The 264,274-nt window shown below is 46.6% G+C and overlaps 3 protein-coding genes and 1 long non-coding RNA gene across 4 annotated transcripts in view; 2 read left to right on the forward strand and 2 right to left on the reverse strand.

Annotated features, from left to right (window-relative positions):
• LOC123358266 (cystatin-A5-like) overlaps positions 1–172 on the forward strand; it is a 13,827-nt gene extending 13,655 nt beyond the window's left edge. The window contains exon 4 of the mRNA XM_045000906.1: positions 1–172. This exon is cut by the window's left edge and continues 73 nt beyond it. Coding sequence (XP_044856841.1) covers positions 1–62 — 62 coding nt within the window. The 3' untranslated portion in view covers positions 63–172.
• Positions 173–27,848: 27,676 nt separating this feature from the next.
• Positions 27,849–54,220, reverse strand: LOC123358344 (cystatin-B-like). Its single transcript, XM_045000922.1, has 3 exons — positions 54,071–54,220; positions 29,846–29,947; positions 27,849–28,819 (listed from the first exon to the last, which is right to left on the reverse strand). The coding sequence occupies exons 1-3, from the start codon at positions 54,137–54,139 to the stop codon at positions 28,691–28,693; spliced, it is 300 nt and encodes a 99-aa protein (XP_044856857.1). The 5' UTR covers positions 54,140–54,220; the 3' UTR covers positions 27,849–28,690.
• Positions 54,221–67,157: 12,937 nt separating this feature from the next.
• CASR (calcium sensing receptor) lies at positions 67,158–243,408 on the reverse strand. Its single transcript, XM_045000924.1, has 7 exons — positions 243,278–243,408; positions 173,598–174,049; positions 145,063–145,369; positions 137,882–138,763; positions 99,280–99,510; positions 82,018–82,141; positions 67,158–70,505 (listed from the first exon to the last, which is right to left on the reverse strand). The coding sequence occupies exons 2-7, from the start codon at positions 173,783–173,785 to the stop codon at positions 69,061–69,063; spliced, it is 3,177 nt and encodes a 1,058-aa protein (XP_044856859.1). The 5' UTR covers positions 173,786–174,049; positions 243,278–243,408; the 3' UTR covers positions 67,158–69,060.
• On the forward strand, positions 128,209–132,293 carry LOC123358375. Its single transcript, XR_006575721.1, has 3 exons — positions 128,209–128,426; positions 128,723–128,845; positions 131,596–132,293. It is a non-coding gene; the product is annotated as an uncharacterized LOC123358375 (long non-coding RNA).
• Positions 243,409–264,274: the final 20,866 nt, after the last annotated feature.

The raw sequence follows: 264,274 nt of genomic DNA on the forward strand, positions 1-264,274 counted from the left end.
ATCCAGAACTCACCAAGTATCAGCTGAACAAAACCGAAGATGATCCACTGGAGCCATTTTGATTGAGATGCTTGGGACGGGCTCTTCTGTTGCTCTTTCTGCAGACTCCCAGCTCATACAACCAGTGCCAATACATGAACGAAAATAAAATGTAACTGATTTTGAAAACTAAGTTTGTGTTTCCGTGCTGCATGTAACAGAAGGTCTGTCTTCATTCCAGCAATACTTAATTGCTGCTAACTGACAATGGGCCTGCAAGGAACCAACAGTTCAGCACTGCATTTCCCCAAAACATGCCTCTATTAGAATCTGCTTAGTCCATGCGCTTGACTCTCCCATTCTCCTAGTTTGCTGCTTTCTGCTAATAATAGTAACCTAGAGAACTAGAAGAATTTTTCTGCCAGCTCTGCCTTAAGTAAATCTTTCACATCCCCCTTGCCACATCCCCACTGCAGTCATAAGAAAAACAGTCATCTAACTGGACACCCCACACTGGATCATTACATCGATTGCTTCAGAAAAAAAAATCAACTCTGAAATCCTCAAATATGCATTACATCCACCACAGTCTCTGTACTGCCCAGGGGATAGTCCCTGAAATCTAAACACCAGATAGCGATCAAACCAGTAGACAAAAGGCACTAGTGTAGTCCCTAATCACGATAACTGTGACAACATGATCAATAGACAAGTCTCTTAAACTATCTATTATAATGACAGGTTTCAGAGTAGCAGCTGTATTAGTCTGTATCCGCAAAAAGAACAGGAGTACTTGTGTTAGTCTCTAAGGCCTGGTCTACACTAAGAAGGGGGGTCGAACTAGGGTACGCAAATTCAGCTACGTGAATAGCGTAGCTGAATTCGAAGTACCCTAGTTCGACCTACTCACCCATCCAGACGTGGTGGGGTCGAACTCCGCGGCTCCCCCGTCGACTCCGCCACTGCGGTTTGCAGTGGTGGAGTACCGGAGTCGACCGCAGCGCTTCCGGAGTTTGAACTATCACGTCTAGATCAGACGCGATAGTTCGAACTCCGAGAAGTCGAACTCACTGCGTCGACCCGGAAGGTAAGTGTAAACCTACCCTAAGGTGCCACAAGTACTCCTGTTCTTTTAATCTATTATAAAGAACTTAAAAATTACCCCACACCATAATTCACACAGGAATTTAAAGACACTATCAAATCTTTCCCCAAACAACTCCAAGAAAGGCTCTATAATCTCATCCCCCACAAACCCTCCCCATGGAACTTCTATGGGCTTCCCAAGATACCCAAACAAGGGAACCCAGGAAGATCTCGCGTATCTGACAATGGCGCTCTCACTCAAGCAAAATCAGGACTCATAGAAACCATCCTCAATCCACTCACCACTGCAAGCTTCTTCCAAAACAGTACCAAGTTCCTCCAGAAACTCTGCAACATTAATAATCTCCCCCAGAACACCATCCTTGCCATTGTGGATGCCACCTCCCTAATACACCAACATCCCCTCACCATGATGGTATCCCTGCCTGCCTCAAATACTTACAAAATAATGCACAACACTCAGAAATGCACCCAACACACATCAACAAGCTCATCCATTTTATCCTTACCCACAACACCTTCATATTTAACAACAATTACTGTCCAAACCATATAAATAGCTGTGGGTAATAGGATTTCTCTCTCCCCACCCCTGCCCCGCCCAATATGCCAGCCTCTTCATGGACCACCTTGAGGAATGAGTTCTGGAAGAATGCACCTCAAAACTAATGTTATACCTGAAATACACTAATGACATTTTCATCCTCTGGACAGATGACCTGAGCTCCCTCATAGATTTCCACCACAATGTTAACAGCTATCACCCATCCAGCAAACTCTCTCTAGAACACTCCCACACCAACATCAACTGCCTGGACAATGCTATTAGCTTCAACAATGGAAACCTACAAACAGTAATACATCAGAAACCCTCGGACCACCACACTTACCTCCACAGATTCAGCAACCACCCAGACATACTAAGAAATCTGATCTACATCCAGGCACTCCGATACCACAGAATATGCTCTGAGATACACACCTAAACACTCTTAACAACACCTTCACTAAACAAAGACACACCACCAGAGATGTAGATCACATCATGGAAAGGGCCACCCAAATACCCAGGGAGAAACTGCTTAATTCAGAAAAAATAAAACCCACTGACCACAGCCGCCAGTTGTCACCAATCATCCCAAACTGGGGACCACATCCTGGAAAATCTTTCCTGAACTCCCTCTTCTGGCCTTTAAACAACCCCCTAATCTAACCAAACTCATCATCAGAAGCAGGCTTTCCACAGACTAGGAAACACCAACTCACCATGGCATCAGACCCTGCCAGAACAATAGATGCAAAACCTGCATACATAACTCCACTGTTACAGTGATCAATACCACCCACAACACACCTTTTAAAACTCACGGATCCTGCACATGCCTATCACAACATGTGGTGTACCTCATCCAGTGCATCAAATGGGCCAATAAGAACTATGTGGGTGAAAGTAGACAATCACTATTCTTTTGAATGAACTCACACTGAAAAATGATGAGACAAAGTCACCTTATCACCTGTAGGCAAACACTTTTCACAAAGCGATCACTCCATATCTGATCTTTCAATACTCATTCTCAAAGGAAACCTGCACAACACCTTCAAATGACAAGTCTGGGAACTTAAATTTATAACATTGCTAGGTGCTAACCCCCATGGATTTAACAGGGACACTTGCTTCATGTCTAGTCACAGATATATAACAGACACCTACCAACTAACTCTTAATGGCAGCTTATGTGAAGCTTCCAGGGATATCAGCACCACCAACACATTCAAATATGCTGTCTTAAGCAATTGTTTATTTCAGGACCCGGAGCCCTAGAATCCATATCTTGGTGCGTAGCTGAAGAATAATCTCCTTTTGTATGTTGTTCAAAAGCTATTTTTACCATGACTGCTATTTGCTGGGACCGACACGGGAAACAGTCTCTCTCATCTGACCCAAGGGAGGCCTGCAAATAACTTGCACCTGGGCCTGCTCCACTTTGTTAGCCACGTCACTGAGACAGATGTGATACTTGGGAAGCATAGAATCATAACCACTTCTCAGCCAGTGTGGGGCAGGGAAAGCCCTATCAGTCTCTTCAGTGCACACAAATAACTGTGCAGGGGTTCCCCTCCCTGCTGCCTCCTGGCTGGCCATTCCTTCCAGTTTTCTAAAAGGCCAATCCTTCCTCATAGCAGGTGTGGGTTTGCGTAACTGTGTGTAAGATCCACACTGGCTCCTGGTAAAATGCTCTTGCATCACCATGAAGGCACACTGCTAGGTACTGTGCTATTTTCTTTTCAAGTCACTCATTCACAGAGAGTAACAGCTCAAAGTCTGTCAAGTGCTCATAGATTCCAGTCTCATCCACATTTCTTCTCGGTCAAAAGTGCTTTTGTCATCTTGAAGCTGCTGCCACCAGTTGTAACAGCTGTTTATAGAATGACAGGGATTTATTGGAACATTGCAAGTACCAATTCCAGCACACCAGGCAGGACTAATACTTCTTCTCAACCTTCCAAAGCAAATACTATATAATAACACAAGACAACAATTTAGCACTAAGATAAAAATACAGCACCATCTATGGGTCGAGGTACTGTATACACCGATCGTTACAGTAGGTCCTCCCCTCCTGATGTGGGGTTTTGCTTGAGCCCAATCCTTGTTCTCTGATCCCATTCCACCCATGTCAGTTTTTCTGTCAAATCCAGGCCAACTATTCACATAATGATCTGCCAGTTTCCTTGTTATGTGCACTTCTCTAGGATTGTTATCTATTATCTATTTTAGGTCAGGGAAACAGAGTTTCTAACTCTTCTCCAAATTCATTAACTCATAAATATCGCTCAGCGAACCATTTCAGTCCAATAGAAATTCATCCAAAAATGCAGTTTTGGGGCAGCTGAAACTGTTTTTGAACTTGGGTCAAATTTGATGAAGTTTCAGCCAAATAAAAAAAGGAGGAAAAAATGTTTGGAAGAAGTCAAAATGATTCATTCTGACATTTGTGAAATGAATTGTTTTGACTTATTTCAAAATATTTTGAAACAAGGTTTTTGTTTAAAAAAGGAAGCATATTTTTAAAAAAAGTTCAAAAAAGGATGAAAAACAAACAAAACACTGATTTTTGTGTTGTTTCAAAATGAACAATGCATTTTATTCAACCCAAAATTATTTTAATTATTTTTTATTTTTCATAGAAACAAACAAACCCCCCCACCCCCCCTCCTCAGTTTCAGTTAGAAACAAACTGAATTATTTTTTGGATTTTTCAGTTTGGCCACCAGACCAAAATATCAATTATTCACTCTGAGCTACTTGTAAGACTCATTAATTATGATGACTCCCCAACCAGCCCCCTCGTTTTCTGATGTAACCCCACATTTCAGTTGCATCCTCAGTGTAATTCCCTGTTTTCCTGAACTCCCTCAAACTATCTTCTGTATGCTTTGGGGGTCAATTTAAACATTTCCAACACAGTTTGCTTTTTATACTACTCATAATCTCTATAGTTCCCACTGGCCTTATGGCTTAAAGCATCTGATGCCTCCCCCCCCCCTCCCGGAAGGGAGCCAGACACTTGGCTCAGTTCACACTCCATTACAAACATGTAAAACCACATCCATGTCCTTCTCTTCCCTAAACTGAGGAAATATAGTAACTTGGAGTTTACACTTGGGGAAATAGGTATATGGGCTCTAACCCCACCTACTGGACTAGGTTGCTGTTGGTGCACTTTTTCCATTTCCAGTTCATGCTGCTGATCCTTTTCGCTCTCCTTGCTCTCCTGCTGTTGTTGCTTCTCCAGTGTTTCAAGATCATTTTGAATTCCAGTCCTGTCCTTCAAGGTGTTTGCAACCCCTCTCAGCTTGGTATCATCTGCAAACTTTATAAGTGCACTCTCTGTGTACAAATTATTTATGAGGATATTGAATATGTTGTGTATCTGAGTGACTCTAATGACTCAAAATTGTCGAAATAACAGGCTCAATTGAAAATATTTAAACTAAGATTATTAATCAGAGATTAGAATAGCACTATATAGAATACAGATATAAATAGATACATTACCACCCTTTGTTGTCAGACTAAGAGCTAGATATGTGTCTGTCCTGCATCTGGAAGGGATGCATGGTGTTCATTGCCCCCCAGCTTAAGTTTTCATATCACTATCATTATATCAGGTTTCAGTCAAAGGAAATCTAGTTGCCAAGAATATTCTCCCAGTCCCAGAAACATATGTTGTGATATGATTTCTATACAGTCTCAGTTTACCTGACATATGTATGAAGGCATGAATATTTACAGCTGAGAGAACTAACAATTCTTCAAGTTAATCTCTCTCAGTGGGTCTTTCTTACCTCACAATCATTCTTGTAGATTTCTCCCTCAGAAAACATCTACTATAATAATAATCTCTTATTAGTTTCTCTAGTCTCTATATATGCTTATGTTAGCATTATATATATGCTAACATATAGTGCCCCAGTCATCCCCAGGGGATTTTCACTCCAGTATCCATCAATCTGTGGTTCCCCACCAACACCACCCTGTATTTATGTTATTAAATACAGCATAATGGGGTTACTTATTAGTCAAGACTAGTGTTCTGGGCTTTAGAATTCAGACATACTCTTTGTTGAAGATAAAGATTCTAAAGCATAGTTAATATATATAAATGAGTCAAATATACAGACAGAAAGAACTAAAAGGATTAGTATTCACTAACAAGCACTAACAAATAGAACGAGACCCAGGACAGATCTCTGTGGAACCACACTCAATATGCCCTTCCAGTTTGATTGTAAACCATTGATAACTATACTCTAAGTATGGTTTTCCAGCCATTCGTTCAGCCAGCTTATAGTAGGTTCGTCTAGCCTACATTTCTCTAGTTTGTTTATGAGAAGGTCACGTGAGACAATGTCAAAATCCTTACTAAAGTATGATTACCCAGGTCAGCTGCAAGTGTTTCACTGCAATGTAGACGTACCCATAGAATTTTAAGTCTAGAAGGGTCCATTATGATATGGTGTGTGCAAATGAGAAGATGGCTAGACAAATGCAGCCAAAAATGTAATAAAAGATCTAGGAGGAGCCAGAATAGGGTTTTAACCTAGCACACTCCAGATAAACGTGCACCAGGGTCTCCCTCACACCACAAAAGGGACAGGAATCAGGGACAGGGGTGAACCACACCAAGTACACACCTGTGCTCATGGCTCCGTGAAGGAGCTGCCAACCAATATCCCCAGGGGCCATAGGACTAAGGTGGACTACGGGCTGGTCCACCAGGGTTCACCACCCTCAATGGGTGACATTAGGTCCCGCCCTTTGGTATCAGGGCGGGACATGAGGGTGAGGAAATGAAGAGTATGGAGCACGAGCATGTACAGATGTGCCCTGGGCATGGTTTGAAAGCATACCGGCTGCAAATCGGGGTATATGGATGGGGCAGCCGAGGGGCGCAAGGAGCAGGGGCCCCGTTAAAAGGCTGGTAGGGCCTGGAGTGTGGGGTGAGTGGGGAGAACCCTCCCAAAGTACTTGCTTGAGGTAAGCCCAAGAAGCAGGCAATAAGGCTGCCTTCACCTCCTGAAGTATGCACTGGGGAGTATGAAGGGTGGAGAGCCCCATGTGCTGAGTGAGTGTCAGGGGGTCCACCCAGTCTTCCTGATCATAGTCCAGGAGGTCTCCGATTCTGGCGACTTCTGCCAGGATCAGCCTCTGGCGCACCGAGGGGGACTCCACCACCTGAACACGAAGTTGTGGATTGCATAGCAGGGGCTTCGCAAGGAGATCTGCTCTCCTCGGTGGCCACCATGTGTTGCATCGCAGAGGAGCAGGGACAGAGTCTGACAACCCAAAAAAAAAAAAAAACAAACACCACAAAACAAAACAAAAAACACATAACATAAATTTAACTCTGTAAATAAATGCATGGTACATAAAATGCTATGCAGCTAACACCAATTTTCTTAATATCTAAAAAACAACAAAAACCATGGATCTGGTGGCCAAAACCAGTTTCCAGGTCTGGAGAGATCCTGGTAGAAGATCGGCAGCCCAGAAAGGTCTCGCAGAAGATTTCTCGGATGAAGATAAAAGAGCTGCTGGTCATGTAGCAGTTCTCGGAAGTGGTGGAGGAAGGCGTCCAAAAGAACTCCAAACCCAGCTTCTGGATATCATCCAGGAAACCTGGGGCCGGGACCAGGGTGTTGAGCCAGTGCCAGAGCATGGACAGAACAAGTTGGTTGAGCACCAGTGCCCTCCTGTGAAGGGAGAGGCACCAGAGAAGCCCCATCCACTTCTGCAGCTGCTCAGTCACCTGCCTCTAAACCGTGCCAGTTTTCCAGAGGAGATGGATGCGTGGCAGAAAGATAGACACCGAGAGAGAGCAGCGGACCAGCGCTCCACCAGATGGCCTGAAGCACAGGTAGGAGGGAGCTCCCCTGCCACCCGGCCCTGACCACCAGGCCAGAGCTCTTGACCCAGTTGACCCAGATGGAGGAGGCCACTGAACAGATGGCCTGGCAAACCTCCACCCACACCAGGTCACCAGGTCCTGGACTATGAGGAGCACATTGTTGGTGTACGCTGACAGGACCAGCCACAACTCTGGCTCATGGAGCACCAACCCTGTCAACCTCCAATGGAGGAGACAGAGGAAGGGCTCAATTGCCAAAGCATACAGCTGGCCTGACAGCAGACTCCCCTGATGCACCCCATGCCTGAAGCTGACCAGTTTGGTCAGGGTCCAGTTGAGCCTGACCAGACACTCTGCAGAGGTGTACAACACCTGGAGAAAATTCACAAACTGGGGCCCAAAGCTGAACACCTGCAGAGTGCTTAGGAGATACCCATGGTCCACCCTGTTGAACGCCTTCTCCTGATCCAGGGACAGGAGAGTGAACGACAGACCATCCCTACACCCGAGCTCCAGGAGATCCTGGACCAACTACAGATTGTTAAAGATGGTATGGCCCGCGATGGTGTAGGTCTGGTTGGGGTAGACCATGTCCGCCAGCATGGACCCCAGCCGCAGCGAGATGGCCTTTGCTACGACCTTATAGGCCATGCTGAGGAGTGAGACGCGACTCCAATTCCTAAGGTCACAGAGGTCCCCCTCCTTCCAAAGGAAGGTGAGCACTGCTTGCCTGCACAACAAAGGGAGGACCCTGTGCCCCAAGGACTTGGCCCAGACGGTGACAAGGTCCGGGCTGAGGACATCCCAGAACATGTGGTAGAACTCCACGGTCAGCCCGTCCATACCCCAAGATTTATTAGCCAGAGTGAGAGGCAGCTCCATCTGGTCTTGGTCGCCTGTGCTGACCATCGGGAGTTCGTCCCAAAGCACCCCACAGGCATCGATGTCAGTTGGATCCGGGGAGAAAAGGCTGGCGTAGAAAGCCCTGGCCTATCCATGCATCCCCTCCGGATCCGTGAAGGGGGTGCTGTCCGCTGCCAAAAAGTAGATGATGTGCTTCTCAACCCCGCTCTTTTTCTCCAGGGCATAGAAGTGGGAGCCGCGATCCAGCTCTCGAAGGATGAGGGATTGAATGAACGTGCCCCAGGTCTGACAGTCCTCAAGGACCCGGAGCTCCTCCCTCTTCTCCTGGCAGTGGGTGAGTGGTCCTATTGGGTTCTGGGAAGTTGGCGGGCATAACCTAAAGGCCCCTTCCCCCGCCTGGGGAGGAACTACTGAGCTCAGAACTCAACTGAAGTTGGAGGACAATGAAGAAAAAACAGGGTTGGGGGGGTCAAAGGGCCAAAACTAGGGAACCAGAAGGGGACATTGAGCAGAGAACTCTGGACAGTGCCCCTTGCTCCTCAAAAGCATCCAAGGAGCCAGTGGAAACTGCCTCGAGGAACTCTGCGCGGATGCATGAATGGATGAATGAACAAAAACAGGCCTCACAGTCGCAGGCCACCCCTCAGCCAACCTCCTCTCCTTGGTGTCTCATATGGCCACTTTGGCCATGGCTAGAAGGAGGTTGACAAGGTGGTCCTGCAACTTCGTGGGCCCACGGATGGGTTGTGCATATCTAAAAAGGCGCAGGGGAAAGTGAAGCCACAACCTCAACAAGAGGTTCTGGAGGAACCAGAAGAGGGGCTGCAACCAGGCGCACTGCAGATAGACATGCACCAGCGTCTCCCGCACACCACAAAAAGGGCAGGCGTCGAGAAGAGGGTGAACTGGGCCAGGTACACATCCATACCCATGGCTCCATGAAGGAGCAGCTAATTAATGACCCTGGCGGGCCGTTCAACCCTCTGCAGCTGGTAGAAGGTCCCACTACTTGTGTCGGGGCGGGGCACGAAGGTGGGGAAATGAAGGGTTTGGACCATGAGCATGTAGAGATGATCCTGTGGCATAGTTCGGAAGTGAATTGGCTGCAAATCGCACAACTGGCTTGGGGGTACAAAGGGGTGGGGGTTGAGAGGGCTCATGGGGCAGGAGCCCGATGAAAAGATCCAGAGAGCCTGGGGTGAGGGGTAGGTGGGGGATACCCTCTCACAGAACCCCCTTGAGGAAAGATCTAGAAATAGGCAATAAGGCTGCCTCCATCTCCCAAAGTACGCCCTGGGGAGTACCAAGGGAGGATAGCCCTGTGCGCCAACCGAGTGCATAGGGATCCACCCAGTCCCCCCGGTTGTAGTCCAGGAGGCCTCCGATCCTGGTAACCTCCACCAGGACCAACTCCTGGTGCACCGAGGACAACTCCACCACCTGAACACAAAGATGATGATTGTGTAGCAGGGGATCCATGAGATCTGCCCCCTCGGTGGCTGCCACGGACCTGGTCTCCGAGGCCAGCTTCCAGGTCCAGAGGAGGTCCTGGTAGAAGACCAGCAGCTGGGAGAGGTCTCATGGAAGACCTCTCGGATGGTGATAAAAGAGCTGCCGGTCATATCCGAGCCCTTGGAGGTGGCGGAGGAAGGTGTGTGCCAACGTACTCCACACTGAGCAACCTGCACAATAAAGGAGTCTCTGCAGAGCCTGGAGGCGGAAGACACGGATCTACGCAAAACCCCCCCAGAGACCCAGTGCAGCCCTGGCCAAAAGAACTCCAGAACCAGCTTCTGGAGCTGGGCCAGGCATCCTGGGGTTGGGCACAGGGTGTTGAGATAGTGCCAGAGCATGGACAGGACTAGCTGATTGAGCACCAGTGCCCTCCCCAAAGTGGAGAGGCACTGGAGCAGTCCTGCCCACCTCCGCAAGCACTCAACCACTCTGCTCTCCAAATCGTGCCAGATCTCTGGCGGAGAAGGATGCATGGCAGAAAGATAAATGCCAACATAGAGCAGGGAACCTGTGCCCCACTGAATGGCCTGAAGTGTGGGTAGCAGGGAGCTTGCCTGCCACCCGTCCCTGACCATCAGGCCAGAGCTGTTGACCTAGGTGGAGGATGCCAACGAGTACACAGCTTGGCAGGCCTCCACCCACACCAGGTTGCTCGGGTCCTGGACCACGAAGAGTACATCATCGGTGTACACTGATAGGACCATCCACATCTCTGGCTCATGGAGCACCATCCCCATCAACCTCTTTTGGAGGAGATGGAGTAAGGGCTTGTTGTGTATTTAAGAACATAAGAACGGCCGTACCGGGTCAGACCAAAGGTCCATCTAGCCCAGTATCTGTCTACCGACAGTGGCCAATGCCAGGTACCCCAAAGGGAGTGAACCTAACAGGCAATGATCAAGTGATCTCTCTCCTGCCATCCATCTCCATCCTCTGACGAACAGAGGCTAGGGACACCATTTTTACCCATCCTAGCTAATAGCCATTTATGGACTTAGCCACCATGAATTTATCCAGTCCCCTTTTAAACATTGTTATAGTCCTAGCCTTCACAACCTCCTCAGGTAAGGAGTTCCACAAGTTGACTGTGCACTGCGTGAAGAAGAACTTCCTTTTATTTGTTTTAAACCTGCTGCCTATTAATTTCATTTGGTGACCCCTAGTTCTTGTATTATGGGAATAAGTAAATAACTTTTCCTTATCCACTTTCTCCACATCACTCATGATTTTATATACCTCTATCATATCCCCTCTTAGTCTTCTCTTTTCCAAGCTGAAGAGTCCTAGCCTCTTTAATCTTTCCTCGTATGGGACCCTCTCCAAACCCCTAATCATTTTAGTTGCCCTTTTCTAGTGCTAGAATATCTTTTTTGAGGTGAGACCACCACATCTGTACACAGTATTCGAGATGTGGGCATACCATCGATTTATATAAGAGCAATAATATATTTTCAGTCTTATTCTCTATCCCCTTTTTAATGATTCCTAACATCCTGTTTGCTTTTTTGACCGCCTCTGCACACTGCGTGGACATCTTCAGAGAACTATCCACGATGTCTCCAAGATCTTTTTCCTGACTCGTTGTAGCTAAATTAGCCCCCATCATGTTGTATGTATAGTTGGGGTTATTTTTTCCAATGTGCATTACTTTACATTTATCCACATTAAATTTCATTTGCCATTTTGTTGCCCAATCACTTAGTTTTGTGAGATCTTTTTGAAGTTCTTCACAATCTGCTTTGGTCTTAACTATCTTGAGTAGTTTAGTATCATCTGCAAACTTTGCCACCTCACTGTTTACCCCTTTCTCCAGATCATTTATGAATAAATTGAATAGGATTGGTCCTAGGACTGACCCTTGGGGAACACCACTAGTTACCCCTCTCCATTCTAAGAATTTACCATTAATTCCTACCCTTTGTTCCCTGTCCTTTAACCAGTTCTCAATCCATGAAAGGACCTTCCCTTTTATCCCATGACAGCTTAATTTACGTAAGAGCCTTTGGTGAGGGACCTTGTCAAAGGCTTTCTGGAAATCTAAGTACACTGTGTCCACCGGATCCCCCTTGTCCACATGTTTGTTGACCCCTTCAAAGAACTCTAATAGATTAGTAAGACACGATTTCCCTTTACAGAAACCATGTTGACTATTGCTCAACAGTTTATGTTTTTCTATGTGTCTGACAATTTTATTCTTAACTATTGTTTCGACTAATTTGCCCGGTACCGATGTTAGACTTACCGGTCTGTAATTGCCGGGATCACCCCTAGAGCCCTTTTTAAATATTGGCGTTACATTAGCTAACTTCCAGTCATTGGGTACTGATGCCAATTTAAAGGACAGGTTACAAACCTTAGTTAATAGTTCCGCAACTTCACATTTGAGTTCTTTCAGAACTCTTGGGTGAATGCCATCTGGTCCCGGAGACTTGTTAATGTTGAGTTTATCAATTAATTCCAAAACCTCCTCTAGTGACACTTCAATCTGTGACAGTTCCTCAGATTTGTCACCTACAAAAGCCAGCTCAGGTTTGGGAATCTCCCTAACATCCTCAGCCGTGAAGACTGAAGCAAAGAATCCATTTAGTTTCTCCACAATGACTTTATTGTCTTAAGCGCTCCTTTTGTATTTCGATCGTCAAGGGGCCCCACTGGTTGTTTAACAGGCTTCCTGCTTCTGATGTACTTTAAAAACATTTTGTTATTACCTTTGGAGTTTTTGGCAAGCCGTTCTTCAAACTCCTCTTTGGCTTTTCTTATTACACTCTTGCACTTAAGTTGGCAGTGTTTGTGCTCTTTTCTATTTGCCTCACTAGGATTTGACTTCCACTTTTTAAAGGAAGTCTTTTTATCTCTCACTGCTTCTTTTACATGGTTGTTAAGCCACGGTGGCTCTTTTTTAGTTCTTTTACTGTTTTTCTTAATTTGGGGTATACATTGAAGTTGGGCCTCTATTATGGTGTCTTTAAAAAGGGCCCATGCAACTTGCAGGGATTTCACTTTAGTCACTGTACCGTTTAACTTTTGTCTAACTAACCCCCTCATTTTTGTATAGTTCCCCCTTTTGAAATTAAAGGCCACAGTGTTGGGCTGTTGAGGTGTTCTTCCCACCACAGGGATGTTGAATGCTATTGTATTATGGTCACTATTTCCAAGCGGTCCTGCTATAGTTACCTCTTGGACCAGCTCCTGCGCTCCACTCAGGATTAAATCTAGAGTTGCCTCTCCCCTTGTGGGTTCCCGTACCAGCTGCTCCATAAAGCAGTCATTTAAAGTATCGAGAAATTTTATCTCTGCATTTCGTCCTGAAGTGAAATGTTCCCAGTCAATATGTGGATAATTGAAATCCCCCCCTATTATTGGGTTCTTAATTTTGATAGCCTCTCTAATTTCCCTTAGCATTTCATCATCATTATTACTGTCCTGGTCAGGTGGTCGATAATAGATCCCTAATGTTATATTTTTACTAGAGCATGAAATTTCTATCCATAGAGATTCTATGGAACATGTGGATTCGCTTAAGATTTTTACTTCATTTGAATCTACACTTTCTTTCACATATAGTGCCACTCCTCCCCCTGCACAACCTGGTCTATCCCTCCGATATATTTTGTACCCCGGAATGATTGTGTCCCATTGATTGCTCTCAGTCCACCAGGTTTCCATGATGCCTATTATATCAATATCCTCCTTTATCACAAGGCACTCTAGTTCACCCATCTTATTATTTAGACTTCTCGCATTTGTGTACAAGCACTTTAAAAACTTGTCCCTGTTTATTAGCCTGCCTTTTTCTGATGTGCCAGATTCTTTTTTATGTGACTGTTTATCATCTGATCCGGCCCTTACATTATACCCTTCAGTCCTCTGCTCCTGACTATAACCTGGAGATTCTCTATCATCAGACTCTCCCCTAAGAGAAGTCTGTGTCCGATCCACATGCTCCTCTGCAGCAGTCAGCTTTCCCCCATCTCCTAGTTTAAAAACTGCTCTACAACCTTTTTAATGTTTAGTGCCAGCAGTCTGGTTCCACTTTGGTTTAGGTTGAGCCCATCTCTCCTGTATAGGCTCCTCCCATCCCAGAAGTTTCCCCAGTTCCTAATGAACATGAACCCCTCCGCTCTACACCATCGTCTCATCCACGCGTTGAGACTCTGAAGCTCTGCCTGCCAACCTGGCCCTGCGCGTGGAACTGGGAGCATTTCTGAGAGTGCCACCATAGAGGTCCTGGATTTCAGTCTCTTCCCTAGCAGCCTAAATTTGGCTTCCAGGACATCTCTCCTACCCTTCCCTATGTCATTGGTACCTACATGTATCACGACCACCGGCTCCTCCCCAGCACTACACATAAGTCTGTCTAGATGCCTCGAGAGATCCGCAACCTTCGCACCAGGCAGGCAAGTCACCATACGGTTCTCCCGGTCATCACAAACCCAGCTATCTACGTTTCTAATAATCGAATCTCCCATGACTAACACCTGCCTTTTCCTAGAAACTGGAGTTCCCTCCCCCGGAGAGGCAACCTCAGTGCGAGAGGCAACCCCAACACCATCTGGAAGGAGGATCCCAACTATGGGAAGGTTTCCCTCTGCTCCCATTGACTGCTCTGCTTCCCTGGGCCGTTCTTCCTCCTCAACAGTGCAGGGGCTGTCTTAGCGGAGGTGGGACAATTCTGAGCGGAGGTGGGACAATTCTACAGTGTCATCATCAACATATCTCTCTGCCTCTCTTAGCTCCTCCAGTTCCGCCATCTGGCCTCCAAAGTCCGTACATGGTCTCTGAGGGCCAGGAGCTCCTTGCACCGACTGCACACATATGCCACCCGCCCACAGGGCAGGTAATCATACATGCGACACTCAGCGCAATAAACTGGATAGCCCCCACTCTGCTGCTGGGCTTCTGCCTGCATTGTCTCCTAGTTAATGGAAGGGTGGTTTACAGAATGAGGTTTTGGAATGTAGTTTGGTTTATAGGTTTTAAGGGGACTACAGGGAAGGGTTTAGGGCCATCAAGGGACTCCCACTCCCTTCCCAAATTCCCTTGCAAAACTCCCTGTTAGCAGCCCCTGGTCGCAAAGCTCCCTGGTCGCTTGTGCGCGGCTTTATAAAGCCCTGGCCTGAGTGAATGCCCCGCCCACTGATTAAGGCTCAGCCAATTACCAGAGGCTTTGAGCTTTCAAACCTTCCTTTGAAGCTCACGGCCTCCAACTGCCAGCCAGAGCACAGGGTCCTTCAAACAAACAAACAAACAGACTGACAAACACAAGCTCAGCACACAGCAAGTAACCCCCAAACACAAACACACACACACTACAGACAGTCACTTACCCCACAGATGCTGTATTTGCTCCTCCTTCACCTGGAGAACTCCCTTGCGAAACTCCCTGTTAGCAGCCCCTGTTCGCAAAGCTGTCATTTGGTTGTTGTAGTTGTGACACTGCACCCCCTAATGCTTTACAGAAATATGCTTATGAATGTAAATATGACATAACTGTAATATGTTTTATGCTAGATATGCCATGTAACATATCTTTGCAAAAGTTATGTTCTACTGCATATATTCATCCTATTCATATGCATGTATCATTTTTATATCTGAAGTTATGAGCATTGGCTCTATGCTTATATTTAAAGTGTTTGCTGTAGAAAGCACCTAAGGCAGATCTGATCAACATAGTGTCAAGAGATTATTCAAGTAAATGGAAGTACTTGGCGAACAATGGACCTTGAAAGACACCAATCCACATCTGAGCTTTCCTGGGAATATCCCTGTAGAGAAGTAAGTCATGCATGGACATGTGACTTGCCCATGTGACTCCAAGACTCCATCTTGTAGCTGAGATTCTACACAGGAGGAGGGAGGTGTTTCCACCCACAAGAGAGAAACTATAAAGTCCTGGGAGACCCCTCCATTTTGTCTTCAGCCGCCTCAAGAGGTAGCCTCTCCACCCCCTAAGGTTACCCAAAAGAAACTGGAACAAAGGACAGTAACCACAGGGGTGTGAGTGACTGCTGGACCCAGACTAGGAGGAGGCTAGGCTGTAAAAGAAGCTTATTGGAACATCTCTGAGGTTGAGATTTCATCTGTAATCATTTTTACTTATTATTTAACCCAGAGTATGTATTAATACCTGGGGGAGCAAACAGCAGTGCATATCTCTCTATCATTGTTATAGAAGGCGAACAATTTATACAGCTTTATACAGGGTAAAATGGATGTGTTTGGACCCCATTGGGAGTTGGGTATCTGAGTGCTGGAGACAGGAGCACTTCTTAAGCTGTTTTCAGTTAAACCTGCAGCTTGTGGGGGATGTGGTTCAGACATGGATCTATGTTTGCTGCAGGCAAGCATGTCTGGCTCAAACCAGGGAAGAGACTGAAGTCTCAAGCTGGCAGGGAAAACAGTAGTCTCAGCACATCAGGTGGCAGCTCCCAAAGAGGGTTTCTTTGCTCCAACCTGTCACAGTGGAAACAGAATCTTGTTGTTGCTATGGCAACTGAGTTAGAATATTAGGGGATAGCCCAGCCAGTTCTGGCTGGTTTTTGGTTAGTTCAGTGTGGCAAGAAATGGCTGTTTCAAGGTTTACAGCTCTCTGTGTCTCCAGTGATTTCTTCCTAAAGCTGTTACCCACAAAGGGGGAGGGATAGCTCAGTGGTTTGAGCATTGGCCTGCTAAACCCAGGGTTGTGAGTTCAATCCTTCAGGGGGCCATTTGGGGATTGGTCCCCCTTTGAGCAGGGGGTTGGACTAGATGATCTCTTGAGGTCCCTTCCAACCCTAATAATCTATGATTCTATGAACATGGCAATGAGGATGGGATCTCTGTGCTGCCCCAGCAACAGAAGGAAGTAGAAGTCAAGGGAGAAAAAAAATCTTTTTGCTGCTGGAAGGGGGTGAGGACTGGCTTGTTTGCACTGACTGTGCAAACTGAAACTAAAATCATGGCTACACTTACAGGGCCACTGGAACCTTTTGAGGAGACTATAGTGCAATGGCACATATATACTGAGCATTTTGAGCTTTTTGTTATTGCAAATGACATTACAGAGGAAAAGAAGGTGCCAATATTCTTAAGTGTTGTAGGGGCTAAGACCTACTCCCTGCTACGCAGCTTACTACAGAGACTAAAACTTATAGTGACATTGTGGAAATCCTGGGGTCCCATTTTTCTCGAAAACCACTGGTAATAGCTGAAAGATATAAGTTCCACAAAAAAGAGACAAAAAAGAGGACAAAACAGTTGTACAATTTGTAGCAACTTTGAAAAAGCTAGCAGAACACTGTGAATTTAAGAAGATGTTAAATGATGCCCTGCGTGACAGGTTAGTGTGTGGTCTGCACAGTGAAGCTATACGGAAGTGCCTATTGACAATGGCTGTTTACTTTACAGAAGGCCATTGACATTGCAGTCTCCATGGAACTGGCTACAAAGGAGGCATAATACATTGGTGCATGCCCTAGGGTGCATAAGGTGTCATAAGAACTTACCCACAAAACTGTGGGGAGTCAGGAATGTTACCGCTGTGGTAAGCCGGGTCACCATGCATCAGAATGGTGGTGTAAGGACCTGGTGTGTCGACAATGTGGCAAAAGGGACACATTGAGTGTGCCTATAAACAAAAGAAAAAGAGGCCTGTGGTCTGACTAACCAAAAAGGGAAATCTGCATATCCTAGAGCAAACCCAGGATGACCAAGGAGATACCTCAGCACAAGAAGTGCCATTCCACATTTTGTCTTTGGCAGTGGCTCACATGAATACTGGGTAACCTCGTTGTTTGAGAGCAAACCTATACGCATGGAACTGGACACCGGTGCAGCTGTTTCACTGGTCTCAGAGACTGCGTATAAAGAAGAGCTACAGCATCTTCCGCTTAAAGCAACAAAAACAGTGCTGAAGACATATACGGGAGAAGCTGTGCCCATGTTGGGCACTACTGATGTTAAGGTGGAGCTCAATGTACAGGCTGCTAAATTTCCATTGTTTGTGGTGAGAGGTAATTACCCAGCCTTAATGGGTAGGTCTTGGCTTAGGAAGATCCAGCTGAATTGGGCAGACGTGCACCGGATGACTAAAGAAGAAACCGATCTGACCACTATACTAAGAAAACATGCTGCTGTTTTTGGAGAGGATCTGGGAAGTATGAAGGGAATCACTGTGACATTGAACATTAAACCTGACAGTCCACCAAAATATCTGAAAGGCAGAACTGTGCCATATGCCATCAGGCCAAAAGTTGAAGCGGACCTGGAGCATCTGGTCACAAATGGAATCCTAATACCAGTTACCCATAGTCCATGGGCAACTCCTATCGTTCCAATAGTGAAGAAAGATGGTTCCTTCTGGATTTGTGGTGATTTTAAAGTCACTGTCAACACAGTGTTGTGTGCAGAGCAATACCCGCTTCCCTGCATCGATGACCTCTTTGAGGGCCTGGCTGGGGGACAAAAGTTCAGTAAGATTGATCTGAGTCAAGTGTATTTACAGATGCACATCGATGAAAAGTCCCAAGAGCTGTTGACTATTGTGACTCATAAAGGGCTTTACTGTTGCCTACCCTTCAGAATAACATCTGCTCCCGTGCTGTTTCAAAGGGCTATGGACCAGATCTTGTATGGCTTGCGAGTCCAGTGCTATCTGGATGACATGCTGGTCACTGGAAGGAATGAGGATCACCTAAAGAATTTAGAGGCTACCCTACAAAGACTGGAAGAGTATGGCCTAAGAGTCCGCAAAGAGAAGTGTGAATTCTTCCAGCCCTCTGTTGAATATTTGGGACACATCATTGATGCTACAGGTCTTCGTAAGGCCCCTGCAAAAGTTAAGGCTAGTATGGAGGCTTCCCCTCCTCAAAATGTTAGCCAGCTTCGCTTATTTCTAGGACTATTAAACTATTATGGAAAGTTAATCTCACAGTTAGCCACACTGCTAAAACCACTTCACAAACTCCTTGGGCAGAACAAGGCCTGGAAGTGGACTGAAGCCTGTGATGTTGCATTTAATAAAGCTAAGGGTGCATTGCTAAATTCTGAAGTTCTGACGCACTTTGATCCATCCTTACCCCTAGAGTTGGCCTGTGATGCCTCCCGTTATGGAGTGGGAGCAGTCGTGTCACACATTATGTCTTCGGGAGAAGAGAGACCTATTGCTTTTTCTTCACACACTCTAAGCAAAGCACAGACTATGCCCAAATCAAATTTGAGGCATTGGAAATCATTTTCAGAATTCGGACGTTTCATCAGTACCTGTTCGAATGGAAGTTTACTTTTCTCACAGACCATCAACCTCTGACTTCATTTTTTGGACCCCATACAGGCATTCTCCCATTAGCTGCTAGTCATATGCAGCGTTGGGCATTGTTGCTTTCCATGCACACATATATCAAATATTGGAAATCCACTCTGCACAGCAATGCGAATGGTCTCTCAAGATTGTCTTTGTCAGTCAAACATCAAGATATTGCCCAGGAAATCTTTTACTTTGAACAGAAGAGAACACACCCATCACCGCTATTCAGGTAAAGAAGTCAACTTGTGTTGACCCAGTATTGTCCCAAGTTATGGACCTGGTGATGCATGGAACATCTTGACCAACATCTACAGGCTCACCCTACCTTGTTACCTACATGTCCAGGAGGACGGAGTTATCAATCCAATCTGGTTGCTTGTTGTGGGGGAGATGTGTCATTATTCCACCACCACTGAGATCATAGATGTTAGAACAGCTACATTCCGGTCACTGTGGAATAGTCTGCATGAAGGAAATTGCACAAAGCTATTTTTGGTGGCCTGGATTGGACAGTGCTATTGAAGAGAAGGCAAGAGCTTGTATGTCATGTCAGGGTGTGAGGAATGCACCCCAGTGGGCACCCCTACATCCATGGGACTGACCTGAAAACTCATGGCAACATATTCATGTTGACTTTGCTGGCCCACTTGAAGAAAGCACATTCTTGGTGGTGGTAGATGCCCAGTCTCTATAATGTAGTCCACTACTGCAGAGAGTACTATCCAAAACCTATGGGGACTCTTTAGTCTTTTTGGTCTGCTAGAACAACTTGTGAGCAACAATGGACCACAGTTCGTCTCTCAGGAGTTTCAAAATTTTATGAAGGCAAATGGGATACACCACATCACTTCAGCACCATATCATCCATCCACCAATGGATTGGCTGAAAGATTTGTACAGACAATGAAACAAGTTTTGAAATCAGCAAGGGGACAAGTATCCATTCAAAAGTGTCTGGAAACCTTCTTCCTATCCTACAGAAAAACACCTCATGCTACACCAAGGCATCCCCGGCCTTTTTAATGATGGGACGACAGCTGTGCACTTGCTTTGATCTGCTGAAACCTTCTGAACCCCAACAAACTGTGCAACGTCAGCAGCAAGATCAAGTCATCAGGCGTGCACCCAGAGCAAAAGACCGAACCTTTAGCCCGGGACAGCGGGTTTTGGCTCGGAATTATACTTCCAGAGCTAAATGGGTCCCTGCCACTGTCATCGCTCAAACAGGACCTGTTTCCTACGCAGCCCGGACTGCAGAGGAGCTCACCTGGTGGTGACATGTAGATCAGCTGTTGCCAGGTCATACCAGTCCTCAGGACACATCTTCAGTTGAGTTGCCTGACTTCACCACTTCCATCGAGACACTGAATCAAGAGTCACCTGTTCCTGACCTTCCCCCTCCATTACTGCCAGCTGCAGAGATACACCCCTGCCCAGAATGAGCTGATACCACATCCTCACCCATTTGCACTACGAACCCTGAGCCCAAGACACTTTTGGGTGAAACACCACCAGAAGTCTTCCGTAATTCACCTAGGCCTCCTCAATGGCTGGATCTTTAGCTAGGGCTAACCCACGGTTACGGGGCAAAATAATCCCTGGGGTTTAGCCAGGAATGGAGGCAGTCTACCCTCTTTCTCTAGTTTAGTGTTTGTTTTATTTAGGGGATGTTCTCATTAAGGGGGGAGGAATATGTTGTGTATTTGGTTGTCGTGGTAATAGAATCTTGTTGCTATGGGAACTGAGTTAGATTATTAGGGGATAGCCCTGCCAGTTCTGACTGGTTTTTGGTTAGTTCAGTGTGTGGCAATAAATGGCTGCTTTTAAGCTTTACAGCTCTCTGTAGCCTGGTCTACACTAGGCGTTTAAACCGGTTTTAGGAGCGTAAAACCGATTTAACGCCATACCCCTCCACACTAGGAGGCACCTTATATCGATTTTAATGGCTCTTTAAATCGGTTTCTGTACTCCTCCCCGACGAGAGGAGTAGCGCTAATATCGGGATTAACATATCGGAATAGGGTTAGTGTGGCCGCAAATCGACGGTATTGGCCTCTGGGAGGTATCCCGCAGTGCACCACTGTGTCCGCTCTGGACAGCATTCTGAACTCTGATGCACTGGCCAGGTAGACAGGAAAAGCCCCGCGAACTTTTGAAATTCATTTCCTGCTTCCCCAGTGTGGAGAGCTCATCTCATCAGCACAGGTGACCACGCACAGCTCATCTGCACAGGTACAATGCAGTCTCCTGAGAATCGAAAAAGAGCCCCAGCATGGACTGCACGGGAGGTACTGGATCTGATCGCTATATGGGGAGAGGATTCAGTGCTAACAGAACTGCGTTCCAAAAGACGAAATGAAAAAGTATTTGAAAGAATTTCTAAGGCTATGACGGATAAAGGCCACAGCAGGGACTCAGTGCAGTGCAGAGTGAAAGTTAAGGAGCTCAGACAAGCCTACCAGAAAACCAAAGAAGCAAACGGAAGGTCCGGGGCAGGTCGAAAAACATGCCGCTTCTATGCTGAGCTGCATGCAATTTTAGGGGGCTGCGCCACAAGTACCCCACCCCTGTCCGTGGATTCCGAGGTGGGGGTTGTAATCTCTGCCATGTCTGAGGATTATGCAGACGGGGAAGATGAAGATGAAGAAGAGGAGGACAACCTAGCAGAAAGCACACAGCACTCCGTGAGCCCCAGCAGCCAGGAGCTTTTTCTCACCCTGACGGAATTACCCTCCTCCCAGCCCTCCCAAGCAACTATCCCAGACAATGACGCCATGGAAGGGACCTCTGGTGAGTGTACCTTTGCAAATAGCAAACATTGTTTTTTAAGCAAGCGTTTTTTAATGATTGATTTGCCCTGAGGACTTGGGATGCATTCACAGACAGTATAGTTACTTAGAAAAGTTTGTTAACATGTCCGGGGATTGAGAGGAAATCCTCCAGGGACATCTCGATGAAGCGCTCCTGTAGGTACTCCAGAAGCCTTTGCAGAAGGTTTCTGGGCAAGGCAGCCTTGTTCCGCCCACCATGGTAGGACACTTTACCACGCCATGCATGTAGCAAGTAATCAGGTATCATTGCATGGCAAAGCATAGCAGCGTATGGTCCCGGTGATTGCTGGCATTCAAGAAGCATCCATTCTTTATCTCGCTGTGTTATCCTCAGCAAAGTGATATCGTTCAGGATAACCTGGTTAAAAATCAGGAATTTAAGTAAGGGGGATGGCCATTTTCCTACTGGGTTCGTGGACTGCAGCAGCTTAAAAAAAAATCCTTTCCTGCACGTAGCCAAGCGGGGGGAGGGGAGGAGTGAAATGCCGATGATCTTTTTTGTGTTTGGTCAGCGGGGATCTTCCCCAAGCTACCAGCCACGCAGTGGGTGGGGGGTGGGAAGGGTGTTGATTAGCAGGGAGCTAGTGTGGTATTAGCCATGCCTTGGGGGGAGGGGTAAATCACTATAGAAGCCGAAAGACAGTGGCTTACCATGGCCGCATGCAAGCTGAATTCTGATGCCCGGACCTGTGTCTATGAGATCTGTAACTCCAGAGCTGCAGGCACTCAGTATTAAGATGAAAAATGCAACCTTGTAGGGAAATCACATGTGCTATGTAAGGTGAATAGTGCTGTTCACTGTGAAAGAGTATAACCATTGTTCTGTAAAATGTATCTTTTTAAATATTTCTCTCCCTCATGCAGCTGCAAATTTTTCAAGCGTCCCTCCTCCATCCCAAAGGCTAGCACAGATAAGGCGGAGGAAAAAGAAGACGCGAGATGAAATGTTCTCGGATATTATGGAAGTTACACGCAATGAAAGAGCTCATCTGAATGAGTGGAAGGACGTGGTATCAAATTACAGGAAAGATGCCAGTGAACGTGAGGACAGGAGGGAGACCCGAGATGAGAGGTGGCGGCAGGAAGACCGGCAGGAAAATCAGCGGTGGCGGCAGGAAGATCAGCGGTGGCGGGATGCAACTCTGGGGCTGCTGCGTGATCAAACTGACATGCTCCGGCGTCTGGTGGAGCTTCAGGAATGGCAGCAGGATCACAGAGTGCCGCTGCAGCCCCTGTATAACCACCCTCAACCCTCACCATGTTCCACATCCTCCTCACCCAGACGTGTAAGAACGCGTGGGGGGAGGCTCCGTGCACCCGCCCACTCCACCCCCGTGGACAGCCCAACCAGAAGGCTGTTGTTACTGTGAAATTTTTTTAATGGCCTTCTCCATCCCTCCTATCCTCCTCCCAAACCACATCCTTACTTCTCTCCCTCTTTTAATAATGAATTAATAAAGAATTCATGATTTTTAAATGAGAGTGACTTTATTTGCATAAGTAAGCTGTACTCGAAGGGGGAGGGTGAGTTGCTTACAGGGAATGAGTCAATCAAGGGGGTTGGGTGTTCATCAACAAACACAGCAGTCACACTGTACCCTGGCCATTGATGAAGCACGTTTTCAAAGCTTCTCTGATGCGCACCGCTTCCTGGTGTGCTCTTCTAATCTCCCTGGTGTCTGGCTGCGCGTAATCAGCGGCCAGGTGATTTGCCTCAGCCTCCCACCCCGCCATAAAGGTCTCCCCCTTACTCTCACAGATATTGTGGAGAATACAGCAAGCAGCAATAACATAGGGGACATTGGTTTGGCTGAGGTCTGAGCGAGTCAGTAATGTGCGCCAGCGCGCTTTTAAACGGCCAAATGCACATTCCACCACCATTCTGCACTTGCTCAGCCTGTAATTGAACAGATCCTGACCACTGTCCAGGCTGCCTGTGTATGGCTTCATGAGCCATGGCATCAAGGGGTAGGCTGAGTCCCCCAGGATAATGACAGGCATTTCAACATCCCCAACTGTTATTTTCTGGTCTGGGAAGTAATTCCCTTGCTGCAGCCGTTTAAACAGAGTAGTGCTTCTGAATACGCGAGCGTCATGAACCCTCCCTGGCCATCCCACGTGGATGTTTGTGAAACATCCCTTGTGATCCACCAGTGCTTGCAGCACCATTGAAAAGTACCCCTTCCGGTTTACGTACTGGGTGCCCTGGCGCTGCGGTGCCAAGATAGGGATATGGGTTCCATCTATCGCCCCCCCACAGTTAGGGAATCCCAGTGCAGCAAAGCCATCCACTATGGCCTGCACGTTTCCCAGAGTCACAACCTTTCGTAGCAGCAGCTTAGTGATTGCTTTGGCTACTTGCATCACAGCAGCCCCCACAGTAGATTTTCCAACTCCAAATTGATTCCCGACTGACCGGTAGCTGTCTGGCGTTGCAAGCTTCCACAGGGCTATCGCCACTCACTTCTCTACTGTGAGGGCTGCTCTCATCTTGGTATTATGGCGTTTCAGGGCAGGGGAAAGCAAGTCACAAAGTTCCATGAAAGTGCCCTTACGCATGCGAAAGTTTCGCAGCCACTGGGAATCGTCCCACACCTGCAACACAATGCGGTCCCACCAGTCAGTGCTTGTTTCCCGGGCCCAAAATCGGCGTTCAATGGATAGAATCTGCCCCATTACCATCAGGATCTCCAAAGTGCAGGGGCCCGCGGTTTGAGAGAATTCTGTGTCTACGTCCTCATCACTGTCATCGCCGCGCTGCCGTATCCGCCTCCTCCTCGCCTCAGTTTGAAGGTCCTGGTTCACCATATACTGCACGAGAGTGCGCGAGGTGTTTAAAACATCCACGATTGCGGTATTGAGCTGAGCAGGGTCCATGCTTGCTGTGCTATGGCGTCTGCACAGTTCACCAAGCAAAAAAGGCGCGAAACGGTTGTCTGTTGCTTTCAGGGAGGGAGGGGTGAGGCTGTACCCAGAACCACCCGCGACAATGATTTTTGCCCCATCAGGCACTGGGATCTCAACCCGGAAATTCCAGCGGGCGGGGGAGGCTGCGGGAACTATGGGATAGCTACGGGATAGCTACCCACAGTGCAACGCTCCAGAAATCGACGTTAGCCTCGGACCGTGGATGCACACCACCGATTTAATGTGTTTAGTGTGGCCGCGCGCAATCGATTTTATACAATCTGTTTTGCTAAACCGGTTTATGTAAATTCGGAATAATCCCGTAGTGTAGATGTACCCTGTGTCTCCAGTGATTTCTTCCTAAAACTGTTGCCCCAAGGACATAATAGGGTTCATGGCCAGAGCCTAGAGCTGGCCTGGCAGAGTGCAGTCTTGACTCATTCCTCACCCAAAGCTGAGAGATGCCATCATGGTCCAGTTGAGCCTGACCAAACACTCCGCGGAAGCGTACAGCACCTGGAGAAAACCCATGAATTGGGTCCCAAAGCCAAATGCCCGCAGAGTGCCCAGGAGATACCCATGGTCCATCCGGTCAAACGCCTTCTCCTGATCCAGAGACGGGAGCACAAATTACAGATGATCCCTACACCCAAGCTCAAGGAGATCCCGGACCAAATAGAAGTAGTTGAAGATGGTGCAGCCCGGGATGGTGTAGGTCTGATCAGGATGGACTAAGTCCACCAGCACAGACCCCAGCCACAGCGAGGTGGCCTTTGTCACAACCTTATAGTTCGTGCTGAGGAGAGAGATGGGACTCCTAAGGTCGCGGAGGTCCCCCTTCTTCGGAAGCAAGGCAAGCATGCTCGCATGCACCACAGAGGGAGGACCCCAGTCCCCAAGGACTCAGTCCAGATGGTGACAAGATCTGGGCTGAGGACACTCCAGAACACGCAGTAGAATTCCACCGGCAGCCTGTCTATGCCTGGAGATTTACTGGTGGGCATGCAGCGGAGGGCTTCCAAGAACTTGGCCAGAGTGACAAGTAGCTCCAGCCAGTCTCAGCCACCCACGCTGTCTGTCAGGAGTTCATCTCAAAGCACCCCACAGGCATTGGCATCAGTCGGATCTGGGAGAAAAGGCTAGCCTAGAAGGCCCTGGCCCTCTCATGCATCTCCACTGGATCCATGAGTGGGATGTCATCCTCCACCAACAGGCAGATGTTCTTTTAAGCCCCCCTCCTTTTCTCTGGGGCATAGAAGAAATGGGAGCCGCGATCCATCTCTCAAATGTGCCCCAGGCCTGACGGTCCTTGAGGACCTGGAGCTCCTCATGCTTCTCCCAGCATTGTGAGAGTGGTCCTGTTGGGATCTTGGAAGTGGGAGGGCAGAATGGGAGGATCCACAAGATCCGGGATCTCAGTTAATTACAGGGGACAACTAAAGCTATAACAGGGAAAGGAGTGAGATCACAGGGCTAAAAGAAGGGAACCTGAGGGGCACACCGACCAGAGAACCCCAAACAGCGCCCACTGCTCCTCAAAGGTGTCAAGGGTGCCAGCGGATGCCACCCAGAGGAACTCTGCCCGGATATGTGAGCGGATGGAGGATCGGAAATACGTCTTGCAGTTGCAGGAAACCTCGTCAGCCAACCTCCTCTCCCTGGTCTTGTAGATGGCCATTTTGGCCAGTGCTAGGAGGAGGGTGTCAAGGAGGTCACACAACTGTGTGGGGTCATGGATAGGGAGTGAGTAGATAAGGAGGTGAGGGGAAAAGTGCAGCCAGAAACGTAACAGAATATCTAAGAGGAGCCAGAATAGGGGCTGCAACCTGGCAGACTCCAGGTAAATGTGCATCAGGGTCTCCCTCTCACCGCAGAAAGGGCAGGTGTCCGGGATGGGGGTAAACCACGCCAAATACACGCCTGTGCTCACAGCTCCAACTGATAGCCCCAGTGGGCATTGGGACCAGGGTGGAATATAGGCTGGCCCACTGGGGCTTCTCACCTTCCAGAGGTGGCAGGAGGTCCCTCCACTTTGCGTTGGGGTGTGGAGCATGAGCATGTATAGCTGTTTCCTTGGCACGGCCTGGAAACAAACTGGCTGCAAATTGTGCAGCTGGCTCACGGTGAAGGGGCGGGGGATCCGTCCAGGTCCACAGGGCAGGGCCTGGGGTGGCGGGTGGACGGGGTGTGCCCTCTCACAGGACCCAGTCAAGGTAGGCCCGTGCAGCCGCCGGTAAAGCAGCCCTCACCTCACCTCCTGAAGTATGCGCCAGGGAGTACAAGGTCTGGAGAGCCCCATATGCCGAGCAAGCATCAGGTGATCCACCCAGTCTCCCTGGTCCAGAAGGTCTGCGACTCTCGTGACTTCTCCCAGGACCAACCTCTGGTGCACTGAGGGGGACTCCACCACCTGCAAATGGAGTTGGGGGTTGTGTAGCAGGAGCTCCGCAAGGAGATCTGCCCCCTCGGTGGCCGCCATGGACCTGGTCGTTGAGAACAGTTTCCAGGTCTGGAGGAGGTCCTGGTAGAAGACCGGCAGCTGGGAGAGGTCTCACGGAAGACCTCTCAGATGGAGACAAAAGAGCTTCCAGTCATATCAGAGTCCTCAGAAGTGACGCAGAAAGGCGTGCGCCAGTACGCTCCACGCCGGACTACCTGCACTCTGCAGGGCCTGGAGGTGGAAGACATGGACTAGAGTGCGCAGACACTTCAGGCCCTGCCCTCCCGCCTCCAGGGGCAGGTGGAAAACCCCTGCAGAGGCCCAGTGCAGTCCTGGTCAAAAGAACTCCAAAATTAATTTCCGGAGGTTGGCCAGGAAATCCGGGGCTGGGACCAGGGTATTGAGCTGGTGCCAAAGCATGGACAGGACTAGCTGATTGAGCTAGCATGCTACAAATATAGCATAACCTTTGTTCAACCAATTAATAAATAATAATACTTAGCTCTTATATAGCACTTTTAATCTGCATTTTAATGGCAGCTGGTCTGTCAGGGAGATTGCCCTTTCTTGGGGCTGTGAGGAAGATGGCCTTTATAAAGAAAACAATCCAAATCAACACATATATTTTCAACAACAGCTAAGAGAACAGAGTGAAACTCCTGCTAAATACACCTTGTACTTTCCGTAGAAATATTATCTGTTTAGAAGTGGCTATGTGGTTTTAATGCCTTACAAGGACTTTTGGTTAAGATCTGGTGAAGAAGCACTGTCATATCTGACATGTCCTCTATGGGGAACTATATCATATCCTTGCAGGGGGATGGATTTGATTGCCTAGGAAATGCTTCTATTTCAAATGACTATGATCCTATTTCTTTTCACTTTTTCAAGTTTGCTCCAGTGTTGTAAACCGCCATCTTTAGCTCCCTAACAATAACATGTGTTTGCTCTTTACAATTGCATTCTGTAACAGGTGCTAGAAGAAATTCTAATTCTTATACTGCTCTACGTCACAGTTGTACTGGTTATACTCCCTTTTCTCTTCAGCTCACAACAGATTCTATGGGCATGAGTCTCTAGTCACTTACATGAAATTTATGCTGGTGTAAATCCGTTGATTTCAATGGAACTTTGCCTGTTTTACACTAGTGTAAGTGAGAAGAGAACCAGGCCCCTTCTTTGGGATACTGAGGAGAGAGGGAACTCTAGAAAAGGAATTGATATTTCAGACAAGATTTTTCAATGCACTTTCATTCTATTCATTCTATTTCATTCATTCTATAGGAAACATCACTTTGTAGCCTATAAAAAAAAGAAAATTGAGAGAGGCTCTTCCAAAGAGCCGCTAAAAGTAAGTCAGCTCATCATGCTTAGTCTTGCTGCTCTGATAACTGGAGAGGCTCAGAGGTTTGTTCTCATGGGGAAGGCTTTTGAACACCCGCAAGTGCAAGAACTCCTCATTGCCAACATGGACCTGAAAGGTAAAAAGAAAGGGACAGTAAGTTCCATGGAATAAAAAACTTCCAGGGACAGGACATTTTAGCGTGTGTGTGTTTTGGGTTGGAGGAAGGGAAGAGGGGGCCGAGGAGGGGCTGTCTTCTTGTTGGGGCACAGATTAGGAGTCATGAGCTCACTCCCTGGCTCTTTCACACATTCATTGTGTGGCCTTGGGGCAGGACACTCAGGCACAGAAAGGTTGTTTCCCATCTGTAAAACAAGGATAATCAGATTTGTTTACCTGGCAGGGGTGGTGTTGATTTATTAATGCAGTGAGGTGCTCTAATCTAATCTGGGACCACAATTTGGGTCCCCCTTTCCAGGCCTCTTTGTTTGAGAGTGACCAGTCCTCCCACAGCCTTTCGCTCAGGTCTTCACCCTGAGGGCTCCCTCTCTTCCAGCATTCCACTCCTCCAGGCCAACCTGCCTGTCAGACCTACCCCTCTCCACTCAGGGGAATCCACCCTCCTGCAAGAACCCTCAACTTCTGGACTCAACTTCCCCTGACTGGGCCGGTTCTTCCCCTTTTCCTAGGAGACGCTGCCTGGGGCTTCTGCTTGCCAGGGATCCCCAGGTTTGGTCTCCTCTCACCAACAGCCTTCCTCCAAGCTCCTCACCAGCAGCTCATAGTTACTGCTCTCCTTCTAAACTCGGCTCTCTGCCAAGCAACTCCTGCCAGTTCTTCCTTGCTGCTTCCTGTTTCTGTGTGTGGGTGTGTCTCTCTCCCCACTCCCATGGTCTCAAACAGTTCTCACCTGCCAATCTCACCTCTCCCTCCTCAGGGTCCAAGTACCCTCTTTTAAGCCCAAATGGGGGGTTAGCTGATGAGCAATAGGTGTGCTGGACCCCATTCCCTCTTAAAGGGGCCAGTCCCTCTGTGACCCCCATTCTAAGGGCCAAATCACAGGAACCTCTTTGTAATTAACTAATTGAACAAGAATCAAGTATAAGATAGTACACATATAAAATTCAAACTGAGAACCCGTTCCCCACTGCCCTGTACCTTGATGAAGTAGTTTATTCCAGCAACCACCTGAGTTTTAAACTCCACAGCAGTGAAGACCTCAAATTTCTTCCCTTCTTTTTCTTCCACCTGAAGCTTCACCTTAAGAAAATAAAAGATAGGAGAGGGTTTTACTAGTTATTCAAGGCAGATGTAAAGTCTGGAACCCATGAGCTCCACTGTTAGTGTTTCTAAGGCGCAGTACAGGTCACATTGTTGCAGTGTCTCTGGACATGTTGCTCTTCATGTTTCTCAGAAAGATAATGGCTAAAATGTGAGATGTTCCATAAAGCAAGATGTAACAGTTGCAACAATTTCTTGCAATATCCCTGAAAAAACTTTACTGAATGAAGTTCAAATATCTTTGCGATCCAGTGCATTAAATACAAAGATTATGTATTATTGTGGGCTGGGACTGTATGTTCTCTCTCTAGGGGGGACATGCGATAGGAACTCTGGGAAGTGTTATGACCTTCAACTGACTGTATTTAATAATGTGCCAGGCAAGAATGAACTTTTGGGACAAACAGTATCAAGTACTTTGCCTGGGGTATCTCCAGGGGGAGGCGACAGCAAATTCTCCACCTCCAATTATGCCAAAAACCCAGACGTTTGAAGCTACACCCTGAGGAGAGGACCATTTTCTGCTGATCACCTGTACCCAGAGTCTCATGATCAAAGGCCCAAGCTGTATAAAGGAGAGACTGAACCATTCTGAGCTAAAGGCTCTTATGAACTCAATCACAAAACCCCTGTATGCAGTTTGAAGGACTGACGGCTACCACGAAGAGCCGGTGGTAACCTGTAACTGCTGGCAATTGCAGCTGTTCATAGCCTGTGGAGAGAAAGCAAAGGCCAGACGCTGGCCTGTTTAGGCAGTCTGGCTTGCTGGAAATATCACAGTGTGGGCAGGGAACTCTGCAGCTTGGAAAAACCCTGCTCAGGAGGGAACAAGGCATGTGTGTCCACCAAGAGAAGTGACAGCTAAGGCGCAGGGAGCCTAGAGTAGGTGCCCTTGAGGGAGCACCGAGGGGAAATATAAGTGCAGTTGCCCTGAGCTGTGACACAGAGGCACCAATTGGCCCCAGTTCTAGATAGGTAGTGAAACTGGGGCAGCAGCATGGTTCAGCAGACACGGTATGAGGCTGGAAGTCAGGAGATTTGGCTTCTAAATCCAGCTAGCCACCTACCTTGCTATTAATAACCCTTGGCAAGTTATTTCCTCTGTCTGTCTCAGCTTCCCTTTCTTTACTGTGGGAAAATCATACTGATCCACCTATGCAAAGTGCTTTGAAATCTACAGCTAAAAAACACTAGGTGTCAAAAACATACAAAACCATTCCTCTTGGCAACAAGAGTCCTCTTCAGATCCATCTTCCTTTTCAAAATTAAAAAAAGACGGTTACTCACCTGTAGTAACTGTTGTTCTTCGAGATGTGTTGCTCCTATCCATTCCAGTTAGGAGTGCGCGCCGCGCGTGCACGGCATCTCAGAACTTTTTTACCCTAGCAACACCGGCGGGCCGGCTGGCGCCCCCTGGAGTGGCGCCGCTATGGCGCTAAATATATACCCCAGCCGGCCCATCCGCTCCTCAGTTCCTTCTTGCCGGCTACTCCGACAGTGGGGAAGGAGGGCGGGTCTGGAATGGATAGGAGCAACACATCTCGAAGAACAACAGTTACTACAGGTGAGTAACCGTCTTTTCTTCTTCGAGTGATTGCTCCTATGCATTCCAGTTAGGTGATTCCCAAGCCTTACCTAGGCGGTGGGGTCGGAGTGAGACGTGGCGGAGTATAATACCGCGGAGCCGAAGGCTGCGTCGTCTCGAGACTGCTGCACCAACGCGTAATGGGAGGCGAAGGTGTGGACCGAAGACCAGGTGGCCGCTCGACAGATGTCCTGGATTGGAACGTTGGCCAGGAAGGCAACAGATGAGGCGTGCGCCCTCATCGAGTGTGCAGTGACGCGGCCTGGTGGTACACGAGCCAGCTCATAGCAGGTTCTGATACACGCGGTGACCCAGGAGGAAATCCGCTGGGCGGATATCGGCTCTCCCTTCATGCGGTCAGCAACCGCTACGAACAGCTGGGGCGAACGCCGGAAGGGCTTAGTCCGCTCGATGTAGAAAGCGAGCACTCTGCGGACGTCGAGGGTATGCAGCTGCTGTTCCCGAGGCGAGGCATGTGGTTTCGGGTAGAACACCGGGAGGAAGATCTCCTGGTTGAGATGGAAAGCTGACACTACCTTCGGGAGGAAGGCCGGATGAGGGCGAAGCTGCACCTTGTCCCCATGAAAGACCGTGTATGGCGGGTTGACCGTTAGAGCGCGAAGCTCCGAGACTCGTCTCGCTGAAGTAATAGCGATGAGGAAGGCCGTCTTCCAAGAGAGGTATAGCAGGGAGCACGTGGCTAAGGGCTCGAAAGGAGGACCCATCAGTTTGGCCAAGACGAGATTCAAATCCCAGGTCGGGGCCGGGCGCCGCACCGGCGGGTACAAGCGGTCCAGGCCCTTGAGGAAGCGGGAAACCATCGGGTTCGAGAAGATGGACCGCCCTTCCACGGAGGGAAGGAAGGCAGATACCGCTGCCAGGTGGACTCTCAAGGAGGAGACCGCCAGACCTTGCTCCTTAAGGTGCCAGAGGTAGTCCAGGATGGTAGGGACCGGGACCAGGAATGGATTAAGACCTCGATGATCACACCAGAGTGCAAATCTCTTCCACTTCGCTAGGTAAGTGGAGCGAGTGGAAGGCTTTCTGCTCTCGAGCAGGACTTGTTGAACTGCTGCAGAACAGCCTCTCTCCGCGTGGGTCAGCCACTCAGGTACCAAGCTGTCAGATGGAGGGACTGCAGGTTGGGATGGCGGAGTCTGCCGAAGTCCTGGGTGATGAGGTCCGGCCACAACGGGAGGGGGATGGGTTCCCGAACGGAGAGCTCGAGCAGCAGGGTATACCAGTGCTGCCTCGGCCAGGCCAGCGCGATCAGAATGACGTGAGCTCTGTCCCTCCGAAGCTTCAGGAGCACTCGGTGCACGAGCGGGAACGGAGGGAAGGCGTAGAGCAGGCGATCCGTCCAGGGATACAGGAAGGCGTCCGACAGGGAGCCCGGCGAGCAACCCCGGAACGAGCAAAACAGGTGGCACTTCCTGTTCTCCTTGGAGGCGAATAGGTCTACTTGGGGGAAACCCCCACCTCCGGAAGATTGTGTGGGCGACATCGGGACGGAGGGACCACTCATGGGAGAGGAACGACCTGCTGAGATGGTCGGCCAGCGTGTTCTGCACTCCCGGAAGAAAGGACGCTTCCAGGTGAATGGAGTAGGTCACGCAGAAGTCCCACAGGAGCATCGCTTCCTTGCAGAGGAGGGAGGAGCGGGCTCCGCCCTGCTTGTTCACGTAGAACATTGCTGTTGTATTGTCCGTGAACACTGTCACCCCGCGGCCTTGTAGGCGGGCGCGGAAGGTGCGACACGCCAAAAGGATCGCTCGCAGCTCGCGGACATTGATGTGGAGAGCGAGCTCTTGGGGCGACCAAAGGCCTTGGGTGTGAAGGTCGCCGAGGTGAGCTCCCCAACCGAGCGCTGAGGCATCCGTGGTCAGAGTGGCGGATGGGCGAGGAGGGTGGAACGGGACTCCCGCACACACGACCTCCGGGTCGAGCCACCAGCTGAGGGACTCGAGGGTCGGCCTGGTGACCGTGACCACCATGTCGATGGGGTCTCGATGCGGCCGGTACACCGACGCGAGCCAAGACTGGAACGGGCGGAGGTGGAGCCGCGCGTACGCGGTGACATAAGTGCACGAGGCCATGTGGCCCAGGAGGCGGAGGCACAAGCGCACCGTCGTGGTAGGGAAGGCGACAAGGTCCCGGATGATGGAGACCATCGACTGGTGCCGAGCGCGAGGGAGACAGGCCCTGGCCACTGTGGAGTCGAGAACCGCTCCGATGAACTCCAGCCGCTGTGTCGGAATCAAAGTGGACTTCTCGGAGTTGATGAGAAGACCGAGCCGATGAAAGAGAGATATGATTTCTGACATCTGATCCATCACCAGTCGCCGGGACTGGCCTCGAATCAGCCAGTCGTCGAGATACGGGTAAACTTGCATCTGACGACGTCGGAGGGCTGCGGCGACTACCGCCATGCATTTGGTGAACACCCTCGGGGTGGTGGACAGTCCGAACGGCAACACGGCGAACTGGTAGTGAGTGTCGTTGACCACAAACCGGAGGTAACGACGATGGGGAGGATAGATTGCGACATGGAAGTACGCGTCCTTCATGTCGAGGGCGGCAAACCAGTCTCCCGGATCCAGAGAGGGGATGATGGTCCCCAGGGTGACCATACGAAACTTGGGCTTGAGCAGGTACTTGTTCAGCTCGCGAAGGTCCAGGATAGGACGCAGCCCGCCTTTCGCCTTGGGGATGAGAAAATAACGGGAGTAGAATCCCCTGCCCCGTCTGTCCTGAGGCACTGCTTCTATGGCACCCACGCTCAACAGAGTCTGGACCTCCTGTAAGAGGACTTGCTCGTGAGAGGGGTCCCTGAAGAGGGACCGGGAAGGTGGGTGGGAAGGCGGGGGCGAAACAAATTGCAGGCGGTATCCCGACTGGACTGTTTGGAGCACCCAGTTGTCTGATGTTAAGTGGGACCACGCCGAAAAGAAATGGGAAAGGCGGTTGTAAAACAGAGGGGAAGGATCCGGTAGGGAGAGTGATGGGCCATCCTCGAGCGTCCCATCAAAAGGCCTGTTTGGCCCCCTGCGGGGTCTTCGAAGCGGCCTGGCCCTGGTTGCGGCGGTTGCCGGATGGACGACGGCGATTTTGGGCCGGACGTCGGCTGTTGTAAGGGCGATAGCGGGACTGGTAGGCCGGACGGGAGGGCTGTGGACGGAATGGCCTACGCTGCGTCGCTGGCGTATGCATGCCTAACGTGCGTATCGCGATACGGCCGTCCTTTAAAGTTTGGATCCTAGAATCCGTCTTCTCAGAGAACAGCCCTTTAGTATCAAAGGGAAGGTCCTGTAACGTATATTGGACCTCCGGCGGCAGAGTGGAAGACTGCAGCCAGGCAATACGCTGCATCGTGACCCCGGAGGCCAAGGTCCTCGCACCTGAGTCCGCAGCATCGAGGGCGGCTGAGATTGAGGATCTAGACGACCTCCTTCCCTCCTCCAACATGGCCGTGAACTCCTGTCGGGAGGCTGTCGGCAGGAGCTCGGTAAATTTCGCCAGGGACGTCAGGATGTCGAAGACGTACCTGGCGAGGAGGACCATCTGGTTAGCAATCCTCATTTGCAGGCCTCCTGCAGAATAGACCTTTCGGCCTAGCACATCCATACGCTTCGCGTCCTTTGACTTGGGCGCCGAAGCCGGTTGACCGTGCCGCTCCCTGTCATTAACCGACTGGACTACCAGGGAGTCCGGAGTCGGATGTATATACAAGTATTCATAGCCCGTGGGAGGAACAGAGTACTTTCGCTCAACACCATGGGCTGTAGGGGGCACGGACGCCGGCGTCTGCCAGATAGTGGTGGCGTTCTTCTGCACCGTCCGTACAAACGGAAGTGCAACTTGCACCGGCATGTCAGCCTCGACCACGTTGGTGATAGGGTCCTCGTCCTCGTGCACCTCCTCTATGGGCAAGGCCATCGCCGTCGCCACACGACGAAGGAGGTCCTGGTGAGCTCTCACATCAATGGGGGGAGGCTCCTTAGTTGCTGCACCGGCCACCGCCTCATCAGGCGAGGACGAGGAGGACAACCCCTGGACGACTGTCTCCGAAGAGGGGTCCGCCACCTGCCCGTCGGGGGGTGCGGGCTGTGCGTGGTCTTGGGACTCCGATGCTACAGCATCCGCCGCCGGTGTCGAAGGGGCCGGTCTGGAAACCGTCGCCTCTGGGACTCTGCGCTCTGACGCGGGGGGCCTTGGTGGAAAAGGCACCCCCTGGGCCTCGTACTGGGCCCATGGAACCCAAAAGCCCCACGGTTGTGCCCCTTGAGGATGGTCCCGTGGGGTGGGCGGCAGGAGTCCGTATCCGTCCGTGCCGGAAGCGACTGACGTGGGTCGAGAAGGCCATGGCGGTGCCGAAGCGCTCGCAGAGTGCGCTGCCGAATGGGGCAGTCTGTCCCCGGATGGCAAAGAAGCGCGAGGTTGCTCCCGCCGGTACCGGGAAGGCGACCGGGAGTGGCGTCCGTCACGGTGCCGGGAGCTCGACCGGTGCCGGGAGCTCGACCGGGATTGAGATCGACGGTGCCACGAACGTCTGCGCGAGTCGCGGTGCCGGGAGCGGTGCCGGGACGGCGATCTTTGATGGTGCCGACGCGATGGCGACCTGGATCTCGTGCGGCGTCGGGAGTACGACCGGTACCGCGATGACGAGCGGTACCGGGACTGCGACCGACGTTTTGATGGTGACCGGTACCGCGAAGGTGAGCGGTGCCGAGATCGCGAGCGCCTGGATGGAGACCTGCTGCGGGACCGGGACCGGGACCGGGAGCGTCGTCCATGCTGCCTGTCCAGGGACGGTGGCCGGGTCATTCTAGCCGGCTTCCCCGCCGACACGACGGCCCGCACCGGCGGTGCCGGGGGCCGGAGGCCCGGTGCCTCTATGAGCAGGATCAGGTCTCTTGCGGAGGCGAATGTCTCCGGCGTTGATGGTAGCCGGGGCTCAACCGCGGACGGTACCGGGGAGCGTGGCGGCGCCGGACTCTACGGGCCTTGCGGCGCCGGAGTCAAGTGTCCGGTGCACGGCTTGTGCACGGGCACCGCGGGGGCCGCAAGCTGTGCAACCGCTCTTGCAGAGTCCTCAGAGCGGGCCTGAGCTATTGCCTTCGCCAGTCTCTGCTTCCTCGCCAGCGAAAGCGAGCGGTGCCGCGACTTCGCGGTCGCTTTCTGTATCAGCGGCGCCGCGGAGGTGGAGCGGCTCGGTGCTGCCGGTGCGCTCTGCACCAAGGCAGTTCGCGGTGCCGGCGCAGACGGTGCCGGCAGTTGAAGCGACGCTTCCATTAGGATCTGCTTCAGGCGGATATCCCGCTCTTTCCGGGTCCGCGGTTTAAAAGTCGAGCAGATCGAACACTTGTCCGTTCTGTGCCCCTCGCCCAGGCAACGGAGACAGGCGTCGTGCGGGTCTCCGATGGGCATAGGCTTCTGGCACGCCACGCAGGGCTTAAAGCCCGGTGCCTTGGGCATGAGCCCGCACCGGGTGAGGTAAAAGGGGAACCCCCCCCCCTTTCACCTTATCTATATACACTAACTAATCTAAAACTGTAAACTAACTACGAAACTAACTATATACAAAAACGATGTGAACGCTAGGGATCGTGGAGAACGAAGAGCACTCCACAGTTCCAACTGGCCGTCACGGGCGGTAAGAAGGAACTGAGGAGCGGACGGGCCGGCTGGGGTATATATTTAGCGCCATAGCGGCGCCACTCCAGGGGGCGCCAGCCGGCCCGCCGGTGTTGCTAGGGTAAAAAAGTTCCGAGATGCCGTGCACGCGCGGCGCGCACACCTAACTGGAATGCATAGGAGCAATCACTCGAAGAAGAACTGTTATTAATACCTGGAGGCACAGAAGGACTCAGACTTTGTAACACTCAGAGTCACGGCGCCTGTTGCGCATCTGTGATTTTCACAGCATCTCACTGCAAACCAGAGCCTGAGTTAGGCACCTAGGGTCCCTGTACAATGAATGGAGAGAGAGGGGCATCTTAGAGTGCAAGCCACACAAAGCCAGCATGCTAGGCAGGGAGCTGTCTAAGCTAACCAAGGCTAGCCGATGCTGACAAAAAGGGTATGCCAACCTCCACTCCTCCAATGGAAATAAGTGCCCAAATCCAGGCTGCAGGGAGGCGTCACTCTCTGTTTAGTGATTCCATCTGGTGTCAAGTGCCTAAATAGTTTCTTGTGGGAATGAGTTAGGTGCCTGCCTTGCCCACACAAAATGGGGAGGGGGGACACAGGAGGAGGAAGAGCCAGGCTTTTCAGCCCACTGTTCAGAGCACTCACCTGGGATGTGGGAGAACTAGATTCTTCCCTCCTTCACTTAAGGGGGAGAAAGGAGACCCCTGTTCAAATCCTTTCTCCCCTCAAGCCAAGAGAGGAATTGAACCTGGGTCTCCCACATCCTAGGTGAGTGTGATAACCACTGAATTATGTGGTCTTCTGATGTGGGGCTCCCTCAACCTGTGCTGCTGAAGCTGTTCTGCTGTGGATCAATGATGAAAGAGTCAAGAGTGGGGGACTAGACTCAGGGCCGCCTACCTCACCAGTGGGTGCCCGAGCCACCTGGCTATAGAGTCACACTCACTCTCTCACACTTACTCGCCCAATGACTGTTTCATGGTGTACCAAGTACTTACACAGCACCGCCACTTCCTCCTTCAGCCAGATTTTGAATGAAACTCTGTCTGGTAGATGGCCTCTGGGCACACTTACCAGAGCACAGGCCCTGCACGTGACTTACATGGCTGACTGTCTGGCTCTGGCTCATGGATCATGCGGAGGCTTAGGATAGAGATAGGCATTTGGATGCCTGGAGAGAGGCAGCAATGCACATGATCGGAGGCAGAAACTTAGGTACCTTGGGAATTTTTACCCTGAATACTTTGGCACTGGGTGAATTTAGGCACCTACAGGATTTGGTGGAAGTTTTGTGGATGGCAATGGAGCCAAAACCAGGACTTGGAACCTAAATCTGGGCCTAAGTATTTAGTACTATGTAATCAAGCATTTAAAATAAATCTTTAAACTAAAACATCTGTGTTTCAGAAGGGGCATCCACTGAATATTACAACAGAAGTATGTGCTTCATTCCATGGTGGAAATCTAGGGCGTAAGCAAAAGAGCAGTAATAGTCCTGGTATGCAAGAATCAACTAACCCACAAAGCCATGCTTAGGCCTGGTCTACATTAAGGGTTTATACCAAATTTAGCAGCATTAAACCGAATTAACCCTGCACCCGTCCACACAACGAAGCCCTTTATATCGATATAAAGAGCTCTTTAAACCGATTTCTGTACTCCTCCCCGATGAGGGGAGTAGCACTCAAATCGGTATTGCCATTTCAGAATAGGGTTAGTGTGGCCACAATTCAACGGTATTGGCCTCCGGAAGCTATCCCACAGTGCACCATTGTGACCGCTCTGGACAGCAATCTGGAGTCGGATGCACTGGCCAGGTAGACAGGAAAAGCCCCGCGAACTTTTGAATTTCATTTCCTGTTTGCCCAGCGTGGAGCACTGATCAGCACGGACTGTACGGGAGATACTGGATCTGATCGCTTTATGGGGAGACAAATCTGTTCTATCAGAGCTCCGTTCCAGAAGACGAAATGCCAAAGCATTTGAAAAAATCTCCAGACAGAGGCCACAGCAGGGACTCAACACAGTGCTGCGTGACAAGCGTAACGGAAAGACAAAGAATCAAATGGACCCTCATGGAGGGAGGGAGGGGGGACTGAGGACTCCAGCTATCCCACAGTCCCCGCAGTCTCTGAAAAGTATTTGCATTCTTGGCTGAGCTCCCAATGCCTGAAGGGTCAAAAACATTGTCCCGGGTGGTTCAGGGTATATCTCGTCAATTTACCCCCTTCTCCCCCCTGTGAAAGAAAAGGGGGAAAAAATCATTTCTCGCCTTTTTTCAATGTTACCATATGTCTACTGCATGCTGCTGGTAGACACGGTGCTGCGGCGCTGAACAGCAGCATCCCCTCCCCTTCCTTTCCTGATGGCAGATGGTACAAAATAGTGGAAAACCGTCCTCATCATCCCGTGAGTGCGCCTGGTTGGCCTTGGTGAGGTCAGCCGGGGGCGCCTGGGCAACAATGAGAATGACTCCTGGTCATTCCTGGCAGACGGTGCAAAAGGATTGAAAACCATCCTCATCATAGTAACTGGGGGCTGAGCTCCATCAGCCCCCCCCCTTCATGTCTAATGAGGATTCTGTACTGCCTGGACTATCATAGCAGCGGGAGGCTGCCTCCCTCTCATTTTATCTCACTAAAAAGTCAGTGTTTCTTATTCCTGCATTCTTTATTACTTCATCACACAAATGGGGGGACACTGCCACGGTAGCCCAGGAGGGTTGGGGGAGGAGGGAAGCAACGGGTGGGGTTGTTGCAGGGGCACTCCCTAGAACAGCATAATTTCTGTGGGATCTCTGGGGCTCTGACCCGGAGCGGCTGTGCTCTCTGGTTCTCTAGTACACTTGCCCCATATTCTAGGCAGGACTGACTCTATTTTTAGACAAAATAAAGAAGGGAATGACCTGGGGAGTCATTCCCATTTTTGTCCATGCGCCCCCAGCCGACCTCAGCGAGGCCAGACAGGAGCACCCATGACAGCAGCAGACAGTGCAAAAGGACTGATAAACGTCATCACCAATTTCCAATTGCAGACGGTGCTATAGCTGGTAACCGTCTCTTTAACCTTGCAAAGGCAAATGAATGCTGCTGTGTAGCACTGCAGTACCGCGTCTGTCAGCAGCATCCAGTACACATATGTTGACAGTGACAAAAGGCTAAACGGGCTGCATGGTTGCCATGCTATGGCATCTGCCAGGGCAATCCAGGGAAAAAGGGCGCGAAATGATTGTCTGCCGTTGCTTTCACGGAGGAAGGATTGAGTGACGACATTTACCCAAAATCACCCGCGACAGTTTTTGCACTGGGATCTCAACCCAGAATTCCAATGGGCGGGGGAGACTGCAGGAACTATGGGATAGCTACAGGATAGCTACCCACAGTGCAATGCTCTGGAAATCGACGCTAGCCTCGGTACATGGACGCACACCGCCGAAATAATGTGCTTAGTGTGGCCGCGTGCACTCGACTTTATACAATCTGTTTTAAAAAACAGTTTACGTAAAATCGGAATAATCTCGTAGTGTAGACATACCCTTAGTTGAGAGTAATTTGACATCTGTCTCCTTTCAGATGTGCTGCGCATATGGCATGCATGGCTTTGTTTGTATGAGACATACAAGTATAATAGTTTTTAATCCTGAGGGAATTCTGCGTCATGGCAGGTGCGCAGAATTCATGTCCCCTGCAGATTTCTTTGCTTCCCCGCAGAAGAATGAATTCTGACGGGGAAGCAACGGAAAAGGCACAAGAGCGGTCACACGCTGATCCCCGGCAGCACAGGCTGGTTTGTTTGGGCAGCCAGAGCAGTTGGTAGAAATGTAAATCACTGCCGGTGGAGAGTGGGCAGTGTGTGTATGTGTGCGTGACGCACACACACTGTCCCTCTTGCTCACTATTGCAGCACACTTTGCATGGAGGGGAAGGGCTTTGGGGTGTTTCTGAGGAGGTAAGCGTGGGGCAAGCTCTGTTCCCCTCAGAGCAGAATGTAGTGGCCTGCCTGCTTAGTGAATTGTTCCCATTGTCTTAGTGAATTCCCCCAGGAATATAAAACAGGTGTAAAAGTTTTAAGGCTCCTCTACATTGCCAGAATGGCATAAAGAACAGTTAGGTATCAGGGAGTAGCCTTGTTAGTCTGTATCCATAAAAACAACAAGGAGTCCGGTGGCACCTTAAAGACTAACAGATATATTTGGGCATAAGCTTATGCCCAAATACATCAATTAGTCTTTAAGGTGCCACCGGACTCCTTGTTGTTTTTGTAAAGAACAGTATGGCCTTATATATGCCTATAGTGCTTTATAGAACTGGTCTAAATTTTTGGACTGAAAAAAATTCCTATGAAAATGTGGTGCATAAACTGTTTCCTACTGACCTTTCTGGAGATGGTCAGTAGCCAGTATAAATTGTGAGTTTGATTCCCCAGCCCTCACTTGCTCTTCAGTTGCCGATGATGTAACATGAGCATATGGCTGCATATATTTGTTGACTAATAACTAGAAATAAAGGGTCAAACCTAGATACATTACCATTAGGCAAGAGGGTCTGGGGATTTCCTCCAATGCTCCCCACTCCCATTCTCCATCCATTGTATTGTACTTTAAATAAATTACCAAAATAATTGAAATCAGAGTAATTATATTGCATTATTTTGACAAATAAAATATGCAGACTATTACAGAATTTTAAAATATTGTGTGCAGCATTTTTAAATTTTTGGTGCAAAATTCCCCCAGGAATAAGTTTTTAAACCATAAAATCATTTGGTGCTGAAGTAATGTCTAAAAAAAAATATTTTAAAACTGTCCTGTGGAAAAAGGATCCCATTTCCTATGGGAATATAAATAAAGGCCAGTTAAGTGTGAGACTTTAGGAAGTCCATTTAATGGATCTTTCACAGTATGATACTTATGACTAGTAATAATAATAATAAATAAGAAGTGTTATAAAGTAATAAGTGTTTTGCATTTCAAAAATTCTTTGATCATTGATTGAGGTTTCCAACCCTTTGTGAGTTAGCTATTCTTATGCCCATATTACAGAAAGGAAAACTGAAGTACAAAGAGAGGAAGTGACTTGTCTAGTATCATAGAGGCAGTGATAGAACCTGAGAGAATTCACAAATTACTGTTTGTCTTTCTGTGCTCAGTTCATTGAAACACACGAGCTACAGCATAGGCTTTAGGTTGAAGAGAGGGATAATTTCAAACTTTACTTACAAGGACAAGGCAAGCTAATGATACTGACCAGTAATGCAGCCTTGTAGTCCCTGCCTCAACCCCCGTTCAGCACAGCTGATCTCATCTCCTTTGGGTGCATGGCTATGTATTCTCCACCTCTCACAGTTCTCTGCTGTGCAGAAACACAAGTAAGGAGCATATACACAATCTAGCTCAGAAAAGGAAATTCCTGTTCCCTGTAAATATCCATTAAACAGGAGGAAAAAACCATTTGCCATTGTATTGCTGAGTCAGCGCACCTGCTCCCACTCCCCAAACACAGAGGGTTCCAGCTGGCTGCTCCTCAGGCTGCTCCGTGAAATTGTGGAGTGGAAATGGACCCGTCACTGCATTAGCAGCCAAGCTGCTGCTGCTGCGAACATTCTGTGTAAACACAACTGAAGTACTAATGAGCTAATGTTGCACCACTAAACAGAAAGAAAAATCCAGTAATATCATGGCCTCCCCCTCAGTGATTCTAGACCCTGCTCTGAGTGTTAGAGGTTAGGCAGACATCCTGGATCAGCATATTTTATTTTTCCACCCTAAAGCAAAACACTTGGCTCCACAGATGCAGATGAGCCACAGTCATATGCAGCCTGGGGGCTGATGTTATTACCACAGAAACACTGACTCACAAGAGCATGTGACTGACAGTCCCAGGTGGGAGGGGAGCTCACAGGGAGAAGTGGTTCTGTGCTCCAGAAGGAGGCAGACCAGTTGGGAGTCTCTGGATAAAATTAAAAGGGTTAAAAAAATAGGGTTCATGTCATGGTGTGGGAGGGGGGAGGATGCTACTGTAGACCACCAAATCAGGAAGAGGAGGTGGATGAGGCATTTCTAAAACATAATAAAAATATCCAAAACACAAGATCTGGTAGTAATGGAGGACTTTAACTGCAGACATCTGTTGGTAAAGTAATACAGCAAAATCTCCAATAAGTTCTTTGTATGTATTCAGGACAAGTTTTTGTTCCAGAAAGTGGAGGAAGTAACCAGGGGCACAGCCATTTCAGACTTGATTCTGACCAGCAGGGAAGAATTGGTTGCGAATCTGAATGTGAAAGGCAATTTGAGTGACAGTGATCATGAAAAGATGGATTTCATGATTCTAAGGAAAGAAAGGAGTGAGAGCAGCAAAATAAGGATAACAGACTTCAAAAAAGCAGACTAACAAACTCAGAGAACTGGTAGTTAAGGTCCGATGGGGAGAATATCTTAGGGAAAAAATCAGTTCAAAAGAGTTATAGAATCATAGAAGATTAGGGTTGGAAGGGACCTCAGGAGGTCATCTAGTCCAACTCCCTGCTCAAAGCAGGACCAACACCCAGCCAGGGCTTTGTCAAGCTGGGCCTTAAAAACCTCTGAGGATGGAGATTCCACCACCTCCCTAGGTAACCCATTCCGGTGCTTCATCACTCTCCTAGTGAAATAGTGTTTCCTAATATCCAATCTAGACCTCCCCTATTGCAACTTGAGACCATTGCTCCTTGTTCTGTCATCTACCACCACTGAGAACAGTCGAGCTCCATCCTCTTTGGAACCTCCCTTCAGGTAGTTGAAGGCTGCTATCAAATCCCCCCTCACTCTTCTCTTCTGCAGACTAAACAAGCCCAGGTCCCTCAGCCTCTCCTCATAAGTCATGTGCCCCAGCCCCCTGATCATTTTCGTTGCCCTCTGCTGGACTCTCTCCAATTTGTCCACATCCTTTCTGTAATGGGGGGCCCAAAACTGGATGCAATACTCCAGATGTGGCCTCACCAGTGCCAAATACAGGGAAATAATCACTTCCCTTGATCTGCTGGCAGTGCTCCTATTGAGAACAGCACAAGTGTGTAGGGACCAAAATCAGAAAGGCTAAGGCACAAAATGAGTTACACCTAGCAAGGGACATAAAAGGCAATAAGAAGTGGTTACTTAAATACATCAGGAGTAAGAGAAAGATGAAGGAAAGTGTAGGTCCTCTATTTACTGGGGAAGGAGAACTAAGAACTGATGGCATCAAGAAAGCTAAGGTGCTTAATGCCTATTTTGCTTCAGTCTTCACTAAAAAGGTTAACGATGACCCGATACTCAACACAATTATTGACAACCAGGGGGAAGGAATGCAAGTCAAACTAGGGAAAGAACAGGTTGAAGAATATTGAGTTATATTAGAGGGGGGAGGTATAGCTCAGTGGTTTGAGCACTGGCCTACTAAACCCAGAGTTGTGAGTTCAATCCTTCAGGGGCTATTTGGGGATTAGTCCTACTTTGAGAGCAAGGGGTTGGACCAGCTGAGGTCCCTTCTAACCCTAAGAATCTATTATTCTATTCCAGCAGATGACATTCATCCTAGGATCCTTAAGGAACTAGCTGATGCAATCTTGTTAGTGATTATCTTTGAGGACAGGTGAGGTCCCAGAAGATTGGAGAAGGGCAAAAAAAGTACCTATCTTAAAAAAGAGGAGACAAGGAAGAGCCAGGGAATTATACACCAATCAGCTTAACTTCAATATTTGGAAAGATATTGAAGCAAATTATTAAACAATCAATTTGTAAGCATGTAAAAAACAGTCAGCAGGATTTATCAAGAACAAAACCTGCCAAACCAACTTAGTTTCCTTCTTTGATTGGTTTACTGACCAAACCGGGGGGAAGCAGTAGACATGATATAACTTGATTTTAGTAAGGCTTTTGACACAGTCCTGCATGACATTTACAAAAGAAAACTAAGGAATGTGGTCTGGATGAAATTACTATAAGGTGGGTGAACAATTGGTATTCAGATGATAGTTATCAATGGTTTGCTGTCAACTTGGGAGAGCACATCCAATGGGGACTTGGCAGGGGTCATTCCTGGGTCTGGTACTAATCAATATTTTCATTAAGGACTTGGATAATGGAGTAGAGAATATGCTTATAAAATCTGCAGATGACATTATAGGCAGGGCTGCAAGCATTTTGGAGGACAGGTTTAAAATTCAAAATGACCTTGACAAATTAGAGAATTGGTCTGAATTCAACAAGATGACATTCAATAAAGACAAGTGCAAAGTACTTCACTTAAGAAGGAAAAATCAAATGCACAACTAAAAAATGGAAATAACTATATAGGTCAGGGGTCGACAACCTATGGCACGCGTGCCAAACATGGCACGCGAGCTGATTTTGAGCAGCACGCAGCTGCCTGCTGCGGTCCCGGCCTAACTCAGCCCCCTCGCCCACCGCTCTCCCCTGCGGGGGCAGGAGGCAGAAGCTTGGTTCTGCGGCAACCAAGCTTCCCTCTCCCCCGCTTCTTCCCCCAGTGTGGTGCTTTCCTGCCCCTCCCCCTCTCCGTCCCTGCGCCAATCAGCTGATGGCCCTTGCGAGGGGGAGGGGGGAAGAGCGGCAGCGTGCAGGCAGCTCCATAGAGGACGCAGAGAGAGGTAGGGACGGAGCCTTGGGGAAGGGGGTGGAACAGGGCCAATCTCTTCCAGCCCCCTGCCGTGAGCCGCTCAGGGCAGGGGGCTGGAAGCACCCCCACGAGCCGAGCACCCCAGCCCTCTGCCCTGCACCCCCCACACACTCAGCATTCTGCCCTTCACCTCCCATACTCCCCAGCCCTCTGCCCTGACCCTTGAACCTCCCACACACACCCAGCCTTCTGCCCTGCATCCCCACAGTCCCATCCCTCTGCCCTGAACCCCCACACTCCCCCAGCCCTCTGCCCTGACCCTTGAACTCCCCCACCCAGCCTTCTGCCCTGCACTCCCCCACACACCCAGCCCTCTGCCCTGATCCCTGAACCCCTCTTCCCCAGCCTTCTGTCCTGAACCCCCGCCCCCAGCCATCTACCCTAACCCCAACCCCTGAATCCCCGCCCCCAAGTCTGGGGTCCCGGAGTCCCGGCCGCAGGCTCTGCTCAGCCCGCTGCCGGCCTAGGTGAACAGAACCCCAGGCTGGCAGCGAGCTGAGCAGGCTGGCGGCGTAAGATCAGCATTTTAATTTAATTTTAAATGACGCTTCTTAAACATTTTGAAAACCTTGTTTACTTTACATACACTAGTTTAGTTATATAATATAGACTTAGAGAAAGAGACCTTCTAAAATGTTAACATTTATTACCGGCACGCGAAACCTTAAATTAGAGTGAATAAATGAAGACTCGGCACACCACTTCTGAAAGGTTGCCGACCCCTGATCTAGGTGGTTGAACTGCTGAAAAGGGTCTAGGATTTATAGTGGACCACAAACTGAATATGTCATCAATATGATGCAGCTGCAAAAAAGGCTAATATCATTCTGGGGTGTATTAACAGGAGCGTTGTATGGAAGACACAGGTGGTAATTGTCCCACTCTACTCAGCACTGGTGTGATCCCAGCTGGAGTCCAATTCTGGGCACCACAATTTAGGAAAGATGTGGATAAACTGGAACAAGTCCAGAGGAGAACAATAAAGATGACAAAAGATTTAGAAAAGGTGACCTATGAGGAAAGGTTCAAATAACTGGGGATGTTTAGTCTTGAGAAAAAAAAAGACTGAGGAGGGGCCTGGTAACAGCCTTCCAGTATGTTGAGGGCTGTTTTAAAGAGGACTGCGATCAATTGTTCTCCATGTTCACTGAAGGTAGGACAAGAAGTAATGGGCTTAATCTGCAGCAAGGAAGATTTAGGTTAGATATTAGGAAAAAAACTTTTTAACTATAAGGGTGGTTAAACGCTGGAATAGGCTTCCAAGGGAGGATGTGGAATCCCATTACTGGAAGCTTTAAGAACAAGATAGACAAACAACTGTCAGGGATGGTCTAGGTTTACTTGGTCCTGCCACATCACAGGGGGCTGGACTTGACTGACTTCTCAAGATCCCCTTGAGCCCTACATTTCTATAATTCCACCTGCTGCACATCCTCTTGTAGCTTGAAAAGTTTGAGGCTGGCCAGTCAGAATCACGTATGGGAGAGTACAAAAAAAGCAAACGTCATTCTGGGATGTATTAGCAGGAGTGTTGTCAGCAAGACACAAAAAGTAATTCTTCTGTTCTACTCCATGCTGATTAGACCTCAAATGAAGTATTGTGTCCAGTTCTGGGCATCACATTACAGGAAAGGTGTGGACAAATTGGAGAAAGTCCAGAGAAGAGCAACAAAAATGATTAAAGGTCTAGAAAACATGGCCTATGAGGGAAGATAGAAAATACTGGGTTTGTTTAGTCTGGAGAAGAGACAACCAAAGGGGAATATAACAGTTTTCAAGTACATAAAAGATTGTTACAAGGAGGAGGGAGGTAAATTGTTTTCGTTAACCTCTGAGAATAGAACAAGAAGCAATGGGCTTAAAGTGCAGCTAGGGCAGTTTAGGTTGGACATTAGGAAAAACTTCCTAACTGTCAGGGTGGTTAAGCACTGGAATAAATTGCCTAGGGAGATTGTGGAATCTCCATCATTGGGGATTTTTAAGAGCAAGTTAGACAAACACCTGTCAGGGATGGTCTAATCCTCCCATGAGGGCAGGGGACTGGACTAGATGACCTTTCAAGGTCCCTTCCAGTCCTATGATTCTATGATTTTAATATGGGGGTATGTTTGTTTTAACGCTTTTCTGGGCAGTTTTTCAGCTAGTTTAAAAGCAACTTCACATTTTAAAATAATGGATAAAAAGCTCTTTGCCCATTCTCCTGATTAGCTGAATTTTGGATTATCTGATCTGGCCCCAGTCCCAATTAGATCAGATAAACGGGGTTCTACTGTAATTTGTTCCAGATACTGGGCTGGCAGAGACAACTTTTCCCCTGGAGCAAGGGGAGTCTAAATTCCGATCAGGTTTCTGGTCTGCCCTTGGGACCTTATACAGGTCCAGGGACCCCAGAATCAGGGGTGTCAGGAGGGCCATAGCCCTCCCACTTTTTGAAAGTGGGCAGGCCTGACCCATCCAATTTTTGCCAAGGCAGACTCTGCCCCCTTCCCCTCCTCTTCCCCCTGAGGCCCCACTTCCCATCCAGGCCAACGTGGAACTTGGCTGGGGAGCTGGGGCAGTTGCACGTGGATCCTACACCAGTCCCAGGCCTGTGTCCCCGCCCCCCAGGATCCCCGCTGAGCTGTGGAGGTGGAAGGTCCGTGATGCCACGTGGGCTCCCCACAGCTACCCGCATGGCTCTCGGGGTGGGGGAGGGACCTCGGGGCCACTGGCCAGCCATGGTAAGACCTGTGCAGGCAGCTGTGGGGAGCCTGGGTTCCTACAGCTGCACTGGGCAGGGGGGCCAAGGGGAAGGAACACGGGGCTGTTTTCGGCTCACCCTGGGCGGGCTCCCTGGGGCATTGGGAGGGCCACTTTTGGGAAGACTCCAATGCCCTTGCCCAAGCCTCATAGCAAAGCCAGAATTGAGCCTATAAGCATTTTAGAGTAATTTTTATAAACCCCTTTTGATTTCGTCTTTATTAAATTATGTATGACTTGTCATTTTTGAAGAATTTTTTGGGCACATTTCGAAGCCTCTCCTTTCCAGTGGAGAAGGATTTCGTTGTGTGTTTCAACAAGACATAAAACAGTCTCTAATTGGTCTTCTTTAAGCAAAACAAACAACAATCTCCCTCATTCAAAGTGTCCCTAAATGACAGCCCCTGCCAAGGCCATCCTTACTCATATGTAAAGTACACAGCTGTGTAGGGCACCAGGAAGTTTGGGGCACCTGCGCCCTATGCAGCTGCATGCTGCTCCAGCCCGTTCCGTCTCTTCCCCATGGCCTCCGCCCCTGCTCTGCCCCACCCCAGCCTGACCCCACTCCCCTGAGGACTGAAGCAGGGCCGGGCCTGCACTCCCTGGTGGTGGGAAGTGCAGCAGCGCGGTCCAGTCCCAGCCACGCCACCTCTGAGTGCTGGGGGTGGTTTCCTCCTCCCCACCAAGCCAGCCCTGCCTTCCCTGCGGAGGCCTAGGGCCCCCACACACACCCCGCCGGGGGGAAGGGGAGGCTGTGTAGGGCCCCAGAATAGCTAGGGATGGCCGTGGCCCCTGTTCTTGATTTACAGACCCCACATTCCCGTGCAGCTGTGACCCTCCTGAGAAATCATCACTGGCATCACCACACTTTTTGACTCTCTGCAGCAGACAAGCATCTCATGCCTTGAACAGCAACTCCGCCTGTCATTCAGTTTCCATTCTCTATACACGCTGTTTACAAAAAAAAAAAAAAAAAGTTGCTTTTATTTTGTAGTGCCTGGTCATCTTTCCCTCTCTGTAGGGTGACCAGATGTCCCTTTAAAAATAGGACAGTCCCATATTTAAGCCCTCCTGCAGGGGTGCCAACTTTTTTTTTTTTTTAAATGGGCAAATTGTCCCATATTTTCTGTCTTCCCCACGAATCAGTACTGCTGGGTCCTGCTGCTGGCCGGATCCCTACTCGCCAGCCGCCTGCCCACCAGCGGGGAATGTGAGGAAGGAGCAGGTCCAGTGGCCGATGGTGGGTGTGCAAGGCTGGTGGCAGGGCAAAGATGCAGCATGCAGGGCCGGGTTGCTCCTCCTGCTAGTCTGTCAGTGAAGCCCCCGCTGCATGACAGCTTTTGGCCAGCAGGGCCCTGCCCTCTCGTCCTACTTCCGGCCGGCACTGGTTGCGTGCCGGGAGCTGCGATGGCTGGCGAGGGCAGGCAGGTACCGGGTGGCGGCCAGTTACGTGTCACCTCTACTGCCCACCTCTCAGCCCTTTACGTGCTCTCCCTCTCACTGTCTTTTTAACATGGGCTCAGTCAACTTGAACATTTGTACTGACTGACTGCCACTGAACTCATTTGAAAATGAGTAATTTTACCAGATGTCTCACATTCAGCATAAGGAGGGGAAATATGGTCACCCCACCCCTCCACCTCTTAAACAGGCGTGCTCAGGCCAAAGGCCTCCCAATGTCCCTCCTCCCCAGAGTAGTGACTCCCTAACCTAGGGTTACCATATTTGAACTTTCAAAAAAGAGGACACTCCAAGGGGGAAGGGGGTGGCAGCCCCACCCCCTAGCCATTCCCTCCCCCCCACAGAACCCCCAAACCCATCTGACCTCCTTTGCTCCTTGTCCCCATTGCCCCCTCCCAGGTCCCCTGCCCCTAACCGCCCCCTCTACCCCCATCTAAGCCTCCCTTCTCCTTGTCCCCGACTGCTCCCTCCTGAGACCACTCCCCCAACTGCCCCCCCTAGGATCCCACTACCTACCTGTCCCTTGACCTCAGTGACTTGAGTTGCATGCCAGCCACAGCACTTGTCCTCAACAGTTTGGGAGTCACATTTTTAAATTACTGCTACACTCCCATAAACAAAAAATAGTCATTCTCCATCATTGTAATAAAAACCTTTATAAATATTCATAGAAAAGGGGATCTCTTTCAGTAAATAAAAGCAGAATAGAAGTAACTTCAAAAAGTTCTCTGAAATCTTTGTTAATAGAGAAAGCTCCGAGAAGATCTCCAAAAGCTAAGCACTTCAAATGTTTTTATTTTCTTCTGGATTCATATTCATCTTCCTGCCAGATCAAAGAACTTGAATCTTCAAATATAAATATTGGCCATTTTCAGACTTGCACTTAATTCTTCTCCGAATGCATGACTTGCAGTGAGTTTTTATGAGGAAGTTTTACAGACCAGGTCTTATATTCACCACAGTTTGTATCACTGTTGAATAATAGCTGACTGCGTCTCCAAATATAATACGTATGTAGGCAATGAGTTAGATTTAATAGTCTTTATTGGATTCTGATATTTATTGCAAAATTGAACTAAGTGCTTTGACGAAGCAGTTTTTACAAGCACTAGTATGAACTGAAGCTAGCAGTTACATTAATTTAATCTCTGTTCTGTGGATCTGACGAAAAACTTGGCAAGAATTTAGACAGTAGCCCTGGCAAACGTTACAGAACACCATTGTGGGTAAGGGATTACATAGCTACTGCCAGTGGCTGTAAACAAAAGAAATGATGTTTTAACAGTTAGCCAGTGAGAAACCATAATATTTCCATTATTATACAAACAGGTCTTAAAGTCTTCGCCTTTCTTCCTGATGTGCTAAAAGCAATTACATTGGTTAATAAAGTTCAAAGACAAGTTTTGTTTTTCCTATTCACAAAGTGTAAAGGACAGAGCCTCTTTAGAATGCTGAGTGTTCAGGGCCGCCCAGGGGATTCTGGGGGCCTGGAGCAAGGCAATTTCAGGGGCCCCTTCCATAAAAAAAAAAAGTGCAATACTATAGAATACTATATTCTCGTGGGGGCCCCTGCGGAGCCCGAGGCAAATTGCCCCACTTGCTGCCCCTGCCCCCCCCCCCCGCCAGCCCTGGGAAAAATAAACATTTAAAAATCTTCCGCATCTCGGCACAAACCCAGTTTTGAGAAAACTTCTTTTCCAAGTCACCTTTACAAGGTATCACTGGTTCTCAGCATCAGCTAGTGCTAAAAGGCTCTAAAGCTCATTAAAAGGGTTGGACAAATATTTTCTGTCAAAACTTTTTTTGGATTGAAAACTAGGGGTTTTTAAAAAGCAGAAAAAAATCAAGGACAATGTCTGCTTTCCTTCAAATTTTGTTGTGTTTTTTAATTGAAAAGATGAAATTAGTCTGCCAAAACCTGAACATGGTTTGGGGTTTCAGAAGTGTGTGGCCAAATATTTGCTGCTTGCTGTGTTTGTTTAAAGAAACAATAAAAAAAACCTGCTTTAAAAAAATCCAAAACTTTTGAACCACCTCAGCTTGTGACCAAACGCCTGAGCCCATCCAGTCAGAGATTTTTCCAGGTTTCTGATTTTTCCAGGTGCTGGCTTCCTTGACTCATATCTGTCTCCATAACTTTGGGTTCATTTAGCTTAGAACATAAGAACAGCCATACTGGGTCAAACCAAAGGTCCATCCAGCCCAGTATCCTGTCTATCGACAGTGGCCAATGCCAAGTGCCCCAGAGAGAGTGAACCTAACAGGTAATGATCAAGTGATCTCTCTCCTGCCATCCATTTCCACTCTCTGACAAACAGAGGCTAGGGACACCTATCCTTACCCAACCTGGCTAATAGCTATTAATGGACTTAACCTCCGTGAATGTATCTCTTTCCTAGAGACTGGCTCCACAGCGTCCCTCACAAACTGGAGATGGTTACTGTGGGTTTGTCTTTAGTATAGTTTATGTACATATTTCCACAAACTGAGCATTTGAGCTTGTTCCAGAATCTGGGATGAGCCTATGTTGTGAAAACTGAAATGCTCAAAATAGCACATGTATGTGAATGGACACAGGGTGCTAAAATTAAATTAACCCAGGGGTTCTCAAACTGGGGGTTGGCACCCCTCAAGGGGTCATGAGGTTATTACTTGGGGTCACAAGCTGTCAGCCTCCACCTCAAACCCTGCTTTGCCTCCAGCATTTATAACAGTGTTACATATGAATTAAAAATACTTTTTTTAATATATGTGGGGAATCAGACTCAGAGGTTTGCTATGTGAAAGGGGTCACCAGTACAAAAGTCTGAGAACCAATGAATTAACCCCTCTGGAGCCTTGGGGAATGCAGGGGGAGGGTCCTCCCTTGGTAGGGTTGGGAAGGAGGTAGGTGATGTAGGATATTGCTCTTCACAGGTGATCCCTCTCCCACAGAAAAAATAACAGCTTGGCTCTTTGTGGTAAATAGCTGTCTGCAAGCCTTAAACTGGTGAATGAGCTTTAGGGTAGGGTAGAGAAGGCTGTGCCTCCTCAAACAGCCTGGACCTGCCCCCTATCCACTTCCTGCCCCCCAACTCCCCCCTCAGAAGTCCTGACTCATCCTGCTCCTTGTCTGCTCACTGCCCCCCCAAGACCCCCTCTCCCCCCCCACAGAGCCCCCCCCCACCAACCCCTTCTCCATTCCCTGTCCCCTGACTGCCCCAACCCCTATCCACCCCCCCGCCGAGTCCTGACAAACCCCCGGAACACCCACAATCCAACCCCCCCACCCAAGAACCTCTGCCCCCTCCCTGCCCCTTATCCAACCCCCCCTACCCCGCCCCTGGGCAGGCTGCTTACCCCCGCCTCCCAGAGCCGTCCAGGAGCAGCCCTGGGGAGCGCTGCAGCGGCCTGACTCCAATGGGGCCTGAGCTCGCAGCCCCGCCCCCTCACCACACGGCTCTGAGCAGGGAGGAGCTCGGGCCCGCCCCCGCCACACGGCTCTAGCTCTGTCCAGGGCCGCTCCTGGCCGGGGGGCGCCCGGGGGGGGGGAGGCAGAGGTGGGGCAGTCTGGGGGGGGGTGTGGCCCGGGGGGTGATACAGTCTTACCATGATCTCTTCAGCCATTTTTCTAAGTAAAATAAGTTACACGTTTAATGCTGCCTGAGACAGAGAGACGGAGCCACACGAACAGATAACACCGGCGTTAAAACCAGCTATAACCGGGGGGAGAGGAGGCAGGACCAGGCAGGAAAGGGAGAGGAGGGTTTTGCTCAGGGAACAGGCCGCTCAGCGCCCCCGGCATCCCGCGCCCCTTCTCCCACCCAGCTCCCAGCGGCGCGTCTGGCCCCGCGCCCCGCCCCAGCGCTGCCGGCCAGCGGAGGCTGCCGGGGAGGCCCCGCGCGGCGGCTCGGTCCGGCCCGGCGCTTTTCGGTCTTTAACCGGCCGCCCCCGGGAGGGGAGGGAGGGGGGGGTCCCGGGCACTCCCCCCGCCCCCGCTATTGGAAGACCGGAAACCCGGCCACGCGCCCTCACCTCGTCGGCAACCTGCTGCGCTTCCGGGGTGGCCGGCTGGGCGCCCGTCAGCCCCCCGCACTGCCTCATCGCGGCGGCGGAATCCGGAGCCCGCCGCAAGCCGAAGCGCAGCGACTCCGCAGCGAACAAGATTCCGTCACGTGATCCCAGCCCCGGCTCGGATTGGTCGGGCTGCGGCGGACGGAGCGGAACGCGGCGCCCGCGCCTGTGCCGGAGCCGCGGGGGGCGGAGAGTTGGCGCAGCCCCGGGAGCCCGCGCTGGGCTGTGGCTGAATCCCCCCCCCTCCCCCCCGGTATCGCTCGCGCTTGGTTCGGTCCCTGCTCGGAGAGCCCCGCCCGCGGGAGATGAAGTCCGAGAAGAGCCTCTCGCATCCGCCCTGGCTGCCGCCTGGCGCTGAGTGAGTCTGGGCCGGGCCAGTCTGGGGCACTAGAAGTGGCTCCGGGCAGTAGCAGCGCCGGGCTGGGGCGTGGGCTGAACTCCTCTCCCATGGTCGCAGCCCTGCAGTGGGTCAGCGTGGCAGACAAACAGCTGGTCTTTTGGCATTAACCCTAGTTCAGGGCCGGTGCAAGGATATTTTGCCCCCTAGACGAAACATCCACCTTGAGCCCCCCCCCCCATCGCTTATTAAAAACTTTCAAAAATGACTATTGCATAATGTGGCATGGTTCATTTGAATTAATACACATTTGGCCTGAAAATTAATTAATTATTTAGTTGACATATTTAATGAAAATGAATAACCTGACAGTGCTGACACTGTTATTGTTTTCACTTGGCACAACATAGCATGGATCTTAACCTAAATAACATACATTATACACAATACACTGTCACAGAGTAACATAATTTAGCATTTATTTTTCCACAGGGAAGGGAAGTAGACTGAGTTGAGTCAGTGTGGTATCAGGTTTGGTGGGGAAGGAAAGCAGAGCGAGTCAGTGGGATATTGGGTTAGGTGGGGAAGAGAAGCAGACCGGGTTTGGTCAGTGGGGGTTTGGGTTTGGCTGGGGGAGTCTAAGGGGAACAGACCAGGTTTGGTCACTGGGAGGATCTGGTTTGGCTGGGGAGAGGAAGGGAAGCAGATCGGATTCAGTCAGTGATGGTTCAAGTTTGGCCGGGAGGAGAAGGAAGCAGACTGGGTTGAGTCAGTGGGGTATGAGGTTAGGTGGGGAAGGGAAGCACATTGGGTTCAGTCAGTGGGAGGATTGGGTTTGGCTGGAGCATGCAAGGGGAGCAGACTGGGTTGGATGTGGAGGGGGGGGCGGCGGGTAGGGTAGTATTCAAAGAGTCACAAGGTGAATTGGGCACTATCCTCTCCAGTCCCTGGCATGTAGCAGTAGCAGGCCAAGTGCACTTGCAACAGGGCAATGGGAGCGTGTGGCCTGCTTTGCCTTCACGAGCCCATCCTGCTTTCGCTCCAGCAGAGGGGCAGGCAGGACTGTGAAGGCAGAGAATGCGTGGCCCTCACGCCAAAGCAGGGTCAGGAGGGTAGAAATCTGGGGTGCAGGGAGGCGGGTTAAAACAGCTTAGCCGCTCCTCCACACAAGAGAGCCCACAGAGCTGCCAGCCATGGCCTGCCTGCCTCCCTCCCTCCCTCTATGGAGCAGAGCCTCTGCCCTGGAAAACCTGCAGCCCACTCTCTGAGGAGCATGCAAATATACCCTATTAATCTTTGTCACCTGGTTCAGGTGATTGGAGCCAGGCAATATAAAGAGCAGTCTCTTACCCAACCAACCACCTGAGAGCAAATCCTTCACACACACACATTTACAATTAAATGCAATTGTTAAATTACAACCTGTTTTCTTTAAATTTAGTTTATGAATTTTTAAGGTGACTTAACTATATGGTGAGATTGAAAGGGGATTTTTGATCTAGAGAAACACAAGGAGGTAGACTCCCATCAAATTTCTAAACCAGGGTAATTATTTTAATATTCTGCAACATAAAGAACAGGTTTTTTTCCCACGTGGAAAAAAATTTCCGGCAATTTTCTCCTTGGCAAATTTCAGCCCTTGCCAATTTCACTAGCCAAAGTTACAGGGAAGCTAACTATAGTGCTTAGAATGGGAAACTGGCAGCAGAATTATCTATGGAGACACTGTGGTCTTTCTGTAATGAATGTTCATAAAACTGAAAGAGACTATAGAGCCGGTTTGTTTGTGTGCTATGTTCTTGCTTGATTGAAGTTTATAGAGTGCTCTGTTTTGGGGGCCATGTGATGAGTTAGGCTAGGCTGAGAGTTTACTGTCTAGCTTGTCATCCTTTGATCCCTAATCCCTTCAGGATCCTTGAAAAGGGAGAGGGACTAACTCAGGGAATACAGGAGTTTAAAAAAAGTGACCAGAACAGCAACAAACAGGAGTTCTGCGAGTTAGTTTAGAGAGGGAGCATGAGAGGCAGATACACCTAACAAACGATTGAATTTAGGCCGATAACCTTCCAAATATAGAACACCCACCCTCCCCACCCTCCACTGCAGGAATAAAAAGAATGCAGGCAGACATTCAGCAGCAGAGTGGGGGCTATCCATTTTATTGCAGTGAATTCAGCATGTATTCTTGAGAGCAGAGTGACTGAACTGGAGGAGCTAAGAGAGACAGAGAGGTACATAAAGGAGATTTTCAGAGACACAGTAGAGCGGTCCTACCCCCAGTCTGACAGTCTCTGTGCTGTTAAGGAGGATGAAAGTTTCAGAAAAGAAGAACATTAAGCTGGAGTGGAGGGAAATGATCCCATAGTTGGGAACCCTCCTTCCAGATGATGTCATGATATCATCTTGCTCTGAGAATACCCCTCTGAGGGAGGGAACCCCAGTTATTAGGAAGAGGCAGGTAATAGCAATGGGGGATTGTATTATTAGAAATATAGATAGTTGGGTTTGTGATGACCAGGAGAACTGTGTGGTCAATTGCCTGGCAGGTGCAAAGGTTACGGATTTTGTGAGATACTTAGACAAACTAATTTGCAGTGCTGGGGACGAGCAAGTGATCCTGGTACATGTAGGTACTAATAACATAGGGAAGGGTAGGAGAAATGTCCTCGAGGCCAAATTTAGGCTGCTAAGTAAGAGATTAAAGTACAGGACCTCCATGGTATTGGTAGCATTCTCTGAAATGCTTCCAGTTCCACTCCCGAGGCCAGTTAGACAGGCAAAACTGCAGGGTCTCAATGTGTGGATGAGACAATGGTGTTGGAAGGAGGGATTTAGGCTTATTAGGGACTGGGAACCCTCTGGGAAAGGAGGAGCCTGTACAGAAAGAATGGGCTCCACCTAAACCGAAACACAACCAAACTGCTGGCATGTAAAATTAACAAGATCGTAGAGGAGTTTTTAAACTCAGGGCTCAAGGAAAGCCGACAGGAGTGGAGAAGCACATGGTTTGGACAGAGACCTCAAGTAGGTGCATATTTATTAAAGGGGATACTCTGTATTCTAGTAAAGAGTAGGGGATAGAAGTTGATAAAGTACGTGTAGGAACTGAAGAGAAACAGGTCAAGTGAAAAAGTTCTATTCAAATATATCATATGAAGGCAAACAACTAAATATTGACAAATTTTGTAAATGCTTGTATACAAAAGCTAGAAGTCTAAATACCAAGATGGGTGAACTTAAGTGAGTGTTATTAAATGAGGATGTTGATATAATAGGCAAAACAAACTTGGTGGAACAATGATAATCAATGAGACATAGTAATACAAGGGTACAATATATATAGGAATGACAGAGTAGGTTGAGCTGGTGGGAGAGGGGCACTATAGGTGAAAGAAAGCATAGAGTCAACTATAGTAAAAATCTCAAATGAACCAAACTGTGCTAGACAATCTGTAGGGATAGAAATTCCATGCTCAAATAATAACTGTATACCAGAAGAAATATACTACCTACCAGCTGTCTGTGATGGTGATTGTGAAATTCTCAGGGAGATTAGAGAGACTACAAAAACCCAATAATAATGAGGAATTTCAGGTATCTCCCTATTGACTGGGTACAAGTCACCTCAGAATAGGATGCAGAGATAAAGTTTCTAGACACCATTATGACTGCTTCTTGGAGCAGCTAGTCTTGGAATCCACAAGGGGACATTTCTTGATTTAATCCTAAGTGGAGCTCAGGATCTGGTCCAAGAGGTGAATAAAGCTGAACCACTCAGTAATAGAGATCATAATGTAATTAGATGTAACATTTTTTGGGTGGGGGAGAAATACCAAAGGAATCCACCACAGTAGCATTTAACTTAAAAAAAGGGAACTGCACAAAAATGAGGAAGTTAGTTAAATGGAAATTAAAAGGAACAGTCACAAAAGCTTCATGGAAACTATTTGAAAACACTACAATAGAGGCTCAAACTAAATGTATACCCCAAATAAAAAAAATCAATAATGAGTACCAAAAAAATGCCACCATGGCTAAACAGCAGAGTAAAAGAGATGGTTAGAGGCAAAAAGGCATCTTTTAAAAACTGGAAGTCAAATCTTACTGAGGAAAATAGAAAGGAGCATAACCTCCGGCAAGTCAAAGTGCAGAAGTATAATTAGGCAGGCCAAAAAATAATTTGAAAAGCAACTAGCAAAAGACACAAAAACTAACAGCAATTTTTTTTAAAGTATAGCAGAAGCAGGAAACCTGCCAAACAATCAATGAAGTCACTGGATGATCATGGTGCTAAAGGAGCGCTCAAAGAAGATAAGACCATTGCAGAGAAGCTAAATGAATTTTTTGCAGAGAATCACTGCAGAGGATGTGAGAGAGCTTCCCATCCCTGAGCCATTCCTGTTAGGTGATAAATCTGAGGAACTGTCCCAGACTGAGGTGTCAATAAGCGGAGGTTTTGGAGCAAATTGATAAATTGAACAGCAGTAAGTCATCAGGACTAGATGGTACACCTCTAACACGCTATAACGTGACCCAATATAACACGGGTTCGCGTATAGCGTGGTAGCAGCGGGGCTTTGGCGGTGCTTTAAAGGGTCCGGGGCTCTGGCTGCTGTGGAGAGCCCCAGGCCATTTAAATCACCGCTGGAGCTCTGCCGCTGCTACCCCAGGGCTGCGGCAGCAGGGCTCAGGTGGCACTTTAAAGGGCCTAGGGATCCCCGCAGCGGCTGGAGCCTGGAGCTCTTTAAATCACAGCCGGAGCCCTGCCATCCCTACTCCAATATAATGGGGTTTCAGCTATAACATGGTAGGGATTTTTGGCTCCCCATGATCGTGTTATAGCGGGGTAGAGGTGTATTCACTAATTCTGAAGGAACTCAAATATGAAATTGCAGAACTACAAACTGGTATGTAACCTATAACTTAAATCAGCCTCTGTAACCAGATGACTGGAGGATAGCTAATGAAATGCCATTTTTAAAAAAAGGCTCCAAAGGTGATCCTGGCAATTGTAGACCAGTAAACCTAGCTTTAGTACCAGGCAAATAGGTTGAAACTATAGTAAAGAACAGAATTATCAGACACATAGATGAGCATTATATGTTGGGGAAGAGTCAACATGGCTTTTGTAAAGGGAAATCATGCCTCAACACACTGTTAGAAATCTTTGAGTGTGTCAACAAGCATGTGGATAAGGGAGATCCAGTGGATATAGTGCACATGGACTTTTAGAAAACCTCTGACAGTGCCCCACACCAAAGGCTCTTAGAGAGAGTAGGGAATCATGACATAAGAGGGAAGGTCCTTTTATGGATCAGTAACTGGTTAAAAGATAGGAAACAAAGGATAGAAATAAATAGGCAGTTTTCACTGTACTGAACCTGTGCTGTTCAACATATTCATAAATGATCTAGGAAAGGGGGGTAAACATTGAGGTGACAACATTTACACATGATACAGAATTACCCTGGATAGTTAAGTCCAAAGCTGACTGTGAGGAGTTACAAAGGGATCTCATACAGCTGGGTGATGGGCAGCAAAATGGCAGATGAAATTCAATGTTGATAAATGCAAAGTAATACACATTGGAAAAAAATAATCCCAACTATACATTTAAAATGATGGGATCTAAATTAGCTGTTACCACTCAAGAAAGAGATCTTGGGGTCATTGTAAATAACTTGAAAACATCTGCTCAGTGTGCAATGACAATGAAAAAAGATCACAGAACATTAGGAACCATCAGGGAAGGGCTAGCTAAAACAGAAAATATCATAATGCCACGGTATAAATCCACAGTACACCCACACTTTGAATACTGCATGCAGTTTTGGTTGTACCATCTCAAAAAAGATGTATTAGAATTGGAAAAGGTACAGAGCAGGGCAACAAAAATTATTAGGGGTATAGAACAGTTTCCATACAAGGAGAGATTAAAAAGGCTGGGATTATTTAGTTTAGAAAATAGACTATTGAGGGAAGATATGATAGAGGTCTATAATGTCAAAAATAGTATGGAGAAAATGATTAGGGAAGTGTTATTTACCCCTTCACATAACACAGGAACCAGGGGTCCCCAATGAAATTAATAGGCAGCAGGTTTAAAACAAACATAAGGAAGTACTTCTTCACACAATGCACAGTGAACCTGTGGAACTCATTGCCAAGGGATGTTGTGAAGGCTAAAAGTATAACTGGGTTAAAAAAGGTACGTTCCTGGAGGACAGATCCCTCAGTAGCTATTAGCCAAAATAGTCAGGGACTCCACCTCATGCCCTGGGTGTCCCTAAACCTCTGATGGCCATAATCTGGGAGTGGAGGTTGGGGGTAGATCACTCAATAATCGCCCTGTTTTATTAATTCCCTCTGAAGCATCTGGCACTGTCCACGGTCAGAAGACAGGATGCTGGGCTACATGGTCCATTAGTCTGAGCAAGTATTGTTCTGATCCTTTACAGGGCCTCCACCCACACTTAAAATGTCTCCTCATTCTCCATTCTGAATTTCCTAACCCCCATGCAAAATTATAACTTTAAATAAACCATGTCAGTTGCCCTTACTTAATTTTGTAATAACCCTAACCTTTACACTGGGATTTATGAACCAATTAGCCCTTCCACTTATTGAGGAGGGGGTGGAGGGGAGATTGTAACTCTACCCCGGAGACTCCTACTTGAAATGTACAATGTGGAGAAGAGTCTCACTTGTGTGGCACCATCCATTGCCTTCCCAAGAACCCATAGATACCACTTTGCTGGGGCTCTGTGCAGAAGGGGCTTCGCTGGGGTCAGGATAGAGGGGACAGTGGATCAGACTAGTTGCTTTCCTTGGAACCATTCCCAGCACACCAGCCAGATTTCCGTGGAATTCCAATATGAAGTTAATATTCTCTCTGGGTCTCCTCCGCTGTAGTAACAGTAATGTCTCCTCAGGTTGACCCTACAAATAGCAGCAGGACTGTAGCAGGAGTTAATAGGCAACAGGTTTAAAACAAACAAAAGGAAGTATTTCTTCATACAATGCTCAGTCAACCAGTGGAACTCTTTGCTAGAGCATGTTGTGAAGGCCAAGACTATAACAGGGTTAAAAAAAGAACTAGATAAATTCATGGAGGATAGGTCCAGGGATGGTGTCCCCAACCTCTGTTTGCCAGAGGCTTGGAATGAGCGACAGGGGAATAGATCACTTGATGATTACCTGTTCTGTTCATTCCCTATAGGGCACCTGGCATTGGCCACTGTCGGAAGACAGGATACTTGGCTAGATGGACCTTTGGTCTGACCCAATATGGCCGTTTTTATATTTTTATGCTGTCTGGGAGCCATCTAGAGAGGCTGTCATTCATGTGGACAGGTTTGGCCACCATGGTGGATCTTTTGCTTGTATGTTTGGCAGAAGGACACTGCTGGGTGTCCAAGTTGTTTTAAGTTTTAGTATTCTGTGTGTGCTGCAAGGTGTTTTTAGACACAGGCCCAATCAAAGCTTCCTCCCCTCTTGGGGTTGTCAGGTGGAGAGCTCATGGTCTTGGCTGGTGAAAGACGACTTGAATGGCAATCCCCTTTATGACATGGGTCCTTTTCCTTAGGACTTCTATTGCATCAAAACTGCACCTATTGTACATGTCAAACTAGATCAGGGTTGCTGGTGAAGGTGCACAAGGACAGAACCCAGTTTGACTCTCAGACCACAGGATGACTATGTAGTGGTGACAATTAGAATCACCTCTTCATCCATTTCTTTACCTGCAAACTGAATACATTTGATCTGGAGTCACTGGTGACCCCAAAAATATGGGGCCTCATGATAGCAAAGTCACTTTTCATAGTAGAACTGCACTTTATGTGGATATAAACTATTTTAAAAACCCCAAAACTTGGAAATAAACATGAACATTATCCATTGAAAGATAAATCCACTCCAGGACTGGCCCACAATATTTTGGCACTGGAGGTGGGGAGTTCAAATGGCGCCCCCATGTCCCCTCGCTTGGGCCAAAACTTTGAAAGGTCTCAGTTCTGCCTTCTTCCTGTTCTACTCCTCTCATGGTACTGCTCTGCTACCTACCCCAATAAAGGAGAACTAACAACTTAAAATGTCTTGTTCAAAATTTTTAAGTAACACTAAACTTTCAAACGCCTGAACAGCAAATATAACTTTTCTTGTCTGCATAGTAAACACTGGCATTTTTATCTGTTTGAATAATCAAAGTGGTGCTTTCCATGTCTTCTTGGTTGCAAAGAGTTGAACTGCTTCCTGAAGGTCCACAGTCTGGGCCAGCTCATGCTCTATTGAGATGGTTGCAAGGCCGACCAGCCTCTCCTGTGTCATTGTGGAGCATAGATGTGTTTTTTATTAACTTCAGCTTGGAGAAGCTGCGTTCTCCACTGGCAACTGTTACAGGAAGTGTTAGAAGTATGCTCAGAGCAACAAAAGCATTTGGAAAGAGGGTGGTCATCTTATTTGTGAACATATATTCCAGAACAGCCTTTGGAGTCGATCCTGCTTTCAGTTCATCACCTAAATCACTCGCATCAATATCATGCGTGTCATCATGTGTCAACACTGTCTCTAGTGCCCTGCATTGCTGGTGTAGGTCTTCAGGTATAGTGAGGAGTTTCGGAATATCATACAACATCCCAAATATACTGCTGTGTTCCTTGAGCTGCATGAAACATTCTTCAACTGACTCTATTGCACAATCTAGCACCTGGTTAAAGAATTCAACTTTGAATTGTTGTTTGGGGTCTCTTATGGGATTATCCCATGCCTTGTAATCAAAATGTCTTCTTCGGTGACTCTTGTATTCTTGAATGGGTGGGAAAATAGCTTCAGTGTGAAGTTCCTCTGCCAACATCTGTGCACTCTTCAGAATGTTTTGAAATCCCTCATCTCACCGGGAAGACTGTAGGTATGACTTTGCTTTGTCCAGTTGTTCCATTGCTCCAGATATATCAAGGTCAACACTTTGGAGTCTCTTGCTTACAACATTTATTTCAAACAGTATGTCATGCCACAACTGAAATTTGAAGTTATGTATGTTTCTGGTGATTCCATGTCCCTCTGCCACTGTTCTCCCATGAACAGTTCCTGTCATAGCATTATCCTCCATAATGGCAACTATGGCATCATCTATCTTCCCAATTTGGTGTTTGATAGGCTTTATCACCTCCACTCAACTTTCCCATCTTGTGGCACTCAGTGGTTTCAGTGTCAGAGAGGATGTTCCCAGATGTTGCTTCAAAATTTGCCATTGATGAGTTGATGCAGAGAAAAATACATAGATACTTTGAATTACAATAAAAAATTCAGCAGCCTCAGTAGAAGCTGATGCTGCATCACTGATCACCAAGTTCAATGAATGAGAACTGCATGGGACAAAAAAATCTTGAGGGTTTAACTCTCAGATCTGTGTCTGCACTCCTCTGTTCTTTCCTCTCATGTTGGCACCATTATTGTAGCCCCGATCTCTCATGTCAGCAATCGCAATTCCCGTATCTTCCAGCTTTTTAAGAAGCACATTTGTCATACCAGCTCCTGTAGTATCATCAATGTCAACAAATTCTAGAAAATGATCTTTGACAGTCACCACTGCAGAGACATTTTCACTAGGTTCTGTTGTTGTTACAAAACACTCCATTAAAGTCATTTGTTCCATATGGCTGATGTCAGGTGGGCAGTCCAGAATAACAGATCCGAGGAATGGAAAGCCTGTCGTATGAAAGGAGACTTGAGGAGCTCGGTTTGTTTTCCTTAACCAAAAGAAGGATAAGAGGAGATATGATTGCACTCTTTAAATATATCAGAGGGATAAATACCAGGGAAGGAGAGGAATTATTTCAGCTCAGTGCTAATGTGAACATGAGGACAAACGGATATAAATTGTCAGTCAGGAAATTTAGGCTTGAAATTAGATGAAGGTTTCTAACCATCAGAGGAGTGCAATTCTGGAACAGCCTACCAAAGGAAACAGTGGGGGCGAAGGACCTCCATGACTTTAAGATTAAGCTAGATAAGTTTATGGAGGAGATGGTATGATAGGATAACGGGCTTAGTCAATAGGCCAATTAAGTGCCACACTGGTAATTAGTACAATGGGTCAATGATAGGATATTGTTAGCCTTTTTCCAGAGGGTATGGCTGGAGAGTCTTGCCCGCATGCTCGGGGTTCAGCTGACCGCCATATTTGGGGTCGGGAAGGAATTTTCCTCCAGGGTAGATTGGCAGTGGCCCTGGAGGTTTTTCGCCTTCCTCCGAAGCATGGGGCAGGGGTCGCTTGCTTAAGGAGTGGGTGGATTGGCTTATGTGGCCTGCATCTTGCAGGAGGTCAGACTAGATGATCAAAATGGTCCCTTCTGATCTTGAATTCTATGATTCTATGATTCAGAGTAATATCTTGCTGACTTCAGATCTGCCACAATCTTCTGTTTGACTTTTGTTGCCAGTAACGCTATGATCTCATTTTGAATTGTTTTTCCAAGGTAGTGCTATGTGTACATTTCTTGGGTGGTGACTCTTTTTAGATGCTCCTGGAGTACAGCATCAAACTCCAGAATTTTAAGGAAGTTTCATTTCCATTGTTTGGCACATACAGCTGATCTGAAGTGCCACGCAGTGCTAGGTTTTGGGTAGCAAGCATTCTCACAATGGCAATAAGCCTTTTCAGAACATTTTGCCAGTAAAGAGACTCAGATCCAGTCTTCTCTTGATGCTGATCATCTATGGTTGCCTTTAACCTTAGTCTCATCTCAAGCTCTTTCTGCCTATGGAATGCTCTTTGGTGATTTGCTGCCTTCTCATGGCATGCCAGATTTCTAGCCAGATTTTTCCAGTCCTTTGTTCCTGCAGAACCCAATGAGGCTGGAACATTAGACTGGATGAGTTTGCAACAAAAACAGTATGCAACATTCTGGGTTTTTGAGTACATAAGCCATGGCCTCTCCACTTTGTCATCATTGGGATTTCACAACAGTAATGTGTTGGATGGAAACTTCTATTTTCATTATCTTTTGGGAATATGAAATTTTTCTTGCTGTGACCCATGCAGTACAAGGAAGTCCCTCAGGCTACTGCTCAAGTGGGTCCACAGTCCTGGATCATTTAGACTTAAGGAACTAAACTCAGCAGCAGCTGTTTCTTGTGCCTCCACCACACTCCTCTCTGATCTACACTTTTCTTCAGGAATGTGCATGGTTACATCTATTTGAGATGGAGATATGGATGCTGTAGTAGCTGTCAGGTCATCTGCACTCTGACTAACTGGAAGATCAGGCATCTCCTCACCACTCACATCCTCACTAGGGCCAGAAGGCTCACCGTGAACATTTCTGTCTCTGTATCTCAGGAGAGCTCCTTCCTGCGTAGATAGAAAAGCTTCCTTTGCTTTCTTTCTTTTTCTGCATGCTGCCCCAGAGGGGTGTTTTCTTCTTTCACTCATGACTGCTGTTCTGTGCCAGCTATAGTGGCTCTCAACACTCAGTTGAAGGGGACAAATAAGCAGGCTGGTAGCAGGGCCTGAGTGAGAGAAGATATCAGCATCTTAAGGGGCTAACTGGCTCCTACTACTTCAGTTGACTCAAGTGGGTTCAGGGAAGGAGCAGGAAACAGGAAGCTCCCTGAGAAGCTGGTGTTAATCAGTCCAGGCTCCTGGGGGTGCTAGAGAGGCACATAAGATGCTCCTTCTCCTCTCTCTCTCTCTGCAGCTCCTGCCGCTTTGTGTTATTCCCTCTCACCTTTTCTCCTGCCTGCAAGTTATGTCTCTTGTGCCCTCCTTCCTCCAGCACAGCACTCCACCATCTCTGTGCATCTAGAGCAGAGAGAATACATATGCACCAGCAGCAGACACAATTTTCTACACTCTGGGTCCTAGTGGCGACCTCCCACAGTTTGGCACCTGAGGCAGGTGTGTCAGTTCGCCTCATGGTAAGGCCAGCCCTGATCCACTCCCTTCAGCCTATGTAAATTATGAGTATTGACAGAAGGAAGCCATAAGTTACTTTCCAGCTCTCATCTGTGCAGTGGCCATGGACATATGTGTGTTTGTTTTCCTGTTTATACTTTAATTTTAGTCATTGAATGCACCTGTGCCTTGGCTGGTGACTCTGGTAATTCGTAAAGTCTGCAGAAGTGATTCCGCCAGGTGAGTCTCAGTTATGTTTGCCATTTCGCAGATGATCTATTGAACCAAGACATGTCTTTTGGAAACTAGTCTCAGGGTTAGGCTAGAATCCTACTTGTCTTATTCTTTAGCTACTCCTGCCATCTAGTGGCCATTTTCTTTCACTCAGTTAAAGCCAGAGACCAAGATTTTCAAAATTGGGTGCCTGAAATTGGGCTCCTAAATCCATATTTAAGCACCTATATATGTAGCCTGATTTTTAGCAGTGCTGAGTACCTTTGGCTTCAATGGCAGAGCCTACTTTTAAAATTGTTCCACAGTGTGTATTTTTAAGTTTTCTCCCTGCTGTTTAATTGTTTTTATCAAATGTCATTTTAATATGTTGGTCACTTAATTAATTTGTTGCTGTTTTTCTACATATAATCATAAGCTCTGCCTGTCACAGGTGTAGGCACACACAGCAATGAAAAGGTTAATGAATCCCTATCTTGAAAAGGTGTCTCTCCAAGTTCAGATTACCCTTGTGTTCCCCACAATAGTCCTCCTCAGCTAACAGTGCAGATAGTAAAACAAGCCCTTACATGGCAATATCATCTGGAAAGTTTATTTTTCTTGCCCTGGCCAAAAAAAACCCCAAAAACAAAAACAAAAAATGACAACCTAACAACAACAATAGTAACAAAAGAATAATGAGGTTTTAACCAAGGCATTTCCACAAACCTTTGTTTGTCTCTGCTCAAGATAAGTCTAAGGCCAATCTACTCTGCTGCAGTAATCTAGAGCATTTTATAGTATTTTGAAAGAAGATTATAATCGATTCACATAGGCTGATAACTGTTACACACAGGGGGCTAAATTAACTTTAACTCAAGATTGGATGTTTTTCTAAAAGACGTGCTCTAGGAACTATTTTGGGGAAGTTCTAGGAATGGTGTTATGCAGGAGGTCAGACTAGATGATCACAGTGGTCCCTTATGGTCTTGGAATCTATGGCCCCGATGTACCCCATTGTCTCCAGTGTGGCCGTGCATTATTTCTCTGATCCATCCACATGCCACATTTTCACATCAGTGAGTTCATTTAAAACATCCTCAAAGTGGGTGAGAGAGGAATGGGCACATATTATCAAAATTGGAGGCACTTGGGTCAACATTGAGAAGGCCACTGAAGAGTATCTTTAAAGATCTCTTCTGCTCCCCTCTCAACCCTTAAAGCTTCTCTTTCAGATAAAGGAGATATGTCCTGTACCATATACGCCTTCAAGATGGACCAGGATTGAAACGCTTGCTCTGGCTCATCTACCCTATAACCCTCCACCCACCCCAAAGCCTAGCTGCTCCAAAATATTCAGTTGACTATTACCTCTGTGCATGACACAAAACCCCAAAAATATGGCTGCCCGTACGCATTTCCCCATGCTGCACCCAGCCACCTGTCTATGTGTGCCTCTCTAATACTCATTTTTCCTTTGGCTACACCCAAACATACCCACTTCTTAGGGACAGTTTCCCCATCTTGACACGTGTGTGTGAGAGAGAAATTAATACGGCAAAACACAACATAGGCTGTGATGTGAATGTTTAGCCATGCATGTCATATGGGACATTATAGCAAAGACACTTCATTAACCATATAACTACTAGGAACATAATCACTCATTGATACATCTCACTGAGCTCTCACAACATTCTCACTTGGGTGGCAAACTGTCCTCTCTCTCCACCAAAATAGGCAGCCTGGGGGTGACAACATATCTATGGGAACAAACCAACAGGCCACTAGTAACTCGATCTAATGCACTGATGTCTATGAAGAATATTGTCCAGCATTCACTACTGCTCACACTGGCAGCAATGGGAAGCAGGGGTTGGAACATCTTATATAAATAGCAGGGAGCACCGTCTGTCATATTAAATACTTTACATGTTCAGACTGTTGGCTGTACAAAGCATTCAGAATATTTATATATTTATTTGTTTTATTTTTAAAGGACCCCTTTCCCCAAGTCAAACTGGAAGTCCCGTTTTAGTAAAGCTGAGTCCTTTCCTTGGTCTAACATGGTCAGAGATCTCACATGTAGGATACAGAGGGACTATTATACACAATGGGGAAGAGGGGTATTATACATCAGTGTAAAAGCAGAGTAAAATGAAATTGCCTAAATGCCTATAGCCAGCTGAGCTGCATTCTAGCAGGCAAGATTGACAATGGCAAGGCAGTAGGCACAGTTTTACTAAAACCCAGCTGGAGAAAATTTTCACTTGTCCTTTCAAGATGTCCTGATCCCGATTTCTTTAAAACAAACACAATGGGTCCCTAGACGTAGCCTTCTGATAGTCTGTCCTTCTGTGTGTCCTTTGGAGGTGAGGGTCTTTGCTTGTACTAACAATAAGGTGTGGTGGCTACATCTCAGATGTGTCTTTGGTGTCTTTCCCAAAGAAGAAAGCAGGTGAGCTGGTTTCTCTGGGGAACTGTGGTGGATTTTATCATTTTTGTTTGTTAAAAATGTATTGTGTTCTCTATGATGGACCCACCTCCACTACCTATAAAATTCTGGGAATTTGCTGTCGGCAGAGGAGGCTCTTCTGGGCTTTGCACCTCTTGTTTGGTTTCTCCCACTCCTGACTCCTGTAAGCTTGACTCTTGTCTTGAAGGTGCCTGGAAACCAGGCTCTACACCTAGCGGTTCGCTGTTCTGTAGGGGAAGCAGGGCCTTGTGCCTCATCAGGCTGTCATCACTGTTTTGGACATCTAGGGAGTTCCTGTGTTTGGCATTCTTGTTGGCCACAGAGTTCTTCTGGGGCTCCTCAAAGCTCAATGACAGGGTGACAGTCCCACTGCCAAAGCTGACTTTTTGCTTGCATCCACGCTTCTGCTGCTGCCGCTCCGTGGAGGTAGGCAGAGGACAGGGGTCTTCATGGTTGCTCTTGCTACTCGTGGAGGATGATGGGGTAGAGCCCGTGGAACCACCTAAACTGTTAGACCTCTTGCGTGACACGTTGCTACGTCTCAGTGTGGCTCTGGCTGCTACTTTGAAGGCATGTGCAGCTGTACTGCAGCGCACTTCCTCAATGGTGTTGCGGGAAGGCTTAAAGAGGATGATGTAGACTTTGTTGAAGAAGATGCAAGCCAACTGCCCAAAGCTGGCAGCCAGGATGGCAATCACCTCCACAGCTGAGACAAACTTGCCATAGGTACTGGCATAGGCAGGTATGAAGGAGATCCAAACAATGAAGAAGATCAGCATGCTGAAGGTGATGAACTTGGCCTCGTTGAAGTTCTCTGGCAGCTTCCGAGATTTGAAAGCGAAGAAGAAGCAGATGGCAGCCAGGAGGCAGGTGTAACCAATCAGGAAGCCCAGAGCCATCAGGGAGCCCTCATGGCAGGTGAGGAAGATGATCTCATCCTCCAACTCATGATTCCGGTAGCTGGAAGGGGGAGCTGTGTAGAGCCAGATCACACAGATGATGATTTGCACAAAAGTACACAAGAAGACCAGAAGGAACTGCAGGTTGAGGCCCCACCATTTGCGATGGAGGCTTGTAGGGATCTTGGCTTCAAAAACCAGCAGGACGCGATTGGTCTTTACCAGGATGCAGGAGATGCAGATGACAAAGCTGATACCAAAGGCTGGCTGCCGCAAACGGCAAGTCCAATCCTGAGGCTGGCCAATGAAGAATAGTGAGCTGGAGAAACAGCAGAGCAGGGAGAACAGGAGGAGGTAGGACAACTCCCGGTTTGTGGCCTTGACAATGGGTGTATTGCGGAATTTGGTGAAGACTCCCAGAACAAAAGAGGTCAGGAAAATTCCCAGCACAGCAAAGAGAGTAAGAGCTATTCCAAAGGGCTCTGTCCAGGACAGGAACTCTATCTGCTTGGGGATGCAGGATGTGTGGTTTTCGTTGGACCAGAAATCTTCAGTGCACTTCTTACAAGCACTCGCATCTGCAAAATAAATAACACTGGATGAACAAATTTGTTAGACTAGAGGGCCACCCAAAATAAAATGGGGCAATGTTTAGCTCCCTTCATCTTAAATACAGAAGCGCTTCCTTTAAGAGATTACAGGTTCTAGCATATAGTGCTCTGAATCAAGAAGGAACATTTGCATGATGGGACATGTAGACTCTCAGGAGCCATAGATCTGTATTAAAGATGAAGGCCATTTATGAGCCACACGATAAAGTTTTGGGGCTGCACTCTGGCTTTTCAGACCAATTCCTTGGCAGAATTTTAGAATGTTTAAGTACTAGCTGGTAGACAGTGCATACTATACTGCTCTCTACTTCTTGCTGTCTTTATCTATCTATCTACCTCACATACCTACTTCCTCCATCATCATGGTGATATCTGAGTCCTTCTGGATGACTTGATAACAAATGATGAAAATCAAACGAATATGCTAGCTTCTTTAGCTGCACTAGGATCCCACTTCATATCCTAGGAAGGTAAATCATGGATGTATTTAAACTGTTCGTTTTAAGCAGACCATCAATGCCCTTAATTCCCCCATATCTTAAAGCCCTCACTTGAGAATGGCAGGGAAAGGGAACCCTGACTAGCTGATGTCTTCTTTATGTTGTTCTAATCATGCACAACACAGTACCCCACAAAAACATACAGAAGAGAAATTGGGGTGTCCACCAGGTGTGTCCAGGCCTTTCAGTATGCCCCTGTGTAAAACACATGGAATCTAGATGTGTGATTATGTCTCCCTCTAATGGCTGGCACTTCACTCAAAGGGGACTTGTGGTTTTGGTGCTGAAGATCTCTGTGGATGACCTGTGGTGGGATGTTCATTATAAGTTTAGAACCTATACCTCAGCCATCAGCGCCACTGTGCTGTGAGCAGACAAATCATTCTGAGTACTGATCTGCAAATAACTCTATCAGCTGTCCCACACCCTTTTGTTTTCAGAGCTTTCTATCTGAGTACTTATTACAGCCACAACACATGGCTCTTAAACTGGAATGAGGCATTCGACTGATATTAATAATGCTCCGCTAATGAGGGCAGAATATTCTGAACTCTCTTTCTGGAAAAGAGGTGACATCATGGGCCATGGCGTGCCCAAAGGACTCTTCTATGGTCATTGTTGGAGAAGGTTATTCTTTAAATCTGCTTAAAAATAACAATAGCCATTAAAATACTGAAAAACAATAAATAAATAAATTAAATAAACCAAGGTTCTCCAGAATCTGTTAACAAATGCTCCTCTGTGATATCTCTCTCCTAATGTTTAGTTGGTCTTTTGTAAATTGTTCATGTGAGAAAATGTGAAGAGAGAAAAAAGACCACTGTTACTATAGAACAGAACATGTAATTTAGGTATTTCATTAACATTAATTCAGTCAAAAGTATAGTAATTATTATATACTATTTTATAGCCTTTTCATCTCACTGGCCTTTGCAAACTGTACACTACTTCACATACCATTGAAATGCAGCCACCTATCAGAACCTGGGACCATGGGGTTTCTGGGTGCTGACACTTCCACATCACCATTGAAGCTTAAGCAGGGTTTCTGCTGAAAAGCCCTAGCTAGACACTGCAGGAAGTACCTCCCAGCAGCCCCTGAGTGGCAGCCCCCTGAATCCCTCTGATTGGCTCTTGCTGGTATATAAACCAAGAAGCCAGCCTGGGGAGCTGTCTGAGAAATGACATAAACAGCCTACTTGCTTCCACTCCAGACCTTGCCTTGCTTCTGACCCTGGTTCATTTCCAACTCAGTTGTTTGTAACCTGGTGCCTGACCCTGACTTCCTGGTATCCTGACCCAGCTTGAGCCTGACTCTGCCTCTCATCTCAACTGCAACTTGGTAACTGAACAGTGCACACAGCCCAGCTCAGACCCCTTTGGTTCCCCACTCCATCCAACTGCTCCATAGATGATGGAAGGGGCAGGCTGCCCTCCGACCGCGGCTCCCTGAAGGACTGGGACTTGCAGGACCAAGTCATCTGCCTACAGGCAGAGAACCTCATGCTGCAGGCCCAAGTGAGGTAGCTCGCTGCCGAAGCACAGAGCCTATGTGAGCAGCTAGCACACTCACAGGGAGAAGCAGCTACACTATGGGCCTGAATCGGCTCCCACAGTGCCACTGCCTGAATGGCTTGGTGGGGACTGCCGGAAATTCTGGGGGTTGCTGTACCAATGCAGGCTGCTCCTCCTGCTCTGTCCCAGTACATACCCCACCCACAAACAAAGGTGGGGCTAGTAGTCAGCCTTCTTACCAGCAAAATGCTCGCTTGGACGTCCCCATTGGAGCAGAACAGCCTAGTGCTCTCAAACTGTGATGCCTTCCAGAAAGCCTTCTTGACCTTTTTTGAGGACCCACATTGGATCTGCTCCACTGAGGCTGCCCTCTGGAAGCTTCGCCAGGGGAAAGGGCTGGTCATCTCCTATGCTGCACATTTCCAACGGCTTGCAGCTGATGTCAAGTGGAATGGAGCAGCCCAACTATACCAAGTCTGTTGGAGACTCAGTGAGATGTAAAAGATGAGCTAGCTCACATTGAAAGCCCCACTTGCCTAGAGGTTTTTCTTGATCTTACCCTGTGCATCAACTCTCAGTTGCATAAGGGGAGGGAAGAAAGCAGGGGAGCCTAATTCCCCCATGCAAGAGGGTTACTCGCCCTGTGCAGTAACTGAGGTTCTTCGAGTTGTGTGTCCCTATGGATGCTCCATTGTAGGTGCAACAGCACCCTGTGCCTGGGATCATAGATCTTCACCAGCAGTGCCCATCGGACCGCACATGTGCCCTTTCCCTCTCTCCTGCTGTGTGCGGGATGCGTATATATAGTGCTGTGCAGTCCGATCGCCCCAGTTCCTTCTCTGCCACAGAGTTTACGTTTTCGGCTCCGAAGCAGAGGGGAGGAAGGCAGGTAGTAGAGCACCCATAAGGACATACATCTCGAAGAACCTCCGTTACTGCACAGGGTGAGTACAGGGCCGGTGCAAGGATGTTTCGCGCCCTAGGTGAAACATCCACCTTGTGCTCCCTGCCCTGAAGCGCCCCCCCGTGGCAGCCCCCCCGCCCCAGCTCATCCCTGCTCTGCGCACAAGCACGAGCACCCCGAGCACGCCGTCGCTGCTTCACTTCTCCCGCCTCCCAGGCTTGTGGCGCCTAAGCTGATTGGAGCCGCAAGCCTGGGAGGCGGGAGAAGTGAAGCAGCCACGGTGTGCTCAGGGAGGAGGCGGGGCAGGGGTGACTTGGGACGGGGAGTTCCCCTGCGTGCCGCCCTCCCATCCTTACTTGCTGCAGGTGGCCCTCCCTGCGCTCCCCTGCCCCAGCTCCCTCCGCCTAAATGCCGGCAGCGACTGGGGCGGCCGAAAATCCGGCCGCCGCAGTCGCTGCTGAAGAAAATGGAGCCCCTCCCGAGTCCCAGCACCCTAGGCCTAAATGGTTGCACCGGCCCTGGGTGAGTAACAACTTCTTTGAGTGATGTCCCTGTGGGTGCTCCACTGGAGGTGACTAGAAAGTAATGCCCCTTGTTGGAAGGCTGGGGCTTTGAAGTGACATGTACTGCTGAGGAGAGGACAGCATCTCCAAGGAGAGTGTCCACTGCCTAATAGCATAGTGCCGGGTGAAAATGTCTGTCGATGCCCATATGGCTGCCTTATAAATGTAATCAGTGGGGACATTATTAAGAATAGCAAACGTGTGGAATGTGTTCTGATTGAGGAAGGAATTTGTCTATCATAGAGTTTGTAAGATAAACGTATACACTGGGAGATCCATTTAGAGAGGCATTGTTTAGATATAGCTGTGCCTCTGGATCTTTTGGTGGTGGAGAGGAATAATCATGGCAATTTCCAGAAGGAGTTATTCCTATCCAAGTAGATGACTACTGTGCGCCTCCCATCTAGGGTGTGTAGAGCTACCTCCTGTTGATTACTGTGAGGCTTCAGGAAAAAGCAAGGGAGCTGTATCGGTTGACTGAGATGAAAAATTGTTGGGACCTTAGGTAAAAATCTTAGGTGTGGGCATAGTGTTTACTTTGTCTTTATAAAACACTGTGTATGGTGGATATGCCATGAGGGGCGTGATTTTGCCCACCTGTCTAGCAGAGGTGACGGCGGCAAGAAAGACTGTGTTCATTGATAGGTGTTGTAGCGGGGTGTCACCCGCTGTGGCCTTAAAGGGCTTAAAACAGGGCTGGGGAGGGCTGTGGCTGGGAGCAAGCAGTTCCCAAGCTGATTGGGGGAAACAAGCTCAGATGTGGCCACGCCCCAATCAGGACTCAGCTGGCCCTTATAAGAGGGCAGTGGGCCAGAAGCAGAGACACTCTCTCTCTAGCCTGTTGAGAGGGAGGGACCTTGCTGCTGGGAGCGTACCAAGGTACCTGAGCTGGAGCAGGGTTGGGGAAAGGCCCAGGTAGCTGGGGAGCTCTGGCCTGGAAACCCCCAGGCTGTGGCCTAGTGGAAGGCCAAATAGGTACTGGGGTTGCAGGGAGCAGCCCAAAAGGGGTAGGCAGAGGCAGCAGGTCCATACCCCCTGGCCTGTGATGAGTAGCTTATACTGCAGTCTGACCCAGGAAGCGGGGGCTAGTTGGGGACTGGCAGTAGCCTACAACTGAGGCGAGGCGGGGAAAGTGGGTGGGGGTTTCCAGGGGAGGAGAGACCCAGAAACTGAGGGGTGTACTGCCAGGGAGCAGCACCCCAGATAAAAGGGCACCGGGTCCAGGAGGGACACAGGGGCCAGAGAAAGCAGGACACCGGCCTGCAGAGGGCGCTCCGATGACTGGAGAGCTAATTCCCTGAGGCAACCAGCAGGAGGCGCTGCAGGGGTGAGTCGCTGCACAGTTACAGTGTTTGTAAGAACAGGTTGCCACTGGTTCAAATGGCGGCTTTCAGGGAACGTAGGATTAGGCTGGGGTCACATGCTGGGATTGGGTCTCATATATGGGGATAGAGATTTTGAATACGCCTCAAGAAGCGCTTTGTGAGTGGGTGTCTGAAGACAGAGAGGACATAAATAGGGGAGTGAAGGGTAGTGATTGCTGCCAAGTGTACTCTAATAGAGCTATTGGCCAATCCTGACTATTTCAGGTGGAGAATGTAGGCAAGAATAAGGGGCAACGGAGCATGTGCTGCATCAACCCAGTGTGAGGCACTCCAGCACTGAAATCTAGTTCATTTGTGAATGTAAGTTCGTCTGGTCATCCCACGCCTGCTATTCAAAAGTTTGGCTGCATCTGAGTGGGTTATTTCTGGACCCTGGGACCACGGAGGAGCCAGGATTTGAGGTGGAGCATCTATGGATTGGGATGGAGATGCATCTTGTGAAAGGAGCCACAGTATTAGGTGGAGAGAGATCGCTTGGCATACCATCATGCGTAGAAGGTAAGTATAACAGACCTATCATGGCCATGTTGGAGCTATTAGTATGATAGGAGCTCAGTCCTCCTATATTTTGCAAAGTGCTCAGAATAGGAGGGAAAAAGGAGGGAAAACATAAGGGAGCGGTGCATCCCAGGTTATGAGGAACACATCCCCCAGTGCCATAGTTCCTGCACACGGGCTGCCTCAGTCCCCAGAGCTGGGAAACGGTGCCGAGGGCTGAAGGTCTGCGCAGACAGGGTCTTTAGACTGTTTCTTTGAGTCAGTACCAGAGGTACTTGGACAAGCCCTGGACCTGTGTCCCCTGTCGGATGAGGTTGAAGCCACCGACCTAGCTGGGGATGGTATCCTGGCAGACTGCGCCTCAAGAGTGTGAGGAAGAGGAAGCCCGTTTCTTGTCAATTACAGGATGACTTACTTTTCCAAGTGTGTGGAGAGTGGGGGTCAGCTGATGACCTGGCAGAGCACGAGGGCCTCTGTGGGAAAGAGTCCAGGCCCAGGTTCATTGCTGCATGTAGCGATTTCTTCATGAGGAGAAATTTCAATCTAATGTCCCTTTCTTTCCTGGCTCTGGGTTTCAGGCCAAGGCAATGGGAACATAGTTGAGGGATGTGTCCCTCTCCTGACAGTGGATACATTGCAGGTGGCCGTCCATTATCGAGAAGATGGTCCCACACGAATCACACCTCTTAAACCTGGAAAAGCTGTGCATAAGAGTGAAGGGAAAAGGCTTCCTGGTTGGCAAGGGTGGGAAACGGGGGAAAACAGAAACCTAAGCTATGAGAAGAACTGTAAAGATAAACAATTTTTTTTAGATAGAAGGAAAAAGAAGAAGAGGAAAGTACTAATTACACTATCAGGTAAGGCACCATCTATGAGGGACTAGAAGAAGTGGGTTCTGCTAGCAGATTCCGTCCCAGACTAAAGATGTTAGAGAAGGAACTGGGGGGCCTTCAGACCAGACAGCCCCATATATATGTCCTGCGTGCAGTGCAAAAGAGGGGACATGCCCATGCGTGGCCCGATGGGCACTGCTGATGAAGATCTCCAAACCCAGGCGCAGGGGGTGCTGGCGCATCTACAGTAAAGCAGCCATAGGGACATCACTTGAAGAAGAACTGCCTGCTACACCAAAGCCTGTCGACCTGAGTCCTGAAATGATGCAGGTTTGCCTGGGTTGCAGACACCTGACCTTGGAGGAGAAAGAATGTCAATGGCAGCTGAAACTCTGTACTGTGGGGTGCCAGGACATGCCCTCGCCTCCTGTCCAGCTGGAAAGAGCTTGGAAAATGGACCAGTCCAAGTCCAGTGGGGGGGGAGGTACAGCTTGGCCGTTACCAGAGCTCCATGCTCTAGAACTACCTTCACCCCTCAAGTAGAACCTGACCCAGGAACCATGGGGTTTCCCTGCATTTCTAATTGCTGATGAGGTTGTGAGTCTTCAGGCAGGTGCAGCAGATCCCACCACAACTGGTGATGATAGATGCCACTGTCAACTTTATAGGCACTAAGGTAGCCCAAATCATCCAGATCCCTCTTTGGCCAAAACCTACACCAGACCTGGCAGAAATGGTTGATGGGTCGCCTCTGCTGTCAGGACTGGTGACCCAAGAGACTGTTTCCTGAGAGGCCATAGGGGAAGGGCACCAGGAAATAATATGCTTTCTTCCCAATAATTCTTGGCATTCTTTGGTTGTAGCGACATGGCCTGTGTATATCCTGGTGGTGGAGGAACATTCACTTCTCCTCTAAATATTGCCAGAAAGTTTGCCTCCAACAAATCAACAACCCCCCAGGTGACCTGCAACCAGGGCCTCAGGATCAGATAAGACCCTCGGAAGCGAGACCCTGGATGGCAGGGGCTAACCCAGAAAGATGCAACTCCAGACCAGAACCTCAGCTTCCCGTACAGATACCAAGACTACCTGGGTCTGGTGGGAAAGAAAAACATGGATTCATTACCCCCACATAGGGACTACAACTGTCCAACAGACTTAAAACCCAGGGCAAAGGTGCCCTGTGGATGGATATACACCATGCCTGAACCCAGAAATGGAGGTACTATGCATGTATATACAGGACAATCTCGTAAAGGGCTTCATTCAGAGATCTACCTCTTGAGCAGGGGCACCAGTCCTCTTTGTGCAAGAAAAGAATGGATCACTGCACCTCTGCATAGATTATCATGCATTGAATCAGCTGACTATTTGTAACCGGTACCCCCTGCCCCTCATCCTGGAATTGCTGGATCGCCTGATGACTCACCTAGGTTTTGGGGGGCATATAATCTAGAGCACACAAGGCCTGGGGACGAATGGAAGACGGCTTTTTGTACCTGATGTGGGCACTTTGAATACTCAGTAATGCTGTTTGGCTTAACCAGTGCCTTCACATTTCAACAGTTCGTAAACAATATGTTCAGGGACATCTTGGACTGTATATAATCACCTATCCTGATGATATACTGGAGTTTTCTGAGAATTCTGTGCAGCACTGTCTGGTCTGTCCTGGATAGACTATGGAGGCATGGTTTCTATGCCAAACTAGAGAAGTGCACCTTTGACCAGACCACGCTTGAAGTTTTATGTTCCCTAGTCTCCCCGGAGGGTACTCAGATGGAAGCCATGCACAACTGGACAGCACCCCCAGCTCCTCTGAGAACTTCAGTGCTTCCTGGACTTTGGCAAATTTTTATAGGTGACTCATCGCCAACTTCTCAGAACAAATAACCCCCTGACCTCCCTCCTTCCTTAAGCCATTTGGTTCACTTGGTCACCTGAAGCCCAGCTCACTTTTGACCAGTTTAAGATCGCGTTCACCACAGCCCTGATTTTGGCATACTCTGACCCAATTTTCCTGTTAATAATGGAAGTGGATGTGTCCAACATGACCATCGGGACAGTACTCTTGCAGAGAGTTGGACCCCAGTCAGTTCTGCTACCTTGTGCATTCTGCTCTCAAAAACTCAACCCCGCAGAGATGAACTATGGAATACTGGACAAGGAGCTCATTGCAATCAAAACTGCATTTGAAGAATGGTGTCACCATCTTGAGGGAGCTTGGCACACAGTACAGGTTTTTACTGACCAGAAGAACTGGGAGTACCTCTGCAAGGCCCAAGCTTTGAATCAGAGGCAGTTAAAGTGGGCTTTGTTCTTCTGAGTTCGAGTTTATTACCTACTGCCTAGGAAACCAAAATGGGAGAGCCAGTGCTCTATTGCAGAAGGGGAGATACTACCAGGAAAACAAGGAACTTACTTCTGAGACCCCCCCACCTCCTCAAGATTAGTAATGTTGTCAATGTCACAATTCAGCAAGACCTGCTCGCCTTTATCAATTCTGCCTTGAAAGAAGACTCACTTGCCCAAAGAACAGAGTCTACGCCATTGTGGGCTAAGAGACAGTGTTCCTTGAGGGATGGGATAACATACTTTGAGTGCATATATGTCCCTCTGGGGTGCCCCTGACTGGAGGTGCTATGACCATGCCACAGTGCTCCATTGGTGGGTCACTTTGGCCACCTAAATATCTCCTGCATGGTTGCCCATTTTTTATGGTGGTCCCGCATTCGGGCCAAAGTCTGGGCTTTTGTGGACTCCTGCACATGCTGTACATGTACCAGGATGTTTTGAACGGAAGCCCTCAGTATCCTAGTACCCCTGGAGACTCCAACTAGGCCTTGTCTGGCCATCAGCCTAGACTTCTCTGTGGAGCTCCCAGGGTCTGGTGGCTGCACAGCAGCCTTACCGTCTGACTAAAATGGCCAACTTCATCCCTGCAATCACCTGCCTTTTGCCAAGACTACTGCTTATCTCCTGAAGTAGAATGTGGTTTGTCTCCATAGACTTGCAGACCACATAGTTTCAAACAGGCCCATACATGTTTCCCTTCTGAAGCTCTATACTGAGAACTTCTTCCTTGACTGAACCACACCACTGCCTCCACCAGTCAAAATGAGTAAAAAGTGCATGTAACCTCAATTTCCAATGGACATGTGGCCACCTGGTGGATTGGGAAGTCTACAGCCCTGAGGGGCACACTTGGACACTTCCCACATCCACACCTTTGACCTGGTGGGGGAATGCCACAGGATTCATCACAACTAGCCTGGCCTGGCACCACCTTGAAGGAGGATAGTGTAAGAACCTGTGGGATTAGAACCTGGGATTCTGGGCTACTGAAGCTTCTGCATCACCACTGGAAATGTAGGTTGGGTTTCTGCTGGAGGACACTCTGAAGCTAGACATTACAGGAAGTACCTCCCAGCAGGGCCTGAGTGGTGGCTCCCTGCAGTCCACTGATTGGCTCATGCTGGTATATAAGCCAGAAAGCCAGCACGAGGAGCTGTCTGAGCAACAACACAGACTGTCTGCTTGCTTTCACTCCAGACCTTGCCTTGCTGTGGATCCTAGACTCCGGCTTCTGACCCTGGTTCATCTCTGACTTTGCTGTTGTAACCTGGTACCTGACCCTGGCTTCCTGGTATCCTGACCCAGCTTGACCCTGACTCCACCACTTGCCTCCCACCTGCAACTTGGAGCCTGACCCTGTTCAACTGTGATTCTACCAATTGTCTCCTGACCACAACGTGGTAACACATGGGCCACCTACGGCCTGGTCCAGACACCACCTCTGGGGTGAAGAGCAGCAATTGTTTAACCGTGTATAGCAACATGGTAAAACTGTTAAGCACAGGAAATGAAAAAAAGTAACATATCCAACTGAAATAGAAGAAATTTAGAAAGGCAGAATAAAATCACCGCTTTAGAATTTTACCAGGGCAGCAGAAACCGTTCCTTAAATCTTGAGAAAAGTGCCAGAGGATCTTTACTTCAGATCTTTACAGAGGTCAGGACCTCTGTTTTCTATCTAATTCAAAATAAGCTATTACATGCATATTGATTTAATTTCTTATAGTATTTGAATCAAGAAACGTATTAAAGAATTAATATTAAATAATGGTAATTCATGTGTGATATGCTAAGAATGTGATTCACACACATGGTAGCACATTTTAAATACTACTGCAGCCTGGACTATGACACATGATCCTGGTAAGGGCAAGGAAATGGCTGCACTTTGGAGTGTAGCGTGGTTTTGGATGTAGAAATTTGCTGACACAATAATTTGGTTTCATTATCTGGGATGTGCCCAACCCTGAGGCATCAGTCTGACTGAGACATTGGAAATTCAAAAATTTCCAATTTGCTCTAAAACTGTTATTACATTTTCCCTCCAGAGTGGAACTGTATGGTTTAATCAAACTCTCACTTCAATAGGAGTTGATTTGTGCCCCCAGGTCATATCAATCTGCTTTATTTCCTGCAGAAACTGTGGTAGCCAATTCAATTAAGGGAAATGTTCATCTGTGCAGTGTGAATACAGGGGTGTCTGATTACAATGGATTCTGCTACAGAATGGACTTTATTTCCTGATAAAATGGGGACTATATAAACATATAAAAAGGTGGATGCAGATTGGAATTGAATCATGGAGCATTTCACCTATCGGTTGTTGGGGGACCAAAAGTTATTGCCATGGTGTAGTAGGAACACTGATGTCAGATTCCTGGGTACTGTTTGTGGCTCTTCCACAGGCTTCCTGTGTGCCCTTGAGCAAATCTTTTCCCATCTCTTTTCCTTAGGAAACCTAACTGTGCAATAGGGGATAAGACTGACATGGCTCTGAGGGGGCTGAGATCAGGTTTTTTTTAGCAGAGGTTAGGAAACGAATGAGCCACGAAAACTGAACTCTCCTCTGCCCTTTAGAGAGGGTCCCAATGAAGTCTATTGGCAGCGCCTTGAGGCAATTTGAACTAGGGAGGCTGCTGCATGTGCTGTACCTATTTTGGGGATGATTGAGAGGTTCATTCTTCAGGTCGTGAATCTGGCAGCTGTTACTAGCACAAATTCACTTAAAAAAGGAACTAATCATTCTTCATGCATCTTTCCTATGTGATATTCTCTCAGAGGACTTTCCAAGTTCTCTGTTGCTTCAGCTCAGCATTATTCTAACAGACTAGAACAGTGGCTGGGAATTAATTGCACTTACAAATACGATCCATTAGTGGGGGCTCACAGGAATCTTTGCAAACCACACATGCTTTTTCCGTATTACCTGTTTCATCACTGTATTCCCCGTCAGAGCAGTTCACGCATTGAAAGCAACAGGTGGGCTCTCCCTCAATGATACCTTTTCTGGTACCTGGGAGGCAATCCGTGCTGCAGTTAGAGACTGGCACCTGCAAGACAAAGAGTAGTCTGGTTAAACATGCAAATGCATGATCCAGAACCTTGATGGGGAAGGGGCTCATACATAGGGTGACCAGACAGCAAGTGTGAAAAATCAGGACAGGGAGTTGGGGGTAATAGGAGCCTATATAAGACAAAGCCCCAAATATCAGGACTGTCCCTATAAAATCGGGACATTGGGTCACCTTACTCATACACATTCTACCCTGGTGAGAAATTACAAAATGTGCTAAAATCAGACACTATGGCGATGAGCACAGTATAAAATTCTGGAGAGATATCCATCCTGAAGGTTGGTTGGTCTCTCAATATTTTCCAATTTTCTAACCCAAAAAATGTTGCAGCCAACACAGGGGAATTCTATATTAGACCTTGTCCTAACAGATAAATAAGAACTGACCACAGAAGTAAAAGATGATGGTAGCTTAGGTAAAAGTGATCATGACTTGATCACATTTATATTGTGCAAGCAGAATAAACTCTAGACCATATATATATATACATACACTTGTTGCTTTAAGGGCCGATTTCACAAAGCTGAAAACAATTATGAGCAAAATCAACTGGGATAAAGAATTTAATCCCAAACATACAAATGATAATTGGGAGTCATTTAAGAACACCTTACTAAATGCCCAGAAAGTCACAATCCTGCTATTGAGGAAGACGGCTGTGCAGGTTAAAAAAAAAATCTGGGCTAGAGGGGAAGTGAAGGCAGCTGTAAAAAAAAAAAACCCATACACACACAGATACACCAAATGGAAGAAAGGGGAAGTTGGTAGTAATTAATATAAATCAGAAGTTAGGAATTGTAGAAAATTGATAAGGGAAGCCAAGGGACACATAGCAAATATGTGGCCAGGAGAAGTAAGGATGACAAGGCATTTAAAAATATATTAGGAACAAAAAGAATCTTGACAATGTTATTGGTCCATTACTAGATGAAAAAAGAATTATCAATAAGAATGCAGAAAACGCAAATGTGCTCAATAACTATTTCTCTTCTGGATTTGTGGAAAAACAGATAATGCAGTCTCATCATATGGTGATGATAGCACTTTCTCAATTTCACTAATATCTCAGGAGGATGTTAAACAGAAGCTACTGAAGTTAGACATTAAATCAGTAGGTCTGGAAAACTTGCATCCAAAATTTTTAAAAAAGATGACTGAGGATTGCACTGATCCATTAATGCTCATTTTCAGTAAGTCTTGGAGCACTGGGGAAGTGCCCGAAGACTGGAAGAAAGCTAATGTTGTGCCAGTGTTTATTAACGATAAATGGATTGGAATGGGTAATTATAGACCTGTCAGTCTGACATCAATCCCAGGCAAAATAATGGAGCAACTGATACTGGACTAGATTAATAAAGAATTCAACTCATGCAAATCAACATGGATTTACAGAAAATACATCATGTCAAACTAACTTCATATCTTTTTGATGAGATAAGTTTGGTTGATAAAGTTTGGTTGATGTAATTTACTGAGACTTCTGTAAAGCATTTGACTTGGTGCCGCATGACATTTTTATTAAAAATTGAAATGACATAAAGTTAACATGGCACTCACTAAATGGATTAACAACTTGCTAACTAATAGGTCTTAAAATGCAGTTGCAAATGGGGAATTGTCATCAAGCACATCTGTTTCTAATGAGATCCTGCAGGTATTAGTTCTCAGCCCTACACTATATAATTTTTATCAATGACCTGGAAAAAAAACATAAAATCATCACTGATTAAGTTTGCAGATGACTTTGTGGGGAAAAAATTGGGGAACTAGTAGATAATGAAGAAGACAGGCTAGAGATTAAGGGTGGTCAGGATCACTTGGTATACTGGGCACAAGCAAACAATATGTGTTTAAATATGGCTAAATATAAATGTATACATTTAGGAACAAATAATGTAGGCCATACTTACAGGATGGGGGATTGTATTCTGGGAAGCAGTGACTCTTAAAAACACCTGGGAGTTGTGGTTTGTGGTGGATAATCAACTGAATATGAGCTCCCAGTGTGTGATGCTTTGGCCAAAAGAGCTAATGCTATCCTGGATGCACAAACAGGGGAATCTCAAGTAGAAGAGCAGAGGTTATTTTATCTGTGTATTTGGCAATGATGAGACCACTGTTGGAACACTCTGTCCAGTTCTGGAGCCCACAATTAAAGAAGAATGTTGGTAAATTAGACAGTTCAGAGGATAGCCATGAGAATGATTAAAGGATTAGAAAACCTGCATTATAGTGATTGAGCATTTTTGAGTCTATCTACTTAGCTTAGCAAAGAGAAGGTTGAGAGGGTGACTTGATTACAGACCATAGGTATAAGTACCTATATCGGGAATTGATTTTTAATAATGGGCTCTTCAGTCTAGCAGAGAAAGGCACAACATGCTCCAATGGCTGGAAGTTGAAGCAAGACAAATTTAGACTGGAAATAGGCATACATTTTTGACAGTGAGAGTAATTAATCTTTGTTACAAGTTACCAAGGGTCGTGATGGATTCTCCATCACTGACAATTTTTAAATCAAGACTGGATTTTTTCTAGAAGATCTGCTCTAGGAATTATTTTGGGGACGTTCTATGGCGTGTGCAATACAGGAAGTCAGACTAGATGATCATAATGGTCTCTTCTGGCCTTAAAATCTCTGAATCTCTCTCAGATTGGTGCTCTGATTCTGGTCCAACAGGCCTGTCCCTCAGGGGGTTGCAGGAGAAGCCTGAATATAGCTGGTGCTACAGGAAGGAAGATACATACTCCAATAAGGGAGTAGGTAAATTCTGTAAGTGGTGGCCAAACTGCAAGGGTAAAAATGAATTTAATGCTGGTGGAAAGTGTCAGATTGACAGCCCTGGAGACTGAAATCTGCTGAGAGAACATGTGTAACTGAAAAACTGTCCTCCCTCAACCAGCCTTATCAGTATTCTCCACTTTTGTGTTTGAAGGACCATTTCTAGGGAGGAGAAGGTAGACCACAAGTCTTTGTAATCTCTGCTACATAATGGTGTCACGGAGTGTGGGGGAGTCCGGCCCTGCACCCCTCTTCCAGGGCTCACAGTGACTCTCAGCCAGCGAGTAAAACAGAAGGTTTATTGAACAACAGGAACACAGGATACAGCCCAGCTTGGGTTCAGAGCCAGGACCCCTCAATCTGGCCTTTCTGGGGGGTTCAGGGTGCTTGGATCCCAGCCTAGGATCCCCTGAAACCCACCTCCCAGCTCCCAACCGAAGACTGATTCCACTTCCCCCCTCCCTTTGTCTAGCTACAGCCAGAGATGAGACCTCCCCTCCCCCAGGCCAGGCTCATGTTACAGCTGCATACCTGTCTCTGCCTACCAAGCACACAGACAGTCCCTATTCCATCACACCTCTCCCCCCTCCGAGACTGAACTGAGCGGGGTCACTCTGCCCAGTGACCTGGGGAAGTTCAGGGCCCCCTCTCCGGGACAGCGCATCCGCTATCAGGTTGGCGCTTCCCTTCACGTGGACCATGTCCATGTCATAGTCCTGCAGGAGCAGGCTCCACCTCAGGAGCTTGGCGTTGGCTCCTTTCATCTGGTGCAGCCAGGTCAGGGGAGAGTGGTCGGTGTACACGGTGAAGTGGCGCCCAAAGAGATATGGCTCCAGTTTCTTCAGGGCCCACACCATGGCCAGGCATTCCTTCTCGATGGCCGCGTAGTTCTGCTCCCGGGGTAGCAACTTCTTGCTCAGGTACACGATGGGGTGTCTCTCCCCCTTTTCATCCTCCTGCATCAACACCGCCCCCAGGCCCATGTCGGAGGCGTCGGTAAACACCATAAAGGGCTTGTCAAAGTTTGGGTTTGCCAGAACTGGGCCTTTGAGCAGAGCCTCCTTCAGTGCCTGGAGAGCCTCCTGGCACTGCTCGGTCCAGACCACCTTGTCTGGCTTCCCCTTCTTGCACAGCTCAGTGATGGGGGCAGCTATGGCACTAAAGTGGGGCACGAACCTCCGATAGTACCCCGCCATCCCAATAAAGGCCTGGACCTGCTTTTTGGTCTGGGGAGCGGGCCAGTCTCTGATCGCCTCCACCTTGGCTGGTTCCGGCTTTAGGCAGCCGCTCCCCACCCGATGGCCCAGGTAAGATACTTCAGCCATCCCCACCTTGCACTTCTCAGCCTTTACGGTTAACCCCGCCTCCCGGAGTCGGTCCAGCACTTGTCTAACCTGGAGCACGTGGTCCTCCCAGGTCTGGCTGAAGACGCAGATGTCATCAATATACGCCACAGCAAAACTCTCCATCCCCCTCAGTAGCTGATCCACCAGGCGCTGGAAGGTGGCCGGCGCTCCCTTGAGGCCAAAGGGCAGGGTCAGAAACTCATAGAGCCCCAGGGGAGTGATGAAGGCCGATTTCAGCCTGGCATCTGCGTCCAGCGGCACTTGCCAGTAGCCCTTTGTAAGATCCATGGTGGTGAGGTACCGAGCACCTCCTAGCTTGTCTAGGAGCTCATCAGGCCTTGGCATGGGGTAGGCATCAGATACGGTGATGGCATTAAGCTTTCGATAGTCCACGCAGAACCGGATCGACCCGTCCTTCTTGGGGACCAGCACCACTGGGGAGGCCCAGGGGCTGGCGGACGGCTGGATCACCCCTAAAGCCAGCATGTCCCTGACCTCCCTTTCCAGGTCCTGGGCAGTCTTCCCGGTAACCCGAAAAGGGGAGCATCGTATCGGGGTGTGTGCCCCAGTCTCCACCCGGTGGACAGTCAAATTAGTGCGCCCAGGCTGGTTGGAAAACAACGGTCGGTACAGTTGCAGCACCCCTCTGATCTCAGCATGCTGAGCCGGGGTCAGCTGATCTGAGAGGGGAATCGCCTCCAGGGGGAAACCAGCCTTTGTCCCTGGGAATAGATCCACTAGAGGGTCATTCCCCGGCTCCTCCCAGTGGCCACACACGGCCAACACCATATTCCCCCGGTCATAATATGGCTTCATCATATTCACATGGTACACCCGGCGGTGGTGCGCCCGGTTAGACAGCTCCACCACATAGTTTACCTCATTTAGCTGCTTGACAACCTTGAAGGGCCCTTCCCAGGCAGCCTGGAGTTTGTTTTTCCTCACGGGGATGAGAACCATCACTTGGTCCCCGGTGGCGAAGGCGCGGGCCCGCGCCGTGCGGTCGTACCAGACCTTCTGCTTCCTCTGGGCGCGGGCCAGATTCTCCCTGGCCAGGCCCATGAGCTCGGTAAGTCTTTCCCGGAAGGTCAGGAAATACTCCACCACCGACTCGCCATCGGGAGCGGCCTTCCCCTCCCATTCGTCTCTCAGCAGGTCCAGGGGCCCCCTTACCCGCCTTCCATATAACAGTTCGAAAGGCGAAAACCCAGTAGACTCCTGGGGTACCTCCCTGTACGCAAACAGCAGGTGAGGTAAGTACTTGTCCCAGTCCTGTGGGTGCTGGTGCATGAATGTTTTTAGCATCATCTTTAGCGTCCCGTTGAACCTCTCCACCAGCCCGTTGGTCTGGGGGTGGTACGCTGAGGCCCAGCTGGGTCGGACCCCACATTTCTCCCACAGGGACTGGAGCAGGTCCGACATGAAGTTGGACCCCTGGTCCGTTAAGACTTCCTGGGGAAACCCCACCCGGCTGAAAATAGTCATCAGCGCATCCGCCACGGTGGCTGCTTCGGTAGAGGACAAGGCCACCGCCTCGGGGTATCGAGTGGCGAAATCTACCACCACCAAGATGTATTTCTTTCCTGACCGGGTCGCCTTGCTGAGAGGCCCCACCATGTCCATGGCCACCTTCTGGAAAGGCTCTTCTATGATGGGCAAAGGCCTCAGAGCTGCTTTCCCCTTGTCCCGGGCCTTCCCCACCCGCTGGCAGGGGTCACAGGATTGGCAGTACTGCCGGACATGGGTAAAGACCCCAGGCCAGTAAAAGTTCTGTAGCAGCCTCTGCCTGGTGCGCCGGATTCCCTGGTGCCCTGCGAGGGGGATGTCATGGGCCAGGTACAGCAGCTTGTGGCGAAATTTCTGAGGAACCACCAGCTGCCTCCTAATCCCCCATGACTCCACCTCCCCGGGGGGAGCCCATTCCCGGTACAGGAACCCCTTCTCCCACAGGAACCTCTCCTTGCAACCTCTCCTCATGGTCTGCGCTGCATTGAGGTCAGCCCGGTCCCTGGGCTTCTGCAAGGAGGGATCCTTCTGCACCTCGGCCTGGAACTCAGCAGCTGGGACAGGGATGGGGCCCTGCTCTCTCTCACCGGCTGGGTCTGAGGCCGCAGCCTCTCTGGGTCGTGTCTCTGGGCATTCCCTCCCCACCAGGCACTCGGGCAGAGTACTTTCCCCGTTGTCAGGGTGCAGAGCCCTGCGCCGACTCTGACTACGGGTCACAATCAGGGTACCCCGGGTATTGCCGGGCCAGGTCTCGAGGTCCCCCCCCATTAGCACCTCTGTGGGCAAATGGGAGTGCACTCCCACATCCTTGGGGCCCTCCTTGACCCCCCACTTCAGGTGCACCCTCGCCACGGGCACCTTGAATGGGGTCCCGCTCACGCCCATCAGGGTCAGGTAGGTATCAGGCACCATCTGATTTAGGCCCACCACCTCGGGCCGGGCCAGCGTCACCTCTGCGCCTGTGTCCCAGTACCCAGTGACCTTCTTCCCATCCACCTCCAGGGGAACCAGGCACTGTTTCCGGAGGGGCAGCCCCATGGCCACCCTGTAGCAGCCCCTTGGGACCGGAGCATCCAGCCCCCCAGAGGCGCTGACCGGGGCCCTCCTCCCTCCTCCCCAGGTGGGACGCTGCCAGCCCCCCTCTCTTGGGCATGTTGCCCCTCCTCCGATTGGGTCTGTACCCAGTCAACCCTCGGCGGGTTGGGTCTGCTCGGTCTGTCTCTGAGCTTGGGGCACTGGGCCCGTATGTGGCCTTGTTGGCCACAGTGAAAGCAGCCCATGTCTCGTGGGTCCCCTCGAGGGGGTCGGGTGGATCTGACGCTGGACGTTCCCCTTTGGTGGGGGTTCTCCATAGGGCCCCGCTGGGACGTCCCGTGGTGACTCTCTCTCTGCGTTGAGGCAGACCTGCCCCCTCGAGACTCCTCCCTGCCATCCCCTGCCCGACTGTCCACATATTGGTCGGCCAGCTGGCCGGCATGCTGCGGGTTCTCCGGCTTCTGGTCCATCAACCATCGCTTCAGGTCGGATGGGCACTGCGCATACAGGTGCTCCAGTACGAATAGGTCAAGCAGGTCCTCTCTGGTTTGGGCCCCGGCTGTCCACTTGCGGGCATACCCCTGCGCCCGGTTGACCAGTTGCAGGTAGGTGCCCTCCCGGGTCTTACGTTGACTCCGGAACCTCTTCCGGTACATCTCCGGGGTCAGCCCAAACTCGCGGAGCAGGGCCTCTTTGAACAGGTTGTAGTCCCGCGCCTCCGCCCCTCTCATTCGGCTGTACACCTCCACGGCGGTGGAGTCCAGTAAGGGGGTGAGGCGCCGGATCCTGTCTGCAGGGTCAACCTGGTGCAGCTCGCAGGCATTCTCAAAGGCCGTCAGGAAGGTGTGTATGTCCTCCCCCTCCTTACGCGGGGCCAGGAAGTTCGTATCGAAGCTCTTTGTAGGCTTGGGCCCCCCCTCACTCACCGCAGCCGGGGCCTCCCTGTTGTTCAGTTGGGCCATGGCCAGCTCATGTCTGCGCTGCTCCTCCTTCTCTCTCGCTTCGAATTCACGTTGCTTCTCCTTCTCCTCCAGCTCACGCTGGCTTTGTCTTTCCTCATATGCCCTCAGCTCCTTACGCTCCTCCATCTCCATCCGTTTGATCTCTCTCTCCAAGTCCAGCCGCCTGAGTTCCACGGAGGCCGAGCGTCGCCGGGACGATCCCCTGCCGGCCGGGGGGGTCACGGTGCCCTCGGTAGCTGGGCTCCTCCTCCCCCTCCCCCTAGGCCTAGGGGTGGGGGGTCTCGAGGAGCCCTCAGCAGCCGGCTGACCACTCCCAGTGGGTACAGACACTGGTGCCTGCGCTGCATCTGCCGGGCTGCTTCCCTCAGAGACCGGGTCCGGTTCATTGACTCGATCTCTCTCCTCCAGCCGGGCAATCAGCTGGGCCTTGGTGAGCTTCCCATAGTGCAGCCCCCTCTGCTTACATTGCTCCACCAGGTCACACTTGCGCTGCTGGGCATACATCTTCCTGCTGGCCGCTCGCAGGCCGGGGTGCTCGCCGCTCCCCACGGGTTCCAGGGGGACCCCTAGTGTGCCAGTCCTTGAGGTCACCACCTCTCTGCCCGGGTCGAGCTGCAGACTCCTCCGCCCCTGGGATCGCTCGCTGTGATCCCCCGGGGGACCCTGTTACTGCAAAGTCCTTCTCTCTGGCCACACTCGCCCAGGGGTGAATCGCCCCTTCGTTTTACTGCTCCCCAGTCACTTACTGCAGGAAGCGCCGTCCGCGGGGTGCAGTCGATCCCACCACTGCCACCAGTTGTCACGGAGTGTGGGGGAGTCCGGCCCTGCACCCCTCTTCCAGGGCTCACAGTGACTCTCAGCCAGCGAGTAAAACAGAAGGTTTATTGAACAACAGGAACACAGGATACAGCCCAGCTTGGGTTCAGAGCCAGGACCCCTCAATCTGGCCTTTCTGGGGGGTTCAGGGTGCTTGGATCCCAGCCTAGGATCCCCTGAAACCCACCTCCCAGCTCCCAACCGAAGACTGATTCCACTTCCCCCCTCCCTTTGTCTAGCTACAGCCAGAGATGAGACCTCCCCTCCCCCAGGCCAGGCACATGTTACAGCTGCATACCTGTCTCTGCCTACCAAGCACACAGACAGTCCCTATTCCATCACAAATGGACACTAATTCCACTGGGAACTCATATTTAGGGTACTATTTTTAGGTTTTAACAGATAAACACCAATAAAACACCCCTGATTAGAAAAAAAAATGAAATGAGTGTTTATTCAATAAACACTAGAAATGGTTACTCAATTCATGCTTACTACACCTCTTTCCCAGTGCAGTTTGTTTATATAGGTGATGTCCCTGCTCCCTGGCTTGTATCTTAGGGCTTCTCTACACAGAGCAGTAATGCAGACTACCGGAGTGTGATTTCTGAAATGCACTAATGTGTTGTGCATTAATTGGTTGGTACACAATCTGTGGGCATGCACTAAAGGTTCTCTACTGTGCTCTATATAGAAAAAGCCTTGAAGAAAATCCAATTTTTGGACATTTACATAGAACTCAAAAATTGCTAAAAATAAACCCTGAAAAATGACATTATTAAACCCCGACAAACAGAAACCCAACTCATGTTACTCATAACATCTAAGCGTTATCAGATGGTAACAAAAGTCAGTTCTTACTGGCCTGAATTTGAATTAGCAGTCTAGAGTTGAAAGGTTCTAGTTACCATGAAACAAACCGCTGAGTCAGCCTGTCTCCTTGATCTTGCATGATTACTAGTAACTAAAGCAAAGTAAAATGATTTCTTGCCACTCACTTTCATCCAATATCCCCTTCCACACAAATCCCCCCTCCAACATTGAATAAAACTAATTAACTAAATGTAAAATATTCACTACCCTGAGAAAAAGTTTAACCCCTAAAAGGGAGAAGGGTTAGTGTGGGGTTGTTTTGGTGAGAGTGTGGGAAGCTAGATATGCAGACTCAAGGACGGGCTAGTTCTCATCTGCTAGCAGGCAGTAAACAGGATAATAAATTAGAAGGTTGCATAGAATGGCAATTATCCAATGAAGTTACAGCTGTGCTTGTGTGTACTTTATTAACCAATTAGCAACTGCTTGATTGCTTGACCTTAATTGTATATAAGAGCATGCTGGAGAGAAATAAATGACTTTGCTTTCAATCATATTGACTGCTGAGCTTTGTTCATGTACGCCTGCGATGCAACAAATGGTGACCCCGACGTGATTCGTATCGAATGAAAGTGTCGGTGGCCTGACCCAGGCGGAGAAGCCCTGAGCTCAGAGGCGAGCGTCCGAAAAGAGAGGCACACCTGAGCTCAGAGGTGAGCGGCTAACCCCGACGTGACTCGTATCGAGTGATGATAGTGTCGGGAGCCTGAGCCCAGAGGCGAACGGCCAGGAGCCTGAGCCCAGAGGCGGGCGGCTGGTGATAGTGTCGGGAGCCTGAGCCCAGAGGCGAACGGCCAGGAGCCTGAGCCCAGAGGCGAGCGGAGGAGCTGCGGCGGGGAGTGCTGGAGAAGCCCCCGGGCGTCCGAAAAGAGAGGCGCACCTGAGCCCTGAGGAGAGCGGCTATAAGCCGCGGAGGAAAGCGGCGGCTATAAGCCGCGGAGGAGAAGGGCGGCTATAAGCCGCGGAGGAGAAGGGCAGAGCAGCTAATATGAGTACCGCTGTATCAGCTGAAGAAAAGATAACACAGAAGCTTTATTTGCACATTATGAACCGACAGGGGGAAAAGATTTCCCCTGCTGCACTGATTCACTTATTAAGAAGAGAGGGGGAGTTGGGGAGGCTCCTCCTGACCGGCCTTCGGGCACAGGACGAGGAGGTGCTCCGCTGGAAGCGAGCCCTGGACGGGAAGACGTTGGAGTGCACGGCGCAGGCAGAGGCTCGTGCTGTGGCCCCGGAGGTCGTTTGGACCTACAAGCAAGTAAGTTGTTTTGGCAGAAGCCCGGAGAAGGCGTCCTACGCTGGCTGGTCTGAGCCTGGGACAGTGCCGGGAAAACCGTTATGCTTTTCCGGTATGAGCAGCAACAGCTGGGTGTTCTGACACAGGATTTACAGATTAAAAGAAGCCTAGCAGGGAAGGAGAGAGAACAAAATGATTTAACCGAAGAAAAGCTCATTCTTTTCTCGCCCCAGTCAAGGACAGCTAAGACTTGGCGAACAGCCCAGACTAAAGAGAGCTTGACTGGGCCCAAAAAAGCTAATGAGAGCTGCAAAATCCTGCCAGGCACTAACGGAATGTGTTAGCTGTCTCCTTTCACAGGTATGGAAGAGCTGCCCAAAGATCCTAGCAGCCCTGCCAATTTTGCAACCGGGAGACTGACTGCCTGGACCCATGATTTTATTGCAAAAGACCCCTTCATATCAGGAGAATTTTTCTACTGATGATTGGCCTAATTATTTTTTAGTTTCATTGTGCTTTTAAATAGCAGGAAAAAAGGACAAGGTAACGTGCTGGTTAACCTCTCCCTTGTCCGCTGCAGCCCCCATTGTGTTATTGGATTGTTTTTTGTTTTTTGAAAGAAGCAAAATTACTACAGGATGATGTCCTGGTAACTTTCCCCCGTAGAAGCTGACCCACGACGGTGGTGGAAAAAAAGAGAAAACACTCACATCATTGATATTGCCAAAGTCCAGAAATTCCTGACTAAAAGGACATTGAGAACGAACCCTGGTGAAGAAATAAAGAATTGTGCACTGGCAGGAAGAAATTTGGGACTCCTGCTGAAAAATGTGGTATTAATTGGATTTTGGGATTTATTCTACAGGCTGCGCCCTGTGTTTTGGATAAAATTTTTAGCATGTATTGCCCCCCCCAATTGGATTGTAAATGATATTACCCCCCCCCATTACTACCCCAGTTTTTTAGAGCCTAATTGTTTTTTGTTTTTAGAGTTTGAGAAAACTCAGCGAAAAGGTTTGTTGAGTATTCTCAAGGGGGGGAGGAGTTGGTGTTACTAGGCATAAATTTAGGTAATTTGGGAGAATGGCTTTGAATTTATGTGACCCGAAGTACCTTTATGTAAAGTGCTTTTGTTAGCCTTTTTAGATTTTTGTAAATTTTGTGTTATGTGCTGATTATTGGTAGTTGTAAGATTGCTTGTTATTAGATGTAGCCTATATTGAAATAGATAGATTGAAAGTAGATGTTGTAATTAAAGTTATATTTTTGAGACTGTAGCCCCCATGGTGGGAAAGTACAGATAATTGTTCACAGAAAATACCAGAAGGGTAGGGGCTAGTTGAGAAGTACACCCTCCTAGCTAAATTGATAGTGAAATAAGTTGGTGTTCATGTAAGGAACGGTTTAGCAAGAGGAAAAAAGGATCGGGCCCAGGCGGGTAGGCAACAGACAGAGAATCTGAAGAGGAAAAAAGGATCGGGCCCAGGCGGCCGGGCTACAGACAAAAGCTTGGGAATTTCAAATATTCAGGGGGATACTTGGAATGGTGATTTAAGTTGAGAAAGGTGGCTGTTGGAAGACAAGCTAGTAGTTTTTAAGGAGAGTACAAAGTTAATTTTGTGGTTGCTAGAGGGAATAGCAGTTAAATTTTGTATAAATGCTAAAGAGAAAAGCTTTTGGTGTTTTGAAATGTTTGTAGATATTTAGGTGAAGAAATTAGTTTGTAATTGTTTGGCTATGAATAATTTTGTTGCATTAGCTGAAGAATGTATATAGTGCTATGTAATTGAGATTGTATTAGGTTTTATGGGCATATAAGTGGTGATGTTTTTTTTTAGTGTTTAAAAGCAGAAGCTGATAGTAAGAAATTTTAAGCTGTGATTAGCTTTGGATTTTAGAGGTAAGCTAGGAAGCAATTGTATTATTGTAAATGATTTAATTGATGATGTAATTTTCCTTTTTTTTGCCTGGTAGTAATAAGGGTATTTGTATATTGTATGTAATGATTGCTTGCCCAGTAGGGGTAGTTTTGTTTTTGTTTTTTAGATATTAAAGAAAATTGGTGTTAGCTGCATAGCATTTAATGTACCATGCATTTATTTATAGAGTTTACATTTATGTTTTATGTTTGTTTGTGACATGTGTTTTCTGGCCAGAATTGTTGTGGTGTTGTTGAGATGTTTATGTGGTTTATGTTGTGTTTTCTGCTGTGAATCCCCCCCCTCAGTGTCAGTTTGATCACCTGACACATGAGGGATGGATTGGTAATAGAAATTTTGTCATAATTTGGTGTGCAATAGAGAATGGGGGAACCCTGCAGAATTTACATTATTTATTTGTTTTACCCTTGTTGTTTTATGTTTGTTTTGTTTGGTGTTGTTGGTGTTATATGTTGAGAATTGCATGGTTACAGGTGAGCCCTATAGCATAAGATAGATTATTTGTTTTTGGTTTTGTTTTGCACGCCTTTTGCTAAAGTTTGGTGTAGTTTATTGGATGATTTTAATTTTTTTTGTGTTTAAGAATAGGGGGGAGATGTCCGGTTGCATCTTCCCTATGCTGCCTTGGTGGAAAATTACAGCAGCGTGGTTACAAGAACAGAGGGATGAGATAAAGTTGTTATGCCAGAGCGAGGCAAATGCCAGGTGGCCTAGCTGAGATTGTTTTCAAGGTCCCAGGTGGATTCCGGCGAAGTGGGTCCGGCCCTGGCTGATTTTGGCGCAGAGTGCCATAAATACTACAGCCTTTTGCTTGCCCCATGTTGCTGCAGTGGAAGCCCTTATTGGAAACCTGCTTTGTGGGTGTTTGCACCTTGGTGGAACCCTCCTGGCCCCTTGGGCCACTTGCGTTACCTGGAGGAGGGATGTATAGGTAAAAGTAGGGCACTGCGGAAGATATTGTTACGGTTTAGTTAGGCAGCTGGTGTTTAGATTTGCTTTTAGTTTTGCTGTGTAATAGATTGTAGTAATGTGATGCTATGAGCTGGGAATGTTTTGCTGTGCCTTCCCTTTTTTATTATGAGAAAAGGGGGGAGGTGTGGGGTTGTTTTGGTGAGAGTGTGGGAAGCTAGATATGCAGACTCAAGGACGGGCTAGTTCTCATCTGCTAGCAGGCAGTAAACAGGATAATAAATTAGAAGGTTGCATAGAATGGCAATTATCCAATGAAGTTACAGCTGTGCTTGTGTGTACTTTATTAACCAATTAGCAACTGCTTGATTGCTTGACCTTAATTGTATATAAGAGCATGCTGGAGAGAAATAAATGACTTTGCTTTCAATCATATTGACTGCTGAGCTTTGTTCATGTACGCCTGCGATGCAACAGGTTAGATTTTTAGGTACTTAGGTGCCTAAAATTGCAGATAGGCACCTAAGGGGATTTTCAAAAGCTCCTAGGCACCTAACTACCATTGAAATGAAGGGAATTAGGTGCCATAGGCTAGGGACTCAAAGGGACTTAGGTGCCTAACTGCCACTGAGATCCTCAAAACACCTGGGACCTAAATTCGCATGGCGCCTAAGGTTCTGTCGGTGGCCATGCACAAAACTGCCTATGTTCTGAAGCTGATAGCTGCTTAATGTGCTTGCTCATGCTGAAGTCCCAGCAGGATTCACAAACTTAGTGTTCCCTGCCTGTGTCATCTGTGGGGCCTGATTTACTAGGTGTGCTCAGAGCACGCCCAACCCTGCAAAAGACAGCTGGGGACAACCAGGTGGGGACTTTTGGGGTTGGCAAAAATCTATCCAATAGCCCAGAGATTAGGCTACCTGCTATAGCCACCAGGGATGCAGAAGATTTAGGTTTCAATACCTAATCTGGAGCAGGGACTCAAACTTCCACTCCCAGGTGAGTGCCCTAATTACCATGCTGCAGGGTGGGTGTCTCTCAGTCTGTCCTTTGGGAGCTGTTCCACTTTGTAGAAATAATTGAATATTACTAGGAGCAGGGTCTTGACTGACTTTCCTACCTCTCGGATCTGTGCCCTAACCACCAGGCTACAGAGTCAATCTCTCTCTTTTTCTCTCTTCATCCGGCTCAAGGAGTATGTAATTATTTACACAAACTGGAACTGGCCGGCTTAGGTGGCTCCCCAAGTTGTGTCTGGGGGCCTGACTCTGGGTCATGAATTCCACTGAGCAGCAAGGTGCCTAGGAGTTAGGTGTGGGACTGCCTAAATCCCTTTGTGGATCTAGCCCCTCGGCACTTATGAAACTCCCACTAGGCATCTAGCTGCATCTTTAGGCTCCTAATTAGCTTTACAAATCTGACCCAAAGTGCCAGAGACTCCCTGAAGTCCACAAAGGATTATACTATTGCTTTTGATTATACATGGAAGCGGTATAAAACCGTAAGACAGATAGATGGTTCGATAGATCAATAGATCACCTATGAATCAACAATAAATAAATAATAAATAATAATACATAATACATAATAAATAAATAATAATAAATAATAATAAACTGTTATACATAAAGAAGCCTTTCATCCTCAAGGGACTTTAAAAGCTTTACAAACTTAAAACATGTAGAAAAACACAGGGGTTACTACATCTATCCTGATCCAACTCAACCATCTCTGTAATAGAACATAACAGCTGTTTCATGGGGTATAGTAATGCTTCACAACAGTATAGGTCAGGAAGTGATGATGAATACTGTACTCAACTGATACTGCAGGGGGACCTTAAACCAGAAGAATGTAATTACCCAGTCTAGAATCCGGCCAGAAAATTTGGGCTCACAAGTTTTCCACAACTTTTGGGGAAAGTGCCAGAGGATCTGTAATGATCAGAATGGGCTAGCACCTCCGTTTTTACATCTCTTTTGAAATGAAATTTATTGCCGCTGCTCCCAGATCCAGAACTTTAGCCTCTGAACTTGCCTAGGGAACATAAGAGTCAACTACTCAAGGATGGCAGGGAGAGATCTAACAGGGGACTATTGGACAGTTGCAGGAACTGAAAGCAACTGGAGGATCATAGGGATAAAGGGTCTGTTGAAGGTAACACTGTTCAATATAGGGCTTTGGGCATGAAACTCCACAGTTCTAGGCCTGTTGCTTATGGTCCTATAAACCTCTGAAGCAGTGTTGCAGTCAGGAATCTGCTCCAAATAACACTGACCCATGGCATGTCTATAGCTCATTCTATCCAAGGATCTCAAAGTATTTATTTTACAAACTTTCACCAATGATTTTCCAATTCCCCTTGTGAAAGTCAGCTTACTAGGGAAAGTGAGGCAGAGAGAAGGGAAATGACCTTGCCCAATCAATACGTCAGCAGCAGAGCTAGGAATGGAACCCAAGACTCCTGGCTCTTCAACTCCTGCTGTAATCCCTCACTCATATTCCTTACGAATGTGTAACATGTATTCCTTCAGCTACTGTGATGTGAGGCAGTGCAGGGGTAGGACTAATTGAGTGTGGGGATTCTAGATGGATCTCTTAAATGTTTGCCAATCTGAACTTTCATTTTTAAAAAGTGTAAATTTCAGGTAGTGAATAAAACTTTCAAAAGGTGAAGCAAGTATAACTGATGCAGAATCTTCTGCTTGAGCTTTTGGAGAGACTGAAACAATAGCTTTGAGGTGTGAACTGTCCCATTAATTTAAATAGATGCTAAGTCAGTGGTTAACAATGATATTATTATGGTGAAAGATGCTAATGGCTGCAAGTAGTGGATCTAGGAGCCTATCTAGATTAAAGCCCAGTTTGCTGTGCACTAAGTGTTCATCTAAACAAGCCCTAAATTCCAAAGTTAATCATAAACCTAATTAAAACCAATGTGGGTGTAAGGTACCTATCAGGTTCAACAAAAGGGGCTGTAGTATATAGTAAACCAGCTGCAGAAGATGGAAGCTATTGCCTGAGAAAATAGATGGCAAGGCATCCCAGAAATAATGTAGGTAGATTAACAGAGGTTTTCCCTTGTAGTAAATGCAGGGGCTCAATCAGGATATAGATTAGAGATTGTGGGTACTGGAGATAGGAATCCAGCAGATGGATTTCTAGCCTCCTGAAAGGAAAAAAAGTCCCTGAGAGGAAGTAATGTGACTGAATTGCTTGGGCACAGAGCTTGCTAGAGTGGCAGACCTGGGGATTTCTGAGCAAGGACACTGCCTGCTGTTGTTTGTTTCTATTGTGCTCAGGGAAAAGGGACTTTGTGTACATTCTCTTCTTAAAAAAACAACAGCCCAAATCCAAGAATATATCTGACTCATATAATCAATTTCTCTTCCTAACAGAAACAACTTTGCAATGCACCACATTTTGGCTAGCCAGTGGGGCCAAAAGAGGCAACACTATTTTAAATATCAGCATTCTTAACTATGAGAGATTGAGAAGTGAAGCACTAGCCGAGGAGTATGGAGGATACATAAATTAAGATGAATCAGTCCTTAATAACACATGGTGGCATTGGAATGGAGGGGTGTGTGTGTGTGTGTGTGTGTGTGTGTGTGTATGTGTGTGATCTAATTTTCTTGAAGAAAGGCTCAGCTTTCAAAGATTTAGAAAACACCATGGTGAGGCCATAAGGTGACCTATGGCACTTACCTCCCTGGAGAATCCACTCCACAGGATTTTGTTTTCATTGATAAAGAGCCTCTCTCCCTTCTTGGCATAAACATTGTAGTGTCCGACCTCCTCAAACATGATAGAGCCATCTTCTGGTGACAGGTGCCAATTGATTATCGAGTAATTCCCTATCAGGTCCCCAGACTCGTCAAAATCCACTTGCTCCCCCATGTTACTGGTGAAATTTAAATGACGCAGATGCTTCAGTACCTAGAGAGAGAGACAAAGATGCCTTGAACACCTGCATGTAACAATCCCTCCTGGGCACAGGTCTTCTGGAGCATCAGTACCTTCAGCACAATACCCCATAGCTCCTACCAATTGAGGTGACTTCATTACCTCAGAGCAGTAGCAGGCTCCTGTCTTGTATGTGGACCAGTCACTAAATGATGATATCACATCATTTAGCCAGCCTGTGACATACAAACCACACTCCCCACCTTCGCTTGCATCTTCACTGAACTATCAGTTATTGACGGACATGCAGCTATTACTCAACGCTTTTTTCTTCATTTTATAAAAAATACACTGCATTCCAGATGGAACATTAAACTAAGTCTCTTGAAAACTTGTAGTCCCTAGAGATCTTGTGACATTTTCCCAGAATTGTGTTGATCTGGCATCCTAGTCAAATTTGATAATTATATTCTGCCTCTGTACATTCTCCCTGCAGTTTAGCTAGAGTATTCTTCACTTCCTGTCTTAAACTCTGATGTGGTGTTGGTATGAGCAGTTAAACAATCCTAGGAACACTGAAGTTGCCATACCAGATAGGGCCAGTTGTCTATTTAGACTAATATCTTGTCTCTGACAGTGCCTAGAACCAGATGTATCAAAGGAAAGGACAAAGAACCCTGTATTGACAGTTAAGGAATAACTTCTCCTTATAGGAAGTTTCTTTCTAATGCCTGCCAGTTAGTTGCTGCTTTATCCCTCAAGCATGACGTTTCTATCCCTTATAGCATCTTCTCCTATTTACAGGAACTGTGGATGTTCTCATAGCTCATACTTATTCATTACTTATTTGAATAATTACATTTCTCTAACATACTTAAAAGAACATATCTTGACTCCTAGGTGCCCTTGACATCAGTTATAAATATATAACATATTCAAAATAACTCAATGAGCAGCACATTCCCCATTCCTATGCATACAACCTCAGACAGCAAATCAAATCAAAACCAGGCCTGCCTATCTGAGCCCTCCAATCAGGCAGGTGTAGCTGTGGGGAGTGGGGAGAGGGATGGAGGCAGTAGCAGTTCCTCTTTTCTGAATCTGGAGTCTTGGGGATCTCACCTTGGATATGGAACAGAGGCTCCAAATCATCTCTCCCTTCATCTCTACTCACAGCATCGACAACACTTGAAGGACAAAGGAAGCCTCATTAGACAGAGATCCTGTCTGAAAGGAGTTCAGTCAGTAAGACTGCTAAAGCATGTGATGAGAGAAACCTTTTGCTTTGAATTTACTTAGTTTGTTAAGTTAGGTGTTAGTTGCGTTTTACCTTCATTTCATTGTAACCAATTTTAACTTTTATGCCTCATTACTTGTAACCACTTAAAATCTATCTTTCTGTAGTTAAGAAACTTTTATTATTTTTCTCAACAAGTGTGTGTTTGGATTGCAGTGTTTGGAAAACTCCATTTGAGGTAACAAGATTTGTGCATATTATTTTCTATCAGTGAAATGAAGGACTTTATATGAGCTTGTGTTGTCCAGGAGAGGGCTGGGCAGTACAAGATGCACATTTCGGGGGGTGGGGAGGGGAAGTCTGAGACTGGGAGTTTGCTGGTGTTGCCCTGCAATGTAATTCATAGGCGGCTGGCTATAGCGCTCATATAATATAGCTGGGAGTGATTTACATGCTGGAGGCTGTGTGTGAGCTGACCGGTAGTGGTTGCTCTCACAGCGAAGCAGTGTCAGAGGCACCCCAGTTTGAAGAATTGAGGGGACACAGCTGTCCATCAGTCCAGATTGTACCCTGAGGAATGTGTATACTTGGTATCCCTATATATGTAAATCCATACTTTGCTTTGTTGATCGGGTATTTTTGTATGTTCCTGTGACAGTCTACACTATTATGGTCAGTACTTTTACAAAACTATGATAAATCTTGTACAAAGTATACCTTCTGAGGTATCACTGGAAAAGGCAATCTGTTGAACATAACTGTTTGGTTGAAATGTATGGGTCATCACTGTATATGAAGTTCTGAGATTTTGCTATATGTTTGTTACTGAAACATGTTGTGAGTTTGGGGAATGCCCACCGACCAGTCCTCTAGAAATAACAAAGGAACTGTAAAACAAGCATTACATGTCAAGCCTCATGTATATGGACAGGGGCAGCTCCAGGCCCCAGCACGCCAAGTGTGTGCTTGGGGCGGCATGCCGCGGGGGGCGCTCTGCCGGTCGCCGGGAGGGCGGCAGGCAGGCAGCCTTCAGCGGCATACCTGCGGAGGGTCTGCTGGTCCCGCGGCTTCGGTGGACCTCCCGCAGGCGTGCCTGTGGAGGGTCCACTGGTCCTGTGGCTCCACCAAAGCCGCGGGACCAGCGGACCCTCCACAGGCACGCCTGCGGGAGGTCCACCGGAGCCGCGGGACTGGCGACTGGCAGAGCGCCCCCCGCGGCATGACGCCGTGCTTGGGGCAGCGAAATGTCTAGAGCCGCCCCTGTATATGGAAAGTGAAAGCAAGAATTTGCAATTCATATGTAAGACTGGGTGTGAAACACATAGACAATGGGGGCTTCCTAACCCCATGACACAGCAAGGATTTTTCCAGCACCTGGAGGAGATTATAAAGTAAGAGACAGAGACATCATCAGATCACCTCTCCTCCCCTCCTCATACTGAAGGCAACAAGATCATTTAGAAAAAAGAAACATCATTGACTTGGGGGAAGTGGTCCTAACTGGAAAACTTTCCAGTGTGCACAGACTGCTGTAGACTTTTGGGTAAGGAAAAAAAATAGTTACCTACCTTTTGTAACTGTTGTTCTTCGAGATGTGTTGCTCATGTCCATTCCATTCTAGGTGTGCACGTGCCCACTTGCATGGCCGTCAGAGATTTTTGCCTTAGCGGTATCTGTAGGGCCAGCTGTGGAGACCCCTGGCCCTCATGCCACAGTATATCAGGCACCACCGGCTCTACGCCCTCTCTGTTTCTTCTTGCCAACCACTCCGATAGAGGGGCAGGAGGGCAGGTAGTGGAATGGACATGAGCAACACATCTCGAAGAATCATAGAATCATAGAATCTCAGGGTTGGAAGGGACCTCAGGAGGTCATCTAGTCCAACCCTCTGCTCAAAGCAGGACCAAACCCAACTAAATCATCCCAGCCAGGGCTTTGTCAAGCCTGACCTTAAAAACCTCTAAGGAAGGAGATTCCACTACCTCCCTAGGTAACCCATTCCAGTTCTTCACCACCCTACTAGTGAAAAAGTTTTTCCTAATATCCAGCCTAAACCTCCCCCTCTGCAACTTGAGACCATTACTCCTTGTTCTGTCATCTTCTACCACTGAGAACAGTCTAGATCCAACAGTTACGAAAGGTAGGTAACCGTTTTTTCTTCTTCAAGTACTTGCTCATGTCAATTCCATTCTAGGTGACTCACAAGCAGAATCAACAGAGGTGAGCTCAGAGTTCACAGTCTCGCAGCTTGCAGCACTGCTCTGCCAAAGACAACATCATCTCGAGCCTGCTGAGTCAGGGCATAATGCGATGCAAATGTGTGGACGGACTACCAGGTCACGGCCCGACAGATCTCCTGGATTGGCACCTGCACCAGGAAGGCTGCAGATGACGCCTGCGCCCTAGTCGAATGAACCGTCACAATCACTGGCGGGGGCACCTTTGCCAGGTCATAGCAAAAGCGGAAGCAGGCCATGATCCAAGACGAAATTCTCTGGGCTGAGACTGGGCAATCTTTCATCCGGTCAGCGACAGCAACGAACAACTGCATTGACTTATGGAATGGCTTTGTTCTATCAATGTAGAAGGCCAGTGCCCATCTGACGTCCAGGGTATGCAGCCTGCGCTTGTCATCTATAGCATGAGGCTTTGGATAAAGGACTGGTAAGTAAATATCTTGACCAGTGTGGAATTCGGAGACGATCTTGGGCAGAAAGGCCGGGTGCGGACGCAGCTGGACCTTGTCCCTGTAGAAGACCATATAGGGTGACTCCAACATGAGCACACTCATCTTGGACACCCTACAGGCCGAAGTTATAGTGATGAAGAAGGCCACTTTCCAGGAGAGAAGCAGAAGGGAGCAGGAAGCCAAGGGTTCGAAGGGGGGACCCATGAGTCTGGACAGCACAAGATTCAGGTCCCAAGGGGGGACTGGGTCTTGGACATGCAGGTAAAGGCGCTCCAAACCCTTCAGGAAATGCCCCGTCCTGGGATGGGCAAAGACCGACCGGCCTTGAAGCAGAGGGTGGAACGCCGAAATGGTCGCCAGGTGTACCTTGATCAATGATAGTGACAGACCCTGGTGCTTAAAGGTGCAGTAAATCATCAAGTATGTCCTGCAGCTGGGCCTCAGCCGCACTATTGTGACAATCCAAGGCCCAACACATGAACTTCTTCCACTTTGCCACGTAGGTCACTCTGGTGGTTTCCTGCTGCCCTGCAGGACCTGCTGGACACCAGCGCAACACCCCCGTTTATCCGCACTCAGCCATGCAGCAGTCAGGCTGTCAAGTGCAGCTACTCCAGGTTTGGGTGCAGCAGGTTGCCATGGTTCTGTGACAGCAGATCCAGCCGAAGAGGTGGCTGCAGTGGGATGGCTGCCGAGAGACTCAGCAGCATGCCGAACCAGTGTTAATAAGGCCATGCCAGGCCTATGACGATGATCAGTGCTTTGTCTTGCTTTACCTTGAGCTGGACTCGTGGATCAGCAGTACCGGCGGGAAGGCATACATCAGCGCTCCCGACCACAGAATCAGGAAGGCGTCCAATATGGGAGCCTTTGTCCCTGCACTGCTGAGAGCAGAACATGTGGCACTTCCTGTTCTGTCTGGATGTGAACAGGTTTACCTGGGGAGTCCCCCACGTGCAGATCAGGCTGACCACCTCCGGATGGAGCGACCATTTGTGGCGAGACGAGAAGGTCCTGCTGAGGCGATTCACCAGGACGTTCTTGGCTCCGGGTAGGTGGGCGGCTACCAGATGAATGGCATGCTGCACACAAGTCCCAGAGGCTGAGCATTTCCTGACAAAGGGCTGAAGACCTGGCTCCTTGCCTGCTGTTGTAGTACATCGCGGCTGTATTGTCCATCAGGACCTGCACCACCTTGCCCTTCAGGGGGGCAAGAATACCTGGCAGGCCAGGCACACCACTTTTTAGCTCCCTGGCAGGAGTGTAGGTCCCATATCGCTCCTAAGAGTCAGTGGTGGACCTTTCAGGAGGCTGAACACCCCAGCTGGGGAGGCATGATCACGTGGCTCCAGAACAGTCTGGTGGGCAGGCCTGGGTCTCTTGATAGATGACCCCTGGGCCAACTTGCTCAGTGCCAGGAAGTGCTTCTTGGCCTTCTTCTTTGGCACCGGCGATGGTGAACGGTGCCGTGAGGAGTCGGGTGCTGGCAGTGCGCTGCGCAGGGAGGCTGAGGCACTTGGTGTGACCTGTCCAGACAGCTCAGAAGCTGGGCGGAGGGCGGACTCCATCAGGAGAACCCTGAGGTGGATGTGCTGCTCCTTCTGGGTACGGGGCTGAAAGTTTTGCAGATCTGGCACCACTCCTTAATATGTGACTCCCCCAGGCACTTAAGGCAGCCGCTGTGGGAGTCACTCACAGGCATAGTCCGAGTGGGGATTGAACCCAGAGACCGGGGCATTCCCCGCCTGAGGAACAGTCCCGCTGGGATCCTAACTACTAACTAACTCATACTTAACAACTATTTAAGAACTACTTGACAACCACTTAAGATTAGCAAAGTGAAGTATATACAAGGGCCTTAAGGCACAAAGCTCAAAATGGTAGACAACCACTAGCTCTTGCCAAGCAAGAGAGACACTCCGACTGACTACCATGGGCGGTAAGAAGGAACTGAGCAGGCGTAGGGCTGGCAGCGCCTAATATACTGCGGCATGAGTACATCCTTCCAGGGGGCGCCACATCCCACCCTACAGGTACCGCTAAGGCAAAATCTCCCATGGCTATGCATGTGGGCATGCGCACACCTAGAATGGAATCAACATGAGCAAGCACTATTACTAAATATAATAAAGCAGGATAACAAAGCAATGAATATAATACAGGTAAGCTGGCCCACTGGGCTACAATGGCCATGAATTTGGTAAGGCCCTAGTTATAACTAAATGGACAGCAACCTCCTGGATTCCTGGTTTAGGATTTATGAGGATTGATTATCTGCTGAATTAATCTGATGATTTGACTAAATTGATGACTTAACTCCAGTCCAATACTGCTTCTGATTTTGATTTGATAATTAATTGTATTATTCAATTTTTAGATAAGTTTAGTAGTGTTTATAATAGTTTAGCCTTAGTGACATGTTTTCTTGGTTTTCTGTTTGTTAATTAAGCTTAATAAAATTTATAAAAAGAATACTTAGTCATATTTCCTTCCATAACTACCAAGAACCAGAACCTTTGATTCAGAATCTTGGTTGGCATCAACCAGTCCACCCAGGAACTTAATCACTGTTCTCTAAGTTAACAATATGAAACATCTTGGGCTTTGCGTAGACATTCTACAGCACCAATATGGCAAGAGTGCAGAGTAAATAAAAATAGATTATTAAAAAAACAAAAGTTTTTTATTTAAGTTGAAATTTTTCTTTTAATTTAAATTAAATACTGGGGTTTTTAAAATCGTATTTAAAATAAAATGTTAAATTAACAACATATTTTTAAAGCCTAAACTTATTATAATCTATTAAAATAATTTAAATTGAATACAAAACATAAATATTAAGAAGTATGTGTTTGCTGCCAAGTTTTAAAGAAAGTCAAACCATTGAACTGATGAAAATTGATGGCTAAGCACCTGGAATCAGAGTTTTTTGACGTGCTAAATGTGCTAAACCAGCTTTTGTTAGCAACAACCTCGTCTCATAGAGAGAGATATTTTTGAATTTTCATAAATAGCCTTTGAAAATATTGTGGAGCTGATAGCAAAGGTTTTTTGAAGGTGGATTCCAAATGATATGATCATGTCACACAAGATACTGGTCAAACTTGAAGCATGCTAAAACAATGGTTGACATTCCTTTTCTGTTTGAGCATAGTTATACTTTGTAGTAAAGAGTGTTCTAGAAGCAAATGCTACAGGCTAACCATCTTGTAACAATGCTGCTCCAAATCTGTATTCATTGGCAGCACACTGAATAGTTACAGATTCCTTCACATCATAATATTTTAGGACTAGATGGTTAGTCCATAGCTCTTAGATTTCTTTGAAAGCATCTTGCTGTTGGGATGCCCATCCCCATCCAGCATCTTTATCAGGCAATTTCCTCAGAGGCCCTTTGATCTGGGAAAGTTATGGCAGGAAGTTGGATGGATAACTAGCAGATCCCATGAAGTGCTGTATGTCTTCCATACTTTGTGAAGAGGCAGTGTCCAAAATGATTGGACCGTCTCTGGGCTTGGTTTTACGCCCTCTGCAGTTAGAAGGTGTCCAATATACAGCACTGCTTACAGGCACAGTCCCATTTTTTTCTTATTCAATTTTAGATTCACTGATGTGCTCTATATAAAGTAGTTTTGTCAGGGTACCATCATGATCAGAAATAGCCTCTGTGGGTATGTCTACACTGCAATGGAAAACCCATGGCTGGCCCATGCCAGCTGACTCGGGCTATAAGCAGGGGTGAGCTGCAGCGGGTTCGCACGGGTTCGCGGGAACCCGTTGTTAAATTTAGCAGCCATTTTAGAACCGCTTGTTAAGGGCTGCTAAATTTAACAAAAGTTCCCGCCCACTCCTCTCCTGCTCCGCCCCCTTCTCCTCCCCCTCCCCTGCTTCCCGCGAATCAGATGTTCGCGGGAAGCCTGAACAAGCAGCATGGAGGCAGCCAGCAGGTAAGCTGGGGCGCGGAGGGGGAGGGGAGGTGCGGCTGGCTCAGCAGCTCCCGGTCCCAGACCGTGGCTCCCTCCAGCCCAGTGCCGGCCCGGGGAGTCGGGCCCCGCGGCTGCCGCCGAGCGGCCAGGCCCCGGTGCCGGCCCGGGGAGTCGGGCCGAGCGGCGCCGGTCGTGGTTCTGGCAGAGTGGACCCGGTCCCCAGGCAGTGTGGTAAGGGGGCAGGGAGGGGGTGGGTTGTGGGGGGGTGGATAGGGGTCAGGGCAGTCAGAGGGCAGGGAACAGGGGGATTGAATGGGGGCAAGGGTCCCGGGGAGCAGTCAGGAAAGAGCAGGGTTGGATGAGGTGGTGGGGGCACTCAGGGACAGAGAGAAGGGGTAGTTGTATGGGGTAGGGGTTCTGGGGGGCCACTGAGAATGAGAGGAGGGGTTGGGTGGGGCGGCAAGGGGCAGTCAGGGGACAGGGAAGGGGGGGATGGGTCAGGGGTCTCAGAGTGTGTGTGTTAAGGAACATGAGGGGTTGGATGGGGCACGACCCCCCCCACGGAGGGGGGGGAAGGAGGGAACCCGTTGTTAAAATTTTGGAGGGAGGAGGGAACCCGTTGTTAAAAAATTGGCAGCTCATCACTGGCTATAAGGGATTGGGCTAAGAGGCTGTTTATGTGGTGTAGACGTTTGGACTCTGGCTGGAACCCAGCCTTTAGGACCCTGCAAGGTGTGAGGGTTTCAGAGCTCGGGCTGTAGCCGGAGCCTGAACATCTATATTGGCAAGTATAGTGTCAAACTATAAAAAGGGAAATAAGGACAACCCAGGGAATTATAGAGCAGTCACCTTAACTTCAGTATCTGGAAAGATAATGCAGCAAATAATTAAGCAATCAATTTGTAAACACCTAGTAGATTATAAGGATTGCCTTATTAAGTAACAATCAGCATGGATTTGTCAAGAACAAATCATGTCAAAGCAACCTAATAGCTTTCTTTGACAGGGTAACAAGCCTTGTGGATAGGGGGAAGTGGTAGATGTGGTATATCTTCACTTTAGTAAGGCTTTTGATACTGTCTTGCACAACCTTCTCATAAACAAACTAGGAAAGTACAACCTAGATGGAGTTACTATAAGGTGGGTGTATAACTGGTTAGAAAACCGTTCCCAGAGAGTAGTTATCAGTGATTCACAGTCAAGCTGGAAGGGCCTAACGAGTGGGGTCCTGCAGGGGTCAGTTCTGGGTCCGGTTCTGTTCAATATCTTCATCAATTATTTAGATAATGGCATAGAGAGTACACTTATAAAGTTTGTGGATGATACCTGGCTGGGAGCGGCTGGAAGTGCTTTGGAGAATAGGATTAAAATTCAAAATGATCTGGACAAACTGGAGAAACGGTTTGAAATAAATAGGACAAAATTCAATATGGACAAATGCAAAGTACTCCACATAGGAAGGAACAATGAGTTGCACACATACAAAATGGGAAATCACTGCCTAGGAAGGAGTACTGCAGAAAGGGATCTGGGGGTCATAGTAGATCACAAGCTAAATAGAGTCAACAGTGTAACACTGTTATAAAAAAAGCTAACATCATTCTGGGATCTATTAGTAGAAGTGTTGCAAGCAAGACACAAGAAGTAATTCTTCCACTGTACTCTGCACTGACAAGGCCTCAGCTGGAGTATTGCGTCCAGTTCTGGGCGCCACATTACAGGCAAGGAACATAGGCTTTGCAAAGGAATTTCCTAACCACAGCTACTTTACTTTTAAAGCGCACTAGAGAGATACACATCTTTGGAAAACAGGAAACAATTCTGTATGCACTCTTTGAGTCTGATCTCACCCCTCCTGTGTGCCCTGGGTTTGGTCAGTGTCCATAGGTAGCCCTTTCTGATTCTCTCTCCTTAGCCCAGTCTTCTGGCATGAGGCAATGAACAACCCCCCTTCACAGAGAGCATTCCCTCTTAAATATAGTCTCTAACTCCTTTGGCCATGGGCCCAGGATGATGAACAGGAGCTCACTTCCCACCAGGCTTCTGTGTAGAGCAGTGGTTTTCAAATGGGTTGTGGAATGTAAGGTACTGGTCATGGTGGTGCTGGTCAGCATCGCCGACCGGGCCGTTAAAAGTCTCATCGGCAGTGCTGCCCAGCTAAGGCAGGCTAGTTCCTACCTGTTCTGACACTGCGCTGCGCCCCAGAAGCGGCTAGCAGCAGGCCCAGCTTCTAGGCAGAGGGGTCATGGGTGCTACCCCCACCCCGAGCACCAGCTCCGCACTTCCATTGGCCGGTTCCTGCCCAATGGGAGCTCGGGGAGGGGGGAGTGATGCCTGCAGGTGAGAGCTGCAAGGAGCCGCTTGCACACCTCTGCCTAGGAGCCAGACCTGCTGCTGTCTGCTTCCGGGGAGCAGTGCGGTCCATGGTGCCAGGACAGGCAGGAAGCCTGCCTTAGCACCCACACTGAGCTGCTGACTGGGAGCTGCCTGAGGTAAGTCCATGCCCCAACCCCGCATCCCAATCTTCTGCCCCAGCTCCGAGCCCCCACAAACCAGGAGCCCCTTCCTGAACCCCAAACCTCTCATCCCTGCCCCCCCATAACCTGCACCCCCAGCCCAGAGCCCTGACCTTTTCCTGCACCTCAAGCCCCTACCCCAGTCCTGAGCCCCCACAAAACCCAGAACCCCCTCCTGCATCCCAAACCCCTCATCTCCAGCCCCAACCCAGAGCCTGCACCCCCAGCCCAGAGCCCTGAACACCTACCAAGCCCCTGCCCCAGCCCAGAGCCCCCTCCCCCACACCCCAGACCCCTCATCTCCACTGGGTCGCGGGCATCAACAATTTTTTTCAACTGGGTCGCCAAAAAAGAAGTTTGAAAACAACTGGTCTAGAGAGCTCATTGTTCTTGTGGATGGCCCGGTGGCTGAAAGACAATCAGAGTTGATGGGCCTAGATTGCTCTGAGCCAGTTACTCAGGCATAGTCATTTAACTAGGTGTCAAGCTCTTACCACAAAATGGATGTGCTAGTCCACAATGGAGGTTACAATACAAAATGAAGGTCACACTGAAACATGAAGGTTACAACAAGAAGTGGAGCCCCTGAAAAGAAATGGCATTCACGAAACTAGATGGAGTTGACAATTTGACACAGACATACCCCCAATCTTGCCAGAGAAAAGCCAAATGTCATTCACAGCCTTCTAGATCTGCCAAAAGGAGTCCAGAAAGATGTCAGTAAGCAGCTGTTTGTGGGCATGAAGTTTTCCCAGTCAGAAACCATCTTTGGGATCTAAAACAGGAAAGACCATGGCAGGATCTCTTCAATTGTTGGCAAAGATTAATGGGAACATTGCAGAGCTTTAATGAAGTATCATAGAATATGAGGGTTGGAAGGGACCTCAGGAGGTCATCTAGTCCACCTCACTGCTCAAAACAGGACCAATCCCCAGATGGCCCCCTCAAGGTGTGAGCTCACAACCCTGGGTTTAGCAGGCTAATGCTCAAACCACTGAGCTATCTCTCCTCCTGATACAGAAGTAAAGTTTGCTTGGCCTTTTTACTAGCTATCATATTGCCTGGTGGCCCTGTAACTTCCTCTAAGTCTCCCAACTCCACAAGGTTGTCATTTTGTTTTTTTAAGTTCCTTCTTCAAAGATGGTATAGCAGTTTCACCTTAGGGTTGATAGCCAAGTGGCCCAGGTTTTCCAGGCAGGCAACCAAGGCCTTTAAAACCATCCCCATATCGATTGAGTTTGTTTCTTTATTAGAGGCATATGGCTGGAATGCTTTAAAGCATTGCAGATCATTATTTCATCTGCCACCTGTAAAAGCCTCAATTTTCACTGGATTCTGCTGAGAGCAAAGGCACTTATGCCTGGTTATCTATTGGTCTATACTATAGTTTCAGTGTCATTTTGATAAGATGTACTGAAAAGATCTCTCTTAGGGTACGTCTACACTACAAGACTATTTCGATTCATCTTAATTCGAATTTCTGGAATCGACCTAATGAAGTCGAAGTTGTGTATCCACAATAAATACACTAATTCGACTGTGTGAGTCCACAGTAACGGGCGAAGCGTCGACTTTGGAAGCGGTGCACTGTGGGAAGCTATCCCACAGTTCCCGCACTCCCCGCCGCCCATTGGAATGCTGGGATTTCCCACCAATGCATGCTGGGGGGGGGGAATTGTGTGGAGGGTGGTTTTGGGTAACTGTCATCATTGAACCGTCAATCACGCCCAGCATCCCTCCCTGAAAGCGCCAGCTGGCAATCTGTTCGTGCACTTTTCTTCTCAGTGACAGCGCGGGCACCACAGCACTGCGAGCACGGATCCCGCTGCAGTTGTGGCCGCTGTCAGCTCCTCGCAACTTATCGTCCACCTCTTCCACAGTCAGCTGCTGAGAAATTTGGTTAATTTTCAATGGTGCTGCGAACAGTGGTGGACCATGGGGGACGTTTTACCAACATCAACGTCGGGTGGCCAGGCAAAGTTCATGACATGCTTGTTTTCAGGAACTCTGGTCTGCTTAGATGCCTGCAGGAAGGTAGTTTCTTCCCGGACCACAAAATAACGCTTGGGATGTGCAGATGCCCATACTGATCTTAGGGGACCCAGCCTACACGCTAATGCCCTGGCTCGTCACGCCCTATGCAGGCACCTTGCACAGCGACAAGGAACTCTTCAAGTACCAGCGAGCAGCGAGCAGCGTGAACTGTGACTGTTCAGTTTCTTCACAGAGAAGCTGAACCTGCCCCTGTTTCTTTACCAAGTTACTGTTGACTAGCCTCTGCAGTTACATACCCCGTCCACCCCGCTTCCCCAACTTCTAACACACATTTAAAAATTAAAGTACGTGCTCCACTGTAGCTTTACAACGGTGTCTTTATTGATGACTTTGCGTTAAAGGGTTGAAACTGGGACGCACACTGTGCTGGGTAGGGTGTGTGGTCATGTAAAGACCGCCTCTAAAGTCGAGGTTTGACATGCTCCCGCTCCCAGACCGGTCAGCAGTGCCGGAATGGTTGTTTCAACGGATCCTGCCATCCCTCCTTTTTTGGACTCTGTGTGCGGGGGCTATGTGGCCTTGTTGCAGGGGAGGACGGATACAGATTCCTCTGCTGCGTGGCTCTGCGGTCCATTACAGGGACCGTTGCATGACATCTGTAACCCCCCTCCCCCGCTACAAATGCACGTACCACCCCCAACGACAGAAAACCTGCAAACCACCTCCCATACCGACCAGGGTGCCTACTGACTGCACTGTGTGTGTGACATGCTGCTGATCCAGCCCCCGTCTCTGTACCCTGCTAAAGGTGACTGTCCTATGCATTACACTACCCCCTCAACCACCCAACGACCCACCCAAGACATCTAACACACCGTTGTGTAAAAAACCATGACGGAAAAAGTAAGTAACAGAAAACTACTTTTAATAATCCACAACACAGTAAGGGAAGGACTTTTCAAAATGTAGTGACTGATAGCTTTTGGGTAATTTAACACTGTCCTGTGGTGCAGTGACAGTTTTCACGGCCCCTGGTGACCCTCCTTCTTGTTATTTTTGATGAGGGGGGGATTGGAGTTTGAGGCGGGGGTGGGCGGTTGCAGATACAGTGCAGGGGGGCTCTGTCTTCCTGCCTGCGGTCCTGCAGAACATCGACAAGGCGCCTGAGCGTGTCCGTTTGCTCCCTCATTAGTCCAAGCAGCGTTTGAGTCGCCTGCTGGTCCTCCTGACGCCACCTGTCCTCCCGTTCGCAGAGTGAGCGGTGCTGCTGACTGAGGTTCTCCCTCCACTGGCTCTGCTGGTCCGCCTCGGCTCTGGAGCAGCCCATAAGTTCAGCAAACATCTCGTCCCTTGTCTTTTTCTTACGCCTTCTAGTTTGCGCCATCATCTGTGAGGGGCATGGTGCATCAGGTCGTGATACAGTTGCACCTGTGTGATGTCAAAAAGATAGTGAATTTCTTACAATGATACATTTTTTAAACAAAGAAACATAGTCTACTCGTTGTCTGTGAACAAGAGTATGCACAACACCTGTCTCATGCGCACTCACTAATGGAAAGTTCGATTTCTCTGAATGCGCTTTCATTGCCTGGGGTATTGGGCTGCAGACAGGGCCGGCTCCAGAGCCCAGCGGGGCAAGCACCCGCCTGGGGCGGCCCTTTCCCGGGGGGGCGGCAGGCTGGGCCGGCGGACCTGCCGCAGTCATGCCTGCGGGAGGTCCACCGGAGCCCCGGGAGCAGCGGACCTGCCGCAGGCATGACTGCGGAGGGGACGCTCGGCCGGCGGCTCCAGTGGACCTCCCGCAGGCATGACTGCGGACGGTTCGCTGGTCCCGCGGCTCGGCTGGACCTCCCGCAGGCATGACTGCGGCAGCTCAACCGGAGCCGCCGGACCAGCGAACCGCCCGCAGCTGCGGGAGGTCCAGCCGAGCCGCGCGACCAGCGGACCCTCCGCAGTCATGCCCGCAGGAGGTCCGCTGCTCCCGTGGCTCGGGGGCGCCTCCCGGGCATGACTGCTTGGGGCGGCCAAATTTGTAGAGCCGCCCCTGGCTGCAGTTCAGAGAACCTTTGCAGGAAAGAAGAATTCGTGTAGCAGCAAGGCATGGTAAGCCAAACACTTTTGGATTCATAGAAGTGAATGTACAGCTCTGTCCTCTTGATGCAGGCAATCCTGAAAGCATAAACTCGGCCCCTGTTGCACCCCCTCGCGGCTGTTCACTGGGAAAGATCCCTGTATGCTGCCACTCTGTAGACTGCAGCACGTGGCTGTTAAGTGAGGCTTCTTGTTATGCAAAGGAACAGTTAAGCGCTCCCATTACTAATAGTACCCCAATTACTCTAATTTCATGCAGGAGTGTGCGAGAGAGATCACCCTGAGGAGAGTCTCATGGGCATGCTGGAAGAAAGCCACCACAACCCAGGGGCCTACTCTGCCATGCTCGTGAGGGCAATGGTCCCGGAGTTCCAGCTTATAGCATGGAAAGGCAAAGTGTGCTACCTCGGGGCACACGATAAGCTAGCTCTGCCAAGGAACCTCCTGCATAGACTTTCAGATTACCTCCAGGAGAGTTTCCTGGAGATCTCTTATGAAGATAAAAGTTCCATCCCCCTGTATGTAGACCTTCTGTTCTCCTAATGTCTCTCCCTGTTTAATTACTAAAAAAATGTTAACTCGTTGTTCTTAGCTGCTTTTAATAAATAAATGTTAACTTGTTTAAAGCACTTACGGACTGATCCTTCTCCCGATTCAGGGACCGTGGTAACGGCTGGGGAGGGTTGGTAGGGGATCTCAGTGAGGGTGAGGAAGAGATCCTGGCTGTCGGGGAAAGCGCCGTCGACTGCCTCGTCCTCCTCATCTTCCCCGTCCGCGAACATCTCCGAGGAACAGTCCGTCGACACTATCCCATCCTCAGAGTACACACACACTGGTGGGGCAGTGGTGGCAGACCCACCGAGAATGGCATGCAGTGCCTCGTAGAAGCGGCATGTCTGGGGCTGGGCTCCGGAGCGTCCGTTTGCCGCTCTGAGTTTCTGGTAGCCTTGTCTCAGCTCCTTGACTTTCACGCGGCACTGCATTGCATCCCGGCTGTATCCTCTGTCTCTCATGGCTTTGGAGACCTTCTCGAAGGTCTTTGCATTCCGTTTGCTGGAGCGCAGCTCCGAAAGCACAGACACATCGCCCCACACAGCAATCAGATCCGAGACTTCCCGGTCAGTCCATGCTGGGGACCTCTTTCTAGTCTGAGATTGCCTGGACTCCTCTGCTGGAGAGCTCTGCATCGTTGCCGGTGCTGCTGAGCTCGCCCCGATGAGCAACCAGGAAATGTGATTCAAACTGTCCATACAGGAAAAGGAATTCAAATTTTCCCGGGGCATTTCCTGTGTGGCTGGTCAGAGCATCCAAGCTCCGACTGGCGTCCAGAGCGTCAACAGAGTGTTGCACTGTGGGATAGCTCCCGGAGCTACTAAGATCGATTAGCATCCACACCTAGCCTAATTCGACATAGCCATGTCGAATTTAGCGCTACTCCCCTTGTCGAGGTGGAGTACCGAAGTCGAACTAAGGAGCCCTCTATGTCGAATTAAATGGCTTCCTGGTGTGGACGGGTGCACGCTTAATTCGATTTAACGCTGCTAAATTCGATTTAAAGAGCTAGTGTGGACCAGCCCTTATATATTCCATTTCTTTTAGGGAAATGGTAGCTTTCTAAAAAATCTAGGATTTTACTTAATCTTGTTGTTCGGCAGCTGCTAGCTGTAAATGCAGAAATGAGAAAGCGGCCATGATCCAAAACCGATATGGGATTCACTGATAAAGAATTAAAAGATGGGAATATAATTAATACTAGTCAACACAGTTTTGTGGAAAATTGGTGTAGTCATACAAACCTGATTTCATTTTTTGATGAGACAACAGGCTTGGTTAATAAAGATAACTGCAGAGAAGTAATATACTTTAGTAAGGAGTTTGACTTAGTAGCACACAGCAATGCACAAGCAATGCACATTATGATTAAAAAATGCACTATACAATATCAACAGATCACATATTAAATAGATTGAGAACTTGCTACATGACAAATCTCAAAGAGTAGTTGTCAGTGGGGAATTATCAAATATGGGTGTGGTTCTAGTGAGGTTCTGTAAGAATCAGTTCTAGGCTTGATGCTATTCAAGATTTTGATCAATGAACCAGCCAATGGGAGTGCGGAGCCAGTGCTCGGGGCAGGGGCAGCGCGCGGAGCTCTGTGGCCCCTTGCCTAGGAGCCCGGACCTGCTGCTGGCCACTTCCGGGGCACAGTGCAGTGTCAGAAGAGGTGGGAACTAGCCTGCCTTAGCTGAGCAGCACTGACGACAGGACTTTTAACAGCCCGGTTGGTGGTGCTGGCCAGAGCCACTGTGACCCAGTGCCTTATTTTCCGCGACCCAGTACTGGGTTGCGACCTGCAGCTTGAAAACCAGTGATCTAGACCATGCTTACAGGATGAGGGGCTTTATCCTGATAACCAGGGATTCTGAAAAGGACTTAGGTGTCACAGTGCACAACCAAGTCAACATGAGCTCTCAGTGCGATGCAGTGGCAAATACTGCTAAATGAAATAATTGACTGTATAAACACAAGAATAGATTAATAGATTAGAAGATCAGAAGAGACCTGTGATCATCTAGTCTGCACTTCTATATAGAACAAGTCATAGGACTTCCATGAATTAATTCATGTTGGAAATGGAGCATATATTTTAGAAAAACATCCAATCTTGATTTAAAAATTGTCAGTGATAGAAAATCCACCACAATCCTTGGAAAGTTGCTCCAGTGGGTAATAACCTTCATGGTTAAAAATTTGCACCTTATTTCTAGGCTGAATTGTCTGCCTTCAGCTTCCAGCCATTGGCTCTTGTTATAATTGCTAGATTAAAGAGCCCATTTTCAAAATTTTGTTCTTCATGTACCTACATATAGACTTTGACCAAGTTGTCCTGTAATCTTCTTTTGGTTGAGATAAACAGATTGAGCTCTTGGAACCTCTCACTATAAGCAGGTTTTCTAATCCATCAGTCATTTTTGTGGCTCTTCTCTGCACCCTCTCCAATTTATCAACATCCTTCTTGAATTGTGGACTCTAGATCTGGACACAGTATTTCAGTAGTGGTTGCAGCAGTGCCAAATACAGAGGTAATATAACCTCCCTACTTCTATTTGAGATTCCCTGTTTATATAATGACAGGTTTCAGAGTAGCAGCCGTGTTAGTCTGTATCCGCAAAAAGAACAGGAGACTAACAAATTTATTTGAGCATAAGCTTTCGTGGGCTACAGCCCACTTCTTTGGATGCATGGATCCATTCCATGCATCCGAAGAAGTGGGCTGTAGCCCACAAAAGCTTATGCTCAAATAAATTTGTTAGTCTCTAAGGTGCCACAAGTACTCCTGTTTATATGTCATCTTATCCCTTTTGGCCATAGCGTTGTACTGAGGGTCATGTTCAGGTGATTACCCCTCTTGACTCCCCAAGTCACTGCTTCCCCCATCCTGTACATATAGCCTGCATTCTCTGTTCCTAGAGTAGTGAGTAGAGTAGAGAGGTGATTTTACCTCTGTATCCTGCATTGGTGAAACGGATACTGGAATACTGCATCCAGTGTCCATGTTTTAAAAAGGATATTGAAAAATTGGACAGGGTGTAGACAACAGCCATAACAATGATTTGAGTGTTGGAAAAAATGCCGTGCAGTGAGAAACTTAAGGAGCTCAATCTGTTTAATTATTAAAGAGAAAATCAAGATGTGATTTGATCAAGGTATATAAAGTACCTTCACAGGGAGAAAATACCAGATACTAAAGGGATCTGTAATTTAGCAGAGAAAGGCATAGTATGAATCAACAGCTGGAAGTTAAAGCTAGTCAAATTCAAATTTGAAATCTGGTGCAAATTTTTAAAAGTGAGGATGATTAACCAGTGGAACAAACTACCAAAGGAAGTGGAAGATTCTCCATCTCTTGAAGTCTTCAGATCAAGACTGGATCCTTTCTGAAAGATATGCTTTAGCCAAACAGAAATTATTGAGCTGAACACATGAGTAGTTAGATTTAATTTTATGTCCTGTGTTACACAGAAGTTCTGACTAGATAATCTAATGGTCCCCTCTGGCCTCAAAACCTATGAATCTATTAATATAAATGAACTGCTGTGTTCAGCATATTCACCCTGATCGCCATGCTGCCTTTCTCCTGTCTTACATCCACGTCATAGTTTTCTCTGTGAGGATCTAAATAAACTCCAGTTTTCACACTTGCATTTGCATTTGCATTGTGCCGAGGAGTGGAGTGTGGTTCACAGCTATTGCTGAAGTGACTCAATGCCTCTGGCTGGCCACAATAAAGAATTAAAGCAGTAAAAACTACTTTACTTCTGACACATTATGGTCTGCATGTAAAGAGCAGCTAGAGGAAACCATTTACAGTGCAAAACAAGAAGTTTTATCAGTTCTATAAAACCCAGGAACTAGACTACATATTATTGACTGCCATCTACTGGTATCTTATCTATTATTAACTAGCTGTTTACATGTATATACATATAGAGTTCTTCTGTAAGAGCTCCCTGTTATCTGCAGCTGCCTCCAGGCAACAGCCCATATGTACCATAGCCTTTTCAAAGTGGGAATGCATGAGTTTAGTCTGCAGAAGAGAAGAATGAGGGGGGATTTGATAGCTGCTTTCAACTACCCGGAAAGGGGGTTCCAAAGAGGATGGATCTGGACTGTTCTCAGTGGTGGCAGGTGACAGAACAAGGAACAATGGTCTCAAGTTGCAGTAGGGGAGGTCTAGGTTGGATATTAGGAAAAACCTTTTCACTAGGAGGGTGGTGACGCACTGGAATGGATTACCTAGGGAGGTGGTGGAATTTCCTTCCTTATAAGTTTTTAAGGTCAGGCTTGACAAAGTCTTGGCTGGGATGATTTAGTTGCAGTTTAGGTCCTGCTTTGAGCAGGGGATTGGACCAGATGACCTCCTGAGGTCCCTTCCAATCCTGATCTGACAGAAACCTTGAAATGGCTTCATTCGGTAACCAAAAATGTGCTACAATTGAGAGGTATGATGCCTAGCACAACAGAGGCCTGATCCTGATCAGGGAGTCTAGGCACTACATAATAGTAACCATATAGTATAAACGTCAGATTAAGCTTTCTCCCAAGCTTGGCTATTTCTAGGTTTCTCTACAAGACCCCTTTGGGTAGGTCTACACAGCATTTCGGACTGAGCAGAAGCAAGCTTCCCAGCCCAGATCAACAGACTCGAGTTAACAGGGCTCCTGCTACTGCTCTAAAAATAGTTGTATAGACAGTGCTTTGAAGTTGCAGCTTGGGCTGGAGCTTGGGCTTTGAAGCCTAGGGAGTTGGCATATAGTATTTTTTTCTTCACTTCCTGTTCTAATCTGTTATGCAGTGTTGCAGTCTGCTATTAAACATTTCCCATGTCCCACCCAAGAGCTGGCTGGATTTCAGTGGTGGGTTGATGATCTCTGTGTGTAGAAAGTACAGAACTTTTACTTGTTTTGATAATAGGCATTATACGAATTCACAGATATGATGTTTGATTCTGCAACAGCACTTGCACAGACACATCACTGCACAGTGTTGCCTTTTTAGGGGCATGTAGAATGTTGATAGTTAATAGTGTCAGTGAGTTGAACTAATGAGAAATGTCTGGGTTCCCTAGAAACCCTTTTGCTTTATTTTATCACATTCATCTCAGTTAATCTGTTCCTCTGCCTTACATCCTGACATTAGTCTTCCTAGAAATCATTATATATCCCTGGCTGGGGGCTGGTTTTACAGAATTACCTTAGCAGCACATTTTCGTCAGTCACATACACCATAGATGAGGATTAGAGTCACCAGACCGTAGATATCTGCAAACCAACTCATGTATAAAATGATACTTCTAATTTACAGGGAGATAGTTGTACAAAAGCATTAACCTGCACTGAATGGCTTATTCTCTAGTACAGGAGTCAGCAACCTTTCAAAAGTGGTGTGCCGAGTCTTCATTTATTCACTTTAATTTAAGGTTTCGCGTGCCAATAATACATTTTAACGTTTTTAGAAGGTCTCTTTCTATAAGTCTATAATATATAACTAAACTATTGTTGTATGTAAAGTAAAAAAGGTTTCAGAATGTTTAAGAAGCTTCATTTAAAATTAAATTAAAATGCAGAGCCCCCTGGACCGGTGGCCAGGACCCGGGCAGTGTGAGTGCCACTGAAAATCAGCTTGTGTGCCGCCTTCGGCACGCATGCCATAGGTTGCCTACCCCTGCTCTAGTATATAGATTATCACTGCAGTCCTGCCCAAGGAATAGAAGATTCCATGTAAGTCAACTCGTGCAGGGAAGCAGCAAGTCCTGCCTAGAATATGAACCAGAGGGGCAACAGCAACCAGAGGAATAAACTTTTTGATTCCTGCCTACCAATAGGCTTGGCCTCCATTGCTGGAATTTCTGATGAGCATCTCATGAAACAGCTCTTGAGTTGAAAAGGGAGAGGCCTTGTTAACAGTCTCAGATTATCATGAACACAAGGTTCGTGGCCGACATGTGTGAAGTGCTTTACTATGAAATGTGGGACCAAAATAAGGAGGAGAGGCTCAAGCAACCCAGAAATGTTTAAGCTCTAAACTTTAAAAGAAAGAGCTGCAGCCTGTGTTCTTTCATTGTGTAATTATGGGCCTTTTTTTTTATAGGCACCAGCCTATCAATGATTAGCCAAACTCGTCACGGTCAAAAATATGTTTTGTAGCTAAAGATAGAAACAAATACTGAGCACTCAATCTAACATTTAAAAGACTCTGATTCAGCCAGGGCAAAAGAGCATGTACTGTATGTGTGTCATATCCTGGAAAAGACATTTTGGAGAAGTAAAGTGATGGCTGGATGAATACATTACTAGATCAATACACCGTTGAATGCTGGTAAAGGCCAGTGGGGAAGACGGCATTCTGTCAGCTACCACCTTCAGACCTTTTCCCAAGGTTGTAGGGAGACAGAAACCCATGGATTCTGCTACTTTTTCTGTCTCAGACCACTGGATGCCTTTGAATCAGAGCATTTAGTAATGGAAAAGACCTGTTAGGTCCCAGCTAGTCCATCCTCTCATGAGTCAGTGCAAGAGCACTGCCTACCCACTATTAAACAGTGCTTTGTCCAGGTCAGTGTTAAATATCTTAAATAATAGGGCTTCCCCTCTTACTTAGGAGATGATTCCACACCCCAACAGTCAATTTCTTTACACCTAGTTATAGGCTAAGTCTAATGGCCATTTCTAGGCTGATTTACCCCACATGCTTTCCTGCTCACTTTATTACGGTTGCAAATGGTCAGAGCAGCCAATAATTTGACTTTAAGACTAAATGCAAACATAAAAATCCAACAGCTTTACTGAAAACACCCAGTTATTCTGGAGAACTAGAAAAGAATTGATTATAAAAACTCCTAAACACTCCCATTGGGCCTCATGAAAAAACCTGATAGACTTCGGGGTTTGTCTTTCCCTTACTTATTCCAAAATCTTAATCAGGAAAAAGAAGAGGGTCTTTCTACAAGATTACAGTGGGCATTAGGAACATAAGAATTGTCATACTAGATTAGTCCAGTGGTAATCTAGTTCAGTATCTTCTGTCTGATAGTGGCCAGTATCAGGTATGTCAGAGGAAGGTGCAAGAAACCCCCTAGCAGCCAATTATGGAATAATCCGTCCATAGGTAACATTTCTTAGTGATTGTTTTATGCCCTGAGACTATGTAGCATAACTGTGGATATTCTCATTATCCACGTAAATGTCTAATACTTATTTGAATCCTACTGCATTCTTGGCCTCAATAATATCTTGCATCAGTTAGTTCCACTGGCTATTAGTTTTTATCTGAGATCAGGTTTGGGGCAAGTGCTCATTATCATAGTATTAAGAAGTCCTAATTCAATGGACCAGCCAGAAAAAAGCCAATGCTAGACTAGGATTTGACTTCCAGTTCTTAAAGGATGCCTTTTTGCCACTAATGGCTTCTTTTGCTTTGTTGTTTAACCATGGTGGCACTTGTTTGGTCCTCTTACTATGTTTTTAGTTTGGGGTATACCTTAATTTGAGCCCTCTATTATGGTGTTTTTGAAAAGTTTCCATGCAGCCTGCAGGCATTTCTCTTTTGTGACTATATCTTTTAATTTCCATTTAACTAGTTGTGTGTAGTTCCCCTTTCTGATGTTAAATGTTATTGTGGTGGGATTCTTTGGTATTCCCCCTCCCCCCCCGCCAAAAAGGCAGTTAAATTTAATTATATTATGGTTGCTATTACTGAATGGCTCTCCACCTACCCCACTCACAGTTGATTGTCCTTAGTCAGTGAAGACCCAGAGTTCAGCGCTTCATTCACATGGGTGCCCCTCTCACTCCTGAAAGGCCAGGGCAGGGGCATTGTGCTGCCATGTCTCTGCAACTGGCTCGCTGTTATCTCTGCTGCTGTTCACCACTTGCTATTGCTGTTACCTCTGCTGCTGCTGCTGCTCATCTTTGCCACTGTTATCACTGCTGCTGCTTGCCACTCACGGCCACTCCTGTGAGGCCATGTTCTGAGGTTCCCCCATCTTGCCCAGCCTTGTGATTTCAGCTCTTAGTGATTTCACTTGGTAGTGAGGAACCTCTGAGCTGCTGCCTCTTTGTTGCCTTTCATTGCAACATTGTGCCTATACCAGGTCTAAAGGCTTAGCCCCTAGACTTGCTCATCAGTGATTTCAGCTCTAGTAATCACTGAATAGAAACAAGGACTCTCAATTGAGTCCAATCAGCCCTGTCTTTAAACACTGGAGAAGAGAGAGTCAAATGGTGTCTAGGACTCATTAGGAAGAGTCCACACCATCATGTAGCAACACCAGCCCCCATCTCTTTCTCATTTTTAGTGGGATTTGCCATCCTTACCCTCTGCTTAGCAGTGAGGTTCAGTTAGGGTGACACCCTCAATCAAGGCATGCTAAGTACAGTTCTGCTGCCCTTTAATCATATAATAAGGATAACAACATTTCATTATCCTTGCATCCAATATGAATTGAATTGTAACCCAAAACCAGCCCAAATCGATCATTTTGGCAAAGCAGGTCTGACTGCCGAACACCCAGGCAGAGTAGACGTGTCTATGCAGCCACGGTCTGCTCCAGAAGTCTTGTCCCCCAGTGCATCACTAGATGTCAGGGGAGAGCTTATTCACACCCTGCTTACATCAGACAGACAGAAGATCCTTGTTGGTGATTCAGTACTCAGAAGAATCAAAAGAACATTCAGCAAGGGCCAGGCAGGGCAACAGGACAGTGGGCTGCTTACCTGGAACCAAGAGACAAGACATCACGCTAAGACTGGATAGGCTTTTGAAATTGCTAGATAAAGATAATAGAATCATAGAATATTAGGGTTGGAAGAGACCTCAGGAGGTCATCTAGTCCAACCCCCTGCTCAAAGCAGGACCAACCCCAACTAAATCATCCCAGCCAGAGCTTTGTCAAGCTGGGCCTTAAAAACCTCTAAAGATGGAGATTCCACCACCTCCCTAGATAACCCATTCCAGTGCTTCACCACCCTCCTAGTGAAATACTGGTGATGTTTGGTGATGATTCATATTGGCACAAATGACACTGCATTGTGGGATATCTCACAGACAGTAGACAACTTCAGGGCACTCAGAAGCATGCTGAAGCTGAGGAATGTCCAACCCATCTTCTCTGGTATCCTTCCTGTTCTCCGAGCAAAGGAAGACAGAAGGCAGAAGATTCTGGAAGTGAAACCCTGGATAAGTAAGTGATAAAGTGACTTTGGTTTTGAGAAACATTGATCCACCTTCTACAAGGTGCGTGGGGGCTGTATAGTTTGAATGGCCTCCAGCTCAGTAGAAGGGGACACAATCTCCTTGAGTACGGACTGGCTAAAGTGGTCAAGAGGGGATTAAACTAATACCAAGAGGGGAGGGTAGAAAGAGGGAAGATATGATCATCAGCTTAAAATTGGGATGTTGAAAATTAAATAAATCAAGGAACCAAAGGACACAAAGAGAATAAATTCTTTAATTGCTTATTCACCAATACTAGGAGCCCAGGTAATAAAAAAGAAGAATTGGAATTCCTCATTTATGAGCATAAATTCTATCTAGTTGGTATTACTGAAACATGATGGAATGATTCACGCAATTGGAATGTTAAAATCAGTGGTTAGAATCGATTTAGGAAGGACTGAGTGGGCAAAAGAGGAGGGTGAACGGCACTCTGTATCAAAAATGGCATTACCTGTTTTCGAGTCACTGATAACTTGGAAGAAAATTAAATTGATTGCTTATGGATTTGTGTCCTAACAGCACAAGATGGAGTACTAGTTGGTGTCTGCTACAGACTACCAAATCACAATAGGGAGCAGGATGACCGCTTCCTTATATGAAAAAAAGCTGTGTGATCATGGGGGACTTCAGTTTGAGTATCATATGCTTGGGGTGTCATGCTGCCAATATTAAAACATCCTTGGAATGTCTAAATATTATAAATGACAATTATAACAAGTTGATCACATTTATAATGTGCAAAGTGGCATGTATATATGTTGTTTTAATAGGGCCATTCCACAAAGCTAAAAACAATTTAAGAATACCTTATTAGATGCCCAAATACCACAACATCTAATAAGGTATTCTTAAATGATTCCCAATTATCCTTTATATTTTCCTGATTAAATTCTTCTTCCCAGATGATTTGGTTTAAAAAACAACCACCTTGTTTAGAAGACAAGTGAAAACAGCTGTAAAAAAATAAAATTTATACATATAACAAATGGAAGAAAAGGGAAGTTGATAGTAATGAATATAAATCTGAAGTTAGGAATTGTAGAAAATTGGTAAGGGAAGCCAAAGGACATAAGGAGACCTCTTTGATGAGCACAGTTAAGGACAATAAGAAATAATTTAATTAAAAATATATTAGGAACAAAAAGAATCCTGAGAATGGTATTGGTTCATTTCTAGATGAAAATGATATAATTATCAATAATAATGCAGAAAAGGCAGAAGCATGCAATAAATATTACTGTTTTGCATTTGGGGAAAAAACAGATGATATAGTCCCATCTTATGGTGATAACACTCTTTCCATTCCACTAGCATCTCAAGAGAATGTTAATCAACAGCTACTAAAGTTAGACATTTTTAAATCAGGAGGTCTGGATAACTTGAATCCATGGATTTAAAAAAAATCTGGCTGAGGAGCTCACTGGACTGGTGGTTTTCAATAAGTTTTGGAGTATTGATGAAGTTCCAGAAGATTGGAAGAAAGCTAATGTTTTGCCAGTGTTTAAAAAAAGATAAACGGGATGACCAGGGTAATTATACATCTGTCAACCTGGCCTCAATCCAAGAAAGATAATGGAGTGACCAATACAGGACTCAATTAATAAAGAATGAAATGAATATAATATAATTAATGAAAATCAACATGTGTTTATGGAAAATAGATCCAGTCTAAATAACTTGATATCTTTTTTGATGACATTACAAGTTTTGATGACATTACAAGGCTATAGTGTTGACATGATATAGTTACATATGACTTACATAAGACATGTGACATTGTCCCACACAACATTTTGATTAAAAAAACTAGAATGATATAAAATTAACATGGCACACTTTAAATGGATCAGTAACTTGATAACTGATAGGTGTCAAAATGTAATTTTAAGCAGGAAAAAGTCAATGAGTGGGTCCATTTTCAGTGGGGTCCCACAGGGATCAGTTCTTAGCCCTACACTATTTAATATTTTTGATAATAACCTGAAAGAAAACATAAAATCATCACTGATAAAGTTTGCAGATGCCATAAAAATTAGGGGAGTAGAATCATAGATTATTAGGGTTGGAAGGGACCTTAGGAAATTATCTAGTCCAACCCCCTGCTCAAAGCAGGACCAATCCCCAACTAAATCCCCAAATGGCCCCCTCATGGATTGAGCTCACAACCCTGGGTTTAGCAGACCAATGCTCAAACCACTGAGCTATCTATCCCCTCTCAGGGCAATAAATGATGAAGAGGACAATTCACTGAATTCAAAGTGATCTGGATGGCTTGGTAAACCGGGCACAAGCAAATAAGGCACAATCCCACAAATGAGGAAGAAGGCTGTGCTGGTTAAAAAATGAAGCTTATAGGGGAAGTGAAGACAGCTGTAAATGTATATATGGCCAGCAAAGTTAAGGACAATACGGAGGAGTTGTTTAGTATATTAGGAAGAAAAAGAATCCTAACAATACCATTGGTTCATTACTAAATGGAAAGGGTAATCAGCAATAATGCAAAAAAAAGGCAGAAGTGCTCAATAAATATTTCTGCTATTTCTTTATATTTTTGGGTGGGAGGGGAAAACAATGATATAGGGGAAACAAATGAGGCCAGCACATCCCTGGGCCTGCGCCGCTTCCTGCAGCCTTCATTGGCCTGAAGCGGCAAACCTGCGGATGCGGCAGGTAGGTAAACTGGCCCGGCCCACCAGGGTGCTACCCTGGTGGGCCACGGGCCAAAGGCTGCCGATCCCTGTGTTAGGACATTGATCTTTAAGCATTTAAAATATTTTTTTGTCCGAGTTGTCAGTGACTTGGAAACAGGTAATGCCATTTTTGTATTGAGCACTACTCCCACTCCCCTTTAGCCCAATCGATCCTTTCTAAATAGGTTATGACCATTGATTTTAACATTCCAATCATGCAAATCATCCCACAAGGTTTCAGTAATACCAACTAGATAGAACTTATGCTCATAAATGAGCAATGCCAGTTTTTCTTGTGTTACCCAGACTCCCAGCACTGGTGAATAGGCAATTCAAGAATTTCTTCTCTTTTTGTCCTGCAATTCCTTCATTAATTTTGTTCTCAACATTTTAATTCTGTGCAAAACAAGTGCTCATATCTTCCCTCTTTTTACTCTCTCTTTTTGTTATTATTTTAATGTTCTCCTGACTACTCTAGCCAGCCTGTCCACAAAGAGATTGGATCCCCTTTACTGAGATGGAAGCCATCCAAACCATACACCTCCCCACACTCACAGGAGTTGGACACATGTTCTACAAAACCAAAACCCTCCAGCCTACATCACTTAGCCAGCAGTTCAATTCCAGAGTCTTCTGCCTTCTGTCTTCCTTCACTTGTGGGACAGGACCTCAGAGAAAACAGCTTGGACAGTCTTCTGCTTCAGCATGCTTCTGAGTTCTCTGAAGTCCCCTATTATCTGTGAGACATAACCATCTCCAATGGATTGTTTCCTGCAACTTAAGAAGCCTATCCAATCTTTGAGTGACATGTAATGTCTTGGCTCAGGAAAACAGCACACCATCCTGTTGTACGCCTGTCTCTTGCAGAATAGTCTTTTGATTTTTCTGAGTATTGAATCCGCAACAAGGATCGTCTGTTTTCCTTGGATGACTGGGGAACTCTTTTTGGGCAAGCTTGATTTTCTTACAGGATGGGTTGCCATCCACAGGTGTGTTCCATACATCTCTCCATTCCCTTGGACAAGTTGGATCTTGAGAGGCATCTTTCACAGATTCCACATTGAGAACCTGGGTATTGATTGGAAATGTCTTAGCTGTATGGAATTCCTCCCAGTCTTCTAATTTCTGGTGCCTACAGCCTGCCCATCCTCATCTGTGTTCAGCAATATAGAATGCTGCCATGACCTCTTCTGGTTACAAACTTCCAGGCATCCTCTCTGACTTCCTCTCCCCCCCGCCCCCTGACTCCTTGATGGCCAGCTCCTTTCTTTCTTGAATCTGGAGTACTGGTGTTTCCTGAATCTGGCTATCTAGGAACTCCTCAGCTTCTCTGATTCTCAATAGCATCTCTACTTGCCACTCCAGTCCAAGAATCTTTTTCTCCAGCACAGCCACCAACTTGCACTTCATGCACAGGAAGTTCCTTCTGGCTTCAGGCAGGAAAGGAAACATGGTACATCAACTGCACCACTGTTCCATCTCTGGTCATCTTGAAATTGCATATAGGAAGGAAAAGTCTCTCATATTCTCTTTCCATACTCCCTCCAAAACTCTCCTTCTAGTTGCCTCTCTTGGCAGTTCTTGAGTTTGCCTAGCAGAGACTTTTTATGCCAAGTCTCCCTGCTTAGCTCAGCTCAGCTCAAATCCACCCCCCTGTCACCTGATTAACTACGCAGAGACTTCAAACAGCAGAGCTCAAAGGGTCAGAGCTTTGCGGCCCTTACTGAGGCAACAACGAACAGACCTGTTTCAGCTGCTTCCTCAGGGGCCAGCAATGCAGAGAACAAATAGTCAAACAAAGAACCCACAGATGGAACAAATGAACCACTCACTGTCTCACTGCCACAAGCACAGAGTCCATGGCCATGTCCTCTGAAACACTGCTATTACCTGCCTCTGTTCACGACTCTTGAATTCACCTTGCAAGTGATTTTTTATACTGTCTACCTGCTTAGCTCAGCATTGCCTATGATCTAAGAACCCCTCAATGCCAACTGACAAAGAGGTCCCAAGAATATCCTGATTCTGGTATGTACATCCTGGTTCACCAAAGAATGTCATGTAAGGTATCAAAGGAAATCCAGTGCCACACTGGTTGTGAATATCATGGTAAAAAGTATGTGCTGCTACTACGTAAGAAGGTATGCATATATACTGGAAATAAACCAGAGATGTTTATCCATCTGTCTGTTGAAATATAAATTGAGAATTATCTAGCTATCAGTCACTGGTCTCAGCTAAATGCAAATATAGGATTGTGAAATTTAACAGGAAAAGAAAAACAGTGGGAGGAAAAGAACCTTATCTGGGGTTGCACTTGACAGGTTACTGGACTATAACTGGGGGACAAGAAAAGCACCTTGTTATCCTGCACCTATAAAGTGAGATTACCTTCATGAAAATGGGATTTCAATCAGGCTTGGTTGAAAACTGCAAAGGACATTTGGGTGAGATAAACTTCTTTAAACAGAAGGTTAACTTGTTTAGTCTAGTCCTTAGGAACCATGTTACAGTTCTGTTTATATGTAACCCTTCTCTTTCCATTAGCCGTACTCATGCGGTACTGGGTTTACGGTAACCTTGATGTCACCACAGATAGGGAAAGCCCCATTCTTTTTCATTACTGGCACTATTAAGATGCTCCATTCACTCCAGTTAGCCCTGGATATAATCCCAGAGTCTTGTAAGTGCTGAAATTCTAACTTTGCCTTTTGCCGTATCGCAAAAGGCACTGGAAGACGTTTGCAAAATTTAGAAATTGCTCAAGCAAAGTTTTTTGCTTTCATGGGCTTTAAGTTTCTCATACCATCCTGAAAGATACCAGTTGCCGTGTACAAAAGTCTAGCTAATTTTTGTTTTGGGCTGGAATTCATTATTTTTTTAAACCTGAAGTCATTTTATACTTTACCAGTCTGGCTGAATCTCTCTCAGCTATTCTCTACCAAGTCCCAGCGTAGACTCTTTGCATCTGCTGTATAGTTATATGTTACCTTCATTGTAATAGCAACCAGGAGATTGAGGATTTTCCCTGTACATGTATTTAGTAGTACTCAGATTCTTCTGCAACTTCACCTCTTTAAGTAGCCTCTATAATCCTGTGTGAAATTACAGAAATACCATATCCTGTATCAAGCTCCATTTTAACGCTTAATCCTTCCACTTCTAAAGCAATCCAAATATCGCTTCACTTATTGTCTGAGATGACATAACAGTCAACTACAGTTGTAGAGATGAAATAATATTCTCACTTGACTCTGTGTTGTCATCTGCAGGCTGATGAATTTGAAATCCTCTGGTATTGTCGTTGTGCTTTTTGCACTGACCTGAACATTTTCTGTGTGTGCTCCCAATTTGTTACCGTTTCTGCAGGGTTTGTCCTTGAACCAACCATCATTTGCATTGTGAGACTGATTCCCTCAGTGAAAGCAGTCAGTGATGACATGTGGTGCCTTCTGCTTGACTACCAGTTTATTAGTTACATATCACATGATGGTGTTGCAGCTTCCTGGAATCTTTAATAGCTATCTCCACTGATACAGCATTTTCTAATTCATGCTTTAGGGTCAAATCAATCTGTCAATAGCTGGTTTTGGATTGTTTCATTTTGCTTATGTCAAACCAACTGGTCCCTTAAGGCACCATTTCAATTCTCTCCGAACAGGCAGTGCTCTGTTAATTCCCTTAATCCAGTCACATATTCAGAAATTGTTTGATTTTCTTTTTGACTCCATTTAGGGATAGGCAATTTTCTAGAATTTCCACATTCTCAGTAAATGTTTTCTCTTCTAGTTTAATTAAGCTAAGCAGCATTAGCCCCATTACACTCAGTAAATCTCCTCCCTGTTTCTAATCAGTTATGCTGTTAGTAATCATATACTCCTCCAGTTCCAGTCAGTATATATGAGACAGTAAAAATGTAAGGGTACAACGTCACTCAAACTTTGACCCCGTCCCCTAACCCTATAAAGCCCCACCTCTGCCTCATAAGAACCGCCCTGCCATTGTATTACTTCCAGAGTCTGGAATATGGCCAGAAGCAAGGGGTGTCAAATAACCCCTCTAAAAATTTCTCTTACCACCATCTACCAATCAGAGGGGATTTCAGCACCACAGATCCTTCCCAAGAGTGGAGAGGTCATGTGACCCATCTGGAACAGGGTCATGTGACCCCTCTAAGAACTTCTACCATTGTCCTTTACCAATTGGAGTGGGTTCCAGTGCCCCAGGACATCCCCAAGAGTGGGAGTGACCAATTAGGGAAAGTTCAGGGGTTGGGTGACCCATCCAGAAGAGGGTTGTGTGCTCCCTCTAAAACAGGGGTTCTCAAACTGTGGGTTGGATCTCCTCAGGGGGTCATAAGTTTCTTACATGGGGGGGTCATGAGCTGTCAGCCTCTAACCCAAACCCTGCTTTGCCTCCAGCATTTATAACGGTGCTAAATATATCAAAAGTGTTTTTAATTTATAAGGAGGGGTCGCACTCAGAGGCTTTCTATGTGGAAGTGGTCACCAGTACAAAAGTTTGAGAACCACTGCTCTAAGAACTCCTCCAACTACACTCTACCAATCAACACAGGTTCTAGCCCTGTAGGACATCCAGATGGGAACTGTGTACCAATCAGAATAGCTATAGCACAAGTTTGTAGCTGGAAACTCCACCATCTGGAGTTTAGTAAATGGCTGGTCAGCAGCACCATCCCTGGAAGCCCCTCACTGTGGTGAAGACGCCATATGTTTCAAGAACATATTTTCAGAAATTGTGGAAATGGTGAAAGGAAATAAGGCAGACTTCATCACCCCTGTGAGAACTATGGCATTTATTTTAGCTTTGAGAGTGCTCGGTCACTTGCAAAGGAAGTGCAATATTAAAGACAGTTCTGAGGAGGAGAGAGTGGCCAAATGGAGCCCTGTAGCCCAGCCATTGCTGAATATGGCAGAACCTGACACCGAGATCCATGCGATCGTGAGCCAGACTGACTAGGGTGATGCCCATCCGATGTCTGAAACCGTGGGGGAAGGTGACAAGGCCTCTTCAGCGACACCATTGGATAAGGTGAACTGAGGAGATGTTGCTTAGGTAAATAGATTCTAAAAAGTGGAGGTCAAGGGGGGTGTAATGCAGTAGGATCTGACCTGAGGTTGTGTAAATCTAAAACAGGGGACTTACACCTGTTTCTGTTCTGAAAATTTTTCAACAGCTTGATGACACCTTTCTAGAGGCCCTGGAAGCCCTGAAGAATGTTGCATTAGAGAACAAAGATGAATCAGGGCAAACTTGTTGCTCAGCAGCAAGACAAATTGTTCAAGAGGACATCAACCATGAAGAGGATGACAGCTATCTGGCTTTATGGAAGGCACTAGGCATACAGCTAATGGCATCCATGGCACGTCGGGAGTGTAAAAGAATTAAGCAGTTTATTCTATACATTTCTGTTGATGCTGTCCTTAATTATTGTCTTAGGGAGAAGGTTTTTGAAGATTGTGAGGGCTGTGTTATAGATACACGAGGCCAACGGCATCATGACTGTGTCAACTAGACTTCAGAGGATATAAACTGCAAGCTCTGGGACCTCTGTGTTGACCTGTGTTTGGAAAGCTTATTAAACACAGTTATTGCCATAGGTTATGCAATGCAATGCCTGTGCTTAACCAAAGAAAATTTAGCACTAAGGGTGGTCTTGGTAAATGCGGTGCAAACTGCTAGAGACTCTGGCAGTATTTAAACAAAATTACTAAAGTGAAGGATATCCACTTATTACATTATACTGACCACCTGATCTGCACATCTGCTTAGGAAAAAGACTACTCTAAGAAATCTAAAAGGATTAAGTTAGAGAATGGTGATGGGACAAATGTGATATAAAATATAATAAAATGTGTCATCTGTAAATGAAAATATCTGTTGAAAAGGTATTTGATCATATCTGTGTTTCTGTTACAAAGCCTGTGTGAGGCCTTAAATGGGGGGTTTGAAGGATACCCAAAGGAGCTTTCAAGGGGGATTTTTTTAAAAAGGCGCTTCTGAGACCCTAGCTATTCTTTCTTTCTTTCTTTCTTTTTTTCAAGGCCTATTTTACAACAAAAAGATGGAATGTTCGTAGCCAATTCAGGTCGAAAAAACCCACGGTGTTTAAAATAAAGCAAAAAATGATAATGTTTTATAGCTGTATATCTCAAACCATGTCTTGAGAACAAGACAGCTGACACAAATCCATCAGTATGACTAGGGGTTCTTGGTTTAATCAATCTATTTTTTTAAATTTCCTGGGGTGTGGTCTATTGCCTTCAGCAAATGTGTAAACAGATGCCTCAGGTCCTTAGCATTACAGCAGAATAAAATATTATGGTTTGCAAAAGTATCAGTAAGCAGTGTTGATGAATATTCAGATTTGGGTAAACATAATGTTTTGTTCAGAGTTACCAACATTTCAGAGTTACAAACAACCTCCATTCCCAAGGTGTTCATAACTCTGAGGTTCTACTGTAATACTTAAGTAAAGACAGTTTATCATCCAGAGACATCCAAAGGGAATGTTCAGGGAGGGATGCATAAATTCCACATGTCTATTAGTTAAGAGCAGCAGTGATCAAAACAATCTGGTAACAGACACTGAAGTTTTGTTTGAAACAAAGCAATATATTGAAGCAGATATACTGGAGACAGAGAGGCCTGTATACTTTCCTGATGATACCATAGTCAGAATTATAGAGACACCGCAAACAGAGCCACTGAAGAACCAGGAATATGCTCTGACACCTTTAGCAACAATGACACCACAAAGCAGCAGAAGACCACAGAGACAGCATCAAGACAGCCCAATGCTCAGATACATCAAGTTAAACGACAAAGCAAAAAACATTGGTAAAAAGCAACAATGCAAACACACCTCCAGTTCTGCACTAAGCCCTGAAAAAACTGTGAGTGAAAACACAAACCCAGAGCATGTGCTTTTGGGGCTGTGAATAAAAAAACAAGGACTGAAAGTTCACACACTACCAAAATGTTTTCTTGTGAAATATCGGATACTGTGGGTGAAATATGGTCTCTCTTTAGGGTTAGTGACAAAGTTGTTAACGCTCTTTGTGAAAATTATGATTCTTTGAAGAGATGGGTGACAGATGGCTTTGTCTTGGGAGTTGCCACAGAGGATCTCCAGGGGGCAAAAGACATACATAAGGCTTTAAAAAATGTGAAAGTTTTTCAAGGGTTAACCTGTAGCTCTAAACAAACCTGCCTAGGCATGAGTAACAAGGTTGTGCAGAAAAAGGAGCATAAAAGGGGGCTGAATGCAAAAGGGACTGCACAGAGTTTGACAGGAGGCAGTGTTAGGGTTAAGAACAGGGTTGCACAGTAGTTGCTGGGGAAACAAAGGGGGTGGGGCTCAGCATTTGGGGGATAAACAGACTGCTGCCAAAACGTTACATCCAGGGTTTTTGTAAAAAAAAATATTAAAAGGCAAAATAGGTGTTGAGGAGAAAACAAAAAAATAAAAAGGGAAGCCCCCAAGTGGAGACTCTCAAACTGACATGTCAGAGAATGAGGATGTGGGATCTGGCCATTATGGCCTATGGGATGGTAGTGGCTCTCAGGGATAAATTACAAATGGCTACACTTGCTCAGCAAATGTACCTCAGGAAGGCCTAATTCTTTCTAGAAGCTTTTGAGGATGTTACCAAAATATCTTATGGGTACTGTGACAGACCCAGACTAGTTGGGTGCAGGAGTCTGGTAGAAGGCAAATATACTGGTCACTGGATGAGTAATTTTCTGCTCCCTGAGTCACCAGAGCAGAGACTGCCCCAGAGCAATCAAGAAGCTACTAGAATCAATTATGGCAGGTAGGCTAATCAGGAAACCTGGTTTAAAAAGGACCTGCCATCAGTTAGTTAGTGGGGGGTTCACAAGGATCAGGCAGTGAGCAGGGGTGCTGCTGGAGGACTGAGGAGTATAAGTGTTATCAGGCTTCAGGAGGAAGGTCCTGTGGCGCAGATAAAGAAGGTTCTGAGGGGACAGGGTGACCAGTCAGCAAATGTAAAAAATTGGAATGTGGGTTGGGGGTAATAGGAGCCTATATGAGAAAAAGACCCCAAAATCAGGACTGTCCCTATAAAATTGGGACACCTGGTCACTCTATGATGGGAGGCCATGGGGAAGTAGCCCAGGGAGTGCTGCAGTCCACAGGGCCCTGGGCTGGAACCTGGTGTAGAGGGTGGGCCCGTGTTCCCCCCATCCTGCCCAACAACCTATCTGACACAGGAGGAGTTGACCTGGTCACACCAGAAGGAAAGGTCTAATTTGGAAAGGGATCTGGCCTGTCCCTGACCCACTAGGTGGGACAACAGAGACTGTGGAGATTGTTCTCCATTTCCCCCATGCTGGCCAGCGATGAGGTTAGCTGAGTGAATGGCAGGTTTGAGCCTCTAGCACAAGTGGCCAAACTGAGGGCTGCCATGAACCTCTGAGGTGAGCAAATCCACCAGAAAGTGCAGGACCCACCAAGGCAGAGGAAGAACTTTGTTACAGTACCTAGTGGTAGATTTAAATGCCTCTACACCAGACGCTTATAGATTAGGAACTGGGCTTTTCCCTCACAATTAGCCAGTGGCTTATACTTTGAAAAGAACAACAGCTGGGTGTAAAGAGCAATGAATTATCATCAGGCTCCTTTTAACAACCAAGGTTGCTGACTGAAAACATGTCTAGCTACATGAAGAGACACCTGGCCCTTTTAAAATTACCTAGCAAATCACCACCACAGCAAAGGAAAGCGATCATGTGTTCAGCCTCTGATGATTTAATAGTGGCCATTTCAGAAATAGCAATCAGCAACTTAAAAAGAAACATCCCTTCGACACAAAATCAAGTGTGTGTGCAGAAAAAGAGACACAATTTTATCAAAACTCTGTGTAATAAAAGGGTCTCTTTTAAAAGAAAGAAGCATCTCGTAAAACAGGCTGGGGCATATATTGGACCTCTGTTAAGTTTTGTTATCCCTCCGATAATGGGGTATAAGAACATAAGAATGGCCTTACTGGGTCAGACCAAAGGTCCATCTAGCCCAGTATCCTATCTTCTCACAGTGGCCAGGTGCCCCAGAGGGAATGAACAGAACAGGTAATCATCAAGTGATCCATCCCTGTCGCTCATTCCCAGCATCTGGCAAACAGAGGCTAGGGACACTATTCCTGCCCATCCTGCCTAATAGCCATTGGTGGACCTATCCTCCATGAATTTATCTTGTTATTTTTTTAAACCTTGTTATGGTCTCGGCCTTCACAACATCCTCTGGCAAGGAGTTCCACAGGTTGACTATGCATTGTATGAAGAAGAACTTCCTTTTATTTGTTTTAAACCTGCTGCCTATTAATTTCATTTGGTGACCCCTAGTTCTTGTGGTGTTTACTACTTCTCATAAACACTTCCTTATCTACTTTCTCTACACCAGTCATGATTTTATAGACCTCAGTCATATCTCCCCTTAGCGTTCTCTTTTCCAAGCTGAAAAGTCCCAGTCTTATTTATCTCTCCTCATACGGAAGCCATTCCATACCCCTAATCATTTCTATTGCCTTCTTCTGAACCTTTTCCAATTCCAATATGTCTTTTTTGAAATGGGGCGACCACATCCCCACACAGTATTCAAGACGTGGGTGTACCATGGATTTATATAAAGGCAACATGATCTTTTCTGTCCTATTATCTATCCCAGAGGTAGGCAACCTATGGCACGAGTGCCAAAGGTGCCATGTGAGCTGATTTTCAGTGGCACTCACACTGTCTGGGTCCTGGCCACCGGTCCCAGGGCCTCTGCTGCCATGCTGGGGTACCGTCCACCGGCCCCGCTCAGCCTGCTGCCAGCCCCAGGTCACAGCCACCTGTCCCGGGGGCTCCACTGCCGGCCTGGGGTACTGGCCCCCTGCCAGCCGGGGTTCTGGCCGCCATCCCCCTCAGCCCGCTGCCGGGCCCAGGTCCCAGCCACTGGTTGGGGGGGCTCTGCTGCTGGCCTGGGGTACTGGCCGCTGGCCCCCTGCCAGCCGGGGGTCTGGCCGCCAGCCCTGCTCAGCCTTCTGGTGGCCCTGGGTCCCAGCCACAGGTCCGGGGGGCACTACTGCGAGCCTGGGGTCCCAGCCCAGGGCTCTGCTCCTGGCCTCAGCTTGGGCTCCACAGCCGCCCCCAGCTATGGCCCTCTAGCCCCAGCCTGGGGCAGTGAGGGGTGCAGACAGGGCCAAGAGGGGGCACAGCTCAGCATGGATTGCATGGAATCTTATTGCTGGCACGTGAAACCTTAAATTAGAGTGAATAAATGAAGCTTCGGCACACCACTTCTGAAAGGTTGCCGACCCCGATCTATCCCTTTCTTAATTATTTCCAACATTCTGTTCACTTTTTTGACTGCCTCTGCACATTGAGTGGATGTTTTCAGAGAACTATCCACAATGACTCTAAGCTCTTTCTTGAGTGGTAACAGCTAATTTAGACCTCATCATTTTATATGTATAGTTGGGTTTATGTTTTCCAATGTGCATTACTTTGTATTTATCAACACTAAATTTCATCTGCCATTTTGTTGCCCAGTCACCCAGTTTTGAGAGAACGTTTATAGCTCTTTGCAGTCTGCCTGGGTCTTAACTAGCTTTAGTAATTTTGTATCATCTGCAAATCTGTTGTGAGTTCAATCCTTGAGGGGGCCATTTAGGGATCCGGGGCAAAAATCTGTCTGGGGACTGGTCCTGCTTTGAGCAGGGGGTTGGACTAGATGACCTCCTGAGGTCCCTTCCAACCCTGATATTCAGCGATTCATCTGCATCGTTCATGAAGCAGAAGGAATCTTCATTCGGTGTGAATTTAATTCTTACATCCACACCATTCAACAGAAGTTTTCTTGAAAAACACAGGTTGCTGTGTAGATGACCCAACAACTCTATGTTTCTGCTCTGGGCCATCAGATTTACCTGCATTATTATTAACAAAATGGATGTTGGTTGAACAATTTGCTTTAAAGTTTGTTTAAAAAATCTTTCCCCCAATCAGTTTGTAACTTTTGAGGCATGTGACCTTTGCTGAAAATAGTTTTAAAGCCCTTTGATACTTGACCACCTGTCTTACCTTTCAGGCGTAAGGCCCAGGAGTATTTGGATAGAATGCCTATCGCAGTTAAGCTTAAAAACACAGTTGCGTATGGAGACCTGAAGCATAACCACCAAATCTGCCTGCCATTGTGCAACCACATCTGAAACAATAGTCTTGTTTATTTAAAAACATATTTTAAAACATGTTTTTTTAAACCTACTTTTACACAGTAAATGTAATATGATGTAACTACACAGGCACAGTGGGGTTCCAACAACCATGTTTACTAATTATATACTATATGCAAAGATATACCATAGGCAAGGATAGCAATGGGGAGATCCTGTCCAGTTTGGTCTCTATTCTATGGCTATACATGCACAGGCATGCTTTATACTGAAAGTAAGACTTACCTGCCATGCCTCAACCTTCTTAATGTCTGCACATGATCCATTGGTGAAGAGGCCTTTTCCAGGGGTACATGTGTATATATCCTGCAAAGCATGAGCAATGGAGTACACTGCCAAGTACACATTATAAGATATCCTCAGGTGTGTAAAGTCCATGTATGGCGTCTCTACATTGGTGATGTTCTCCTCCCCTGTGCATGGGGGTCGGAAGGCAGCTGTGCTATTTCCAACTCCACTTCCTTCTTCGTGGCCCTTGTGGAAAGAGGCTGAAGCTGGGTGATTCTTGGACCCTTCTGGGAGGTAGCAGTTAAAGGTCTCCTCCCAAAACTCCTTGGCAAAGCCATTGTTGGTAGATTTCTTGGGATGCACTTTCTGTAGAAACTCACGAAAGCCCGGGATCTGCCCTGCCTTCAGTGCAAACCCAATGGTACCTCCAATGACATGGAAGAACTCTGGCATAGCTATCAGGGAAGAGCTGGCCCAAGCCTCACTTGCCAGCCAGATCTTGCCAGTTATGTTACGCCTGACTATCTCCTTGATGAGGGGTTCCAGGTCCGGTCCACTGGAGAAGACAACAATCACTTTAGCAGTGGAGTTCTGGATGACCTCCACCACTTGCTGGATCTCCTCCTCCACTGAGTACTGCGATATGAGCTCACTGAAATCAATGCAGATGTCCCTTTCCTCTGCCTCCTCCCGGAACTTCTCAATCCCTGGCCGACCATAGTCATCATCAGCTGCAATTGTTCCCACCCAGTTCCACCGGAAGTACTCAATGATATCTGCCATGGCAGTGGCCTGGTGCTCATCATTGGGGATTGTGCGGAGGAAAGACTTGAATTGGTTTTTGTTGCTCAAAAGTCGGCTGGATGAGGCATAACTGACCTGTAGGAAGACAAGGAGCAAGCAGTATGGCTCATTAAGTAAGCTGTGTGGAGATAAATTGCCTAGTCTTGTTTTAGGGTCACCATCTAGATGCATAATCTGAGATGGCGATGCTCAGCCAGCCACTTACTCTTGGGCATTTACAGTGCCTGAAATTACATTTTCAGATGGAAACTGACATTTGGGTATGTTCTTGAGGTAATAAATGACTTGCAGAAACATGTGTGCTCAGTGTGTCCCAGAGCTAGATAAGTGGGGCAGACATATGTACCCCTCATGGGTCAGAGATCTGGGGAAATGGGGCAGAAACACATAGACACACAGACTGGGGGAAATGGACAGCGATGTGTGCCACCGGTGGATCACACAAGCAAGCCTCTGCACTTCTTGCCAGATCTGGAAAAACAAGAACTTGTCATTAGAGTAAACTAAGAACGTATACATCATTTCAGATAAAATACAAATGGTCCCTCCCTGAATGTGGTATCTACAGACTTCCATTATCATCACAACCTCAACTACACCACTAGCCTCCTGAAGTCCTTCCTCCACTCCCTTCTCCTTGCATTCCATTACGAAGACTTAGCTACGAGCCAACAGATCTCCATGCGATACCGTCGCCAACTATTATTTCAGTCTAGGTGCAAGAGGTGTGTGAAAAAACAGAAATGATATGGACCTGTGGGTAGTATTAAATAGTTTATGTAAACTCAAAATATCCATGGTCAAACTCAAAAAATCAGCAGTGTGATAGTTAGTGAATCCATGGTCACGGTGCATTGAGTTTTGCAATTAAAGTGGAATTTCAATTTCTTTGTTTGCGCTGCAAACAAATGTTTTTTTCCTAACCAAATTTGTACCACTTACTCGTAGGGGATAGATTAAATCTTCTAGAAACTTAGAAGAAACAGCACTGACTAGTATAGGGATTTGAAAGAGTTAAAATTACTCCTCTGAAATTTCAGGACTGATGTTTAACTTTTCTGAGGACTCCTTCTAATGTACAAGTGGCTTTGCTTTAGCATTTCAGACTTTGAAAGATGAAAAAAACACATATTCATCTAAAAGAATTTAAGAACAAAAGCCCAGGTCCACAAAGGTGCATAAGCACCTAAAGGCCAGACTTAGTCAAATAAGACTGTGATTTAGGATCCTAAATCCCAGTTTTAGGCTTCACTGTGATCCACAAAACTCCTGCCATATGCTGTAGGTGCCTAAGCTCATTCAGTGTCTAAGTTTTTGCGGTAAAAGTTCCTTAGGTGCCTGCCTCTGGACATGCCTCACTCAAGGTGTCCAGACACCAATCTCCTGCCTAAGCCCTAGAGCGATCCATGAACTGGTGAAAGATAGGCAGAGGAGCACCTATCTTGCATGTGGGGCCTGATCTGACAGGCATGCTCAGGGGCCACCTACCAGATCAAAATTTGGTAGAAAAAGGGCATGAGGTGGTGGTGGTGCCCACCTTATAACTTTTAGCCAAATGGTTAGAGTGCTCACCTGGGATGGGGGAGACCGAGGTTCAATTCCCCCATCCCTGCCTAACGGGGAGAAATGATTTGAACAGGGGTCTCTCACTGCTCAGGAGAGTGCACTAAACACTGAGATATTTTGAGGCAAGTGTTTTCTCAGTCTCTTCCATTGAAGCTGTTCTATTGTGGATAAATATTTAGTCATTGGGCCAGAGAGAGAGAAAGAGAGTGACTCTGTAGCCTGGTAGCTAGGGCACTGAGCTGGGCGACCCTGAGTCCCCTGTTCCAATGACTCTCTAATTATTTATACACAGTGGAACAACTTCAACAGGAGAGACTGAGCAAGTCCCACATTAGAATATCCATACCTGAGCAGCTAGAGCATGCACCTAAGAGGTTCAAATTCTTTCCCCTCCTTAGGCAGAAAGGTGACCTGATCATGGGTCTCGAATATCTTAGGCGAGTGCTCTAACCACTGGGCTAAAAGCTAGCAGGAGGGCACCTCCACAACCACTTGCTGTTTTGTGTGGCATGAGACAGGTGCCTAACTTGTATGACTCCAGGAGAGGGGCTCCTGATTGTAAATCACATGCAGAGATATACACCTATCTCTGTGAAAGGGGCAGGCTTTGGATTCCCATTGGCTAGCTTAGGCAGCTCCCTGTGTAATGTGCTGGCTTTGGTGGATGACATTTGAAGATGCCTATTTCTCCCAATTCATTGCATAGGGAGCCTAGGTGCCTACCCTGGCTTTGTGGCTCACAGTACTGTTCCTGTGATTTTTTTCTAGCACTATTGTTTCTTACTATTTCTTCTGCAAAAGCCAATAGATTAAAAACATTCCTTATATTGATGTGTAAAATTTTGCATGCTAAAATGCTAGCATTTAAAATTTTAGATGTAAACTCTTCTGAGAGAGAAAAAAGAGAACCTGGCTAGCGAAGAATATTCCCAGCACTGCTCCTCCTCAGGTGCACAGAAAATTAGCACCTCTTCTGAAGACCTCAGGATGTGCCCAGTAGCAGGGCTCTCATCTCCCTAACACCTTCTAAAGTGAGTAGGGAGCACAGGAGAGGAGTTCCATGCCTGCACACCTCATAAGGTACTCAGTAGCTGAGCTCTTTTTTCTGTTATTTTTAGGACTGCAGAACAAGAGTTGCCCTTCTGTTCACTTTTTAAGGTGCAAAGAAGGCGAGTTCCTCTGTGCAACTCCAAAGAGCTACAACTTATACCAGTGTAAATCAGGAACACTGGTGTCAAATTGATGCAAGAGAAGGATCAGTTTCAACATGTTTGTGTTTATTAAGTTGGCAGAGTGGAACTGATGTCTAATTATTCCTTAACTTTTTTTAGGGTTTTTCTTTGTATTATGTGTTTTTTTTTAATTAAAAATAATCTGAAGTTGCCAATTCTCTCTGCATAACATCTTTAAGATACAGCCTTCCTTATTCACACAAACAGCGAAGAGTCTCATCCAAGCTCTCTCATCTCACCTACTGCAAATATCCTTCCCTCTGGCTTTGACAAAGCCAATCTTTCCCCACTCATATTCTGAATGGTCAGAATGCTGCTGCAAAGACCATTTCCCTAGCCTTTCCTTGCTGTGACCATATCACCCCTCACCTTTGCATCCCTCCACTAGCTCCGCTTTCTCTAGCCCATCAAACATGAGCTGCTTGTCTTCACTTCCAAGGGCCTTCGCAGCCTGTTCCCCACCACCTATCATCCCTCATTCAGTATCAAGAAGTTGATTCCTGCCTCTGACAGGCCCTTAATGCCAGCCTCCACTGCCCACTTGTTAAATTTTCAAACAAACATCTTCATGCTTTCCCTCGTGCTGCCCACACACTTGGGACGTGCTCTGATTAACCAAAGCTGCTTAATTGTTTTCCTTCAAATCCCTCCTCAAAACTCTTCTGTGCTGTGATGCCTACAAAACACTTGTTAGACTGTTATTGCGGAGAGATCACTGCCTATCATGCTGACCAATACTGTCTCATTGTTTCCTGGTACTCCTCCATCAGTCTATATCCAGCTCTTGTCTCCTGTCTTATCCTCTGATTATAAGCTCCTTGGGGCAGAGGTGTCTTTTTGTTATGTGTCTGTACAGCACCTAACACAATGGGATCCTGGTCCATGACTAGAGCTCCTAGGCATTAGGGTAATACAAATAATAATGGTCTTTCTACACAGGGACCCACAAGGGTGGGAGACGTACAAGCATAACTGATGGATATAGAACGTCACAGTATGAGCACTTGGCCAAGAGAAGGAGGCCCTATTTAGGAGTATAGTTCTGTTCTGTGCAGGGGACTGGTGACTGCCACACACAGGAAGGACTTGCAGTAGACAGAGGACAGGAAGGACTCCACCCAGCGTGAAATGCTGATGAACATTGGGCTTACAGAATGGGTGAGCTAAGCTCTGACTAGGGGAACCCTGTGTCTCAGGATTTTTGTTATTTTCAAAAATAACTGTCAAACGTCTTAAGAGTAAAGTCACTGTGATTAAAAAATTTCTTTGTTACACCTGGGTTCCTTACTTTCCTGTCACATTGTCCCTGAAGGGATTAAATGAGTAAGCCAAAGAATCCACAGACGAGAGGGCATATATAAGCAACTGGGGGGGCAGGAGGACTGACTGGTTTCAGGTTATTGAGCAGCTGGACAACAGCATCCCAGAGAAGGGCTGCAGACAAGCGGCCTGAGCCTGGGAGTGTCCCCTAGAGTCTCAGAGCTAGAAACAGTGACTAGACGCTACACAAACTCCTTGGCTTAGAATCACTTGGGGTCCAATTACACCTCTACCCTAATGTAATGCTGTCCTCGGGAGCCAAAAAATCTTACCGCGTTCTATCGAACTTGCTTTGATCTGCCGGAGTGCGCAGCCCCGCTCCCCCAGAGCACTGTTTTAATGCGTTATATCCAAATTCGTGTTATATCAGGTCGCGCTATATCAGGGTAGAGATGCACTTGATCCACTAGCAACAGGCTGGTAACTGTATAGTGGGGTTATGGGACCAGTTTGTAACAGCTGACATGCACCACATTGTAGGTCACACTATTTATTGACTAAAAAGTCATCTCTGAAGGAAGATCAGAGGGGCAAGAAGATATTTATATTTGTGCTAAAGTATTCAAGTGTAAATGTTATGCTAAAACTTTGTTGTAATGCACATATTACAAATCAAATTTTAATTCCATAAATGTTTGTAATGACAGCAGAGTTTGTAGAAGACACATGATGAGATTTAATAGCTTTTGTTTATTTAAGGCCTGGGTTAGTTTTTTGAATGACCATGAATTCTCACTGTTGATAACAATGAATGGTCATTGGGCCATAGAAAGAGAGGGAGAATGATTCTATAGAGTGTGTGGCGGTGGGAGGGCACTCACCTAGGATGTGGGAGACCCAGTTTCAAGTCCCTGATCCAATGACCATTTAATTATTTATAACAGTGGAAAAGCTTCAACAGAACAGACTGAGGAAATCCCACACTAGACTGTGTGGCTCGTGCACTTTCCTGATAGGTAAAAGACTCAAATCCAAATCCCTTTTCCTCATTGGGGGTGGGGGTGGAGATTGAAGCCAGGTCTCTCACATCCCAGAGTAGTGCCCTAACCACTGGTCTAAAAGTTATAAAGAAGGCACTTCCTGCTCCTCCATTCATTTTGTGAAGCTAGTCTTCCTTTGCTTCTGTTAAAACACCCAAAATTGAAACTAAAAATTTTGAGCTGAATTGAAACAAAATATTTTGTTTGGACTCCATGCGAATTATTTTCCATGTTTTCAGCCAGCCAAAAATGATGAAAAATGTATTGTTTGGTTTGACTCAAAATGAACCTTTTTCTGATTTTTAAGAAATGCCAGTGAAACAAAAAATTCACCCAGCTCTAGCAACGAGCCAATTGTCTATAATGACTGGCAACTGTGAATGATTTATTTGAACTAAGGGTATTCAGGGGACTAAATCACTGAAGAGAATGCCAATGAGATATGTATCTGGTAATCATAGGTTCTGTCTAATCCAGATTGCTTGTGGCTGGAAGTTGTTGCCATCTGTTGGCTTCTTGGTGGCCTTAGGCTTTATGAAATGAGTTGGATGCATTTCAATCCAATTCCCAGCAGCACAAATGTTCACATCACACAAAAAAAATGCAATTTGTAGTAATTGACCTTCTTGTTGGCAGTCTCAACAGAGAGGTAAAGGAAAGAATGGACTGAACTCCTTTTGTGCTTCTAAAGGTGGTCCTGCTACAGAAAATTGGCAGAGCGTGGTAAATGGAAGCTTGCATTGCCATTGCCCAAGGCTGGACCTATTCAGTCAGAACACACAGACCTGGCAATTCTGGAGAGTGAAATCTAGCACATTTCACCAACAAAAATATTGAGTCCTCCATGACATAAAATATTTATGAAAGGAATAGGTTGCGTCACATCATATAAATTGACCAATTTGTTTTGTTGTGTGTTGTTGTAAATGTCTGAGAGAGTCACATAAGGGTGCTGTCTATCTCATGGCACTTTTAGGGCCTATTTGTACTACAAGCCCTTACCAGGACAGCTCACAGTTAGGCCCTCCATGCTAAAACTGTTTTTGTCTGTAATGGAAAAAGGACTACAAGGAGTGAGGATCACATTAGGTTGTAATACAATTCCTGAACATGGCTCAGTAAGTTTGTTTTTTCTGTCCATATGACTAACAATTAGCTATTTTACAAAATAGTTTCACCTAACTTTGCCCTGGCCTGGTTAGACTAAAGAGTAGACAGGACAGGCCCTAAGATCTAACCCACCTTGTAAGCTAAACAAGAGAAAAATATGCAGTACCTGAGGTATGTAAAAGAGTCCCAGCAGATTGGCCACTGCGGTGGAGATCCCAGAGCCGGTTGCCCCCACTACTGCAATGGTAGAAGGGATGTGGTCTGAGCAGTTGCAGAACTCATCCAGATTCAGGGAGTCTATCTTGTTCTGGGCCACAAAACTCAGTGTGGCCTCCAGGGCTTTGGAGACAGTGTTGCAGGTATCAAATATCCTGTATCCCAAGGTCATGTTGGGAAGGAGAGTCGGGCTACTGTTTATTTCCTCTATGGCAAAGATCATAGCCTGCAACCACCGGAAACCTCGGAAATTATACCTACAAATGGGTGAGAAATAAAAATAAGAGAGAGTAGGAGGCAGAGAAAGAGAGGGGGAGACATTGTATGGATGAGAGAGACAATGAACAAGAGAGCATGTGAGCAAGAGAGAGATCGAGAGATTTTGTGTGTGTGTGTGTGTGAGAGAGAGAGAGAGAGAGAGAGAATTGGAGGTTTTAGATATGAAAATCAAAAGCACAGTATAGTGTGAAGAGCCCAGTCATACATCCTATTGTATTTAATGGAGAGTTTTACTATTGACTTCCGTCAGTGCAGGAAAAGGTCCCTGGAAAAGATGGACCTAAACTGCAAGATTTGGATCAAGACTTCAAACTCCCATATTTGGGAGTGGGTTGGATTTTAGGATCTGGTTCTCATCCAGAGCTGGCTGTGGATTTCTAACCCCCCACAGAGTCTAGGGAAGATGAAGGAGATCAGGTCTGGAGTGTTAGTTGGTATCTCTTGTACCTTGGAGACCTTACCAGATACAAAATAATTTCCGTACTTAGTCCCCAGATCTAACTTGGATACGTATGGCCATTGCCCACTGTCAGAGGACAAGATACTGGCTTGATGGACCTTTGGTCTAATCCAGTATGGCCGTTCTTATATTCTAATGTTAATTACTACCAGGCATTCATCTCACAAACACTGAATGGATGGCCCTTCACAACACCCATGCAAAAAAGCTCAGTATCAATATGCCTGTTTTACAGATGGAGAAACGGATGCTCAGAGAGGGGAAGTGACTTTCAAGTCTACAGAAAAAACAGGAATGGTGTGTAAATTTTCAAAAGTGCCAAAGTGGGATTTATGCTCCTAAGTGTCTGACTTTTGAAAACAGGACATATGCTCCTAAATTATTTAGATGGTTTTGAAAAATTTAACAAGAATACAGAAGTCCTGGGTCCCAGTCCAGTGCTTTAACTACAGTCTTCCTCTGTTATAATGGTCAGGGCAGTTGCCTTTATATAGGAGTTCAGAACCTTGCAAGTAGATCTTGGCAGGGAACTCCATGACTCATGGATGTTTAAGGAGTGCCTCATAAGACTGCTGCTACCACTCTGCTCTGGAATGGCTAAGCCATATTTCAGGACTGCTTTTCAGCTCTGGACTGAGCTTCCACAGTGACATACATTGACAATCAGAAATGGCCATCAGGGCACTAGGAATTTGGGTCTGGAGTGTCACCTCAGGGTGGGTGAGCATTATCCCTGTGATGTGCTAAACTTTCTAATTGAAAACTTTAAGACATAAGAACAGCCATGCTTGGTCACACCAAACATCCATCTAACCCAGTATCCTGTCTTCTGACAGTGGCCAATGCCAGGTGCCCCAGAGGGAATGAACAGAACAGGTAATCATCAAGTGAGGGAGAATGATTCTATAGAGTGTGTGGTGGTGGGAGAGCACTCATCTAGGATGTGGGAGACCCAATTTCAAGTCCCTGATCCAATGACCATTTAATTATTTATAAACAGTGGAAAAGCTCATTCCCAGCTTCTGGCAAACAGAGGCTAGGGACACCATCCCTGCCCATCCTGGCTAATAGCAATTGATGGACCTATCCTCCATGAACATATCTTGTTCTTTTCTGAAGCTTGTTATAGTCTTGGCCTTCACAACATCCTCTGGCTAAGAGTTCCCTTTTAAATTACTTTTTAAAATTATTTTTTAAACAGGACTTTTCCAGAGTTGACACTAGTAAAGGATGACCTAACTTGAACCTGACTGGATCAGGCTGCATGACTGCAAGGTAGGCCTTACACATGATCTGTGAAAGATCCTGGAGGGAGGTGCTGCCAGGCTTAGGGAAGATCTATACCAAAAATCTTGCATCAGCACAGCTGCAGCTGCGCCTCTGTAGCACTTAAGCGAGACACTCTTACACTGATGGGAGAGCTTCTCTTTTCAGCATATTTAATCCACGAGAGGTGGTAGCTATGTTGACAGGAGAAGCTCTCCAGCTAACATAGCATGGCCTACTCCGCGGGTTAGGTTGGTATAATTATATTGCTCAAGGATATGGATTTTTCACGTCTCTGAGTAACGTATTTATACCGATATAAGTCTGTAGTGTAGACCTGGCCTGAAGTGAAAACAGCTATAAATAAAGAAATAATTTCAAAATGAAGAAAGGGGAAGTTGATAGTAATGTATATAAATCAGAAGCTTAGAATTGTAGAAAATTGATAAGGGAAGCAAAGGGACACAAGGCGAACTCTGTGACCAGCAGAGTTAAGAATAGTAAGGAGATTTTTAAGTATATTAAGAGCAAAAAAAATCCTAACAATGATATTGGACCATTCTAGATAGAAATATTAGAATTGTCAATAATACAGGAAAAGAAGTGTTCAATAAATATTTCTGTTCTGTATTTGGAGAAAAGGCAGATGATATGGTCATATCACATGATGCTAACAATGCTCTTTCCATTCCAATATTGTATCATAAAGATGTTAAATTGCAGTTATTAAAGTTACACATTTTTAAATTGGCAGGTCTGGATAATTTGCATGCCAGAGTTTTAAAAGATTTGGCTGAGGAGCTTGCTAGACTGCTAATGCTGATTTTCTACAAGTCTAGGAACACTGTGGAAGTTCCAGAAGACTGGCGGAAAGCTAGTTGTGCCAATATATAAAAAAAGTAAAAAGGATCACCTGGGTAATTATAGACCTATCAGTCTGACATTGATCCTGGGCACAATAAAAGAGCAACTGATATGGGCCTCGATTTATAAAGAATTAAAGGAAGGTATTAAAATTAATGCCAATCCACATGGGTTTAGGGAAAATAGATACTGTCAAACTAACCTGATACATTTTTTTATGAGACAATAAGTTTGATTGATAATTGAACTCATGTAATATATTTCTGTTAGATATTTGACTTGGTACCGCATGACATTTTGATTTAAAAACCTAGAATGATATGAAATTAACATGGCACACATTAAATGGATTAAAAACTGGCTAACTGATAGGTCTCAAAATATAATTATAAACACGGAATCATTATCAAGCATGTGTTTCTAGTGGGGTCCTGCAGGTATTTGTCCTTGGCCCTATGCTATTTAACATTTTTGTTAAAGACCTGGAAGAGAACATAAAATCATCACTGATAAAGTTTACAGATGACACACAAATTTGGGGAGCGATACATAATAAGGAAAACAGGTCACTTATATATAGCAATCTGTCTCACTTGGTAAGCTGGGCGCAAGCAAACAATATGAATTTTAATATGGCTACGTGTAAATGTATTCATCTAGGAACAAAGAATGTAGGCCATATTTGCAGTATGGGGGATTCTATCCTCGGAAAAGGTGATTCTGAAAAAAGATTTGGGGGTCATGGTGTATAATCAGCTAAGAATGAGTACCCAGTGCCATGCTGTGGCCAAAAGGGCTGATGTAATCCTTGAATACATAAAATGGGGATTCTCAAGTAGGAGTAGAGAGGTTATTTTACCTCTGTATTTGGCACTGGTGCAACCGCTGCTGGAATACTGTGTCCAGTTCTGGTGTCCACAATTCAAGAAGCATGTTGATAAATTGGAGTGGGCACAGAGATGAGCTACGAGAATGATTAAAGAATTGGAAAACATGCCTTATAGTGGTAGACTCAAAGAACTCAATCTATTTAGCTTAATAAAGAGAAAGTTAAAGGGTGACTTGATCACACTTTGAGTATCTACATGCAGAACAAATATTTGATAATGGGCTCTTCAATCTAGCAGACAGACATATAACAAGATCCAATTACTTGTTGCTGAAGCTAGACAAATTCTGACTGGAAATAAGGTGTATATTTTAACAGTGATTGTAATTAACTATTGGAACAACTTACCAAGGATTCTCCATCACTGGCAATATTTAAATCAAGGTTGAATGGGTTCTTTAAAATATGTGTTTACTTCAAAAGGAATTATTTTGGGGAAGCTCTATGGCCTATGTTATAAGCAGGTCAGACTAGATGATAACAATGGTCCCTTCTGGCCTTGGAATATATGAATCTATCATGTTTTCAAACTGTAAAACTCAAGGGTCAGACTGAGAATCCTGACCTTTTGAGTCAACTAGACACCTGAGGGAAAACTGATGTTCCAGAATCCCCAAGACTGATCATCTTGTAAAGAGGAAGTTATAACATCCGCAAACAGGGTACTCCAGCCTTTGACTACTCTGTGCCTGTACCTAGGGAGATGTGCTGTGCCAGCGGAACATCAATACCTGCTCCTTGACTGCAGGTCCCACCTCCTAGACAATGAGAGTCCAAAAGACTGTGAAAGCTGAAGAGGTCGCAAACCTGTTATTTTAAATATCTTGTTTATCTTTTATCTATTTTTGTCTTATATTTTTATTAGCAATAGGGTAATAGTGTGCGTGCATGCATGTATAAGAATCCACAGTCACATGGTTAAGTTACCAGAAAAAAAGTTTAGACTCCCATAATCCTTGTCTCATGGAGATACTCATTGAAGTGTCTTTGGTATTCTGTATTTAAAAGTCCTAAGAAACTTAAACTGTAGCAAACATTTGGGTTCATAGGAAAGCTGTCAAACTCCTGCTTATCAAAATGTTTTCTTACAGCCTGTCTTATAATATGTGTTCTAGTCACCACACTGGAATTTAATTCTAAGAAAGAAGCATAATGGCTCTTAGGTAGTGATTCAGATATTAGATAATTTGGTTTCAATATTAAGCCTTTAACCAGTTCTAAGTCATAGATTTAATTGAGATCAGTAAAATTCCTTAGTTGGGGGTTTATAACTAAATGCACAGTTACCTTCTTAAGAATCGTCTTTGAGAACTTAAAAGGGTTTATAATTTTTAGAACTGATTTGATGATTTAACTCATTTTATTATTTAATTCCAGTTCAGTGAGATTAATTTATTGATCTGACCAAGATTCAATATTGACTTGATGGTTGTATTGATTTATTTTATTTATATATTAGTTTAACATTAGCAATAAGAACATATCACCAAAACCGCTGCTATTACTCGCTTGTGAAATTAAAAGCATTAGATTCACTCACATTCTTTTAAACGTCAATAAAGGTGGACTAGTGGTGTGTAAAGCACAAAGGGACCCATAGATCATCTAGTTTGACATCCTGTACAAGACAAACCATAGAAATTTAGCCAGTTCCCATTTTTGTCCTTTACTGCTTCTCTAGGATCATTTTCTGGTGTTTTTAAATTAACAGTTTCCTCTATTATAAGCAAGTACTCTTAAAATGGTTCAAGGTTTGCTCAAGACATGACCCACAGTATTTTCATTTAGACCAATGGCACTTAAACTGTTTATATGATGGTCCACCCTTTAAGATGTAGATCATCTCTGAAAGTGTCCACACCACAATGTAAGCCTGGGTTTAGACTCAGGCTCAAGCCCAAACCCTGCTTCCATCTACACACAGGTCTGTCTGACTTGGGCCAATAAGCCCTTTGGGCCCTAGCAAGAGGAGTGGGTTTGAGCCTGAATCCCACTGGGACTTGGGTCCAAACTCCATAGTTTTGCTATGTAGATGCAATGCATGTTTGGGTCTCCGAGATTCATGTTTGGGTCTCCGAGACTCATGTCCTGAGAGTCTGCCAATGCTATCCCACAATCCTATTGGCCAGTGTTCCCTGTCCTTTCTATCTCAAGATTAGCCAACTGACTGCCAGGAAATGGAAGCAACCCCCCTGGTTCAAGTACAGCTGCTCAGCATTTAACCCTCTATTTGATTCTGACTGCTGAGCTGCAGATGGCCACTAACAAGAAGTCCTTTGCTGAGCACACTGCTATCTGGTCAGGGGATCAGAAAAGTTTTGGTGAATCTCTGGCGAGAGATGAGCAAAATGTTTGACTTCAGCAAGAATTCCAGGAACACATCAGGAAATAGCAAAGTTAGCAGCACTGTAGATTCACTGGACCAGTCACCAGTGCAGGGGGCCAATTAAATGGTTCAAGAGCAACAGTCGTAAAACCAGAGATGCGAACTACACCTCTGGGAACTCAGCATCATCTTTCCTCTTTTACAAAGAGTATGATTAGATGCTGGGCACTGCTCCGAGCATTGAGTCACCAGCATTTCACAATAGCCTAGTCAGCCAGGATTGTGACTTCTGACTCCCGAATCTAGTCAGCAGGCACCTGCTCAGGTTAGTGAAGTGACTGGTGCTCATACATCCTGGGTCCCTACTCGGAGAGGCTGTTTGATGATCCCCTGGAAGAGCAGTCCACTGCAGAAGTGGCAGCAGGACCAGAAGAGGTGCAGAAGTTACCTACCTGATAAGCTGGTAGCCTGGAAAGTTTTTGGCTCCATGTTTGTTATATTAATATAGAAATGTGAGGGATTTCCAGTTTATGACCCAATGTAAAATTTATTACAAGTTTTGGGAAGCAGTGTGTATCTGCTAATGGCAGAATGCATGCCAGCACCTTGGTGTCACCACCCCCCATGTGGAATTCAAAAGTGAAACACAACAGTTATACAAGCATTTATATTTAAATTTTTATTTGATACTCACATGTTCTTACAAAGATGTGCCAGGGTGTTAAAAGTAAGAACCGTATATTGCCTTCCCTTTTAGTCTGCTGCACTGTACAAATCGGCCATGACAGAGCATAATGAGCCTCTTGTAAACAGTTAACTATAAGCAGGAGGGGCAGGGGCAATGTAGGCCACGGGTGATGAAATTAATGTTCAAAATACAGCTGAATTTTTTTTCTGCAGTCCAGAGATGTGCCGGGGACAGGGAGGGGAATGGCTGTGTAGTTCTTTGAGAGTCAGTATTATTGTGTGTGTTTGCATGTAGTCCATAGCTAGATGTAGTCAGAGCAGACTGCATTGGAAGGTGCAGGGAAGCAGTAATCCATGTGAATGCTAATCCAGCATCCTGTTGATTACCCGAACAATGCTGACCCAATCCCAGGTGCAAATAGCTGCAAACTTTTCCCATGGTAAGAAGTCCAGATAAGTAGTCACATTTTGGAGAAGGGTGCATTTTCTGGGGCAATCTCTGTAGGACATCAGCCTCACTCCATTCATAGGTGTGCTGCTCAGTCACCATAAGCTTCAAAATCTCTGTGGCACACTTGCCACCAGCAGAAGAGAATGTCCCTTTACATTCAGGAACCTCCAGGGTTGTTATGTCACGTGGAATGTGAAAGGACAGAGAAGGCTGGGTGGTAAGCCATGCTGTCCCTGCCCTGCTCCCCAGGCTACAATGGTCTGCAATTCTTAAACATATAGCACCTTACCATTACGTGTGCACTCTTTTCATTCTGATTAACTCAAGTTGTGTCCATGGAGCTTCTGGGAACCGAAGTGTTCCTCTGACAATATACTGAAGCAGAGTTTTACAAAGTATTGTTTTTTAGCCTGGAGAGTCATCTGATACTTTTCTCTGTGAATGCGCTGAACCTTTTTTTAAGTAGAGACAATAATGTATTTTTGATGTTGGTTTTTCAGGAGGAGCCTGAGATTTGGAACGGTCATGGAGCGGTCCAAGAGGAAGTGTTTCCATGATGCACTTATGGTGGACACACAGAACAGAGCCAACAAGCAGGTTTAATACCAAAGAGAGAAGGATTCACAGCAAGTGGAAAAGCACAGACAGGATGCAGAGTGCGAGGACAGAATTGCAGTGCACGAGGAGAGACTGGGAGTGCAATTTCCGGAGTAGGAACGTCGCTTTAGGGAGGAAGATAGAGCCCTGGTGGGAGGAAGATAGAGCCCTGTTTGAGAGGCTGCTGCTCCTGCTGCACCCACCCCACATCCTGAGTCCCCTCCATGGTACCCTGTGCTGCAGACCAGGAACGCAGTGGATAATTCCATGGTTGGGTGGCCCATGCAGCTGGGACTAGCTGGACAGGGCAAATGTACCCCTGCAGTCTTCTCCTCCCTGCAGGCCTCCACCCTGGTGCAGAAATGCCAAGTACATGCTCCATGGGCGAGAAAGGGATGCCGGGGGACCAGGGGCGGCTCTAGGAATTCCGCCGCCCCAAGCAGGGCGGCTCGCCGTGCGGGGCACTCTGGCGGTCGCCGGTCCCGTGGCTCCGGGGGACCTCTTGCAGACATGCCTGCGGAGGATCCGCTGGTCCCGCGGCTCGGGTGGACCTCCCGCAGGCACGCCTGCGGATGCTCCACCGAAGCCGCGGGACCAGCGGCCCCTCTGCAGGCACGTCTGCGGGAGGTCCGCCTGAGCCGCCTACCACCCTCCCGGCAAAATGCCACCCCAAGCGCGCGCTTGGTGCGCTGGGGTCTGGAGCCGGCCCTGCGGGGGACACACAAAAGCAGGGAATTTATTTGTCAGCACTGGCTTCACTGTTTGCCCTATTCAATGTTTGTTTTATGCACTTTGTTTTATTACTGGTTTTGATGTTGGTTTGTTATTTGTTATGGCAGCTGAAAACGCTTTTAATATTTTTTTTAATATAGCCACGTTCACAAATAAAAGCTTTTATTTTATTAAGTAAGTTTATTACCATCACTGTATCACATCATGTAACGTGTACTTCAAATAATAAACACATGATAAGGCACAACTGGAAAGTTGTATCTAAAACACAATTTCTCAATACATCTATTTACATCAATCCATAATGAACATCCACAGTTCTTGCCATATAGTGTATCCTCCCCCCATTACATAAGAAGTCATCTAATCCATAATTAAAATTCATGACAATCATCCTCTCATTCATTGCATACAGGGACAGTATTTCATTCATGGTTAACACTGCTGCAAAAACACATTCATAAACATGCAATTCTCCCTCTTCCATTGGTCCATACAAGTCCATAATATGGTAACATAAAGCATCCCTGATTTCTGTTGCACATCACCTAGCTCTAGGTGTCATGGGTGTCTGGCTGGCTGAGTGTACCAGGTTAGCAATCTACTACTGTCAAAAGTCCATTCTGGGGGCAAATGACTCATCTTTGGTTTCACAAAGATTGACGAGCTCAGCAAGCCACAGCAATGCAGGCAGCATTGAGGACACTAGAATCCATATGGTTCTGTAAACAGCACCAGCGGGATTTCAGTCTGCCAAACACACATTCAACCACCATTCAACACCTACTTAAAGTGTCATTAAATCTTCTTTTGCCAGGGCCTCTGAGATCAGGAAACGTTTTCATAAGCCAATGCAAAAGGGGATACGCAGGGTCCCCTAGAATAACAGTGGAAACAGATACTCCATTTATGATAATATTATTTGGTGGGAACAGTGTCCTGGCCTGACCGTGAAGATAGACTCACGATCAGTGGAAAACCCTGGCATCATAAACTTTTCCAGTACAGCCCACATTGGCATCCACAAATCAGCCTGCATAAAAATGGAGTAGTACCCTTTGCGGCTGATGTATTCATGTGCTCCTTGAGGAGGGTGAACTATGAGCACAAGTCCCATCAATGGCCCCAGCACAATTTGGAAACCCCATTCTCTCAAAACCAGCAGTTACTTCAGGAATATTGTTTACGCCTGCCTCCTTGGGCACACCTCATTGCCATACACTTGATTTCCCCAGAAACCTCTGCCACCACTTTATCCAGAGTTACTTTCCATTGCCAAGCTGCTTAGCAATGGACTTGTAGCAGTCTGAGGTAGCCAGCTTCCAGATGGTTATAACAACTTTCTTCTGGACCAGTAGGGCGACAACATGCATGTATCATGATGCTAGAGGGTTGGAGCAAGCTGCTCAGAAAGCTCCAGAAATGTAGCTATCTTTATGCTAAATTTCTGGACCTATTGCTGGTCACCCCAGGTGCACATGATCCCACCAGTCTGTGCTCCAGAATCTCCAATCTACATAGCAGGCATCAGTGACTGTACCGAAAGTCTTCAGCAGCCTCAGCCAGTTCGAGTGTGTCATGTCTATATCATCCTCCTCTTCCAACAGGTGCCTTTGGTAGCTCAGAAAATGCTGCCAAAACATCCACTAGTATCTCATGGACACAATGCCTATTTCCTGAAACAAGAGTGAAAGTCCAAGCAAGATATATTCCTCCATGTTGCTGGCTTTGGTTGCCAGGAGTGTGTAGACCCAGCAGACAGCTCAGCAAGTTGTGTTGGCAGGCTGTGACAACTTCCTGTAATGTGCAGGGTGGACAGTCAAGTTTTTCCACACTACACCACGATCTAAGGGCTACAGTGGCTACAGCTGGAGAGGGAGCTAGGAAGCCTGGTGCAGGCTGGTTTGACTCAGGTTTGTGTAATGCAGTGTGGATGCCTGAGCACAGGTGTGAGAACTGGGTTCAGCAATTCTAAACCTAGGGTCAATATTCAGTGTGGCCGGTCAAGCCTGAGCAGATAAATACGGAGCCAGTGGGCCTGAGTCCAGGCTTACATTGCAGTGTACACGTACCCACAGACATCTCCCCTCCAAATCTTCCTACTGCAACTAAAGTGCTGGGTTTAATGCACGTTGTTAAAGAAACAAGATGAAAATAAACTAGCTTTACATCACTTGTGTCAACCAAAGTTTGTAGTGTAGACATGGCCTAAGCATTGCAAGTCCCTTTGTGGATCCTGGCCAAAGTGTTTAACCCAAATGACTTGTCCAAAACAATACAGGAAGTCAGTGCCAGAACTTGGATCTTCTGACACCAAATCGTGTACAAATTGTATGCCTTAACCAGGTGACCATATTGCCTCTTCAAGAAGGAAAAGATACTCTTCGGCCTATGTTTTTACTAGCTGCCACAGGCTGTGCACTGCCGAGAACCATTAGTTGTTCTGCTTGGAATCAAGTACATTCTCAAAGGTTCTAACTGCAGCTTGATCTGTGAGAGGAGTTTCAACAATGTTCTCAGTGAATCTCATATTAATAGAAGATCCAATGTTTCTCTTCTGTGAATTCCCAGTCTTTAAAGCAGTGGTCCCCAAACTGTGGGGCACTCTCCTCTAGAACGTTGGGAAGGTGCACAGCAGAGACTGGGGGGCAGGGAGGGAGCACCGCCCTGCTCCACTCCGCTTCCAGCCGCAGCTCTGCTCTGCCTCCATCCCAGCTCTGGCCCCAGCCACAGCTCCATTCTTCCCCCGCTACACCCACAGCCCAGCTCCAGCCCCAGGCGAAGCTCCACTCTACCCTCTGCTCCACCCACAGCCCAGCCCCAGCCCCAGCTCCACTCTACCCTCTGCTCCACCCACAGCCCAGCCCCAGCCCCAGCCCCAGCTCCACTCTACCCCCTGCTCCACCCACAGCCCAGCTCCAGCCCGAGCTCCACTCTACCCCCTGCTCCACCCACAGCCCAGCTCTGTCCTCATTCCCTCTCCAGCCCCAGGCCAGCTCCACCTTAGCCCCAGCTCCTCCCCGATTCTGCAGTTCTGCCCCCAGCTCTGCCTTCAGCCCAAGCTCCTCTGCTGAGCCAACCGTCCTATAATGGAGGGTGGGGCATGGACAGAGTCCATCACTGGTAAAGGGGGCATGACAGGAAAAGTTTGGGCACCACTGCATTAAAGCTTCCAGGGCCATTAGAGCAGGGAATGGCTGTTACACTATGACTTTGTCTAGCCTAAGGTTTCAAGGTGTGATATGAGACTGAGTTGGCTCATTGACATGGAGCTAACATGATGTTTGCTGCCATCACATAGTTCACTCTGCTTGTTGTGTTCTATCCCTATCACGTGTCTGTTTTGTCTGCTTAAACAATATCGTCTCATTGTTCCCTGCTCCTACCTCCCAGGGGTCTGTGTTATACTCAGATTACTAGTGTTTGAGACAGGAACTATCTTTTTGCTCTGTGTTTACACCAGGCCTAGCACAGTGGGGTCCTGCTCTATGACTGGGGCTCCTAGGGTAGGCGCTACAGTAAGAAAAATAATGATAATGAATAATAGCTTCAAATTAACACCTTCAAAATCCTAGTCAAAATGAAGAGAATGTGCTAAACTGGTCAAGTTAAAGCCTAGCCCATTTTAACATAGAAAGGCTTTCTCTTCACTAGAGATTTAGAAGGTGTTAAGGTGTGATACTAGATAATCTATACAAGGCATACTATAAAATGCTTCCAGCTAATCTTAGATCATCTGGAGATGCCCAGAGCAATCACATTTCTGACCTGTGAGCCAGATCCCACTCACAAAGGACTTCTGTTTGGCCCACCAGGCATCAGCTACTAGGTCCTGGTCCCTGCTGGGGGCTCTGCTGTAAGGACAGCCCTGATATCTGGCTCCAGCTCCACCCCGGGCTGCTGGCAGCTCCAGCACCTGTGTGCTCCTGCCCAGTCACATATGCAGTGTTCCCATGCTAACCTGTCTTTGAGCACCTCCACCCCAACTCGGAGGATGCTCTGCAGCCAGGGAGAAAGGGACCACCTGGCAGCCAAGGAGCACAAGGGCTGGAGCTGCCAGGAGCCTGGGGCCAGCCAGAGCTGGGTAGCAGGGTGGCCTTTACAACAGACCCCCCATTGGGGAGCAGAAAGGAACTGACACCCAGCAGGCCAAATGGAAGGTCCTGAGCAGAGGCTTCTGCTCCTGTGCTCCCATGTCAAGCTCTTTCCTGCCCCTGCAGAGCATCCTCTAAGTCAGTACATGCTGGTGCCAGGTCCAGGCGGAGAGTGAGAGGTGCTTAGAGCCAGGGCAGCATTGGGACACTACAGCCTAGGACCAGGCATGGGAGTGCAGGGGCTAAAGCTGCTGGGAGCCTGGGGTGGACCCAGCAGCAGAGCCAGAGCTAAGTAGCAAAGCTGCCAAGACAGTGGAGCTCCCAGCAGGAGACAGAGATGGGAAGGACTTTGAGAGAATTCACCCCCTGCTTCCTTAGAATCATAGGATATCAGGGTTGGAAGGGACCTCAGGAGGTATCTAGTCCAACCCCCTGCTCAAAGCAGGACCAATCCCCAGACAGATTTTTGCCCCAGATCCCTAAATGGCCTCCTCAAGGATTGAACTCACAACCCTGGCTTAAGCAAGTCAATGCTCAAACCACTGAGCTATCCCTCCCCTGCAATTTTTTTAAAAACATATTTACATATTTTCTTAATCCACATTGCATGTAGGGTCCCTGTAGTAGGCAGATATACCCATCTCATAGAGCTGGAAGGGACCCTCAAAGGTCATTGAGTCCAACTCCCAGCTTTCACTAGGAGGACTGAGTACTGATTTTGTCCCAGATCCCTAAGTGGCCCCCTCAAGGATTAAGCTCACAATGCTGGGTTTAGCAAGCCAATGCTCAAACCAGTTGAGCTATCCCGCCCCCATCCTTGAGTTTCTTCTAACTCCCCTGCTGCCCCCAGCACTGGCAGGGGCCCCGGAATCAAGGGGGCCCAGAATGTGTGGAGAAAGAAGTGGTTCAGGACTATTTAGAAAAGCTGGATGAGCACAAGTCCATGGGGCGGGATGCACTGCATCCAAGGGTGCTAAAGGAGTCGGCGGATGTGATTGCAGAGCCATTGGCCATTATCTTTGCAAACTCCTGGTGATCGGAGGAGGTCCTGGATGACTGGAAAAAGGCTAATGTAGTGCCTATTTTTAAAAAAGGGAAGGAGGAGGATCCGGGGAACTACAGGGAAATATCAGGGTTGGACTAGATGACCTCCTGAGGTCCCTTCCAACCCTGAGAGTCTATGATTCTATGAATAGTCACATCATATCGAGGTAGAAGGCCAGTGCCCATCTGACGTCCAGCGTATGCATCCTGTGCTCCTTATCTGATGCATGCAGCTTTGGACAGAGGACCGGTAAGTAAATGTCCTGGCCCATGTGGAACTGGGAAACAACTTTGGACAGAAAAGTGGGATGCCGGCGCAGCTGGACCTTGTCCTTGTAGAACACTGTATACGGCGGCTCTGACATGAGCGCCCTGATCTCGGACACCCACCATGCCAACGTTAAAGCAACCAAGGACACCCTGCAGGAAAGGAGCTGGAGGAAGCAGGAAGCTAGGGGTTCAAAAGGAGGGCCTATAAGCAGGGGCGGCTCTAGACATTTCGCTGCCCCAAGTATGGCGTCATGCCGCGGGGGGCCCTCTGCTGCTCGCCGGTCCCGCGGCTCCGGTGGACCTCCCGCAGGCGTGCCTACAGAAGGTCTTCTGGGCCCCTCCACAGGCACGCCTGCGGGAGGTCCACCAGAGCCGCAGGACCAGCGGACCCTCCGCAGGCATGCCGCCGTAGGCACCCTGCCTGCCGCCCTCCCGGCGACCCGCAGAGCGCCCCCCGCGGCATGCCGCCCCAAGCACGCGCTTGGCGTGCTGGGGCCTGGAGCCGCCCTTGCCTATAAGTTTCAAGAGCACCAGATTCAGGTCCCACAGGGGAACCGGGTCTCGGACGTGCGGGTACAGGTGCTCTAGACCAGGCCTGCACAACATAGTGCCCGCGGGCTGCATGTGGCCCGTGTGGGCTCACTGTGTGGCCCACGAGGGGGGTGGGTGGGTGTAGGCTAGCCAACGGCTGGCCGGTTGTCTGGCTGGCTGGCAGCGGGGGAGGGGGGCTGAAGAGGCGAGCGAGGGGGCAGGTGAGCTGGCGGCGGGGGGGGACTGAGGAGGCGAGTGGGCAGCAGGCAGGTGAGCTGGTGGCGGGGGGGGCTGAGGAGGCGAGTGGGTGGGGAGGCAGGTGAGCTGGCGGCGGGGGGGGCTGAGGAGGCGAGTGGGTGGGGAGGCAGGTGAGCTGGCGGTGGGGGGGGCTGAGGTGGTGAGTGGGCAGGGGGCAGGTGAGCCAGTGGCGAGGGTGGGGAGCTGAGGACGCAAGTGGGCAGGGGTGCAGGTGAGCCAGCAGTGGGGGAGAGGGGGCTGAGGAGGCGAGCAGGTGGGGGGGCCAGTGAGCCGGCGGCGGGGGAGGGGGGGCTGAGGAGGCGAGCAGGGGGGCGGGGGGGGAATTGGAAAAGGGAAATGGCAGAATGCCCCCGACGGTCCCAAATGTTCAAGTAACTGCCCCAGGGAAGTAAAGAAAACTGGGTCATTAAGGCTTGACAGTCTCTGAGGGGAATCACTGCTAAGCCCCAGGACCAGACAGGCTGCTGTGTTTGGATCAGGGGTTCTTCAACTTTTTCATAGTGTGAAAAACTAGTTAATGCAGGAACTGCCTCATGGGTTCATGTGCCTGTCGTCACTGCAGCAACTGTTTCCATGGAAAAGCCACCTTAGGAGGACGTTTAAATGTATATTTAGCTTCTTTCTATCTCACAGTCAGAAGAAGCTGGCCCCATGTGCACACACCCAGCTCTTTGGACTCAATCCCACCACACTTTGGGATCCTGTGCAGCCGAGTCTGTCCCCAGCAGTGCAAAGGCAAAGTGAGGACAGGATCAAATCAAATGTCTATCCTCGCGTTAGAGAAGAGAGAACTATGACATACTGCACATAAATCCGAACCACTTCATTAGCTGAAGAGTTAAGCTGTAAATTTTAGAGTCCAGTTAAAAGCCCATCAACAAATCTCACTTACAAATACTCGACAGCTTCCCTAAAAACCCAAAGGCAGGACAGTCTAGAAATGAACAGTTCAGGGATCCAACCCCACAGCCATATCATTCTTCCCTGTTCCTCACCATCTCGCCTGCCCTGCCCTGCCCCCAAGAATCCTAGCCACATCCCACCCAATCCAGGCCCCCACCTCTTCCTCTGCAGAGCAGAGGCCATAGAGCCAGGACTCAGCAGAAGGGCAATTTAAATAATTTTACAGAGTCAGTGTTATAAACATGACAGAGGTATTTGTGATCCCCCAGCTATTCCCCAGTAACACCCAGAGGCCCCCGTCCAACTCCGCCAGACACCTGGTGTTTGGGGCCAAGCCATTTTGGGGTTAGGAAGCTAGGAAAATGTTCAGAAAGGGAATGAAGGATATTTGTGAAATACCTTAATTGCAAAACCCCTTTTCTGAAGGTTACCAAACCTCCCAGACAAATCCTACCTGGCCTAGGAGAGCTCAGGGGATCTGGTAATCTTTTGGAGAAGTTACACGGAAGTTAAAAATGGATCTTAGTTGTAAGTTAGGATCAGTCTGAACTATGGAGTGGCTACCACTGGCCCATTACATCCGGGTGAGTGAGCAGCACTGGGCCTGATCTGGTCTGGCTCCCATCCCCTCTCCAAGGGTTGCAGCTGTCTGGAGGTGTAATAATAAAATAATTGGAGATATACCAATCTCCTAGAGCTGGAAGGGACCTTGAAAAGTCATCGAGTCCAGCCCCCTGCCTTCACTAGCAGGACCAATTTTTGCCCCAGATCCCTAAGTGGCCCCCTCAAGGATTGAACTCACAACTCTGGGTTTAGCAGGCCAATGCTGTCTTCCACGCCTTCCTCATTCACACCTCATTCATTCAACAGGGCAATCAGTTACAAAGTGGGGGGAAGCAAAAGAAATTTTTCTTTTACCTTAATTATACTACCTCAGGGGCCCACTATAACATATTGCCAAGGTTCAATACAGAGTCATATAAAAGTTATACAAAAATGCATAATGCTGAGATTTATCTACAACTGCATTGATTGACTGCTGTGTGCAGTAATATAGTGACCCCTGGGTCTTTGAATGAGGCTTTATACTGGGGGCGGGCAAGAAAGCAAGCAGCGAGTTGGAGGTGGGGAGGTGGGCAAGGGGCAGGTGAGTAAAGAGGCAAGCAGTGAGCCAGCAGGGGTTCTAGGGGCAGGCATGGGGGTTTCTGGCAGGGGAGGGAGAAGGTGAAAGGAGGCAAGTGGCAGGTGGGGGACCGACTAGGAGGGACGCAGCAAGCCAGCGGTGAGGCTAGGGGGTGAAGAGGGGTGTGATGGTGGGGCCAAGTGGGGTGGGGGTGGGTCCTATTTTACTGCTGTGATCTGGTCACCCTATATGCGCCATTTCTTTCCCCCTTTACACTACAGGCTTCCACACACTGTCAGTGCCTTCCTAGTGTGCCATACACCGTGAGATATCTCTTCTCTTTGTGTGTGACAGTGAGTGTTTCCCTTGTGTGTGAATTTATTCAACAAAATCTTGAGCTTCATAATGGATACCATGAGTGAAAAGAAAAAGAGAAAAATAGAATCAGAGCACAGAGTTTTCAGGATTGAATGGATGAATAAATACTTATGTACTCTTTCCAAAATACTGTGCCTCGTGTGTCGTGAAATGTTAGCCATTCCGAAAGAATACAACCTTCAGCAGCACTTTGAAACTAAACATCCCAATCTCGTCAAACTGAACCCAAATGAAAAAATAATGAAAGCAGCCAGTTTAGTGAAAAACCTTAGGGGAGAACAGCAAATTTTCAAGAAAGTGAGCACTGAGAACGATACGGTTACTAAAGTAAGCTTTCAAATTTCTAAGGAAATCGCTGCTGCTGGGAAATGCTTCACAGAAGGCGAGTTTTTAAAAAAGTGTATGTTGATTGCTGTATCTGAGTTATGTCCAGAAAAGAGGGGAATATTTGAGAAAGTCAGTCTATCACACATGACTGTACAGAGAAGAATAGCTGACATTTCTACCAATCTAAGTGATCAGTTAAAGCAGAGTCAGTGATTTCTGCTTTTACTCCCCAGCTATGGATGAAAGCACTGATTTAAAAGACTTCTTATTTTTATTAGATGTATTGATAAAAACTTTGAAATTACTGAAGAACTTGCTGGCATGTGCTCCATGACAGGTCGCACAGCCAGAAAAGAAATCTCCAGTGAAGTGATAAAATGCATGAATGATAAGTCAGGATTAGATTTCACAAACTTGGTGGCCATTTGTACTGATGGTGCTCCAGCTATGTGCGGAAAAAATGTTGGAGCAGTTACTCTTCTTGAAGGATTTATCGGGAGACAAATAACCAAACATCACTGCATTATACATCAGCAGGTTTTGTGTAGCAAAGTCTTAAAATCTGAGCATGTAATGTCAGTGGTAGTTTCCATTGTAAACTATATCCGCTCTAGAGGACTAAAACATAGGACGTTTCAAGCCTTTCTTAAAGGGGTAGATGCCGAATGCAGCAACTTAATCTACCATACAGAAGTGAGGTGGTTGAGTCAAGGAAGAGTGCTCAAGCGTTTCGTTGCTTTGAAAGAGGAGGTAGCAAAATTCCTAGAAAATGGCCCAATAAAATTCCCAGAGCTTGAAAATGAGTCCTGGAATCAAGATCTCTTTTTCTTTTGTGATAGTACAGCACACCTGAATGATCTCAACATTCAACTTCAGGGAAAAAATCAACTTCTATTTCAAATGTGTGCAGCAGTGAAAGCTTTCAAAATGAAATTGAAACTTTACAGAAGTCAGCTGTCAAAAGGTGAAATGTGTCACTTTCCCACTTGTGCACAGCATATCCCTCAGCACAAACACGCCGAGTTAGGAGAAAAATACGCAAAGCACATCAATCTTTTGACTGAAGAATTTGACAGAAGACTTACTTTGTCTAAAGAAGAAGACATCCAGTTGAAGCTGATTGAAGATCCCTTTTCTGTGGATCCAGAGGAAGTGCCACTAGATTTGCAGTTGGAGGTTATTGAACTTCAATGTTTGGCAGTTTACCAAAATAAACACAGAGAAAGCAGCCTGCGGCCTTTTACAAAAGTCTGGACGATGAAAAATACAAGAATCTTACTGAAGTTGCACTGAAAACGTTCAGCATTTTTGGAAGCACTTATATATGTGAACAAATATTTTCCATCATGAACATGAATAAAAACAAGCAATGTTCTTCTCTGACTGATGACCATTTGGAAGACGTTATGAAAATATCCACTTCAACTATGACCCCCGAATACGACAAGCTTGTTGTCAAAAAGAAATGTAATATCTCTCATTAAATTTGCAAGGTAATTATGAAAAGTACAAATGTTTTCTTTCAATGGAATAGCTGTTTTTCATTTTTCCATGATTCATAAAAATTTTTTAAAAAGTCTTTGCTTTAATTGAAAAATTCTTAAAGTATCACCCCACCCCCAAAAACCCCTTCCTTTTCAGCCCACAGCTGTTTCGGCGGGGCGGCGCTGGAGAAGGAGGGTTTGTTTCCGCGGGGTGGGCAGCACTGGGGGGCGGTGTTGTGTTTTGGGAGGGGCTGGGGGGAGTGGTGTTTCAGCGGTGCTGGGCGGGGGGTCAGCCCTCAGCTGTTTTCTTTGGAGTAATATGGCCCTCGCCGCTTTTCGAGTTGTGTGGGCTGCTCTAGACCTTTCAGGAATCACACCGTCATGGGATGGGCAAAGACAGACCTGCCCTGAAGTGGAGGGTGGAATGCAGAAATGGCTGCCAGGTGCACCTTGACCGAAGACAGCAACAAGCCCTGAAGCTTTAGATGCAGCAAATAGTCCAGAATGTCCTGCAACAAGACCTCCTCAGGACTAATATGCTTGTCCAATGTCCAACATGTAAAGCACTTCCACTTGACCACATTGGTAACCCTGCTGGAAGGCTTCCTGCTGCCCAGCAGGACCTGTTGGACTGCTGCTGAGCACCTTTGTTCATCTGAGACAGCAGATCCAGACGGAGAGGTAACTGCAGCAGGCTGGCCACCGAAAGACTCAGCAGCACGTCAAACCACTGCTGGTGAGGTCACGCCAGGGCAATGAGAATGACCCACATTCTGTCTTGCTTCACCTTTAGCAGGACTCTGTGGATAAGCAGCAGTGGCAGAAAGGTGTACATCAGTGCTCCCGACCACGGGATCAGGAAGGCATCCGACAGGAAACCCTCGTCCCCACCGTACAGGGAGCAGAACACATGGTACTTCCTGTTCTGTCTGGATGCAAACAGGTCCACCTAGGGAGTCTCCAACCGTCAGAAGATAAAGTTGACCACCTTCAGATGGAGGGTCCACTCGTGGCGAGAGGAGAAGGTCCTGCTGAGGTGATCTGCCAGGACATTCCTGGTTCCTGGTAAGTGAGCAGCCACCACATGGATGGCATTCTGCACACAAAGGTCCCAGAGGCTGAGCGTCTCTTAACACAGGGCCAAGGACCTGGCACCGCCCTGCCTGTTGATACAATACATTGCAGCTGTGTTGTCCGTGAGTACCTGCACCACCTTGCCTTTCAGGTGGGGCAAAAACGCCTGACAAGCCAGGCGCACCACCTTGAGCTCCCTGACATTGATATGAAGAGCTAAGTCGTGCCGCATCCAGTGACCTCGGGTGCTGAGCCCACCCAGGTTAGCTCCCCAGCCCAGTTCTCACATGTCCGACACCAGGGTGAATGATGGTGATGGGGACACAAAGGGAACTCCCTGCAGCACTGACTTGGGGTCTAACCACCAGTTCAAGGATGAGAGGATGTGGTCTGGCACCGTGACCGCTTGGTCTACGGGGTACCTGCTGGGAACATAGACCATTGCTAGCCATGTTTGCAAGGGTCGCAGATGAAGCCAGGCATGCCTCACCACGTATGTGCACACTGCTATGTGCCCATCAGCCGCAGGCAAGTGTGGGCCATGGTGATCGGATGTCTCCTCACGTGGGCAATGAGATCCACCATGGCCTGAAAGCGTGCCTCTGGAAGGAAGGCCCTGGCTTGTGTGGAATTAAGAACCGCTCTAATAAACTCTATGTACTGCACTGGCGTTAACATGGACTTTTCTGTGTTTATTAACAAGCCCAGGTCATTGCAGGTGTAGCGTACCAGATCGAGGCTTCTCTGCATCTGTCCCAGAGACCTGCCCTTGATGAGCCAGTTGTCAAGGTACAGAAAGATCTGGACTCCCCCGACATCTGAGGCAAACCGTTAATGGTGCCATGCATTTTGTGAACACCCTGGCAGCCAAGGACAGGCCAAAGGGTAGCACCATGAACTGGAAGTGGTGCCCTAAAACAATGAAACGCAGGAACCATCTGTGTCCTGGGAATATACAGACATGGAAGTAAGTGTCCTTTAAGTTGAGAGCGGCGTACCAGTCCGCCGGATTTGGGGAGGAGATAATGAAGGCCAGGGAGACCATGCAGAACTTCAACTTCTTGAGAGACTTGTGGAGGCCACGCAGGTCCAGGATGGGTCTGAGGCCCGCCTTGGCCTTTGGGATTAGGAAGTATCAGGAGTAGAATCCTCTTCCTTTCATGTCCCGAGGAACCGCCTCTACAGCCCCCAACTGCAAGAGCTTGTCTACCTCCTGAACTAGGAGTTGCTTGTGAGAGGGTCCCTTAAGAGGGACAGGGAAGCAGGGGGGCAGGAAGGAGGGCTAGCCACAAACTGTAGGGTATAGTCCCGAACTACTATGTCCAGCACCCAGCAGTCCGAGGTAACCTGCGACCAGGCCGAGCAGTAGTAAGAAAGGTGGTTGAGGAAAAGACAGGCAGGAGCCAGCCAGCTGACTGGAGCATCACTCTCAAGTGCACCCTCAAAACAATCACTTTTACACGTACACACCCCCCCGGTGCTTAGTGGGTCCAGGCTGGGCTGGCGAGCGAGAGGAGGAAGGGCGGTGATGACTAAACCCGGTATCCTTTCTCCTTGAAGATCCTTGCCGGGCTTGCCAAGGCCTCGATGGCAGCGGAGGCCGGAATGGCTTTCTGAGAGACTGTGGGGTATGCATGCCCAACGAGTGATGGGTAGCCTTAGTGTCCTTCGACCCGTGTAGCCTGGCATCTATTTGATCGGAGAAGAGCCCAACTCCATCAAAGGGGGATCGTGATTGATCCTGAATTGAGGCCTGCCTCTCCTGGGATAGGCCTGCCGTCTGGAGCCAGGAGCTGCGACTCATAACCACCACCAATAAGATCACCCTCGCTGCTGAGTCCCATGCCATCTGCAGGGGACATCTGGCTGCCGCGATCCCTTCCTCTACCAGGGTACCAAACTCCTGAACCTGACACTCAGGACGGGAATCCTGGAACTTCCAGAGACTGTCCCAGAGATTAAAATTGTATCGGCCGAGCAGGAATTGTAAGCTGGCTGTTGAATACTTTTTTTTGCCAAATAAATCAAGTTTCTTGGTTTCCTTGTTTTTGAGGGTAGACGAGGTGGGGACCTGCTTGTCCTTCTCGTTGGGGGAGCGTGGGTATACGAGTACTCAAAACCTTTGGCCAACACAAAGTACTTTTTCTCGGCCCATTTCAAGGTGGGTAGGATAGAGGATGGGGTCTACCATAAAGCCTTAGCAATCTTGAGGACCCCATCATGTACAGGTAGGGCAATCCGGGCAGGCATGGAGACCGAGAGGACTGTGAAAAGGGTGTCCTCCTGCTCTGCCATCTCCTGCACTTCCAGCCACAATTTTTTGGCCACCCATCTGAGAAGGGCTTGGTGTTCTTTAAAGTCATCCGGGGAGCTGGCCTTGGACGGTCCCGCGACTGCCTTGTCCGGGGAAGAGGAGGAGGCCCTGGCCGCTGGTGGAGGTGCTGAGGGCTCAGCAGCCACTGGAGAGAGGGGTTTGGGATAGGGCACCAGATCCTCCACCCAAACCTCGGAGCGAGCTTCTGGTAGTGGGTCCGATGCCAGTGGGGCCATCAACCTTCACTGCAAAGGGGGCAATGTCAACACCGGGATGCCCCATGCTCCCCTACATGACCACTGTGTTGGCCACTGGCCTTGCTGCCACTGCACTGTCATGGACAGCAGAGCAGTTTCTAGTGCCCAATCCTGTCACTGGGTGATGGGTTCAACTGGGTGTCCACGCCAGAGGAACCACTCTCTGGTGACCAGGGAGGAGCCGTCGACGCCTGGGTCTGCTTGCTGGTTGTGGCTACCAATGAGTGCTGACCAGGCGTAAGCGACCGGCGGCTATACCGGGGAGGACGGTCCTGGTGCCGGGAAGATCAGTGTCGGGGGAAAGGTGCCGCAGAGACCGGTAACGTAAGGGGGAACGGTCCCACAGTGACAGCGATTGAGGCCGTCTAGACGCAGATCGGCGAGAGGGACAAAGGCATCAATCATAATATGAGGAGCGTCGACCCTGCACTCAGGAATAACGTCTCAGTGTCCGGGGGAGAGTTTGGGTGACCGGCGGCGCAGTTGCAACCTGCCACAGGATTGCTTGGCTGGTGACCTATGGTTCTCCCCCGCCCCCAGAGGGGGTCTTAACACTGGCTTTCCCCCTCAGGGAGCTTTAGCCTGGTCCTGTGGCACCAGAGACATCATATTAGCAGGTGGAGACCTGTGCTCTCTCTGTGCCTGGGCTTAGGATGACAGCGGTGCAGGCAGGGTGGCGGGTCTCATACCACTCACCAGAGTCGGTGACGGACCTTTAAGAGGGCTAAGAGCCCCAGCCGCAGAGGCACGCTCGCGCTGCTCCGGAGAAGGCTGGCGGACAGGCCCAGTCCCTTTATCAGATGACCCCGGGATCTTCTTGCTCGGCACCGGCGAGCGCTTCTTCGCCTTCTTCTTTGGCACTGACAACAGCGAACGGTGTCGAGAGGACCCAGGCACTGGCAGCGCACTGCGCACGGAGGCCGAAGTACTCGATGCAGCCTGCACAGAGGGCTCAGAAGCCGGGCAGAGAGCAGACTCCATCAGGAGAGCTCTGAGGCGAATGTCCCTCTCCTTCTGAGTGCAAGACCAAAAGTTCTTACAGATCCGGCAACTCTCCTTGATGTGTGATTCCCCCAAGCACTTAAGGCAGCTGTCGTGGGGGTCACTCAAAGGCATAGGCCTGCCACAGACCGAGCAGGGCTTAAACCCGGGAGCTTGGGGCATGGCCCATTTGGGGCAACGTCCTCTCTGGGACCTTAACTATCAGCTAACTATGTACTTAACAACTACTTAACACTAACTACAATTGAACAAAGGCCCAAAGGCCCGAAGTCCAATGGAAGAAATTGCTAGCTCTTGACAAGCAGGAGAGGTGGTCTAACTGGCCACCACGGGCAGCAAGAAGGAACTGAGAGGGCGTGGGCCGGCAGCGCCTGATATACTGTGGCATGAGTGCGGCACTCCAGAGGGTGCTACAGCCAGCCCTACGGGTACTGCTAAGGCAAAAATCTCCAACAGTCATGCACGTGGGTACGCACACGCTTAGAATGGAACTGACATGAGCAAGTACTCGAAGAACCTCTGTTCCCAGAGTTAGATCAGTCAGAGAGTGCTTATCTAAGAGCAGCCTACATAGATACATAGTGGCTTAATTGCTTTGCTTCAATATCAGCCTGATCCAAACCCCACTGATGTCAATGGACCCATGTGAGCAAGCAAAGGCTGGATCCTGAAGATGTCAGTTTGCACATTTAAAATGCAATTTTACTGCATCTAAGACAGTAAAGGAACACTGGATCAAGTTCAAATGCTGACACGCACCACTGCTTGGAGAGTGTGACAGAGAAGGTATGCTGGATTTTATATACATTCAGTGCTAGATCCACAAGAAAATTTAGGCACCTAAATCCAAAATTTAGATGCTCAAAACCCCTGCTCAGCTGCTTCCTAACCCTGAAGCAGGGGTGATGGAACAATCTGTATAGTGGGGGTGCTGAGAACCCTTGAATCAAACTGTAAACCCTGCATATGATGGAAACCACTTCAAGCCAGGGGTGCAGCAGCATGCCCGGAACCCCTAGTTCCAGCACGTGCCCTGCAGGGACATAAATTCCCTTGGCACCAATATTTCTGCTAGCAAAATCCCTGAGACTCCTAAATGTCTCTCAGTGGCCATGCGCAGCTGCCTACATCCTGCTGCTGCTGAGCTGCTCTGTGCCTAAGCCACAGTAGAGTTCTCAAACTAAGCATTCCCCTGTCTATCTTGTCTGTGGGGCCCAATGCAGTAGTCATCCTCAGAGGCTGCCTAAGAACATGCTTACAGGATTGGGCCCTGCACAAGGCAGAGCAGAGGAGTTGTTAGAGCATTCACCCAAGATGGGTGAGAACAAGCGTTTGCACCAGATCTACTCCCAACCAACGGGCTACAGGGTGTTCTAGGGTTGGGGCTCTCTCAATGTCTCCCATTGAAGCTGTTCAACTTTGCATGAAACAGTTAAATATGCATTGAAGAAGCAATAGGAACTTGAATCTGGGTCCCCCACATCAGTGCCCTAACTAGCAGGCTATAGAGTCATTTTTCAGTCTCTGGCCCAATGAACGAATGCCAAGGACATCTACTTGAGTGCTGAGTATGTGGCAGGGCGCTCCTCTTCCCCCTCAGTTTTTTGCTACAAAGGACTGCCTTGGTTCATAGCTGTGAATCTTGAGTGAAAGGAGACATCCAACTCCCTTTGAGGGGGTGGGACATAGGCATTTCTTACTGGTTAGCTTAAGCCTCTCTCTGATCAGCTTGCTGCCTTCCATTAATACCTTTCCCAGGCACTAAATTCTCCTTGTGAATTGTACAGGGAGCCTGGGTACCTAACTAAGGGCTGTGGAGTCCACTGGGTGGCAGAGTGCCTAAATGTCAGCTGTTGCAACACTGAATCTAAGTCCACTGTGTAGAATCATAGAATTGTAGGACTGGAAGGGACCTTGAGAGATCTAGTCCAGTCCCTTGCACTCCTGGCAGAACTAAGTATTATCTAGACCAGTGCTTCTCAAAGTGGTGGTCCGCGGACCGGTGCCAGTCCGCAAGCCATCGGTTGCTGGTCCGCGGCGAGTTTCCTCATAAGAGCGTCAAATAGGATAATAATATGGCACCGGTCCCTGGCACATTGGGAAAAAAATTGCCGGTCCCCCACATCAGATAGCTTGAGAAGCACTGTCCTAGATCATTCCTGACAGGAGTTTGTCTAACCTGCTCTTCAAAATCCCCAATGATGGAGATTCCACAACCTCCCTAGGCAATTTATTGCAGTGCTTAACCACCCTGACAGTTAGGAAGTTTTTCCTAATGTACAACCTAAACCTTCCTTGCTGAAATGTAAGTCCATTGCTTCTTGTCCTATCCTCAGAGGTTAAGAAAAACAATTTTTCTCCCTCCTCCTTGTAACAACCTTTTATGTACTTGAAAATTGTTATCATGTCCCCTCTCAGTCTTCTCTTTTCCAGACTAAAAAAACCCAGTTTTTTCAATCTTCCTTCATAGGTCATGTTTTCTAGGTCATTTTTGTTGCTCTTCTCTGGACTTTCTCCAATTTGTCCATATGTTTACTGAAATGGGGCACCCAGAACTGGACACAATACTCCAGTTGAGGCCTAATCAGCATGGAATAGAGCAGAAGAATTACTTCTTGTGTCTTGCTTACAACACGTCTGCTAATACATCCCAGAATGATGTTCGCTTTTTTTGCAACAGCGTTACACTGTTGACTCATATTTAGCTTGTGATCCACTATGTCCCGCAGATCCCTTTCTGCAGTACTCCTTCCTAGGCAGTCATTTCCCATTTTGTTTGTGTGCAACTGATTGTTCCTTCCTAAATGGAGTACTTTGCCTTTGTCCTTAATTAATTTCATCCTATTTACTTCAGACCATATCTCCAGTTTGTCCAGATCATTTTTGAATTTTAATCCTATCCTCCAATGCACTTGCAACCTCTCCCAACTTGGTATCATCCACAAACTTTATAAGTGTACTCTCTCTGCCGTTATCTAAATCATTGATGAAAATATTGAACAGAACCAGACCCAGAACTGATCTCTGCAGGACCCCACTCATTATGTCCTTCCAGCATGACTGTGAACCACTGATAACGACTCTCTGGGAACGGTTTCCCAACCAGTTTTGCACCCACCTTCTGGTAGCACCATCTAGGTTGCATTTCCCTAGATGTAGATCTAGCTTATAGTTTTTAGGGACCGGTAAGTGTATTGAATAAAACAAGAGAAGCTTTAGAATTGTTTTGTTACAGTTCTTTCCTTCTGCTCTCTTATGCACTGTATTCAGACCACTGTGTGCTGTGCCTCTGTCTGGTCTTACAAACTAGTTGGATTGAACCAGCTCCGTATTTGGATGGGAGACCACTAAGGAAAGCTAAGTCAGTGATTTTCAACCTTTATTTGTGAATCCCTACAAAATTTCGAATGGAGGTGCAGACCCCTTTGGAAATCTTAGACATAGTCCAGGGATCTGTGGACCACAGGTTGAAAATCACTGTTCTATCGTAACAACAACCTTTCTCAGACTTCTTAAACATTGTCTCCCCCCTGCCCGGGGTCTGCAGACCACAGGTTGAAAACCACTGCTCTAGGTGAAGCAGGAATGGCGTTAGGCATTCATTATCATCATTCTGAATCTGTATTGAACTAATTCCCCCGCCTAGTATTAGAAGTCAGTATGCTTCGAGACATGCTATTTTTAGATAAGGTGTAAAACAGATGCCCTGACCATGTGTTGTTATTAAAGTCCCATGCCACTTTACTGCTCAGGAGCACAAGTGTTTCTCCCCTTTTGTCATGACCAAATTCCAAACTGAATATCTTACATTTTACCTTCATGAAGTTTCAATTGAATTCAATTTTTGTCATAATTTCCAATCTTAAATTGCTATGTAGTGTTGCTGTGCAAGGTTAAACATAAGCCACATCTCATCCCAGAACAGGCTATATTTCAGTAGTGGAAGAAGCAATTCACATACATGCACATAGAGCTTAGTGCCAAAGACTTTGCCCAGTCTATAGGCAGTATTTACACAAAAGTAACTGAATTTTGGTTGAGCAAGGATTGATTATGGAATTCAGGTTTGGGACCATAGGGCCAGATTTCTTAAAGTATTTAGGTGCCTAAGGAGGAAGATAGGTGCCTAGTGGAATTTTCAAAAGTGCCTAGCCATCTAATGCCCACCTATCTGCACCTTTAGGCACCTAAACACTTTTAAAATTTAGCTCACAGTAAGTGAAGTGCTTTGGGAGGGAGGAGGAAAGGCACAACAAAAATATAAGATTTCATTATTTCAAAACCCTTTTTTGCCACACATGACTGTAGTCAGACAATCTTATAAAAACTTTGGTCACTTCCATTGCATTTGCTGTGACTTTAAGTGAAGTATATATATATATTATTTATTAAACATCCATTATTCGTTGCCTGAATAGATTTGTGTATTTGCGATTTGGCAGCATTTGGAACTATAACTTGTATCGATCTTTCTCATTGTAAGCTCCCAAATAATTCTTAACATTTACTTTAGCTTATTCACCATTCATTCTCTTTACACCACACAATTCCATGGTCTTGTATTATTTAACTCTTTGAGGAACAAGTCTACTGCCTTCACATGGTGCCCTTCATCAGTAGCAAAAAACAAAGATAACGTAGATGGAATCCAGAATTGGAGCTTGAGTTCTTGTCATAAAAAGCAAAAGACAAATACTTAACTCTGTAAAGCATTTGGGTTACAAATTGTATTAAAGATACTATACACAGTAAAGATGTGTTGTATTTGATAGTTAGCTACAGCTATACTACTGAAGTGGTAAGGCACCTCACTTATAACTGACCAAGGTAACAGCTCCAGCATTGTAGATTTTTACCAGTTTCTTTTTGGCTTACCTTATACACTCCACTGATTCTGGCCTAGATTTTAAATCCTGGTCTTTGGCAGCCACTCCAAAATGAATGGGGAACAGTCCCCCAAGAATAATGTCTCCCTTTTTCTGCGCCCTTTGGTTTGGTCCGTAGGCAGAGGTGTTCCAGGTAAACGCCAAGAGAATCAAACAGCAACTATAAAAAGTCATCATTCCTCTTTTCACAAGCGGATTACAGGATGCAAAAGTAAAAAAGATGTAAGAAAATAAATGGATCTAGTAATGTCTGACAAGTATTTCCTCTCCTAAGGCAGCACACTCTGGGTTGGGAGTGCATGTCTGCAGTACAATAAGCCACAAGATGGTAGCCTCAAGACTGGTATTTCTCCTGCAGTCTTCTCCATTGTACACTACTGATCCTACAGTCCTTGATTCTTCAGAACTGACGTGTTATGTGGAGCCCATCTCTGAGACCTTCTGAAAAAAAATGAGATATAAAAAATGACCAAGTACACAAAGAATTGTTCTTTGCACTTTTGTGCAGTACCTTTTAATCATGTACCCCACTGCTTACTGCGTTATGCCTACTCTATTTCAGTTTTCATAGGAGAGCAAGGGTCACCACTCCTTTCAATACGTGGTATAGGCCTGGTTTTCATGGGTTTATCCTACTTCTTCGGCTACTGAAGAGTCCCAAACTCATGACGGTGTTACATCACTACACCTCCACACCACAATGTTGCAACAATAGATGGCAGATATGGGGGGAGGGATAGCTCAGTGGCTTGCATGTTGGCCTGCTAAACCCAAGGTTGTGAGTTCAATCCTTGAGAAGGCCATTTAAGGATGTGGGGGAAAAATCTGTCTGGGGATTGGTCCTGCTTTGAGATAATCTCCTGAGGTCCCTTCCAACCTTGATATTCTATGACATGCAGCATATGAAACATCAATGGAAATTCTGAATGCATAGCAGCACCAGTCCTAGCTAGACACTTACCAGTGCAAAATTATACAGGGTCCCATGCATTCAAGAGTAGCCCTGCTTTGTCAGATTCCCCTTCCCAGGACACATCCAGCCTTTCCTCCACACAAAAGCCCATAACAACTCACTCCTACTTTGAAAAATGAATCTTTGGGCTCCACCTCTTCTAGTTGCTGAGATGCTCCCTGCCCCACTTCTAGTTTATGAAATCTACATGACAATCCCCAATCCCTTAACAACAAGTCCCCTGGACCCTCTCAGCTGCCAAATTCTCCCACCCACCCCCAGATGTGCTAAGTGGGTTACAGAAGTCTGCCTGAAGATGTGTCTTACTTCACAATGAGCCTTGCAAAACCTAGAGTCAGCCCTATATAAACAGTGCACAGGGTGGTAACTGGGGATCAGGGTGGCAGATTACATCCCATTTAGGATAGGAGAGATGACATAAAGCAAGTAGAGAATGGGAAACCCTATTTAAGTAAAGTAAGAACCAATCTACACCTTGGCCCAAAACTCAAACCAAACATATCTGATACTCAAAGAAATATGGTAAACTGTTTGGCTAGGGTTTTCCACTCCATTTTCACACAGTCCTTACCACCTTCTTGTTTGGGCCAGATTCCTTTCTCCCCAGCAGAAAGAAGCTAACAAAAAAATCTTTTCTCACAAGCCTTGCCACCCAAAATGGCTTGGAAAACCATGTGGAATCAGGATACTTCTCCAAGATGAACCTCTGAGTCTTCTGAGGTTCACTGATCATACCATTCCTGGTTTAGTTACTAATCCTGCTTTGAGGCCTGCATCCTGTTGGGAAGCTAAATATTATATCTCATCTGTGTTCAGAAGAGTTCCTTCTGTAACATATTAACAGACCTCCTAAGTTAAGAGGTGGCTTAATCACAGTCTGCACATATGTACATGTGGGAAAAAATCTGCTAATGGAAAGCTCTTCAATCTAGCAAAAGTATAACAAGATGCAAGGTCTGGAAGCTGAAGCTAGACAAATTCAGATTAGAAGCAAGGTGCACATTTTTAACAAGGTAATCAACCATTGGAGCAATGTACCATGGGTTGTGGTAGATTCTTCATCAATTAACATTTTAAAATTAAGATTGGATGTATTTCTACAAGATGTGATCTAGTTCAAACAGGAATTAATTCAAGGAAGCTCTGTGGCTTGTGTTGTGCAGGAAGTCAGACTAGATGATCACAGCGATTCCTCCTGGCCTTATAATCTATGAATCTCTAAGTGTCATGGACATTGTGTGAGACACATTTGGAAGTTCTTCATACATTCTCAATAAATTGTTTTTCTCAGGAAACAATAACAGACAGTGGAAGAGCTGAGAGTAAAGCTCAGGGACTCTAGGTTTGTAGTTCTGTGCACAAAGACTTGAGGGAGAAACTCTCTTGTTATGCACATATACACAGAGGCACACACACGTACACACATAGTCATACACACAAACTCCTGTGCCCCCTGCACCTTTTTGTTTCTCACCCACTCTCCAAAATGTTGCCAGATGGCCTTTCATTTGTCCTTGTTTTCATGTATTGCTTGGTTTAGGTCTTCCATGTCCCTGCACAGGATCTAAAAGCCAGGCCTAGTATCATAGGGAATTGTGATACTACTGTGGGTTTGGGTTATCTCCCTTTTGTGTTTTTCCTTAGTTTTTCCTCCCATTTCTCACCACCATGGCTAGGCCACAACTCTCTCCCTGATAGGAAAGGCACATGATTCTGCCTTCTTAAACCAGCTGCTGGTTGGAGTGGGGAGAGAAGGTTTCCTTTAGCCGCCTCACAAATGTTTATGGTCAGGTTGCCAAGCTGTTCTCCCAAACCCTAGGTCCCCAGGTGCTTGAGGTGGCTGAAGTCACACCAGGAAATCTGCTGCACCTCTGAGTGAAGAAGTTGGTACTAAACCTTCTCTACACCTATACCCTGATATGGGACTTGGAGCAAGTGCTCTTCTATCAGCAGGCATCTGATTTCCTAGGTACCCTGGATCATTGTTAGTTAGAGCTGGTCAAAAACTTTCCACCAGAACTTTCTGACTCAACAAAATCAAAATGTTTTGCAGGAATGTCATGATTTTGTCAAAAATTTCAATGAAAAATTATCAAAACACTTTCAATAAGGTCAAAGAGCTTCATTTCAACTTCATTGTTTCAATTGTTACATTCAAAGCATTTCAACCTTGTCAAAATGAAACTATTTTTATAAACAATTTCACTAATTCTGAAGTTACGTTTTTCAGAATTTTCATTTCACAGGAAATGTCAAAATGTTGACTTTTTGTTTAAATGTTTCATTTAATTTTCAAGTTTGTTTTTACCTTTTGATTTTAAATAAAACTGAAGTAAAATTCAAAACAATCAAGCATTTCACAATGAAAATCAAAACATTTCATTTTGAAAAAAAATGATCTATCTCTAATGGTGGGGTCCTGGGAAATGAACTCCCTCATAGGAACATAGAATATCAAGGTTGGAAGGTACCTCAGGAGGTCATCTAGTCCAACCCGCTGCTCAAAGCAGGACTGATCCCCCCGCTTGATTTTTGCCCCAGATCCCTAAATGGCCCCCTCAAGGATTGAACTCACAGCCCTGGGCTTAGCAGGCCAATGCTCAAACCACTGAACTATCCCTCTCCCTGGAGGTGGCTAGAGCTTCTTTCTGACTCTAGCCTAGTTCTCAGAAACCCTCCATCTAATGCACAACAGCAAATCCCTGGGAATCTATAAACTGACCATTGAGTCATATGGGCTGAGACAGGGACACACATTCCAGAAGGCTAGTACAGATACAACCCAACATACAGTCATGGCATAAACACAAGCCTGAGAGATGATACAGGAACACAAGGAATAAGGAAAAGGATGGAAGAACAGGATGATGAATGGAAATGTTTTGTTTGAACCAGCAGGTACAAGGTGTAGGGTCGGTAATTAAACACACCAGGAGTGTAATATGTAACTTGTTTGTATCAATGTATAAAAAAGAATTCATAGGAGGGACATTTTTTATCCAGACGAGAGGGGCACTGGAAAGTCCCACCACTGACTCATCTGAGTCCATTGTAACAGGCACACATGTTAGTGCTCCCGTAGAGTATACCAGGCACTTGGATCATGCTTTATTGCCAATAAACCTGATCAAGCACCTTCACCACTGAACTGAGTCTGTGGTCTTTCTCGGTAATACTATCGAAGTCTGCTGAGCCAGCTTCCTACACAAGGCAGGGACAGCATATGGAGAGAGCACACACGCACACCAACTGACAACAGCGAGGGCCAAAGAAAAGTGAGAGGCAGACCAGCCGAAAGTCCCTGGGTGAAGATAACAGGGGGAAAGATGGGGGCAAAATCCAGGGAGTGGTCTACTATAGACCAGCTAATCAGGAAGAGCAGGTGGATAAGGCATTTCTAGAACAAATAACAGAAACATCAAAAACACAAACATCTGATAGCAATGGGAGACTTTAACTACTAAGAGATCTGTTGGAAAAGTAATATGGCAACACACAAAATTTCCAATAAGTTCTTGGAATGTGTTGGGGACAACTTCTTGTTTCAGACAGTGGAGGAAGTAACCCTGGGGAAACCATTTTAGACTTGATTCAAATAGGGAGGAATTTGTTGCCAGTCCAGACGCTGAAGGCAATTTGAATAAAAGGGATGATGAAAAGATATATTTCATGATTCTAAGGAAAGGAATGAGTGAGAGCAGCAGAATAAGGACAATCAACATGAAAAAGCAGACTTTAGTAAACTCATAGAACTGGCAGGTAAAGTCCCATGGGAAGAAAATCCAAGGGAAAAAGGAATTCAGGAGAACTGGCAGTTTTTCAAAGAGAAAATATGAAAGGCATAAAAGCAAACTATGCTGATGCAAAAGAATGTCCATCAGGAGTTCTTTAATGACCTGAAAATCAATAAAGAATCCTATAAAGAGTGGAAACATGGACAAGTTGCTAAGGATGAATATAAAAGAATACTGCAAGCACGTAGAGAAAAAAATCAGAAAGACTACATTATAAAATGATTTAAACCTAACAAGGGACAAAAAAGTTAATAATAAAAAGTTCTATAAATACATTAAGAGCAACAGCAAGATTAAGGAAAGTGTAGGTACCTTACCTAGCAGGAAAGGAGTGCTAATAACTGATGACATCAAGAAGGCTGAGGTGTTTAATACATATTTTGCTTCAGTTGTCACTAAAAAGGTTAACGGTGGCCAGATGCTTAACAAAGTTAATATTAACAAGAAGGAGGAAAGAACACAATCCAGAACAGGGAAAGAACAGATTAAAGCAGGGGTTGGCACCCTTCGACACGTGGCCGATCAGGGTAATCCGCTGGCTGACACGTCTCACAGCTCCCATTGGCTGGGAACAGGAAACCGCAGCCACTGGAAGCTGCAGGGGGCCATGCCTGCGGACAGTCAACGTAAACAAAATGTCTCATGGCCTGCCAGCATATTACCCTGATGGGCCGCATGCGAAGGTTGCCGAACCCTGGATTAAAGAATATTTAGATACATTTGATGTATTCAAGTCAGCAGGGCCTGACAAAATTCACCTTAGGGTACTTAAGGACCTAGCGGAAGCAATTTTGGAACCATTAGCAATTATCTTTGAGAACTCCTGGAGGACGAGTGAGATCCCAGAAGACTCAAGAAGGGAAAACATAGTACCTACCTTTAAAAGGGGGAACAAAGACAGAACAGTCATCTTACTTTTTGTATCTTACTTTTTGTTCCAGGTACCAGAACAAATTATGAAACAATCACTTTATAAACACTGAGAGGATAATAGGTTTATAAGGAATAGCCCATATAGATTTGTCAAGAACAAATCATGCCTAACTTATTTCTTTCTTTGACAGGGTTACTGGACTAGTGGATGGGGGGAACCCATGATATATCTTGATTTTAGAAAGGCTTTTTGACTCAGTCCCACATGACATTCTTATAGGCAAATTAGGGAAACATGGTCTACATGAAATTACTATAAGGTGGATGCACAACTGGTTGAAAGATTGTATTCAAACAGCAGTTGTCAATGGTTTGCTGTCAAAAAGGGAGGGATGCTGCAGGCGTCTGTCCTGGGTCCAGTACTATTCAACATTTTCATTAATGACCTGGCTAATGGAGAAAAGAGTGTGCTTATAAAATTTGCAGATGATACAAAGATGAGAGGGATTGCAAGCACTTCGAAGACAGGATTAGAATTCAAAATGATCTTGACAAATTGGAGACTTGGTCTGAAATCAACAAGATGAAATTCAACAAACTATTACTTTTAGAAAGGAAAAATCAAGTGCAGAGATACAAAATGTGGAATAACTCTATGCAAGAGTACTGCTGAAAAGGATCTGGGGATTATAGTGGATCACAAATTAAATATTAGCCAACAATGTGATGTAATCCCGAAAAAGGCTAATATCTTTCTGGGGTATATTAAGAAAAATGTCAGAAATAAAATACGTGAGGTAACTGTCCTGCTCTACTCAGCACTACTAAGGTCTCTGCTGGAATACTGTGTCTAGTTTTGGATGTCACACTTTTGGAAAGCTGTGGAAAAATTGGAGAGTGTCCAAAGGGGAGCAACAAAAATGATCAAAGAAAACCTGACCTAGGAAGAAAGGTTAAACAAACTGAGCATGTTTAGTCTTGAGACAAGAAGACTGAGTGAGGACCCAATAACAGTCTTCAAATATGTTGAGGGTTGTTATAGAGGATGGTGATCAATTGTTCTTCATGTTCATTGAAGGGAGGATAAGAAGTAACCCACCTGATATGCAGCAAGGGATGTTTAGGTTAGATATTAGGAAAAACTTTCCAACTACAGTATAAAGGTAGTTAATCTCTGGAATAGCTTAACCTTCCAAGGGGTATTGTGGAATCCCTCTCAGAGGTTTTCAAGAACAGGTTGGACAAAGACCTGCCAGGGATGGTCTACGTAAACTTGGTCCTGCTTCAATGCAGACGAATGGATTCTCGATTTCCCTTCCAGCCCTAAATTTTTATGACGTTGTGTTCTGAGACATCCTCAGTCTAGACTTTCTCACTGTGTGGACCAGGTCACTGGGGAGCTGTGTACTCCCCCATTCATGCACAAAGACTGTGCTTTCACTGCTGCTTAAGAAAGTGCTTTTGTGCCCTAAGTTATTAGTATTCTTCCTGTGCATGGACTTTAAAGTCATAAGGAGGGCAATCTTGCTGCAGCAGAAGTCTATGATGATAGTAGTGACTCACCTTAACCAGACCTACTCTGTCCCAGACTGACTATATTTGACAACTTATTCCAACTGGTCTCAGACCTTCTCCAGCCTGCAACTAGGGATGGTCTTTTCCCTCACCTGTCTGGCCCTTGGCTAGGAGGATCATGTTTATCTTTTGGGAAAGTTGCTTGGGTCTGGCTTTGAGATCCACTTTGCAGGGTTCTTCTCAGTGGCATTCTGTTCTGCAGCTGCTTGCTTAAGCTCAACCAGACCCTGTCATCAGGAATGCCCTCTGTCCAACCAACTATTCCACTGCCATCAAGCCCTTCCTCTATCTCTTCTATCAACGGCTGATGAGGTTAGTGCTCAGAGAGAAAGCTGGTGCTGTCAGTGTATGCTGATGACATCATCATTGCAACCAGGGACTCAGAAGAGCTGGTGACAATGAATACCCAGGCTAATCTCTAGAGCAGTATTTCTCACTCTTTGCAGGTTGGTGGCTCCTGTTCAAAGTCAAACATTTTCACAATCCTTTACATTATAAAAGTATGAGTAAAAACATGTATCAATTATAACAATGATACGCCTGTAGAATTTGTGTGTTCTGAGAAGTTGACAGGAAATACTTGAACAGATTTTCTTTGCTTTAAACTGTAATGAAATGTTCACTGCTTTGCAACTTCCCTGAATTGCATTTCATAACCTCCCTGGAGGTCGAAACACTGCTCCAGAAGAAAGTCCTGGATTACTCCTAGCAGGCCTGGTCTGTGTTTGAAGTCTTCTGTGGTCACTGAAGTTTAGAGCTTTCTGCTTCTGCACAGCCCTGTCTTCTTGGCCTTCCAGATATCCCTCATTCTCCACCTGAGCAGGCTGCATCCTATCCAGTCATTTCTCCTTCCAGCCCCACCCATGGAACACCTTCATAGAATCATAGAATATCAGGGTTGGAAGTGATCTCAGGAGGTCATCTAGTTCAACCCCCTGCTCAAAGCATGCTTGTGCTCCGTACCATCCACTCTCTCACTCCTGTGTCCTGCCCAGACACCATGTGGCAGGATCCTCAGTGGGAGAGTGTATTCTCTAGCTTTTTTCTGTAAGATGCCAGGGATCTGAGTTAGTAGCTCCTTCATGGAGGCATGAGCATGGGCATGTTGCTGGTGAACTTCATAAATTCCCCTGATACCTACCAGTGTTGTGTGCACAGGGAAACTGTGCCACATGCTTATCTTCAGTGCACCAGGCTGCAACCCTTTACTACACTTTTAAAAACAATGCATGTGGAACTCATTGCCACATGCTATCACTCAGTCCAAGAGCATGACAAGATTTTTAAAAGGATTAGATTTAAATACAGATAATGATAACCTGATAACACGAGATAGAGTGAAAATATAAATGTCATGGCATAAGCCAAGTACAGATGTACAGATGTATGGGGTCTCTTGCATCTTCCTCTGAATAATCTGGAACTGGCCCTTATCAGACACTGGACTAGATGTGGCCCTCATCTGAACTGGTATGTATCTAAATGAGGTGAATTATGCAAATAAAACATTTTTCCCTGAGGAAATAGATTGGAGGCCAGATTTACAAAGGTATTTAGGTGCTTAAAGATGTATATAGGTGCCTAGTGGGATTTACAGAAGCACCTAAGCAGGGCAGGCACCTAACTCCCATTCACTTCTTATGCACTACTGAAAATCTCACTAGGCACCTATCTGAATCTATAGGTACATAAATGCCTGTGTAAATCTGGCTCCGAGATTCCCCAACTCACTTTATACAATCCACAATAGTTATCAAATATTTTCAGTCACAGACAGAGAGAGGGTTTGTAAACACTGGTGTACAGATGCAAAGCTCTTGCTTCTTGCCAGCACCCTGAACTAGCCAGCCCCTCCACCCTCTGTCATCTTTTGTTATCACAGATCTTCCTTGGGCTCTATTTCCCTTAATTTCATTAAGAATGTCGGTCTCTTCCTTATTAATGACAACTTTTTAGAGTCAGCGGTTGAATTATCCACTAATGCATGCCTGCAGTCATCAAAATTTATCAAAGGATAGGGTGGAAATTGTGCTATTAGTATAAATAATTTTGTTCCTGTGGTTTCAACACACAAATTAAAAGATCAGATTACTAAGTGATTGAATTGAGCAGAAGGCTCTGTATCTATTTCTACTTCCGTTCTTTAGCAAATATTTGTTACACTCTAAACTTTATTCCCTAATAGAAAGCAAATATTTATATTGCAAACTCTTCACAACTGAGATCTTGTCTTTCTACGTTTGCCTCACACACAGAGCTGGTTAAGATTTTTTTGTGAAGAATTAAAAAAATATCTTTAATGTTTTCAATTCAATTTTTTTTAAACAGTCTTATTCTTCATTTTCCATTTTTATCAAAGTATTTTTTCTGTTTTGTACATACAGCCTTTTGGGGTTTTGGACTCCACAGGAAGGAGAAATAAAATGTCAGCCATTTTGCCTGAACTCCTGTGGTGGGAATTAAGGAGGTTTCAGAGAGAGAGAAAGATGGAGGGCAATGTAAGAGGGAGATGAAGAGGGTCCTGTGCAGGCAGACACAGAATCAGGGGAGGGACCATAGGGAAGAACAAAAGAAATCATAGCAGTGGCATAGGTCTTTTACTAGAAAGGATCTAACATTTTTAATAACGATGCAGAAAAGGTCAATAAATATTTTCTGTTCTCTACTCGGAAGATGCTGGATGATGTTTTTACATCTTACCTAGAAGAGAAAGTATTTCATAAACAAACAGTAACTAGGCAGGATTTTAAACAGCAATCTAAAGTTAAACTGCTTAAAAACTGCAGAACCAGGTAATTTGCACCAAATTGTTTTAAAATAATTGGCTGAGGAGCTCTCAGAGCCACTGCTGTTGATTAGTGAACAAATCTCAGAATACTGGGGAAGTTCCAGAGGTATTGGAAAAAGCTAATATTTTGCCAGTATTTAAAAACAGTACACAGGAGTGCCTGGAGAACTACAAGCCAATTAGCTGATCCAGATTGCAATCAGTAAAGAATAAAAGGATGATACAAAAACTAATGCCAATCAATGTGGTTCTGTGAAAACTAGGTCTGGTTTTACAAATGTAAAATAGGTACTTGATGTGATTACAAGTTTAGCTGACAAAGTTAACATAATATATTCAGATTTCTGTAAGGCATTTGACTTGGTATCAAATGACATTCTAATTAAAAATTAGCACTATACAAAATCAATGCAGCACATATTAAATTGATTAAAAACTGGATAACTGATATTTAAATAAATTGTAAAAGAGGAATTGTCCTCCAATGAGATTGACACTAAGTGAGATCCCTCAGGGACTCATTTTTGGACCAGTACTATTCATTAGCTTTAAACAGTGACATGTCCATTCTGAAAAACAATCTGAATTGCATGGCAATCTAGGTTTGCTAAAACATCATTTTAATACAGACAAATACAAGTCCAAACGTCTAGGAACAAAGAATGTAGGTCACACTTGGAATTTTAGCAGGTAATGACTTAGGAAAAGCCTGAGGGGGCTTGGTGTGCAACCAACTGAACATAAACTCCCAGTGTCCTGCAGTGGATAAGAGAACAAATATGATGTTTGGATACATTAACAGAGAAAAATCAAGTAGAAGTGGTGAGGTGGAAATCTGATGAGGTTCAACAAGGACAAGTGCAGAGTCCTGCACTTAGGACGGAGGAATTCCATATACCGCTACAGGCTGGGGACCAACTAGCTAAGCAGCAGTTCTGCAGAAAAGCACCTGGGGATTACAGTGGACGAGAAGCTGGATATGAGTTAGCAGTGTGCCCTTGTTGCCAAGAAGGCAGACGGCATATTGGGCTGTATTAGTAGCATTAGGAGCATTGCCAGCAGATAGAGGGAAGTGATTATTCCTCTCTATTCGGCACTGGTGAGGCCACACCTGGAGTACTGCATCCAGTTTTGGTCCCCCCACCACAGAAGGGATGTGGACAAATTGGAGAGAGTCCAGCAGAGGGCAATGAAAATGATTAGGGAGCTGGGGCACATGACTTACGAGGAGGGGCTGAGGGAACTGGGGTTATTTAGTCTGCAGAAGAGAAGAGAGACCCATAAAAATTAAATAAATATGTAAAAAGGGAGCATTTTCCACTACATACAAGAGGAGAATTTTGGGGGAGATGGCCAATGCCAAATATTTTTCTACACTTCATGAGCTAGATGCCCATAGAAACACTGAGCACACATTTGTGCAAATTCAACACCCCTTTGGGAGAAACTATTTCCACAGAGTGCTATCTGGGTTTTGCTCAGCATCTGAGATGTTTCACTGGAAAATGTGACACATTTTTGATGGTCTACAGGGGACTAAGGTTTACATAGATGACATTTTGATCTGGGGAAAGAAGAACAGGCCCAGAGGCTCTGAGTAACTTTGGAAAGAGCCAGAGCTGCAGGGCTAAAGTAAACAAACAAATATGTAGAATCATAGAATATTAGGGTTGGAAGAGACCTCAGGAGGTCATCCAATCCCATCCTCTTCTCAAAGCAGGACCATCACCAACTAAATCATCCCAGCCAGGGCTTTGTCAAGCCAGGCCTTAAATGTTATATGTAAATTCCATATAACAAAAATAACTTATACTTGGGAGAGAAGCTAACACAGCAAGGTGTACAAGTAGTTCACAGTAAGGTTGAAGCCAGAACCAATATGCCTGTCCCAAGTGACAAGGAAAGGCTTCAAAGATTCCTTGGAATGATGAACTATGTAGGGAAATCTGTGCCTACTCTGTCCAAATCAGCAATCTGAGAGCACTATTGTGCAAAGATGCCCAATGACATGAGATGACAATCTTAATAAAGTGTTTGAGAAACGGAAGGAGTTTATTAAAGAGGCCCCAGTCATGATACTAAGTGTAAAACTACCGTATATACTCATTCATTAGCCCATTCGTTTATAAGCTGACTCCCCATGATGGTTAGGTAATAGCAAAAATTGTATGACCCTTTCATAAGCCGACTGTATATTTCAGGGGTTGGAAAACTTTGGCTCCCAGCCTGTCAGGGTAAGCCGCTGGCGGGTCGGAACATTTTGTTTACTTGGAGCGTCTGAAGCCACGGAGCCCCTCAGCAAACCGTGGACACTGAGAGCCGAGGCGCTCCAAGTAAACAAAACGTCCATCAGGAAAATGTTTTTAGGCAAGGTTTTTCTTTTAAAAATAACAACAGGAGGGAGCTTTGATCCATTTGCCAAACATGATAAAACCACCGTAAAATGGATTTTTTCATGGCCAGTGCTTTTAATTAAAACTATTTTTTCACCAACACCAGTTACCAGTCTGTAAAAGCAGCAAAGAATCCTGTGGCACCTTATAGACTAACAGACGTTTTGCAGCATGAGCTTTCGTGGGTGAATACCCACTTCTTCGGATGCAAGTGGTGGAAATTTCCTGGGGCAGGTATATATAAGCAAGCAAGAAGGAAGCTAGAGATAACGAGGTTAGATCAATCAGGGAGGATGAGGCCCTGTTCTAGCAGTTGAAGTGTGAAAACCAAGGGAGGAGAAACTGGTTCTGTAATTGGCAAGCCATTCACAGTCTTTGTTTAGTCCTGAGCTGATGGTGTCAAATTTGCAGATGAACTGGAGCTCAGCAGTTTCTCTTTGAAGTCTGGTCCTAAAGTTTTTTTGCTGTAGGATGGCCACCTTAAGATCTGCTATTGTGTGGCCAGGGAGGTTGAAGTGTTCTCCTACAGGTTTTTGTATATTGCCATTCCTAATGTCTGATTTGTGTCCATTTATCCTTTTCCTTAGAGACTGTCCAGTTTGGCCGATGTACATAGCAGAGGGGCATTGCTGGCATATGATGGCATATATTACATTGGTGGAAGTGCAGGTGAATGAACCGGTGATGTTGTGGCTGATCTGGTTTGGTCCTGTGATGGTGTTGCTGGTGTAGATATGTGGGCAGAGTTGGCATCGAGGTTTGTTGCATGGATTGGTTCCTGAGCTAGAGTTACTATGGTGCGGTGTGCAGTTGCTGGTGAGAATATGCTTCAGGTTGGCAGGTTGTCTGTGGGCGAGGACTGGTCTGCCACCCAAGGCCTGTGAAAGTGTGGGATCATTGTCCAGGATGGGTTGTAGATCCCTGATGATGCGTTGTAGGGGTTTTAGCTGGGGACTGTATGTGACGGCCAGTGGAGTCCTGTTGGTTTCTTTCTTGGGTTTGTCTTCCAGTAGGAGGCTTCTGGGTACACGTTCTGTTTCCTTATTTCCTCGTGTGGGTACTGTAGTCTTGAGAATGCTTGGTGGAGATTTTCTAGGTGTTGGTCTCTGTCTGCGGGGTTAGAGCAGATACGGTTGTACCTCAGTGCTTGGCTGTAGACAATGGATCTTGTGGTGTGTCCGGGATGGAAGCTGGAGGCATGAAGGTAGGCATTCAACATTTTGTCGACATTCAACAATCCAATTATTGAGATCTTTCTCTAGCTCAGGAAATGAAGCGCACCTCGTTGGACATTTTTTCTTGCTTCTTGGCATGTCTTTTAGTGTTTTATTTTTTCACCATTCTCTTACTTGCTTCTCATTGATACAGAATTCACGAGCAGCAGCGCACTTATTGTTTGCTTCTGCATATTTAACAACTTTAAGTTTGAATGTTTCATGATAAGAAGACCTTTTTCTTTTGATTTCACCGTTGTTCATTTTAAATACTAGTATGAAAACAGATTGTTATTATTGTAGTTATAGATTTTGTAGGACTTTATATAGGAATGTCACCTGCTTTATCTCTGTCAAATTATTATTATTCTTTGTTTATTTCAAAGCAGCCCTGTAGATTGGCATGTCTGTAGGGATAACAGGCTATTTCAATTTTATTAGAGAGTCCATCAACTCTGCACGTTATATTTTCATATTGGCTCAAGACTTATGAGGTCAATTTCAAGCCAATCTAGTTCACTACACAAAGCCTTTGCAACTTTAAAAGGCTGCAGTATTGACATCAATAAATGCGTCAGCAAACTTTGGCTCCTGGCCTGTCAGGGTAAGCCACTGGCGGGACGTTTTGTTTACCTGGAGCGTCTGCAGGCCTGGAGCCCCTCAGCTCCCTGTGGCCGCAGTTCGCCATTCCCAGCCAATGGGAGCTGCAGGAAGTGGTGCTATTGGCTGGGAACGGCGAACCGTGGCTACCGGGAGCTGAGGGACTCCATGCCTGCAGACACTCCAGGTAAACAAAATGACAATGTATTAGATATTCAATTCAATGATTCCATAGAGTTTAAAATCCTCAAATTTTGGTGTAGACCCGTTTATAAGCCAACCCTTGCACTTTGATGAGTCGCTTTTTTACCAAAAATATTCGGCTTATGAACGAGTATATACGGTAAGTTGTCCATGGACAACTCTAAGGAGGGCATTGGTGCAGTGCTCTTACAACAGCTGGTCAAACTGGAGACCGGTGGCTTATGAGTCATAAGCACTAACATAAACTGAGTATCAATATGCTCAAATAGAGAAGGAAACTTTGGCCTTAGGCCATGGTTGTAAAAGTTTCAGTTCTTTACAGGATGCCAGTGTTAGCTGAAACTGACCATAAAACACTTATCGCCATTACCAAAAGGGGCCTGGAAGACACTCCCCCAAGACCACAGGGACTATTTTATCAGTTATAAATGTATGATTTGCAAACTGAATACAAACATGGGAGAGATTTGGTGGGTGCAGATATTCTCTAGAGCACTTGACAATAATACAATGGAGCAAAGTCCAAACCTAGATTTTGTACTTGTCAATCTGATTAAAAAAAAAAATATCTGTTCAGTCTCAGACAAATCGTGGACTGTGACTGCCAGAGCTACTGCTCAAGAGGACACCCTACAGAAAATAATTAAGAGCTACTAGCACCGAGTGGCCAAGACAACATATTCCCAGATCCTTTTTAAATTGAAAAGGGAGCTCTGAGTCCTAGATGGGATTTTGTTTAAAATTATCACGATAGGGATCCCTAAGAAACATATGTTAAAAAAGATACATGAAGGTCATTTAGGGATTGAAAAATCTAAAAGATGGACCAGAGACATTTTATACTGGCCTCAAATGACCAGTGACACTGAGGAAGCTGTTAGGACTTGTTGTATGTGCCAAACATACACAGGACACGTCGAGCAAAAGGGCCCATGTTGGTGATACAGGAAAAATTGCCCCCCTTGAACAAAACAGGCATAGATTTATTTACATTGCCTGGAAAAATCTAAGGAATTGTTCCAGATTATTATTCTCACTTCCATGAGAGAGCCTTACTAGAAAATACTACAGCTGAGCTGATTATTGTGCATATCAAATCTTTTTCTGCTAGACGTGCTATGCCTGACACAGTAATTTCTGCCAATGGGCTAGTCTGGTGGATATGAGTTTAAGCAGTTTGTACAGGTTTAGACATGTAACCACCAGTCCTCATTACCCCCAATTCAATGGGTTGATGGAAAACAGTATCAAAATAATAAAGCTCCAACTGAAAAAAGCTTCAGAGTCAGATTCTGATCTGTATTTAGCACTGTTAAATTATAGGACACCACTGAAGCATGGGTTGTCACCTGCTGATGTTCTGACCAACAGAAAACTAAAAACAAGAATGTTGGCACTGCTACAATGGCATGTGTGAGTCACTGTGAACTTACAGATGTATAAAGAGACAGGTAAGGCAAAATAAACATTCAATATGGTTTTGGGTCCTGGGAGCTGCCACCATTTCATGAATATGGTTCTGTGCATATATATGATGGAAAACAATGGTCACAAACAGCAGTGGTATCAGAAGATGTAGCCCTGAAGTCCTATAAGGTTGTCATTCCAGGTGGACACATACAGAGGACTGTAGTGGGGTGGTCACCCGCTCCTGCCTTAAAAGGCTTAAAACAGCCTGGGGAGAGGGCTGTGGCAGGGAAGGAAAAGCGGGGCTGATTGGGGAAAGCAGCTTCAGATGCGGGGCCACACCCCAATCAGGCACGGCTGGCTTAATGAAGGCCCAGGTGACCCTTGTAAGAGGGCTGGGACCAGAAGCCAGAGCTGGAGTTTTTCTCTAGCGGTAGAGAGGGAAGGGCCTGACTGCCTGGAAGCTGAGAGGATACCAAGACTGGAGAGGGCTGGGGGAAGGGGCTGGGGAGCTCCGGCCTGGAAACCCTCCAGGCTGAAGGCCTTGTGAAAGGCCAGAAAAAGGTACTGTGGAGCAGGGCTGGGGGAAGGCCTGAGGAGCTGGGCAGCTCCCACCCTGTTACAAGGAGGAACAGGTGACACCTTCTCCAGATCTCAGAAGGGAAGGAGATAAAGGGAACTGAGTTACCTGTCTTGCTCAAGAGAGTCTCAGAGAGGAAACAACCACAGTAAATTGAAATGCCTGTGTTATAATCTTGGGGTTCATAAAACAACAAACCAGTGAATGAGAAAAGAATAAAACTTCTATGAAAAACAAACTAGAGAGTTTTTGTGGTAAACTGGTGTACATAGCTACTCTGTGTTCTCTATCCGTGGTTCCAGGACATGTCTCCGTATTTGTGTGATTATTCTTAAATCCCTGGATTATGCAGAAATGTGTTCCCTTCGTCTGTCTGAACTATGTAAGACTTTGGATGCTGCTGTCCTTAAATGGTACCCCATTTGACTCCAAGTATTAGAGGTGTGATTCCTCAGGCACGCTCTACCACCTAAACTAAGATATGATCACAGGCCCTTTTTTCAAAATAATATTTCTGTTTCCCTTCTGATTTTCTTTCATCTGCCATATAGTTTCATTGTCATGAGATTTCAGCACGTTACCAGTGTCTGGTAAATTAGATCTGATCCTTCTTCCCTTTAACAGCTGAGCTGGGGAAGAGCCATTCCCCAGAGGTGTACTTTGGCAAAAATCACTCCCACTGTTGAAAGTATTTTTCATAAGGTTCTTTACTGTCCATATCAACCTTTCCCCAAATCCATTTGACTGGGGGTAATTTGGACTTGATGTTTTGTGATGAAAATCTCAATCTAGGGCAAACTGCCTATAATCTGCACTGGAAAATTGCAGCCCATTATCCCTAAAGACTTCATCTGGAATTCCATGTCTGGAAAAGATTCCCTTCATGCTGGCTGTCACTGACTTACTATTAGTACTGTGCAGTGCAAATTTCTGGATATAGAGAATAATAATCTTTGACTATTAAATAATCTTTTGATTGCCAGGTAAATAAATCAGTGACTACCTTCTCATAAGGCCTTTGTGCAACTGGACGAGGTCTCAGCAACTCTGTCTGTTGGCATGGCTTGTATTTCAAGCATGAGAACAGTTTCCTACCACATTAGTAATGTCATGATTGATCCACAGCCAATACATCACCTCTCGTGTGCGTTGTTTGCACTTCTCAATTACTAAATGACCCTCATGGATCATCTGTAGCATTTCTTTCTGGAGGCTCATTGGTATTTACAACCCTTCTACCATTGAAAATCACCCCATCTATCACAGTAAGTTCGTGTCTGCAGTTTCAACAGTCTCTTATACTTGGACAGCAACCGCTTACTTCCTCAGGCTACTCTTTAATCATCGCCAACTCTTTAAGGATCCCCAACAATTCATCTTTTTCTGTTTCCCCTATTATTTGTTGCAGTTTCCTATTAACTAAAGGAATTGACTTTACAATCAGATTTATACAAGCTTGCATCTCTATCAGTAAGGTCTTTTCTGGTTTTGTAGTAGGAGTCACCATTCTGGAAAGAGTATCTGCAGTGAACATGAATTTATCGGGCATATAGGTTGCAACCAAATCGTATTTTTGTGTTTTATCATCATTCTTTGAATCCTTAAGGTAAAGTCATTTAGCAGTTTGCCAGATAATGCTATCAGGGGCCATTAGTCTGTTTCAATATCCATTGTCTGGCCATAAATATATTTATTGAACTCTCACAGGCAAACAATATTCTTAAAAGCTCCTTCTCAATCTGTGCATATCTGGTTTCTGCATTAGTCAGTGATTTGGATGTGTACGCCTCTGGTTTCCAACAAGTCTCACATTTCTATAAAATCACTGCACCTAACTGCAGACTGCACCTAACCCAAATTGTGAAGCATCTGCATAAAACTTCAGCATTGGCTCTTGTATCAGTTTTTGTTTCAAACTTCCCATGACTCCTCCCGTTCTACACACCAGTACCATTCATTTTTATTTTCTAGGAGTTTTCTCAAATCCACTGCTTTTGTAGATTAGGTATGCATTTTCCAAGATAATTAACCGTTCCCAGAAACCCCTGGACAGCTTTCTTTGACTGGGGATGTGGCATCATTTCAATGGCCAAAATTTTCCTCTTATCAGATTTACACCTTTGTTGGAAATAATATCGCCAATAAAAGTCAGTTCTGGAACCCATAAAACACATTTCTCCCTATTTAGTTTCAAGATTCAGCTCTAGTTGCATCCAAAACTTCCTGAAACCTACAGCCATGCTCCTCTTTAGGTGAGCTGCAGATGATGATATCATACATTGAGGTATCAACACTGTTACTATGTTCACAGATCATATGTATGGTTCTGTGATCCACTTCTGGTCCTGAAGCTATGCCAAATGGTAGACATAAGATTCTGTATCTTCCAAATGGGATATTAAATGTACATAGTTTTGAGCTTTCTTCAATTAATTTTAGCTGCCAAAATTCTGAGGAGGCATCCAATACAGTAATTTCTCACTTAATGTTGTAGTTATGTTCCTGAAAAATGCGACTTTAAGCAAAACAATGCTAAGTGAATCCAATTTCCCCATAAGAATTAATGTAAATAGGGGGGTTAGGTTCCAGGGAAATTTTTTTCACCAGACAAAAGACTACAGTTTAATACCATATACAGCAATGATGATTATGAAACTTGGTTGAGGTGGTGAGAGGGTGGGATATTTCCCAGGGAATGCCTTACTGCTAAATTATGAACTAGTACTCAGCTGAGACCTCAAGGGTTAATACATAGTTGTTAATATAGCCTCACACTCTACAAGGCGGCACAAAATGGAGGGAGAGGAGACAGCATGGCAGACAGAGACACAACGTGTGTGTGTGAGAGAGAGAGAGAGAAAGAGATAGATGCGCATTGCCCCTTTAAGTACAGTGACTCCACTTTAAGTACATTGCCTTTTTAAATAGATCAACAGGTTGAGACAGCAGCTGCTGCGAGCAAGCTCCCTCTGTCCTGAGCCCTGTCATGTCCCCCCAACTCTATGGAGATGGGGTAAGTGGGGGGCAGGAGTAGGGGGTAAGGGGACACCCTGACATCAGCACCCTTCTTCCCCCCCGCCCCGCACAGCAAGCAGGAGGCTTCCAGGAGCAGCTCCAAGGCAGAGGGCAGGAGCAGCACACAGCAGTGGAGCGAGGGACAGCTAAACTATCTGCAGTTGATAGCCTGCTGGGCGGCTGCCGCACAGGGAACTTAAGGGAATGAGGAGCTGATGGGGGGCTGCTGGTCCACCCTGTTTACAAGCCCCCACCAGCTAGCTGCAATGGGCTGCTCTTTCTGCAAGCAGTGAACAAAGCAGGCAGCTGCCAAACAACGTTATAAGGGAGCATTGCACAACTTTAAATGAACATGTTCTCTAATTGATCGGCAACGAAACAATGTTAACCGGGATGACTTTAAGTGATGAGTTACTATACATTAACTGTGAGCATTTACAACTTGAGCCATTATCTCTTCCCTCGTTGGCAGTCTAAAATATTCTCTTTTTATAGTCTTGTTGAAGTTTCTGGGATCTAAGCATATGAGTAGCTGGCTACTATTTTTCTCCACAATGACTACAGAGCTCACCTATTCCATTGGCTCCTCAATTGTTTGTATTACTTGCATTGCTTTCATCCTTGCAAGCTCAGTCTTGAGTTTATCACAAAGTGCAAATGGCACCTTTCTACATCAATGGATAACTTGAGGCACCTGCTTGTTTATCTGGATTGTATGTTCATCCTGCAACTAACCCAACCCTTGAAACAGAACATGATATTCTTGAATCATAGAATCATAGAATCTCAGGGTTGGAAGGGACCTCAGGAGGTCATCTAGTCCAACCCCCTGCTCAAAGCAGGACCAAACCCAACTAAATCATCCCAGCCAGGGCTTTGTCAAGCCTGACCTTAAAAACCTCTAAGGAAGGAGATTCCACTACCTCCCTAGGTAACCCATTCCAGTTCTTCACCACCCTATTAGTGAAAAAGTTTTTCCTAATATCCAACCTAAACCTCCCCCTCTGCAACTTGAGACCATTACTCCTTGTTCTGTCATCTTCTACCACTGAGAACAGTCTAGATCCATCCTCTTTGGAATCCCCTTTCAGGTAGTTGAAAGCAGCTATCAAATCCCCCCTCATTCTTCTCTTCTGCAGACTAAACAATCCCAGTTCCCTCAGCCTCTCCTCATAAGTCATGTGCTCCAGCCCCTTAATCATTTTTGTTGCCCTCTACTGGACTCTCTCCAATTTATCCACATCCTTCTTGTAGTGTGGGGCCCAAAACTGGACACAGTACTCCAAATGAGGCCTCACCAGTGCTGAGTAGAGGGGAATGATCACATCCCTCGATCAGCTGGAAATGCCCCTACTTATACAACCCAAAATGCCATTAGCCTTCTTGGTAACAAGGGCATGCTGTTGACTCATATTCAGCTTTTCGTCCACCGTAACCCCTAGGTCCTTTTCTGCAGAACTGCTGCCCAGCCATTCGGTCCCTAGTCTGTAGCAGTGCATGGGATTCTTCCGTCCTAAGTGCAGGACTCTGCACTTGTCCTTGTTGAACCTCATCATATTTCTTTTGGCCCAATCCTCTAATTTGTCTAGGTCCCTCTGTATCCTATCCCTACCCTCCAGCGTATCAACCACTCCTCCCAGTTTAGTGGCATCTGCAAACTTGCTAAGGGTGCAGTCCACACCATCCTCCAGATCGTTAATGAAGATATTGAATAAAACCATCCCCAGCACCGACCCTTGGGGCACTCCACTTGATACCGGCTGCCAACTAGACATGGAACCATTGATCACTCCCGTTGAGCCTGACCATCTAGCCAGTTTTCTATCCACCTTACCGTCCATTCATCCAGCCCATACTACTTTAACTTGCTGGCAAGAATACTGTGGGAGACTGTATCAAAAGCTTTGCTAAAGTCCAGAAATAGCACATCCACTGCTTTCCCCTCATCCACAGAGCCGGTTATCTCATCATAGAAGGCAATTAGATTAGTCAGGCATGACTTGCCCTTGGTGAATCCATGCTGACTGTTCCTGATCACTTTCCCCTCCTTTAAGTGGTTCAGAATTGATTCCTTGAGGACCTGTTCCATGATTTTTCCAGGGACTGAGGTGAGACTGACTGGCCTTTAGTTTCCTGGATCTTCCTTCTTCCCTTTTTTAAAGATGGGCACTACATTAGCCTTTTTCCAGTCATCCGGGACCTCCCCCGATCGCCATGATTTTTCAAAGATAATGGCCAATGGCTCTGCAATCTCATCGGCCAACTCCTTTATCACCCTCGGATGCAGTGCATCCGGCCCCATAGACTTGTGCTCGTCCAGCTTTTCTAAATAGTCCCGAACTACTTCTTTCCCCACAGAGAGCTGGTCACCTCCTCCCCATACCGTGCTGCAGAGTGCAGCTGTCTGGGAGCTGACCTTGTCTGTGAATGAGTGCCTCATTGTCAGGTTCAGTACGATCTTGTAGTGAGCACACCCGATTTACCAGATTAAGTTTTAATCTGGCGGCCAGGCCTAAAATTGTTGTAACCTCCTTGGCACTACAACAAACGGGAGTCTGTACATGGTGTTTGTATAGCTGATGCTAAAAGTGCACCTCCCCTGCACTGGTATATCTGTTCCAGATTAACCAGTTATTTTTATTTTTGTTGGTCCTAATTTTAGTGTTATTTTCAGTGTCTCATAATCTTGTTGAGACAGAATATTAATCTGAGCTCCTGTGTCCAGTGTGAGTGGAATAATTGTTTCATTCACTTTCATGGGTAGTATCCAGTCCCTCTCATCAGGTTTGCTTGATCCCAGCATGTTTTTTTTTTTAATATTCAACCATGTTGTCTTCAGCTGAATGCACTTAACTGTTTTTGCATTTTGGATCTGTAGCATTTTGCAAAAAGGATTATTTCCCCCCCATTTATAACAATGTTTCTCAGAGGCCAAACACTGTTTGGGGTCATGCTGTGATCCACACCTTCTACATAACCATCTGTACCCCGTCTTCTCCCTAGCAGTGGCTCTCATAGTGAGCAAAGAATCCTGTGGCACCTTATAGATTAACAGATGTTTTGGAGCATGAGCTTTCGTGGGTGAATACCCACTTCGTCACCCACGAAAGCTCATGCTCCAAAACGTCTGTTAGTCTATAAGGTGCCACAGGACTCTTTGCTGCTTTTACAGATCCAGACTAACACGGCTACCCCTCTGATACTCTCATAGTGAGTAGATTTGACTTTTTCTGACCATACTCTTTTGTACTTAGTATGTGGATAACCACTTCTGGTGAATTTAGCTCTTTGGTTTGTGCTTTGACAGTTTCTGCTGCCCTGCAAATCTGGAGAGCTTTTTCTAAAGTTAAATCTCCTTCACAGAGCAGTCTCTCTCTTAACATATTGTTTTTAATGCCACAAATGATTCTATCTTTGACTAGAGATTGTGTCAACTCACCAAAGTGACATGTTTTACTCTGTGTACTTAATTCAGTGAAATGTTGCTCTATGGTGCATGCATGTAAAAAAATTGTGTCTCATTCCTTTTTGGCATGCAATGTTCCTTAAAATTAGTCAGTATATTAATTAACTTCTTGCTTTCACTTTCTTCAAACTTAAAGTTGTTAAATATCCAATGCTTCCTCCCCAACAACATCCAGAAAGATTGATGTTTTCTCTTTATCATTTTTCTCCTCTCCCTCTGCGGCTGCTAAAGACAATTCAAATCTCTGTTGGAATTTCTTCCAGTTCTCTGCAACATTGTCTGACAATTGCAAACTGGATGGAGGTTTCCACACATCCATTTTTTGCTTTCTTCTCTTCTTAAGCTAGTCAAACTAATAATGTGCTCATAAAATACATACAAAAACTTTTGTTGTTCTCTGCTGCTACATGTGCTCTCCTTTCCTCTGCTTTCAGTTTCAAAAACAGGAGTTAACCTCAAAATGACTGCAGTCTCTTTGTCATTTGGCACATCTGATACCAGGTAGTAATCTTGGGGTTCATTGAACAACAAACCAGTGAAAAAGAAAAGAATAAAACTTTTACGAAAAACAAACTAAAGAGCTTCTGTGGTGTGCAGCTACTATGTGTTCTCTACCCCTGCTTTCAGATCGTGTCTCCAAATCCCTATATGCATAATACTGTCCCTTATGAGGGAGGATCTCTAAATTATAATCTTGCACAAACATCTCTACAGATGGAGCCCCAGGACATGGAACCACCAGAACAAGTGAACTTGCTGCTTTCTGACAGCAGTAATGCCAATGTTCCAGGAGAGCTCCACAGGTCCAACCAACAGTGCAGAGCACCGCTAAGACTAACTGAACACTGTTTGTAAATTTTCTTAATAGATTGGTTATAAGTGTTTGAAATTCTGCATTATATTAATGCTGACTGTTAATTGATTATTTTTTGTTTGGCTGGGGAAGGAAGAGGTGGGGAACTGCACTTTTAAGTTGAAACTGGTTGTGATGTAATGCATTGGCTGATGTTGTGCAATGCAGATCAGTTAGAACTCAGACACTGAATGAATCAGACCTCTGGGAGACCCCCCTGGCTGAGTGTTTACTGAACACCACAAAAGCTTCTCCTCATTCCCCGCGGGAAGGCAGGAAAATCTGTCTGTCACTCTTGCTCCTGCTGTGCTGAACAGGTGTTCTGAACAGACACTGCTAAGCTGATACAGCACTGGCTAGATAGTCTTTTCAGACGCCATTACAGAAAAAGGTTGGCGTTTGTGGACACCAGCAAATATATCTTCAAGGGACTTAAAGACTGGGGCTCCGAGTACCAAAAAATCATCTAAAGATCCAGGATGAAGGCAATGGTCAACAACTTCACTCCCTTGGTGCAGCTGGACCTTACTACAAGAAGGGTAAAGCTCATCTCTGCTGTAGACCAGTCGTCTCCAAAGTGGGGTGCGCGTTCCCCAGGGGATGCACAAGAGGGTCCTTTAGGGTGTGCGGCAGGAGGAGCGCCACCGAAGCAGCGCCACTTTGGCAGTTTGGGTGGCTTTTTTTTTTTTTTGCTTGGGGCGGCAAAAATGGTAGAGCCGGCCCTGGGGCACGGGAGAGGGTACGTGCTCAAAATTTTTTTACTGATAGGGATGCACGATCAAAAAAGTTTGGAGACCACTGCTGTAGACAGAGCTTTCTCGGGGGCCAGTGTGAGATTACAGAATGAACTCCCCCAGGAACTAAGACCATCACAAATTTCACCACCTTCTTCTCCACGTGCAAAGTGCATTTCTTTGACCTTCTCTAACATAAATAGAGCTATGTATTGATCTATCTATACAATCCGACCAAACAAAACATTCCATGGGGCATACTCCCCCCACCACTGTGATAACCAATGATATGTGACAGATGTCAGTCACATTGCTTATTCCAGTGCTGGAATGTGCTCAGATACTATGGTGATGAATGCAGAGAAGATTACAACAAAATAGAAGAGAATAGCTACAAGCAATTCAATGCAGTTACAGACTGCAGAACAGCCTATAGGCAACCTTTGGGAAGCTGCCATGAATCAGACCAACTTCTGGCTCCCCTAATTTATGCTTTGAACCACATTAATCCAGAGCAACCTAGAATCTCTAGGATGCAAATATGTCATGAAATCATCTTTTCGCCTTTTTCCATCTGTGCTGTGCCTTCAGTGCTGCACTTCCAGGAGATGCAGCACAGAATTTCGTCCTCTCTCTTTCCCATTTCATGGCTTGCAAATTTTGTTTCCCCCCAAAGAAGTGCATGTTTTTCTCCTCCGCAAAGGAACTCCCCCTTTAAAAGGACACCATTAACTTGAAATTAATCAATTTGTACAAATGGGTAAAAGAAGTTTCAGGTACTATGCTTGTCTCTGTGTGTCCTTGACAATTTTTGTGATTTTACAATAGTATTTTCCTGTTTTTATATCTCCTCTCCCTTTTGCTGTGTGAAAGACCCACATAAGCAGAAGGAGAAACTGATTAAACAGAGGAGATAGTAAAACTGACTATACCAGGGGTCGGCAACCTTTCAGAAGTGGTGTGCCGACTCTTCATTTATTCACTCTAATGTAAGGTTTCGCGTGCCAGTAATACATTTTAACGTTTTTAGAAGGTCTCTCTCTATAAGTATAAACTATTGTTGTATGTAAAGTAAACAAGTTTTTTAAAATGTTTAAGAAGCTTCATTTAAAATTAAATTAAAATGCAGATCTTATCAGTTTAGTGCAGTGATTCTTAACCTGGGGCAGGGCCGGGGCAAGGATATTTTGCACCCTAGGAGAAACTTCCACCTTGCACATCAGTTCATTGAGGGGCAAATCCCCAACGAGCCTTTATAGACCCCAGGGGCCAGCCGTGCCCAGGGGCTGCTCCCCAGACCAGGTTCCCCCCTCCCCGCCCCCTGAACTCCCCTGGAGGGTGCACAGCCCCCACCGCGAGCCCTCCCAACACAACCCAGGTGGCCCCCGCCCCGAGTCCACTCACTGGCTTTGCCAGGCTTGGGCCGCTGCAGCAGCTCGGCAGGGAGGAACCGCCTTCCGGAGGCACCAGAGAGCCAGAGCGACCCGCTTGCGGCAGCAGCGAGCCCCAGCCATGGAGGAGCCGGCGCGGTGCAGGGGGGCAGCAGCCCTGCAAAGGCGGCGGCGGCGCCACTAGCAGGGATCAGCTGCACCCCGCTGCCCCTCCTGCCCAGGCTGTAGCCCGGCGCCCCCCCCGGGGGCTCCTGCAGGCTGCAGTGGATGTATGTTGGCGCTAGCCCCCATGTGCCCCCTGGTTTCCCCCTCGCCTAGGGTTACCATATTTCAACAATCAAAAGAGAGGGGAGAGACCTGCCCTAGCCCCCAACCCCCCCCCCGCTCCTTGTCCCCTGACTGCCCCAACCTGGAACCCCTGCCCCTAACTGCCCCCCCAGAACCCCACCCCCTACCTAAGCCTCCCTGCTCTTTGTTCCCTGACTGTCCCCTCCTGAGACCCTCCCACCCTAACTGCCCCCTAGGACCCTACCCCCTACCTGTCCCCTGACTGCCCCAACCCTTATGAACACCCCCTGCCCCCAGACAGACCCAGGGGACTCCCACGCCCCATCCAACCACTCCCTGCCCCCTGACAGGACCCCCAGAACTCCCGACCCATCCAACCCTCCCCCTGCTCCCAGACTGCCCCCCGGGACTCCCCTTACCAGGCCCAGGCCGGTCAGACGCTGGCTCCATGTGGAGTTTTGCCTCCACGTGGAGTGCTGAGGCAGCGGGAGGAGGGGAGCTGTGGGAGGGACAGCGGCGGCAGCTCACACTGCCAGGAGCCGCAGAACCCGAGCACGGTGAGGGGGGAGCTAGGGCGTGCGCTTGCCCGGGCTGCGGTCTGGTGCCCCCCCCCAGGGGGGCTCAAGTGGATGCATGCGGGCGGCAGGCCCCGTGCGCCCCCCGGCTCCTCACTTGCCGCGCTCAGGCTCTGCGGAGTGTGAGCTGCCGTCACCCCTCCCACAGCAGGTTCTGTGGCCCGCTTTGTGCAGGAGGTCAGACTAGATGATCATAATGGTCCCTTCTGACCTTTAAGTCTATGAGTCTATGAGTCTATGAGCAGGCTCAGGGTCTTGTGCCCCGGCACCTCACACTCCTGGGAGCCGCAGAACGAGCGTGGTGAGAGGGAAGCCGGGGGGAGGGGGCGCCTGCCGCCGGTCTGGGCTCTTGGCCACCAGCCCCACTTCACTCAGCCGGCCACGTGCGCTGAGCGGGGCCGGCAGCTGGGACACCAGCTGGCAGCCGTGTGCCAGGCAAAATCGGCACACGTACCAAAGGTGGCATGTGTGCCGTAGGTTGCCGACCCCTGGACTATACATACACCATCAAAGGTAGAAAGGAAATAAACAGAAAAATATAGAAGTGAGCATTTTTTCACTCATATGTTTCATTTATATCCATCTTAGGCATTTCTTGTAAAGCAGAGGATACAATATTTTCATTTAAAAGTGTGGTTTTTAGATTGCCAGTGTCCCTGACCTTGCTGTCTTCTGATGACATTACCACAATCCACATCAGACAGGGCATAATACAGGCTTGCTTCTTCTATACCGGGCATCAAGATAGTCTTTTTTGTAAAGTGGATAGCAACTCTAGGATATATCTATAGTCCCAATGGGTATACAGTCAAGTTTGAAAGAGAACCAGGGACAGATGCTTTGGGTTCATATGTATTCCCTCTGGAAGGCACCCTGCTTCCAAGTTTGATTAGTTTAGACTTTTGCCTGAAGGTGAAACAGTTAGGCATTCAACATGTGTGCCTTTCAGAGGATATAATACATTCCTGCATATTATATATACATTCCTGCATCTCAAACATGCCATTTATCCTACGTGTATTACAGAAACTTTGCCAGTAACAGGTGTTAACACAATCACTTAACTGACTTGCTCTTACTGTCTAATGTACAATATTTATATTTTTTTGTTTTTTTCATCAAATGCAGAACTGGTGGAAGGTGCCAGATTCATATCCCTAGGGAATGAAGTCTTCCATTGACCTACTGAGCAGGTTCAGCACAGGCAACAGGAAATGTTTCTCCAACACTCATGATCTGCCAGTGTGCCTGAGTCCAGTCTTCGAGGGAACAGTGCTAGGGGTCAGACATGAGTTCAGCCTCTATGGCCTTCTCAGTCATTGCTCCTTGCTAAGACTGCAAATAAAACACCAATTAGTGTGTATTGTGACAAGTGATTTTTTTAATGTGGATACTTGTCCACTAGCAAATAGAAAGAGACTCCAACTCATTTCACACAGGTCAATGAACAATCAAAAGGCATCAACTTTCAGGGATTGCTGATGTAAGCTGGATTTGAAATGGTGGGCAAGAAATACATGTCTGAGAGACTTGTTACCAGTTCCCTGACCCATCCAGCCCCCTATTCCTTCTTTTAAAATCACTTTTCCTCAGCCTTTCTTACTTAATTAGGGGGGAAAAAAAAGACGACTCAGGGAGGAGGTTGGTCAGCAGGATTACAGAACTTTCAGGACAGTTTAAATCATTTCCTTTCTGTCTACTTGAGCGAGGGGAGAGGGCCACAGAGCAAAGAGAGAAAGACTGAGGCAGACAGAAAGAGAGACTGAAGAGCAGAGAGCAGCTGTACATAAGTTATACAAATTATACCATTTTATGCAATTGTTATTCAAAATACAACTCGCACTTTCCAGTTGGCCAATGTAAGCAACTGTGGCTGGTGGGTCTGACAGTGACGGGAACCATGCTGAGAGGATAAGGCCATCGATTGGAAGAGGAGTATGGGAGCATTCAGTACAGCTATCTGCAATGCTAAGGGGTTGATCATCAGATTTTTGATCAGTTCACTATTTTACAGCTTAGCAGTGGAGCAAATGACCCAAGATCCTCTTTCCTTGTAAATAAAGAAATGCAGAAAATGTATGATGTGTCAGCAGAATTGCCTCTTCAAAACTTTAGATAAGAATCAACAGTTCTTTAAAGCCACAGTATTTATGAGCCCCTAGAAGAGCAGCATGTTTTTAAGCCTCTTCATTTTCTGTTTTTATTTTATTTAATTTTTCCCAGGATTTATCAGTGTTTATTACCACAACAACAAAAACAGGTGAAAATTGGTGGAAAAACTACTAATACATTTTCTTGGTAAATATCGGGGTTTATTTTGGCAGACAGAAGGACGGGGGGGGGGAAGTATTCAGTAGATTAATGCTTTGATGAATGGAATTCAATGTGGTTGGCTGCAGAACTAAAACAGAACTCAAAACACAATGCCACCTCTGAGTTTAAGAAAACAATACATCTCTAATCCCCAAATAAAACTTTTCATTTGAATAAACAGTTTACTGTTGTAGACTTAGAACTATTAGCCTATAAATATTTACATTTAATAATCGGGCCACATCATTTGCAACATATACACTCAACTTCATCCTTTTCTCCTGTTTTTTTTTCTTTAAACTTTCAAATACTTCCTTGTGTTCTGAAACATCTCCTGATACAGATTTTCATTTTTATCCCATTTTACTGTGTCAAATCTTTAAACCATTATCTGTTAACAGCTTGAAGTGTGTATGTGGTGGACGTGAGATTCATCGGTAACTTCAAAGCTTGTGTGCGTGCCTGTTTGTTTGTTGTGTGCATCTTCTCCTCAACAGGCAGCTTTGCATATACACACAGACTAATGTATTATCATAACACACAGATATGCAATGTATTGTACTTTCCTAATAAAACAACTTGTTTTTTATATATTTGAATGATACAAAAGTAGGGTGAAAATCAGAAAAAAATGAATAATACTTTTCATAAAACCCAGGATTTTTTTTTGTAAAAATTGGTTTAAACTGAAAACGAAGAGGCTTAAAAACATGCTACCTGAGCTCTGACAGCAGATTAGTACAGTGATATGGGAAGCAACATGCTGTACTACTTAGAAAAGAGTACTGTGACCCAATGCCTACATCGTACTCTTGGCTCTGCCACTGACTTGCTGCGTAGCTTTGGACTGGTCACTTCACTTGCCTGTGCTTGGTTGCCCAATCTGTAATATGGTCAGGGTCCATTTCAGAAATGTGTTGGAATTGTGTCCCATCAATGTCACAAAACAGAGGTCAAATGGAATATTAATTAGATCCTGGCTAAATATGAGAAGGCAAAACTACTCCATAAAGTAGTACTAAAAAACAGTGCTGCTCCCAGGGTCAGACCCAAACATGTAGCTGTTCTGAGCCATTTTCAACATGGTGTCAATTCAACAAAACAATCAAGAATGTGCTTAACTTTAGTGGGCTCTGACTTCAGTGAAACTTAAGCAGATACTTAAAGCTAAGCACATGCTTTAGTACTTTGCTGAATCCGAGCCTAAATTATCCCCAGGCCTAACTGCTGTACTGTAGCTTGCCCCTTTTATTAAAAACCCTTTTTGTTGGGTTATTTATTGTAATTTTTTATTTAATTCTATGCTGTTTATTAATAAACCATTTTGGATCTTATTATATGTGCTTTTTTCTTCCCCTTTCCTTTCTATATTACTTTATTTTTATATACTGTATCTTGATATAGCTCTTTGTCCATTTTTCTGTGGCCATTTTCCCTTGTTCTTATTTTTCTAAACTGAGTCATAGGGAGGGAGTCTGTGAAAGGGGTCACTAGAGGTGGTAGGAAGGAGGTCAGAAGTCTGGTTGAGCCAATGAACGGGGAAAGCCTATTAGGCTCACACCAATTGCAGAGGAGTAGAGAAAAGTTAGATAGGGGGGACTACAGTTGCGAGGGGGGAACACAAGTGGGCACTAAAGAGGAAGAAGTGGCTATAGTGGGATTCAGATCTATCCTGCTGGTCATACTCATAGAGTACGTCTACGCTGCAGGGTTTCAGAGTCTAGGCTCCAGCTTGAGCCTGAATGTCTACACTGCAATTTTTAGCCCCACTGCTCAATCCCCAGGAGCCTGAGTCTTGATGCCATGGGTTTTTTTTATCAAAGTGCAGACATATCCATAGACTTTAAGGCCAGAGGGGACCATCATGATCACCTAGTCTGACCTCGTGCACACTGCAGGCCGCAGAACCTCAGCACAGTATTGGGGTCTGTGGGAAGAAAACAGCAGCGTTGTTTTTGCTGACTCCCCTGTGCTGCTTTTCACTGTAGGACGGGCCCTGTGCCGGCATATTCCATGGGGGCAGGAGAGCATGATGCAGCACGGAAGACACAATCATATGCTGTCTAATGAATCCTGACTGGGGCTAATAACCCTGGTCTTTCTGGGCAAAGCACTGCAAGACTGTTGGATCAAAGGTGATGTAGAAGGGCAAAGTTATTATCAATGATTCACTAAAGAAAAGTTCCTGCAAGGCTGCATGTTTGCTGAGGATGCCAAAGGGATGATACCTCAGGTATATGACTCTCAGCCAGTACAACCAGCGGCATTTCAAAAAGGACCGGTTGTCCTAACACCCAGCATAACTTCCACAGCAGTCCCCTTGCTTCCTCTGCAACACTATTAACTACACTTGGGTAAAATACATTTTCACTGGCTAATTTTCCCTACCTACAAGATGGGGAAAGTAAGTTAAAGGTTTTCTCAACAATCACACTTTGATGCTAACTACCTCTTCCCAAAATTCCCACTGGGACCCATTATCCACTCGATAGCCTATGTAGGATCATAGGCATTGCCATACTTATTCAGACCAGCAGCCTATTTAGCCTAGTATTCTGTCTCTGACAGCTGCCAGTAACAGATGCTTCAAAGGAAAGTGAAAAACCACCACGGTGGACAGTTATGGAATAACTTCCACAGGAGAAGTTCCTTCCTTGCCCTATTAGTCAGTAGTTGGCTTATGCCCTGAAACAAGAGGATTTATGAAAATCAAACTTATAATATCATGGTTGCAACCTTAATGATATTCAAGCTAGGATCTCTCTCCATAATTAGGAGCATCAATTATGTTCCTACAGCATTTAAAAGGTCTGCATGGACTCCTGCAAATGTTGCTTTTCATCTTATGAAAGTTTATCCTTAAAGGGCCCCAGTTTTCCACTTGCTGCAAGCTCCCACTCCTCTCTTCAGATGAAAATAAGTCTGGGTTCATTTTGTCTGCATTCATGCTCAACTGGCCCGGTCTATATGGTGTTTTTCAATAGAACAGGCTTAGGGATACAGCTATCAGTGTATCAGCTTTAATCCTAGGTAGGAATTTGTATCCTCCTCACTCCAGGCTTGATTTCAGCTGGCAAAGTCCATACTGGACCTGAATCAACCACCTTGAGCAGTATTTTATTCAGCAATTAGTACCATTTGGTCTACTTCCAGAGTGGGGTACTACTTATTGCAAGTAAGGGTGGCCAAATCGGGCCTAGAGGCAAGAGGAGGGAAGAGAGAGGACTAAGCACTATTCAGCTCATGAAATCATTTGTTTAAAGTATTCTGAGCAGGAGTGTTTATGTGCTGAAGTCTTTTCATCATATAAATGTTACATGTATACAACTGTACATACTAATTTACTTCCACCACGTGTGAAAACATATATGCATAACACTGCATGTGACAGTAAGACTTCAGCGTGTAACAAATTATTCACCAAAACATTAATGTGCTAAATCATGCCTGATCCTCTATCCCATCTGGCAGAGGCCTTCCCATCCAAAAGAAAGCATGAGATCCCAAATCTGCACTCAGTGGATCTTTTTTCTAAGCCTCCTATCCTTTGATATTTTAAATGGAGTCTTTTTCTGTTTCTTGGGTTGTTATCTTGTATGAATTTTTTCCAGCTCTGGCTTTAAGAAATAAAGGGCAGATTATGGAAGGAGCTCTGGAAAGTCTCCTTTGACTCATTTCTGTAACCAACACAAAAGGTGCTCAGGGATTTGGGAAGAGAATAGAGTATGGGTTTACAGCATGGAAATGGTTGAGAAATCCCCTTAATTAACACATGAGCCGGCAAAATAATAGTCACTCATGATCAGTGTCTCTTGAATGGCAAATCTCGTCACTAGAATTCCATTTGTCCCTTTGCCCCCACTGAGCGGAATGATCTATTAAATCTTCGGATCCTAGGGACCATTCAGGGGCAGCGTGAAAGCCTCTGGGCAGGAAGGGAAGCAGGAGTAAATGAATGTTGAAAACATTACAGGCAGTGAAACATATGTGAATGTTTTCACAGCTTTACCCCTTCCTGTCTGCTCACTCAGCAGCTCTGGAATCAGATGGGATTGGGGACAGAGAATTGGAGGATGGCACTCTGTCTGATGGATTGGCCGTGAGGGCCCAGGAATTGCATGGCCATAGGAAGCTTAATAGGCCTGAAATAGTCTGGGACAACAGATGTATGACAGCAGAAAACACATAGCACAATGACTAATATCATCATCATTAAAATTTGTACAATACACTGTACTGCCAGCTACAACCACCTGCACTTTCTCAGTGCATGTAACACAGGAGAATACAGTCTCATTACCTGACAGTAACCAGGGCAACCTACCCATCATGCAGTGTCTTTTCCAATGAAATTTGAAAATTGACTGTTTTTACTTATTGTGAAGGTGATCTTTCTTCGTAAGGTGGAACACAAAAACACCCAGGGTCACACTCCAGTGAGTCCCAGCCACTCACCTGCCTGCCAACTCTGCAGCAATTCGCGTTCCATCTCCAGGACGACGGTGTGAGTTTTGGAGGCTCCATGCCTCATTTAGCCCTGGTAATGGCCTAATTGGGTTGGAAAAATGCAGGAGCAGGAGCGTGATAAAAACCAGCTTTGCTGTGCTTATTTAAGCCATCGGAAAAAAAGAAAAGAAAAAACATTTCCCACTTTGACCAGCCATTTATTCATCTATCTCTGTTTATAATTATGCTGATTCTGGTGCTGCCACTGGCAGGGCTAACATCATAACCAAGTGAGCCAGCAGGAAAGGGGCAAAGCCATGAAGCTTTCATATATGTTTCACTTCCTATAATGGTTTCCATAGTAATATATCCCCCTCTCTCAACTACAGGCTTTCCCTCCACCCCTGAATAGTTCCCAGTAGCCATAGAGTTAATGGATGATTTCATTAGATGTGTGGGAGGAGAACTAAGAGAATTCTAATAACAAGAGTTACTGCCATTCAAGACACAGATCCATTTTGACATCTCATGTAGTGAGCCAGAAGTTCCACCATTTCTATTCCATAGTTCCACACTCTATTCTCTTCTCAAGATACACCTTCCCTAGCCCAGATACTGTGTGCTGGTTATACAAACACTTCAGAGAAGGCACCATGCTGTCCTCTCCAGAACTCCTCCCATAATCTGCCCTCTATTCTATAAATCCAGAAATGCAGGAAATGCACACACACACACACACACACCCCTAAGAAAGAAAAAAAAGGAAATAGTCTATTTCTAAATACCAAAGGACAGGAGATCTCAGCATACGCTAAGCTGTTCTCAACAAGTATCTGATGCAAAACCAGCAGTGGAGCAAGCTTGCTGAATAAGATTTGCTCTCTCTCTCTCTCTCTCACACACACACACACACACGCGCCATACTTTTAGCTCTATTTGAGCTTCTGATACCAGTCATCACAGGGTTCTGGTGACTTTTACTTAATTATGGAACCCTGTAACCCCTAGAAAGGCCCTAGCTTTTTGATGGCTCTGTTCTTTATTTTTAGAGTTAGGATCCCAGAGGACTGTTTTGGGTAGTTGCTTATCTTCTTGGTGAGCGATCTGGCGGGAGGTTCTGTCTCCCCTCATATTCAGTGACTGAGGAACTAGAGAGTGGAGTGGGGTATATGTGTGCATAGCGTACCAGTATCCAAAAGTGCTTTCTTCCATCTCCAGATGGGTCCCTTTTCTTTTGGCATAGGATTTTTTTTTAAACCAATTAATGGTAAATCAGAACAGGATGTTCCAAATCTAAGATAAAAGTGTCCACACACAGCTTTCCACTAAAATAACCAAAAGGATGAATTAAAGCTGAATTCGTTCTTTTGGTGCATCTTTGTGTTGAGACCAGGATTATTCACTTAAACTGTCCCTCTGGGGACTATTGTAGGACAATTCCCCTCAGGACATCCTCTTGTCCTTTGTTCAATCTAATGTAAAAGTCCAAAGCATTAGTCTCACCATTTCCTCTGGGAGATTCCTAATGCAGTTTGATAAAGCTCACCAATGGAAATTCTTTACTGATGTCTTTTTGCTCACTGCCCTCCTGTTCCCAGTTAAGTTTTTTGGCTTCCCATAAAGAATCTCTTTTCCTCCCTGGTGTTTACATCCTTCCAATCCCTGTGGACAGTTATGATGTCTTCCTTTGGTTATCATTTGGCCAGGTTAGATATATTTAATATTAGGTTTTCCAAAGCCCTAGTGGGCAAACAAAACAGTGTGCTGTCTTCCTGGAGTGAAGACAAGCCATGTGTCTGCAAGACCAGATGGGGTTCTGAACACAGGAGACAAGGCTCCATTGGTTATGACATATAATAACACAAATGACATAGCTTCAGGTAATAATTCACAGATCGCTGAAAACTTCAGAGAGCTAAGAAGGGAGCTAAAGGAGAGGAAAGTACAGGTGATCTTGGAGAGCCTTTCTATCCCATGAGCAAGAGAAGACAAATAACAGAAGATACTAAAAATGAACTGTTGGTTAGGTACGTGAAAATACAAAGACTAGGCCACCTGCTATGGAGACAGGAGGATGTCTGGCTTAGCCACCATCTCAGCAGAAGGGGAACAATCTCCTGATGACAGACTAGCTAGACTAGTTGGGTGGGTGTAAAACTAATAACAAAAGAGTAGAGTGTTAAGGGGATAAACATAGTAGAAATATACAACCATAAAACTCATACTCAAGGTATCATAAAGAATGTAATATAATGAATCAAATGATGTACGAAAATAAATCCTTCAATTGTGTATATACCAATGTTAAAATCTTGAGTAATAAATAAGAATAATTAAGAGTGCTCATTTCTGATAAGATATTTGATATAACTGGCATTATTGAAACCTTATGGGACAATTCACATGACTGGAATGTTAAAATCAGGAAGGACAAAGTGGTCAGAAGGGGAGGTGGGGTGGTACTTTACATTAAATATATGCTATCCTGCTTTAGCATTATTGACAATTCAGAAATGTAGGTTTTGGAATGCTTATGGATCAGTGTTCCAAGGGATAACGCACAAGATGTAATACTGATGGGGGTTTGCAATAGACCGAGAGATGAGGGAACAGGATAAGCAGCTTCTTAAAAATATATCTATAATGTGAAAGAAAAACTGCATTAACATGAATAATTTAAATCTGGGGAAATATACTTACTCATGCTTTCATAAGTAAAACCTTTTCTAAAAATTATAGATGACAATATAAAAATTCACACCTAACTTAAGGTTACTCTATATTATAACTCAGGGGTCGGCAACCTTTCAGAAGTGGTGTGCCGAGTCTTCATTTATTCACTCTAATTTAAGGTTTTGCGTGCCGGTAATACATTTTAACGCTTTTAGAAGGTCTCTCTCTCTATAAGTCTAAATCAGGGGTTGACAACCTATGGCACGCGTGCCAAAGATGGCACGCGAGCCAATTTTTAATGGCACGCTGGGGCCTGCTGGGACTCCAGTGTGCCACTAAAAATCCTGCCGACACGGCAAGAAACAGGGTCCGCGCTCCCAGGCCGGAGCACCAGGCCGAGCACAGCAAGCTGCTGGCCCCTCCCACACCTTCTCCGCCTTCCTCCCCTTCCCCTGGAGCCCTGCCGCCGCACGCACAGTGCTCTGGGGGCCGGGGCTGCGCGCTCCCGCGGGGCAAAATTTGGCTCCGTGGGGAGGGAAAGATGCTCCCTGCTCATCCGGAGCCCTGCCGCCACGTGCGCAGCGCACTGAGGGGCGGGGCTGCACGTGGCAGCAGGACTCCAGATGAGTGGGGAGCCTCATGGTAAGGGGTCCGGGGGGGTTGGATAAGGGGTGGGGGCAGTCAGGAGACAGGGAGCAGGGTGGGTTGGATGGGGGGTGGGATCCCGGAGGGGGTGGTTAGGGGCGGAGGTCTCTGCAGGGGGCAGCCAGGGAGCAGGGGGGGTTGGATGGGACATGGGAGTCCCGGGGTCTGTTAGGGGGTGGGGGATGGATAGGGGTCAGGGCAGTCAGGAGACAGGGAGCAAGGAGGGTCCTGGGGAGCAGTTAGGGTGGGGGGGTCTCTGGAGGGGGTGGTCAGGGGACAAGGAGCTAGTGGGGTTGGATGAGTCGGGAGTTCTGGGGGGCGGCTGTCAGGAGGTAGGGGTGTCGAGAGGGGTTGTGGCAGGCAGGGAGCAGGGGGGGCGTTGTATGAGTCCAGAGTTCTGGGGGTCCTGTCAGGGGGCGGGGAGAGGTTAGATAGGCATGGGAGTCCAGTCCGTCTGGGTGCAGGGGTGGGGATAAGGGTTGGGGCAGTCAGGGGACAGGTAGGGGGTAGGGTCCTAGGGGGGCAGTCAGGGGACAAGGGGCAGAGAGGCTTAGATAGGGGGTGGGGTCCCAGGAGGGGGTAGTCGGGACAAGGAGCGGGGGGGTTGGGTGTTCTGCGGGGAGCAGTTACCCAGCCCTCTGGCCTGAGCCCTGACCCCCCCCCCCACGCACACACCCAGCCCTCTGCCCTGAGCCCTGCACCCCCACACACACCCCCAGATCCCTGCCCTGAGCCCTGTACCACCCAGCCCTCTGTTGACTCCTTCACCCCCCCCCCCATGACCCCAGCCCTGACTCTGGCACCCCCTCACATACCCAGCCCCCCTACCCTGACACCTGCACCCCCCTCACATGCCCCCAGCCCTCTGCCCTAACTCCTGCACCCCACACATCCCCAGCCCCCCCACATCCCATGCACCCCGCACATCCACACCCCCACCCTGATCACCAAACGGGAGCTCCTGCACCCCCACTCACAGTCCCACCTGCACCCCTCACACCAAATGGGAGCTGCCCAGGTAAGTGCCCTCACACCCAAACCTCCTGCCCCAACCCTGAGCCCCCTCCCTCATTCTAGCTCCTGGCCAGACCCTTCACCCCCAGCCCTGTGCTCAGTGCACTCCCACCCTCAGCTCAGTGCAGAGAGAGGAAGAGAATGGGCCATAACCAGGGGGAAGGTAGGTATCCACTGTATGTGGGAAGGGCCGGGACCCCAGACCAGCAGCGGGCTGACCAGGTCCAGCAGCCGGGATCCTGGCTGGCAGGAGCCGGCGGATGGAACCCCTGAGCGGCAGTGGGCTGAGCCGCTCAGTCCACTGCCGGTCTGGGGTCCCGGCTGCTGGCCCCGCACAGCCTGCTGCCAGTCTGGGGTTCTGGCTGCCAGACCCTTCCCAGCCGGGGTCCCGGCCACAGGCCCCACTCAGCCCACTGCCGGCCTAGGTGAACAGAACCCCAGACCCGCAGCAGACTGAGCGGGCCAGCAGCGTAAAATCAACATTTTAATTTAATTTTAACTGAAGCTTCTTAAACATTTTGAAAACCTTGTTTATTTTACAATACAACAATTGTTTAGTTATATAATATATAGACTTGTAGCGAGAGACCTTCTAAAAAACAGTAAAATGTATGACCGGCACGCAAAACCTTAAATTAGAGTGAATAAATGAAGACTCGGCACACAGCTTCTGAAAGGTTGCCGACCCCTCGTCTAAACTATTGTTGTATGTAAAGTAAACACGTTTTTTAAAATGTTACGAAGCTTCATTTAAAATTAAATTAAAATGCAGATCTTATCAGTTTAGTGCAGTGGTTCTTAACCTGGGGTGCACGCATCCCCTGGGGCAGGGCCGGTGCAAGGATATTTTTGCCACCTAGGCGAAACTTCCACCCTGCCCATCGGTTCATTGAGGGGCAAATCCCCAACGAGCCTTTATAGACCCCAGGGGCCAGCCGTGCCCAGGGGCTGCTCCCCAGACCAGGTTCCCCCCTCCCCGCCCCCTGAACTCCCCTGGAGGGTGCACAGCCCCCCCGCGAGCCCTCCCCACCCCACCCAGGTGGCCCCGCCCCAAGTCCACTCACTGGCTTTGCCGGGCTTGGGCCGCTGCAGCAGCTCGGCAGGGAGGAGCCGCCTTCCGGAGGCACCAGAGAGCCAGAGCAATCCGCTTGTGGCAACAGCAAGCCCCAGCCATGGAGGAGCCGGCGTGGTGCAGGGGGGCAGCAGCCCTGCAAAGGCAGCGGTGGCACCGCTAGTGGGGAGCAGCTGCACCCCGCTGCCCTTCCTGCCCAGGCTGTAGCCCGGGCGCCAGCCTCCATGCGCCCCCTGGCTCCCCCCTCGCCTAGGGTTACCATATTTCAACAATCAAAAAAGAGGGGAGAGCCCTGCCCTAGCCCCCATCCACTCCCTCCCACTTCCCACCCCAACTGCCCCAGTCAGAACCCCCAACCCCCCCCGCTCCTTGTCCCCTGACTGCCCCCTCCTGAGACCCTTCCACCCTAACTGCCCCCCTAGGACTCTACCCCCTACCTGTCCCCTGACTGCCCCAACCCTTATGAACACCCCCTCCCCCAGACAGAATCCCGGGGACTCCCACGCCCCATCCAACCACTCCCCACCCCCTGACAGGACCCCCAGAACTCCCAACCCATCCGTCCCTCCCCCTGCTCCCAGACTGCCCCCTGGAACTCCCCTTACCAGGCCCATGCCGGTGAGACGCTGGCTCCACATGGAGGCAAAACTCCATGTGGAGGGGGGGAGCTGCGGGAGGGTGGAGCTGCGGGAAAGGCAGCGGCGGCGGCTCACGCTTCCAGGAGCCACAGAATCCGAGCGCGGTGAGAGGGGAGCCGGGGGGGCACCTGCCCGGGCTGCGGCCCGGTGCCCCCCAGGGGGGGAAGCTCCTGAAGTGGATGCATGTGGGCGGTGGGCCTCATGCACCCCCCGGCTCCCCCTTCGCCACGCTTGGGCTCTACAGCTCCCAGGAGTGTGAGCTGCTGCCGCCACCCCTCCCACAGCAGGCTCAGGGCCCCACACCCCAGCGGCTCACACTCCCAGGAGCCGCAGAACCAGAGCGCAGTGACAGGGGAGCCAGGGGGGAACACCTGCCACCAGTCTGGGGTCCCAGCCACCGGCCCTGCTTCACTCAGCCAGTTGTGCGCGCTGAGCAGGGCCGGCGGCCGGGACCCCGGCTAGTAGCCGCGTGCCAGGCAAAATTGGCTCGCGTGCCAAAGGTGCGCGTGCCGTAGTTTGCTGACCCCTGTTATAACTCCTTCTGATGGATAAAAATGAACTGATCACTGCACTAATATTTAGTGGTTGCATAAGTGCAAGTTATCATGACCTAGATGTATTTGTTACGTGCAAATTAACTATTATCCTGACCAGTTATATAGAAATTTGGTACTTTAAAAGGCCAAACAATCATGAGCAAAACTGATGTTAAACAAAACTGTATGAATTATAATTGGGAGATGCTTAAGAGAACTTTGTGCCATAAACACTCACAATGCTACCATCTTGAAAGAAGGCTTCTTCCATTAAAAATGCCATAATCGTTAAGAAGACATGTGAAAGCAGCAATAAACAATATGAAAATATATAACAAATGGAAAAATAAGAATGTTGATAGCAGTGACTACAAATCAGCAGTAATGAAATGCAGATAATTGACAAGGGAAGCTAAAGGCATCAATTAAAACTCTATGGTCAGTAGAGTTAAAGACAATAAAAATGTATTTAAAAATATATCAGGAACAAAAGAAACCCTAGCAATTGTATAGGTCCAGTACTAGACAGGGATAGTAAAATCATCATCATTATCAATAGTAATCATAATAATTAGTAGTAGCTGAAAGCCTGTGCTGTCACACAAGCCCTGAGGGAGAGAAGACTTTGTAACACTAAATAGTGATTTCTCTGGCTGAGTGAGTGAGTGATCTATGCATTCTTTGTTGTCCAGAAAGGTGGCAGCCACAACACTGGGCCTCAACAGTGATGATGTTAGCCTGGCAAAGTATGGGGCTGAAGGTCTACATGGGTTTTATTGAAAGAGCTGAATGGCAACTGAGCCCAGTTCTGCTGCATGATAGTGACACAACCACTCTCAATCCCTTTCACTCCTCTTATGCATTTCTGTCTCCATTGTAGAGTTAGTCAGAAAAATTTGAATGATCCAAAATTTTGATGAGTGGGGGGGGGAATTGAAAAAAATGTCATGAGACTTTTTCTGAGTTTTGATCATGTCTGCTCAATTGTACTTCAAGCATTCTTTCTGTTTTTACAAATGAGTAGACCTGCCACTTTGATAGCTGTATTGTGATGCTGCTTTGCCATATTACAGCCATGAGGATATTTTAAGACATAGTGGCCTGAAAAGCACAGATTGTCCCGTCAGAATAAGAAATGCTGTGTGAAAGAAGGGGCCCTACACAGTCCTAAAGAATCTCACCTCTACCTATACGTTGGCTCTCATCTACCCCTGCTTACTCTTCTGCTCCCTACTATAGGCGCCAACTTCTGCTTCTGCTGGTGGGTGGTCGACCCCCCTCTGCCCCTGTCCCCACCCCGACTCTGCCCTTTCCATGAGGCCCTGTCCCGCCCCCATTCCAGCCCCTTCCCCAAAGTCCCCGCCCCAACTCCACCCCCTCCCTACCGCTATTCCGATTCCTTCCCCAAATCCCGTCCCTGGTCCCCCCCTCTTCCCCTGAACGCGCCACGTTCCCTCTCCTTCCCCTCCCCTCCAGGAGTGGCCAAACAGCTCTTTGGCGGTGGCCGGGCAGGAAGCAATGGCAGGTAGACGGAGGAGCAGGGACGCGGCACACTCAGGGGAGGAGGAGGAGGTGGAGCGCGGGGGGAGGAGAGCTTGGCTGCGGTGGGTGCAGAGCACCCACTAATTTTTCACCGTGGGTGCTCCAGCTCTGGAGCACCCACAGAGTTGGCACCTATGCTCCCTACTCTCATCTGAGTCCTCTCACCTGACTACTCCCTTAATTTCCTTCTCCCACTCTTGATTGCATACTTCCTATCACACTACTTTCTTTGCTTGAAATGTTCTCCCTCTTCTCATTCCCTTGATCTCTCAATTCCCTTCTTCAAGCCCAGTCCTTCAATGAGTCTTTCCTCAACAGTGAGTGGTCTCTGCACACACTCCCCTATCTGAGCTGTTGTTTTGTGTTTTGCCTAATCTGTGTTTAAGTTTAAGCATTTTGTGACAGGAACCATGAGTTATGATTTATTAGGTAAAGCCAACATGCAAGTGGCATCGATGTCTCATCATCATTAAAATGGCAACATGGTGGCATGATTTTCTTGCAGACTTTAAACTTCAGTTGCTGAGAGACTAATTTATTTCACAGCAGAACCGTCACCATTTAGTTGATTAAGCAATTTTTTTAAAATGGGAAAAGGATCAGAAAAATAACTGAAAAAATGGACACTACTACTATCTGTTCCTTGTATTTACTAGGTCGCATCCACTTAGTTTACTGACAAAGGACATTTTTCCTATAGAGTCAGCAGAATGAGCATTGAAGTCCAGGCTCCAGGTGTATTTGCCTTGAGCATAATAAAAAACCCAGATGAGTTCAGACTCTAGAATGTGGGTGATATTGTATTGAAGCAGAACAAACCCTGCTTGATTTTCAGATAGCCGGCTGAATTTGCACTGTCAGCAATGGTGAGAAATCTTGTTTTGACATGTAAACTGAGTAGAGCAAAGACAAAGCCGCTGAAGGAGAATAAATATGGTATAACAAGTGGTCATTTTCCTGACAGTTTATTTTTCTGACAATTACCACACTTAAAATGGAAACTGCAGCCACTGCTTTGAAAACTGATTCTACAGAGCTCCTCATTAAAGTTCTACAGTATTTTGTCCTTTAACTACAAAGATTGAATTCTCAGAATGTACCAGGTCAAATCCATCCCTGCCATGTCCTGAAGCAAAGACCAATGAATTTAGAAGCAGTGAAAATATCATATGAGTTAAAGAGAAATAACCCTTAAAATTTACCTGCTAAGGAGGGATGGGGGGAAGTCCCCCTTCCCCCTTTACTCCTTCTTATTGCTGTAGAAAGAAGGCCTAACTATATGAAGGTATTTTACGTTAGAAATTCAGGATCTGTGTATTCTGAAAAATGTTATGGAGATTCTGGAGGGCTAGTGAATTGATGACATTATAATAATCCAGAAAGTTAAAATTTAGCAACTGAGAAGGGGAAAGGATTTTTAGTCAGATTGTTTAAATTCTTTGTTTTTTGTTTCCAGCTATTTAACTTCAATGACTAATTCAGACAAAATTAAGGTGTAAGAACTCAAAAATGACACCTCTTAGCAGGTTCTCTAGGAAAGAGCACACTTTAGTTTCCTGATATTTCTAACGATAAAAAGAGGAAAATATATTTTTGGGAAAACAAAACCTTCCAGTCCTTCTGGTAAGACAAGCACAAACCCAATGTTAGCATTTATATTGTTTCCAAGCCTCAAATCAACAGTGGGGAAAAAACACTACGGTCTAGGAGACTTTAATAAAAAGACGTTGCACTGAGCAGATACTTTGAGAAGGGCTGTCAGCTAGTGGTTGGAGCATTGGGCTGGCAGTTAGGGGATATATGTATACATTTTTGTTTCTAGCTCAGCCATTGACTTGCTGTGTGATCTCAAGTCAGTCATATGGCATCTCCGTTTAATAGCTGGAGAGCTTAAGGTGCCATGTGACTTACTTCTCTCCGTGGCTCTTCTCTGAACCTTCTCCAGTTTATCAACTGGAGAGGGTTCAGAGAAGAGCCACGGGGAATGATTAACAAATTAGTAACCATGCTTGATAGTGATAGACTCAAGGAACTCAATCTACTTAATTTAACAAAGAAAAGGTTAAGGGGGTGACTTGATTGTAGTCTGTAAGTACCTACATGGAGACCAAACATTTAATAATGAGCTCTTCAATCTAGCAGAGAATGGTATCATATGATCCAGTGGCTGAAAACTGAAGCTAGAAAAATTTAAACTGGAATTGAGACACAAATTTTTAACTGAAAGAGTAATTAACCATTGGAACAAGTTACCAAGGGTCACGGTGGATTCTCCATCACTGGCAATTTTCAAATTAAGATTGAATTTTTTAAAAATATATATATGCTCTAGTTCAAACTGGAATTAATTCAGAGTAGTTCTATGGCCTATGTTATGCAGGAGGTCAGACTAGATAATCACATTGGTCCCTTCTGGACTTACAATCTCTGAATATATCTCACTGAGGAGGTGGGAGGGAGCGCAGAAGAAGGTTTAATTAATGTTAGTAATTCTCAGGAAGGGCAAAATATTATCATCAGAATTGTAGAAAAAGAATATATGATACTTTATCCTTCCCTCCAAGAATCTCAGTAATCTGTACAAATAATACTGTATTAAATTAAACCTCAAAACACCACTGGGAAATAAATAGATCTTTTCAACAGTTTGCATCTGGGAGCATATAATGAGCAAGCTATTGCCTGCAAGTCTCATTTAATGCCTTTATATTCATGATTTGATTTTAAAATGTTTAATTTTTTATTTCCCAAGAGTTAAATGAACAAAAATGTGTTATTTCATGTCAGCCTTTCTGTCCTTGACCTTCATGTAGGAGCTACAGCTGAGCCTTTAGATCCAATGTCTGTGTTTGGTGGCTCAGTCCTGATTATTCTATTGGTATCTTGGACATATTTAAAAATTAGTTCTTCTCCCAACTTTTTTTTCAATACATGAAAGTGCCCTTCATTTTCTCAACACCATTCTTTTTCACAATACTGAAGTAGACAAATTCTGGAAATATCACCTCCTCTAGTTCACCTAGAGGAAATCAATGTGCTGCAGGGATAGGACCAAACAAAGGTGCAGAATTGGCTAATAATACTTTTTAGTATTAGTATTCACACAGAACTGATTAATATACTTTGCAAATGTTACATACTGAATTTTCACAGCAGCCATATGCAGGCTTCAGTGCAACAGTTGTGTGTGTTTCTCCTTGATGCAAACCTGCCCCCTTTGTTGATTTTAATTCCCTGTAAGCCAACCACCCTCCCCCCTTCGAAATAAAGTAACTATTGTTTTGAAACCATGCATTCTTTCTTTATTAATTTAAAAAAAAAGAAGAGATAATGGACAAGGTAGCCCGGGTGGGGTGGGGGAGAAGGGAAGGACAAGGACACATTGCTTATTGTAGCCACACTAAAAATCAAACTGTTTGAATGACAACCTTCTGTTGCTTGGGCCATCCTCTGGAGTGGAGTGGTTGGGTGCCCGGAGCCTCCCTCCGTGTTCTTGGGCATCTGGGGGAGGAGGCTATGGAACATGGGGAGGAGGGTAGGTGGTTATACAGTGGATGCAGTGGGGGTCTGTGCTCTTGTTGGATTTCCTGCAGCTCCAACAGATGGTTCATCATGTCCGTTTGCTCCCTCAACACATGCTTCATCATGTCCATTTGCTTCCCCATTAGTCTCAGCATCGAGTCCTGCCTCCGCTATTCAAGCTCACTTAATTCTTTCCTGGCCTCTGCCACTGAATGCCTCCATGCATTAAGCTGTGCCCTATCAGTGCAGGAGGACTGCATGAGCTCAGAAAACGTGTCATAGCGAGTGTGTTTTTTCACCTTCTAATCTGTGATCACCTCAGAGACGGAGATAGACTCATAGACTGTAAGGTCAGAAGGGAACATTATGATCGTCTAGTCTGACCTCCTGCATAATGCAGGCCACAGAATCTCACCCACCCACCCCTATAACAAACCCCTAACCTAGAGATGATAGGGGGACCGTAGAAACACACTACGCTATACAATTCTGGGGGGACTATATGGTCACCTGTGCTGCTGAGTTCACCACGCTGACCAAACAGGAAATGAAATTCAAAAGTTCCTGAGGCTTTTCCTGTGTACCTGGCTAGTGCATCAGAGTTCAAAGCACTGTCCAGAGCAGTCACAATGGAGCACTCTGGGATAGCTCCTGGAGGCCAATACCATCGATTTGCGTCCACACTACCCCAAATTCGACCCAGCAAAGTTGATTTTAGTGCTACTCTCCTCATCGGGGTGAAGTACAGAAGTTAATTTTAAGAGCCCTTTAGGTCGACGGAACGGGGTTGGTTGTGTGGACGCATTAGTTTTTAAATAAACCTAAAGCGGCTAAATTCGACCTAACTCCGTAGTGCAGACCAGGCCTTGGTCAGAAAAGCCAACAGATCACCATTTAAGCCTTGTAGCAACTGCGCACAGTGGCTGCTCGATGCATTCCACATCTGCATTCTGTCCAGCCCTTGCCTGCCCTGGCTCCAGCACCAGTCCCTGCCTACTTCTGAACACCTGATTTCTAACTCCTGCCTCTGACCACTACCTTGTCTCCTGACCCCAACTCCAGCTCTGCCCTTTGGTTCTGTTCTGGTTCTTGATTCACACCATTCACTTGTCTCCTGACCTCCAGTTCTGCCCGCCAATTCTGCTCCAACCACTAGGCCATACCCCTGCTCCCACCACTAAATTGCCCAACCTACACCTTGGTGTGTGATAACAACCCCCAAATCTTTTTCAGAGTTTTGATTGAGTGCCTTTTGTTGTAGGGATGACCTGAGTGCCTGGGGCCTAGGAAGGAGGGCCTGAAGATAGTGCGACTGTGGGTGTTTACTTATCTATCTTGGACATGGGATTTATTATCAGAAAAGGGAAATTTTCTGTTCTCCCTTCCTCTTTCCAACATAAGGGACGGCTCAGCAGTTAGAGCATCCCCTAGCACTCAGCTGTAACTAGCCCAAGTCTCCAGTCTCTCAAGCCCCCCTTCTGGGGCCCCATTCCTCTTCTCCTACATGTCTATGATTCTATGGCCTGGCTGGAGGACCCAGTTTCCAGAAGAGGAACGGAGCACCTGGATGTCCAGAGCGGGTTCTTGAGATTTGAAAACTTGGGGGTGCTCTAACCAGTGGGCTATCCCTTGATAGTCCCCTCGAGATTGTAACTCCTGGAGATACTCGCACATACTAGTTCAAACTGGATTCTCCAGGGAGTTACAAAAAGGACTTTTGGACAAAGAGCCTGACTCGTAGCCGCCTTTCTGATCCAGCAAACAGACAGGACCTTCTGTTTTAGAAAGGGAGGGAAGAAATTCTTATGGAAGGATTGGAAGAACTTGACCTACAAGGGCCCATTAAGACTGGTGGGTGACCTCCAGTAAGCTTTTCACATGCATCCGACGAAGTGGGTATTCACCCACGAAAGCTCATGCTCCAGTACATGTTAGTCTATAAGATGCCACAGGACTCTTTGCTGCTTTTACAGATCCAGACTAACATGGCTACCCCTCTGATACTTTTAGCATGTGTATAGGAACTTTTATTGTTTTTATATGTTTTCTCTCTAATGCTTTTACCTTAAGAATTAATGTGCTCGCTTAGAAGGAGCTGCATGGTAACTTATAACTGTGGGCAATGCAATGGTCACAACCTTCAGAAAGACAGAAAAGTGCAGACACTGGTCTGTTTCAGGAATCTGGCCTATTGTGCATATCGCAGTGTAATCCAGGTAGCTGTGCAGATTTAAAACCCCTGGTCAAGAGGGAGTGAGACTTTGTCTCAGCCCAAGTCAGGTGACAGCTGGGAACTGAGAACCTAAAGTGGGTTCCCTTGGTGGACCACAGAAGGGGAACACAGGTGCAGTTGTTCAGCAACTGTGATAACCTCACCCTTATTACTGGAAAAGAGCAAATCCTGGGTAGACATCTCTCCCCACCATACTTGTCAGTGAAGACAGAGGCAAAGAAATTGTGTTGCTTCTCAGCAATGTCCTTAATTGTTCTCTTTAATCCCTGGTGATCCATCAGACCACCAATTCTTTTTCAGGCTTCCTGCTTCTGAAACACTTAAAGAACTGTTTGATTTTTAAACCTCTACCTATTGGCTCTTTGAAATCCATTTTAGCCCTCTTAATTTCCCTCTTACATAACACTTGCTGTGATTTGTGCTCCTGTTTATTGGCTTCACTGGGATTAAATTTCCAGTGTTGAAAGAATTTCTGTTTGGCTTGAGAAGCCTCTTGAACCTTGCCATTCAACCATATTCTTGCCTTCCTGTTTCCCTGTTTGTTCAGTGGTACGTATCTTCTGAAATTCTATTATTGCTTCCTTAAGTAGCATCCATGCCACATGTAAGGATTTTACTGCCTTTACTTTTGCCTTTTAGGGTCTTTTTAACTAACATCCTCATCTTATTGAAATCACCCTCTCTAAAGTTTAATGTCACTGTGACACTTTTTGCACCATACCGCTCCATAAGCTGTAGAATCTACTTATATTGTTGTCACTATTATTTAGTGGCTTGGCTACTGTTATTTCTTGAATTAACTGCTGGATGTTACTTAAGAATAAGTCAAGAATAACTTTTTCTCTTGTTTGTACTAGAACTGGCTGTTTCAAATCTCTGTATCTCGTGGAGGGCCACGAGAGCCTAATAAATCCTAAACTTTTCTAGCAGGAGCTAAATCTCTAAGCATGCTTTTCAGATATAAACCTGGTATGTTTATGCCATAGGCTTTCATTTTAATTATCTTTTTAATGTTTTTTTCTCCACTTTTAGGATGAATTTGATACTCTTAGAAATTGCAGTGCAGGCTAGATTTATGCACAGTGTAGGTTACCACCACCAGGCAAGCTTCTCCAACTCAGAGCTTTGCCAGTCACCTCGATCCCGAACAGGATCATCTGTTATTCTAATCCTGGGCCCAACTACAGCTCTGCCAGTGCACTTTAATCCTACCTGGCAGCATCCCATTCCAGCTATGTATTATTCTCCTTTCTTCTTAGATCAGTCATGACCTCAAGCACCCACTGCTATTCCTGTTTTAGGCCTCTCTTATAAAATTATCACCCGTCCTGTTTCTGCTGGGATCTCTCCTGATTTTGTAGGGTTGATTCTGCATTCTAAAACCCTGATAATGAAAGGTTAGGGATGTTTCCCCCTAACACTTATACACAGTGATGAGCTGCTAAAATCTTAACAACCGGTTCCCTATAAAAAGTTCTGATTTAAGGGATGTGCCACAGTATGTATTTTTTGTACCAATAGGGTTACCATACGTCCGTATTTTCCTGGGAGGTTCCACCCGGACAGCGATTTAAGAACCAAAAAGCTTGACATCTCCAGGAAAATACGGATGTATGTCAACCGTACCTAAAGTTCTTTTTTAAAAAGATGGGCCTGAACTAGAAAGGAGCTCCGTTTCACATGTGGGTCCCTGCCACTCCTTGGGGGTGTGCTAGGGTGACCAGATGTCCCAATTTTATAGGGACAGTCTCGATTTTTGGGTCTTTTTCTTATATAGGCTCCTATTGCCCCCCACCCCCTGTCCTGATTTTTCACACTTGCTGTCTGGTCACCCTAGGGTGTGCACATGTGTGGGTCCCAGCTGCTCCCTGCCCCCGCCCCCATTGAAGCAGGTGTGCAGGGTTACTGCCCTGAGAACAGCAGGGCACCAGTGGACCTGGGGCTGGCTTTAGACAGGGGCGTGGGGCAGGGCTAGCTGGAGGCAGGGAGTGTGACACAGGCTGGCTGCAACAGAGGGTGGCTGCGGGCAGGGGCTGGGGAGAGCGGCTGGGAGCAGCCCAGGCCCAGCAGAGCAGCCAGGGACCCACCAGGCAGCAGCAGGAGCCCTAAGGCCAGAGGTCTGAGGAGCAGCAGCAGCAACAGGACCAGGAGGCAGCCCACATGCCTCCCGCAGCGCAGCGCCCCCCAGCGGCCGGGAGGAGGAATTACAGGCTTCCCGGCCAAAGCCGATCAAAGCTTCCCTCGCAGGGAAGCCAGTTAACAAGCGGTTCTAAAACTGCTTCAAAATTTAAAAACCGGTTCATGCGAACTGGTGCGAACTGGCTCCAGCTCACCCCTGCTTATACAGCATAATTTTATAGATTCTGATCTCTGGTCCACAAATGCACAAAATCAGAATTGGAATATTTACCCATATGAGTGAGAAACAGCCTCAAAGTTTGGTTCTGCTGGATTACAGCCATTTTCCCAAAACAAATTCAGGTCTAGATCCACAGATTTAGATGCCCAACCCCAATTTTAGGCATCTAAATCCAAAGTTAAATCCTCAAATCTGGGTAACTGGGCAACAAAATGACCGCTATGGGCACTCGCATGGCCCCACAATATGCCAGCATTTTTATGGCTGACCTGGAACAATGCTTCCTCAGCTCTCGTCCACTCACGCCCCTTCTCTACCTAGGCTACATTGATGACATCTTCATCATCTGGACCCATGGGAAGGAGACTCTGGAAGAATTCCATCATGATTTCAACAGCTTCCACCCCACCATCAACCTCAGCCTGGACCAATCTACACAGGAGGTCCACTTCCTAGACACCACAGTACAAATAAGTGACGGTCACGTTAACACCACGCTATACCAAAAACCCACCGACCGCTGTGCCTACCTTCATGCCTCCAGCTTCCATCCCAGACACACCACACAATCCATTGTCTACAGCCAAGCACTGAGGTACAACCACATTTGCTCCAACCCCTCAGACAGAGACCAACACTTACAAGATCTTCACCAAGCATTCTCAAAACTACGTTACCCGCACAAGGAAATAAGGAAACAAATCAACAGAGCCAGACGTGTACCCAGAAGCCTTCTGCTGCAAGACAAGCCCAAGAAAGAAACCAACAGAACTCCACTGGCCATCACCTTCAGTCCTCAGCTTAAAACTCTCCAACGCATCACCAGGGATCTACAACCCATCCTGGACAATGATCCCTCGCTTTCACAGACCTTGAGAGGCAGGCCAGTCCTCACCCACAGACAACATATACGGCATCATGTGCCAGCAATATACATCGGCCAAACTGGGTGGTCCCTACGTAAAAGAATAAATAGACACAAGTCAGATATTAGGAATGGCAATATACAAAAACCTGTAGGAGAACACTTCAACCTTCCTGGTCACACAATAGCAGATTTTAAAGTAGCCATCCTACAGCAAAAAAACTTCAGGACCAGACTTCAAAGAGAAACTGCTGAGCTTCATTTCATCTGCAAATTTGACACCATCAGCTCAGGATTAAACAAAGACTGTGAATGGCTAGCCAATTACAAAAGCAGTTTCTCCTCCCTTGGCGTTCACACCTCAACTGCTAGAAGCTCCCTGATTGAACTAACCTCGTTATCTCCAGACTGATACTGGCCTGCATATTTATACCTGCCTCTGGAAATTTCCATTACATGCATCTGACGAAGTGGGTATTCACCCACGAAAGCTTATGCTCCAATACATCTGTTAGTCTATAAGTGCCACAGGACTCCTTGTTGCTTTTTACAGATCCAGACTAACACAGCTACCCCTCTGAAAAATGACAAATGAAACTGAATGTTGATAAATGCAAAGTAATGCACATTGGAAAATGGGCACCTGGCATTGTCCATTGTCGGAAGACAGGATACTGGGCTAAATGGAACTTCCTTTGGAAGCCTATTCCAGAGTTTAACTACAGGTCTGTCGTATCTTACGCACATTTTACAGGCGTGATTTCAGCTTTATGTGGTCGGCAAAAAAAAAGAGAGAGAAAAATAACAATTTTAATACTGTACCTGTAGTGCAGGGAATTCTGCCCATTACACTCAATGTAATTTTGACTATACGTGATTTTCACTTTACTCGCTGACTGCGGAACATAACCCCAGCGTAAGATGTGACAGACCTGTACTGTTATGGTGAGAAGGTTCTTCCTAATATCTAATCTAAACATCCCTTGCTGCAGATTAAGCCCATTACTTCTTATCCTTCCTTCAGTGGACATGGGGAACGATTCAACACAAACCTCTTTATAACAGCTCTTAACATATTTGAAGACTATCAGGTCCCTACTTAGTCTTGAGAAAAGAAGACTGAACATGCTCAGTCTTTTTAACCTTTCCTCATAAGTCAGGTTTTCTAAACTTTTCATAATTTTTTCTGCTCTCCTTTGGACTCTCTCCAGTTTGTGCACATCTTTTCTGAAGTGTGGCACCCAGAACTGGACACAGTACTTCAAATGAGGCCTCACCAGTGCCAAGTACAATGAGACAATTACCTTCTCTGGCTTACATTAAAATATTCCTGTTAATACACCCCAGAATTATATTAGCCCTTTTTGCAACTGCATCACTCTGTATTTAAGTCAATAATTTGTGATCCACTATAACTCCCAGATCCTTTTCAGCACTGCTACCATCTAGCCAGTTATTCCCCCCTTTTTTTGTTGTGCACTTGATTTTTCTTTCATATGTGAAGTACTTTGCACTTGTCTTTATTGAATTTCATCTTGTTGAATTCTGACTAATTCTCCAATTTGTCCAGGTCATCTTGAATTATAATCCTGATCTCCAAAGTGCTTGCAACCCCTCCCTGCTTAGTGTCATCTGCAAATTTTATAAGCATGTTCTCCACTCCACCATCAGGGTGGAAAAAAATCTACGATTTTTTAAAAAAAAAATTTTTTTAATGGATTTTTTTAATAAAATGCTTTTTGAGGAAAAAACCTATCTAAAGATAGTTTTAATTAAGATATATTATAGCTCAAAGATATCTCATCATGGAATAGGGATTATAAATTCTAATTCTATAGTATGAGACAATATATTCATGCAATGTTTAAGAAAAGTTTTGTAAATGAGTTCCAATAGTTCATGGATTAGGGACCCAATCTTATGGGGTTCCAGGGGCTTCTGTATAGATTATCTAGATTAATCTTTCTATCTACCGAATGGGACTCAGTGCTCAGTCTAGAAGATACCATCAGACATGCTTAGTTTTGCAGTTCTCAAACTGTGCATTTGTGTCTCCAGCAAAAATGTTTTAAATAAATAAATAAATAATATATAGAGGTGAGAAATAACAGACTTCAACCCTATTGTCCCTCTGCAAATTTGTGTACACAGAGTCAATCGCTTACCTCTCTCTAAAAGTGCAAAGTTTCAAAAAGTTCAATGAATAGAAGATTGTTGGGGGCGGAATAGATCTGGACAAGGAGAACAAGTCTGGAGATAAATGTGAGAAGGGAGGGACAGGCAGTAGAAACAAAAGTGAAACTCTTTCAGGAGCATATTCCAGAAGTCTTGAGATCTTTCTAAGTGTAGACTTCATTGATTTGAGATCAACTATACCAGGGGTCGGCAACCTACGGCACGCGTGCCACCTTTGGCATGCAAGCCAATTTTGCCTGGCACGCGGCTACCAGCCGGGGTCCCGGCCGCCGGTCCCGCTCAGCGTGCATGGCCAGCTGAGTGAAGCGGGGCCAGCGGCCGGGACCCCAGACTGGCAGCAGACGCGCCCCCTGGCTCCCTCCTCACCACGCTCGTTCTGCGGCTCCCAGGAATGTGAGCCACCAGGGCACGGGGCCCTGAGCCTGCTGCGGGAGGGACGGCGGCAGCTCACACTCCTGGGAGCTGCAGAGCCCGAGCACGGCAACAGGGGAGAGGGGGGGTGTATGAGGCCTGCCACCAGCATGCATCCACTTCAGGAGCCATCCCGGGGGTGGGGGGCACCGCAGCCCAGGGAGGCGCGCCCCCTGACTCCCCCTCACCGCGCTTGGGTTCTGCAGCTCCCGGGAGTGTGAGCCGCCGCAGTGCGGGGCCCTGAGCCTGCTGCAGGAGGGGCGGCAGCAGCTCACACTCCCGGGAGCTGCAGAGCCTGAGCGCAGCGAGGGAGGAGCCGGGGGGCGCACGGGGCCCGCCACTTGCATGCATCCACTGCAGGAGCCCCCCCCCGGAGGGGGGGCACCAGGCTGCAGCCTGGGCAGGCACGCCCCCCAGCTCTCCCTCACCGCGCTGGGGTTCTGCGGCTCCCGGAAGTGTGAGCCGCCGCCGCCACTGCCCCTCACGCAGCTCCCCTCCATCCCACTGCCTCAGCACTCCACATGGAGTTTTGCCTCCACGTGGAGCCAGCGTCTCACCAGCATGGATCTGGTAAGGAGAATTCTGGGGGGCAGTCAGGGAGCAGGGGGACGGTTGGATGGTTTGGAAGTTCTGGGGGTCCTGTCAGGGGGTGGGGAGTGGTTGGATAGGGCGTGGGAGTCCCCTGGGTCTGTCTGGGGGCAGGGGTGTTCATACGGGTTGGGGCAATCAGGGGACAGGTAGAGGGTAAGGTCCTAGGGGGGCAGTTAGGGTGGGAGGGTCTCAGGAGGGGGCAGACAGGGGACAAGGAGCAGGGAGGCTTAGGTAGGGGGTGGGGTTCTGGGGGACAGTTAGCGTGGGGTGGTTTACAGGAGGGGGCAGTTAGGGGACAAGGAGCGGGGGGGGTTGGGGCTTCTGACTGGGGCAATCGGGATGGGAAGTGGAAGGGAGTGGATGGGGGCTAGGGCAGGGCTCTCCTCTCTTTTTTGATTGTTGAAATATGGTAACCCTAGGCGAGGGGGGAGCAACGGGTTACATGGGGGCTGGTGCCTGCATACATCCACTGCAACATACAGGCGCCCCCAGGGGGGTGCCGGGCTGCAGCCTGGGCTGGAAGGGTGGGAGGGCGCAGCTGCTCCCTGCTAGTGGCGCCACCGCCGCCTTTGCAGGGCTGCTGCCCCCCTGCACCACTCCGGCTCCTCCATGGCTGGGGCTCGCTGCTGCCGCAAGCAGGACGCTCTGGCTCTCTGGTGCCTCCAGAAAGTGGCTCCTCCCTGCCGAGCTGCTGCAGCGGCCCAAGCCCGGCAAAGCCAGTGAGTGGACTTGGGGCGGGGGCCACCTGGGTTGGGTTGGGAGGGCTCGCGGGGGGGCTGTGCACCCTCCAGGGGAGTTCAGGGGGCGGGGAGGGGGGAACCTGGTCTGGGGAGCAGCCCCTGGGCACGGCTGGCCCCTGGGGTCTATAAAGGCTCGTTGGGGATTTGCCCCTCAATGAACCGATGGGCAGGGTGGAAGTTTCGCCTAGGTGGCAAAATATCCTTGCCCCGTCCCTGCCCCAGGGGGTGCGTGCACCCCAGGTTAAGAACCACTGCACTAAACTGATAAGATCTGCATTTTAATTTAATTTTAAATGAAGCTTCTTAAACATTTTTAAAAACTTGTTTACTTTACATACAACAATAGTTTAGGCTTATAGCGAGAGAGACCTTCTAAAAACAGTAAAATGTATTGCCGGCACGCAAAACCTTAAATTAGAGTGAATAAATGAAGACTCGGCACACCACTTCTGAAAGGCTGCCAACCCCTGTACTATATCATTCTCTCACTAGAAGGGAAAACCTATAATGGAAGCAGGCCGTAAAAGATATCAACTTTGGGAATAAGAACCATTCAAGAAATATAGGTTTGCTGATGATGTTTTAAAGGAAGTCACACCAATGAACTGGTGGAAGTCACTTAAGCACTTAGGCCTGGTCTACACTACGCGTTTAAACCGATTTTAGGAGTGTTATACCGATTTAACGCCGCACCCGTCCACACTATCGATATAAAGGGCTCTTTAAACCGGTTTCTGTACTCCTCCCCAACGAGAGGAGTAGCGCTAATATCGGTATTACCATATCGGATTAGGGTTAGTGTGGCCGCAAATCGACGGTATTGGCCTCCGGGCGGTATCCCACAGTGCACCACTGTGACTGCTCTGGACAGCAATCTGAACTCAGATGCAGTGGCCAGGTAGACAGGAAAAGCCCCGCGAACTTTTAAATATCATTTCCTGTTTGCCCAGCGTGGAGCTCCGATCAGCACGGGTGGCGATGCAGTCCCAAATCCAAAAAGAGCTCCAGCATGGACCGTACGGGAGATATTGGATATGATAGCTGTATGGGGAGACAAATCTGTTCTATCAGAGCTCCGTTACAGAAGACAAAATGACAAAACGTTTGAAAAAAATCTCCAGGCTATGATACAGAGTCCACAGCACAGTGCTGCGTGACAAGTGTAACAGAAAGCCAAAGAATCAAATGGACGGTCATGGAGGGAGGGAGGAGGTACTGAGGACTCCAGCTATCCCACAGTCCACAGCAGTCTCCGAAAAGCATTTGCATTCTTGGCTGAGCTCCCAATACCTGTAGGGTCAAACTCATTGTCCAGGGTGATTCTGGGTATAGCTCGTCAATGTAACCCCCCCTGCCCCCTGTGAAACAAAAGGGGAAAAAATCATTTCTCGCCTTTTTTCAAGGTCACTCTATGTCTACTGCATGCTGCTGGTAAACGGGGTACTGGAGAGCTAAACAGCAGCATCCTCTCTCCCTGGTGGCAGACGGTACTGTACAAAAGGATTGGTATCCGTTCTTGTCATCAGCCTGTGAGTGCTCCTGGCTGGCCTCGGTGAGGTTGGCCGGGGGCGCCTGGGTAAAAATAGGAATGACTCCCGGTCATTCCCAGCAGATGGTACAGAACGGCTGGTAATCGTCCTCATCATAGCAACTGGGGGCTGAGCTCCATCAGCCCCCGCCCTTCATGTGTAAAGAAAAGATTCTGTACTGCCTGGACTATCACAGCAGCTGGAGGCTGCCTCACCCTCATTTTATCTCAGTAACAAGTCACTGTTTCTTATTCCTGCATTCTTTATTACTTCATCACACAAATGGGGGGACACTGCAATGGTAGCCCAGGAAGGTTGGGGGAGGAGGGAAGCAACAAGTGGGGTTGTTGCAGGGGCAGCCCCTGTGAATGGCATGCAGCTCATCATTTTTGCGGGATCTGACACGGAGCGGCTGTGCTCTCTTATTCTCTGATACACTGGTTCTCTAGTACACTTGCCCCATATTCTAGGCAGGACTGATTCTATTTTTAGATACCATAAAGGAGGAATTGACTCGGGGAGTCATTCCCATTTTTGTCTTTGCGCCCCCGGACGACCTCAGCCAGGGGCACCCATGACAGCAGCAGACAGTACAGAACGACAGATAACCGTCATCTCATTGCCAATTTACAATGGCAGCAGACGGTACAGAACGACTGATAACCGTCTCTGCTATCATGCAAAAGCAAATGAATGCTGCTGTGTAGCGCTGCAGTATCGCCTCTGTCAGCGGTATCTAGTACACATACAGTGACAGTGTCAAAAGGCAAAACAGGCTCCATGGTTACCATGCTATGGCGTCTGCCAGGGCAATCCAGGGAAAAAGGGCGCGAAATGATTGTCTGCCGTTGCTTTCCCGGAGGAAGGAATGACTGATGACATTTACCCAGAACCACCCGCGACAATGATTTTTGCCCCATCAGGCACTGGGATCTCAACCCAGAATTCCAAGGGGCGGGGGAGACTGCGGGAACTATGGGATAGCTACGGAATAGCTACCCACAGTGCAACGCTCCAGAAATTGATGCTAGCCTCGGACCATGGACGCACACCGCCGAATTAATGTGCTTAGTGTGGCCGCGTACACTCGACTTTATACAATCTGTTTTACAAAACCAGTTTATGTAAAATCGGAATAATCCCGTAGTGTAGACGTACCCTTAGATTCTGAGACTACTGAAGGGATAATCTCACTTTTAACAGCAGTAGCTTCTTCTGCCAGTGTAGAAGGAATATTTTCTTCCTTCAGACTAATTCATTCCAAATTGAGAAATCGTTTGGGACCTGAAAAAGCAGGAAAGCTTGTTTTTCTTTTCCAGATTATGAACAAAGGAAAATAAAGTGAAGACGACTGAGTTAGCTGCAGAAGCCAATATTTTAAGTTTCTCATGTAGACCTGGCTGACATAGTCGATTGAATTTTTGTTTTGTTTTATTTCATTTAACTATTTTAGTTAAAAACAATTTTAACAAAAACCTGATTTTAAAAAAACTTTAATGTTTAACTAAATACAAAAATTCATATGTTTGTTTTGTTCAAATATTATATGTTTGCTGTTGAAGAAAAAAATCCAGAATACATAACACTGTTGTTTTAGTTAAATAAAAATTTAAATGTCTGTCTGGTGATGTTCTCCTCCTAATACAGGATGGCAAGAAAATCCTCCAAATATTAATGATTAAACTGTTGAATTGGAGATAGTTCACGTCCCAATAACTTCATAAATATCTGCTTCAATTATCTTTGGTAAATGAAATAACCAAACGATCATTCATTTTCTGAGATAGCTGTAAAACTAATCTGACAAGTTTTCAAAATAAATCACTTTATAGTGTGTACCTTCTAAAAATGAAACCTACATCTGTCTCTGAGTTGTGAAGAATATGTATTAAGTTTATAACAACCAACAAGAATGCACTTTTATGTAGAAATCCATGATTAAATTGAGTCTTCCTGACGAGTGATTTAAATCATTATTTTAATCAATTTGATTTTAATCGATTTGATTTTAATCAAATCCACCCTGTCCACCATCCATGTCATTAATGAAAATATTGAATATTACCAAACCCAGGACTAACCCTAGCAGCACCCCACTATATACACCCTCCTGGACTGACAGAGAACAGCTGATAACTACTCCTTGTGTATGGTCTTTCAACCAGTTTATAGTAATTACTTCTAGATGGCATTTCCCTAGTTTGCTTATGAAAATGTCACATTGGACAGTGTAAAAAGCCTTCCTGAAATCAATATATATAACGTCTACAGCTTCTCCCCCCCATCCACTAGCCAGTAACTCTATCAAAGAGGAAAATCAGGTTGGTTTGGCCAGGGGCGGCTCTAGGAATCCCGCCGCCCCAAGTAGGGCGGCACGCCGCGGGGCGCGCTCTGGCGGTCGCCGGTCCCGCGGCTCCGGAGGACCTCCTGCAGACGTGCCTGCGGAGGTTCCGCTGGTCCCGCAGCTCCGGTGGAGCATCCGCTGGCATGCCTGCGGGAGGTCCACCCGAGCTGCGGGACCAGCGAACCCTCCGCAGTCATGCCTGCGGCAGGTCCACTGGTCCCGCGGCTCCGATGGACCTCCCGCAGGCAAAATGCTGCCCCAAGTGCGCGCTTGGCGCGCTGGGGTCTGGAGCCGGCCCTGGGTTTGGCATAATTTATTCTTGACAAATTCATGTTGGTCTATTCCTCATAACTCTGTTATTTTCTAGGCGCTTACAAACCAATTGTTTAATAGTCTGTTCCAGTATCTTTCCAGGTATTGAAGTTAGGCTGACTGGTCTATAATTCTGTGGGTCCTCTTTGTTCCCCTTTTTAAAGATAGGTACTATATTTGTCCTTCTCCAGTCCTCTGGGACCTCATCTGTCCTCCAGAGTAATTGCTAACAATTCTGAGATTGCTTCATTTGTTCCTTAAGTACTGTAGGGTGAATTTCATCAGGCCCTGGCTGAAGCCCAGTGCCTTTAGCCCATCAAGGATCTTCAAGCTAGGCATTCCTCTGCCTATCTTGCCTGTGAGGTCCAGTCTAATAGGGATTCTCAGAAGCTGACTAGTGTATCACTGTCTCCCCACACCCAACTGCTCCCTTTTAAGGGCTGTCACTAGGGATGTGGGAGACCCAGGTTTAAATTCCCCACTCTATCTGCTGTAGACTAGGGACTTGAACACACTTCTCTAACTTCCTAGGTGAGTGCCCTAACCACAAGCTATAGACTCATTCTCACTTGCCATCCCAATGAATATTTAAGTGTTTTATTCATAATGGAACATCTTCAGCAGAAACTCCAGAATATCCCCACAGACCAGTGGTTAGGGCACTTATCTCATTTATTTATTTATTTTGAGAGAAAGAGCTGACCTGGCCTAGGCACCTACCCCCAGGAGAGGGCTCACAGCTGCAAATCCTGAGCGGAAGGAGGTGCCCCTGCTTAGGCCACTTCCCTTCTCAGATGGCTCCGTGCTCATGTTCCTTCCTGGCTTTTGAAGGATACCTTTCTTATGCCCCTGACTCTCCCCATGCACTGTATAGGGAGCCTGGGCACTTAACACAGGGCTGTGGATTCCACTGGGTGGCAGGAGGCCTAAACGTTAGTCATCGCAATATCTAATGTTTAAATCCCTTTTGTCGACTGAGCCCCTAGTGTTCAAGCCTGTACTCACTGAAGCCAATGGTAAAACTCCCCTAGCTTCAGGGGTGTAGGATCAGGCCTCAAGATAGATGTATATGTCTTACGTACCAAAATGGTTACTCTAGGTTAAAGTTGCAAGCATGGGAGGAGATAGGCAAAGTACTTACTGCAACAAGCCTTTTTCATCTTTAATTTCTGTGAGTCTGTAATACTGAAGGGAGTCTCAGGGAAAGGATTACAGTTCTAGATTTGCAAACCCACTGCCACCTCTATTAGTGAAAATTCTGTTCTCTTAATTAACAGGTATACATCTCATAATCCCTTCCCCTAACAGTATATGAACTCTTGTTCACTTAAAAAATTTCATTTAGGAGGAAATGTGTATCATTAGGAAGTGTCACTACTGCATTATTCTTAGGTAAGAATTATGATTTTTTTCCTTTCTTGTCCATATTTATAACTTTTTGTGTGTGAAAAAATAGACATTACTGTATTGTGTCTTGATACAATGATGATAAGCACTTACAAATACCTTAGATTGTCTTAAATAAATGCTGACTTCCAGCCCACCCCGTATGGCTACAGTGACTGTTGCAATTGTTAACTAAAAAAAAATTCATACATGGATTTCTAAAATCCCTCAGTGCTCAGTACTCTGGTTTGTAATATTAGAGTTCTTGTTTCTGTGTTAGAAATGTATCTCATTTGTATGTTTTATGTCATCTGCCCTCATATTTCTTAATAAAGTTAAGATAATTGCTTTTTTTCTAGGTAATGTGTGTATTTAAAAAACTTGTTCAACTGTTTCTTAAACAGCTGATTGTGCAATTTATAACTACTTGTTATTCATTTGAAAAGTTATTGGTATCTTTCTAGTCAAGTACCTGTACATTGAAAAATGTGTTTATAATTGCTGAATATTCTAAATAACTGTATTAAATAGCAGTAGTATATTCATTGTGAGATGTATTAATGAAGCACTAGTTGTGTTGTGGTTATTGATTTAATTTTAAGGCTCTGTACATGCTGGCCCATTTTCACCATTACTCTATGTTGCTATTAAAGCTGGGTGAACAACTCACAATGAACTTACTCAGATAATTTAAGTATCAGAAGGGTAGCCGTGTTAGTCTGGATCTGTAAAAAGCGACAGAGTCTCCTATGGCACCTTATAGACTAACAGAAGTATTGGAGCATAAGTACTTCTGTTAGCCTGTAAGGTGCCACAGGACTCTTTGTCAGACAATTTAGCCACTTTTTGGTTTGTGAATTATCTATGAACAGACTTTGGTTTTTTGTCAATTTGTTTCAGGAATGTTTGTGTGAACAAACAAGTATATGGTTCATGCACAACTACAAATTCATTTTTGGAGAAAGTTGAATTCCACGTTTAATTGTGGTCTATGGGCTAGGGCCTACATTTAGAACTCATACTCCTCTTGATCCACAGGAGCTCGCCCACAGATGTCAGTAGGAAGTTTATACAGAGGTCCAGGGAAGAATCTGGCCTCTACGTAATAAACTAAAACGTTTAGTTATCTGTTAAATCACATTCAGTATCACTCACTGGAAAATATTCTCATCTTTAGAATCAGTGCTCGCTCTGCTTTCTATATTCCTTCCGTAGCCTTGTATTTTTTCACCAGCCTGCTTTTTTGTCTGTGTATGGGCAACTGAAAGGTCTTAAAATGAAATTGTAAATGGGGAACCATCATCAAATGCGTTTGTTTCTAGTAGAGTCCTGCAGGGATTTCTTCTTGGCCCTAAGCTATTTAAGATGTTTATCAATGGTGTAGAAGAAAACAAAATCATCACTGATAAAGTTTGCAGATAACCCAAATTGGGGGAATAATAAATAATGAAAAGGACAGGTCACTGATTCAGAGCAATCTGGATCACTTGGTAAAATGGGGCAAACAAACAGTATGAGTTTTAATACAGCTAAATGTAAATGTATACACCAGGAACAAAGAATGCAGGCCATACTTACAGGATGGGGGACTTAAACCTGGGAAACAGTGACTCTAAAAAAGATTTCAGAGTGGTAGCCATGTTAGTCTGTATCAGCAAAAAGAATGAGGAGTACTTGTGGCACCTTAGAGACTAACAAATTTATCTGATCATAAGCTTTTGTGGTCTAAAATCAACTTAATCAGATGCATGCAGTGGAAAATACAGTAGGAAGATATATATACACACAGAAAACATGAAAAAATTTCTCCTGCTGATAATAGCTCACCTAAATTAATTACTCTCGTTACAATTGGTATGGCAACACCCATTTTTTCATGTTTTCCGTGTGTATATATCTTCCTACTGTATTTTCCACTGCATGCATCCAGTGAAATGGGTTTTAGCCCACAAAAGTTTATGCTCAGATAAATTTGTTAGTCTGTAAGGTGCCACAAGTACTCCTCATTCTGAAAAAGATGTGGGGGTCATAGTGAATACATGAGCTCCCTGTCAGCTGTGGCCAAAAGAGCCAATGTGATCCTGGGATGCATAAACAAGAAATTCTTGAGAAGGAGTATAGAGGTTATTTTACCTCTGTATTTGGCAGTAGGGCAACTGCTGCTGGAATACTATGTCCAGTTCTGGTGTCCACAATTCAAGACAGATGTTTATAAATTGGAGAGATTTCAGAGAAGAGCCATGAGAATGACTAAAGGATTAGAAAACATGCCTTTCAGTGATAGACTCAAGGAGCTCAATATATTTAGCTTAACAAAGAGAAGGTTAATGGGTGACTTGATTATATTCTCTAAGTACTAAATGGGGAACAAATATTCAATAATGTGGTCTTCAGTCTAACAGAGAAAGGTATAACATGATCCAATGTCTGGAAGTTGAAGCAAGACAAATTCATACTGGAAATAAAGTATAAATTTTAACAGTAAGGGTAATTAACCACTGGAACAACTTACCAAAAGTCATGGTGGAGTCTCCATCACTGACAATTTTCAAATCAAGATCTGATTTTTTTATTTGGGAATTATTTGGGGGAAGTTCTATGGTCTGTGTTATAGAAGATCAGACTGGATGATCACAATGGTCCCTTCTGGCCATGAAATCTATGGCTCTATCAATCCAAGTACTCCAATATCCTGTCTCCCACAATGATCAGAACCAGATACTGCAGAAGGTGCAAGAAACTCTACAGTAGACAGATGTGGGATAATTTGCCTCCTTCAAGTTTTCATGCTAGCCACTAATAGTTAAAATTGGGTAAAACCCTTAATCATTAAGTTTTATCTGCCTTCTAAAACCCTTTTTAAAATTATTAAATTAAATTATTAAATTATAAATTCCAGTTCCTCTTTAAATCTTGCTAATCAACAGCATCCTGCGGCAATGCATTCCACAGTCTTGTATGACAAAAGTATTTCTATCCATTCTGAATTTGCTGCTTTTCAATTTTATTAATCATCCCCTTGTTCTTGTGTTACAATACAGGGAACAGAATTTCTCAATCCACCTTCTGTTTAGCATTCACTATACTTACTCTTATTATACTTTTATCATTGCTCTTCCTATTCATCTCTTCCCTAAAGTGAACAATCCCAATCTTTTCAATCTCTCTTCACACGAGAGGTTTTTCATGCCTCTCACCATTTCCATCACCCTTGTCTGAATCACTTCTAAGCCTGCAGTATTTTGGTTTGTGATTAAGTGACTTGCGCTGAACATGGTCTCTCAAATGAGGGTGAACCATATATTTATTTAGTGGAGTTATACTTTTCATATTATTCTCCATCCCATTCCTTATGCATGCTAACATCTTGTTTGCTTTTTGATCATAAGTGGTCATTAGGCAGATATCTTTGTTGATGGGACCACGGTGATGCCCAGATCTTCTTCTTCAGTTGAAACTGTTAATTTAGAAACCTGTTAAGTTATATGAGTCACTTACATTTTCCCTCTCATGTGCAATGCTTTGTACTTATCAACACTGAACTTCAGTTGCCATTGTTCTTGCCCACCATTCACCTAGCTTGGTCTGGTCCTCTGAAGTTACTCACATTCTTGTACGGACAAGAGTAGCTTAAACAGTTTTGAATCATTGCGCAAATGTTATCACCTTACTGCTCACCTTCATTTCCAGATCATTAATAAATGTATTAAACAACACTGGATGTCGTATGAAACCTTGAGCACTGCTTCCTTCATTTTACAGTTGGCTCCCTCTTCACATGGATCCCCATTCTGTGCAGCACATTTTAATTGGCCTCTAATGGTATAAACAGTGTTTAAAAAGTCAATAGTGGGACCAGAGAAGCACCTTTCACATCCATTATTTATTTGTATGATAATAGCACCTAGAACCTATGGAAATCAGGGCTCCACTGAGCTAGCTGCTATACAAACACATAGTAAGAGACAGTCCGTGCTCCAATGAACTTACAATCGAAATAGATAAGACAGTCAAAGGGTAGGGGAAGTTTTCAGAGACAGTGGATCTATTTGCTGCTCCCTCTTGAAGATTGCAGAATGTGGGGGTGGGCAGTTAGCTGGGCATAAGGGGCTTGCAGCAATCAGTTGACCACCCCTGAAGATGCCAGAGAAAAGGAACTGGAGATCTCAGGACCTCTCCCCAAATTTGATTCTATAGTAGACATGAGGATGGGTGATTGTAATCATAAGGAGTTGCAGAGTGATATCTTTTTAAAAGTTCAAATTTTGAGCTTCCCAGCCTGGACAGTATCTTTTAACTTGGCAATCCCAAGACACTTTCTGAGGCTATGTATACAGTACAGCTTAAGACAATATAAGTTATGTCATTCAGGGGCATGAATAAGCCACCCCTCTGAGCAACGTAAGTTACACTGACCTAAGCGCTGGTGTGGACTGTGCTATGTTGGCTTCTCCCACTGACATAGCTACCACTGCTCGCAGTAGTTGGAGTAATTAAGTCGACAGGAGAGCTCTCTCCCATTGGCTTAGAGCGTCTGCATTAACAGCACTACAGCAGCAATGCTTCATCAATACCAGCTGCACCGCTGTAAGCTCTGTAGTGTAGCCAGAGCCCTAGGTAATAACAAGACAGACTTTCAAATGTGCAAATTTGAGCACCCCAATGTATAGTGGGTTGGGAGTTGTTTCTGACCAAGTCAAAGATGCACATTTGAAAGAGCATTTGAAAAACTGGCCCAACAACCAATAGTAATAATACTACTTTGTATGCACATAGAGCCTTTCACCTGGGAATTTCAGTAGGCCTTACAAAGCTCAATTAATCCTCAAGACAGAACACCAGGAAGTAGATATTAGTATCCCCATTTTACAGCGGGGCAAACTGACAGGAAGCGGCTTCCCAGGGTCAGAGGCCAAGCCCAGAAAAGAATTAAGGTTTCTGAATCCCAGTCTGCTGCCTTAACCACTAGACCACATATGTATTATAGCCACATGGGAACTGATTACAAACCAGTATATTTTGCATGCTAACGAGTTCAGCAGGCAAGATTTTCTTGACTCTGCAGAAATGCAGCATTCACACTTGAAATAGCCCTGGATGTGACAGGTGCAAAAATTCAACACTAAAGCTACCGGTTCTGTCAGTGCTCCACTCTATTAATGGACAGTTGGGTGGACAATGATCATACAATGCTCGGCAGCAATTAGCGCAGGTAAAGCATTCCTCACTCCTGCAGTTAATAAGTGACTGAGAGGCATATCAACTTATGTAGTAGGAGCTATTTGCAACCAGCAGTACATATGCAGATAAAAGGGGAGTTTATTGATGGCCAACTTGAGCTTTGCCATTTTCCCAAGCAACACAAAGTCTCACTGACAGGTTTTATGTTGATTTAATAAAACAATTATAAAAATATTAATCATTTTTGTAAAGCACTGAGGTTTGAAAACTGTGCAAAAGGTACCAGATTGATAGACATGGAGTCTGAAGTCCTTCCCTTATAGTACGTCTGCTCAGCACAAAATGACCCACGGCAATGAGTCTCAGAGCCTGGGTCAACTGACTCAGGCTTGCACGGCTCATGTTAAGGGGCTAAAAATAGCACTGTAGACATCCAGGCTAGGGCAGGAGCTCACACTCTGAAGCCAGGTGAAGGTGAAGAGTCTCAGAGCCTAGGCTCCAGCCCAAACCCAAATGCCTGTACTGCTATTTTTAGCCCCACACCACAAGCCCCATGAGCCCAAGTCAGTTGATCCAGCCTCTGAGACCTGCTGCTGCAAGGGGTTGGGCAGAGGGGCAGGGGGTTGCTGTGTAGATGCACCCATGCTTACAGCACAACATAAAGTACAGCTTAGGCAACAGCAGCACAGACTGCCCCAACAACATGCCTCTGCCCTTTCTAGAAGGGAAAGTGAAGTCAGGCTCAATCCTAAATCCATGCTAACCCAGAGTTCCAGGACCCCCCTGGGGTGGAGGGTACGAGCAGGGCCGTCCCTACCTATGGTGGTGCCCTACGCAGCCCGAGCACCTGCACACACACACCCCTGCAGGGGAAGCGGCCGCTCCACTGGGGGGCCGGCCCCTCCGCGTGGGGGAGGCTGCGCTCAAGGGCTGCAGGGCCACAGGGGCAGGAGCTGTGGGGGGCAGAAGCAGAGCAGGAAGGCCAAGGGCAGCGCAGGGGATTAGCGGGGGGCCTGGCGCCGGGAGGAGTCGCCCCCCTCCCTCCCCGCATTCACTTGTGGTGGCGGGAATCAGAGCGACCCAGCCCCAGCCTGCTCTGCTCCCCCAGCTCCCAGCCCTGTCGCTTGGGGGGAGGAGGCTTGGAGGAAGGAGTCGGGCCTGCCCCCGCACTCACCGGCGGCAGCAGGAAGCGGAGCAACGCGGCTGGGAGCTGGCGGAGCAGGGCGGGCTGAGGCCAAGTCGTTCTGCTTCCTGCCGCTGCCACTGGTGAGTGCGGGGGCAGGCCCGACCCCTTCTGCTGGCTCCAGTACCCCCACTAATCCCGCGGGCCGTGTCGCTTGGGGCAGAGGGCTTAGGGAAAGGGGTCAAATGGGGCAGGGCAAGGGCAGGGGCAGAGCAGGGGGGCTGGCCGGGGGATGGGGCTGGCCACTGGAGCCGGCCACTGGAACCAGTGCTGCATATGCAGCATACAGCTGCCTAGGGCACCACAAAATTTGGTACCCCAAATTACGTGGTGCCCTAGGCAGCTGCGTATTCTGCGTATGCCTAAGGACGGCCCTGGGTCCGAGCCTGAGTCAAGCCGGGACCCAGAGTTCAAGCCCTATTGTTTTGCACTGTAGACACAGCCCCAATGGACTCGTGCTCTGGGAGTCTGCTAAAAGTATCCCACAAGCCCACGGGCCAACTTTCTTTGTCCTTTAGAGAGCCAAGACTGGTGGACAGTCATGTCTTTCCACACCGCACCATGAACAAAGGGCTAGAGCGGCCACATTTTGAAAGGTCACTAGGAAGTCTGGGATATGGGTGATTGGACTCAGGCTTGCATAATGCAGTGTAAACGCAGATGCCCCAGGTTGGGACCTAGGCATCAACAATTCCTAACCTAGGTTACAAATGAGTGTAGATGCTCAAGCTCTAGTTTAACAAACCCAGGGTGTGCTAACTCGAGTTCTACTACTAACCCTGGGCTTACATTGCAGTGTAGACATACCATCTTCACAGCCCATTCAGTCCTTGGCCTCCATGTGGAGACTGCTGAGATGACAGCGTGGTGGCAGTTTTTATGATGAGACCACTTATCCATTTGGAAGTGAGCTGAAAACAAGTCACTTCATACAGGCCACCAAACACAAGTCACTATATACCTGAGCTGGACTGAGAGAGATGACAGAGGTGAACAGCTAGTTCTGTAGCTCATTACTAATCCTCTTTGTCACCCATCAATTTGCTTTAAAACTGCTCTATTTTTCACTAATCTACACTGCACATCCACTGCAACAGCTTTTAGTTTATTCCATTAAACACGGGTTACTAAAACATTTCTTTAAGCTGCACAACTAACCAGTCACTTTACTACCTAGTCATTTAGCCCCATTAAAAATATTTTTAATAATCACATTACTCACATTTTACCATTTCAATAAATCTAATGAAAATGCACATGAACCCAATCCTGGTCCCACTGAAGTCAATGACAGAACTCCCACTGAATTCAATAGGAGCAGGACTGGATTCTACGTCCTTAAGGCATAAACTTGTATTTCTTATTTAGACTAAGGGCTCAATTCTGTATCTGAACAGAGCCTGGGTGCACTGAAAGGAGAAGTGGGGTTGTGGCTAGCTGATTCTTAGTTGCCCAGCCCTGACATAAATTAAAAATACTGGGTAGCAGCTTTAATTTATGTTGTTGGCAATAGGTACCTCAGGGAGGCAGGGAACCAGCCACAACAAAGCATCTCTCAGCCACACTCCCTCAGACTTGCCCCTCCTTCTCTTCTGGCAGGTGATGGAGCTGTTGTAAGAGGAAACAGAGTCTCTATATTGGCAGATTCCCCTATACAGGGGAAATTCTCCAAGAAGAATCTCCAGCAGGATTAAGCTCACTGTGTGCTATATGAGTAAGCAGTAGGCAGTGCAAAATTGATTTAGCAGACCAGAGAGTCTGACACAAGGAAATTAAGGGGAGTTTGACCTGTGAGCAGGGTAGCCATGTAATTGGAGGATCCCCCTCAAGAATTACTCTTTACAAGAGAAAAAGTAAAATAGACAAATATTTTATAAAATCAAAGTAAAAATGTCAAGATTATTTTACAGTAACATTCTATGAAAATTGAGGCCAAAATGAAAACTTCAAAGCAAGATATGTTAGTTCACAAAATGTTTCTTTATACTTAGGATGAAATCTCTTTTAATGGTATCATAATCTACCAGGCAAATTCTTTTGGTACATTTTCTGAGACACTATTTTTATTATTCATTTTCCATCAAGCATATTTGAGACAAATTTTTTTGCAGCCTATGTGATTTCTGTAAAATATGTAACTAAATAGTTTTATTTTTAGGTAATTGTCTTAGCTCCACTAATTTCTCCATAAACCTTCACCTGAGAAAACATGTATGAGTAGTACTGCTTGCCAATGAATTTTCTTTCACTTGGACATGTATATTTACAAAATACTTTAGGGCCAAAATTCACAGGTTTTAAAATCAGTCCTTAATGGAAGTTTTGCCTGAGTAAGGACTACAGTATTGGGAAACAGTTCGCTATTTAATTCCTGTTATTTCAGTGGCACATTAATCATTGGCCTTCTTACCATTACCCCTTTCAAAATGCTCTAAAACTCCTATTTTCCAAAGTATCCAAGGACAACTCTAGAGAGGCACCAGAAAAGCCCAGCAGCAGAATTTTATGCTACAACATGTTCCTTCTAGCCACGCATCATAGGATGGCACTTAACCCCGGTACATATAACCAGAGGCATGAACACCTTTTAGGCCTGGAATCGGACTTGTGCAAAACCGTACGCTTCACACTATGCTTCCCATTTTTTGTCCCCATCGGTGAAAATCTTCCAAATCAACCAAAACATATCAGCCCTCAGTTCCTTTGCTCGGGAAGAAAAGCAGGTGAAGTAAAGTCCTGGGCTGATGCGAGCACAACAGAACCCGCACTAAATATCGGTGCCCCCGGGGAGCTGGGAGCCGAACGGAGAGGGCAAAGCGGGGCGCTCTGGACTTAGCCGGGGTGTTTGCTCCCGCCCCACTTCCAAGCACACTCTCCCGCAGTCACTGGCGCAAAGCCGCCCCGCTGCCCGCCCGCCCTCGCTCGCTCTTCAGCCTTTGCCGGGCTGCTCAGCAAACTCACCTCCCTGCCCGCGGGGGAAGGGGTGCCAAGGCCATGTCCAGCCACCGGCCCCGATCCCGCGCTGACCTTGCGAGGAGCGGGTCGGACTTCCCCTGGCGGTCCCGCCGCCCGGCCCCCCGAGAGAGCCGAGCCGGACCAGCTGGGAGCCCTGAGCGGCCGCGGAAGCGGCGCGTCCCCTCTCTGGGGCACCCTCTGCTTGCAGCCGGGAGGTAGCGGCGCCCCCGGGCTCCCCGCCCCGCCCCAGCCCCGCTCACCTCCTGCCCGCTCCGCCTTGGGCTCGGCTCGCTGCCTCGGCGGCGCCCAGCTCGGTGCCCGGCCGGAGGGGAGGCAGCAGCTTGCGCGCTGCGGCTGCGGAGATGCTCCAGTTGCTCGGGCTGCCCCCGCTCCTACCCCTCCAACGGCGCCGGCCAGGGCGGCAGCAGCGGCAGCATCTCCCGCAGATCCCCCAGCGGCAGCGGCGGCACTTGCAGCCTGGCGGGAGCCAGCGGAAAGGGAGGGGCACGAGCCCCTGGTCAGCTCCCGCTCCCCGCTCCCTTCCCCCAGCACCTGGGCACGCGCCCAGGCACATGCTCCACATGGACACGAGTCTGAAGATGGGTGGACTTACACCCCCCCACACACACACACACCTGCATGCACAGAGGCACCTGCTGCACACACGTACTGTGTTGTGTGTACAAATAAATCACTCACACAAGTTCAGACAGGCAAATACACCTACTACACAGGTGCACAGAAAGAGCATACACAAATCGCAGCTGCCACAGCACATCCATGCAACCATCCTATACCAGGAACATACTGGACTCACATTCCACATGTAATATACTGATATACTGGCTCTGCATGTGTTGCATAGGCGGGGAAGGGGCATCGACCCCCATACCTGCTTGTGAGAACATGAACTCGGGAGCAGTGCAACAGGGGGCTTCCCCTGTCTGAGGCCCCTGACTGGAGCCAAGGTGGCATAACAGCGGAGCCCCTTCCCTTACTCCTCCTTCCCCATTTGGGCCACTTTTGCAGCTCTTCTGGCACTAGCAGGGTTCCCATTCATCACCACAATATCTGAGAATCTCTGGAACAAGGAATTTATCCACTGCACACTCCTATGAGGTAAGGTCGTGTTTCATTTTACATGAACTGAGGCAGAGTGGAGAATGGGGACTTGCCTCCAAGTGTCAGGGAAGCATGTGGCACAGCCAGGAATTGATCTACATCACCTGAATCCTAGTTCAGTGCTGTGAACACAAGACCCTGACTGGGGCTCCTAGATAGAAATAAATAATAATAATGGTTAATTAATTAATTAATTAATTAATTATTAAATGAAAGTGTAGAACCATTATACAAGACACTGGTGAGACCTCATCTGGAATACTGTGTGCAGTTCTGGTCTCCCATGTTTAAGAAATATGAATTCAAACTGGAACAGGTGCAGAGAAGGGCTAGTAGGATGGTCCTGAGGAATGGAAAAACTACCATATGAGAAGAGACTCGAAGAGCTTGGCTAGTTTAGCCTAACCAAAAGAAGGCTGAGGGGAGATATAATTGCTCTCTATAAATATATCAGAGGGATACATACCAGGGAGGGAGAGGAATTATTTAAGTTAAATGCCAATGTGGACCCAAGAACAAATGGAAATAAACTGGTCATCAGCAAGTTTAGGCTTGAAATTAGACAAAGGTTTCTAACCATCAGAGGAGTGAAGTTCTGAAACAGCCTTCCAAGGGGAGCAGTGGAGGCAAAAAAAAAGCTAACTGGCTTCAAGACTGAGCTGATAAATTTATGGAAGAGATGATATGATGGGACTGCCTATGATGGCATGTGGCCCATCGATGACTGCCAGTAGCAAAAATCCCCAATGGCTGGAGACAGAACACTAGATGGGGAGGGCTCTGAGTTACGACAGAGAATTCTTTCCCAGGTTTCTGGCTGCTGGGTCTTGCCCACATGCCCAGGGTCTAACTGATTGCCATATTTGAGGTTGGGAAGGAATTTTCCCTTGGGTCAGATTGGCAGAGACCCTGGGGTTTTTCATCTTCCTCTGCAGCATGGGACACGGGTCACTTGCAGGTTTAACCTAGTGTAAATGGTGAATTCTGTGTAACATGAAATCTTTAAACCATGATTTGAGGACTTTAGTAACTCAGTCAGAGGTTAGGGGTTTATTACAGGAGGTCAGACTAGATGATCATGACAGTCCCCTCTGACCTTAAAGTGTATAAGAGAATAATATCTGTTTACCACTCTTGTATGCCACACTGTAGCTGAGGCAGTTTACGCTAATACTTTGAATAGATAATGGAGATACTACAAAACTGTGTCTTTGAAGCTGAAGATTCTGGGTTGCATCTGTGCAGTTTAGTTGATGCTTGTGATTGGGTGTGTGAGTGTAGCCACAGGTTTGCAATATACACACACTATTGTAGTACAGTACTTGGTTCTCAAGAGGTGTTACACTTAACAGAGTTTGCGCTTTTAATCTTTCTTCAACCACTGCAGCCCCTGATCATTTTTGTTGTTCTTCTCTAAGTTCCCTCTAATTTCTGTTATGAGATGCCTAGGATTAAACATGATGGACTATATTCATCACTGATGAACTGCACTGAGGCTGCAATGAAGGTATACCACAGATTAAATTGGCCCAATATTCCAGGCATGGTTACTCCTCATGTGGTAATGTAATGAGTGTACTCATTTTGGAATACTCTGAATATTAGATATTGATTTCCATGATCTCATGATATTTCATCACCTAGTAATAACCCTTGTTGTCATGATAACATAAGGAACATAAGCTGCTTACACCAATAAGCAGGGACACTGGAGAGACAATTTGACAAGCCTTTAAGATGTAACTGAAAGTGTGATGTTGCACCTAGTTAGTTAATATTACTATTATTGTATGATTATTATTTAATACCCACCTGTTTCCTGTCATCCATATCATATATTGTCCTATGTCTTGCATTACTAACACAGGAAAGTGATTTGGGATACAGTGCATTTGAATGAAACTATAAACATATGAATGAAACTACAATAGTTCACTTTCAGTTTAGAAAATGTTTGCTATTAAGGGGAAAAGGTGGAGTATAGAATGGCAGATAAAGTGACGGTGCTTGTGCTTTGAAGGTCAGGGACAAGTCAAAAATGTGCTTTGAGGACTGCTTGCAATTATCAACAATATTTGACCCATACAGAACTATACATTCAGAGGTGGCGCTAGGCATAAGCAGAGTAAGCATTTGCTTAGGACCCTGAGCAGCTCAAGGGGGCCCCCATTCTCTTTTTATTATATGTTGGGGGGGAATATTATTGCTTAGGGCCCCCAGTGGGCTAGTACCATCTCTGTGTAGAAGCAAAGAAAAGCCAGGCTATGGTTAATTTGAGAACTATGCCCAAAGGCAAAGAAGAAAACTGTTTTCACAGTACCATGGCTACTGCCTTTCAGTACTCTGCATCTCCATTTTACAATATAGCACAGTCACAGCTGCTACTAGGGAGACCAGATAACTGAGAAAAATCAAGACACTTTTTTTTCAGGGGAGGAGGAAGGGATATAGTTGTATATATAAGACAAAGTCCCTAATATCGGGATGGCTGGTCACCCTAGCTGCTACACACTGGTGGGGTGCTGGAACATTTTGTATAGTGGGGGTGCTGAGAGCTATTGAACTAAACTGTAAACCCTGTATATAATGGAAACCTCTTCAAGCCAGGGGATGGGGCAGCAACCCCAGCACCCCTAGTTCCAGCACCTACGTCCACTGGCATTTGTTTTTTGGTCTCACACTGCCTGAGATGCAGAGAAGAATCCTGTTGAACTAGTGCTACAAACTCTATAGTTCTCTGTTATTTTTTTTCTAATCAACATTCTTATGGTGGTAGACAGCATAGCAAATATTGTACCTGCTTTCTCAAATGCTAGACTTCTCTTCATGTATTTTTAATGCTGGTATAAGGGGTAGTATTGACAGCTTTGCAGACTGCAGTCTTCTGTCTGTCGCATAGCTACAGCGCAGGCAGTGATAATGCAATGGCTGGCCCACAGAAATTATGCAAACTTTTGTTATTGCTGGACTATACAGATTCTCCTTTTGCTCAGCTAGCAGATACCTATGTTTCTTGAGCCAAAGGTTCTTTCCTGCTGATGACCATCATGCCTGCGTGTCTGCAACACACAGATTCACTACAGAGGAACAGATCTGCAATTATGGGGGAGGCTGAGGTTGTTTCAATGGGTGTAAGAAATGGGAGCAATTCATTCAAGATGACTAAATGCTTTAAAAGCTGGACTGGCTGTAACCCTGGAACTTCTTAGTGACAACTAACAAGATGCACTGGGTAGGTGCAGATGGGTTACAGGAGTCGCTTGAGTCAGGCATGTACATTCTAGTTCACTAAATAATGTTATGTGAAGTCTCAAATGAAAACCAGGGTCACACTGTTCATCAATAGCATTGTGAAGTATAGGTGCACATACTATGGAAGGGGTTATGAGCAGTGATGAGCTGCCAAATTTTTAACAACGGGTTCCCTCCTTCCCCCCCCTCCGTGGGGGGGGGTCATGCCCCATCCAACCCATCATGTTCCTTAACACACACACTCCGAGACCCGTGACCCATCCCCCCCTTCCCTGTCCCCTGACTGCCCCTTGCCGCCCCACCCAACCCCTCCTCTCATTCTCAATGGCCCCCCAGAACCCCTACCCCATACAACTACCCCTTCTCTCTGTCCCTGAGTGCCCCCACCACCTCATCCAACCCTGCTCTTTCCTGACTGCTCCCCGGGACCCTTGCCCCCATTCAATCCCCCTGTTCCCTGCCCTCTGACTGCCCTGACCCCCCCCCACAACCCACCCCCTCCCTGCCCCCTTACCACACTGCCTGGGGACCGGGTCCACTCTGCCAGGACCACGACCGGCGCCGCGGGGCCCGACTCCCTGGGCCGGCCCGGCACCGGGGCCCGGCACCAGGGCCGGACGCCCCGGGCCGGGCCGGGCCGGCCCGACTCCCCGGGCCGGGCCGGCACCGGGGGCCCAACTCACCGGGCCGGGCCGGCACCGGGGCCGGCCCGACTCCCCAGGCCGGGCCGGCCCGACTCCCGGCCGCTCGGCCCGACTCCCCGGGCCGGCGCTGGGCTGGAGGGAGCCGCGGTCTGGGACCGGGAGCTGCTGAGCCAGCTGCACCTCCCCTCCCCCTCCGCGCCCCAGCTTACCTGCTGGCTGCCTCCATGCTGCTTGTTCAGGCTTCCCGCGAACATCTGATTCGCGGGAAGCAGGGGAGGGGGAGGAGAAGGGGGCGGAGCAGGAGAGGAGTGGGCGGGAACTTTTGTTAAATTTAGCAGCCCTTAACAACCGGTTCTAAAATGGCTGCTAAAATTTAACAACGGGTTCCCGCGAACCCGTGCGAACCCGCTGCAGCTCACCCCTGGTTATGAGTATATACAGAAAATACATTCTTAAAGCCTGTATGTCAAGGGGTTGGTCACCAGTACAGATTTTCTGTCACACAGGAGATGTTTATCCATCTGTCTGTTTACATAGATACTGAGTATTAACTTGTTCACAATGGGTCTCCTATCATCAGTCTGACTGAATGCAAATGAAGGATTGTAAGAACTTCAAAAAGAAACTAATATGAATAAAAAAACAGGGGAAGAAACCCTTATCTAGAGGTGCACTTCAAAGATTTGCTTTACTATATTTTGAGGGCAAAGAAGATACTTGGGCACCTGGGAAGTAAATAAACAACAAATTTGCTTCATTAAAGTGGGATCTAAGCCAGGCTTGACTGAAAACACTGGAGAGAACTTTGGGAGAGAGAAGCTTCTTTATACAAGAGGATAACTTCTTCACAGTGTTGTTGTAGCCATGATGGTCACAGGATATTAGAGCAACGAGGTGGGTGAGGTAATATCTTTTGTTGGACCAACTTCAGTTGGTTGAAGAGACAGCTTTCAAGCTTACATGTAGCTCTTCTTTAGGTCTGGGAAAGGTACTCAGTGTCACAGCTAAATATAAGATAGACCAGATTGTTTAGCATGAGTAGTTAACACATATTATAAGAGACCATTCAAGGTGAAGTGGCCAGTTAATACTTCTGAAATCATAGGACAAAAAAAGAGGGTTAGTAGATTAAGTCCCTGATTTGTAGAGTCTAGAAAAGTTATGAATTTAAGCTCTCAGGCTTATTTTTTGAAAGTGGTGTGTGCTGGTTTCCATGAAAGATGAGGACTAAGAGGTCACCCATGAAGTGGTTGCCTTGTGAAAAGTGTTCACCAATGGGTGATATGGTGTTTTTGTCTTTTATCATTCAAGAGCATAGTGACTATGTCATTTCACCCACATAGTTGTTATTAGGGCATTTAGTGCACTGGATGAGATACACCACATGTTGTGATAGGCAGGTATAGGATCCAACAATCTTGAAAGGTGTGTTGTGGGAGGTATTGATCACCGTAATGGTGGAGATATGGCTGCAAGTTCTGCATCTGTTGTTCTGGCAGGGTTTGGTGCCACTTTGAGTTGTGTCCTGGTATATGGAGATCTTGCTTCTGATGATGAGCCTGATGAGGTTGGGGGGGTTGTTTGATAGCCAGAAAGGGGATTGGGGACAGAGGGGGCTTGGGAAAGAGAATACCTTGTTAATTAAGTGTAGTATCTAGAAAGCAGAAAGTAGTCTCTATGATTTTGTTTTATATATAACCATTTGTTTCCAATATTCTTACTTATATCTCCCAAATCTCTATTTTTCTTAATAGATATATTTATAATGAATACAAGAATAAGCTTAAGTGTTGTGGTATTAAGCAAAGTGCTGTTCCTGACTTGATTCTTACAAGCTGATGTGTACTGTTCCTTTGGAAACAATAGATCCGGTAATTCTGTGAGTGTTCAGTGGATAAGGAAACACTCCGAGTGTTGGAGGGGGTTGCCAGTGCCTTTCACTACCTGTACAGAGAGCAGGAGGCCTGCAGAGGCTTGAAAGGCAGTGCTTGTGCTGCCAGAGGCTGTTGGTTGCAGGAATCTGATCCACAACAGATACAGCCAAGAAACTGTTTCACGCTAAGGGCAGGTGGTGGCAGGGGCGACTCTAGCTATTTTGCCGCCCCAAGCACAGCAGGCAGGCTGCCTTCGGCAGGAGGTCCCCGGTCCCACGGATTCGGCGGCTTGCCTGCGGGAGGTCCGCTGGTCCTATGGCTTCGGCATACCCACTGCAAATTGCCGCCGAATCCGCGGGATCTGGGACCTCTTGCAGGTGCGCCACCGAAGGCTGCCTGACTGCCGCCCTCGCAAGGACCAGTAGGACACTCCCTGTGGCTTGCCACCCCAGGCACGCGCTTGGAGCGCTGGTGCCTGGAGCCACCGCTGGGTGGTGGTGAGGTGCCTCACAATCCCAGGTAGCCTGGGGGGAATCACACTGGCATTATGCTACACCAGCTGGATCTACTGCTACAAGCTAGGATTAAAACATGGCAGGCAAAGTCTGCATTAGGCCTGGCAGAGAGCGTGCATGAGAGCTCACACCCAATATATATTCAATAACATCAGCAGCTCTAGGGACTGAGGACAATCCAACAACAACTCTAGGCTGAGCTCCACAAATGTTATTGAACAAGTCTTGTGAAGGCGTGTCCTATGTGAGTTAGCCTTAAACAAAGAAGATTAAAAAGCTCAATCTCATTCCCTCTTCATTCCTGTTGTCTTAGTTTAAAAAGGTGAAAAGTCATGATTGAATTGGCGTTACTTTTTATTTAATATGTTTGGTTTGTATCTATGATTTTTTAAATATTTACCATATTGCAAAAGAACTGTAACTGTTGTACTAGGAAATAGAAGTGGAAGAGACACAGTAAGGTTACATCCAGTCCATCCCCCCTGCTGCCAATGTAGCATTACTCCCTGGTGTACATTTTCCAGGACTTCCTCCAAACTAGTTTTGAAATGTTCCACTTCCCTGGGGAGATTATATCCCTATTGAATAGAGCCAACTGCTTGGAAATATTTCTTGATATTCATCATAACTTTCCTTTGCTTAATTTCATCCATGCCTCTTTGTTATGCTCCACACAACTCTCCACTGGAACTCCCTCAATGATTCCTCTCCCTCCTTGGTGCTTACACTCTTCAACTTTTTGCAGACTTATTCAGAAAGGATATGCACAGTTGGGCAGGACTGGTCTGGAAGATACAAGCAGTCAAAGCAATGTGATTTGAGCAGATGTTTGTTGCACATCGGTGGGGTATCCTCCACTGGGGAATATTTTTTAAAAAAATGCAAGCTATTTGCTGAATGAAAGGAGAAAAGCCCACTGTCCATCTATTAATCGCAACAAGCTTTCCCAAGCACAATAATCCTAGATAGCAATGTCTCCATATATTATAAAATAAAAGTGTATGTATTTTACTGTAACATTTTGACATCAAAATGTCTATACAGAAATAAAAAAATGAAACTATTATGACTCCTTTGTTTATTATTATTCTCTGTCTTCCTTCACTCCAGGAGCCACATTGGGCAAGTTCGTGTCAGTTCAGTGAGCTGGGGGATTTCCCGGCTGATTGTGATTTTATCCTTCAGAATCTGAGCTTTCATTTAAATAAAAATTAAATCTCTAATTTTGAGTATTGCAAAAAAAAAAACCCTTCTAAACATAGCTCAGGTGTAACAGATGCAGTGACATCTGCCTCACCCTGCAGCTTCCCTGAAACAATAGCTCTGAGAGTTGTGAACTGCCCCATTCATATAAACTCTGAAGCCTACTGATGACTATTTAAATATCAGTAATGGTAACTATTTCACTACCTATTAAAGGAAAAGAACAATACTAGTGTGAAGCTATGCACCCTAATATGTGACATCTCATTTTAGTGTCATGAATGAATGGAGGCTGGATTGTGGGCAGAGTTTAGCAGAGTTCCACGGCCTATTTTTTCCAGTGTGATCCCTACTTCACTCCCTGATCTCTTTTCCTCAGTCATCTTCAGTTTTGCAGCATATTTACTTAATCTTATTTTTCTCTCATCTTTTTCTTTGATTCTCACACCATATTTATTCATCTTTATATTTACAGGCGAGTCTTATCTTATGAGGGGGTTCCGTTCCGCGGTTAGCATGTAAAGCGAAAACCGCATATAGTCAAAATTACATTGAGTTGAATGGCAGGCGGAATCGCCTGCACTACAGAAACAGTATTTAAATTGTTATTTTTCTTTTTTTTGTTTGTTTTTGTCGACCGTGTAAAGCTGAAATCGTGCATGTTAAATGCGCGTAAGATGCGACAGACCTGTATCAAGTTTAGTTCCGCTCCATGTGTGACCTCATGCAAATTATTTAATCAGCAAACTTGCATATTTACAAATAATTTGCATGAAACCATACACTTCAGCATACAAAAAATTGAATGGATTTAGTGCTGTTGAAAGGCATTGCCTTGGCAGTCCTGGTAAATTAAGTCCTCTTTTACGTTCAGGGGAGCAGGAGAGAAAGCTTCCTATACAGGCTGCTGTGCCAGCCTGCCTCAACCCTGAGCTGAGGGCTTGGACTTCCTGTAGGATCACAAAAGGTAGTTAAGTCTCCCTGACTCATTAAGTTCTTGGCATCTTTGTGGAATCTGCCAATTACTGCAAGTGTGGTACTGGAACTGAGATTCACTATACTCATCCAAATATGGGCTACCACAAATCTCATCAGTATTGCCAACTCCAGCCATTCTAAAAGCATGGGTGAGACCTCAGAAAATTATGATATTGGACTGAAATGCACGAGGCTTTATATGAATAATAAATTTTGGGAGCTTTTTCAATTTGCCTGCTTCTTTTTGAGCCTTCTTGGGGAAGCTGCCACTCCTACTGTGTGGGTAGAGTTGCCAGGTATCCGGTTTTCAACCAGAACACCCAGCCAAAAAGGGATCCCGGCAGCTCCTGTGAGTGGCTGTTAAAAGTCCGGTTGGCACGGGGATGGCAGGCTCCCTACACAGCTTCGTGTGGCTCCTGGAAAGTGGCCGGCATGTCCCTCCAGCTCCTACGCATAGGGGCATCCAGGGGCTCCACATGCTGCCCCCACCCCGAGTGCCAGCTCTGCAACTCCCATTGTCCAGGAACCATAGCCAATGGGAGCTGCAGGGGTGGCACCTACAGGTGGGGGCAGCATGCAGAGCCACCTGGCTGCCCCTGAGCCTAGGAGCCAGAGGGACATGCCGCCGTTTCCCAGGAGCTGCCTGAGGTATGGCCCCACCCTGGAGCCTGCACCCCCAGCCAGAGCCCTCACCCCATCCCACACCCCAACCCCTTGCCCCAGCCTGGTGAAAATGAGTGAGTGAGAGTGGGGGAGAGCGAGCAACAGAGGGATGGGGGAATGGAGTGAGTGGGGGGTGGGGATTTGGAGAAGGGATGGGGCAGGGGCGGGGCCTTGGGGAAAGGGCGGGGCAGGGGTGTTCAGTTTTCTGCAATTAGAAAGTTGGGGGTGTGAAATCTTAATTTCTTCAAAACAAAACGTTATTGAACAGGTAGATAAAAGCAACCAATCAAAAAAACCCCACACACATTTCAAACAAAGAGCTTTTCTGCATTAGTCAAAGGTCAGGGTAAGGTCGGTACTAGCAGTTCTCTTTGGTTTCCCACTGAGGGGAAGGGATGGTGCGGCACACTATAGTGTCATCTTGGTGGTGCAGGACAGGGGGATGTATGGGAAATGGCCTGGACACATGGTGATGGCTATGCAGTTCAATGGCTCCTGGGGTGCCAAATGTTGAGAGTTTTGCTCTAAAATGCTTTGTAGCATTTGTGTTTGCTGTCTCAGGAGCTGTATGTCTTTGTGCACTTCACTATCCACCACCCACTCCTTCTGCCTGTCTTCCCACTCCTTCAGTCTCTTCTCAAGCATGCACTCCCTCCACGGTCTTCTCTCCTGGACCCCAGACTCAGAGCTCCTGAGGAGATCTGAGAACATATCCTCCCTGGTCAATTTCTTCTTCCTCCTGATCAAGATCAGTCTTTCAACAAGTGGGGAGGGGTGCCTCTCAAGGATGCCCCAGCCAAATCACTGATAAACACCAAGACAGGCAGATGTTAGCTTTAAAGGCTTGCCAGACAGAAACAGATAGGTCAGAAAACTCCCTAAAAAGTTCCCATAAAGATATTCATAAAAATATGAAGTTGGTCAGACTAGCTTTAGGACAGTTCAGCAGCTTGCACCATGTTGAGTATATTGTTGGCATTAAGGCTCATAGGTGTTGTCAAGCTGTCCTGCAGTGACTCAAGATCATGAGTGCCAACCTCAGGGCAGACTGTTAAGAAGCAGGACACAAACCCCAAATTGGCTGTGAGTTCTATACTTCCACCGACCAATTATCAAGTGTAAACTCCTCAGGCACCATAACATCCTTAATATGCACAGTCACAGACAGTCCTCTTAGGCAAGCCTACCTTTGTGATAGAAGATCCTTTATACCACAGCAATATTCAGGTTACTCCCAGTCTCAAAGGACCAGTCACTTACCCAACATCAGTTGCACTTTATATCTCACACCATAGGCAACGCTTGTAGCCAAACCTATAATAAACTATCTAAAGATGTATTAGGTAGGAAATAAGAATTATTTACAAGGTTAAAGCATGTAAACATCCAAACACAAAGGAGTTACAGTCTTAAGTTTCAAAAGGTGATAAAAGCTTCCATAATAAGGAAGGTCAACATGTCCTTTAGGACTAACCCAGAATAAGCACCAGGGGTCTTTTGCTTATGCCTAGTAACCCTTCCCCCCACCCGCCCCAGAGTCCAAGCAGCATAAATATACATTTCTTCCTTGTTAGGGTTTCCCCTCCCTGCACTTCTTCCCTTCTTCTTCAAGCTGCAAACTCAGCTGATGGGAGGAATTCACTTGCAAGACTCATCTTTAAGGGTGGAGGGGGGGAGTAAACAAAGTCTTTTGTCTTCTTTAATGTTCCATTCCCGTCTGTCTGGTGTTGATGGGCTTCCGGGTCAGGCATATAACCCCTTCTGTTGGAAATCAGCACTTTACGCTAGTTAGGGTCTCTCTCCTGTCTAATGGTTTGTACAGTTAGGCTTTGTCTACACTACAAAGTTTTATCCGCAAAAGCTGTACACACTATAAAGCTACTTTTGGTGGCAAAACTCTGCTGTTTTGCAGACAAAATAAAACCACCTCAATGAGAGGCATAAAGCTTTTTGTGGCAAATTTAAAGCAACAAAGCGTAAATCGTAAACATTGCTGTTTGTTTTGTCAACATAATTGGTCTCCACCAGTATCCCACAATGCCTGCCATGACCGCCCTGCTCACTGTTTGGATCTCTGCTGCCCTGCAGGCCCTCCCCTTTCAAAGCTCCGGGAAGTATCTGACAGCTGAGTGTGGTGCTCCTTTTGGGGAACAAAGAGCAAATCATCAATGTGGAATGCTTTTGCTCTGCCCTGTACTAGAAACCCAGGGGCAGGCAGACTGCTGATGCAGGGAAGCAGGAGGACGAGGGGGAGAGAGGGGCGATTGCTGTGCTGCTTTGACATTCCTCTGCAGGGAGAGCTCAGGGTGCTGCTTCCAGCATCTGAGGAGGTTGTGGAGAACTCGGAGGGAATCACAGAACCATAGGCAGGCAGGCAGAGTGGGCTGCTTTGGGAGAGATGCTGTGCTGAGCAGAGCTGGGGGCTGACATGGGGGGTGTCCCCCTCCCCCTGCCTCAGGATAGGTCAGTCAGCCTGCTGTCTCCCCAGCCTGAGACACACCACTCTCCTCTCTCTCCCCAGCCCCTACTTCTGTTGAAAAAGTGGTTGACAATGTATTAGGATGCCCCTGGAAGATGGGATTGAGAAATCTGCATCACGTGACACTGTACCTGCCCCACAAGGCATTGCAATCCCTTCCCAAAGCCAGGGGCGGCTCTAGACATTTCACCGCCCAAGCATGGCGGCATGCCACGGGGGGCGCTCTGCTGGTCCGCTGGTCCCATGGCTCCGGTGGACCTCCCGCAGGCGTGCCTGCAGAGGGTCCACTGGTCCCGCGGCTCCACCGAAGCCGCGGGACCAGCGGACCCTCCGCAGGCACGCCTGCGGGAGGTCCACTGGAGCCGCCTGCTGCCCTCCCGGTGACCGGCAGAGCACCCCCCGCGGCATGCCGCCCCAAGCACGCGCTTGGCGTGCTGGGGCCTGGAGCCGCCCCTGCCCAAAGCAACCTGTGGCCAGTTGCACAGTGGGATAGCTACCACAGTGCACTGCTCTCTGTGTTGATGCAGGAGCTGTTAGTATGGATGCTCTCTGCCAACACAAGAGCTAGTGTAGACATGCAACAGCGGTTTTAATTAAAGCAGCATAACTTTTGCTGACAAAACTTTGTAGCGTAAACAAGGTCTTAGAGAGGCTTACAATGCAAATACTCAAATATTACCTTATAATATGGGATACAGATGTTACAAGTGAAATTCATGCATGCAGCAATTCACAAGCATTCCATAATAAAGACTAAACACTAAACACATTCTTAGAACTTGAATACCTATTTTACCAATACTAACAGGTGAGCCAGACTGATTCCAGCAAAATATTTGTAAATGTTCCACTGAGGCATGGGAACCTTGGCATGAGCTGACACCTGGTCTGCCAGCAACACAGGTGCTACAATAATATAAACAGTAAATAATAACTATTGAAAACTCTGTAGTGTTAAGTGGTAGGGTCTGCAGCCTCTACCAGGCAATAAGTGTAGGGAAAGTGCAGGAAATACTGCCAAACTTATTAAAGGCAGCAATGATCATGGCTGATAATTCATCCATGAGGTGCTAATAGTCTAGAGAAGCAATTGCTTGAGGCTGATCAAGGCTGTGCTATAGTGTGCATCCTCCAGGAAGCACTGAGATGCCACACTTCCGCTTCACTCTAGATGCTGTCTTTGCTTTCCTGTGACACTTCCTGCTGGAGGCAGAAACAAGGACAGGGCTGCAGCTACACAGAGCAGCAGAATGGTTTGTTGTCTCCTAGCTGTACATAAATTCTGTTATGAACAGAAACTTTCTCACGCTGCCAGGCTGGAAGAACAAATGAGAGAGGTAACATTGCTTAAGGAACTTAGGCTGTATCTTGATTCAGGCCTAAGTAACTTTGGTTGGCCAAATGTTTAACAAATGGTAGCATTGCTATGAAATGCTTAAAGCAGCTTTCTGTAGGTAGGCAAAAGATTATATACATATCCTAGCTGCTACCTCGATTCTTAGGTATTTTCCCAATGTCATAACGAACTTATCATCAGAATGTGTGGAAATGAGTGAATCTTGACTAAGTCATGAATAGGGTCTGACCAAATTCATGGCCATGAAAAACACGTCATGGACTGTGAAATATGGTCTCCCTCCCTTGAAATCTGGTTTTTTGCATGCTTTTACCCTATACTGTATAGTTCAGGGTGTAAGTAGGGTCTGAATGAATGCCTCCCTGACAGCTAGCTGGGAAGTTTGCGTGTGTTTATGTAAATACAGTTTGCTCCTACTCTGCTTAGATATTCAGCACATAGAGCAGTGTCAAAGTAATCAATTTTGGCTGGTGTTGGGTACAAATAACTTCAGTACTGAATGCAGGGGAAGTGAAATGCTGTTACCAGAATGTTGTACAGGGAAGCAGGACTGTGATTAACCTGTCCCAAATGAGTGGGGTCCCTTCAGCTGAAAGGTCCTCGTTAAGCCAGGGGCTCGAATGCCAGAGCCCTGTGAAAGTAAGAGGGGTATGGACAGATGTCCCAGCTAGGAGGCTGCACATCCTCACCAAGGGTCCTTCCTGGACTGGTTTAACCTGTTCCTCCCCACTGTTTAAAGAAAGAGCTAAATGGGCTTCATTAGGAGCTTCTTTGTTATTTTAAAATGGTCAATCAAAGCTCAAAATCACTGAAAGGTGAAATCACTTGTGGCAGGACCGTGTTTCTGCCAAGAGCTAAAAATCACCGAGAGACTGACTGGCAAAGGTCACAGCAGAGAGGCAGGTGGGCAGACATGGTCAGCAGGCGAGGTGAGCAGGCGGCTGCGGCAAGCTGGCAGCTGGCCGGAGCCCAGACAGCAGAGAAAGCATGATGGCTTTTCCTTCCCCACTTGTGGCAGGAGGAGAATCCATGCATATGCATCTCTGAACTCTGGGTCTGCACTGACCAGGGACAACCACTGAGAGTGTGGTGTTAAGGTGGGGGAGCACATTATAGGAACTTTGGTGTTGGACTCAAGAACCTGAAGCAAGGACACTGCCTATAGTGTACTCTGGGGAAGGTGTTTTGCTCATGCTTTTATGTTTATGAATACCGCTGGTGCTGTTTTCTCAGATTAATGCTAGGTTAGTTTCATTAAAGAAACTCTTTCTACCTCAGCCTCTGTGCTTGAAAGAGGGGGAAATTGCCTCTTGGAGGCACCCATACACACCCAAATGAGTTACAGTCTTAGGTTCCAAAAGCTGCTCTATATGCAAGTTCTAAGTCCTTTAGGGCTAACCCAAACTAAGCAGCTTGGGGATCCTTTGAATATGCACAGGGCAAGTCTACACTACAAAATTAAATTTTCCTAAGTTACGTCGACATACAGCTACCACAGTAATTAAATCGCTTTTGCACATCCACACTATGCTCCTTGTGTTAGCGGTGTGCATCATCACTACCAGTGCTTGCATCAATCCAGAGAGCAGTGCACGATGGGTAGCTATGCCATCGTGCAACTCGCCACCATCTAGTGCAGGATGTTTGGGGAGGGCTTGCAGTGCCTCATGGTGGCAAATAAATTGCGCAGGAGTGACATGGTTTCAACATCCCTTGATGCATTTGTCTCCATCCCATAATTGTATCTGCATCCCAGAATGTTTTGCACCTCTTTTTGAAAACTCCACAAACCTGCACACCTGCCATCTGTGTGAGAAGCATGGATCCTGCACAGCTCTGCACTATTGTGAGGAGCATTGTGAGCACAGGGCACCTGATCCTGCACTATTTGCAGAGCCGCCAGAGGAGCTGCAGGGAACTCAGTGATTCCTTGGAAGCTAGCTTGCTTGCTGTGGGACATAGAAAGAAACAATTCAAGGTTGTTGTTAGCATTCACAGAGCAGCTGCAGATGGTGGTACACTGGTTCTGGCCCAGAGAAACAAGCATTGACTGGTGGAATTATGCAGGTATGGGATGACGAGCAGTGGCTGCAGAATTTTCAGATGCACAAGGCCACATTCCAGGATGCATGTTCTGAGCTCACACACATCTTTAAGAACAGTGGCCTGTTCAGAAAGCTGCTGTGAGGCTCTATGAAATATGAGTAACCATTTATATTATTGATATCAATATTTCAAAATTTCAATGATTCTTACAACATATGCTATGTGAGGTATCCGTGGAAAAGTTATGATTTTCCATGTATCATGAATTACAAATATGTGTGACACATCTGTATTTCAAACTTGTGCTGTGTTTCTGGGTGACACCCCCAGACAGATTGACATCCGCACTATCCAGGCTGCTTGATGGCCTGTCAAAGGCAACCATCTATTGCAATTAACCCATCGAGAGAAGGCGGGGACTACATCTTATGAGTCAGCATGACATGCCAGGGCATGCCTATGAACAGAGAATGCTAAGGCTTTTCCATGCCATGTGCTGTAAAGCTTGTGTTTGGGACAAAGGAAGTACAAGCCACATGGCAAAGATTATGAAAAGGCAGCTGCATCTTCTCTATTTTGTCTTCAATCCTGCTTCTCAACTCTGGAATAACTTGTCTACAAACTGAAGCTCTGAACAAAGAACTGAATGACCCATCCAAGCTTTGGATGTGTTCCAGAGGGACTTTCAAGCCAGCAAACTCAACAATACTGCTGAGAATCTGATGTATGGACTCAGAAGTCTTATGTATGTAACTGACTGCTTTGATCATTTAACAATTCTCTGCTTGTTCTTTTCTTTTGTAATAAACCTTTAGTTTTAGATACTAAAGGTGTGGTTGGCAGCATGGCATTTTGGGTAAGCTCCAAACTAATATCGATTTGGTAATGTAGCTGGCCCTTTGGGGATCAGAAGAACATTTTGTATAGCGAGCAGAGTTTTAAATAACTTCTCACTGGACTGGACCTAGGTGCTGACTGGGAGCCAGAGAACTGTGTGATTTCTTTTTTTAGCTTCTTGATAACCAGTGTGGGGTATCTGAAGCAGAGTTTGTGACTGGTTGTTTAGTCTAACTTCAGTGTTAACCACCAGTTTTGCAAGACCATTTCAATAGTCAGCCATCGTAATGTGTTGTAGGGGGCTCTGTCAAACATTGGGGGGTTTTTTGTTTGTTTGTTTTTGCACTCTGGGCTGAACCTTGTAATGAGTGCTGTGTATGTAGTACTATAACATTGCAAATGCACCTATTGCTATTATCTGTGAACAATGTCACTAAACTAAATAAAGATTAATTAAGTTCCCATAGACAGACTTTTATTCCAAACAGACCTTTATAACTGAATGAAGCTTTATAAATACAGGGTAAGAACCTTTGAAGGGGAAAGAACAGTCAATTTCACAAACACATGCACCAAGTGAATCTCTCACAGGTCAGTGTACGGGCAGCTGTGAATGTCTGTACTCTCCCCTGGGGTGGAGTGGTAGAGCAGTGGCCTCTGATACCATGTGGAATGTGAGTGGGGGGTGTAGGGAGGTCCCAGAATGCAGTTCTCTGTGGGTGGTGGAGGGAGGTGAGTACAGGTCTCTTGAACCTGAAGGTCAACAAGAGTCTCCAGCATGTCTCTCTGCCTCTTGCAAAGCACCAGCATCTCCTGTTGCATGTCCATCCTTTTCTCCTCTTTGCTCTATCCTTGTCCCTGAGGGTGATCTTCCAAGCCCTGTGCTCAGTATCCAAAAGCACCAGAGGCTTACATGATCTCTTGCAATATCATCCCACCTCCTCTTCCTTCTCCTTATCTGGCTGAGCCACTCTGCTAATGTGGATGGAGAGACCATCAAGTCGAAATTGCTAGCTGCAAAGGAGGCAATGCACAGAGGTGCTGTTGAGATGTTTTCATTCCCCTTGATCCACACAAGTTGCAAGCACTGATCTCACTTCTCTTTGGGATTTATAGAGTATGGTGGCAGTCACAGCCATGGTGAGTGTGGCCTGGGGATGGAGGGGGCAAGTTGGGACAATAAGTTGAGGGTAGCTCACAGGCATGAGCATATGCAGATATGGCAACTGAACTGAATACTGGCACCATTTTCCACAGGCGGTGGTAATTTTAGCTAATCTCCTCCTGAGAGTAACAGGTGAAAGGGAATAGCTCCTGCTTGCTTCTGACGGCAGATAGAGGCCATATGCTGCTAGCCTGTGTGCTGCAATGGTGCTGGCTGAAGTAATTGCTGAGTGGTGTGGGAAAGTGTCCTACTGAGGCAGTAGAAATAAGGCAGCCCTCCCCTGGAAACCTTTGACGGAGGACTGCAGACTACCCTTCAGGAAAGTTTCCTCAAGATCTCTATGGAGGATTCACAGGACATCCTGGTGCACATAAACAAACTGTTCTGCAGGGCTCCATCTGCCTAATTGTACGAGGGAATGAGAGACAGATAGCAACTCTACCTTTATTGGTTATTTCACTCCTCTTCTAGCATGATTAAAAAAAGTGGAAGTGAACAGATGTGTCCCTGCAATATCAAAGCAAACAGTGTACTTACCAGAGGTTCCTTCCCGTGCATCAGGCTTGCCCGTGCTGAGCTGTAGGGATTGGCTCGACTGCTCTGAAGTCAAAAACAGGTCCTGACTCGCTGTGCCACCAGATTCCCCAGTTACTTGTCCCACATACGCCTCCTCCTTGTCCCACACCTCCTCCTCTTCATTGGGACAGGCAGGTGGGAGTTGGGGAGCTGCCCAGAGGAGTGCCACGACAACCAAATGCTTGCAGCTGCCTCCACTGACCAGAGCTGCCTCTAGTGCCATGCACACTGGCCCCACGTGTCTCCAGAGGTGCTACCTGGAGCCCCAGAGGAGGCTGCGTGGTGCAAGGCTCCAATTGCCGCTGACAGCACCAGCACAAACACCAAGGCAGCGCATCTTGCTGCCCTGGGGAACAGCTATTCAGGAGCAATAGCTGGGCACTGCAGGAAGAGGCTACTGCTTTGCACACACACACACACAATCTCCCCCCATCTCTGCCCATGATTTGGAGATTATGCTGGGCTGGTGTGTAAAGGGACTCATCCCTGCAGCACCTCCTGCCGGTCGTCTCTGGGAATTAGCTCTGTTCCAGCCTCCAGAGTGCCCTCTGCAGGCCAGTGTCCCACTTGTTGCTGGCCCCATGTCCCTCCCAGACCTCGGTGCCCCTTTACCTTGGGGCTGCCCCCTAGCAATACCCCACCCAGTCTCTATGGGTTTCCCCTCTCTGGGAAATCCCCAACCCTCTAATCCCCACCTTGCCTCAGTCTTATCTACTGCCAGTCATTGCCAAGCCCCCGCTCCCTGGGGCAGACTGAAGTGTAAAAGCAACTCATCATAGGCAAGGGGATTCGGACTTGCTGCCTTTGCCTGCCTCCCCGTACCTCTATGGCCCTGGGACCAGACCCTGCAACCTGGGGAGTTGCCAGCCTGGAGCTCCCCTGCTCCTCTGGCTCTCCCCAGCCCTGCTTCTCTGCCAGTACCCTTTCTGCAGACAGCCGGGCCCTGCTCTCTCCCAGCCTGGAGGGAGACTTCTCTTGGGCCTCTGGCTCACAGCCTTTTTATACAGGCCAGCTGTGGCCTGATTGGGGCATGGCCCAGCTACGGCCGCTTCCCCAATCAGCCCAGCCTTTCCCCTGCCACAGCCCTCTCCCAGGGTTGTTTTACACCCTTCAGGGCAGGAGCGGAGTAACCACCCCACTACAGGGGTGGGGAAAATCTGCTGGTGTCTGCATGCAGCCACGGTGTCCACATTTCAGAAATGCTGGAGTAAATCAAAGCCTGAGTGAGGTGCAATCAAGAGAGAGGTAAAGATCAAAGACTCACTTCATGTAAAAGCTCAAGTTATATCATATCAGGAAAGAAACTGGTCTTAAGCTAATCACGAGTTAAAGACTACAAGAGAAGGTGGAAGAACCTTCTGTATAGTATTTTGAGGATGCTTGAATTGCTCCTACACCTTTTGCATAACTGTTCCCCAATATAGACACTAAACCTTTAAGTTTGATATTGAAAGAATAATGGATTTGGGATTAAAAGCAGTGTTGTTTTAAAGCTGCCATAAGTCAGGAGTTTTATAAATCATTTTGTGTTTGTGCCAGACTGTCAGAAAACTACAGACATTGTGCAACATGAAGAAGGAGTTTAATATAATTACTTTGGTAAGCATGTTCAAGTCACTGTGGGACAACTTACATTTCAAAAGGTAATAGAAGCTTCTCCAATAAGCACTGGGGAGCATTTGCTTATGCCTGGTAATCCCTGGTGCACAGAGTCCAATCAGCATAAAGATACAGTTCAGTGCTTGTAAGTTACTTCATGCCTGAATATCGTTTATAACATCTGTGTCATAGAATCATAGAAGATTAAGGTTAAAAGGATGGAGATTCCACCACCTCCCTAGGTAACCCATTCCAGTGCTTCACCACCTTCCTAGTGAAATAGTGTTTCCTAATATCCAAGCTAGACCTCCCACACTGCAACTTGAGATCATTGCTCCTTGTTCTGTCATCTACCACCACTGAGAACAGCCGAGCTCCATCCTCTTTTGAACCCCCCTTCAAGTAGTTGAAGACTGCTAACAAATCCCCTCTCACTCTTCTCTTCTGCAGACTAAACAAGCCCAGTTCCCTCAGCCTCGCCTCGTAAGTCATGTGCCTCAGCCCCCTAATAATTTTCGTTCCCCTCTGCTGGACTCTTTCCAATTTGTCCACATCCTTTCTGTATTGGGGGGCCCAAAACTGGATGCAATACTCCAGATGTGGCCTCACCAGTGCCGAATACAGGGAATAATCACGTCCCTTAATCTGCTGACAATGCTTCTACTAATGCAGCCCAATATATTGTTAGCTTTCTTGGCAACAAGGGCACTCTTCTGACTCATATCCAGCTTCTCATCCACTGTAATCCCCAGGTCCTTTTCTGCAGAACTGCAACTTAGCCAGTCGGTCCCCAGCCTGTAGCGGTGCATGGGATTCTTCCATCCTAATTGCAAGACTCTGCACTGGTCCGTGTTGAACCTCATCAGATTTCTTTTGGCCCAGTCCTCCAATTTGTCTAGGTCACTCTGGACCCTATCCCTACCCTCCAGTGTATCTACCTCTGCCCC

Source organism: Mauremys mutica, chromosome 1 (genome assembly GCF_020497125.1).
Source record: "Mauremys mutica isolate MM-2020 ecotype Southern chromosome 1, ASM2049712v1, whole genome shotgun sequence".
NCBI classification, from domain to species: domain Eukaryota; kingdom Metazoa; phylum Chordata; order Testudines; family Geoemydidae; genus Mauremys; species Mauremys mutica.

Coding starts and splice junctions, on each gene's coding strand:
- LOC123358344 (XM_045000922.1), bottom strand. CDS start 54,139: ATGAGGCAGTGCGGGGGGCTGACGGGCGCCCAGCCGGCCACCCCGGAA. Junction 29,948..54,070: donor CGCAGCAGGTTGCCGACGAG/GTGAGGGCGCGT, acceptor TATTTTCTTAAG/GTGAAGCTTCAGGTGGAAGA. Junction 28,820..29,845: donor GAATAAACTACTTCATCAAG/GTACAGGGCAGT, acceptor TTTACCTTTCAG/GTCCATGTTGGCAATGAGGA.
- CASR (XM_045000924.1), bottom strand. CDS start 173,785: ATGATGACTTTTTATAGTTGCTGTTTGATTCTCTTGGCGTTTACCTGG. Junction 99,511..137,881: donor AGAAGGTTGAGGCATGGCAG/GTAAGTCTTACT, acceptor CTCTCTCTCTAG/GTACTGAAGCATCTGCGTCA. Junction 82,142..99,279: donor GGAGTGGATTCTCCAGGGAG/GTAAGTGCCATA, acceptor TTTGTCTTGCAG/GTGCCAGTCTCTAACTGCAG.